The following is a 285126-nucleotide window of genomic DNA, read 5'->3' on the forward strand; positions in this document are numbered from 1 at the left end:
TTCCTGTGGGCATACTTGTGAGTAAGGCATGAAGCCACTGAGGGTGGAAAGCTGTTAAATGGTACTGCAAATTAAAAAAAAAAAAAATAAGATGCCAGTGAGGATGTGGGGAATCCCAGACTCTCACTCACAGCAGGTTGTATAAACAAATTCAGCTATTTTGAGCAAAGACTCTCAGCACGAAGATAGCTGAAGAGGGTAAGCATCTGTCTTGCACCAAGTCCACTCTGTACAGAGACACAAGGAAATGTTTACGACAAGGTCCTTACTAGGAGAAAAGTATGAAAAACAAGCTATGTGTCAAACACAAGGGGAATTTATAACCTGCACTTAGTTGATGGAATGCTAAGTAGTTGGATGTAATAAAATAAAAGTATTATTTTGAGTTCCAAAGGCAATAAATAAATAAATAAAATTAAAAAGCCAAGAGTTAAAGAAATAAATTATTTTGAAATATGAACATGCACTATGATTTTTTTAGGTTTATATGAGCTATTTGAAAATTAGACTGGAAGCACATTACATACACTTATGTAAGAGCCTCTGAAAAAGATGGAAACACATATGAAGGTTAAAAGATAATTTAAAACAATAGAGAGTTATTGCAGTAGCTGAAGATGTGAGTGCCAATTAAATGAATGTGATTCAACTCTGTGAGCGTTGCTTTCATAAAAAATTGAAACAGAAAATGAATATTAATAGATGATGTAAGTGAAATCACAATGTATGTGGTGCTGATGCAACTGAAAGACAAACGTCTTGTTAGTGAGACGGGCATCGCTAAGCCCGATGCCTGCTTTGTTTACAATTCCCAGCTACCCTGGGGTCCTCTCCAACCTCATGAGCAGCTTCGGAAATGAGGATCAGGACAACCAGTGTTCTTCTCACTGAAATGCCCGGATGTGACAGAGAGGCAGGAAGATTTTGGGTCTGAGGACACTGAGGATCATCACTGAGTTGATCCTGCCCAAATGAAAACCACTCAGGTCCCCCAAGGGAGTTCAGCCATCAGCTCACTGGACTAGTTTGGGCTGCAACGCTGACCTGCCGGGACCCGGAGTCATCATGATCCAGGTCACCTCCAGTCACTGGGTCAGTTCATCTCCTCCTTCTGACCTGTGAGTGCCCAGAGCAGGGTGGACAAGGAAGAGACACAGCAAGGTCTTAAGTGAATACAGTGACTCTACCCTATGACGTTTTTGGGAGATACAAAGGTACTCAGTGGAGCTCAGTTTCCAAAGCAGAGCTCCAGGAAGCTGGAAATCTGTACCATGCTCTGGGCTCCTCTCCTCCGCCTCCGCCCTCACTATTCAGGTGAGAAAGAACCTTGTGTGGGGGGATCCACACCCGCCTCTGCTCCCTACCCCTCACTCTCTGGCTCAGTGGGCTGTAAACCCGCTCTCATGGCCCTCTCTGTCCTCCTGCAGTGTCTGTGGCCCAGGCAGGCAGACTCAGCAGCTCTCTGTATCCAAGGGCTTGCGACAGACAACCACACTCAGCTGCACTGGGGACAGCAACGGTGTTGGCAAAGATGGAGCAGTCTGGCTGCAGCAGCACCAGGGCCATGCCCCCAAACACCTGATCACAGGAAAAACAGCCAACTCTCAGGGATCTCAGAGAGATTCCCTGGTTCCGGGTTAGGAACATGGCATCTCTGACCATCTCTGGCTTCCAGATTGAGGACAGGCCTGCCTGTGACTGCTCAGCCTGGGAAAGCAGCCTCAGTGCTCACACAGTGCCTCAGGGGAAGGGAGATGAAAACTCATGAGCTCCCCTAGCCTCACTTAGCATGTGGGGACCTCATAGAGCCCTGTTTAAACTAAACCAAAAATGACAAGGGCTGGTTTCAATGTGACAAAGTGTGCACTATTCAAAACTATCAAAAATCGTATCATGAGTTAAAATAACTAAATCTGCAGTATTAATGAATATTTATAGGCAACATTGTTGTGGATATATTTGTGGCTAGATACTTATATGAACATAAACACGCATTAGTCATTATTAAAAACGAATGCAAGGTTTAACTAAGGAAATAGTTATTTTCCCAGATTTTCCTTCTCTATTTTATTTGGAGACGCTGGACTCCATGCTCAGAGGGTCCAGCTCTCTGCCTTTGAGTGTGTGTTCAGCAGGGTCACCACAACCTTATCCCACCTTCTTGTGGCCTGGGCCCAGGCCTGTCCTCTCACTGGAATCCCCTTTCCCTCTGTCACAGAGATCCCTTTATTCCTTCTACAGAGCCAGACTTGTTCCTCACACTTAGTTGAGGCTTCCTGGGCCCCACGTCCCTGTTTGCCCCCAACACCCACACAAGACAATGATCCCATGTGTGTGCTCTTGTGGCCTTTCCTTATCCTCTGACATATCACAGGCAGTATCTGGAAAGAACAAATGAAGTGGGAGCGTTAGGTTGTAGTTGACAATGATTTTTGATATTGTGGGGGAAAAAAAATCTAGTTTAAAGATAGCTTTCCATCGAGATAAAAATGCATGTGTGAGAGCACCACATTTCTAATGGTGGACCAAACCCCCCACATCTTTGTCCCCCACATGGCTCCAGGGATATTCTCTTGTAATATACAACCCAGGAGAGAGCACTGTGTCCTACGCGACTGCAATGCAGAGGCAGGTTTCTGTCCGCTCCTCCAATGGAGTGAGTGCCAACCCCAACCTCACCTTCACCCATCATTTAGATGATCCCCATACAACCTCAACATAGAAACACATTGATCAAAGAGCCCAACTTTTTCTCTTTGCGGAGACCCCTGTTTGTTTACTTGGCATGTGACATTTTAGACTTTTACCAACAATTAAAATATACTTTATTAGAAAACTTACTCTTCCTAAGAAACTCTGATTCTTATGGTGAAGTTAATACCTAATGCATCTTATAAACATAATAAATGGGAAATTGTTCTGTAAGGAGAAGATTAATCAATGAAATAAAATGACAAGTATTTGGGAGAAGTCTAATAGTAAAAGATTATAGGATATCATTGTGAATGCCAGGATTATAGGATATAAAGGAAATGTGGCCGGGCATGGTGGTTCAACCCTGTAATCCCAGCACTTTGGGAGGCCGAGGTGGGTGAATCACCTGAGGTCAAGAGCTCGAGACCAGCCTGGCCAACGTGGTGAAACCCCATCTCTAACAAATATAAAAAAAAAATAGCCAGGCATGGTGGCACATGCCTGTAATCCCAGCTAAGCAGGAGGCTAAGGCAGGAGAATCACTTGAACCCAGGAGGCAGAGGTTGCAGTGAGCCAAGATCACACCACTGCACTTCAGCCTGGGTGACGGAGTGAGGCTCAGCCAAAAATAATAATAATGATAGTAATAATAATAATAATAAAATAAAGGAAATATGAATACTTGGAGTTGATTAAATTGTGGTCCCTCACCTTCAACACTCGAAAAGCTCAGAGTGGGTAGAAAAGCTTGTTGAGTTATCTTCTGATGTCATTGACAAGATAAATCAGGGGCAATAGAAGGAATCTGTGGAAGGAGGTGTTAAGAGCCTAGAGGGGAAAGTGTGAAGTAGCCAGCAGAGAGGAGCCTGCTGGCTGATGACTGGTGTTAGTAGTAGCAGATGGTGTAGACGCCATCTCCCAGGGGAAAAACCCTGGGAAACAGGAAAGCTAAAGGCAGGTTCACCATTCTCATCCTTGACAGAACCGCTGAGGTGAGCACACCGGAGTGTGGGGTTCCCTCCTGGCTCTGCAGATTACATTGTTATTTGGCACCAAGCTGATGTTAGTATGTTCTGTATAAATATATGTTGCACAAATAATTGCATAAAATCTTCAATAATTTAATGAGGATTTTCTCACTTAAAAAGGTTTTTATGTCTCTTCTGTAGCCCCCATAGGTAGCCGGGGATCCCTCACTGCATTTCAGTCTGACAACTCATCACACGGACAGAGTCCACCGTGTGTGACTGTGTGTCTGTGATAACAGGTGGCAAAGCTTCACTGTCCTAGGCCCACCTGCTTCATTGCCTGGTGCCTGCCTTTCTAAAATAGGCAAATAAACTGTTACCAATGTGTCATAATTAGGTTCTATTTAAAATCTCTTACCAAAGTTAAGAGCAGCCCACACACACTGGTCCACAAAATGAGAAACCTCCAATTTATATGGACTCTTTTCTCTACCCTACCCAGAGATCCAGCTGGTCACTAGCCATGTGGATTCTCTCTCCAAAATGCTTTAAAATTCAGCACTCCTGTTGACTTTCCATTCTCACGTCTTATGTTAAATATTCATGTCATTTATTTAGTTCTGATCAGTTCTCTGGCTCCATGGACAGCTCCTCCAACTCTGCCTCCCTGAGCATCTCTGGGCTGCAGATTGGAGATAAGGCTGACTTCTCCTGTCAGTCTCATGATGAAAGCTGCAGTCTCACAGTGCTGCAGGCCCATGGGGCAGTGAGAGGAAAATTCCCCAGAGCATTGTCACCCTGAGTCTGCCTTCAGCCTCTCCCCACCAGCCTAGGTTTTTCTTTCCTGTCCCGTTTGAATGTTTGAATTCAAATTTTCTGTTTATGTGTCTCTCTATTTTCTTTCCAAAACACACAACTTTTTCTTTCTTGTCTTCATGGATGATATTTCTGATCACTGTGAAATTGCTTTATGAAGAATATTTAGTTTAAAACATGACTTCTGAACATTATCATTTTAGCATTGTGTGCTGGGTCATTCATTGTGTGATGGGGGCTGCTCTCTTCATGGTTGGACATTTATAAGCATTATTAGGACCCACACATCAGATGCCTATAGCACCCTAATTCCCAAATTCTAACAAACAAACAAACAAACAAACAAACAAAACAGACATTGCCAAATATCCTAGGGAGATAGCACCACAGAATCACCCTTGTCTGAGAACCACTGTATTGAAAGGAAATGGCCTCACATATTGGGCAGCCTTTTGTGTTGAATCTTCCTTATTCCATTCCACTGAACATAAGGCCACATGCATTATATCTCAATACTTCCAAATTTCCTGTTAAACAAATGTGTTGCATACAACTCCAAAGGTTATACTGATAGATGAATAATACTCTAAACACCATGAGTTCAGAAAACCTGCCACCCAATAGACAGCATCTCTTGTTGACCAGCGTGTGGAGTAAAACATTTGACCAAACTGCTTGCACAATTGCTAATTCAAAGTTTTACACAAAACACCTAAAACATAACACATTCTTCTCTACTTATCCTCTTAGGGGTTACTTTTCAAGCATGGCATACAAAATTATGACAAGGATTTTGCGTGTGTGGAGTTTACATTTTAGAATGGGTAGAAGACAGTAGACAAGAGCAGCCTCAGAACTGAGCAGTCAGTGATGTCCTTTTTTCAGCCATAGCATGGGATGCAAATTTTACCAGCTGCCATTTGTATTCTTGCACTTGCTCCACCCAGTACAGTCCCCATGAACTGCATGTTGATATGTATATTTCAAAGTTAATTAATTAAAACTAAATAAACTTTAAAAATATATTCCTCAGCCACACCAGCTTCATTTCACCTGCCTCCTGGACTCATGCTCTCCAGCCATGGCTCTCATGGTGGAGAGTTCACACACAGGCATCTCCACCATGGCAGAAAGTTCTACTGCAGAGCACGGCCTTTGACAATCTATTTAAGATTTCCTTAGGCCAGTTTCTTCATTACCTGTAAAATGGGGATATAGTAACACTCAGGTTCTCCTCACAGCCTGGAACACTCTTCTCTCTGGGAGTATTACCTTGGCCCCTTCTTCCTACAGAACTGAGGAGTGATACTGAAACTAGTATTGGCCAATAAGATGAACAGAAATGAGAGGTGTAATTTCTGAGCAGTAGACGTAAGATTGGCCTGTGCTTTGTCAAGTTCTCCCATCTCTGACATAACACCCACAGTGTTCTCATAGAATCCTTTCAGCCAGCCTGCATCCTGGGATGAAGTTGAAGTGAACTGAAGCCATAAGCATTTCAGTCAGAGATGGGAATGGCAGAAGAGTGAGAAATACACATTTGTTGTTGTGAGCCGCCAAGATTTCTGTCAATTTCTCACTGCAGCCAAGCCTAGCCAGTACTGAGAGCTCTGGAAATTTTAAGTGAATGTGGGGAGCTGCAATAACAAAAATAATATCTATCTATAAACATATATAATATACAGTAATTATATTATATACTAATTATATTATATAAATACATGATAAATATATAATATATAGTACGTATATAAGTATATCATATACAATATGTAATAATTATATGATATATATTACATATATAACATATTAATATAAATATACATCCATAATTTGATTGACACAATACTGTGAACATTTAGTAGACTATGGAGATTGCATGAGGTTTCATTTTATTCACTGGCAAATATTTAATTAAGCTGTCACCATAATAAACATTAAAGAAAAACAGAATTGACAAAATAATTCTACTGAGGTGTAGACATACAAGTTAGACAACTGATTAGAAGCACAGGTTAACTCCTGTGCCATTTGTGGCATTTTTACAAGTTATTTACTTTAAGTGATGATTTCAGGAATAATTGGTTTTTGTTCTTGCCTTTTATTTATTCAAGCAGAAGAAAGACATAAGAATGATAACCCACATACATACAGAGTAGTAGAATGGCAAGAGTTAATTATTCTCAAACACAAACTCTTGAAGATAAATGTACAATATTTGAATTAAGCATTTCACTGTCCAAAAAAAGATATGCCGTTTTTTTCCCAAGTACTCCAGGGCAGGAAAGTACATTTATCAATCCCCCTGGTGTCCACTTTCTTAACACATTGTTCATATTGGTATGTATTTTTCTCATTACTTTTCTTACTCATTCTATATATTGTGTTTCCTAAATATATTTCAAATTCATTCGCAGTCTTGTGATTTCCCAGGCAGTTTCTTCCCTTGAGCCCTCATTATGTCCCATGTCCTGCCGGGGTTCCCCCACCCCACCCCTCTCCTCATCTGTAATGTTCCCTCACAGTTCCTGCCCTCCTGGGAACTGCTGTGCTCTTTCCTGCTGGGAGCCTTGTTACCTGCTTCTTGTACTAAAATGCCTCTCCTATGTGTCTTGGTGAGCTCCTCTTCCACTCTTTAAAGGCTGCAGAGCCCTAGAAAAGAGCATCGTCTCAAAAACTTTCCCAAGAAGCTGCAAGTAATGAGAGTGTCTAAGGCCACTCTTTCTGCTTTACGGCAATTTTATATTTAACGTGGTATTGAGTCTTGCTGAATTTTCAGTCCGAAGTCATAATGTGCTCAAATATACAAATTCCAGAGACACAGAGCAGAATGCCAGGAGCTGAGGGGAAGAGGACACGGGGGGTTGCTGGTCAACAAGTGTAAAGTTTTAGTTATGCAAGAATATGTTATAAAGATGTGCTGTGCAACACTTATCTAAATATTAATTATTAATGAAATAAAAAATTCAAAATTATTAACATACATTTCCCCCTAAGTTTACTGGACAGACGCTTTTATATTTGTCTCTGCTAAATAGACTAATGTGTAAGGATTTGGCACAAAATTTGTAAACTACAAACCCAGCCAAAACCAAAAAATTATTTGTATAGTCTTTCAATAAATAAAATTAATTTAATATTGCCAGTTTAATAAAATAGCTGTGTCTTCTAAGTTATAGACAAATTTCCTATAATTTTCACTTTAAGGATCTTACTTAGGTAAACATCTGCATATACCAACTACTACTATTACTAAGAAAAAATGATTTAAAGAAATACAACTATTTTTCTTGTGTCTCAGTTTTCATAAATATCTAAATAAACTTTTAAGTAAGTAAATTAGATCAATATAAATGAAGTAAATACTCCTATCTAAACTTTTTGTATAATTTTGATTCTTAAAAAATAAATAGTAGGTACTCATTAAAAGTATAGGTTATTTAAAATTAAAAGTATATATTTTGAATACAGTTATAGAAATATTAAAATAGCTCTCATCTATAAAATGTGAATTTATAAGAGACAATGCAAAGTTTCTTACATCCTAGGTTTTGAGTAAAAATTATTGTTAAAAAGAATTAAAAATTCTAATTAATGTATAATTCAATACATAAAATAAAACAAAAAAATACTAAATATATGTTTTTAAGTTAAAAAAGCAAAGTCATAAAATATATGCTTTATAAAAATAATTTTGCTAAGTTAAGATGTAATACAATGGTTACTTATAAAGCATTATAAAATAAATTAGAGAGATATCAAATATTATAAATATAGATATATTTTTGTAAAAAACATTAGAACATAATTTTATATTGAACCATCTTAAATAATTTTTGTCCTAAAATAAGATGATTTACTATTTTAAAAAGACAAATCAAAATGTCCCAACATATCTTAGTCTATGTAAATTATAGTAAAATTCATTTGGGAAATAGTTAATAAAATTAGGTATAATTAATGCTATAATTTTAAAAATTATAACAATCTTCCTAAGTATTAAACTTTAATATTGAAAATACACTAATACAAAGCTGAATATGTTGATTTTCTATGTCCACAGTTTTCTTAATATTAATTTACTCTAAATAAAATGTTTAAACATTGATTTTTAATGTTAACATCTATTTCACTTTAAAACTTCTCAAAATTACACTTCAAAAGTTCAAATTTTGTTAATGTTTTTACGCATGATTTACAGATTTTTATTGTCATACCTCTTAAAAATATGTAATTTTTTACTTCACTGAGACAATAATTCTTTTCTTTAACCTTTTCTTTTTATTATTATATTTTAAGTTCTAGGGTACACGTGCACAACGTGCAGGTTTGTTACATAGGTATACATGTGCCATGTTGGTTTGGTGTACCCATCAATTCATCATTTATATTAGGTATTTCTCCTAATGCTATCCCTCCCCCAGCTCCCCACCCACCGACAGGCCCTGATGTGTGATGTTCCCTGCCCTGTGTACATGTGTTCTCATTGTTCAACTCCCACCTATGAGTGAGAACATGCAGTGTTTGGTTTTCTGTCCTTGTGATAGTTTGCTTAGAATGATGGTTTCCAGCTTCACCCATGTCCCTGCAAAGGACATGAATTCATCCTTTTTTATGTCTGCATAGTATTCCATGGTGCATATGTGCCACATTTTCTTAATTCAGTCTATCATTGATAGACTTTTGGGTTGGTTCCAAGTCTTTGCTATTGTGGATAGTGCCTCAATAAACATACATATGCATGTGTCTTTATAGTAGCATGATTTATAATCCTTTGGGTATACACCCAGTAATGAGATCACTGGGTCAAATGGTATTTCTAGTTCTAGATCCTTGAGGAGTCGCCACACTGTCTTCCACAATGGTTGAACTAATTTACCCTCCCACTAACAGTGTAAAAGCGTTCCTATTTCTCCACATCCTCTCCAGTATCTGTTGCTTCCTGACTTTTTAATGATCACCATTCTAACTGGCATGAGACGGTGCCTCATTGTGGTTTTGATTTGTATTTCTCGGATGACCAGTGATGATGAGCATTTTTTCATGTCTGCATAAATGTCTTATTTTGAGAAGTGTTTGTTCATATCCTTTGACCACTTTTTGATGGGGTTGTTCGTTTTCTTCTTGTACATTTGTTTCAGTTCTTTGTAGACTCTGGATATTAGCCCTTTGTCAGATGGGTAGATTGCAAAGATGCCATTCCTTTCTGTTTGTTAGTTTTCCTTCTGACAGTCAGACCCCTCAGCTGCAGGTCTGTTGGAGTTTGCTGGAGGTCCACTCCAGATGCTATTTGCCTGGGTATCACTAGAGGAGGCTGCAGAACAGCAAATATTGCTGCCTGATCCTTCCTCTGGAAGCTTCATCCCAGAGGGGCACTCGTCTGTTTGAGGGGTCTGTTGGCCCCTACTGTGAGATGTTTCCCAGTCAGGCTACATGGGGGTCAGGGACCCACTTGAGGAGGCAATCTGTCCATTCTCGGAGCTCGAACACTGTGCTGAGAGAACCACTGCTCTTTTCATAGCTGTCAGACAGGGACGTTTAAGTCTGCAGAAGCTGTCTGCTGCCTTTTGTTCTACTATGCCCTGCCCCAAGAGGTGGAATCTATAGAGGCAATAGGCCTTGCTGAGCTGTGGTGGGCTGTGCCCAGTTCATGCCTTCTCAGCCTCTTTGTTTACACTGTGAGCCACTCAAGCCTCAGCAATGGCAGATGCCCCTCCCCCCATCAAGCTGCAGTGTCACATGTCGATCTCAGACTGCTGCGCTGGCAGTGAGCAAGGCTCTAAGGGTGTGGGACCTGCTGAGCCAGGCAACAGGAGGGTATCTCCTGGTCTGCCAGTTGCTAAGACTGTGAGAAAAGCACAGTATTTGGTCAGTAGTGTACCATTTCTCCAGGTACAGTCTGTCAGGCTTCCCTTGGCTAGGAAGGGGAAATCCCCCGACTCCTTGCATTACCCGGTGAGGCGATGCCCCTCCCTGCTAGCTCTTTGGGCTGCACCCACTGTCCAATAAGTCCCAATGAGATGAACCAGGTACCTCAGTTGGAAATGCAGAAATCACCCGTCTTCTGCATCGATCTTGCTGGGAGCTGCAGACCAGAGCTTTTCCTATTTGGCCATCCTGGAAGAGACCTTCCCTATGTATTCCAAGCCTTCTGAATTCTCCCATCAATGCAGCCTCCTCATATTGGATGGACTTCATATTTTTGCTTTTCTAGAAATTCAGAAATCCTCAGTGGAAAGGCTGTTTATTAATATGAGTTATCTCCAGACAGGGCAAAGATGTGGTCCATAGATGCTGTGGATTGGCCATGACCAGGTTCTCAGGTGACTCCACTCATGTGATTTTCAAAGAAAGACTGCTGTTTGGCCAGTGAGCAGCAAGGGCACTGTGGGTCAGACTCAGTGTCCGCATGGTGGAAACCCAAAACTTGCAACCCTCCAAACTCCCCAGGGCTGGGAAGGTGGAGTCTGCACTCACTGACACAGATTTAGCAGCTGGATATGGTCCCAGCACCCCCGCCTTCTTCCATGTCCTGCCTGCCAGCCTCCCCCTCCAACAGCTCCCAGGTACCAACAGCTACCAGATACTGATAAATCCATGGGGAGAGTGGGGGCAGGCAGTGGGAGCAACATATTTGCATCCATAACCCCTCCTGTGTGAGGTCACTGAAGGGGATAAGAGAGGCCTGGAGAAGCCACTCCAGCTCTGGACATCAGGAGGGTTGCTTCTACCATGGCCTGGGCACCTGTTCTCCTGCTGATATTCTATCATTTCTCAGGTAGGGACCGGTCTCGTGTCCTGGGGAAGCCCCCTAGCCTGAGTTCTTGCCCTGTGTTTCACTCTCACCCTTTGTCCTGATTCCTCACCCACGATCGTCTTTGCTTGCAGGTTCCCTCTCTCAGCCTTTGCTTACTCAGCTGCCCTCCCTCTATGCACATCTGAGAAATGTTATAAGACTTCCCTGTACCCCGAGCAGTGGCTGCATTGTTGGTGGCTGTCACATATTCTTGTACCAGCAGAAGTCACAGAGCCTTCCCCAGTATCTCCTGAGATACTACTCAGACTCAAGTAAACGGCAGGAATCTGGGGTCCCCAGTCACTTTTGTGAAAGATCCCTTGGGCAATGTGCAGGGATTCTGCACATTTCTGAGCTCCAGCCTGAGAACAAGTCCGACTATTACTATTTTACATATCACAGCAACAGTGGCACTTTCACAGTGCTCCAGACTTATGAGGAAATGAGATTAGAACCTCCCCTGCATTCTCTCTGCCTTGTGCAGGCAACAATACACTGTCTGGTACCAAGTGTGGCTCATCAGTAGCAACTTTGTTGTTTGTGTTTTTCGTTCTTCAGCACAGGGTGGAGCCTTTCTACTGACCTCCATTAATAGTGAGAGTCAAACAAGACAGTCTGTGGTTGACTCCAAAGTCCAACTCAGGGTTTCCTCATGTTCGCTAGCTTGGACTACTCTTCGCTCCTCCCCAGAGATCTCAGCTTCTCTTGAATTCTCCATGTGCCACAAGCACTGATTTCAGTCTTGGCCTTGCACTTTCCCTGAGCAGCTTCTGACTCTCCTCTCATTACATCTCCATTTATGACCTGTCACCCACTCAATGTATTAAAAGACAGAGCATTTTGCAAGGTACTTATGCTGGACTGTAACCCCAAATCCTCCCAGCTTCCCTAGCTCATCCCAGATCTGCTTCTCATGAGGCTGATGAGAGGTACAAGGGCTGTGACCCTTGCTGAGTCCATTCTTGAAAATGCCCCCCAATAAAGCCTGATTAGTGCCAACGCCACAGGACATTGTTCTGTTTCCTTTGTAGATGGTGCCAGTGAGGAAAGTTCTTCCTCATGAATATGCGTATTTTGGAGCATGAAACAGCTTAGCCAATCTGGGGAGGGCAGGCAACCCCTTGTGATGGTGGCCAGCTTGCTTGATTGGGATTGTCACCGACCATGTGACAATGGGATTATGTTGCGTATCACAGATGCCCTGGACCCTCAAGTGTGCTGGGGAACTCTGGTTAAAGAATAGAATTGATCCCTTTTTTCATATTCACTATGCTGGATGCCCTGTTGAGTCCCCTGCAGGATGCTAAACCTCTGACTGCGGCAGCCTTCCCCTTTGATCTGAAGCTGTTATCTTTTTTGTTGTTGTTGTTGAGACGGAGTCTCGCTCTGTCTCCCGGGCTGGAGTGCAGTGGCCGGATCTCAGCTCACTGCAAGCTCCGCCTCCCGGGTTTACGCCATTCTCCTGCCTCAGCCTCCCGTGTAGCTGGGACTACAGGCGCCCGCCACCTCGCCCGGCTAATTTTTTGTATTTTTAGTAGAGACGGGGTTTCACCGTGTTAGCCAGGATGGTCTTGATCTCCTGACCTCGTGATCCGCCCATCTCGGCCTCCCAAAGTGCTAGGACTACAGGCTTGAGCCACCGCGCCCGGCCTATTATTGGGCATAAAATACTTTAATATGAACCTCTGCATCTGATATGAGCTGAGTCCTGCATACCTAGATAATAAGGGAAGAAACAATAATGTACAAATTTTCTTAAACAAACTTACAGTTCAGAAATGACTGTCAAATTACATCTTACTTTGCATGGTGGTGAACATGTTTTTTCTAAAAAATTATACTATCAAAGGAAATGGATACATTTTATCTTCTGGCCCTCGTCCTACCTTCCCAGATCCCCTCTTCCCCCTTCCAGGTCCTTCTGCTTCACAGGCGTCTGATGAGTACAGGGTGTTTTTTCCTTTCCACGATGTTCACACTAACTTGTTGAGTCACAGCGCCATTTCTATTTCTGATTATGAGGTGCATGTTTTCTTAATTTGTTATTTTTGACACTTGGATAAATTCCATAAAATAATGGCAAAATTATGATTTTTATCCTTGAAATCTGCAGTTCCACTGGAGGTATTCCTTACTACTGATGTTTTCTTCGTGCAAGGAAGAGGCAGCCTCTCAGCTTGGCAGTACTGCTGTGTGTGTTAGAACCCCCATCCCTGGTCCCCCACTGCAGCTACTGAAGGTAGTTCCCAGAACTGAGTCAGTGAGAGACCCTGTACCTGGAGGCAGCTAGAGAGCCCTCCCCAGACACAGCGCTGTGGATTCCCATGGGGCTCTCTGTTGGAGGAAGGAGGGCCTGCTGCTCACCTACAAAGCAATAGCAATCCTTTCACTGGGGAGGGAATAAAATGCTCAAAAGAATGGGGTTAGATTTGCCATAAACCAGATCGTGTGGCAGGAGGCAGAACACACTCGTTTCATTCTTCAGTCCTCAGGCTTTCCAGAAAAAAATGTGGGGTTGAGGTCCCTAGGGGTGAAGCACTTGATCTGGGGTCCGTGATTGCTTCTTAGGCACCATCCTTGGGAACAAAGCTGACCTCCTCATTACATGGACTCAGCCAGATACTGTATCTTATTATCACTGTACACTGGTTACGAGTAGTGACATATTCACAGCGATTTAAACCCAGGGGTAAGTGCAACTTTAAACACCTCTTTATGTGTGAAGAGGGCCTCAACTCTTAGAATCAGGAGAGAAAGTGAGAGGATGGCAATGGTCAACACCCTGAGGAGGAGTGATTCTCCTTGCCCCATTCTCCTGTCTGGGGATTCATTGCCAGGTGCTTCATCTAGTCTCTCTCAGGGTGTGTCCATGTCTCTAGTGTGACTCTTCCAAGTTTGTGCTTTCTCTCCTCTGTCTGCCTAGAGTAATAAAAGGAGGGAGCTCTGCTCCAAAATACATGAACCCACAGTGACACTCAGAGACTGCCCATTGGCAGGAAGACTCTTCTTATTCAAGAGCACTAACAGACATGTCCTTATTCATTAATTCAATGATGGAGATCCAATAGCCTTTCTTTTATCATTGAAATGAGAATTTTACCTGGAAGTTTGCCAGAAATGAAATTCTTCCTCCTGGACCTACTGACAAAGAAACTTGAGTTGGTGTCCAGTAACATGTTTTTACAATTTCTCCAGAAGATTTTTAGGAACATCAATGTTGGGAAGCAACTACAGTTTTATTATTATGAAAGCATTACTGAAGATTTGTGTTTAAAATACAGTTCATATAGCAGTTTATGACTCAATTATTCGACATCTCCATTCAAAAATCCAAGAACACTGATATTTATATCAGTGCTAAAAAGTGTAACTTGACTTCAAACAATAGCCAGTAGTCGGTAAGAATACAGGCATAAGTTTGCTGAGAATACGATTTGTGGTTTATGCGAATATTTCTGTTCCCAGAACAATCTCATGTAGACTGGCTTCTGGAATCTCTCCTGCGTCCTACTGAGCTGACTCTCCTGGAGCCTGGCCATAACGGTGCGGGACTGGAAGCTACACACTACAAGCACATGCTCTATGGCAGCCAGCACTAACCTGGGCAGATGACACAGAAACAATGTGTGATATTTCTGTTTGATTTATTTTCTTTCTTTCTCTATAGAAAGTGTTATTATAAAACTGTTATGTTGAAGGAACACAAAATTTGAAGGAAAGGAATCAAACATATATGTTAAATATTTATGTGTGTTTATACTGTTGATCTATAATATTTCTTGTATTTACTGTTCAACATTTCTATTTTATAAGCTTTTGTAAAAAAAATAACATATTTTATACAAAAACTCTGACGTGTGTTAGTTGAAAGTACATGTGAAAGCCACCTAAATGCAATAACAGAATTTGAGGAGACTAAAATGTGTTGATTTGAGAGACAGTAAGAGTAATTTAGTACAAGTCCCCATCTGGCTCTGAAATCTAATCCTTTGCTGGTGTCCCTACACCTGAAAATCTGCAGGCTTTGCACCCACTGCAGACAGATGACATTGGGTTAAATTCAAGGATCTCCACTGAGGGTCACAATAGGCGGGTGTGGCACAATGCATTCTGGGAGGTATAGAACTGAGGGACAGGATGTGCCCAGTGGACACCGATCTATAATCAGCCCCAGCCACTGCACAGACTGGGTGTATGGTGTCCTCAGTGACTTCTGCTCCCATATAAATGAACAGTAGGAGATCCTAGGGTATTAGTGAATTACATATTCACTTCCAATGTCACACTCAAGATGAAGTCTCTACCATATTTGAAATTGAACTTGGACACCTTCAACTATTTTTGTTTCAAAAAATATTGCATTTACAAAAATACCCTAAACTATTTCTGAAGGTAATTGGAGTTTATTTTGCTTCCACAATAATACTAAACATAAATGATTAGCATATTATAAAGTGGTGGGTCTAGGCCTGGACAGCAGAAGGCACTTGGAGCCTATTCCTGAGGGGTCTAGGGGTGTTCGGAGCTGAGACCAGCCACTTCCCCTGTCTGGTGCTCTCTGTTCAGGGCTCACAGCTATGATCTCCTCACCCCTGAACCGCTCACAGCAGCACTCATACTTATTCTCGTGACGCCGTCAGGCAGAAGAGTCTCATCCAGGGCTTAGGGTGGATCAGAAAGCTTGGGGTTCTCATTTGCATGAGGAGCTCCTCCCCACCTCAGAGTATAAAGAGAGAAAAGGAGAGAGTTGGGAAAAGCTGTACTTCAACTGTGGGGCAAAAAGGCAAGACTCAGGACAATCTCAAGAACGGCCTGGTCCCTTCTCCTGCTCCCTGCTTCATTCACTGCACAGATGACTGGACATGGGGCCACGGAAGGGGCCCTGGGAAGCCCGTGGAGAGCTGCTTTCTCCTCTTATTGACAGACCCAGAATCACCATGTCTGTGTCTTTCCCACTTTTATGGCCTTGGGCCGCATCTGCGCTGACTCAGTCACCCTCAGTCCCTGGGGCTCTGGGCCAGTGGGCCACCATCTCCCGCACTGGAAGCAGCTCCACTTTGGTTGTTGGTATGATGTCCACTGGTTCCAGCAGCTCCAAGGAATGACCCCCAAACTCCTCATCTATGAAAACAATTGGGGAGCCCCGTGGGTCCCTGACAATTCTCTGGCTTCAAGTCTGGCAACTCCATCTTCCTGACCATCACTGTGCTACACCCTGAGGATGAGGTTGATTATTACCACCAGTTCTACAGAAACAGCCTGAGTGCTTTCACAGTGCCCCAGGTTGAAGAAAGTGAGACCAAAACACGCGGCGGTGTGCCCAGCCACGCAGCTCTCCCATGCACCCCTACTCTGCAGCTAAGTCAATGTGTTCTTTCACTAGTATGTCCTGAAACTGGGGCCTGAGAACTTCTTCAGGGTAATTTTTCCAGGGAATATGTCCTCACCCTCTCAATATCTGCCCCAAATTCACTCTGTGCACAATACCATGCGCTCTTTCTCAGAGGTAGCAGCTAGTCCGGAACGCCAGAGGCCAGATTCCCCGTGGTGGAGAACATATGGGTGAATCAGTCAGCCGGGGCTTCCACAGCAACACACCACAGACTGGAGTTTTCCCCAACAGATATTTATTTTCTCACTGTTCTGGAGTGTGAAGGACCAGATGAAGGTGCCACCCCGTTTGGTTTTCTCTTTGCCCTCTTTCCTTTGCTTCCAGATGGTTCCTTTCTCACTGTGTCCTCACATGGCCACCCCCAGGTCTGATGTGGTTTTTGTACAAATTTCTGACGAAGTCGTTAGTCCTTTTGGATTAGAGACTCATTCTTATGAGCTCATTGATTCCTAACTATCTTAGTGTCCAGATCTCCCAATACAGACACATTGGTAATTTAGTTATAACACAAAAAATCGGGGGTCCGGGCACGGTGGCTCATGCCTGTAATCCACTGGGGGGCCAGGCTCAGTGGCTCACGCCTGTAATTCCAGCACTTTGGGACGCTTAGGTGGGCAGATCACGAGGTCAGTAGATCACAACCATCCTGGCTAACATGGTGAAAACCCGTCTCTCCTAAAAATACAAAAAATTAGCTGGGCATGGTGGTACATGCCTGTAGTCCCAGCTACTTGGGAGGCTGAGGCAGGAGAATTGCTGGAACCCGGGAGACAGAGGTTGCAGTGAGGTAACATCACCCGACTGCACTCCAGCCTGGGTGACAGAGCAAGACTCCATGTTAAAAAAAAAGGGGGCCGGGCGCGGTGGCTCAAGCCTGTAATCCCAGCACTTTGGGAGGCCGAGGCGGGTGGATCACGAGGTCAGGAGATCGAGACTATCCTGGCTAACACGGTGAAACCCCGTCTCTACTAAAAATACAAAAAACTAGCCGGGCGTGGTGGCGGGCGCCTGTAGTCTCAGCTACTCGGGAGGCTGAGGCGGGAGAATGGCATGAACCCGGGAGGCGGAGCTTGCAGTGAGCCGAGATCACGCCACTGCACTCCAGCCTGGGAGACACAGCGAGACTCCGTCTCAAAAAAAAAAAAAAAAAAAAAAGGGGGGGCTGGACACAATATAATTTGTAACAAAGGATCAGGGGTCCAGGAACCCAGAGTCCATCTGTGTTTGACACAGGTGAAGTGATGCTGCAGAGGCCACCTGGTCACTCCATTCCTCTGAGTTCCTACTATGTGCCAGATTCTGGATGTGCTCTTGGTGCTCAGGGTACCATGTGGATAAGACAGGAAGGTCCCTGTCCTCCAGCAACTGATACTATTTAGGGGAAAACAGAGCACATCAGTAAACATTTCCACAGGAATATGATACGTTTTAGGAAAATGAAGAGAGGTGAGTTTTGGAGAGGTGGGGCGAGCAGACTTAGAGGAGTTGATGACAAAGATGCAGAGACCGATTAAGGTTGTAAAATTCACCCACTGCACATGAAGTGAACTAAGAGGAGGTGAGAGTCCAGGCAGGGCCAGATGAGGCTCTGGTTTAGACACAAACATTAGACTGTGGAGTCCTGGACATGGGTAAAACACACAGGTGGTGAAAGGTCACGTCCGCATGGTTCAGAAGTGGGAGGTGCTAAGGGATGGACTGTCAGGAGACAGAGACCACAGCTGGGCTCTCAGGACCTGTGACGGGTGTAGGTGAGCTGCAGCTAAGTGAGAAAACATTAAGGACCCTGTGTAGTTGATACAAGATTATTGACATCTTAAGTTTTCAATAAATACAATCAGCTCTGACAATACAGACAAATTGGCAATTCAGTTATAACATAAAAATTTGGGATGAACACAATATAATTTGTAACAAAGGATCAGGGATCTCCTTGGCTTCTTTTTTTTTTTTTTTTTTTTTTTTTTTTTTTTTTTTTTTGAGACGGAGTCTCGCTGTGTCTCCCAGGCTGGAGTGCAGTGGTGTGATCTTGGCTCACTGCAAGCTCCGCCTCCCGGGTTCACGCCATTCTCCCGCCTCAGCCTCCCAAGTAGCTGAGACTACAGGCGCCCGCCACCACGCCCGGCTAGTTTTTTGTATTTTTAGTAGAGACGGGGTTTCACCGTGTTAGCCAGGATGGTCTCGATCTCCTGACCTCGTGATCCACCCGCCTCGGCCTCCCAAAGTGCTGGGATTACAGGCTTGAGCCACCGCGCCCGGCCTCTCCTTGGCTTCTTAATGGATCACCTGCCAAGGGACAAGGGCGGGGGGGAATTTTTACAATGATGGGTGCATTGCTCTTTACACAAGACAGAATTACCTTGTCCAATGTTTCATTCAAATCAAATGATACATTAGGGAGGAGACCAACTGCATGAAAAAGCTTTGGGAATGAACATTTAACAGCACAGGATCTAAAATGCAGAAGAAAAGGGCCTTTGATGCAAACTTACTGAGTGGAGATGAGCTGGCTGATATCGTGCAGGTTAATAAAACCAGAAACTTCATCTGCCCCTCCGACAGAAATCTACACACTAACACAATTTCACTTTATGAAGCTTCCAGAGGATGATGTGCAGATTGTAGATGAGCTTCCTCTTACACTTTCCACCTAGTCATTTCTGTGGGAGGACTTATTTTCCCTCTTTCAGTTTTCTCCTGTGCTGCTCATGTCACATGCTCTAATTCAGGGCTCCAGCCCACCTTTCCTGCCAACACCAACGCTCTCTGTAGATGAAAACCCGCCAGTCAGCAGCCTCCTTGGTCTGACAGAGGTCATCTTCCTGGGTTTCTAGGACTCTGGTCCTGCCAAGATCCTCCTTTCTCAATCCTAACGCCGTGGTCCCTGGCAGCCTCTTCACCCGGACCTCATCGCTCATCTCTGTGTTCCTCCAGCTATACCCACGTCAGGAACTGCTCTTCATCTGCACTATAAATAAAGAATTATCCTCTCCACTCTTAAATTTTTGCTCTGATTATCTCCTCGTCTCTGAGCTCAGGCACCCCACCCCTCTCAGATCCCTGAGTGTGGCAGGGTCCCCTCTCCAGTCTCTGTACCGCCTCCAATGGTGAAGGGGACGCAGGGAGGTCCCTGCACGTATCACATCCTCATCTTTCCCCTCAGGGTCAGCTCCCTGAGGTAGGGACAACACTGTTCCCTTCAGGCTCACAAACCCACTGTCAAAAAGCACCCAGCACATGGTAGGCACTCAATAAACCTTTACCAAATGCAGACCTGCCTCTCAGCACACTGGACACATTGCAGTGAGCGCAGGATGGGGCTAAACTGGGAGTGTCAGCTGTGAACCTGCTCTTTTCTCTGTCCTCAGCCTGAGAGCTGAGGGGGCACCCATCAGGGAGAGCACCCAGGGGCAGGGAGGGGACCCAGGCAGCCTCATCCTCTGTGTGAGACACTGCTGAGACTATGGGATCCCTGTCCATTCAGGTGGGAAGAAAAGGGAAACAGAATTCAGTAGGAACTTCTATGCATCCACACAGAGGAGGCAATGACAAGAAAACACAGGATGTAAGCATAGTGGTAATAATGCCTTTCTGCCTAATATTAAATAAAACTTGATATTACCTGTATTCTGTAAACAATAACTATTTACAAAACTGACTGTAAATGATGCTTTTTAAAAAACACAGCTTTCGAAGAAAAGAAACCTCAAACAATGACACCCCTGAATTGCAAACCTAAGGTGGGGCACACATTTATTTTCAGTTCCATGTATAGCCTGGATTTATTTACAAGACCATATTGTGTGTCACTATTCCATTTTACATGGTATATTTAAAATCTTACAGTACTGCAACTGCCTAGTAATCTACTCATCGATATAAATATCATTGTGACAATCCTGCTGTCCTTCTCCACCCCTGCATAACCCCCAGCAAAAATTCATTATGAATTCACAGAATGTAATATCAGAACTGTTGCAGCCACATACACAGTTTGTTTCATTTTATGTTTTGATAGAGAAAATAATCTTTTTGTTTAAGCTTGGTTTTTAAAAATATATTGCATACCAAATGTCATTACAAATCAGAGATTAATAATGTCTCTTATGTTTATACTACTCCCACAGCACTCATTACTGAATGTAAAGCATGTTTATATTTTCTTTCTTCTTCTTTCTTTCTTTTTTTTCTTTTTTTTTTTTCTTTTGAGACAGGGACCCACTCTATCGCCCAGGCTGGAGTGCAATGGCACAATCTGCTCATTGTAACCTCTACCTCCCAAGTTTAATTGATTCTCCTGCCTCAGCATCCTGAGTAACTGGCATTACAGGCACCTGCCACCTTGCCCAGCTAATTTTTGTATTTTTAGTAGAGATGAGGTTTCACCATGTTGGCCAGGCTGGTCTCGAACTCCTGACCTCAAGTGATCTGCCTGCCTCAGCCTCCCAAAGTGCTGGGATTACAGGCTTGAGCCACCTGCCTGGCTCCATATATATATTTTCTAAACATCCTACTTGGAGTGGCTGATCCTACCAGCTACCATGTTTCTGCCTCACCTGGGATCAAACACTGATGGACACAATTGGTAATTTTAACTCTACAGTCTTCAAATATTGAGCAAATTTGCCATTTTTGCTATTCAATAAAAATGCTGGAGAGTTATGTGCCATGCCACTGACTCTGTTCAGTGCTTGGAGGACAGATTCCTAGGAGTGAGTAGTTGACCACGGCATCTGAATAGCTATTGCCCCAAGTCTGTGGAAATTAGAGAACAAAATTTTACCGGAATAGCCCTCTAGAAATGCCCCCCAGAGATTCTCCCCATACCCTCACCACCCTTAGAGAAGAGAGCTCCTGTTCTCCTCAGCGCTGCAGGGTCCACAGAGGAAGAAGAGCTCTGGCCAGCAGGGAGGAGCCACCAGACGGCACCAGAAGAAAGGACCTGGTGTCTCCCATGGCCAGAGAAGTGAGTCCATGGGAACCAATTGCTGCTCTGGACTTGACTGGATCTAAGAGGACTTGGTACAGAGTCACCACCTCAGTCCTCACCTAGGAACACCCAAAGAGCCCTGGACAGATTCACCCTTAAGAAGACCAGTAAAGCATGAACTGCCCTGAGATAATGAGAAGGTCACAAAAAGGGCCTGCCTGGCCTGGTGCTGAGCCTGGGGGCAGTGATCAGAGCAGGGGGAATGCACAGCTGGCTCTGGGCACCTCTGGTCATCATGTCACAGGAGAGTGTGTCTGGATCTGGGCACCTGGGGACATGAAGGGCTCGTTACCGAGTGATCTAGGGGTGATCAGAGCTGTGATCAGCCAGCTGCCTGCATGGTGCCCTCTGCTCAGCGATCACAGCAGTGAGCTCCTCATGCCCAGGAACACACAGTTCCACCCCTGCCCGTCTCCCTGATATCCACAAGAGGGGCCTGATCCAAGGCCGGCGTGGCATCAGAAGGCTAGGGACTCTAATTTGCATGGATGGACCCTCATTGTCAGAGAATGAAGAGGGGAAGGGAGAGATTTGGGGAAGCTCTGCCTCAGTTGTGAGCATAGAAGGAAGGCAGGACTCAGGACAATCTCCAGCATGGCCTGGTTTCCTCTGCTCCTCACCCTCCTTGCACACTGCACAGGCGACAAGATACAAGGCCATGACTAAAGCCCTAGGAAGCCCATGGGGCCTGCTCTCTCCTTTCGTCTCTCGACCCAGAATCACCATGCCTGTGTCCCACTTCCAGGATCCTGAGCTCAGTCTGTGCTGACTCAGCCACCCTCAGTGTCTTGGGCCACAGGGCCGAGGCTCACTATCTCCTGCATTGGAAGCAGCTCCTACATTGGCACTGGCTATAATGTAAACTGTTGGCAGTGGCTCCCAAGAACTGATCCCAAACTCCTCAGGCGTAGTGATAAGAACTGGGCCTCCTGGGCATCTGACCAATTCTCTGGCTCCAAGTCCGGCAACTCGGCCTCCCTGGCCACCACTGGCCTCTGGACTGAGGACGAGACTGAGTATCACTGCCAGTTCCACGGCAGCAGCGTGAGTGCTTGTACAGTGCTCCAGGCTTGCAGGGAAGTGAGAGAAAAACCCCCTTCCTCCTTTCCCAGATGAGTGAGTGCCTAGCAGCTACTGCACAGGCCTGGCCTGTGGCTTTTGCTGCTGTTGCTTCCCCAGTGGGCCCAGGGGCATCAAGGGCCCCACCTGGGAATAGATGCTTCTCCTCCCCTCCATCCTCAGAGTCACCCACAGCAGCCCCTTTCTAGGAAAAGGGCCTCCAGAAAACAGAATGTCCTGTACCCTGCAACTTGGGACACAGGGTCTCTGCTCTAAAGTCCAGGGACTGGAGTGACAAATCCAGCAGTGAAATCTCAGGTCTACGTCTGATGGGGAACCCGCATCTCCATCATCCTTTTGCTATTTCCAGGAGTTTTCAAAGCAATGTCTTCCTCTCACTGGTCCTCAGTGTGTATTCCTGTTCTTTTTATTTCAGCCTATTTTTTTTTCTTTGTTCTTTTCTTTCTTTCTTTTTTTTTTTTTCTCACTCTGTCGCCCAGGCTGGAGTGCAGTGGCATGATCTCAGCTCACTACAAGCTCCACCTCCCACGTTCACACCATTCTCCTGCCTCAGCCTCCCGAGTAGCTGGTACTATAGGTGCCTGCCACCATGCCCGGCTAACTTTTTGTATTTTATTAGAGATGGGGTTTCACTATGTTGGCCAGGATGGTCTCGATCTCCTGACCTCGTGATCTGCCTGCCTCTGCCTCCCAAAGTGCTGAGATTACAGGCGTGAGCCACCGTGACCAGCCTGTTTCAGCCTATTTTTTACGTGTCTTTTTATTGAGGAATAATTAACATAAAATAAACTCCCGATATTTAAAGTGGCCAATTTTGTGTGTTTTAAGATATTTATACACCCTTGGATAATCACCACAATGAATTAGTGATTCCATCACAAGATATCAGTGACTGGTTCCGGGGAACCCTCTCTAATATCTCTTGAAATTCTACTTGGACTCAAGTAAGAAACAGGGCTCTGGGGCTCCCAGCCACATCTTGGGATCTAAAGATGCGTCGGCCTTTGCAAGGATTTTGCACATCGCTGTGCTGCAGCCTGAGAATGGGTCTGTTTCAGGGTCTGCACAGGGCAGTGGATTTGACAGCAGCTCTGAGGCTTACCCAGTGCTCCAGGCGCATGGGAAAGTGAGACACAAATCTTCCCTCTGCTCTCTGGGCCTGGGGCAGTCATCCCGGCTGGTGGCTCTGACAAATCTAGCTCAGAATGTAACTTCTGTTGCGAACACCTGATTTTCCTTGGACAAATAGTTCTGACAATATCTTATTTCAGTTCAACTAGTATAATCCATTGCTCATACTTCTCATTCCATTCTTGCTTTCGCAATCAATGGACCCTGTCCTGTGCCCACTGTTCTCTGCATCTCTCCCTGTTGGTCCAGCCTCCTGCAAAGGTTCAGCTCCCAGAAGAGACTCCTACATCCACTGCCCTGGAAGAAGCAACACTATGAGTAGAATGGCAAGATTTTGTCACATCAGCACTGGGGATATCTCACCATTACTCTGGGCCTGTTGAAGCAATCACATACTCTCTGAACCTCAGTTTTCAGTTTTGGCTCCATGTAACCCTACCTCAGCAGCTCTTGCTTTCAACATGGGGATGAGCTGAAGAAGAGGTTTGTAAATGACAAGTGTCAGTCACTCTTCACCATGCAGGGGTGGCTGTGTCCTTCTGTGTCAGGCTTTGTGCCAGCAGGGTTGTGCCCCGCAAGCCCTTCCAAGGTCCTCCATGCAGTCCGTGTTCCCTCAGCTGGCCACATTGTCTGGAAGTTAAGGTCACCTCCTCATGCACTGGAACAAGCAGCAGAGTCAAGTGGACAGTGTGGCCTGACACCACCAGCTCCTACGGGAGCCCCAGATGGTAATGCCTGCTGGTCTCCAGCCTGCAGGGTTCTGGTTTCGGGCTCTTGCTCTAGGTTTGGTCACTTGGGCTCCTGAAATACTCTGGGATCCTGTGTGAGGACAAGGGTGATGATAACTGTTCAGGATGTGGAAAGAGCCTCGTGTGTTAACCCAGGACACCTGCCCCATGGGGACACGAGGCACAGGCCTTCCATCTGATCCCACAGCCTGGCCTATAGACTCGCTTTCATTTTGTGTGACTGTCACCTGACTCAGGACATTCCTGCAGTCATTCTTTCCTCCAGGACTGAGGGACTGAGGCCATTCCCTGGGTCTGTGGCCTCCTATCCAGTCGACCTATACACTGGGTTTTTAGGATAAAACATCCCCAGCCTGGGCATTGCCACACAGGCAGGCAGCTCAGAAAGAAAATACTCTTGGTGATTCCAGATGTCTGGGCACATAGACTTGGTGTGTGTTTGTGTCCATGACTAAGGTCATATTTGGGGTTAGGAGTGAGAGTGGTCACCATATGGTCCAGGAAGAATGTGCTGAGGTTTCTGTTGTCAAAGATAAAACTTGTCCACCTTCCTGCCCTTCCCTGTACCTGAGGCAGCCTCCTGAAGCCTGCTGGTTTCTGAGACTCTCCATAAATGGAGAGGAAACATCCCGTAGAATGGATGACTGGGACAAAAAGACAAGACAGGACGAGGGTACAGATGTCAGCAAGGGCTAAACAGCAAGTATGCACTTGCTTATGCCAAAGAATACTGAAATAGCTTTGAGGGTAATTCAGTGTCCTTGAGGATTAAAAACAAATTGGAGATGGAGGGCTTCAAACCCCCATTAGGTCCTTGTGCAAACAGATGCTGAATTCCGAACCACATTAAGAGGCTAAAAAGATGAGGCAAAATCTCTGAACGACAGGTGGAGGGGATTTCTGCAGTTTCTTGGTGCTTAAGAGACAGGGACCGGCCAGGCACTCACCTGAAAAATCCTGCAGGGTCACAGCACAGGGAAGGGAATGTGTTGGATACATAAGATGATTTTGATGTTGAAAACACCAGCTCCACCACCGATAATGGTTTTCACCATTCATACTTAGGTGCATACACAACCTCTAGCAACCATAATTACCACAAAGGACAGGCGTTGTGTAAACTTTTATGAGGTTCTATGTTATAAAATAATTACACAAAATGTATAAATAATGTGGGCACTAATAAGGTGAGGTTATATGTTGCAATATCTAGGATTCCTATTAAACTTATAGAATGTAAAACGAAATAGGCACTAATGTAAAATGATACAGTAGAAACACTTACTTGATTCATGAAAAATAAAAAGTGAGAAAAAAGAAATAAAGCAACAAAGCCCAACTAAAATAAAGAGAAAGGTGAACTCAGACACAATATTCAGCAATTATATTCATTGTAAATGTTTTGATGATCCAGATAAAAATACATTTCCTTAAAATAAAGTTACTTGTGTGTTAAACTTTAAAGGATGCTAAAAATGCACTATGCAAACATTTACCTGTAGAAAGCTCTTGTGGTTATCTTGTTATCAGACCAAATAATTTTAATGAAAATTATGTACATCAGGAAATGTGGGACATTTTATGTGTATAAAATGAAATATTCAACAAGAACACATAACAATTATAAAATATACATCAGCCCATTCGTGGTGGCTCACACCTGTAATCCCAGCACTTTGGGAGGCCAGGGGCGGGTGGATTACTTGAGCTCAGGAGTTCTAGACCAGCCTGGGCAGCATGGCAAAACTTCAACTCTAAAAAGCACAGAAAAAACAATTAGCCAGGCATGGTGGCATATGTGCCTGTAGTCCCAGATACTTGGGAGCCTGAGGTAGGAGGATCCCTTGAGCCTGAGAGGTGGAGGTTGCAGTGAGCCAAGACAATGCCACTGCACTCCTGCCAGGGTGACAGAGTGAGATAATGTCTCAAACAACAACAACAACAACAACAACAACAACAACAACAACAATGCCCACCCACAAAAAAACCCAAAAAACACGTCCCTAATAATATAATTTATATAAAACATAAATTAGCAGGACTAAGGAAAAGAATCAATTCACAATTATAGTTATAAATAATGGCATACACATTGTTATTAACTGAGTGAATCGGCAGAAAAAAAATTGCACATAACGATATGTGAACAACCTGTTTAACCAAATTGACCACTGACACCAGGACCCCAAACCTGAAGAGTAGTTGGCTAATAAATATGTATTACTGAAAAGATTGAATAAGTGCAAGAAGAAATAAAGGAGGCATTCATTATTTCTACCTGATTTTATGCTTCTCCTCTCTGTCCTGTGAGCAGGGGGCACTCCCGTGTCTATTCCTAGTCCCATTCTTATCCCCTCCTCTCTCTCCCCAAGACTGAGCTGCATTCTGTAGGGTGGTTCCCATTCCCCTGGAGCAAATGACTGAGGCGAGGAGCCCTGCCTTCCAGTGCTGCTGTTTCCATCGTGCTCTGGTTTGAATGTCTCCTTTCCAAAAGGATTTATACTTAATTGCCCGTGTGATAGTATTAAGAGGTGGGCCTTCAAAGGGTGACATAGTCTTGAATATGGAGACCTCATGGTTGGGATTAGGGCCCTTACACAAAGGCTGGAGGTAGCAGTGTGCTGTGTCTCTCTTCTTTCCACCATCTGCCATGTAAGGACACAGAAAGAAGACACCTATCAGATGACAATGCCTTGATCCTGAACTTGTCAGCCTCAAAAATTGTGAGAAACCTGGGCGTGGTGACTCATGCCTGTAATCCCAGCATTTTGGGAGGCAGAGACAGATGGATCACAAGGTCAGGAGATCGAGACCATCCTGGCTAGCACGGTGAAACCCCATCTCTACTAAAAATACAAAAAATTAGCCGGGCGTGGTGGTGGGTGCCTGTAGTCCCAGCTACTCGGGAGGCTGAGTCAGGAGAATTGCTAGAACCCAGGAGGTGGAGGTTGCAGTGAGCCGAGAACACGCCACTGCACTCCAGCCTGGTGACAGAGCGAGACTCTGTCAACAAAACAAAACAAAACAGTGAGAAAATGAATATCTGTTCTCTATTAACTACCCAGTCTGTGGATTTTGTTGTAGTAGCACAAAGTGGACTAAAACATGTCTGTGTCCTTCAGACCTTGATTTTACAAAAAGAATATAAAACAAATTTGCTTCTCTTCATATTGCGCTCTCTCTCCCTCGCTCTCTCTCATCCTGCAATAACAGCAAATGAAGACAAAAACCACCCAATCAACGTAACTGCAACCATCAGCCTCATCCCCACTCCTCTCTCACTTTGTGTCAAGGGCCACAGTCACCTGTGGGTTCTTCCTCCTGAGCCTCCTCCAGCTCCCAGGGACCAGCCCTCAGCCCTCCTGACACATCCTCACCCGCTCTGCTGCCTTCAGGCTCTTTGTTGAACGTGGCACCGAAGATGCCTTTCTAAAGCATCTGTTTCATCCATCCTGTCTCCTGTTTACAACCCCAGATAATGAACCAATCCATTCCCTGTGGAAGGAGCTGCTCAGGCCTCTGCTCCCAGAGCCTTCTGCATTCTCCCCTCACTGCAGCCTCCTCACATTGGATGGTCCTCGTATTCCTTACATGCCCTTCTTCTAGTAACTAGGAAGTCCTTATAGAAAAACTCTTTATTAATATCAGTAACTCAGGACAGAGTGAGTGTGTGACCCATGGATGCTGTGGACCTACAGGGACCAGGCTCTCAGGTGACTCCACTCACGATTGCCACTGAGAGACTGCAGTCTAACCAGTGAGCAGCAGGGGGCACTGTGGGCCTGTCTCAGGGTCTGCACAGAGGGAACCCACAGCTGTGCCACCCACCAGACTCCTCAGGGCAACGTCTTCTGCCCACAGAACTGTGGAAGGTCCCAGCAGCTGCTTCCTCCCTGGTCCTTCCCATGGGGCCAACTCTGAGGCTTACACGTTAGTCCTTTCCGTACCAAGAAGCGAGCTCAGACTGCAGTTGCTTCTCGGGGTGGGGCCGAGGTCACCAGGAAGACAAACAAATGTGTGGGAACAGCCCCTCCTCTGTCAGGCCAGTGAAGAAGATAAAAGCAGCCTCAGGTGACAGAGCTGAGACTGGCGTGTCAACTGTGTCCACCATGGTCTGGACATCTCTTCTCCTTGTGCTTCTCTCCCACTGCGCAGGTGAGTCAGTTTTCCGGGACCTAGGGCAGCCCCCAGCCTGTGTCAGCATCTCTGGCTTTGAGTCCCAGGGAGCTTAACACTTAACAGCTCCATCATCCAAGTGTGTCTGTGTTTGCAGGTTCTCTCTCCCAGTCTGTGCTGACTCAGCCACCCTCCCTCTCTGCATCCCTGGAAGCATTAGCCAGACTCACCTGCACCCTGAGCAGTGGCATCAGTGTTGGTGGAAAAATTGTATACTGGTACCAGCAGAAGCCAGGGAGCAATCCCCGGTATCTCCTGAGCTACTACTCAGAGTCAAGTAAGCACCAGGGCTCTGGAGTCCCCAGCCGCTTCTCTGGATCCAAAGATGCCTCAACTAACTCAGGGATTCTGCACGTCTCTGGGCTGCAGCCTGAGGATGAGGCTGACTATTATTGTAAGATATGGCATGACAGCATTAATGCTTACACAGTGCTCCAGACCCACAGGGAAGTGAGAAAAAAACCCTCTCTCCACTCTCCCAGCCTGGCACCTTCACCCTGCTGGTGGCTCTGATGAAGCCGAGGTCACAAGGTGACTTTTGCTGTTACATCTTCAACCAACACCTAATTTTCTTCAAACCAGTAGCTCTCAAAATGTTCTAACTTTTTATTCAGTTCAACTTTTAGATTGCTATTATATACTTTATCATCATGTTTTCAGAGACAAAAATTATTTGATTAGAGATTAAAAAATTGGCTGGGAGCGGTGGCTCATGCCTGTAATTCCAGCACTTTGGGAGACCAAGGAGGGCAGATCCCTTGAGGTCAGGAGTTTGAGACCAGCCTGGGCCACAGGACGCAGAAACCATAGGACTGTGCAGAACAGAGAGTGAAGCCTCAACATAAGCTAAAAGCCATGGTTAATGATAAATTATCAACATTTATCTATTAATACTGGATTACACAATTTTATCAAGTGTACAAATGGATGCATTATGTGAAAACAGGGAGTCTCTGGAAGGGTGGGATGGGGGAAATGTATGGGAGCTCTGTACCTACTGCTCAGTTTTTTCTTTACACCTAAAACTGCTATGAAAACAAAGTATAATTTAAAAAGAGCTGAAGAGAAAAATAATTATTAGATTCTAAAAGTATGTATATGATAGTTTTTAAACCAAAAGTAGGGGTTTATGTTTAAATAAACTGTAAAAATTACAGAAAAATATCAGACTAATAAATATTAATAAACACATAGGGAAGAAATTTGTGGACAACTTATCAGAGCAGTAACAGAATAGGAAATCACAGTTACTCAGTGAAAAGGTATCACCGAGGATTCATAGGAAACATTTCCAAATGGGCAACAACCGCCATCACAACAAACTAACCCAAATGAAAGAAATCGACAACCCACACAGGGGAGATACAAATGCGTAATATGTATATGTGTTGATTTCTATGTGAAAACAAAGAAATGAAAATAAAAGCTATGGAGAGAAGCGGTGGAGTGAGCTGAGCTGGGATGGGAGGGGTGGGGGCATCCCAGGCAGAGGGAACAGCAGGTGCAAAGCCCTGGAGGCTAGAGTAGGCTGGGATTTGTGAGGGCAGCACGTACATGAGAACTTGACCAAAAATGCAAACTCCACCCCCAAAATAGCCTCCCGCTGGCCACTATTCAGGCCTACATATATGGGCAAAGTGGGCAGCTGTCAGAAAAGGTGACCCCAAAAGTGCACCACGTTGGGAATTCTGAGGTGTTTGGGAAAGTTGTGCATGAAGGGTGAGGTGGACTGTAGTGGGGAATGTCCTCTTCCCACCTGGACTCCTCTGTCCTTTTCATGGCACATTGTCAGCTTCTAAAGAGCCAGTAGTTTGGGTGCACATTTAGATTCAAGTGCCTTTTACCTCAAGCCTTAACCTCTTCCCAAAGAGTCAAATGAGCCGTTCTGTTTAAGTAACTTAACATTTGTTGTGAAATCTTTCTTATCACTTCAAGAACCCTTCTTCTTCCAAACCAAGTAATCCCAAGGCATCTATGAAGTCCCTCCTGGAGAAGATAGAAGGGTGTCTTCTGTTTCTGTGTGGTCCAATATTCCAGGACCCCTAACCAGGGTGATCCAAGGTGCTCAGCACCCACATTCCTCAGGCGGGTCACAGGCCCTGGAGGGATTGTGGCTGTGGGCCCAGCAGATGGCGCTGTGGGCTGTTCTGAGTAGGAGGGTTTTGGTGTAGCCAAGCTTTAGAGGCCTAAGATGTTGTACGAGTGAGTTTTCATCTGGCAGAATTATAAATATTTTCCTAACTAAAAAAAAAAAAAACCAAAGCTTTAACAACTGTGCCTTAATGACTCTGTCTTTGCATGCTGTCATCGGTCACTGAACAGGAGCTGAGAGGGAAGAGATAAAGAACAGGAGACCCATGTGGGGGAGGGTTCCTGTGGGTGTGGGAGTGAGGGTGGGTGGGAATTTGGTCAAACAGGGCTAATCCACAAGAGTGGAGTCTCCTGTGAGACTTTCAGAATGAGCAGGAGTGAGGTAGGTGGAGGGGGAGGGTCGGAACATCTCATCAGAAGTGAGAATCTACAGGGGAGACGTTGGTCATTCCAGTCAATGAGAAAAGTGACTTTGACCTGAACCTAAGGTCACTGGATCAGGGAAGGGGCCAGGAGGAGCTTCTTGAAGGGAGACTGTGAGCTTGAGAGGCAGGCTGAGGCAGATCAGCATGATGACCCCCTGAGAAAGGCACACAGAGTCACTGAAGGACTGTGAGGTGGCAGGGACAAGCTCACATGGGCCTTTGGTCAGTGACTCTCCAGCTGCAATGAGAATGAAATGGAGAAGATCCGGGACAGGGAAAGAGGCTGGAGGTGCTGGTGCCATCCTGGCGAGATGGTGGTGCATGGGTCTAGGTTAGTTAGAGTGGAGATGAAGAGCAGAAAGCAGCTTTGTGATATCTTTATGTCACAGGATACATTAGACATGAAGAGGGCTTGGACTTTGTGCATGAATGATATAGATGCTTCTAGGCTGACTCTCATGTTTCTGACTGAGAATTCGGATAGTGACTATAGTCCAAAGAAACAGAAAACTTTGAAATCATATTTTATTTTGTTTTTAACTCACAAATTAGGAAGGTAGATATTTGTATGTTTTTGCTTTATTTGCTCAATGATTTTTTTAATAGTTAAAAAAATTACTTAGAAACTACTAGGTGTCTATATTCTCTAGGGTTTTGTCTCCTATCCTGATGATATCTTTTTTCTTTCTCTGGGTTCAGGAGTCACTTCCCAGGTTGTGGTGACACAGGAACTTTCACTGTCCACACCTCCTAGAGGGACAGTGACATTCACCTATGGCTCCAAAATTGGGGCTGTCATCTGGGCATCTCATGACAGCTGGGTCCAATAGAACATCTGTGACTGTCTTCGGGGTCAATGGTGGACACAAGCAATCAGGTCCTGGGACCCCTGGGTTCCCTGCATAAAGAAAAAGTCACCCTGATTATAATGGGGACAGAACAAAATGAGGCCCAGTTTTACATGCTTGGTGGCATCTGCAACGTCAGTACACGGACAAATACAAGTGGGAAGCTAGACTTTAACACCTTGGATCAAGCCTCAGTCCTGTGCTTCCAACACACATTTTTTGTTTCTGAAGGCTGGTTTCCAGCTACTGTAGACTCAGGTCATTTGTTCTTCAGGCCCCCAGTGGATCACCACAAGCACTTTTTCTATCAACCATGGCAGTCATTTTGGATTAAAGGTGCACTTCCTCCTACTTAAGTTATAGGTAACACTGTGGCATATTTGGTGAACTTCAATTAAAAAGACTAAGGTAGAGGAGACAGAGATATGAAGCTTCAGAAACATTTAAGCAGATGGAAAGCAGGCTACAGGATAATTCATTTCCAATATTTTAATCTGAAATTAAAATATTTGAATTTGAAATTAAATACATACAAAGGGAAATTATCTCATTTCTCCTGATACTGACAAAGTAAAAAAAAAAGGAAAAAACCCAATAAAACAAAAGCAAGTACTATTTCAGATCTATTGACAAAACTCTAGGAAGTCTTATAATATAATATCCAGAATACCTAGGATACAGTAAAAAATTAACTTTCCATGTGAAGAACCAGAAGAACACAACTTAAATAAGAAAAGACAATTGACGGACACCAGTACTGAAACAATATAGGAGCTGACGTTATGTAACTGAGATTATTTAAGCAGCAATTACACAGTCCCTTCAGTGAGCAATTTTAGACATTATTTTTTGAAGTTTTATTTTAGGCTCAGGGTACATGTCCAGGTATGTTACCTATGTGACCCATAGGTTAACTTGGGTCACAAGGAACATTCTTGAAACTAGTGGAAGAGAAGCAAATCCCAGAAAAGAAAAAGAAGTCATAAAAACAAACCAAATTAAAATTAGAGAACTGAAAAATGCAATAAATGGAATTATAAACAATAGTTTGAATGTTTGCATTAAAATTTTCTGTGTATGAGTTTCTCGATTTTCTTTTCAAAATACACAACTTTTTCTTTCTCGTCTTCATGGATGGATGATATTCTGATCCCCGTGCAATTCCCTCATGAAGAATATATGGTTTAAAACAGGGTTTCTGAACATTGGCACTTCACCATTGCAGAGTGAATCATTTCTTGTGTGATTGGGGCCATTCTGTTCATGGTCGGACATTTATAATCATTATTAGGACCCACACATCAGATGCCTATAGCACACTAATTCCCAAATCTTGACAAAATAATCTCCAGATATTGTCAAATATCCTGGGGAGATATCACCACAGAATTACCCCATCTGAGAATCATTGGATTAAAAGGACATGGTCTCAGGTGTTAGGTAGCCTTTTGCTTTGAGTCCTCCTTATTCCATTCCGCTGAAACATAAGGCTACCTGCATTATCTCTCTATACTTCCAATTCCCCATGTGTTAAATGTGCTGCATACGACCCCCAAAGTTTATATTGATAGAAAAACAACGTTCTAAGCACCATTAGGACAGAGAACCTGTTACCCAAATATACAGCAACTTCTCCTGACCAAAGTGTGGAGTGCAACTTTTGGCCAGAGTTCTTGCACAATTGTTCCAATTTTTACATGAAACACCTAAAACATAACAGGTTCTCTTTTTACTTAGGGGATACTTTTCAAGCATGGTATACAAAGGTGAACAAAAGTATGACGAGGTCTTCTACTCTTGGAGTTTACGCTTCAGAATAGACAGAGGAAGGCAGACAAGAGAGCCTCAGAACTGAGTGAACAATGATGCCCTATCTTTAGCCATAGCACTGGATGCAAATTTTACCTTGTCTCCATTTTTATATTCTTGGATCTGCACCATCCAGTACCATCCCCACAAACTGCATGTTGATATGTATATCTCAAAGTTAATTAATTATACTAAATTGGCCGGGCGCGGTGGCTCAAGCCTGTAATCCCAGCACTTTGGGAGGCCGAGACGGGCGGATCACGAGGTCAGGAGATCGAGACCATCCTGGCTAACACCGTGAAACCCCGTCTCTACTAAAAATACAAAAAACTAGCCGGGCGAGGTGGCGGGCGCCTGTAGTCCCAGCTACTCCGGAGGCTGAGGCAGGAGAATGGCGTGAACCCGGGAGGTGGAGCTTGCAGTGAGCTAAGATCCGGCCACTGCACTCCAGCCCGGGCTACAGAGCAAGACTCCGTCTCAAAAAAAAAAAAAAAAAAAAAGAAGTTGTAAAGTATCCCTAGTCTCATATGGTTATAGTTGCGTATGTTAGCAGTGATTTTTGTGTTCAATGCCCTACTTCTACAAAACACACACAAACACGCACACACACAGCCAAGCCTTGCATTGTCTGTGGGTATAGCTTCCCTACCTTTTTAAATTTTTATTTTTTGTATCCTTAGTAGAGACAGGGTTTCACCATGTTAGCCAGGATGGTCGCGATCTCCTGTCCTCGTGATCCACCTGCTTCGGCCTCCCAAAATGCTGGGATTACAGACAGGAGCCACTGTGCCCAGCCGTTTTTTGTTTGTTTGTTTGTTTGTTTGTTTTGAGGTGAAGTTGCGCTCTTGTCCCCCAGGCTGGAGTGCAATGGTGCCATCTCGGCTCACTGCAACCTCTGCCTCCCAGGTTCAGGCGATTCTCCTGTCTCAGCCTCCCAAGTAGCTGGGATTACAGTTGGCTGCTACCACATCTGGCTAATTTTCGTACTTTTAGTAGAGACGGGGTTTCACCGTGTTGGCCAGGCTGGTCTCAAACTCTTGATCTCAGGTGATCCGCCTGCCTCAACCTCCGAAAGTACTGGGATTACAGGCCTGAGTCAACTTGCCCAGCCACTTTTTTTTTTTTTTAATGTTACGATGCTTTTTTACCTTTTGCAGCATGTGTGCATAGAAACAGGTTTCTTAAAATATATACCACTCTATGTTTTCTTATAGGACCTTTACAGTTTCAAGATTGAGTTTAGGTCTTTAATTCATTTTGTGTTGATTTATTGTATTATGAAATGTAAGGGTCCTATTTCAGTGTTTTGCCTTTGGATAAAATCATTGATTGAACCAGACTCTCCGTTTCCCAGTGTGTCTGTTTGGATTTTGAAAAATGTGTTCCCTACATATCATGTTGGGTCGAGTATCTGGCTACCTCTTTCTGTCACTTAGGTCCTCGTTCTGTGTTTGTGACAGTCCTGGATTGTTTGGATAACTGCAGATTGTTTTTTCACTTATTATTTTCTTTCCTTCTAACCTTGGATTTTCCTTTTTTCTTTCTTTCTTTTTTTTTTATTGAGACAGAGTCTCGCTCTCTTGCCCAGGCTGGAGTGCAGTGGTGCCATCTCGGCTCGCTGCAACCTGCACCTCCCGGGTTCAAGCGAGTCTGTTGCCTCAGCCTCCCAAGTAGCTGGGGCTACAGGCACCCGCCACCACACCGGGCTAGTTTTTGTATTTTTAGTAGAGATGAGGTTTCACCATATTGGCCAGTGGCTTGTGAACTCCTGACCTTGTGATCTGCCCATCTTCGCCTCCCAAAGTGCTGGGATTAGAGGCATGAGCCACAGTGCCCTAACCTTGGATTTTTCTTTTAATGCTTTCTACTCTCATTATTATAGTTTAAAGCATACATAACCAAGTTAGTTACATCTGTTGATTGTATGACGCTGAGTCTTGGGGTGCCAGCAACCCCGTAACACAGGCAGTGAGCAGAGGGTCCACAGGGTGGGTCTTCAGCACACGCTCCCCCTCCCTAGTTTTATTTTTATTGGTCTGTGGTCATTCCCTGTGTCTGTTGTTCTCTTCTTTATATATGAGTCCATTCAAAGTTTAGCTCCCGCTTACAAGTGAGAACGTGTGGCGTTTGGTTTTCTATTTGGGCCTTAGTTCACTTATGACAGTGGCCTGCAGTTTCCATCTTCTGGGCTCAGGTGATCCTCCCACCTAAGACTACAGGTGCCCGCCACCACATCCAGCCAATTTTTGTATTATTGTAGAGATGGGGTTTCATCATTTTGCTCAGGCTGGTCTCGAATTCTGGACTCAAGCTGTCCATCTGCCTTGGCCTCCCAAAGTGCTAGAATTACAGGTGTGAGCCACTGTGCCAGCCTCTTATCCACTGTTGATGGCTAGGTTGATTCCATGTCTTTGACATTGTGAATAACACTGCCATGAACATACGAGTGCCTGTGTCTTTTGGATAGAAGGGTTGATTTTCCTTTGGATAGATGCACAGGAGTGGGCTTACTGGGAGAGATGGTAGTTCTGTTTTCAGCTCTTTGAGAAATCCCTGACATGCTTTCAACAGTGTCTATACTAGTTTGCATCCCCCCTGAAAGCGTATCAGCATTTCCTTTCCTCGGCTGCCTCACCAGCCTGTGTTCTTTGCCTGTGTGGTCCTCACCGTCGTGACCTGCGTGGGATGGCATCTCGTCATGCTTTTGATTGGCAGCTCTCCGGTAATGAGTGAGTTCAAGCATGTTTTCCTATTTGTTGGTTGCTTGGTGACTTTTGAGAAGTGTGTGTTCACGTCCCTGGCCCATTATTAATGGGATATTCTTTTTCTGTTTATTCCCCTGGTTGACTTGTTGAAGGGCCTTGTAGATTCTGCATATCAGACGTTGGTCAGATGCACAGTTTGGGACCGTGTTCTTCCATTCTGTACGCTGTCTGTTTACTCTGTTGTAGTCTCTCTTGCTGTGCAGCAGCTCTTTCAGGTATTAGGTCTGACCTGTCAATTTTTGTTTTTGTTGCCATTGCTTTTCAGGACTTAGCCATCTAAATGCTTTGCCAAAGCCTATGTGGAGAAGAATATTTCACACGTTTTCTTGTAAGATTTTAATAGATTGAGGTTTTACGTTTAAATCTTTCATTCATCTTGAGTTCCTCTTTGTGTGTGGTGGGAGGTAGGGGCCTAGTGTTATTCTGCACATGGCTAGCCACTTATTTCAGCACCATTGATTGAATAGGGTGTCCTTTTCCCTTTGCTTACTTTTGTAGATTCTATGATAGATCAGATAGTTTTCAGTGTGTGGTTTTACTTCTTGGTCCTCTCTTGTGTTCCACTGCTCTGTGTGGAAGCGGGTCCCTGACTTTTCCATGAAACTTAAAATCAGGAAGTGTGATGTGTCCGACGTAGTCTGGATGTCTCAGGATTGTTGAGGATGAAACTAGGGTGCTTCATGGTCCCACATGAATATTAGCAGCGCCTATTTCTATTTCTTTCAACAAATGTGTTGCATAGCAAAGGATCAATACAACGAGAGGGTAAAGTGTGGCATTATGGCCCATGCGTACCTTGTGGAATGATGAAATCAAGGTTCTTAGTGATTCTGTTACCTTTTCCCATTGTTTATTCCTTTATGCTGAGAACCTTCAGTATTCTCCTGTCAAGCTGCCTTGAAAGTGATGCGCTGATACTGTTAAGCCTGGTCACCCTGCAGTGGAGTAGAACAACAGAACTTTCTTCCTCTCATTTGTGTGTAACTTCGTACCCATTTACAATCCCTGCCCATTACCCCTGTTTTCCCCCAATCTCTGGAAACCAATATTGTGCTCGCCAGGTCTTTGAGATAGAGTTTCTCAGATTCTGCATGTGTGAGATGACTCCGGTTTACTTCTCTCCCCCTCACTCATTTAATTTACCATCATGTCCTCCAGGTGCAACCGTGTGGTTCCCCATGATATGATTTCATTGTGGTTTTCTGTCTGAAGAGTATCCCGGTGTGTACATGTGGAGCAGCTTCTTTCTTCCTTCGTCTGTGGATAAGCAGGTAGGTTGATGCTTACACTGGCTCTTGGGAAGAGTACTGGAATCCACATGGGTGGGTAGGTCTATCTTTGGTGTCCTGATTTCAATGGCTTTGAGTGTGTTCCTAGTAGTAGAATTGCTGGTTGAAATGGTACTTGGAGTCTTTTAAGGCTTGGAGGAATCTCCAAGTGGTTTCTGTAGCGTGTGCACTAGTTTACCTTCTCACGAACTGTGCAGAAGAGTGTCTCTCTCTGTCTCTCTGTCTCTCTCTGGAAACACACCAGCATTTGCCTTTCTTTCAATAGTTTTGTCTTTTTTTGTAACACTCATTCCAATTAGAATAAGATGGTATCTAAGTGTGATTTTGATTTACATTTTGCTGTGGTTAGAGATGTTTGCCAAGTTATCGTGAACTTGTTTCTATTTGATGTATAAGACTGGGCAAAGAACCTGAAGACCTGAGAAGGATGCACAGGTAAAGGATTCTGAATCAACATTACTGATCCTCACGAGAAGTCAATCAAAACCATACTCAGATATCATCTCACTCCGGTGAGAATGAATGTTACCAAAATGGGACGGCAGTTTCATTGCCGTAGAGTATGTGTGTATAACCAGCGGGTGCAAGGGACAATTTGATCTGTGTAAAGGTAGCATCATAATGAAGTTGCAGTGTCTGGCACCTCTGTGAGCTCAAGTTATGATTTCTCTGTGGAGAGAATATTCACAACTGACCTCTGAAGCTGTTTTGAAAATTGTGGTTTTCTGTTCTTGCCTTTTGTTCATAATGGCCTACGGCTCTGTCCAGGTTTCTGGTAAGGGCATGGATTTGTTTTTTATGACTGTGTAGTGTTCCGTGGTGTGTATGTACCACATTTCCTTTCTCTGATCCACTGCTGATGGGCACCAAAGCTGATTCCATGTCTTTACCATTGTGAGTAGTACTGCCGTAAACATACGAGTGCATGTGTGTTTTGGATGGAAGGATTTTCCTTCGGGTAGATCCTCAGGAGTGGGTTTGCAGCGTTGGGTGGTAGTTCTCTTTTAGGTTCTTTGAGAAATGTCCACACTGCTCTCCCAGGTGTCTGAACTAGTTTGCATTTCCCCCAACAGTGGACCTGCATTTCTTTGCTCATGTGCCCCACCAGCCTCTGTTGTTGTGGACTGTGTGTCATAATTGCCATTCTGACCAGTGTGAGATGGTATCTCAGTATGTTTCTGATTTGCATTTCTCTGATGATCAGTGAGATCGAACATGTTTTCATGCTCATTGGTTACTGGTACACCTTCTTTTAAGTGTGTGTTCATGTCCCTTGCCCATTTATAAGTTGGGTTTTTTTCTGATTTTATTTGTTTAAGGTCTTTACGGTAAACCCTGGATATTAGACGTTTTGCAGATGCATAGTTGGGGAATATGTTCCCTCATTCTATAGGCTGTGTGCTGACTCTGGTTGTTTCTTGTTCTGTGCAGCAGCTCTTTTGTGTATTAGCTCCCACTTATCAGTAATTGTTTTTGTTGCCACTGCTTTTGGGGACTTGACATATAAATGCTTTGCCAAAGCCTCTGTCCAGAAGGGTATTTGCTAGATTCTCATGCAGGATTTTTTCATTTCAGGTCTTGTATTTTTATGTATTTGTGTATTCATTTAGAGACTGAGTCTCGCTCTGTTGTACAGGCTGGAATGCAATGGAGTGATCTTGGCTCACTACACCCTCCAGCTTCCAGATTCAAGTGATTCTCTTGCCTCAGTCTCCTAAGTAGCTGGGAGTACAGGCATACACCACCACGCCCAGCTAACTTTTGTTTTTTTATTAGAGGCAGGGTTTCATCATGTCGGCCAGGCTGGTCTTGAACTCCCGACTTCAAGTCATCTACCCGCTTTGGCTCCCAAAGTGCATGAATTCCAGGCATGAGCCACCGCGCCCGGCCCATGATTTCACATTTCAAACTTTGATTCATTTTGAGTTATTTTCTGTACATGGTGAGACACAGGGGCCCAGTGTTATTTCTTCTACATCTAGATAGCCACTTATCCCAGCACCACTTACTGATAGGGAGTCCTTTCTCCATCACTTATTTGTGTTGATTTTTTTCAAGTGTCAGATGGTTTCAGATGTGCAGGTTTATATCTGGGTCTTCGAATGTGTTCCACTGTTCTGTGGAACCGGGTCCCCAGCTTTTCAGTGAAAATGCCAAGCCATTACATTGTCTATGGGTGTTTCCTTGTTTTAAAGTTTTTAAAATACCTTTAGCAGCCTACATGCATGGATTTCTTTTCTAAAATACATGCGCACCCTATGTTTTCTTGTAGGAGTTTTGTGGTTTCAGAATTGAATTTTAGGTCTTTAATGCATTTTGCATTGAATTTTTTTTTTTTTTTTTTGAGACGGAGTCTCGCACTACAGGCGCCCGCCACCTCGCCTGGCTAGTTTTTTGTACTTTTTAGTAGAGACGGGGTTTCACCGTGTTAGCCAGGATGGTCTTGATCTCCTGACCTCGTGATCCGCCCGTCTCGGCCTCCCAAAGTGCTGGGATTACAGGCTTGAGCCACCGCGCCTGGCCTTTTGCATTGATTTTTGTGTTGCGTGACACAAGGGTCCTATTTCAGTGTTTTGTATGTGAATATTCAGTTTGCTCAAAATCATCTATTGAACAGGCTCTCTTTTGCCCATTGCATCTTTTTGGTGTTCTTTTGAAAAACGTGTTTGATATATGTAAATTGGGGTTGAGTATTTGGTTTACTCATTCTGTCTACTTTCTTAGTTTATGCCAAATAAAAGATCGTTTGGATAATTATAGAAATTTGTGTTTTTCATTCATGCTTTTAACTTCTAAGTTTGTATTTCTAACATAATATCCACCTTTATTATAGACTAAAAGGTACAAAGGCAGATTAGTTACTGCCTTTGGTATATTGCATGACACTGAGACTTGGACTCCAAGCAACCTTATCATGCAGGCAGTGGGTGTGCCCACCAGATAGGTCTTTAGCCCATACCTCGTCCCTTCTTCCTTTTTCATCTGATAGTCACCAGTGTCTGTTGTTTTCACTTTTACGGTAGGGTGTATTCAATGTTAGCTCCACCTTAGAAGTGAGAACATGTGGCATTTGGTGTTCTGTTTTTTCCTTATTTCTCTTTAGATAATGGCCTCCAGCTCCTTTCATGTTGCTGCCAAGGACGTGATTTCCTTGTTTTTTTTGTTTGTTTGTTTTTGTTTGTTTGTTTGTTTGTTTTGGCTGCCTAGTGTTTTGTGGTATATATGTACCACATTTTCCTTTTCTCATCCACTGTTGATGGATACCTAGGTGATTTCATGTGTTTTCCATTCTAAATGGTGCCGCCATGACCATTTGTGTGCATGTGTGCTTTGGACAGAAGGATTTATTTTCCTCTGTATATACCCCAGTGGTGTGATTGCTGGGTCAGATGGTAGTTCTGGTTTAAGTTCTTTGAGCCATCTCCGAAGTGCTTTGCATGGTGTCTGAACTACTTTGAATTTTCACCAAAAGTGGACCAGTGTCCCCTTTCTCTGCTGCCTCACCAGTGTCCCTTTTTTTTTTTAAAACTCTGTAATCGCCATTCTGACCAGCGAGAGATATATCTCATTGTGCTTTTGATTTATATTTCTCTGACAATTAGGTTCAGCATATTTTCACATTTGTTGGTTGCTCAAACATCATCTTTCAAGAAGTGTGTGTTTATATCCATTGGCTATTTATTAATTGAGTATTTGGGGAGTTTTGCTAATTGATTTGTGTAAGGTCTTTAAGGTAGATTCTGGACATTAGAATCTTGGTCAGGTGCATAGTTTGGGAACATTTTCTCTCATCCTGTATGTCATCTGTCTACTCTGTGGGTAATTTCTTGTGTTGTGTGGTGGCTCTTTAGTGTATTAGGTCGCACATGTCTATTATTGCTGCTGTTGCAGTGTCACGTGGGGTCATAGGCATATAAATGCTTTGTCAAAGCTGATGTCGAGAAGGGTATTTCCTAGGGTCTCTTGTAGGATTTTTGTACTTTGAGGTCTTCCATTTACATCTTTCATTCATCTGAGTGAACTTTGGTACATGGTGAGAAGTAGATGCCTAGTGTTACTTACTCTTCTGCATATGGCTCGCCATTTATCCCAAGACTATTGAAAAGGGAGTTCTTTCCCCATTACTCATCATTGTGTATTTCATCCAGCATCAGGTGGTATGAGGTGTGTGAGTTTACTTCAGGTTCTCTGTTCTCTTCCACTCATCTATGTGGAATCAGGTCCCTAGACTTTGAGTGAAATTTCACATCAGGGAGTGTCATGCATCCAATGTAGTTTGGATTTCTCAGAATTGCTTTGGAAGTACAGGTCATTTCCTGGTCTCACATGAACTTCAACATTGTTTATTTCTATGTCCTTAAAACCAATTTGCTCTCTAGTAAAGGTATACAATTAAAGAGTAGAGTGGGACATTTTGATCCATGCATATGTACCTTGTGTAATGATGAAAGCAAGGCATTGACTGTCTCTGTTACCTTGTGTAGTTATTATTTATTAGTTCTCTGTGGTTGTAATATTCAGAATCCTTCTTTTCAGCCTTTTCTGGAAAATATGGTAGGATACTGTTAAGTCTAGACACCCTGCTGTGGAGTAGAACAGCTGAATTTATTCCTGTCCTCTAAGTGTAACATTGTATCCATTTCCCAGTTCCTGCCCTGGCTCCCCCACCCCCAGGCTCTCTTCACCACTGTGGAATGTTCTACTTCTAGGAGATAAAGTCATTTAGAGAGAAAGTGGATCTCATTCTCAGATGCATGAAATCATGACGTGTTTGTCTCTCTCTTCCTGGCTCATTTTGTTGAAGGTCATGTCCTCCAGGTTTCTGTACATTGCTGCAGATGACATGGTTTCATGAAGTTCTATGGCCGAGGAGGATTCAATTGTGTACTGCAGTTTCTTTATCCCTTTATCTGTGCTTGAACAGGTAGGTTGATTGGATACCTTCGCTATTGTGCATAGTGCTTCAATCGCCATAAGAAGGCCGATATCTCTTCAACATAACAGATTTCATGCGCTTTCTGTGTGTAACCAGTGGTGGGATTCCTGGGTGAACGGGTAGTTGTAAAATGTTTAAGGCACCTTCAACTGTTTTGCTTCGTGTGTATAGTAATGTACATTCCCACCAATAGTGTATAAAATCTCTTTTTCTGCACTTCTACATTGGCCACTGCCTGTGAATGTATGGGTTTTTTCTTGTTTTGGGTAAGTTTCATCCTAATTAGAGTGAGAGGTATCTGAGTGTGGTTTGCACTTAGACATGTGTGTGAGGATTAGTGAAGTTGAGCAGCTTCTCTTTGACCTGTCAGTCAATTTTGTGATTACTTTTCAGATGTGCCTGTTCAGTTTCTTTGCCCAGTTTTAGCTTGGGTATTAGGTTTTGTTCATTTTCCCAGTTAGAGTAGTGTTAGTTTCTCATACATGTTAGATTGCAACCCCTTTCACAGATATGATTCTGCTGAACTTTCCTTGAATCTGTAGGATGCCTTCTTTTTTTATTATTATTATACTTTATGTTCTAGGGTACATGTGCACAACATGCAGGTTTGTTACATATGTATACATGTGCCATGTTGATGTGCTGCACTCATTAACTCATCATTTCCATTAGGTATATCTCCTATTCTATCCCTCCCCCAACCCCTGAACCCACCACAGGCCCCAGTGTACGATGTTCTCCTCCTGTGTCCAAGTGTTCTCAGTGTTCAATTCCCACCTATGAGTGAGAACATGTGGTGTTTGGTTTTCTGTTCTTGCAATAGTTTGCTGAGAATGACGGTTTCCAGCTTCATCCATGTCCCTACAAAGGACATGAACTCATCAGGATGCCTTCTTTAATGGTTCATTGTTTTTCTTTCCCATGCGGAAGCTCTAAAGTGATGTATAGTCCCATGTGTTTGTATTCATATTTGTTAGCAGTGATTTTTGTGTCCCATCCAAAAAGAACAAAAAATAAGAAAGAAAAAGTAATGCCAAATCAATTGCATGGCCTAAGGGTTTGTTGCCATAGATAATTTTTGCTTTTGTTTTCTTTCTTTTTTGCAAACTGCATGCATAGATATAAGTTTTGCTGAAATAAACTCCCGCTTTTTTTTTTTTATAGGAGCTTTGTGGCTCCAAGACTAGATTTAAGTGTTTATTTTGTGTTGATTTTGGGGTATTATATTTCAGACCCTGAAATGTTGATTTCTTTGACTTGTTTTTGTCTGATGTACCACAATGGGGCTTGTGTTCAAATTAAGCTGTGGGACATCTTTTAGATACTGGGTTCAAACAATTCTCTCCTTCCTTGATGTTCCCTTAGGAGAGAGGTGTCAGAAAGTCTGGGAAGATCCATAGTTGGAAAAGTTTATCTGTATTTCCTGGAGACTCATGGCCAGCTCCCTTCTGCACAGGATTTCTGGAGAAGGCCAGCCCTACCACTTGCATAACTACCTCCCATCTCCAGCCCTTCAGTAAATATTTAAGTGATTCATTAAATATTTACAACTTAAAAAAGTAGAGTAACCCTGTGGAACTTGACTTTAACTAGAATTTAAGTTTGTGAGTAGCTGGTCAGTAGAACAAATGTGGTAGATTGGGTGACATACTATGGTTTTTAGGGTTTGTTTGTTTGTTTGTTTGTTTTATTTTTTGTTTTCCTTATACAGAGTTAGCAATAATTAATTTGAATAAAGAAGGAAAACATTAAACAGTTGGCAGGTGTAACATGAACGCTATTCCATGGCTTGTTCAGCCATAGCCTCAATCTGACATGCTAGACTATGAATCCTAAAGACTGGTATACGGTTACTGCACTGGAGTTACCGTTCTCATTCAACAACTGTAGAACATTCTGAATAGTGTTTTAAAATTTTATTTTAATGAAAGTTAAGAAAAAAAACCGTTACTTACACACTAAATAAAATAAACATAAAATGGTCTCCCGCCTGACTTGCAAAAGTCCCATGGCCTGATCCTGGCCAGCAGGAGCAGCTGGTGTTGAGGAGTGGGGTCAAGATGCAGCTGAGCTGCCAGCCACCTAGATGTGGTTTCCTGGTGTATCCGGTCTGGGTGAAGGATGATGCAGAGCTGGTGTTCTGGCCAGCATCCCAATAGGGCGCCAGCCACTGCAGGATGTTTCCAGCCTACTGGGATTCGGGCTCCAGCTGACAGGACAGCTTGTAGCTGCAGGACAGAGAGGCAGCTGTGAGGCCACCATAAGCCACACATCAGGTCCCCTCTCAGTGCCTGCCCAGCTGGAATCCTGGGTCCCCAGCGGTCCCCATGCAACAGGGCTTGATGCTGGCAGTGGAGTCATGGCCATAGGCGGTCTGCAGCTGTCCACAGAAGAGCTTCCTCTAGGCCAGGTTGGGTGGCTCACACCTGTGCTGTCAGTACTTTGGGAGGCTGAGGTGAGTGGATTGCTTGAGGCCAGGAGGTTGAGACCAGCCTGGACATCATCGTGAAACTCCACATGTACCACCACAACAAGAGAACAACCGGACACGGTGATGGATAGCATTAATCCCAGCTTCTTGGGAGGCTGAAGAAGGGCTTGAGCCCAGGAGGCAGATGTTGCAGTGAGCAGAGATGGTGACACTGCAGTGCAGCCTGGGCGACAGAGCCAGACCACGTTTAAAAAAAAAAAATGGAGGGCTTTCTCCCACCCTCTGCCCATGTGCCAGGTCCTCACCTCTCCTTGTCACTGAGCTGCTCCATTCTTGAGAAACAGGTGACAAATTTCTCCAGAGGCTGAAGCCTGTAATTCATGGCAGCCACTTGGAGCAGCTGCATTTCCTGCAGAACTCGGACCTCCTAGAGACAGAGGAGAGGATGCTGACAGGGCCTGGTTGGAGGATGCTGAGGGCCCTTTGGCAGGCAGGGAGAAGGGGCTGGTCCCTGGGGCCATTCTGTGAAGGGGCCCCATGCAGCCCCCAGCCTGTTCTCAGAGTTGGATGTAAACAGCCCCTCCTGCAGGAACTGGTCTTTCATTCCAGTGCCTTTCCCACTCTCTCCACTGGGATAGGTCTCCTCCTCCTGTATGTGTCAAACCCTCCCAGTAAAACTAAGATGTAGAGGATGGAGCCAGGGAATGTCCTGCCCAGGGTGGACTGTGACGTCCACATCCCCACCCTCAACCAATGTGAGTGCCCCAGCTGCTCACCTTCCTCCTCTTGTTGCTGTTGCCCTGGAAGGCAGACAGAGCCCATGAGAAAGGTCCCTGGCCCACAACAGCCCCACCCCATCCCTTCCCATGCTGCACTACTGCCAGGGCCACCAGAGTCAGGGGATGTGCACACGACAGGACTTGGACATGCCTCAGGCTCCGTGCTCTAGAGCAGGGGGCAAGGGGGCTGAGGCTCAGGGACCTTCTGCTCCAATCCTCTCTGATGACAGACAGAGAAATTGAGATCTCTCATAGAAAGAAAGCACTCAGTGACCCTGGAATTGCCTGCCCTTGGAAAGGCTCAATTTCACCCTCCTATTATGGGACTACCCCAGGGAGAGGCTGAGTCCAGCTCAGCCCACAGCTCAGCAGCGTTGCAGTCAGGCAGCTCTGCAGCTTCACCACTCAGGGATAGGGACTGGTGGCTGCCATGGAGCCTCCTTCACTCAGCCGTATGAGATGGGCCTGACACCCCCCCACACAGGAGCAGCTGTGAGGCTCTCAGGAGAGGAGGTTTTCCAAGGGCTGAGATCTAAGGGCTCCGTCCAGGCCCCTCTCCTCCCAAGCCTCAGGATCCTGGTTCCCAACCAGCCTGCCCCAGGCTCACTCACATCCAGATCATCTGGGATGGCCGAATCCAACCTGTGTAACTCAGTCAGAAAATCCCCCAGGAAGGGGACCACGCCCTGTGCCATGGAGGGGTGGGGAGGTGGGAGGGGTAGTGGTGATGAGTATTGACCCTGAGGTGCCTGCCCAAGGCCCTGTCCCATGAAATCCCATCAGCCCATCTCCCAGAACCCCCGTCCCCAGGTCTCCCAGTTGTAGCAGCCAAAGACCCTCAGCTGCCTTTCCCAATTCCCTGCCTCCTCTATTCCAGCTGACCTCCAAGTCTGGCAATCAGTCCTAGTTACCTCTATGGTGAGATTTTAACAAGTCACAAGGGCCTGTGGTCCCAGCCTTACCCTTCCCCACATCCACTCTGAGTTCTGCTTTCCCAGACCCTTGCTCTGGTCTCTCCAATGGAAGTTTCCCAGGCCCAGTGGCCATAGGAGGGCAGGGCTGGGGAGGAAGCCCCCGCTGTGTTGATATGGAGGCCTCCAGCTGGTGGGGAAAAGAGCCCTGTCCTCTGATCCCCTGCGGTCCCTCCATGCCACAGTCTCACTCACCTCCTTCTGCCTCCGTAGCCTCATCTGGGCTCTCTGGGGGTTCCTCTCCTGGGTGGCCACCTTAAAGCTCCCCGCCTGCCAGGTGTCAGGGACAGGGACAGTGAGGCTGTCTTCCCTTCCCCCAGTTACACCCCAGCCACCCCACACTTGGATCCCCAGGGACTGGCGTGAGTCACCTGGCACAGTGCTTATACCACTTGCCAGCTCGACACTCCGTGTGTGTGTCACCCAATCATGCAGCCAGGCCTCCCTGAGACTGTTTCCTCTTCTGTAAAGAGCCATGAAAACCACAGCTACCTCACAGGACCTCCTGAGTACTGTTACCTGTAGCTGTTGTCATTGTTCTCCCCCTCATCCCTCTGAGGAAGAACCATTCACGAGCATCCTCCAATTGCTTTCTTTTCTTGAATCTCATTTCCACCATGTGAGGCCTGTACTACAGGCTCAGCATCCGTTTATTTTCCAGATGAAGAAACAGAGACACAGAGTGGGCAGTGACTCCCCAGGGCCCCAAAAGAGAGGGCACCTCCTTCCCCTACTGGAGGCTCTGTCTCGGCTGCCTTCAGCCCACATCTCAGCACCACCACCCATCAGGGTCTTGTTCTCTGGAGTCTCTGAGTGTCTAGGTCTCCAGCCTTGCAGAGTCGTGATGGGAAAGGGGCAGGGCATTTTAGGAGACCTGGTTGAGTGGCACCTGCATATCTGAGCCCCCACTGTAGTCTCTGCCACACAAACTGGGTTTGCGCCATGCCAAATCCATGGTTTGGCCTCGCCAGTGATCCCCCAGGGGAGTTCCGTGCACAGAACTCTCTCTTCCTCCACTCAGGATGTGGCCTCCTGAGGTGACATCTCTGATGGACATGGCAGGGTTTTCCAGAATCCTGGGTGGGGTGGCATGTTGCCTTCTCATTTGCATGGAGGTTTCTGAGATCTGGTCAGGGCAGATCCCCTAGGAATGCATGGATCCCCCAGATACTTGTCATGAGCATGTGTCACTGCTAACTGGTGAGAATCCTGTGACATGACCGTTTTCAAATGTCTGCCAAGGGTAGAGTGGGGAGTCCCAGCAAGCACATACATCTGTCCTGAGTTTGCCCATTGGTACCCATAGCTGTGCAGTCTACTGGACTCCCTGGCACATGAGCTTCCTCTGTTGTTGTTCCCTCTTTCCCCCAGTGTGGGCAGATGCCCCCTGCCCATGGAAGTGCGCTGCAGACAGAAGCAGCAGCAGAGGCCTGGCTTCCTGAGGATTTGCTCCCAGTTTGAGGAAGGAAGAAAGTCCCATCTACAATGACCATCCCCCAGCCTGGAGGAAGCTCCATGCCAGCAGCATGGACCAGCATGGGAGCCAGAGCCCTGCTAATGCTGCAGCTCATCACCCCCGCTCAGAAGCCCAGCAGCCCAGCAGCCATTGGCGCATCCCATTTCCAGGGCCTCCTGCCCCCGTGCCCCCACATGCCCATGGACCCCCACACCTCTCTTCCTGGTTGCCCAAAGTAGGCATGGAGGGAATTTTTCAAGTCCACTTTCTGTAGGTAAGTCAAAACATTACAAAACAACTCCCGCACACCGGGTCCAATGCCCTTCCAAACTCACTCTTTTCTCTGACCGTTAAACACTTGTCCCGCATCTCCCAGACTCCACTGTACCTTGATCAGCAGGTCCCTCTTCACTGCAGTGTCTTTTTTGCCGAGTTCTTTTAAATATTTTGTGCTTTTGCTATGGACAGAGGAAAGAAAAAAGGGTAAATTTGGGAATCAGGGGGCAGATTTGTGAGTTCCAATCCCTTTTGTTTGAAAACCCAGTGAATCCCAGATTCATGTGTGAGCATTTCCAGTGGGGTCCTCTGATGGCAAGGGCTCCAGAGGACCAGGGTGGGACCTGTCATGCTCCTCTCCTGGCCCATCTCTACTTCACATGAGCCCCGTCGTGTTCACAGTTAGCTTCCAGCTGGACACAGTTCCACTGCTGGGTGCGAACACCTGAAAGCCTCCAGTTGGCTCTAGCCTGTTGCTGATGGTTAAAAAACCCTTAGTCCTCAGTTGGAAATCCTTGCCTAGGAGTCCACTGCAGCTTAGTGACCACACCCACCAGCCCATCCCTGCCTCCAATGTCCCTGGTTTCCAAGAACCTTTCGGAGTCATTGAGGGCACACGGGGAGAACTATGGGTCCCCAGGTCAACTCTGGTGCTCCCGTGGAGGGAGCTCCTCACCTGGTCACTGCTGCCCACGTCTTGTGTAGCCGATGTATTGGGTTGCTGCGCAGAGCAGAGACGATGGCGTGCACCGAGGAGAAGTTGTTGAGGCGTAGGCACTCCTGGAGAGGGAAGAGTGAGCTGTGAGGTCCAGAGTTGGAGTCAGACCCACTTCAGCCTCAGCCCCCTCTGCTGAGATCTCCCTTCCTGAATGAAGCAGAGGTCCAGGGAGCCTCAGGAGGGCACACATGGGGTTGACTAAATGTCACTCATCTAGGAGGATTTGAGTTCAACCCAAGGAAGATCCCAGGTCAGAAGTGAGCAGCCACCACTGGGCCATGGGGGTCAAGGTCAGGGAAGCTCAGGGAAGAAGGGCCTAGGGGATTGCAGGGCTCAGGCTAGAGATACAGATGCTAATCCTGAAAGCCAGTGGAGGAGAAGAGGCTGTTCCCCATTTTTAGAGAGGGAATCCCAAGGCCTAACCATGGCTTACCCTGGCCACCTTGATCCAGTGCTCCACCACCCTGGCCCTGTCCCGAGCCCTCATGCTGTGGTCCCCGAGGCAGGAGGTGGTGACACAGTTGGTGAGCCTGTTGAAGTGTGCAATGGTGGCACAAACTGTGGGTGCCACGTGCTCACTCCCCTTCTGATGTCGTTGGCCCCAGATGGAGCCCAAGCATTCGTAGAGCTCCACGTTCTTGAACAGCTCCTTTGGGGAAGGAGAAGAGTGTCATGGACACAGCACAGCCCAGCTCAGAGTCACCCACAGTCCCAGGCAGGAAGTGAGTTCACAGTCATCCACAGTCTCTGGCAGGAACAGAGCTGGAGCTCAGAAAGCTTTAAAATGGGCTCCAGACTTGTGGGAGTCCCTAGGTTTGGTTTTCTGCCCACCGAGGGCCCTGAATGCATCATGGCCCAGAACCCAACAAGGGTGGGAAGTGAGAATGATGTTTTCTCCCAGGCCATCCTCACTCCAAGAACTAGAAGGTGGCTCAGGCCTCCCCATCCTGAGGCCTCGTCTTCCTCCCATCCCAATCAGCCCTCTACTCCTTCTCTCCATACCAGTGCACTTTCCTTGTGGCAGCTGCAACACTGGGCTCTGTTTGGGTGTCTGCCATAGAATCTAGTATGCATCAGGTACCTAATAAGTGCTGAGGGTGGTGAGGCTCCTGAGCAGCTGGGTGAGTGACCCATGGCCCTGCCTGCCCCTCAGTGATCACCTGCCCTGTCCTGCTTTCTGTCCATCCCCCGTCATTCAGTCTGCACAGTCACTCTGTGCAGCTGGTACGGGTGATTTCCCATCTCTGCTGTCCACATGCAGACAGGGAAGGCTTGTGGGTGAGGAAACTCATCCAGATCCCATGGTTGGTAAGAAGTGGGGCTGAAAATGGACCCAGGGCATTGGCCGCTCCTCGGGGAGACGCTGGTCTGAGACAGCTGGTGCCAGACGCACAGCCTGCAAAGCCCAGCTGCTCACCGCATCTATGAGGGTCAGCTGCTCTGCCAGCAGCCTGGGAGGGAAGGTCGTGATGTCCGGCAGCTCCTCAGTGTGTTCGCTCTTGACAGTCCCGGGACAGGGACAGGTGGACTCTGGGGCTGACCGTGGCTCCAGCACTGTTCCTGGAGGGGGCCCTTCCCCTGGTGCTGGTGCTGGTGCTGGTGGTGAATGTAGATATCCTTGTGCATCCAGGGCTACAGGTGACTCTGGCTCCAGAGCAGGCCGCAGGTCCGCCAGCAGTGGTGGTGCTGGCTCCAGGGCCAGTATTGTTGATGGGTGTTGCCCAGGAGGAGGAGCAGGATCTGGAAAAAGAGAAAAGGTCACCACACCAGTCACTTTTCACTGGAATTTCCAAGTACAGAAATGACTGGATGGAATTTAAGGGAATTGTAGCCCCAAAACACCACCCCCAGAAAGTCTTCCAGACTGCAAGCCTCCTCACCTTCTGGCTTGGCCTCCTTGGGCTCCGGAAGCACCAACTGGCCTAAAACAATTTCCTGATGGTCTTCCAAGCCCAGTCCAGGCCAGGTGAAGGTCCTGAAGGCCAGCTTTATCCAGAAAGATGACCGTTGCAGGGCCTGGCAGCAAACTGAAGTGTTTTCAGGGGGCCAGGTGAACAAAATGGAGGTGGTGGTGCTGGTGATGGAGTGGACAGCTGAGTCAGAGGCCTGGCCTTCTCCCACACAACCCTCCAGGGCACCCTTGTGTGGTTCTGGGTCCCTGGCCTCTTGCTGCCTGTGTAGAGGACAGCCCCACCATACCACAAGCCATCAGTGCTGTCCTGAAAGGGGCAGACCTGGCCATGTAGCAGGGCTGTGCGGACCCTTCTGCGCCCCAGCGTCCCACTAACATTCTCTTCCCAATGGCCCTGGACCACAGCACTGTGCACCTGGACACTCAAGACTGCAGCTCCAGGCAGATTTACGAGCAGCTTGCTCATCAAAGGTCCAGCTCTGGTTCCCCTGGTCCTGGGGTTAGGAGGGTAGGGGCAGGTGTTGGGTGGAGGAGGACAGGGAGAGCTGGGAAGCCACAGTGCTGGGGATGGGTCTCTCAGTGGCCAGCTGTGACCCCAGCCTCTTCTCCTTTGCAGGCGACCTACTGATCTCAGTATTTCCCTCTTGAAGGGGAAGTCCCCAGATGTCAGCCTTGTCATGGGAATTCTAAGACATATGAACCCCAGGGCTCCTTTAGTCTCTCCCCAGCCAGAGTCCACGTATTTCCCCCCATGTTTTGTGGGTGAAGAGGCCCTTCAGAACCCTAAATCCCCCAGTTTATACTTGTTTGCCTCCGTCATTCCAGTCAGAATCTGGGAGGATGCCACCATACGTAGAGGAGGCCATGAGGGTTTCCCCTCTAACATTCTGTAGATATGATTTGTTTATTCTGTCTACTGTGAGCACCTGACTCTGAGTAGAATTGACGCCCAGGGATTGTCATCTGCTTTGTTTATGAAATTATGCCAATCCACAAGAAGAACGATGCACAAATGAGGTGTTTTGTATGTATGTGTGGAATTAGTGAACCCCAACCATTGGAGAACCCAGTGGGCCTGTGGCTCCTTTTTCAGCACCAAAGAACCCCTCTTCTGTGTCAAGGAGAAAGTCCAGCCAGAAAGAATCTCAGACATCCTTTACCAATGCCATCACGGACTTGCTTTCTATGTGCTTTCCCAAACAGCAAGAGATATGGGCCATTGCAGCAGAATGCTGAGAGCTGCCTCAGTGAGGGGGAAGAGAAAAGTAATAAACATGAATCACAGCACCCACAGCAGATTGTCCAGTTTTAGGCTCTAGGGACCCCTTTGTTTGCTGTGTCTTAGATCATTCAGTCCCTACAAGAGCCCTGTGAGCTTCATCTTCTCATTACTCCCTGTTCCACAGGAGCCAACTGAGGCTCCAAGAGGTGCATCTTCAAGACACAGCCAGTAGGGGACAGAGGCACCTCCGTGCCTTGGAGGGGATGGACACTCACCTTCTAACCAGTAGTTCCAAAAAGTGTGGCACGGTGATAAAGTCCCAGGAGGGACCCAGGCAGGTGGCATAGGAGGAGATGGGTTTAGTTAGAAAGGCTGGAACCAGGGACTCCAACAGCTTCTCCCCTGTGCGGGACTGGAAAGTTGGCATCCTGCAGATCTCATTTTCATACTAGGGGGACAAGGAGGGACATGGGAGTCAGTGGTAACACCATGAACCACCAGAGGATCGGGATCTGGAACTCACACCAAGAAGCATCAACCCTTCAGGGACTTGTGCATGTGGAGAACCTGGGTGCCCATGGTGAAAAGGGTTCTAGGCTTTCAAGGTAAAATTGCATGTGAGGATGGAGAAGGAGAAAATGATTCATGCCTTCAAGGCATCGGCACGGTGAATGTCAGCTGTGGGGCAACAGCACCCTCTGTATCAACAGCCTGCATGAAGAGCATCATCCCTGCAACCCTCAAAAATCACCCTCATGGTGGAGAAGAGGAGACGCGGGCTTTTGGATGTCAGATGCTTGCTCAGCAGCACCCGGGTCAGAAGAGAGCACCTTCCACAGGGAGGACTGGATGAAATTCCCTCTAGGCCATCTGAGGCTCCGCTTCTGATATGGAAGGGTCTGGGGAGGTCTCATCCCCTCCTTATTTTAGTGACAGCACACTGGACAAGATGCTCTAGAAGAACCCTTTGACTTAAAGGGATATGATTGTTTTTGTTCTTTAACATGAATGTGAGTCTGGAGAAACAGCTACGTCCATCCCAGCCCTGGCCAAAGGGAAAATGCGGGAAGACTCCAGGGTGGGAGGAAGCGAATCCCAAGGCCCAGGATCTGCCAGGCGACTCGTGGAAGAGAAAACGCAGGCAGTTATTGAAAGCGGGAAAGGTTACAGAAATGTATGGTTTAAAGTGGAAATGAAACAAGGTGATTTTCTCTGCCACACAGACAGCCGATTGGCACAAAGTTAAGAGCATGTTAGTATTCAGGGGAGGCTGTGTTCAGAGAAGCAGCTACGTTCAGAGGCTGCTGGTGACCCTGTGAGCAGCTGGAGCCCTTTTGGAAAGTCAGCTGGCTAGGGCTGTTGAAACTTTCTATCTGCACCTCCTTTCACCCAGATTTCCCTTTCCCGGGTGTGTGTCTTCCGCAGGGGATTTGTGTATTTTATGGGTTGAATTGTGTCCCCTCCCCCAAATGTAACTGTTTCTATTCTCAACCCCAGAGACTCAGAATGTGACAGTGTTTGGACACAGAGTTCTCCAAGAGGTAATTCAGGAGAAGTGAGTTCATTAGGGTGGCCCCTAATTTAATAGGCCTGGGGTTCTTACAAGGAGAGGTGGTCAGCGCACAGAGAAGTTCAAGAGAAGACCCTGTGCTGACCGAGATAGAAGTCAGCCATCTCCACGGCAAGGACAGAGGCCCAGGCAAACCACCCCAGACTGACAGCTTGACATTGGGCTTCCAGTCTCCAGAATTGTGAGGAACCAGATTTCTGTGGTTAAGCCCTTCAGTCAGCGTGCATGTTATGGCAGCCCTGGCAAACTGCTCCAGCCTATTAGGACACACATAGGATTATGCTCCCTGCAGAAAGGCTGCCTAGAAAGGAAATTTTATCATGACAGGCTCCACTGGCAGTGAGAAGCTGACCCGCTGTGGAACATGGCCTTCCTTAAGGAATATTACAGTGACATGCGAGGGTGCAGCTCCTGCCTGGTGGGTCTGCAGGGATGAGTTCTGTGAGATGACACTTTAAAGACAGATGCATAGAGTAGCTTCACCTTCTTTTGTTGTAATCACCACCCCCCACAACTTGTTTGTGTAAAAGTGTTGAATTTTAAGTCCTGGAGGAGGTCTGGCAGGGAAGGGGAGCTGCCTGTTGTCAGAGATACACTTAGGGTGGGGAGTTACAATGATAACAGGATGAGTATGTTGCTACAATGTTACCATTGTTCCCCATTCTGGTAGCAACATGCTGAGATACTCCTGGCATAGCAGAAAGTGAAAACAGAAGGATTTTCTCTGATCTTCCTCTGACAGGTGAAAGGGACTTTGCCTGTAACCAAGTTGCCACTGGGGACTAACGGTAGCCAGATTCCTTTGGGAGAGGACAGTGGCTCACTCAAGTGGGAAGCCCTAGGACAGAGCGTAGGGAGTCCCCATATTCGTGTTTGAGTCCTGGGTCCACCCTGGTATTTTTGAGTGCCTGTCTGTGGAGACCCTTCTGTGCCCAATCTCACCCCAGACCAGCACTGGCCGTGGTTGGTAGCAGGCGGCCCCTGCCCTTCTTTGAAGAAGGTGGAGAAATGGAATCCATCCAACAGCTCCTGCTTGATCTGCTGTGTGGAGCTCTGCAAAGAAATTGCCCGAGAGCCAGGCGAAGAGGTGTCAGTGGCCTGCCTGGCTGACCCCATAGTGGGATACCCCATTAGAACTCCTCCCTGGCGCCCCCTTCCCCAACAGGATTTGGCACGTAGGAGCATCCACATAGACCTCCAGCCAGAGGAGCTTGAGGTCTCCGGCGGATGACAGCTTGAGGTCTTGGGATTCAGATCTGAGCAGACAAACTATGTCCTCGACACTCACCTTCCCATCCTGAAGGCATGGCCTGGACTGTGAACCTGACATACTGACCAGGCTCCAAACCCCCAACAACCTACCTGCTCCTGTCCAGGGAGGGCCCCTCTTCTTCTGTTTCCCCCAAACACATGGGGAGGGGCTCAGCACTGCCCTGATGGACACAGCTGAGGCCTGGCCTGGACGGGCCTGCCCTGGGCCCTGTGTTACCTGTGGGTGCCTTCTGGCAAAGGGCCAGAGGCGTCGAGGGTGAGGGTTGAACCAATGTCTATATTCTCGAGAAACAGTCTCATTTCGTCCTCTTCTGCGACGAGGAGGTCGGCAGCATGTTGGGACACAGCAGGAGAACATGTTGTTCTCTCCAGTGTCGACTACCAACTGAGCTGGAAATGGGGCTGTGTGTATAATATGGGTGCCTAGTTACCAGAATTCTAAGTTCTATTGGGGTCTGTCAGCAAGGAAGTGAGGTCACATCTTGTAGGTTCCATCCTGTAAGCGACTCCTTTCCATCAGACCTACTCAAAGGCCCCACTGGGCTTCTGGCCGCTCACCCTCCCCCATCAACTCCTTACCTTTCACCATTATGCCAAAGTGTGCCCCTTCAGCACCTTGGGAAGACCTGGATATAACCAGGGTCCCAGGATTGAGGAGACAGTGCTGGGTCAAACAACCTTTATCTTAGCAGTTGTGAGACCCTAGAGAACTCCTTTGGTGTTTTGGGGCCTCCCCAGCCTGCACAATGGGGGTTATGCTTGCATCTCAAATGATCCTCCCTCCTCAGCCCCCCAAGTGACTGGAACCACAGGCATGTGTCACCACACCTGGCTAATATTTAAACTTTTTGTAGAGACTGGGTCTCACTGTGTTGCCTAGGCTGGTCTTGAACTCCTGGGCTCAAGTGAGCCTCCTGTCTTGACCTCCCAAAGTATGGGATTACAGACTTGAGCTGCCATGCCCAGCCTGGTTTAATTTCATTATACATACATGCATACATACATACACACATACATACATACATTTATTTACTTATTTAAGATAGGGTCTCGCTCTGTCACCCAGGCTGGAGTACAGTGATGCAAACACAGCTCACTGAAGCTTTGACCTCCGGGGCTCAAGCAGTCCTCCCACCTCAGCCTCCCAAGTAGCTGGGACCCCCGGTGTGTGCCACCATGCTTGGCTAATTTTTGTAGTTTTTGTTGAGATGGGGCTTACTATATTTCCCAGGCTGGTCTTGACCCCCTAGGCTCAAGCAGTCCTCCCACTTTGGCCTCCCAAAGTGCTGAGATGACAGGCATGAGCCATCATGCCTGGTCCCAAGGCATATTTTTACTTCTACTGTAGTTCAGCCTTAAGACTGTACCAGCAGATAGAGATGGAAAAGTAAGATGAATCGAATATCAAATTACATTTATAAATAAAGTAGTTACTAATCAATGACTTTCTTTTCTTTTTTTCTCTCTTTCTTTCTCTCCCTTCTTTCCTTCCTTCCTTCCTTCCTGTCTGTCTGTCTTTCTTTCTTTCTTTCTTTCTTTCTTTCTTTCTTTCTTTCTTTCTTTCTTTCTTTCTTTCCTTCCTTCCTTTCCTTCCTTCCTCCCTTCCCTTCCCTTCCCTTCCCTTCCTTTTCTTTTCTTTTCTTTTCTTTTCTTTTCTTTTCTTTTCTTTTCTTCTCTTCTCTTCTCTTCTCTTCTCTTCTCTTTTCTTTTCTTTTCTTTTCTTTTCTTTTCTTCTTCTTTCAACAGAGTCTCACTGTTGCCCATGCTGGAGTGCAGTGGCACGATCTCTGCTCACTGCAAGCTCCACCTCCCAGGTTCATACCATTCTCCTGCCTCAGCCTCCTGAGTAGCTGGGACTACAGGCGCCTGCTACCATGCCCAGCTCATTTTTTGTATTTTTCGTAGAAATGGGGTTTCACCGTGTTAGCCAGGATGGTCTGGATCTCCTGACAACGTGATCTGCATGGCCTCAACCTTCCCAAAGTGCTGGGATTACAGGCGTGAGCCACAACACCTGGCCATGTTGTTTTTTTTTCTAAACCTCCTTTTTTATTCTGGGTTAGATCATTCCCTGGCTGTCTTTACCCTAGCATCAGTGAGTCCTGCAGTCACTACAGCCCGCTGTGGGGTCAGATATTTTCGTCACCATCAAGTGGATCTTTATTTTTTATCTAACATTTGCAATTCTGCCAGTTCTGATTCTTAAATTCTCTTTGCCTTGAATTCCAGGATCCATCTCTGATGTTCAGTGAAGACTACCAGAACAGTCTGCTAGAGCAGTACCATCTGGGTCTGGATCAAAAGTGCAGAAAATACGTGGTTGGAGAGCTCATCTGGAATTTTGCCGATTTCATGACTAACCAGTGTAAGTGGCAGTTTGGCTCATGGGATAATGTACCCGTCCTTATTTTTTCAGGTTGCCTTGCCCTTTCTGGATATTTTGGTTGTAAGAATATTGGAAACAAAGTGAGGAAGCTGGTTTAATCCACGTAGGTTGCGCTGAGGATTTCCTAGGTAAAGGAAGTTGTGCTTACAAAGTAGGAAAGCAGTCAGGCCCCCGCTTCCCAAATACAGTCAAAAAGCGAACAGGAGAGTCTCCTACAGTGAGGTGGACATGGCTTGCTTGCCTTTTTCTTGTCTATTTCATAGCCAAGGAGGAAGGAAAAACTGGACCTCATTATGGATTTACTTTTGGGATACACTGATTATTCCTGAGGAAGGTACAAAGCCTGAGAAGCTTAAGGTATTTCAGTGTGTTTTATATTACTCACTTGCAAAAAGCAGGCTCATCAAACACAGGTGAGTATCAACGCATCTTGAATATGGCAGCATTTAAAAGTCTTCAGACCGGGCATGGTGACTCATGCCTGTAATCCCAGTGCTTTGGGAGGCCAAGGTGGGAGGATCCCTTGAGGCCAGGAGTTTGAGACCAGTCTGTTAAGCAGAGCAAGACCCCATCTCTACAAAAAATAGGCACATTAGCTGGGTGTGGTGGTGTGTTCCTGTAGTTCCAGCTGCTTGGGAGGCTGAGGCAGGCGGATTGCCTGAGCACAGGAGTTGGGGGTTGCAGTGAGCTGTGATTGCACCACTGCACCTGAACCTGGGTGACACAGTGATACCTGTCTTTAAAAAAAAAAAACATTGTGTCTTCAAAGACCAGAAGATCTGTGCTGTCACGTTGGGTGACTGATGGGCTGCCAAGTTTGCAATGAATGTTTCCCATTTCTTCTTAGTTTATGGACTTGCCATCCTTGGTAGTTTGGTGGGTTGGAGAAGGATATGGTGATGGCGGGAGTTACAATACATTACTTATAGGGGAAGACAGGCTTTTGAAAGGTTAACGCTTAAAAGTGAGAATGGAAAAGGGATGAGTGAATGAACAAGATGAGGTGAGAGGGAAGAGGTAAAGGGAAAAGGAGAACAAGAAGCTCTTCTCTGCATGGCACCTGGGATGAATGGTTTCTGGGGACATCCCTGATGGCAATTTTGTGGAGAAGCGCGAAGATTTCTGTGGTAAGAAATGAGCTGTAGGCCCAGCGCAGTGACTGACAGCTGTAATCCCAGCACTTTGGGAGGCCAAGAGGGCGGATCACCTGAGATCAGGAGTTTAAGACCAGCCTGGCCAACATGGAGAAACCTTGCCTCTACTAAAAATATAAAAATTAGCCGGGCGTGGTGGCAAGTGCCTGTAATCCCAGGTACTCAGGAGGCTAAGGCATGAGAATCGCTTGAACCCGGGAGGTGGAGGTTGCAGTGAGGGAAGATTACGCCGTTGCACTCCAGCCTGGGCAACAAGAGTGAAACTCCATTTCATGGAAAAAGCAAAAACAAAAACAAAAACCAGTGGGACTGGGCGCAGTGACTCGTGCCTGTAATCCCAGCACTATGGGAGGTGGAGGTGGACAGATCACGAGGTCAATAGTTTGAGACCAGCCTAGCCAACATGGTGAAACCCTGTCTCTACTAAAAGTACAAAAATTGACTGGGCATGGTGGCGGACGCTGGTAATCGCAGACACTTGGGAGGCTTGAACCCAGGAGATGGAGGTTGCAGTGAGCCAAGATTGCACCACTGCACTCCAGCCTGGGCAACAGAGTGAGACTCCATGTCAAAAAAATAAATAAATAAATAAAATAAAATGAAGTGAAGAAGGAGGAGGAGGAAGAGGAAGAAAAAGAAGAAGAAATAGTTAGGTGTGGTGGCTCAGGCCTGTAAGCCCAGCAATTTGGGAGGCAGAGGAGGAGCAGGAGGAGGAAAGGAGGAAAAGGAAACAGCCAGGTCAGTCGTGGTGGCTGGTGCCTGTCAGGAGGAGTAGGAGGAGGAGGAGGAGGAGGAGGAGAAGGAGGGGGAGGAGGAGGAAAAAGAAATGGAGGAAGAAAAAGAAAAGGAGGAGGAAAAAGAAATGGAGGAGGAGGAGGAAAAAGAAATGAAGGAGGGGGAAGACAAGGATAAAGAAACAGAGGAGGAGGAGGAGTTGGAGGAGGAGGAGGAGTTGGAGGAGGAGGAGTTGCAGGAGGAGGAGTTGGAGGAGGAGGTGGAGGAGATAGAGGAGGTGGAGGAGGAGGAGGGTGGGATTACAGGTGTGAGCCACTGCGCCTGGCTGGAAATCACATCTCATCATGAGATCTGGAGGGCACATACCCAAACCACATTAGCCTTCAAGGGAAATTCCAGGCACCTAGCTATTCTTGAGAAGTAAATTAGCAACTTGGTAAGAAGATAGTAATTGGCTGGGTGCAGTGGCTCACACCTGTAATCCCAGCACTTTGGGAGGTCAAGACAGATAGATCAACTGAGGTCAGGAGTTCCAGATCAGTCTGGCTAACATGGTGAAACCACATGTCTACTGAAAATACAAAAATTAGCTGGATGTGATAACGGATGCCTGTTATCCCAGCTACTGAGGAGGCTGAGGCAGGAGGATTGCTTGAACACTGGAGTTGGACGGTGCAGTGGGCTTAGATTGGACTACTGCTCTCCAGCCTGGGAGACAGAGCGAGACTCCGCCTCAAAAAAAAAAAAAAAAAAAAAAAAAAAAGAAAAAGGTAATAATAGCTTAGAACAATAGCCACCCAAGTCACAAGATATTTGATCCCCTATAGAAAGTAAAGATAACATCTTGACAAATGTCCCTAAGTTGTTTTCGGAAGCGCAGATCTCCACCGGATGATAAATGGTGACAGCTTTCCCTTCGACCTCAGATAAGGGTGAACCGAGGACTGAACTCTCACTGGCGTTCTTTGTTCCAAATTTCTTCCTGAGGGGCCTGGAGGGAATCACACTCACAGGCAAAAAGTTAACACCCCTTCTGCTGACCTCAAGGTTTTAGATAAAGCTTTGCTTTCTTACCAATCATAAACTGAAGAAATAGTCGAATTGGCCAGGCGTGGTGGCTCAGGCCTGTAATCCCAGGACTTTGGGAGGCCGAGGCCCGTGGATCACCTGAGGTCAGGAATTCGAGGCCAGCCTGGTTGACATAGTGAAACCCTATCTTTGTTAAAAATACCAAAATTAGCTGGGTATGGTGGTGAGCACCTGTAATCCCAGGTACTCAGGAGGCTGAGGCAGGAGAATCACTTGAACCAGGGAGGTGGAGGTTACAGTGAACCGAGATCGGGCCATTGCACTCCAGCCCAGGTGACAGGGCGAGACTCAAAAAGAAAAAAAAGAAAAAAGAAAAATGAAGGCATCTTTTCTGGCACCCTTTAGTCTTATTTTTTTCTTTTCTTTTTTTTTTTGTTTGAGATGGGGTCTCGCTCTGTCACCTAGGCTGGAGTGCAGTGGCACAATCTTGGCTCACTGCAACCTCTGCTTCCCGGGCTTCATCAATGCTCCTGCCTCAGCCTCTCCTGTACCTGGGATGATAGGTGTGTGCCACACCACCGGGATAATTTTTTTTTTTTTTTTTTGTATTTCTTGTAGAGACAGTGGTCTCATTATGTTGTCCAGGCTGGTCACAAACTCCTGGGCTCAAGTCATCCTCCTGTCTCCCCCTCCCAAAGTACTGGGATTACAGGTGTGAGCCACTAAGCCCATCCTGAATTACTGATTTTTACATACTGTATAAATTTTGCATCCTACTTGTTCTTACTTTTGTTAAATGTGGCCTAAAGCTGCCTCATAAACAGTGAACTATATCCTAATTTAAGCATGTAAGCATTTCACTAAAGGAATATACAAGTAAAATTTTAAAGAAAGAAAATAAGAAAAAGTACATAAACATTTGGGAAAAAGCCTTTAGGCCTTGTCAGTTTCTAGAATGTGTTTATTTTCACGATGCTGGGGACTCCATTTCCAGTAATAAGGTCCATTCTCAGAAGGTGGATTTGGCGAGCATAAGAATAGGGGAGGGGGAGTAATCGTACAAACAATTGTGTCCAGTCCAGGTTCCTAGGACCAGAGGGACCCCTCTGTATGGCAGAGGCACCCGACAGCCGTACCTGATGTGTACCCTCAGAATCACTTTATGGTCAAAGAAGAAAGTGTGTTCGGAGCCCCAAGCTAAGGAATCAGGAGTGGCAAGATCCTGGAAGGATGCCAACCTGTGAAACTCTGAGTCAAGAGGTCAAGCTGGGCACTTGGTTTCTTGGGTTGACCGCTTGGCCCTCTTCCAAGTTGTACTTTCCTTCTTTACTTCCTGTTCTAAAGTTTTTAATAACCATTTTTTTAATACTATCTCACTCTATAGCCCAGGCTGGAGTGCAGTGGCTCAATCTCAGCTCACTGCAACCTCCACCTCCCAGGTTGAAGAGATTCTCCTGCCTCAGCCTCCCAAGTAGCTGGGATTACAGGCACTCACCATCACGCCCAGCTAATTTTTGTATTTTTAGTAGAGACATGGTTTCACCATGTTGGCCAGGCTGGTCTTGAACTCCTGATCTCAGGTGATCCACCCGACTCAGCCTCCGAAAGTACTGGGATTACAGGCATGAGCCACCACACCCATTCCTGGCCTGTTTTTAATAAAATTTTACTCCTGCTCTGCAACTTGCCTCTATCTGGTTTCTACCTTATGACCCTCAGTCAAATTCTTTCTTCTGAGGAGGCAAGAATTGAGGTTGTTTCAGTTGTGTATGGATTCACCACCGGGAACTCGGATACCTTCCACCGGTAACAGGTCGAGGATGCTAGGTGAAAATGTTATGGAAGCCACATGCTTTTTACAAATGTAGTGGTTCTCATGTCCAGCCACAGCCACTGCACCTGTGTGAAAGTCCCCTTAATAAACCTATGTCTTTTTCACTGTCTCCAGATCTCTTTGTGTACCCTTCCACACGGTGCCTTGCCTACTGCAGTAAAGTGGGGTCCCGCAGGGCACCCTCTCCCTGCAATTTTTTTTTTTTTTTTTTTTGAGATAGATTCTTGCTCTGTTACCCAGGTTGGACTGCAGTGGTGTGACCTCGGCTCACTGCAAGCTTCACCTCCTGGCTTCAAGTGATTCTTCAGCCTCAGCCTCCTGAGTAGCTGGGATTACAGGTGCCTGCTATCATGCCTGGCTCCTTTTTCTTTCTTTTTTTTTTTTTAGTATTTTCAGTAGAGAGGGGGTTTCGCCGTTTTGGCCAGGCTGGTCTCGAACTTCTGGCCTCAAGTGATCCGCCCACCTCAGCGTCCCCAAGTGCTGGGATTACAGGCGTGAGCCACTGCACTTGGCCTCTCTCCCTGTATCTTCATGTATCTTCAAAGCCAAGAAGGAGCTTCTGTCCCCTTGGTTAGGGTCAGGGTCCCAGAGGTCCAGGGTCAAGGCTACTACCGCCTCCCAAGGAGGTGCATCCCTGCAAGAGGCTGCATCCAGCAGTCATGGAAGAGGCTCCCCTGGGGCCTGCTCCAATTCCTGCTGGGGAAAGCAAGTGGAGGTGCCCCTTGAACAAACGGTGGTGCCACCAATCTCAGGGGTTCTGTCCTGGCCTGTGGCCCTGGATCGTCCAGCCTCTGCTGGGATGGGGAGCAGACGACGCTCTTCTTGGCTGGAGCTGAGGGTGGGGGTCCCGCTTCCCCAAAGGCCTATTCCTGTATTCAAGCACAGGTCCTACTGGGTAGCACCTGGCGCCGCCCCGCCCCTCCAGGCCTGGCACTCGCCCTCAACAAACATGGCGCCCACGGCCTCACGCGCCTCACGCTGCAGGCGCGGCACGCGACAGGCCCGCAGGGCTTCCCCCTCGCTGCTCTCATTCCCCTCAGACTGGCTGACAAGACAGGGAGCGGGAAGTATGACCTGGCTGGTGGCGGTGTCCTGGTCGGTTCTGGGGCCGCTGTTGTGTGGCTGCGCGCAGGCGCTGCTGGGCCGGATGCTATACACCCGGGAGAGCGCGCCGCGGGAGCCCAAGGAGCTCCAGGGCCTCTGAAGCTTCCAAGCGGACTTCTCCGACAACGGACGCCCGGGCTTCCAGGAGCAGAGGTACCCGCGACCGTTGGGAGAGGCGCCCGGAAGCCCGGCGTTGGGAATGGCGTAAGCCTGGGCGCCCTGCACCCTCCTTCACCTGAGTACCCGGGAGTTGGGGCCCCGGAGGAGGTTAAAGGTCAACGGGCTTGGGGGCGCGGGGTTGGAGGAAGGGGGAACCGGGGGGACTAGGGGGACCCAGGAGGGCCAGGGCGGAGGAGGCAGGAGGAGGAGGAAGCGCTCCTGTGCAGCCGCCTCCGGAGGCGAAGGCTGAGCCTGGGCAGTGTCCTTTCTAATATTTATTTTTAATTTTTGAAATGTTTTTGAGACTGGGTTTGGTCCTGCCGCCCAGGTTCGAGCGGAGTGGCGCAATCCTAACTTCTGAGCTCAAGGGATTCTCCCGCCCCAGCCTTGCAAGTTTGCTGGGACCGCCATGCCTAATTAAAACACACACACACACACACACACAACAACAAAGAAAAGAAACTTGGTCGGGCTTAGTGGCTCACGCCTGTAATCCCAGCACCTTGGGAGGCCGAGGCGGGCGGATCACCTGAGGCCAGGAGTTCAAGACCACCCCGGCCAACGTGGTGAAACCCCGTCTCTACTAAAAATACAAAAATTAGCCGGGCGTGGCGATGAGCACCTGTAATCCCAGCTACTTGGGAGGCAGAGGCAGGAGAATTGCTTGAACCAGGAAGGCGGAGGTTGCAGTGAGCCGAGATCAGGCCACTGCACTCCAGCCTGTGCGACAGACTGAGATTCTGTCTGGAAACAAAAACCAACTTTTTGGTTTTGTTTTGTTTTTTAAGATACAGGGTCTCAGTACGTTCTCCAGGCTGATCTCGAACTCCTGACCTCCAGCCATCCTCCCACGTTGACTTCCCAAAGCGCTCATTACAGGCATGAGCCACCAGACACTCGTCAGGCCTGAGGGGCAGGCCCTGCACAGAGCTGGTCCCGGGGATTGGGAGGAGGGGACAGTTTAGACATTCTGAGGTCAGCTCTGCTGAGGGGGGAAGGTAGCTTGTTTTCAGGGTTCAGATAGAGGACAGACAGTGACATCAGGCCAAGGACGCCACCCCTGTTGCCCTACTGACTTGGATGTGGTCAGCAGAGAAGTGGGATCCGGTGAGGTCTGGGCCGCGTTTGCCTGTTCTACATCCTCTTTTTCTTTTTCTTTTTTTTTTGAGAGAGAGTCTCGCTGTGTCACCCAGGCTGCAGTGCGATGGCACGATGTTGGCTCACTGCAGCCTCCGCCTCCTGGGTTCAAGTGATTCTCCTGCCTCAGCCTCCCGAGTAGCTGGGACTACAGGCGCCCGCCACCACTCCCAGTTAATTTTTGTATTTTTAGTAGAGATGGGGTTTCACCATATTGGCCAGGCTGGTCTCGAACTCCTGACCTTGTGATCCGCCTGCCTCTGCCTTCCAAAGTGCTGGGATTACAGGTGTGAACCACCGTGCCCAGCCTACATCCTCTGTTTCTGACTTTGTGGTATTCAGTACTAGAGAAAGAGAGGAGAGGGCTGGCTGCCAGCGTGTTCCTCACTCAGTGTCCTAAGCAAAGCTCCCCCATCCCCCTAACCAGCCTTCCTCCCTGTGACAGGCAGTGGGTCATTTGCATCTTAGTCACAGGTCTGAACCTTCTTGCCTCGGGCTGGGATGTGCCCCTGGGTTCACCCCTGTCTCAGGAGATACTGGGTCCTCCCATCTGCTCCAACAAGGATCTCCTGGCCCCACTGGCCAGGTGTACAACCTGCCCTGGCAGTTGACCTGTCATCAGCAAGTTATCTGTCTTTTCCGCCAGGAGTCCCCGCCATGTGTCAGGGCTTGTGCTAGGCCTGGGGGCACAGCTGTACAGCACACTGGTCCCGGATCCCTTTGGGGGCCTAGGAGCTGAGCCCAGCCCTTCTCTTTGCAGTCTGGCCCCACCTTGGACATACCGGTTCTCTCCATCTTCAATGACATCAGCCAGGACTGGGCATTTTGTCAGCTGGGTGTGGTATGAACGGGAGGTGACCCTGCTGAAGCGATGGATCCAGGACCTGTACACAAGAGTGGTGCTGAGGATTGGCAGTGCCCACTTCTATGCCATTGTGGTCAGTGTGGCCAGGAGCAGGCAGGACGGGTGAGTGGGCACAGCTGCTGAACAGCACGGGACCCTCAGATTCCACCCACAGCCTGTCTCCTGGGGTGGGACGGTGGGGGGCCTTACCCTGCCCTGGGGGCTGTGCCGTGTGTAGGGGGATAGGTGGCCTGATCTACCCCACTGGGATGTCGTTCTTCCCGTCTGGCTGGCAAGCCCCTGAGCCCCATGCTGCGGGTTATGTGAGGGTGTGCCCGATAGCAGAGCCCCTCCTCATGCCCCGACCTGCCACCCTCTCCCCATATCTCCTATGTCTGCAGTGGGTGAATGGTGTCCACACGCTAGACCATGAAAGGGGCTACCTCCCCTTCGAGGCCGACATCAGCAGCCTGTTCCCGGTGGGGCACCTGCCCTCCTGCCTCTGCATCACTGTCACCATCAACAGCACGCTCACCCCCCCACCCTGCCACCAGGGACCATCCATACGTGACCGACACGTCCAAGTGGGTACCATCCTGCCTCCACTACACGCACCCACCTTCCCGCCCCACCCTGTGGTCTTCCTGCTAGGGACAGGGTGGCCTTCCCAGAGAGGAGGCCCTGATCTGGGGAGGCATGTGACCTGAGGGCAAAAGACCCATGGCAAGGGCCCAGCGAACCACAGTCCTCTCGCCCTAGGTATCCCAAGGGTTACTTTGTCCAGAACACAGACTTTGACTTCTTCAACTATGCAGGACTGCAGCAGTCTGTGCTTCTGTACATGACACCAGTTACCTGCATTGATGACATCAACATCACCACCGGCGTGGAGTGACACAGTGGTGACGACTTCTGGTAGGATCCTCCCTCAGCGGGGCCCCGAGTGGCTCTGTTTGTTCCCTGTTTGGAAAGCTCTCCCAGGAAAAAGGTTCTCCCAGCATCTCTAAACCTTCACTGGTTCCCGTCCACCTACGAAGCTAAAATCCAGGCTGTCTGAGCGGGCGCGGGCTCTCGAGATCACTCATGTGGTTGATCTTGCTTGGAGAAGAGGGGTCTGGCCTAACGTCACATAGCTCAGTGTGGCAGTCCTGTCCCTTCCCCACGGTGCTGCTCTCACTCTAGCTCCCGTTGCTACATATCGTGCTCAAGGAACAGGCAGCTTTGGAGTGCCGGGTGCGGTGGCTCACGCCTGTCATGCCAGCTCTTTGTAAGGAGGACTTGGTAGGAGGATCACTTCAGGCCAAGAGTTCAAGACCAGCCTGGGCAACATAGCGAGACCATCACCCCCCAAAATTAAAAAATTTGCCAGGCATGGTGATGTGTGCCGGTAGTCCCAGCTACTGAGGCAGGAGAATCAGTTGAGCGTGGGAGGTCAAGGGTGCAGTGAGCTGTGACCGCGTCACTGCACTCTGGTCTGGGCAACAGAGGGAGACCCTGTCTTTTTTATTTGTATTTGTTTTTGAGCTGGAGTCTCACTCTGTAGGAGCCCAGACTGGAGGACACTGGTGCACTCTTGGGTTCACTGCCACCTCCGCCTCCCAAGTTCAAGTGATTCTCCTGCCTCAGCCTCCCGAGTAGCAGGGATTACAGGCACCTTCCACTGTGTCCACCTAATTTTTGTGGTTTTTTTTTTAGTAGAGACGGGGTTTCACCATGTAGGCCTGGTTGGTCTTGAACTCTTGACCTCAGATGACTCACCTGCCTCGGCCTCGCAAAGTGCAAGGATTACAGGTGTGAGCTACCATGGCTGACTGGGATACCCTGTTTTTAGGGGAAAAAAATTTATTTATTTATTTATTTGTTTTTAATATATCTTTTTCCTTTTGTGAGATGAGGCTTTAGACTGTCGCCCAGGCTGGATGGCAGTGGTGCGATGATTGACAGCTCTTTTGGGACCGCAGTTGTAAGTTTCAAAGAATTTAGGCTGGGTGTGGTGGCTAATGCCTGTCATCCCAGTACTTTGGGAGGCCATGGTGGGCAGATTGCTTGAGCTCAAAGGTTTGAGACCAGCCTGGGCAACATAGTGAGACCCTGTTTCAAAAAGAATAAATAATTTAAATAAATAAAGAATTTAAATAAGAATCACACAGCAAAGGTGATGCAGCATAGAGCAATTTATTGTAACGGGAAAAGTATTTTGCAAGTGAAGTGCAGAATAGCCTGGGCACAGTTTCTCACACCTGTAATCCCAGCACTTTGGGAGGCTGAGGTGGGTGGATGACCTGAGGCCAGGAGTTCTAGACCAGCCTGGCCAACGTGGTGAAGCCCCATCTCAAACTCTGTCTCCAAAAAAAAAAAAAAAAAAAAAGGACAATGAGTGGCAGCACACACCTGTAATCCCAGCTACTTGGAAGACTGAGGCAGAAGAATCGTTTGAACCCGGGAGGGGGAGGTTACAGTGAGCCAAGATCGCCCCACTGCACTGCTGGGCATGGTGGCAGGTGCCTGTAACTGCAGCAACTGGGGAGGCTGAGGAAGGAGAATAGCTTGAACTCAGTGGTCACAGGTTGCAGTGAGCCGAGATGGAGTCACTGCACTCCAGCAATCCTGAGGAGACTTAAGAACTAAACATAGTATGATCTCCTGCATGAGATCTTGGGACAGGAAAAGGACATTAGGGTAAATAGTAAAAGAATCTGAATCAAGATGAACCTTAGTTAATAATAATGTATCAGTATTGGTTTATTGGGACCGGGGATGGTGGCTCACATCCTAGCACTTTGGGAGGCTAAGATGAGAAGATCTTGAGGTCCGGAGTGTGAGACTAGCCTGGGCAACATAGCGAGACTACATCTCTCCAGATTTTTTTTTTCTTTTAGTTAGTCAGGCATGGTGGTATGCACTTACAGTCCCAGCTGCTAGGGAGGCTGAGGAGAGAGAATTGCTTGAGCCCAGGAGTTTGACGCTGCAGTGAGGTGTGACTGTGCCACTGTGCTCCAGCCTGGTCCAATTTTTCATTAAAAAAAAATTTTTTTTTTGAGATGGGGTTTTGCCCTTGTTGCCCAGGCTGGAGTGCAATGGCGAGATCTCGGCTCACTGCAACCTCCGCCTCCTGGTTTCAAGTGATTCTTCTGCGTCAGCCTCCCGAGTAGCTGAGATTACAAGCATGCCCCACCACGTCCGGCTAATTTTGTATTTTTAGGAGAGACACGGTTTCTCCATGTTGGTCAGGCTGGTCTTGAACTCCCAACCTCAGGTGATCCGCCTGCCTCAGCTTCCCAAAGTGTTGTGATTATAGGCGTGAGCCACCGTTGGAGTTGGAGTCTTGCTCTGTCACCCCGGCTGGAGTGCAGTAGTGTGATCTCTGTTCATTGCAACCTCCGCCTCCTGGGCACAACTAGTATTTTACAATCTGTTAGGAATTCAAATGTTTTTCAAACGATCTATCTACATATTTAAATACATTTGAAATACAAACTTTTAAAATCATATTATGAAACATTAAGTAATATTCTACATTATTAGGCCAGGGACGGTGGTTTATGCCTGTAATCCCAGCACTTTGGAAAGTCAAGGCGGGCAGATTGCTTGAGCTCAGGAATTTGACACCCCCCTGGGCAACACAGCAAGACCCTGTCTCCACAAAAATAGAAAAATGAGCTGGGCATGGTGGTGTGTGGCTGTAGTCCCACCTGTTTGGGAGGCTGAGGTGGGAGGATCACTTGAGCCCAGGAATTTGAGGCAGCAGGGAAGCATGATTAAGCCATTGCACTCCAGCCTGGGAGACAGAGTAAGACCCCGTCCCACCCCCCAAAAAAGTTAACATCATTGTATAATTGTGCTCCAAATTATTAGCAAAATGAAAGAAAATTAAGTATTATTTAAAAATAGGCCTTCACAGAGAGGAGGCCCTGGATCTGGGGAGGCAAGTGAGCTGAGGCCAAAAGACCCATGGCAAGGGCCCAGTGAACCACAGTCCTCCCACCCTAGGTATCCCACGGGTTACTTTGTCCAGAACACAGACTTTGACTTCTTCAACTACGCGGGACTGCAGCGGTCTGTGCTTCTGTACATGACACCAACTACCTATATCGATGACATCACCATCACCACTGGCGTGGAGTGACACAGTGGTGACGGCTTCTGGTAGGATCCTCCCTCAGCGGGGCTCAGGGTGGCTCTGTTTGTTCCCTATTTGGAAAGCTCTCCCAGGAAAAAGGTTCTCCCAGCATCTCTAAACCTTCACTGGTTCCCATCCACCTACGAAGCTAAAATCCAGGCTGTCTGAGCGGGCACGGGCTCTCGAGATCACTCATGTGGTTGATCTCGCTTGGAGAAGAGGGGTCTGGCCTAACGTCACATAGCTCAGGGTGGCAGTCCTGTCCCTTCCCCATGGTGCTGCTCTCACTCTAGCTCCCGTTGCTACATATCGTGCTCAAGGAACAGGCAGCTTTGGAGTGCCGGGTGCGGTGGCTCACGCCTGTCATGCCAGCTCTTTGTAAGGAGGACTTGGTAGGAGGATCACTTCAGGCCAAGAGTTCAAGACCAGCCTGGGCAACATAGCGAGACCATCACCCCCCAAAATTAAAAAATTTGCCAGGCATGGTGATGTGTGCCGGTAGTCCCAGCTACTGAGGCAGGAGAATCAGATGAGCGTGGGAGGTCAAGGGTGCAGTGAGCTGTGACCGCGTCACTGCACTCTGGTCTGGGCAACAGAGGGAGACCTTGTCTTTTTTATTTGTATTTGTTTTTGAGCTGGAGTCTCACTCTGTAGGAGCCCAGACTGGAGGACACTGGTGCACTCTTGGGTTCACTGCAACCTCTGCCTCCCAAGTTCAAGTGATTCTCCTGCCTCAGCCTCCCGAGTAGCTGGGATTACAGGTACCTTCCACCTCATCCAGCTAATTTTTGTATTTTTTTTAAGTAGAGACAGGGTTTCACCATGTAGGCCTGGTTGGTCTTGAACTCCTGACCTCCGATTACTCAGCTGCCTCGGCCTCCCAAAGTGCAAGGATTACAGGTGTGAGCCACCGTGCATGACTGGGATACCCTGTCTTTAAGAAAAAAAAAAAATTTAATTTTTTTTTTTTAAACATATCTTTTTCGTTTTGTGAGATGAAGCCTTAGACTGTCGCCCAGGCTGGATGGTAGTGGTGCAATGATTGACAGCTGTTTTGGTGCTGCAGTTGTAAGTTTCAAAGAATTTAGGCTGAGTGTGGTGGCTAATGCCTGTCATCCCAGCACTTTGGGAGGCCATGGTGAGCGGATCGCTTGAGCTCAAAAGTTCGAGACCAGCCTGGGCGACATAGTGAGATCCTGTTTCAAAAAGAATAAATAATTTAAATAAATAATTTAAATAAGAATCACACAGCAAAGGTGATGCAGCATAGAGCAATTTATTGTAAAGGGAAAAATATTTTGCAAGTGAAGTGCAGAATAGCCCGGGCACAGTGGCTTATACCTGTAATCCCAGCACTTTCTGAGGCCGAGGCGGGTGGATCACTTGAGCTCAGGAGTTCAAACCAGCCTGGACAACATTAGGTGGGTGTGGTGGCATGTGCTTGTAATCCTAGTACTAGGGAGGTTGAGATGGGAGAATTGCTTGAACCCAGGAGGTGGAGGTTGCAGTGAGCTGAGATTGCAACATTCAAGTATGTAATCCCAGGTGCTTGGGAAGCTGAGACAGCTTGGGTGACAGAGTGAGATCCCATCTCAAAAAACACAGTGAAGTAAAAAATACGCGCTTCACCCTGAGAGAGAATTCAGGGCAGGCTGCTGGTAAGGATGAGAGAGCGCTGATTATCAGTGGGGAAACTCCCTTTTTGGGAGTCTTCCATGATGAATTCCTAAGGGGCTGGGAGAGGTGTTACTCTAATTACATTCTGGGTCGTCTTCTGGCTGCACATGGGTTGTAGCTGTACATGCTTGTTCACACATCACACGTCTCAGTGCCGTGGTTGGCACTTCCGAAGGACACGGTCACTTCCTTGACTACCTACTCTGCCTCAAGATCATAGCCTGTTGCAGCTCCAAACTCCTGGCTCAAGCAATCCTCCCTCTTCAGCCTCCCAAGTACCTGGGGTTGCTGGGACTACAGGCAAGCACCACCATGCCCAGCTAATTATTGTTATTTTTAGGGAAGATGTGGTTTCCCTGTGTTACCCAGGCTGGTCTTGAACTGCTGGGCTCAAGCCATCCTCCCACTTCAGCCTCCCTGTGTTGGTGTGTTGGGATTACAGGTGTGACCACTGTGCCTGGCCAAAAGCATGTTTTTTTTGTTTTGTTTTGTTTTTTGAGACAGTCTTGTGCTGTGACCCAGGATGGAGTGGTGCAGTGGCACGATCTTGGCTCACTGCAACCTCTGCCTCTCAGGTTCGAACAGTTCTCCTGCCTCAGCCTCCCAAGTAGCTGGGATTACAGACGTGTTCCACCATGCCCGTCTAATTTTTGTATTTTTAGTAGAGATGGGGTTTCGCCATGTTGACCAGGCTGGTCTTGAACTCCTGACCTCCCAGAGTGCTGGGATTACAGGCATGAGCTACGGTACTTGGCCCCAAAAAATGTTTTTTTTTAAATTCAGAAAAACACGCTGGGAGCAGTGGCTTATGCCTGCAATCCCAGCACCTTGGGAGGCTGAGGCAGGTGGATCACCTGAGATCAGGAGTTCGAGACCAGCCTGGCCAACATGGCGAAACCCCATCTCTACCAAAAATACAAAAATTCAGCAGGTGTGGTTGTGCATGTTTATAATCCCAGGTACTCAGGAGGCTGAGGCAGGAAAATCAACTGAACTCCAGAGATGGAGGTTGCAGTGAGCCGAGATCACGGCACTACAGTCCATCCTGGGTGACAGAGTGAGACTGTGTCTCAGAAAAAGAAAAAAGAAAAAAAAAGCAACAGAAGCAAATGGCTGCCTGCGAGTGGCCGCTGTGGGGCATTCCCATTTGTGTGACCCAGGCTGTGTCCCTCCCTAAGCCCTGGTCTCTCTTGCCTCCTGTAGGGCTGGTGAATTACCAGATCTCCATCAAGTGCAGTAACCAGTTCAAGTTGGAAGTGCATCTTTTGGATGCAGAAAACAAAGCTGTGGCCAATGGGCCAGGACCCAGGGCCAGCTGAAGGTGCCACTTGCCAGCCTCCTGTGAACGGACTGGATGCATGAACACCCCGCCTACCTGTACTCGTGGGAGGTAATGGTGGTTCGGGATTGCTTAAGGGAGGTCTTTTGCCCCCTCTGGCAGCCCTGGCTTCAGCAGGAGCCCGGGACAGGTGAACGGGCAGGCGCAGTCCTCTGAGCTCTCTGATGTTTCCCACCTTTGGCGGGAGGCCCAGATGTTTTTTTCCTTTTTTGAGATGGTGTCTGTCACCCAGGTTATAGTGCACTGGCCTGATCACAGCTCACTGCACCCTTGAGCTCCCAGGCAGCAGCAATCCTCCTACCTTGGCCTCCTGAGTAGCTGGGACTGTAGGCACATGCTACCATGCCTGGCTAATTAAAACAATTTTATTATAGTCCAGGCAAATAATCCCAGCCCTTTGGGAGGCTGAGGTGGACAGATCACTTGAGGCCAGGAGTTTGAGACCAGCCTGGCCAACATGGTGAAGCACCATCTCTACTGAAATATGAAAATTTGCTGGGCATCTGTAATCCCAGCTACTCGGGAGGCTGAGGCAGGAGAATTGCTTGAACCTGGGAGGCAGAGGCTGTGGTGAGTTGAGATCACGCCAGTGCGCTTCATCCTGGGCGACAGAGTGAGACTGTCTCAAAACAAAATGTTTTTTGTAGAGTTGGGGTCTCACTCTGTTGCCCAGGCTGGTCTTGAACTGGACTCAAGTGAGCCTCCTGCCTTAGCCTCCCAAAGCATGGGGATTCCAGGCATGAGCCACCTCGTCTGGTCAAGGAGAAGGCCCGATTTTGAAGGGCAGGTCCCAGGGTCAGCCAGGAAAGGGCAGAGCCTCTGATTGCTGCTTCTCTGCTTGCAGGCCCAGAGGCGGCTGCTGGGGTGCACTGGGGGTCTTCCTGCTGCAGGGCAGGCCAGGCCAGATGGGGCTCAGGCTGTCGGGGTGGTCGCACCTGGCGCTTTGGTGTCATAGGTGTGGCTGACTGCACACACGTCACTGGGTCCTTTTTCTGACTTCCACACACTCCCTGTAGGGGATCCACGCTGTGGCTGTCACCGAGAGCCAGTTCCTCATAAATGGGAAACTTTTCTATTTCCACGGAGTCAGCAAGCATGAGGATGTAGACATGCACTGGGGCTCCTGGGTCCTCGTGGGGGCTGCCTCTGGTCACCTTCCACTTTCGCCTTCCTTGTGTCCCGCAGTTCAGGGCAATGAGGCAAATGAGCTTCCCTGTGGCAGCTCAGGGTGATGAGGCAAATGGCTCCAAACCACCCCACAGTGGAGCCGGTGGTTGGACTGGAGAGGGGGCTCATAGGGTGGCTCTCCAGGGTCCTGGTTGTTGGAGGAAGTGCAGCTTCGACAGGGACGGGTCACTGGGCTCTGCTGTCCCCTGGATCCGAGGGAAGGACTTCGACTGTCTGCTGCTGGTGAAGGACTTCAACCTGCTTCGCTGGCTTGGTGCCAACGCCTTCTGCACCAGCCACTATCCCTGCACAGAGGAGATGCTGCAGATGCGTGACCGGTATGGGATTGTGGTCATTGATGAATGTCCTGCTGTGGGCGTGGTGCTGCTATGAGTCCCCACCACACAGCTGCTCCACCTGGCCAGCCTGCAGGCCACATCGTGACCCTCTGTCCCTTCCCTCCTGGACCCCTGGCAGCTCTTCAGCAACGTGTCTATGCATCACTACATGTGGGTGATGGAAGAACTGGTGCACAGAGACCAGAATCAGCCCGCCGTGATGATGTGGTCTGGCCAAGGAGCCTGCGCCCTACCTGGAATCTGCCGACTACTACATCAAGTGAGCGCCCCCTGCCTGCCCTGGGCTGGATTGGGAAGGAGACCCTGGCAGGTGGCAAATGGGTGGGCATGTGCTATGCGAGATCAGTGTCCCGTCCCAGCCCAATGGGAGGGCCATCCATACCCAGACAGTTCAGGGAACCAGATATCTACCTACCCAAATTGTGGTTTTCTTTTTCTGTTTTTGAGAGAGAGTTTTGCTGTGTCGCCCAGGCTGGAGGACAGTGGTGAGATTTTGGCTCACTACAACCTCGGCCTCCTGGGTTCAAGTAATTCTTCTGCCTCAGCCTTCTGAGTAGCTGGGATTACAGGCATGCATGAGTGCATGCACTTGGCTTGTTTTGTTTTTGAAACAGGGTCTCACTCCGGTTGCCCAGGCTGGAGTACAGTGGCATGATCTTGGTTCACTGCAGCCTCGACTTCCCAGGCTCAGGTGACCTTTCTGCCTCAGCCTCCCAAATAGCTGAGATTATAGATGTGTGCCACCATGCCCAGCTAACTTTTGCTTTTTTTTTTTTTTTGACAAAGGCTTGCTCTGTTGCCCAGGCTGGAGTGCAGTGGTATGATCTCAGCTCATTGCAACCTTAACCTTGCAGGTTCAAGCGATTCTCCTGCCTTAGCCTCCCAAGTAGCTGGGACTACAGGCACGTGCCACCACACCTGGCTAATTTTTGTATTTCTAGTAGAGGTGAAGTTTCACCATGTTGGCCAGGATGGTCTCCATCTCTTGACCTTGTGATCCGCCTGCCTTGATCTTCCAAAGTTCTGGGATTACAGGTGTGAGCTACTGTGCCCAGCCAACTTGCATTTTTTAGTAGAGACAGGGTTTCACCATGTTGGCCAGGCTGGTCTTAGTGTACTGACCTCAGGTGCCTGCCTTGGCCTCCCAGAGTGTTGGGAATATAGGGTGACCAACTGTGCGCGGTTAATTTTTGTATTTTTAGTAGAGATGGGGTTTCACCATGTTGGCCAAGCTGGCCTCGAACTCCTGGCCTTCAGTGATGTGCCTGCCTCAGGCTCCCAAAGTGCTGGGATTACAGGTGCGAGCCACCATGCCCACCCCCCTTTTCTTCCTTACAATCATGCAGTTCTAACTCATCGTTCAGAGGTGGAGTTTTCATTTGTGGTAGAGGCAACAAAGGTTGTAGAAATGCTCCTTGAGGCAGATGCCACACCCCAATTTCATGCAGTGCTTTGGGCTGAGCCAAGTCTGCAGCAGGCGGAAGGCTCTTGAGATGTCATCCCAGCCTGGGCAAAGGACAATTCAGGGCACAGGGGGCACAGGAGTGTGCTCAGCAGGACTGGGTGGACATGCCCTTTGTTGGGAAGGTGAAGAGTACAGCCTTCCAGGAGCGGGTGCCTGAGGCTTCCGGATAGGCTTCTTTGGGAGGTGGTCAGAGGAGATGCCTGTTTTCCAGGGCAGGAATTGGAGGGAGCACCCAGGCTGGAGAGGTTCAGTCAGGCTGTCACAAGGCTTTGAAGCTTGCCATCTGAGAGCCTGGCTGTTGGAGAGCATGGGTTTGGAGCTTGAGGCTAGGGGGTTCTGTTCTGTCCAGTGCCAGCCACAGCCTTTGGATGGGCAGAGCAATGATTGGGGGAGGGTGTAAAAGAAAAATGAAGTGAGGAAAGAGAAGAGGAAAACAGGCTTCAACAAGAGTCTAGGCCGAGTGCGGTGGCTCACGCCTATAATCCCAGCACTTTGGGAGGCCGAGGTAGGTGGATCATCTGAGCTCAGGAGTTTGAGACCAGCCTGGTCAACAGATAGTGAAACCCTGTCTTTACTAAAAATAGAAAAATTATCCAGGTGTGGTGGGGGACGCCTGTAATCCCAGCCACTTGGGAGGCTGAGGCAGGAGAGTCTTGAACCTGGGAGATGGAAGTTGCAGTGAGTCAAGATTGTGCCATTGTACTCCAGCCTGGGCAACAAGAGTGAAACGCCATCTCAAAAACAACAAAAAACAGGCCAGGTGTGGTGGCTCACATTTGTAATCCCAGTCCTTTGCAAGGCCAAGGCAGAAGGATTGCTTGAACCCAGGAGTTTCAGACCACCCTGGGCAATATAGCAAGACCCCATTTTTACAAAAAATTAAAAATTAGCTGGACATGGTGGCATGTCCCTGTAGTCCCAGCTACTCAGGAAGCTTAGGCAGGAGGATTGCCTGAGCCCAGGAGATCGAGGCAGCAGTGAGCTATGGTCGTGCCACTGCACTCCAGCCTGGGCAATAGAATGAGACCCTGTCTCTAAAAACAAAAACAACAGTAAGAAAATGGGACCATCACTCACAGCACCTCTGCCTCTGTCCTCCCTACTTGAATGAGGAGCAGGGCGTCTCAGTTGCTCAGAGCAGCCCTTGAATGAGCCCCAGCTATTTCTGGGGTCCTCAGACGAAACCTCCCATGGCCAGGTCATACCCAACACGGGCCTCCTCCCCTGTTCTGGCCACCACTTGGAGATGCTGAATGACAGAGGCTCGGGCTTCGGGTGTTCCTGGCAAAGCCTCACCCCCGAGGCCCCACAGCTCAGACCCGGTCCTTGATTCACACGGCCCCACTTCTGGCCTCTTTTTCCCTTACGACCAATTTTTCCTGAAGATCGCTGGATCCCTCATTCAGGTGGAGTGCTGCAGGGTGACACTTTTTCTAGGGCTGACCCAGGGCTGCAGAGTCCCAGTGTCACAGGCAGGCCTTGCCTGAGCCTCTACCTGAGCCCCTGCTCCTCCTCTCCCACAGGGAGGTGGGAGGTTGCAGTGAGGTGAGTTCAGGCCACTGCCCTCCAGCCTGGGCAACAGAGCGAGACTTTGTATCAAAAAAAAAAAAAAAAGGGGGGGGGCACGGAGGCAGTGTAGACAGCTCAGGGCATGGACTAAGGTGCCTCATTGCCACCTTCTTGCCTGGCACTCAGATGTCATTCCACCAGGCCCACGAGGCCTCCGGGGAAAGCCATGTTAATGGCTAAGACCAAGGGGGTTGCCCTCAACCAGCAGTCACTGCAGGAGCTGCAGAGCATCGGGCGGCCCACCCCCTTCTCCATGCTGCCTCCTGGGAGGTGAGCCTGGGTGCCTGGAGCCCGGGGTGGCCTGGCTCCCCAGCCCAACTCTTCCTCTCTTCAGCCTCCTGTTCTCAGGTGACGTGAGCTGTGTGTGGGACTATAGGCACAGCGTGGAGCAGTATGGTGCCCTGGATGGCACTGCATGCTCCAGCGTCTACTGGCAGATCTGCCAGGTGTGGGTGCTACTGCAGGCATAGCAGGCCTAGGTCCTCCCGCACCTGCCCCCAATTAAAATGGGCGTGGGAGGAGGTTGCTGCGTGTTTCCTGCCCCAGCCTGGCTCCCTCATTGCTGGGCTTTCTGGGGCTGGCTTATGGGGATGGTCAGGGACTGGAGAGGCAGAGCGGGGTCTCCTGTAATCCCAGCACTTTGGAAGGACAAAGTGGGAGGATGCTTGAGGCCAGGAGTTTGAGACCAGCCTGGGCAACACAGGGAGACCCCGTCTCTACAGATAGTAAAATAGCCCAGCATGGTGGCCCATGCATATAGTCTCAGCTGCTTGTAAGGCTGAGGTGAGAGGATCACTTGTGCCTAGGAACAGAGGCTGCAGTGAGCTATGATCACACCACTGCATTCCAGCCTGGACAAGAGTGAGACCCAGTCTCTAAGAAACTAAAAATAAAAAATTAAAAAAAAAAACTGGAAGTGGAGAAAACTGGGTAAGGGCAGTGAGAGTCATAGATGGGAAGGGAAGAGGGGGCTCCCACCGCAGCCTCTGCCCTGTCCAGGCCCCATCCCCTTAAACAGGGTATCACAGTGACCTCCTAGGCCAGGAGCGGTGACTCATGCCTATAATCCTAGCACTTTTGGAGGCTTGGGCAACATAGCAAGACCCGAGCTACCACATTAAAAAGAAAGAAAGAAAAAAAAAAGCTAGCCATACTGGGTGGGTGATTCACACCGGTAATCCCAGCACTTTGGGAGGCTCAGGTAGGGGGATGACCTGAGGTCAGGAGTTCTAGACCAACCTGGCCAACATGGTGAAACCCCATCTCAAACTCTGTCTCGAAAAGAAAAAAAAAAAAAAGCAATGAGTGGCGGCACACACCTGTAATCCCAGCTACTTGGGAGGCTGAGTCAGGGGAATCATTTGAACCCAGGAGGCGGAGGTTGCAGTGAGCCAAGATCGCCTCACTGCACTCCAGCCTGGGTGGCAGAGGGAGACTCCCTCTTAAAAAAAAAAAAATTAGCTGGGCATGGTGGCAGGTTCCTGTAATCCCAGCAATTTGGGAGGCTGAGGCAAGAGAATAGCTTGAACTCAGTGGTCAGAGGTTGCAGTGAACCGAGATGGAGTCACTCACTGCACTCCAGCAATCCTGAAGAGACTTAAGAACTAAACATAGTATGGTCTCCTGGATGAGATCTTGGGACAGGAAAAGGTCATTAGGGTAAATAGTAAAGAAATCTGAATCAGGACGAACCTTAGTTAATAATAATGTATCAGTATTGGTGTATTGGGACCGGGGATGGTGGCTCACATCCTAGCACTTTGGGAGGCTAAGGTGGGAAGATCTTGAGGTCAGGAGTATGAGACTAGCCTGGGCAACATAGCGAGACTGCATCTCTCTAAATTTTTTTTTTTCTTTTAGTTAGTCAGCATGGTGGTATGCACTTATAGTCCCAGCTGCTAGGGAGGCTGAGGAGGGAGAATTGCTTGAGCCCAGGAGTTTGAGGCTGCAGTGAGCTGTGACTATGCCACTGTGCTCCACCCTGGTCAGTAGGGCAAGACCCCTTATCTCCAAAAAGTTTTTCATGAAAAAAAAATTTTCTTTTTTGAGATGGGGTTTTGCTCTTGTTGCCCAGGCTGGAGTGCAATGGCGCGATCTCGGCTCACTGCAACCTCCGCCTCCTGGTTTCAAGTGATTCTTCTGCATCAGCCTCCTGAGTAGCTGGGATTATAGGCATTGTGCCACCACGTCCAGCTAATTTTGTATTGTTAGTAGAGACAGGGTTTCTCCATGTTGGTCAGGCTGGTCTTGAACTCCCGACCATTAGGTGATCCACCTGCCTCGGCCTCCCAAAGTGCTGGGATTATAGGCGTGAGCCACTGTGCCTGGTCAGAAGCCAACCTTTTACTTATGTATGCAGATGTGTGTCACTATATGTTTATCTATATCTGAATCTGTGTATCTCTCCTACTGGTTCTGCTTCTCTGGTTTGAATCCTAACACAACTATTTTTTTTGAGCTGGTGTCTTGCTCTGTCACCCAGGCTGGAGTGCAGCAGTTTGATCTCTGTTCATTGCAACCTCCGCCTCCTGGGCACAACTAGTATTTTATAATCTGTTAGGAATTCAAATGTTTTTCAAAAGATCAAACTACATATGTAAATACATTTCAAATACAAACTTTAAAAATCATACTATGAAGCATTAAGTAAGATTCTGCATTATTAGGCCAGGGACAGTGGTTTACGCCTATAATCCCAGCACTTTGGGAAGCCAAGGCGGGCAGGTTTCTTGAGCTCAGGAGTTTGAGACCCCCCTGGGCAATATAGAAAGACCCTATCTCCACAAATATAGAAAAATGAGCTGGGCATGGTGGTGTGTGCCTGTAGTCCCAGCTGTTTGGGAGGCTGAGGTGGGAGGATCACTTGAGCCCAGGAATTTGAGGCAGCAGGGAAGCATGATTAAGCCATTGCAGTCCAGCCTGGGTGACAGAGTAAGACCCTGTCCCACCCCCCAAAAAAAGTTAACATCATTGTATAATTGTATTCTAAATTACTAGCAAAATGAAAGAAAATTTAAGTGTTATTTAAAAATAGGCAAGGTGCAGTGGCTCGTGCCTACAATCGCAGCACTCTGGGAGGGCAAAGCAGGTGGATCACTTGAGGTCAGGATTTCGATACCAGCCTGGCCAACATGGTGAAACCCCATTTCTACTAAAATTGCAAAAGTTTGCCCGGTGTGGTGGCACGTGCCTGTAATCCCAGCTACTCAGAAGGCTGAGGCAGGAGAATTGCTTGAACCCAGGAGGCGAACGTTGCAGTGAGCTGAGATGGCGCCACTGCCCTCCAGCCAGGGTGAAGGAGCAAGACTCCATCTCAAAAATAAATTAATAAATAAATAGCTAAACAGTTGGTTCAAATGGACATAAAGATGGAAATAACAGACACTGGGAACTCCACAGGTGGGGAGGGAAGGAAGGGAAAGGGTTGAAAAACTGCTCATTGTGTACTATGGTCAGTGTTTGGGTGATGGGTTCAATGGAAGCCCAAACCTTAGCATTTTGCAGTGTACTCATGGAACACACCTGCACATGTGCCCCATGAACCTAAAGTTTAATACAATAAAAATAATAAACTTAGTGCAATAGACAATTGTAGACATTTAATCATAAAACACAAGATAAAATAGCACTGTTTTTTTTTTTTTTTTTCTGAGGCAGTCTCATTCTGTCACCCAGGCTGGAGTGCAGTGGTGAGATCTCAGTTCACTGCAACCTCCATCTCCTGAACTCAAGCAATTCTCGTGCCTCAGCCTCCTCGGTAACTGGGATTACAGGCGCACATGGTCCGCCTCCTGGGTTCAAGCGATTCTCTTGCCTCAACCTCCTGAGTAGCTGGGATTAGAGGCACCCACCACCATGCCCGGCCAATTTTTGTATGTTTAGTGGAGACAAGGTTTCATGATGTTGGCCAGGCTGGTCTTGACCTCCTGACCTCAGGTGATCCACCAGCCTCGGCCTTCCATAGTGCTGGGATTACAAGCATTAGTCACCATGCCTGGCCAAATATTTTTCTTTAATTCCTTCATCTTTAAATAATCCCATTTCATTTTGATGACTTTGAGATTATATGACAGAATTCTTGGGGGAAAAGTTAGGACTGTAATCTTTTTATTGACAGCAAGCAGTGTGTTTTGCTCCAAAAAAATCATTCTGCTTTCTTTTGATCTTTCGGTTTCATTATGTATAAATGGGTTTTTTTTTTGTTTTTTTTTTTTTGTTTTTTTTTTTTTTTTGAGACAGGGTCTCACTCTGTTGCCCAGGCTGGAGTGCAGTGGCGTGATCGTGGCTCACTGTAACCTCTGCCTCTTGGGTTGAAGTGATCCTCCTGGCTCAGCCTCCTGAGTAGCTGGGATTACAGGTGCACACCAACACGCCCATTGAATGTATTTTTAGTAGAGATGGGTTTCAGCATGTTTGCTGGGCTGGTCTCAAACTCCTAACCTCAAGTGATCAGCCTGTCTTGGCCTCCCAAAGTGCTGGAATTACAGGTGTGGGCCATTGCGCCTGACCTAGATGTAGATTTTAATCGATTCCCCAAATCAGTTTCAATTCTGTCATGCTCATTATCTGCTTCTTCAAAAAGTCTTTGAACCAGAGTTAAGAATATTATTAGTACATCAGTAGCTGGTTCGAGGTGGCTCAGGTATGTAATCCCAGCACTTTGCCGGGCCAAGATGGATGGATCACCTGTCAGGAGTTCGAAACCAGCCTGGCCAACATGGCGAAAACCCGTCTCTACTAAAAATACAAAAATTAGCCGGGCATGGTGGCAGGTGCCTGTCATCTCAGCCACTTGGAAGCTGAGGCATGAAAGTCGCTTGAACCCGGGAGACGGGTTGCAGTGAGCTGAGACTGTGCCACTGCACTCCTGCCTGGGCGACAGAGGGAGACTCCCCTCCATCTCAAAAAAAAAAAGTTATTATCGCATCAGATGCTCTGCTTTGTCAGTGTTATCTTCTGACTCTTGAAGATAGTAAAGTATAGAAGTGTGAAATATGGAAAAATTATTATTATTATTATTATTTGAGGCAGAGTCTCTTGCTCTGTTACCCATACTGGAATGCAGTGGTGAGATCTTGGCTCACTGCAGCCTCCGCCTGCTGAGTTCAAGTGATTCTCCCTCCCGAGTAACTGGGATTACAGGCTTGTGCCACCACAGCTGGGTAATTTTTGCGTTTTTCATAGAGACGGGGTTTTGCCATGTTGGCCAGGCTGGTCTTGAACTTCAAACGTCAAATGATTCACCTGCCTTTGTCTCCCAAAGTGCTGGGATTACAGGTATGAGCCACTGCACTCAGACTGGAAAAATTATTTTTAAATTAATTAAGTATATCCTTGTTCAATTTGGAATTTTAGTGAATCAAAAAACTCCATGAATAGTCTCAATACAAAATAATTCAGATTTCAGATTCAGGCCAAAACAATAGTATTACACCAACAAAAATACCAGTATTTCCATATTTAAAGCGAGCACAGCAGGCTGTGTGCGGTGGCTCATGCCTGTAATCCCAAGACTTTGGGAGGCAGTGGTGGACGGGTCACTTGAGGCCAGGGGTTTGACACTAGCCTAGCCACTATGGTGAAACCCTGTGTCTACTAAAAATACAAAAGTTAGATGGGCACTTTGGCAAGTGCTTGTAATCCCAGCTACTCAGAAAGCTGAAATTTGAAAATCACTTGAATCCAAGAGCGGAGGATGCAGTGAGGTGCGAGCTGCGATGGCACCACTGCACTCCAGCCTGAGAGACAGAGTGAGACTCTGTCTCAAAAAAAAAAAAAAAAAAAAGCACAGTGCATAAGGATATTGGAAAACCAGAATGCTGGAGACCAAGGTAGAAGGAGTAGGGTGGAACATAAACAGAATACATTCTCAATGAATGCTTCTTGAATAACTCCATGATATTTTAGAGAATTACCGCATCTGCCCTAAAACAGACCTAAAGCTAATGAGTTCGTTCCCTTGCTCTATCTATGAACTAATTGATGTTTTTTTCCTGAGAGCTACTGTGTGGCCACATGGGCATTCCTGAGTGAAGACTAGCTATGGGCAGCATTCTACTAGGGTTTTGTTCTTTCCTTTTGTTTTGTTTTGTTTGTTTGTTTTGAGACGGAGTCTCGCTCTGTCACTCAGGCTGGAGTGCAGTGGCTCAATCTCAGCTCACTGCAAGCTCCGCCTCCCAGGTTCATGCCATCCTCCTGCCTCAGCCTCCCGAGTACCTGGGACTACAGACACCTACCACCATACCTGGCTAATTTTTTGTATTTTCAGTAGAGACGGGATTTCGCCATGTTAGCCAGGATGGTCTCACTCTTCTGACCTCGTGATCCGCCCACCTCAGCTTCCCAAAGTGCTGGGATTACAGGCGTGAGCCACCGTGCCCAACCGGGTTTTGTTCTTTCTTAATTTTTTTTTTTCAGAGACAGGTCTAACTATGTTGCCCATACTGGAATGCAGTGGTGTAAACATAGTGTACTATAGCCTTGAACTCCTGGGCTCAAATAATCATCCTGCCTCAGCCTCCTGGATAGCTGGGGCTGTATCATCATGCCTAGCTAATTTATTTATTTATTTTTTAACTTTTTCTGCAGAAACAAGCTCCTGCCATGTTGTCTGGACTGGTCTCCAATTCCTGACCTCAAGTGATCCTGCCACCTCAGCCTCCCAGTGTTGGCATTATAGGCCTAAGCCACTGTGCCAGGCCTTTTATCACATCTTAAAGTCAGTAAGAAGTGGATCATCTCATCTGGCCGGGCACGGTGGCTCATGCCTGTAATCCCAACACTTTGGGAGGCAGAGGTGGGCAGATCACAAGGTCAGGAGATCGAGACCATCCTGGCTAATGCAGTGAAACCCCGTCTCTACTAAACAAGAAATTAGCCAGGGTGGCCTTGGGCACCTGTTGTCCCAGCTATTGAGAGGTTGAGGCAGGAGAATGGCATGAGCCCAGAAGGCAGAGCTTGCAGTGAGCCAAGACCACGCCACTGCACTCCAGCCTGGGCAACAGAGCGAGGAGACTCTGTCTCAAAACAAAAACAAACGAAAAAAAAACAACAAAAAAAGAAGTGGATTATTTCATAGACCAGAGCTTTCAGAACAAGCCAGTATTTTGGCTATTCTTGGACCTTTGCTTTTTTTTTTTTTAATAGACAGAGTTTCACTCGTGTTGCCCAGGCTGGAGTACAATGGTGCAATCTCAACTCTCTGTAACCTCTGCCTCCTGGGTTCACGTGATTCTCCTGTCTCAGCCTCCCAAGTAGCTGGGATTACAGGCATGTGCCACTACGCTTGGCTAATTTTTTTCTGTTTTTATAGTAGAGACGGGGTTTTGCCATGTAGGCCAGGCTGGTCTCAAACTCTTGACCTCAGGTGATTCACCCGCCTCTGCTTCCCAAAGTTCTGGGATTATAGGCATGAGCCACCACACCCAGCCTGCATTTTCATATAAATTTAGAATTAGCCAGGCATGTTGGCAGACATCTGTAGTCCTAGCACTTGGAGAGACTGACGTGGGAGGATCACTTGAGCCCTGGAGTTTGAGGCTGCAGTGGGCCATAATTGCACCACTATACTCCAGCTTAGACAACAGAGCAAGACGCTTTGTAAAAAAAAACATTAGAATCAGCTTGTCAATATTTATTAAGAAATATGTTGAGATTCATCCTAATGGTGACTGTTTATTAAAGAAAAAAAAAAAAGGCCAGACTCAGTGGCTCACATCTGTAATCCCAGCACTTTGGGAAGCTGAGGTGGGCGGATCCCAAAGTCAAGAGCTCGAGACCATTCTAGCTAAAACCGTAAAACCCCGTCTGTACCAAAAATACAAAACAAACAAAATAAAAGCTGGGGGGTGGGGGTGGCGGGCGCCTGTAGTCCCAGCTGCTTGGGAGGATGAGGCAGGAGAATGGCGTGAATGCGGGAAGTGGAGCCTGCAGTGAGCTGAGACTGCACCACTGCACTCCAGCCTGGGTGACAGAGCAAGACTCTGTATCAAAAAAATAAATAAAAAATAAAAAGAAAGAAATATGTTTAGATTTTGATAAGAATTACACGTAATCTACAAATCATTTTGAGGAGAACTGATCTTTATAATATTGAGCGTTCCAATCCATGAACATGGTATATTTCTCCAGACTCACACAAATATTAATGAATGCAAAAGAAAACGTCAGGATGGTAGGGTTGTTGATGCAGAGAACACCCATGGGAATGTCGTTCTGGCACTACTTGCCTTCTAAGGGCTGCCTCTGCTCCTTACTTCCTTCTTCTAGGTTGCCTGATTATCATGTGAACTTGTCCTATGCCCAGTGCTGATTGATTCAAGGGAATGCACCTGCCCAGGCCAGTCCAATAAATGTCCTTACACAGATTTTTCGAAAGGAGACTGAAGGAGAGTTGAACCAGGCTCTCTGATTGCAAACTATAAAACTTAGGAGCTCCCTGTAACCATGCTTCAGATTATGTGAATTAGAGGATTGGGGGAATTGCTGAGAAATAAGGACAAATCTCAAAGAAATGGAGACATGATAAGAGAAGAGAGTGGTGTTTGAGTCTCTGGCTCCACATAGTTCTTAAGGCCAATGAGGTCTGAGAGATAGTCAGAACTATCTTGTTTATGAATTCCATGAGACAGTCCATAAATCTGTCTTTAGGCTTAAGCTAGTTTGAGTGGGGTTTCTGTCACTTGCAACAAGAGTCCTGACTACTGAAATTGAGTGGAGTTAAAAGGTATAGCCTCAATAGGTGAGCTAGCTCTGGCTTTAAAAGGCTTCCAGTTTGAATTACACTCCATTCCCTCTGATGCCCCTAGAAAGAACCCTCTCTAACACAGGCCAGCAATTGGCAGACATGCTTTTTTTTTTTCTTTGCAGGAATTTTACTGCCTTGATCTAGGACAGATTATCAGAGGTGGGCACCCTTATCCTCTCTTTCATGCAGGATTTATCACATGTAAGTATTTGTCTTATGTTTGGATGCTACATTTTGGTTAGAATTTAATGATCATGTCTCTCATCAAGATTACCCACATGATCACTCTAAGGCTGTTGTAAGCCTAACTGACAAGTATTCCATATGTCAAGATGTTAAGTGCAATGCAAAATAAGATACAAGCATCAAATGAGACTGAGAGAGAAATGCTAGAAACCTTCATCTTTACTGCCTTTCTTGATGATAACCTTGCATCCTGTGAGGGAAACAGTGTTACAGTGATAGAAAGGTAAGGTTCTGAAATTTGAAGAGATTGGAGGCCAGGTGTGGTGTTTCATGCCTATAATCTCAGCATTTGGGGAGGCCAAGGTGGGTGGATTGCTTGTACCCAGGAGTTCCAGTTGTGCTGGGCAACACTGTGGGACCTTGTCTCTAAAAATAAAGATAAAAAATAACTGGGTGTAGTGGCTCACATCTGTAATCCCAGCTACTCAGGAGGCTGAGATGGGAGCATCGCTTGAGGAGGTCAAGGCTGCAGTGAGCTGTGATCATGCCACTGCACTCCAGCCTGGGTGACAGAGTGAGACCCTGTCTCAAAAAAAAAAAAAAAAAAAGATTGGAGGGAAGAATTTTTGAAGATACTGTGGTGCAGGGAAAGGGCGTGCCCTGTATATGCAGATTGTCCTCAGCTTTCCAGACTTAACTCTGGAACACGCTACCTTTCATACATTTTATATACTGTATACTGACAGACCCAACACACTTTTCAAAGGCCACATTTGAACGTTTTTAAAATTTTTTTATTTTTTTAAGACAGAGTCCTGCTCTGTCGCCTGGGATGTAGTACAGTGCTACAATCTTGGCTCACTGAAACCTCCACCTCCTGGGTTCAAGCGATTCTCCTGCCTCAGCCTCCCAAGTAGCTGGGACTACAGGTGCGTGCCACCACGTCCAGCTATTTTTTTGTATTTTTAGTAGAGGCGGGGTTTCACTGTGTTAGCCAGGATGGTCTCGATCTCCTGGCCTGGTGATCCCTCCACCTCGGCCTCCCACAGTGTTGGGATTACAGGCGTGAGCCTCTGCGCCTGGCTGTACTACTTTGAATAGGTCTTAATAGGTTTTAATTGTTAATTATTTTTAAATTGATTTCAAAAATCTTCTACAACATGGATGAAACTTGAAGACATTATACTTAGTGAAATAGGCCAGACACAGACAATGTCATTTGAGTCCACTTTTATGAGGTACCTAGAATTGGCAAATTCACATAGACAAAAAGGAGATTTGAGGTTATCAGGGCAAGGGGGAAGGAAGAATGGGGGACTGTAGTTAATGGGTTTAGAGTTTCTGTTTGGGAAGATGAAAGAGTTCTGGAGATGAATGGTGGTGAAGGTTGCCCAACAGTGTGAATGTACTTAGTGCCATGGGGCTGTACATTTAAAAATAGTTAAGTGGAAATATTAATGCTGCGTATGTTTGACTGCAATTATAAAAATGGAGCCAGGTATGGTGGCTCACACCTGTAATCTCATCACTTTGGGAAGCTGAGGAGGGTGAATCACCTGAGGTTGGTGGTTCAAAACCAGCCTGGCCAATGTGGAGAAACCCTGTCTCTACTAAAAATACAAAAAATTAGCCGGGCGTGGTGGTGCATGCCTGTAATCCCAGCTACTCGGGAGGCTGAGTCAGGAGAATTGCTTGAATCCAGGAGGTGGAGGTTACAGTGAGCCAAGGTTGTGCCATTGCACTCTGGCCTGGGCAACAAGCGTGAAACTCTGTCTCAAAAAAAAAAGGAATGGGGCTCTATGTAGCAGGAGAGAGAGGGAGAGACAAAAAATATGCTTCTTTTTTTTTTTTTTTTTTGAGATGGAGTCTTGCAAAAGAAAAAGAAAAGGAAATGGGGCTGTACGTGGCAGGAGAAAGAGTGAGAGATCAATTTTTTTTTTTTTTTTTTTTTTTTTTTTTTTTTTTTAGATTGAGTCTTGCTCTTTTGCTAGGCTGGAGTGCAGTGGCGCGAGCTTGGCTCACTGCAACCTCCACCTCCTGGGTTTAAGCCATACTTCTGCCTCAGCCTCCCGAGTACTGGGACTACTGCTGTGTGCTACCATGCCCAGCTAATTTTTGTATTTTTAGTAGAGATGGGGTTTCACCATGTTGGCCAGGATGGTCTCGATCTCTTGACCTCATGATCTGCCCACCTCAGCCTCCCAAAGTGCTGGGATTACAGGCATGAGCCACGGCTCCTGGCCAATATTACACTTCTTTTTTTTGAGACGGAATTCCTCTCTTGTTGTCCAGGCTGAAGTACAATGGCACGATCTCAGCTTACTGCAGCCTCCGCCTCCCGTGTTCAAGCAATTCTGCCTCAGCCTCCTGAGTAGCTGGGACTATAGGTGCACACCCACACCAGGCTAAATGTTTTTTTTTTTTTGAAACAGAGTTTCACTCTTTTTTTTTTTTTTTTTTTTTTTTTTTGAGACAGAGTCTTGCTCTGTCACCCAGGCTGGAGTGCAGTGGCCGGATCTCAGCTCACTGCAGCCTCCGCCTCCCGGGTTCACGCCATTCTCCTGCCTCAGCCTCCCGAGTAGCTGGGACTACAGGCGCCCGCCACCTCGCCCGGCTAGTTTTTTGTATTTTTTAGTAGAGACGGGGTTTCACCGTGTTAGCCAGGATGGTCTCGATCTCCTGACCTTGTGATCCGCCCGCCTCGGCCTCCCAAAGTGCTGGGATTACAGGCTTGAGCCACCGCGCCCGGCCCAGAGTTTCACTCTTGTTGCCCAGATTGGAGTGCAATGGCACAATCTTGGCTCACCACAACCTCTGCCACCTGGGTTCAAGCAGTTCTCCTGCCTCAGCCTCCCAAGTACCTGGGATTACAGGCATGCGCCACCATGCCTGACTAAGTTTCTCCATGTTGGTCAGGCTGGTCTCAAACTCCCGACCTCAGGTGATCCACTCTCCTTGGCCTCCCAAAGTGTTTGGATTGCAGGCGTGAGCCACCGAGCGCAGCCCAATATTGCAATTTTTAAATACACTTCTCTATTCATTAATTGTCTTAAATGTTATATTCTCATAATTTTAAAAGAGGAAAGATTTTTTGGGGCCGGGGCGTGGTGGCTCATGCCTGTAATTCCAGGACTTTGGGAGGCCCAGGTGGGTGGATCACTTGAGGTCAGGAGATTGAGACCAGGCTGGCCAACATGGTGAAACCCTGTCTCTAAAAAATAGACAAGTTAGCTGGGTATGGTGGAGCATGCCTCCAGTCCCAGCTACTTGAGAGCCTGAGGCATGAGAATTGCTGGAACCCAGGAACTCAGAAGGCGGAGGTTGTAGTGAGCCGAGATCGTACCACTGCACTCCAGACTGGGCAACAGATGAGACTCAGTCAGGAGAAAAAAAAAAAAAAAAAAAAGGTTGGAGATGGTGGCTCATGCCTGTAATGTCAGCACTTTGGGAGGCTGAGGCAGGGAGATCACGAGGTCAGGAGTTCAAGACTAGCCTGACCAACATGGTGAAACCCCATCTCTACTAAAAATACAAAAACTGGCTGGGCTCGGTGGCTCAAGCCTGTAATCCCAGCACTTTAGGAGGCCGAGGCAAGTGGATTACGAGGTCAGGAGATCGAGACCATCTTGGCTAACATGGTGAAATCCCATCTCTACTAAAAATACAAAAAATTAGCCGGGCGTGGTGGCAGGTGCCTGTAGTTCCAGCTACTCGGGAGGCTGAGGGAGGAGAATGGCGTGAACCCGGGAGGTGGAGGTTGCAGTGAGCTGAGATTGCACCACTGCATTCCAGCCTGGGTGACAGAGCAAGACTCTGTCTCAAAAAAAAAAAAAAAAAGAAAAAGAAAAATTAGCCAGCCTTGGTGGCACGTGCCTGTAGTCCCAGCAACTTGGAGGCTGAAGCAGGAGAATCGCTTGAACCCGGGAGGCGGAGGTTACAGTGAGCCAAGATGCCACCACTGCACTCCAGCCTGGGTGACTGAGGGAGACTCCATCTCAAAAAACAAAGTTTTTCTTGAAAATAAAAAATAAAGGCCAGGCAGGGTGACTTAGGCCTGTAATCCCAGCACTTTGGGATGCCAAGGTGGATGGATCACAAGGTCAGGAGTTTGAAACCATAATGGCCAACATGGTGAAACCCTGTCTCTACTAAAAATACAAAAATTAGCTGGGTGTGGTGGTGTGTGCCTGTAGTCCCAGCTAGTTAGAGGCTGAGGCAGGACTGTCAGTTGAACCTGGGAGGCGGAGGTTGCAGTGAGCCGAGGTCGCATCACTGTGCTCCAACGTGGCGACAGAGCAAGACTCTGTCTCAAAAAAAAAAAAAAAAAAATCGCTGGGCATGGTGGCTCATGCCTATAATCACAGCACTTTGGGAGGCCCAGGAGCTCGAGACCAGCCTGGGCAACATGGTGAGACCCCCATTTCTACAAAAAAAAAAATTAAGAGAAAAATAGCTGGGTGTGGTAGCACATGCCTGTGGTCCCAGCTACTCAGGAGGCTGAGGTGTGAGGATCACTTGAGCCCAGGAGATCAAGGCTGCAGTGAGTTGTGATAGCGCCACTTCACTCCAGTTTGGGTATCAGAGTGAGACCCTGTCTCAACAAATAAATAAGCAAACAAACAAAGAAAAATCTTATGTTCACATCACAAAACCAATCACCAATTACTAGACCAGCTTCTAAGGTAGAAACACTCCAGTCTGAACCCCTGGCAGGGAGCTTGCACCCAGTAAGCCCCAGCTCAACACCACATCCTTGTACCAAAGAGAGTTTGAGATTAAAATCCAGAAAAGCAAAGTTCACTCTTCTTGTGGTTTTGGAGTCTCAGAAGGTGTTTTTTTTTTGTTTCTTAATTATATTGAGCCTTCTTTCAGCTTTAAAGGGAATGTCACCGGGTACGGTGGCTTATGCCTGTAATCCCAGCACTTTGGGAGGCCTAGGTGGGCGGATCACCGGAGGTCAGGAGTTCGAGACCAGCCTGGCCAACATGGTGAAACCCCATCTCTACTGAAAATACAAAATTAGCTGGCTGTGGTGGTACATGCCTGTAATCCCAGCTACTCTGGAGGCTGAGACAGAATTGCCTAGAACCTGGGAGGCAAGAGTTGTAATGAGCCAAGATCACGCCAGCCTGGGTGACAGAGCGAGATTCTGTCTCAAAGGAGAGAAAAAAAAAAAAAGGAATGTCTAGATGCAGTAGCTAAGTACACGTAGAAGCCATTTCAGTGTGGGAGGCGAGGTGACTGATTCCAGGGACTCCAGGTTTCTGGCTGAGGGGCTGAGACCGCCCATGGTCATTGTGATGAGATGAAGATGGAAAGTGAGCTGGGCTGGGGGAAGGTGGTCATCTCCTCTGGATGTGATTAGTTTGAGAGTCCTGTTGGGTAGTAGGGCATGGTCAGTAGGCAGTGGAGGAGCTGAGAGGGTTTGGAGCTGGGATAGACTCCAGCCTCACCATGTGGGTAGTAGTGGGGGTCACAGAGTGTGAAGATGGCCAAGAAAGAGGACTGGGTGGGGGTCTGAGGGAGTCAGCAGCTGGGCATGGGACATGGAGAAACAGATGCCAGGGGAAGAGGAAAGGAGAGTCAGACCCCAAAGGGAAAAAGAGTCACTGGAAAGAGGGGCCAGCCCCGTGTCACATCCAGCAGAGACACCAGGTACAGCAGAAGGACTTTGGACATGACCATGAAGAGTGCCTTGTTGGCCATGACCTGGGAGAGATGGGGGTGAGAGCATGGGGGACCACACCAGGTCCCCAGCACACAAAACAGTGCCTGGTAGACAGGATGGATTTATGGATGGGCAGATAGGTAGATGGATGGGTGAATGGAGAGATGATAGATGAATGCAAAGACAGATGAATAGGTGGACAGATGCATAGATGGATGGATGGACAGATGGAATGAATGATCAGAAAAGGCTTCATGAAGAAAGTGAGACTGAGCTGCATCTCCATGGATATATATGAAAGCAGAGGAATCTCCTCTTTGAGTCGGGAATGACCCAGCTTCCTGGTCCAGGGAGGAAGTCAGCCTGACAGCCTGGCTTGACTGGGGACACTTGTGGCGCATTTCAGAGGCCCTTAAAATGGAGCCAAGTGAGGTTGGGCAGGTCTGAGCCAGCTCAGGACTCCTCAGGCATACCGCACAGCTGCCTGTGGGGATGTGTCACTCAGGGAGTTGCTGGGACTCACTGGGCCAGGTTGCCATCAGCACCAACAGCTTCAGAGATGGGGACAGAGGCTGGGGTGACTCCAAGGCTGTGGGCGGCACCTGCTGCAGAGAAGGGACAGGCACAGAGACACTACTGGGATATTGGGCACCCCCTGCCCTGTGCCTAGGTCACAACCTCCACACTGCAGCCCTGTGCCCCTCACACCCAGCAGGTTCCTGCTCCAGCACGACTCCTGGACTGGCCCCAGGTGCTGGCCCGGGAGGTTTCAATCCAAGCATAATTCACCGAGGCATGTGTTTGGCAGCGGGACCCAGCCTACCGTTTTAGGTACGTGGCGCTCACAACTTTCCTCAGCCTGTCCGACCCTCTCCTGTCTCTGGAAAACTCTGTTTTCTTTCTCTGGGGCTTCTTCCTCTCTGCCCTCCAAGCCTTAAGCATGGAACCCTTCCTTTCTCCATGGAGTCTGGGGGAAGCGGGCTAGTCTCAGGGTATCCTGCAGGAAGGGCCCCCACAGTGGGAGCAGCCGCCTTCAGGTTCCAACAGCAGGACACAGCCTGGTCCCGGTGCCTGTGCTGGGATTGGGCAGGGTCAGGGCTCCTCCCCTCTCCCAGGGCAGATGTCTGAGTGAAGGATAGAGGCCAGTTCTGATGAGGGGCTCTGCAGTGGCCTAGAGACATTCCCCTGACCCCCGGGTCTAAGGTGAGGGCTGGATGCTCATGCAGCCTGGGAGGGCCACACGGGGGCCTGGGGACACAGGGGTCACCCCAAGGGGAGACGAATGGAAGGCACAGAGAGGACTCTGGGTCTAGGCTGCAGCTCTGTGGCTTGTACTGGGTCATGAGGACATGGGGACACCAAGGAAGAGATGAGACTGGGTGAGGTCCAAGAGCCCAGCTCTCCCAGGACAGTCACAAGAAATGAGAGGGTCTCTTGTGGCAGAGATGTGTCTGTCCCTGGAGTCCCGTCACCTCTGGGGCCCAGTGTCTCTCTGTTCACTGGTCGACCTCCCGCCTTCTTTTGAGGAAGGGCACCTGAGACTCAGGAGGTGACTAGCAGGGAGTACACGGGGGTGCAGAGAACTCCAGGGCCTCCAGGTGAAGTCCAGGGGCATCAGAGTCTGGGGGTGGGCATGGGGGCTGCGGTGACCCAAAGTCTGGGGGAACAGCCCCAAGAACCCAGCCAATGTGAAGGGTCCTGTGGTCGGGCTGGTGGGACGGGGTCGACGGCAGAGCCCCAGGGTTTGTCTGGGTGGAGCCCGTGCTTCACCAGGAGAGGTGAGTGGGCCAGGTGTCCCAGGGGACAGGAAGCTCCAGGCCATGCCAGGCTTAGGCCTCCCCACACCCTGCCAGGACAGTTTTGTGTGCTGTGGGAGAGACCCCTAGATTCCAAACTCAGACTCCAGAAACCAAGAAGGAGGGAGCACAGCCTGCTCTGGGTACACACAGGGAAACCAAGGCTGCAGAGGAAATGACTGGGCCAGGACACCTGGCAAAGGTGACTTGAGAAGGCCCCTAGGAAGGTGCAGGGTTGTCTGCTCTCCAGAGGGCTCTAGTGGAAAGGAGGGAATTAAGATGGGGGGAGAGACCCTGGGTGGACCAGATGACCACACCACGAACCCTCCCAGAGACTTTAGACAGAGAGAGGTGCTCCACAGCACCCCACGCTACCTCTGCCATCTCTCACCCCCTCCTCTGTCCACACAGGTCAGCCCAAGGCCACCCCGTCAGTCACTCTGTTTCTGCCATCTTCTGAGGAGCTGCAAGCCAACAAGGCCACACTAGTGTGTCTCATGAGTGACTTCTATCCGGGAATCTTGACGGTGACCTGGAAGGCAGATGGTACCCCCATCACCCAGGGTGTGGAGATGACTGCGCCCTCCAAACAGCAACAAGTACATGGCCAGCAGCTACCTGAGCCTGACGCCCGAGCAGTGGAGGTCCCGCAACATCTTCAGCTGCCAGGTCACGCATGAAGGGAGCACCGTGGAGAAGACAGTGGCCCCTGCAGAATGTTCATAGGTTCCCAACCCTCACCCCATCCACAGGGACCTGGAGCTGCAGGATCCCAGGGGAGGGGTCTCTCTGCATCCCAAGCCATCCAGCCCTTCTCCCTGTACCCAGAAAACTCTCAATAAACATCCTTTGTCAACCAGAAATCCTGCTCCCTTCATTTCTTAATGTTTCATATAATTTGATGCTTCTCCTGGGTTCTCAGTGTGGTGTTGGGGGAATCCTGGCACCAGTGGGAAAGCAGCCAGGAGGAGAGGATCACAGCCTCCCAGGCGTGTCCCCTGGGGAAATAGGCCAGGATAGGAGGAGTCGGCTCACTGAACACCAGTCCATCCATTCTCTCCCACCTCCCCTTCCTCCTTGCAGCTCACCCTCCAACTGGCTGCCTGCTTTTTGGAGGGAGCTATTTCTGGCTGAGCCTCCAGATACACCCTCTGTCCCTGTCCTGATCTGGACCTTCCCCCGACCCACGGCCTCTCTTTCCTCAGCCTGGAAATCCTACTCTGGGCCTGGAGTCCCTCTGCTTCTGGCTCTGGCCCCTGGAATGCCCTCCTTCCTCTCTGCCCAACTCCACACCCCCAAGGGCTGGACTGTCTAGGACACTCCCACACCATCAAATTCATGAGCTCTTAAATTTGGGGCCCACCTTGATTTTTCACCTGACAGCAGGTTCAGAGGTGTGAGAAAAATAGGAGGAAGTCAGGAAGGAAACACACATGAAAGGCCTGCAAGAGGCTCAGGACACTTGTAAAAGATAGGCTCTGAGCTCCCCAGGAACAAGTGCAAGAACGGCAATAGGTGCTCCATAATTTTTTTTTTTTTTTTAATTTTATTTTTAGATGGAGTCTCGCTCTGTCACCCAGGCTGGAGTGCAATGGCACGATCTGAGCTCACCGTTACCTCTGCCTCCCAGGTTCAACCAATTCTCCTGCCTCAGCCTCCTGAGTAGCTGGGATTACAGGTACATGCTACAACACCCAGCTAATTTTTGTAGTTTTATTAGAGACAGGGTTTCACCAGTTGTTCAGGCTGGTGTGCTCCATCATTTCTAAGAGATTAAACAAGTCTGCTCGAGGGAAGTTGGTGTTTTCAATGCTGAGGCCAGGCATCTCATCATAATTAAAAATGGGAATGTGTTTTACCCAAGGCCTCACTGTTGATGGGATTTGGGTTCCGACATGTGCACAGGTGACTGCCTGGCAGTCCTAGGACATGGAGATTTTCTCAGATGCTTGGCACAGAAAGTCACTGACCATCTTTGGAGGAAGCATCATTTTTGGGAAACACTTCATTGAATCCTGAGCCTCAGGTGGAAAACCAGGTCCTGTGATGGGAATTTCTCTGTGAGGCTCCCTGGGTCTGGGGCTCCAGCTGCTCTCTGAGAAGAAGGTGTGGGGGGAGAGAGCATGGCCCAGCCACACCCAGTCCCTCCTGCATGGTTCCTGCTGAGCAGGGTGTTCGAGGGTTGGGGGCACCACTAGTGGTCAGGCCTGTGTTTCTGTTGGTGGGGCCAAGGAAGGACACTCAGGGCATCCTAGGGAGTCTCTCCGATGGCTCCTGTTTGACTTTCCTGTGGCTGCTGTCACAAATGACCCCTAATTTAGAGGCTTAAAGCATCACATATTGATTCTCTCCCTGGTGTGGAGTCAGACGTCCAAAATGAATCCTAGAGTCTAAAATCAGGGTGCCAGCCAGACCAGGCTCCTTCTGAGGGCTCTGGGGAGAATCCATTTCCAGGATTTTTCCAGCTTCTAGAGGACACCCTGGGCTCCTGGCCCCTTCCTCCAACTTCAAAGCCAGAGCTCAGCATCTTCAAATCTGTCTCCCACTCTTATCTCTCTCTCCCCACTGTCTTCTCTCACCCTCCCTCTTTCTCTCCCTTTCTTTCCCTCCACCCCCACACCTGCTCTCACTCTGACCCTCCTGCCTCCTTCTTTCCCTTATAAAGATCACACCTTGGACCCACCCAGATAACCCAGGATCATCTTCCACCTCAGGCTCCTTCACATCCTCACATCTGTAAAGTTCCTGTGGCCACACAACACAGCACATGGACAGGTCCCGGGACTGGGACACAGCCATCCCTGGGCCCTAATTCAGCCACCCACAGCTCCTTTCCCTCCTTCTTCTCTCCTCCGGGTATAAGAAGGGAATGCAAAGAGGTTGGTCAACGAATACACACTTACAGTTAGATGCAAGGAGTGTGTTCTAATGTTGGATAGCAGAGTAGGGTGGCTATGGCTAGCAATAATGTATTGTATATTTCAAAATAGCTTTAAGAGAGAACTTCAGATATACTCAACACATAGAAATGGTAAATACTCAAGGCCATACTCCAAATTCACTGTCTTAATGATGACATGTTGGATGCAGGGAACCAAACAGCACATGCGCCTCATAAAAATGTTCAATATTATGTATCAGTGTAATATTTTCTGTGAATAAGAAAGCAAAAAAAGAAGTTAAGCATAAACTAGCCATTTGACCTAGCAATGCCAGCCCTAGGAATTTATCTAGAAGAAATGAAAGCATGTGTTAAAAAAGACGTATACATAAATGTTCTCAGCAACCTCATTCACTCTAGGCAACAACTGGAAACAACCCAAGTGTCCATCAGCTAGAGAATGGATAGACCCATGTGGTCTGCATACAGTGGAGTGCTGCTCAGTTATACAAAGAAAAGAAACTATGGATACAAGCCACAGGAGGGATGAACTTCAAAACATTACAGTAAGTAAAAGAAGTAAAACTCCATGAGGGAAGTTGGTGGGTATAGACATAATTTTGAACTGGCAGAATTTTTCTGTGTTCATCGGGGTATTATGTATTGAGTCCCTATTGACCAGGTACTGTGCTAGGTACGGCCATTAGAGAAATGAGAAGCAGACACCAGCTCCATTGTGATGAGACTCACCCGATCAGCCGTTTCTGATGAACACTCAGGTACCCTGACTCTCACTGCTCCCATTTGTAGGCTTTACTTAATGCCACTTAAACCTCCCTATTCCCCAAGTCTTCTTTCTTTTCTATTTTGTTTTTTAGACAGAGTCTTGCTCTGTCACCCATGCTGGAGTGCAGTGGCACCATCTTAGCTCACTGCAACATCCGTCTCCTGGGTTCAAGCAATTCTCCTGCCTGAGCCTCCCGAATAGCTGGGATTGTAGGTGCCCACTGCAACACCCGGCTAATTTTTATATTTTTAGTAGAGACGGGGTTTTGCCATGTTGGCAAGGCTGGTCTCGAACTCCTCCTGACCTCAGGTGATCCGCCTGCATAGGCCTCCCAAAGTGTTGGGATTACAGGTGTGAGCCACCACACCTGGCCCCCAAGTCTCCTTTCTTTCCAGCTCCCCTCATTAGACACAGCTTTTTAAAGCAATCCCTGCCATACCCATGGCTTCAATTGTTTTTTATATGCTCTGATGACAATAAAATTTAAATGTCATTTTTATATAGCAGCTTTATTTTACATGACACCTCATTCACTACGATTGTAAATTCAAAGTTGCTCTAAGAAAGTAATAACTAGGCCGGGCGCGGTGGCTCAAACCTGTAATCCCAGCACTTTGGGAGGCCAAGACGGGCGGATCATGAGGTCAGGAGATCGAGACCATCCTGGCTAACACGGTGAAATCCTGTCTCTACTAAAAAAAAAAGTACAAAAAACTATCCGGGCGAGGTGGCGGATGCCTATAGTCCCAGCTACTCGGGAGGCTGAGGCAGGAGAATGGCGTAAACCCAGGAGGCAGAGCTTGCTGTGAGCTGAGATCGTGCCACTGCACCCCAGCCTGGGTGACAGAGCAAAGACTCTGTCTCAAAAAAAAAAAAAAAAAAGGAAAGTAATAACTAAAAAATTGTCATATTTTAGTATGTAAATTTTAGGAAATTTCTGTAATGGTTTGAGTTTGTATGTGTTTTTTTAAAAAACATGACTTGTGATGTCACAGAATGGAGTTATCCTACAGAGGTTTCTATCTAACTTCTACCAGAGAGCTCCATTTCAATGCAATACTTAAGAGTCCAAAACTATCTCTTCTTTTTTTTTTTTTTTTTTTTTTTGAGACAGAGTCTTGCTCTGTCACGCAGGCTAGAATGCAGTGGCACAATCTCGGCTCACTGCAAACTCCACGACCTGGGTCCAAGTGAGTCTCCTGCCTTAGTCTCCTGAGTAGCTGGGACTACAGGCACCCCTCATCGCACCTGGTTAATTTTTGTAATTTTAGTAGAGATGCGGTTTTGCCATGTTGGCCAGGCTCGTCTCAAACCCCTGACCTCATAATCCGCCCAGCTTGGCCTCCCAAAGTCCTGGGATTACAGGTGGGAGTCATTGCGCCCAGCTGAAAACTATCTTATTCCCGCTACCTATTCCTCTTCCTACATTCTCTGTGTAGGAGAAAGTCACTGCTATTTACCCAGTCCTTCAAACTAGAGCCTCAGCAGCCTGTTTTTCCTTTTACTTGCGCTGTTCTTCCACATCTAATCATCTAGCGCTTCTGTTCTCTCTCCCAAATGATCACAAGACTTTTCCATCCACTGCAGTCATTTCCACTGCCTTTAGCCTTACCTGTTCTTCCAGATGAACATAATGTCTCTCTCTCTCTCTCTCTTTTTTTTTTTTTGAGACAGAATCTCTCTCTTTGGGCCAGGCTGGAGTTCAATGGCATGATCTTGGCTCACTGCAACCTCTAACTCCCGGGTTCAAACAATTCTCCTGCCTCAGGCTCTTGAGTAGATGGGACTACAAGTGCCCGCTACCACGCCAGGCTAATTTTTATATTTTTAGTAGAGATGGAGTTAGTGATCCACCCCCCTCAGGCTCCCAAAGTGCTAGGATTACAGGCATGAGCCACCGCGCCCGGTTGTACTAGGGTTTTCTATTGAGTTTCTTGCCAAGGGTGACTTCCAGTAATAACTCCCCCGCACTTTCCTCAGGACTGGAAAGCTCAGGCAGCCCAGGGTGAATAAAAGCCTGAGTAGTGCCATCACCACAGAGGGGCAGGGTGGCCACAAGGTAGGCAGCAGCAGGGATGGGCATTGTGAGGCATTGTGTGGGGCTGTGGGGCTGGACATTTTGAGTCACTAGCCTGACCTGGCTGTTTCCTGGTAAGCAGGTGACATAGGAAGCTTTGTGGTTATAGGCATCAGCCAGGGCCAGCAACCCTCAGTCGGTAGCTGGTAGTGGAAGGAGGAGGAGCTCCGACTGTGCTGTCTCACGGCAGTTTTTGTGCCTCTCAGCGCTTGTCGTGTTCGTTTATTTTTCAAAGAAGACAGCAGGTCCCCGACCTCATAGACCAGCCAGTTTGGGAGGTGGCAGCGGAGTAAGGGCTGAGGCCCCAGATCTGCCTGGGGTCAGGCTGCTTCTACAAGTGCTGTGCCAGCCTCAGTAGTGTGGCTGCTCGGGCAGCACCGTTTCAGTTTCATCGAAGGCTCAGGCAGGAGTGGAGAGAAGTGTGGGTGCCCCATGGAGTGTATACTGACCTGTTGTATCAACTCCAGCTGTAGCTGGTGCAGGGGGAAGGTGGCACCCTGTTATGAATCTGTTATTTACGAGGCTGTGGCTGCTGCAACATCAGAATCCACTAGTGTAGAGCCTGGCAAGCTGGATGTGGGAGCCACGGAGGGCCATGAACTGCAGCACATCGGCAACCAAAAGATGCCCACAGGTAAAAAAGCCATGGATGCCGTTTACTCTCTGGCACACCCGTGGCCACCCTCACCCCCTTCCCATAACCTCATCCCCAGAGACATCCTCAGCTTCCAGCTCCCTCCTGCCCATAGCCAGCTTTCCCAGATCTGGGGCATGGGGGCAAAGGCTGACTCTGCCTCTTGTCTTTGTCACTGAGGCTTTTTTGATCTAGAAAAGGGAGAGCCCTTTTCTCAATGAAAATTCAAATACCCCAATTTTGGAATCCCCATCCCATTCTCTAGCCGACCTATCTGGCCAGTTTGGTACCTAAATAGAGGAACCAGGTAAGGGTCAGATTGTTTCTTTTCTACCATCCCTTAAGGTAGCTTATTTTTTTAAAATGTTTATTTATTTATTTATTTATTTATTTATTTATTTATTTATTTAGATGGAGTGTTGCTCTGTTGCCCTGGCTAGAGTGCAGTGGTGTGATCTCAGATCACTGCAACCTGTGTTTCCTGGGTTCAAGTGATTCTTTAACCTCAGCCTCCTGAATAGGGACTACAGGTGTCCACCACTACACCTGGTTATGTTTTTGTATTTTTAGTAGAGACGGGGTTTCACCATGTTAGCCAGAACGGCCACAATTTCCTCACCTCGTGATCCACCTGCCTCAGCCTCCCAAAGTGCTGGGATTATAGGCATGAGCCACCGTGCCCAGCCCACATCTTCCAGTTCTTTACACTGTGTGTGCGTCCACTGAGTCAGTGGCTGCTGATGCTTGCCCCAGCCCCCGACAGTGGGACAGTCCATCACGGGGATCAGTACCTGGTGAGTGCTGAGCCTCACTCACCTAGCTGTGCAGGAGGTCTCCAGTGAGGGTGATGGGCACCAGGCTAATGATAATGTCCTGAGTTCTGATGTGGCACTGGCCCTTGTCTGTCTGCTATGGATTGGAGCATCTCTTTTTATTCATTTCTTTATTTTTCTGAGACAGAGTCTCACTCTGTCACCCAGGCTGGAGTGTGCAGTGGCTCAATCTTAGCTCACTGCAACCTCCACCTCTCAGGTTCAAGCGATTCTGCAGCCTCAGCCTCCTAAGTAGCTGGGATTACAGGTATGGGCCACCATGGCTGGCTAATCTTTGTATTTTTAGTAGAGACAGGCTTTCACCATGTTGGCCAGACTGGTCTCAAACTCCTGACCTCAAGTGATCTGCTGCCTCGGCCTCCCAAAGTGCTGGGTTTACAGGTTTGAGCCACCACACCCAGCCATGGATTGGAGCATTTCTAAGGCTTGAGGTAGTCATATTAAATACAATACAGTATCTTCCTGATCTTCCCTGCTTTGACCAAGTTCTGAGGAATGAGCCCAGCACTGACAGATGTTGACCTGCACTGTTCTACATGATCCCTTACACTTCTCAGAATCTGTGAGCTGACCAGAAGCCTGTGGGCTTTCTATGTGTATTTCACAGTAATGTCCATGCCAACATCTCTTGTTCCATGTACCTTTTGCTACCCAGGGTTATGTGACCACTGGGGCCCCAGTTGATGATGGGCAAAGTTTGGCAGCTTATAGGCCACACAGTTCCAAGGGCACACATAGGTGCTGGAACTCCCTGGTGTGGGGTCCTGTCACCAAGCCTGAGTGATGACACAGTTGAGTCATACAGACCATCAACACTGGGACCCATTTCTGGGTTCACTTTTGCCTCTTCCATTCAGGAGGTCAAAATCTGGGTTCACTCCTTTCTGCACTCTCTCCATCTAAGGAGTAGGGATATTAAACTGACCTTCAGGTACAGCTGTGGTGAGGGAAGAAAGAGGTCATTTATGTAAAGAGTATGGTGGTGCTGAAGTTTCTCTTCCTTTCTATTAGTAGAATGACATGACTTGGGAGGCTGAGGTGAGAGGACCACATAGGCCAAGAATTCAAGAAAAGTAACACTTGTACTGTGCTGGGCATGTGCGGCCACATTTTGGGGAGAAAACACACATTTACAGACACACTCACACTCACTACACATTGATTCACCCCTAGCTACCTTCCAACCCACCTGCTTACAAACCCACACCATCTAAATGATATGGCTGTCTCCAGGGACTCTAGTGGATGATTACTGCTCTTCACTGAGCCACCTGTTTCTCACACTGCACTCCAGGTCCTCACTCCTATCAGGAACCTGAATCCAGGCAGTCTCTCCAGACAAAAACAGGCAAGAGAGCACCCCATGACCCATCACTTAGAATTGTCATCAGCAAGGGAGTGGTCTTAGAATATGTACAGTGTTAGAGAGGCGAATGACACACACTGGGGCCTGTCAGTGTGCAGGGGAAGGGAGAGCATCTGGATAAACAGCTAATGCATGCAGGGCTTCATACCTAGGTGATGGGTTGACAGGTGCAACAAAGCACCATGGCACACTTTTACCCATGTAATAAACCTGTACGTCCTGCACATGTATCGCAGAACTTAAAAAAAAAATTAGGAGGTGGATGGATTGTCTGAGGTTAGGAGTTCGAAACCAGCCTGGCCATCCTGGTGAAACCCTGTCTCTACTGAAAATGCAAAAATGAGCTGGGTGTGGTGGCAGGTGCCTGTAATCCCAGCTACTCAGGAGGCTGAGGCAGCAGAATCACTTGAACCCAGGAGGCAGAGGTTACAGTGAGCCGAGATCGAACCATTGCACTCCAGCCTGAGTGACTGAGCTAGACTCCATCTCAAAAAAAAGAAAAAAAGGGAAGAGCCGAGAAGAAATATCACAGGGTTAGTACTCATACCTCTGAGACCCCTTCTGAGTAGGAGTGAGCAGGACCTGGCCTTCCTGCCTGCTGAGAGTATGGTGTGGACATCATCTTAAATGCCTCAAATATGGAGTTTCATTGCTTTCTCTTGTCATCTCCATCTCTTTGTGCAATGATAACAGTGATACCAGCAGAAATTGCTGAGGGATCAGAGCAGGAATCAGGTCCCCACTTGTCTGACACAGAGCAGACAGGACACAAGTCAGCAGGGATGGACTTCAGGGTCAGGACAGACACAAACAGGTCCCAGGCCTGATCTTCCTGGGGCTGGGACAGATGAGTTTTTCTTTTTCACCTCTTCTGGAAGTCACTTGAGGATGGTCCTTGAGGAGACACTGTTGGCCAAGGGTTGTCTGGCCCAGAAATGTGTGTGTGTGGTCTTTTCTTTTTCTTTTCTTTTTTTTTTTTGAGATGGAGTCTCACTCTGGAGTGAGTGGTGTGATCTCACTGGCTGGAGTGCAGTGGTGCGATCTCAGCTCACTGCAACGTCCACCTCCCAAGTTCAAGTAATTCTCCTGCCTCAGTCTGCTGAGTAGCTGGAATTACAGGCATGGGCCAGCATGCCCAGCTAATATTTGTATTTGTAGTAGAGATGAGGTTTCTGCATGTTGGCCAGGCTGGTCTCGAACTCCTGACATCAGGTGATCCACTCGCCTCGGCCTCCCAAAGTGCTGGGACTACAGGTGTGAGCCACTGTGCCTGGCTGAAATGTGTTTCAACGGGACAGACCCCCTAACACTGGGCCTGTAGCTGCAGCACTCCCGAGTAGCAGGGGAGGTGGGGAGGGACATGAGTTCCAGTGCACCAGGAGCTCAGCAAAGGGATGGGGACTGATTCCAGAGTCCAGCTCATCCTTGCAACTCTTCTGTGGAATCCAGAACACATCAGTTTCCATTTATTTTATAGAAGGTTTGGAATCTTCAGTGTCAAACTCTATCTGTGTTGTGTCTTCCCACAGGTTGGATAGAGGAACCCTGGCTATGGGCGTTTCCTGCCAGGGCAGTGACTGTGTCTTCCTCATTAGTCCTTATCCCAGAGGTCAGTCCTGGGGAGAACATGTTAGGCCCCATGGGCATTGCAGTGAACACATCCCTGGGATGAATTCTAGGTCAGCCCTGGGCTGGGATCTAGTGCAGGTGTGGAAATGTTCCCTTCTCAGCCTGTCCAGCTTGTTGAGCCCTACACCAATCCTGGAGTCTGCCCCAGCTTCTGAGTCAGGGTCCCTGGAGATGAGGTTGAGCTCTTAGGACAGTGAGGTGCCTCTGGCCCTCGGCTCCTGCTGCTCTGATCCTGTCTAGACAGGGTGTGCAGGGCCACGCTCTTCCCTTGTGTGCATCTGTGCCCCCTGCTGGCATCCCTCTGGATCTGGATGTTGTCCTCATTGTTATATCCCCAGACCCACACAGTGACTGGACCTTTTGCAGATGTCCACTAAGTAACCATAAATGTATGGCAGGAGCAGAGCTGCGAACTATTTTGCAAGAAAACACCAGGCGAGGGGGGACATGTCTTCCTCATGTCTGGGTCTCCTGTGCCCTCTAGTGTGGTTCTCAGTCATATATGTGCCTCTTCATATTTAAATACATTTAAATATTTACAATTAAAAGTTCAGGGCTGGGCGTGGCGTCTCATACCTGTAATTCCAGCACTTTGGGAGGCCGGGGCGGGTGGATCAGCTGAGGTCAGGAGTTCGAGACCAACCTGGCCAACATGGTGAAACCCCATCTCTACTAAAAATGCAAAAATTAGCCCATGTGTGGTGGTGCATGCCTGTGATCCCGGCTACTCAGGAGACTGAGACAGAAGAATCGCCTGAATCCGGGAGGCGGAGGTTGCAGTGAGCCGAGATCATGCCATTGTACTCCAGCCTGGGCAGCAATAGTGAAACTCTGTCTCGAAAAAAAAAAAAAAATTCAGAACTTCACAGCAGCCACCATGCAATCCCCCAGCAGCCTTCTGTTCATGCAGCAGAGAGATTTCCATCCCCACAGAATGTTCTTTCACATCTGCTGTAAGCCTAGCTAAGGGGCTGATTATTGAACTCCTCTAACTCAAAGCATGCACCTTAAAGTGGGAACCTCAGGGCTGTGAGATTGGAGGTGAGACCTATAATGGGCCAGTGGAAGGAAGAAGTTGAAAGGTGGTTCCTTCAGTTCCTCTTTCTCACTTGAAGGCTGGCCAGTGTGAGCAATGCCTTTTTAGAGACCTCTGACTCCCCAGAGCCCAGGGAGAGTCTGACAACACCAAGGGAAGGGCAGAGTGATCTTGCGTAACCCAGTGTGGCCTCACCTGGAGTAGGAGGGTGGACAAGTTGCTCTCTGGAATAACTTCTTGTGGAGTTTTTGTCTCTAAAGATTGGCCAATGGACACCGTCCATGAGGGCAGCTGCGATGAGGCAGACCTGCAGGTAGAGCATGATACTCTAGGAGGATCTCTGGGAGCAGCTGGGTGACTCCTGTTGCTTTGGAAATCAGGAAAAGGGCAATGAAGTCAGAACCAAAGGAAATACGTGTAGAAGTATGACTTGTTCCTTTTGTATTTTAATAAGATAGAGATGAGGCCGTTTGTGTCCATGGGCTTTGTGTGCTGTGTTTGTAACCATTTTTTTTCTTGCTCTGGTGTTTAATGGTTATCAGAAGATCAGTTTTTCCTGTCTATGTCACAGCAAACATCAAAGCCTTGGTCTTTGACTTGGGAATGCAGAGTCTTATTAGGTCCAGGCACTGACTAAGATGCGAGGTATCTGGTGAGACTCCCTCATGCTCACTACTTGAACATAGTTGTTTCTCTGAGATGGTCTCAGAATCTTCAGTCCCACGCTCCATATGCCGCATCCAGCAAAGCTCCCTGAGGGACTCACAGTCTCCAACCACCAGGGCACTGACATTAACTCTGTGTCCTTTTAGGCCCCCCTGAGGACTGCCTGAGTTTAAAATCTCTACCACCAAGTGAGGAAGACAATGATGATGCCCACGTAAGAACCCCTTTCTTTGCATTCTAAGGAAATGCAACTTTCCTGATGTGAGAAACAAACTCACCCATCCACACCCAAAGAATGGGCTCAGAGGCCTGCAGAACAGAGAAAGTGAGAATTTTAATGATGGTCTTGCAAGATATATATATATATATATATATATATATATATATATATATATATATATTTATGGTTGTCTTACTGCATTTATACTTCTTTGTTAAAGTGAGGACAACTAAGCGGGGTGGAAGGGGGACCCAACAAGCCAGCATTGCCCATCCAACCAGGAGCCTAGTATTTCTTCTGTCCTTTGCTGAGCTAAACAACTTCAAGGCACTTTGTCGTAAAAATGGACCACTGTGTACACTATTTCCTTCACCTGATTTCTTTCCTTCTCAATTAATTTTGGTATAAGGATACGATGGGACACATTATGTACAACATACACAATAGTCCTTCTTGGGGTGGAGTTCAGTGGGAACGTCTTCCCATCTAATACATGACATGGTAGGATGTTTTTAAATGACAGCATCCATCATCAACTGTAATGCAGAGGCATTTTCCTCCACACCAGTTTTCCTCTTTGAATTAGGCATTGTGAGTTTACCAATCTAAATCAACTTCAAAGAAATTCTGTGGGAAAAGCTCTTGTCTTTTCCATGCATGTCTTCTATGCTAGAGTGTTTTGTCTTTGACGTGGACTCAACCACTGTTTCAAAAGTAGTTTTCTGAAGTCAGACTAACAGATCTGTGTAAGGGGGCAACAGAATTGATCTGATCCTCATAGCATCTTCTTTTGTCTCATTGCAGATTTTACCATCACCTGTCCTGGGTACGTACCTTGAACTAACTCATTTTCTGAGAAACAAATTTGCTGGCTTGAATATATAGAAACCTTAATCTGGGTTCCTGTTAAAAAATGTTGGGGGTCTGGTGAGAGCAAATGATTTTGCAAGTGTATAGCTATGAGCAGAGGGGCTGTAGAAATGTGTGTGAACCCAGAGGACCAACCAGGAGATTTTGTGTGAGCCAGTGAGTCTTCACCGGGAGGAGGAGAAGTGAGTGCACCTCTCACTGACTTATCCTGATGTTGGTGGTTCTAAAGAGTGGATTCTGGAGAATCTCAGCAGGGAAGAGGATGCCTTTCCAGGTAGGCAACAAGACTTCAGATGGGGTCTAATAAAACAGCATTTCCAGGAACCTTCATGTTATACCTGCTGCTTGGGAGGCTTAGTGAGGGTGTAGAAAGAGAAAAAGGAAAAGTAAATATAAGCCGCATTTGTTATTTTCAGACTTTAATGTCATCATGGTGAGGAGTACTATGTTCATGGGCTTTTGAGTATCCTGTATTTTCAATCACCTCTTCTTGGTTTATTATTTAAAGATGATTTTTCGGAGAATACCTGCTCTTTTCTGCCTGTGCCACTGCAAAATGTCACAGCCTTTGGTTTGGGACACAGTTCTGTCACAGGCAGTTACTTGATCCTGAATATAACTCTTCTGTGGTGTGCCCAGATGCATAGGAGAGATTGATCCATACCTTATGAACTTAGGTTTCATGGCAGGACATTCATTTGTCTGTCCTTGCTGTTTACCTCTGGTATCAAGACATCTCCCTGGGCATGGAGGACAGAATGAAAATTCACTGTGGGCTCACTGCAAAAGCTCCAGTGTCTTAGAAATGGAGGGAGAAACACAGCCTTGAGTACACTGTCAGCATTCCATTTCTTCATGTGAATGAGAATATGCAGCTTTACCATCATTTGTGGAAGTCGTTTTCCTTTCCCCATTGTGTATTCTTGGCACCTTTGTTGAAGATCAGCTGACTCTGTATGTATGCATTTAATTCGGTGCTCTCAATTCTATATCTGTCATACTTATGGGTGCCCCCCTCAGTGGAAGCATGCTGTCTGAATTTTTCTGTTTTTTTTTTAATTTTTATTTTTAGATTTCAATCTTATGAATGTGCATCTTCCAACACTATTCTTTTTCAATGTTGCCATGGCTATTTGAGGCACATAAAAGTTCATTAAAATGTTAGGATTATCTTTTCCATTTCTGCACAGATGGCTGTTGCCAATTTGGTAGCAGTTGGTGTTAGTCTGTAGATCATGTGTGTAGTATTGTGTGTTAGTCAGGTTTAGTCTTCTATGTATGAATATGGGAAGCCTTTCAACTTACTTGTACGTTCTTTACTTTCTAGAATCTTTATGTTGACAACTGATTAGTTAGATTTAATGTGACTGATATGAATTTGTGATTTCTTTTTTTGTTTTTTGTTTTTGAGACAGAGTCTCACTCTGTCACCATACAGGTGTGCAATGATATGATCTCTGCTCACTGCCACCTCCACCTCCCAGGTTCAAGTGATTCTCCTGCCTTATCCTCCTGAGTAGCTGGGTCTACAGATGCATGCCACCACATCCAGCTAATTTTTGTATTTTTAGTAGAGATGTGATTTTACCTTGTTGGCCGGGATGGTCTCGATCTCTTGACCTCATGATCCACCCACCTTGGCCTCCCAAAGTGCTAAGATTATAAGCATGAGCCACCGTGCCTGGCCAAATTTGTATCTTTTGCCAATATTTTGTCTGTCTGAATGATTATGCGTCAAATAAAAAATATTATGTATGCTAGTTAACCAAAAATCACCGCCATACTCAGGGACATTTTTTCATGAATTTGCTCATTTTCTATTGGTATACATTTCCTCATTTCAGTAGCTCAGGTATATTTGAACCTGGAAACTTATCCTCATGGCAGAAAGTTTTCAGAGTCACGTCTCTCAGCTTCACTGGTGTAGGTTGCGCAGGCTGTGTGAGCTTGGCCTGTTTGAATGAAGCCCGATCTTTAGGGAATCTCCTGCAGGAGAGCAACACACAGCTGCTGAAGCCCTTGATCACAGGAACCCAAATAATTGTGTGCACACACCATGGTTCCAGAAGAAGACTTACAAAGAGGAAATCATGACTATTTTTAATTTTAGCATTTTAATACTTAATTTTTTAAATGACCTCTATGAAAAAGAAATTGTGATCTGTCTGGTGCCTGTAATCCCAGGCACCAGACAGGATTACTACTCATGCCTGTAATCCCAGCAATTTGGGAGGCTGAGGTGGGCAGATTATGAGGTCAGGAGATGGAGACCATCCTGGCTAACATGGTGAAATCCCGTTTCTACTGAAAATACAAAAAAAATTAGCCAGGTGTGGTGGCGGGTGCCTGTAGTCCCAGCTACTCCAGAGTCTGAAGTAGGAGAATGGTGTGAACCCGGGAGGTGGAGCTTGCAGTGAGCCAATATCGTGTCACAGTACTCCAGCCTGGATGACAGAGTGACACTCCATTTCAGAAACAAACAAACTAACAAATGAACAAACAAACAAACAAAAATGTGTGATCAGTAGAACAGAGTAATTTGGGTAAAATTGAATCCTTTTCACCAATAAATTAAGTAATTAATCCTTTAAAACAGATGCTAGATGTAGTACCAGCATAATTGGGTCCTAATGTACTTACACAGTCTTGAATACATTAAGAAAATGCTGTTTGTTTCATAGAGTTTCAAAACATTTGAGACGGAGGAAGGCACTCTTCCATTGACCCTTAGTGTGTGCTTTATTTCCATTTTAGGTTGACTGTTTTGTGTTGCTGCATGATGCCTTTAGTACAAGGCCAAGGCCTCCATGTCTCATGTCTTTCCTGATCCCCTCCTTTGCCATCCCTCTTCCACTCAGGGGAATAACCCAGCATCAACTCAGTCCATGCTTGTTAATCAACCACCTCCATATACCACATCCAGAAAAGCTCCCTGAGTGACTCACAGTCACCAACCACCGGTGCACTGATCTTTCTTGTGTCCTTCCAGCTTCTTCTATGGACAACCTGAGTTTAGTATGCCTACCACCAAGTGAAGATGATGACTGGGGTGATGATGATGATGGTGATGATGATGTCCAGGTAAGAACACCTTTCTTTGTCTTCTAAGGAAATGTTGGTTTTCTGATGTGAGAAACAAACTCACCAGTCCAAACCCAAAGAATGGACTCAGGGAGCTGAAAAACAGCAAGAGTGAGATTTTCTTTCTTTTTTTTTTTTCTTTTTGAGACAGAGTCTCGCTCAGTTGGCCAGGCTGGAGTGCAGTGGTGCAATCTCAGCTCCATCTCCTGGGCTCAATGAATTCTCCTGCCACAGCCTCCCGAGTAGCTGGGATTACACGCATGTGTCCCCATGCCCAGCTAATTTTTGTATTCTTAGTGGAGATGGTGTTTCAGCATGTTGGCCAGACTGGTCTCGAACTCCGGACCTCAGGTAATCTGCCCACCTCAGCTTCCCAAAGTGTTGGGATTACAGGTATGAGCCACCCCAACTGGCGGAAAGTGAGACTTTTAATGATAGTGTTGCAAGATCCGGTGTCTGATGGGCAGACACACCCAGCACACTTTCCACAAGCAATTTATCCCCTAGTGTGCAGGTCCCTCCCCTGGTTCCTCATAGGCTGAGAACTGTGGGGTCACAATCTTCCCAGGTGTTGCCTATTGATTTTTGGGGAGATACTTTAGGTATTTTTCTAGGGTTGTCTTACTGCATTTTGTTGCAGCCCACAATGCATTGCTATCCTAGTCAGCTCGGGGGCACTTCAAGTATTTGACTTATGACCTAAGTAGCTGGGCAGGCTGAGAAGAACAGACAAAACGAGCTATTTTGCAGGCTAGCAAACTTTCATCTTAGACTAATCTTCTTTGGTTGAAGTGAATTTTGATATAAAAATATGACAAGGCACATTATGTACAACACACACTATTCTCTTTGTGAGGATGGAGTTCAGTGGGAGTTTCTTTTCATCTAATACATGACACACTAGGATGGTTTTGAAGGACAGCATCCATCATCAGCTGTAATGCAGGGGCATTTTCCTCCACACCAGTTTTTCTCCTTGGATTAGGCATTGTGCATTTACCAACCTAAATCAATGTCAAGGATAAATTTTGTGGGAAAAGCTCTTGTCTTTTCCATGCATGTCCTCTATTCTAGAATGTTTGGCCTTTGACTTTGACTTTGACTCTGACTCACCACTGTTTCACAGGTAGTTTTCTGCAGTCATCAAGAGACTAACAGATCTGTGTAAGGGGTGCAGCAGAATTGATCTGATCCTCATGGCATCTTCTTTTGTCTCGTAGCAGATTTTACCATCACCTGTCCTGGGTACGTACCTTGAACTAACTCACTTTCTGAGACACAAACTTTCTGGCTTTAATATATAGAAACCTTAATCTGGGTTCCTGTTAAAAAATATTGGGGATCTGGTGAGAGCAAATGATTTTGCAAGTGTATAGCTATGAGCAGAGGGGCTGTAGAAATGTGTGTGAACCCAGAGGACCAACCAGGAGATTTTGTGTGACCCCGTGTGTCTTCACCTGGAGGAGGAGAAGTGAGTGCACCTCTCGCTGACTTATCCTGATGTTGGTGGTTCTAAAGAGTGGATTCTGGAGAATCTCAGCAGGGAAGAGGATGCCTTTCTAGGTAGGTAAGAAGATTTCAAGTGCGGTCTAGTAACACAGCATTTCCAGGAGCCTTCATGTTATACCTGCTGCTTGGGAGGCTGAGGGAGGGTGTAGAAAGAGAAAAAGAAAAAGTAAATGTAAGTGAAGTTTGTTCTTTTGAGTTTATGAGATTTTGAGTATCCTGTGTTTTCGATCACCTCTTCTTATTTATTATTTAAAGATGATCTTTCTAGAACACCTGCTCTTTCCTGCCTCTGCCACTGCAAAATCTCAAAGCCTTTAGTTTAGGACAGAGTTCTATCGCAGGCAGTTACTTAATGCTGGAGACAGAATTCTTCTGTGGTGTGCCCAGATGCATAGGAGAGATTGATCCTCACCTTATGAACTGTTAGGTTTCCTGACAGCACACTCATTTGTCTGTTTTTCCCTGCTTACCTCTGGTATCAAGAGCTCTTCCTCGGCATGGAGGACAGAATGAAAATTCAATCTGGGCTCAGTGCAAAAGCTCCAGTGTCTTGGAAATGGAGGGAGAAGCACAACCTTGAGCACACTGTCAGCATTCTATTTCTTCATTTGAATGAGAATATGCAGTTTTACCATCATTTGTTCAAGAGGGTTTCCTTTCCCCATTGTGTATTTTTGACACGTTTGTTGAAGATCAGTTTACTGTATGTGTGTTCATTCAATTCTGGGCTCTCTATATCTGTGAAACTTATAAGTGCCCCTACGCTAGAAACATACTCTCTGTATTTCTGTATTTTGTGTGTGTGTGTGTGTGTGTGTGTGTGTATTTCAATCTCATGAACCTGCATCCTCTAACACAATTTTTTTAATGTCATCATGGTTACATAAGGCACATAAAATTCATTAAAATTGTAGGATTATCTTTTCCATTTCTGCACAGATGGGTGTTACCAGTTTGATAGTAATTGTTGTGAGTCTGTAGATCATTGTGTAGTATTGTGTGTTAGTCGGGTTTAGTCTTCTTATCCATAAATACAGGATGCCTTTCCACTTATTTGTACCTTCCTTATTTCCTAGGATCTTCATGTTGTCAGCTGATAAGTTAGATTTAACATGACTGATAAAAATTTTTGATTTCCTATACCAATATTTTGTATGTCTGAATGAATAGGCATCTCATCTCTCTCTCTCTCTATATCTATATCTATATCTATATCTATATATCTATATATCTATATCTATATCTATATCTATATATCTATATATATATATATCTATATATATATATATAGATAGATAGAGAGAGAGAGAGAGAGAGAGAGAGAGAGAGAGAGATGGAGGTTCACTCTTGTTGCCCAGGCTGGAGTGCAATGGCATGATCTTGGCTCACTGTAACGTCTGCCTCCCAGGTTCAAGCAATTCTCCTGCCTGAGACTCCTGAGTAGCTGGGATTACAGGCGCTCACCACCATGCCTGGCTAACTTTTTGTATTTTTAGTGGAAACGGGGTTTCACCATGTTGGCCAGGCTGGTCATGACCTCCTGACCTCAGGTCATCCACCTGCCTCAGCCTCCCAAAGTGCTGGGATTACAGATGTGAGCCAGAGTACTCGGCCAAAAAAATAATTTTTATGTAAGCTTGTTAACCAAAAATCACCCCCATACTCTTGTACATTTTTTCATGAATTTGTTCATTTCTGTTGGTATACATTTCCTCATTTCAGTAGATAATGTGTATTTGAACTTTTAAACTTATCTTCATGGCAGAAAGTGGTCAAAGTCACGTCTCTCAGCTTCACTGGTGTAGGTAGAGCAGGCTGTGTGAGCTTGGCCTCTTTGAATGAAGCTTGATTTTTAGGGAATCTCCCCAGGGAGAGTCACACAGGAGCTGCTGAAGCCCCTGATCACAGGGCCCCAAAAGGGTGTGTAGAAGTCGTTCCAGAAGAAGACTTACAAATGGGAAATCATGACTATTTTTAATTGTAGCGTTTTAATACTGAATTTTTAAATGATCTCTATGAAAAAGAATGTGTGATTAATAGGATAGAGTAATTTGGGTAAAATTGAGTCCACTTCACCCTTAAAATAGGCTTTTAATCAAGTAATAAATCTTTTAAAACAGATGCTAAATGTAGTATCAGCATAGATTCTAGTGTACTGACGCGGTCTTGAATACACTAAGAAACGGCTGTTTGTTTAGAAGAGTTTCAAAACACTTGAGAGGCAGGAAGGCACTCTTCCATTGACCCTCAGTGTGCATTTTAGTTCCATTTTGGGTTGACTGTTTTGTGTTGCTGCCCGATGCCTCTAGTACGAAGCCAAGGTCTCCATGTTTCATGTCTTTCCAGCTCGCCTCCTCTGCCATCCATCTTCCACTCAGGGGAATAGCCCAGTATCAACTCAGTCCATTCTTGTATATCAACCACCTCCATACACCACATCCAGCAAAGCTCCCTGAGTGACTCACAGTCACCAACCACCGGTGCACTGATCTTTCCTCTGTGTCCTTCCAGCTCGTCCTGAGGACGGCCTGTTTTTGAGATGCTCACCGCAATGCAAAGACGAAGATGATGATGATGATGATGATAGTGATGTTGATTGTGATGATGATGATGATGTCCAGGTAAGATCCCCCTTTTTTGTCTTCTACATCAATGTTGCTTTCCTGATTCTTTACTTCTCAATTAATTTTGATTTGAAAACCTGGCAATGTACGTTATGTACACTGTACACTATTGTCTTTGTGGGGCTGGAATTCAGTGAGCGTGTCTTCCCAACTGATACGTGGTACACTATGCTGCTTCTAAATGACAGCATCCATTATCAACTGCAATACTGAGGCATTTTCCACAATACCAGTTTTCCTCCTTGGATTAAGCATTGTGCATTTGCATATAAAATTAAATTTAAAGGTAAATTCTGTGAATAGAGGTCTTGTTTTTCTATAGCTATCCTCTGTGCTAGTCTTTGGGGATTTTGACCTATGGCTCAATCACTGTACTGTCTTCTGGTTTTTTATCGTTATCAAGAGAATAACACATCTGTGTGAAGTGCACAGCAGAATCTGATTCTCATAATGTTTTCTTTTATATAATTGCAGATAAGAGCTTGGAAAGGAAACGGTATGTACCATGAAATAACTCGCTTCCCGAGGGAAAAACTTGCTGGCTTCAGTGTGTAGAAACCTGATTCTGGGTTCCTGCTGGGAAAGAGGCTTGGGATTCTCGAGAAAGTGATTTTGCCGGTATAGAACTCTGGCCCAAGAAGCTGTAGGAAAGTTTGTCAATCCAGAAAAAAGATGAGGGGATCATGTATGAAGCAGTGTGGGGTGGGAGAAAAGCCCATCAATCAGCTTCAGCTAACGTAGGAGGAGTGGGTGAGTCACTCTAATGACTTACCCTGGTGTTTTTCTTTCTAAAGACTTGACGCTGGAGAGCATAAGTGATGAGGAGACTCATCCAGGTAGGGAACTATGTGCCAGGAAAAACCAATGGGAAAAGGTTCCTAGGAGCCTCCAGGTTATCCCTGCTGCTTGTGAGGAGGGAGTGAAGGAGGGGGTATGAAATCAGAAGGAAAATGGAAATATGTGTGAAGTCTGGCTTGTTGTTTTCAGTTTCTTGGCATCATGGTAAGAACTGTCTGTATGGGCTATGAGGGTGCTGCGTTCATGAGAGATTCTCTTTGCAGTCCACCTGCTCTTTTCTGCCTATGGAACATCAGAGCCTTCGGTTTAGATTAGTCAACACTCCTTGGGATTGGTCCCAAGGGGTGTAGGCTTAAGCACTGGGTGTCATCTGTGTTGAAGGGAATCTGGGGGACACAGCTCTCTCACAGGCATTTCCTGGAACCTAGAGACACAGTTCTTCTGCTGTGTGCCAAGGGGAAATCGAGAATCACCCTCTGAACTTTCAGGACTTGTTAGTGCACATTCATGTTTCTGTCCTCACTGTGTGTTCCCGGTTTAAAGGGATCTCCTGGGGTGGATGGCGGGGTGAATATTCACTCTAGGCTCACTGGTAAAACTCCAGTCTCCTTTGAATGGAGGAGGAAAGTTTGACATTGAGCACATTTCCAGCCTCCACTTTCAACCCAGTCACAGATTCTGAGCTGAGGCTTCTTTCTCCCCAGTTCTCTAATTTTGGGGAAGCCAAGAGTTCCCACAAAAGATAGTATCACACTATTTCCTGTCTTCAAAAATTTGGCTTTGGTTTTGTTCTGTAAGTTGACATTCATCACTCAAGTTCTAGACTTTTTGTTTGTTTTTTTCTTTCTTTTTTCTTTTTTTTTGAGTATTTGGTTTTCTGTTCTTGCCTTGGTTTGCTAAACATAATAAGCCCCAGGTCTATCCATGCTGCTTAGGACATGATTGTGTGTTCTTCTTATGGCTGTGTAGTATTGTGTGATGTGTATGCACCACATTAAAAAAAAAAAAAACAAACCTCAAATCCACTGTTGCTGGTCACCTAGGATGCTTCCACATCTTTGTTCTTGTGAATGGTATGGCCATGAATGCGGGAGAGCATGTTTCTTTTTGATAGAAGGATTTATTGTCTTTTGGATAGATACCAAGTGTCGTGGCATTGCTGGGTCTGATGGTAGTTCTGTTTTAGGTTTTTTGAGAATCTCTAAACTGGTTTCCACAGTGTGAACTAGTTTTCACATTGACCAAGAGCGTAGCAGCGTTCTCTTTCCTTTGCTGCCTCGCCAGCATGTTGTTTTGACTTTGGAAAATTACCCATTGTGACCAACTTGAGATGATGTCTCATTGTGTTTGGGAGCTGCATTGCAGTGAGGTTGTGCATTTTTTCATGTTGGTTGATCACTTGAACGTCTTTTTTTTTTTTTTTTTTGAGACAGTATCTCACTTTGTTGCCCAGACTGGAGTGCAGTGGTGCAATCTTGGCTCACTGCAACCTCTGCCTCCTGGGTTCAAGTGATTCTCCTGCCTCAGCCTCCTGAGTAGCTGGGATTACAGACAACTGTCACCACGCCCACCTAATTTTTGTATGTAGATAAGGGGTTTCACCATGTTGGCCAGGCTGGTCTCGAACTCCTGACCTCAGGGGATCCACCCACCTCAGCCTCCCAAAGTCCTGGGTTTACAGGTGTGAGCCACCGTGCCTGACTAGCAGTGATTGTTTTTGTAAGGTAAAGTCAATAACAAAAGCTAGAGGTTTTGACTTCTGTTGTTGGAAGTAGTTTTTTTTCTATTTTTCTCTTTTGTCTGTTGTTTGCTTTTATATCCTGTGAGCTTAGATTCAGGTTTTCCTCAACTTAAGCTCACTGTGTGTTTTCCTGTAGCACTTTTATGCTTTTAGGTCTTGTGTTTAGGGTTTAATGTATTTTGAGTTTATGTTTGTGTATTGTATAATGTCAACGTCTTATTTCATTCTTTTGTATGTGGCTATCCAGTCATTTCAGACTGCTTAATTGAACAGACTGCTGACTCCTCATCTCATCCTTTTTCCCCTTGGGGACACAGTCCCACTCATGCTCTCACCCAGACTGGAGTGCAGTGGTGAGATCTCAGCTCTCTGCAACCTCCGCCTCCTTGCTTCAAGTGATTCTCCTGCCTCATCTTCCCAAGTGGCTGGGATTGCTGCTGTGCACCAGCACACCTGAATAATATCTTTCATATTTTTACTAGAGATAGGATTTCACCATTTTGGCCAAGCTGGTCTGAACTCCTGACCTCAAGAGATCCGCCCAACTCGGTCTCTGAAACTGCTGGAAGTACAGGTGTGAGCCACAGCACCCAGCCTCATTGCATCTTCTAGGCATTCTTTGAAAAATAATGTGTTGACTGCATACAGGTGTGTGTTTATATTCTCTTATGTCCCTAGGTTCATGGATTCATTTTTATGCCACTACTGTAGTCTTTGGATGAGTGGAGGTGTTACATGTAATTTGAAATTGGGGAGTGTGTGGCCTCCAATTGAGTTTGTATTCCCTAGAATTGCTTTGCATATTCAGGTTCCTTGGGTCTTCGGTGGTTCCATGTGAACATTTAGCCGTGTATTGTTAACATTTCATAAAACGTTTGTTTTATACTTCATGTCCAGAATTAGGGGTGCATTGGGACATTCTGATACTTGTTTGTATACCTTGAGTATGGATAAAATCAGGGAGTTTCCCATGCTTGTGACCACGTGTAAGTTTCATATCTTCGATGTGTGAACATTCAGTATCCTCCTTGGTAGCTATTTTGAAAATGGCATAACCATATTGTTAAATATCATTGCCCTGCTTTGGAGTGGAATCCCAGAATGTATTCCTCTCCTGTAACTCTCTGTGTATCTATTGCCAATCCTTAAGGTCCTCTCCTCCACCTAGTCTGTGGTGACCACTACTGTATTTTCACCTTCAGTGAGTTAAATTTTTCAGCTCCCACATGAGTGGGAACATGCGGGCTTGGTCTTTGTCTGCCTTTCTGATTTGATTGAACAGACTATCTCTAGGTGCAGCCATGTTGCTGGAAATGATAGCATTCCATGAATTTTGATGGTATAAAAGTATTCCATTGTGTCTGTGTACCAGAGATTCTTCATCTCTTCATCTGTGGATGGACAGGTCGGCTGATTTCTTTTCTTGGCTTTTGAGCATAGGGCTGAATGCCACCTGGGATGACAGATAATCTCTTCCATGTCCTGATCATGTCCTCTGTGTATATACCTAGGAGTAGAACTGCTGGAGAAAATGGTAGTTGTAGTTTTAGGATTTCAAGGAACATCCAAGTGGTTTCTTTAGTGTGCATACTAGTTTACCATTTCCCACCACATGTGGAGACAAGTGCCTCCTCCGGAAATCCACACCTTGACTGGATTGTGTTTTCATATGTTTCAACTTTTTTCTTGTAGCATCTGTTGCATGTAGAGTGAGATGGAATCTTGAGTGTGTTTTTTATTTTTGTGTGTGTATGATAAGTGGTACTTGCTATGTTATTGTGAATTTGTTTTTAATTTGTTGTGTAGGACTGGGCAGAGGACCTGAAGACATGAGGTTGATGCACAGGTCAAAGAGAAGATTCTCACCATCGCTGATGCACACAAAAGTGTAAGTGAAAATCACACTCAGATTTCATCTCACTTCAGTTAGAATGAATACTAGCAACATTTGATGGCAGTTTTGTTTCTATAGTGTGTGTGTGTGTGTGTTTGGGTATATACATTCACCCACACACACACAACCCAAGGGTGCAAGGGACATTTTGACATATGTAGGTGTAGTATCATGATCAAATCATCATATCTGGCATCTCTGTGACCTTCCATCATTATTATTTCTCTGTGGAGAGAATATTCAGAACCGTATTTTCCAGCTGATTTTGAAAAAATTTTCTAGATTCTGTTGACCCTAGTCACCTAGTCACCCTGCTGTGCAATAGAACACCAGAACAGATTCATTGTGTCTCAGTGTCACTCTGTACCTGTTACCAATATCTAAATGTGGTTTTGATTTACATTTTGCTGTGGTTAGAGATGTTTGCCAAGTTATCATGAACTTGTTTCTATTTGATGTGTAAGACTGGCCAAAGAACCTGAAGACCTGAGAAGGATGCACAGGTAAAAGATTCTGAATCAACATTACTGATCCTCACAAGAAGTCAATCAAAACCACACTCAGATATCATCTCACTCCGGTGAGAATGAACGTTACCAAAATGGGACAGCAGTTTCATTGCCGTAGAGTATGTGCGTATAACCAGCGGGTGCAAGGGACAATTTGATCTGTGTAAACGTAGCATCATAATGAAGTTGCAGTGTCTGACACCTCTGTGAGCTCCAGAGTTATGATTTCTCTGTGGAGAGAACATTCACAACTGACCTTTGTAGCTGTTTTGAAAATTTTGGTTTTCTGTTCTTGCCTTCTCTTCATAATGGCCTATGGCTCTGTCCAGGTTTCTGGTAAGAGCATGTATTTGTGTTTTATGACTGTGTAGTGTTCCATGGTGTGTATGTACCATATTTCCTTTCTCTGATCCACTGCTGATGGGCACCAAGGCTGATTCATGTCTTTACCATTGTGAGTAGTACTGCCGTGAACATAGGAGTGCATGTGAGTTTTGGATGGAAGGATTTTCCTCTTTATAGATCCTTAGGAGTGGGGTTGCAGCGTTGGGTGGTAGTTCTCTTTTAGGTTCTTTGAGAAATGTCCACACTGCTCCCCAGGGGATCTGAACTAGTTTGCATTTCCCCCAACAGTGGACCTGCATTTCTTTGCTCATCTGCCCCACCAGCCTCTGTTGTTGTGGACTGTGTGTCATAATTGCCATTCTGACCAGTGTAGATGGTATCTCAGTATGTTTCTGATTTGCATTTCTCTGATGATCAGTGAGATCGAACATGTTTTCATGCTTGTTAGTTACTGGTACACCTCCTTTTAAGTGTTCATGTTCCTTGCCCTTTTATAAGTTTTTTTTTTTTTTTCTGATTTTATTTGTTTAAGGTCTTTACGGTAAATCGTAGATATTAGATGTTTTTCAGATGCGTAGTTGTGGAATGTTTTCCCTCATTCTATAGGCTGTGTGCTGACTCTGTGGTTGTTTCTTGTTCTGTGCAGCAGCTCTTTTGTGTTTTAGGTCCCACTTATCAGTAATTGTTTTTGTTGCCGTTGCTTTTGGGGATTTGACATATAAATGCTTTGCCAAAGCCTCTGTCAAGAAGGGTATTTGCTAGATTCTCATGCAGGATTTTTTTTCATAGTTTCAGGTATTGGATTTTTATGTATTTATGTATTTATTTACAGACCAAGTCTCACTTTCTCATACGGGCTGGAATGCAATGGAGTGATCTCGGCTCACTGCACCTTCCAGCTTCTGGGTTCAAGTGATTCTTCTGCCTCATTCTCCTGAGTAGATGGGAGTACAGGCACGTGCCACCATGCCCAGCTAACTTTTGGTTTTTTCTTAGACATCAGCTTCACCATGTCGGCCAGGGTGGTCTCAAACTCCAGGACCTCAAGTCATCCGCCTGCTTCGACCTCCCAGAGTGCTTGGATTCCCGGAATGAGCCACTGTGTCCAGCCCAGCGTTTCACATTTCAATCTTTGATTCATTTTGAGTTGCTTTCTGTACATGGTGAGACATAGGGGCCCAGTGTTATTTCTTCTACATCTAGCTAGGCCACTTATCTCAGCACCACTTGCTGATAGGGAGTCCTTTCTCCATTGCTTATTTTTGTTGATTTTTTTTGCAAATATCGATGGTTTCAGGTGTGCAGGTTTATATCTGGGTCTTCTAATGTGTTCCACTGTTCTGTGGAACCGGGTCCCCAGCTTTTCAGTGAAAATGCCAAGCCATTACCTTGTCTATGGGTGTTTTCTTGGAGTGTTTCCTTTGTTTTAATGTTTTTTAAATACCTTTAGCAGCCTACATGTATGGATTTCTTTTCTAAAATAATGCACACCCTATGTTTTCTTGTAGGAGTTTTGTGGTTTCAGAAGGTCTTTAATGTATTTTGCATTGATTTTTGTGTTGCGTGACATAAGGGTCCTATTTCAGTGTTTTGTATGTGAATATTCAGTTTGCTCAAAATCATCTATTGAACAGGCTCTTTTTTTCTGATTGCATCTTTTTGGTGTTCTTTTGAAAAACTTGTTCACTATATGTAAATTGGGGTTGAATATTTGGTTTCCTCATTCTGTCCACTTTCTTAGTTTATGCCAATAAAAGATTGTTTGGATAATTATAAAAGTTTGTGTTTTTCATTCATGCTTTTAGCTTCTAAGTTTGTATTTTTTAACATAATTTCTATGTGTATTATAGACTAAAGGGTACAAATGCAGATTAGTTACTGCCTTTAGTATATTCCATGACACTGAGACTTGGGGTCTAAGCAACCTTATCATGCAGGCAGTGGGTGTGCCCACCAGATAGGTCTTCAGCACATACCTCATGCCTTCTTCCTTTTTCATCGGGTAGTCACCAGTGTCTGTTGTTTTCACTTTTACGGTAGGGTGTATTCAATGTTAGCTCCACCTTATAAGTGAGAACATGTGGTATTTGGTGTTCTGTTTTTTCCTTATTTCTCTTTAGATAATGGCCTCTAGCTCCTTTCATGTTGCTGCCAAGGACATGATTTCCTTCTCTCTCTCTTTTTTTTAATGGCTGCCTAGTTTTTTGTGGTATATATGTACCACATTTTCCTCTTCTGATCCACTGTTGACGGGTACCTAGGCTGATTTCATGTGTTTGCCATTGTAAATACTGCTGCCATGACCATTTGTGTGCATGTGTGTTTTGGAGAGAAGGATTTATTTTCCTCTGTGTATACCCCAGTGGTGGGATTGCTGGGTCAGATGGTAGTTCTGGTTCAAGTTCTTTGAGCCATCTCCGAAGTGCTTTCCATGGTGTCTGAACTACTTTGCATTTTCACCAAAAGTGGACCAGTGTCCTCTTTCTCTGCTGCCTCGCCAGTGTCCTTTTTTTTTTTTAACTGCGTTATCTCCATTCTGACCAGCGTGAGATATATCTCATTGTGCTTTTGATTTATATTTCTCTGATAATTAGGTTGAGCATATTTTCAAATTCTTGGTTGCTCATCATCATGTTTTGCGAAGTGTGTGTTTATATCCATTGCCTATTAATTATTAGGGTGATTTTGCTAATTGATTTGTGTAAGGTCTTTAAGGTAGATTCTGGATATTAGAACTTGGTCTGGTGCATAGTTTGGGAACATTTTCTCTCATCTTGTATGTCGTCTGTCTACTCTGTGGGTAATTTCTTGTGTTGTGTGGTGGCTGTTTAGTGTATTAGGTCCCACATGTCGATTATTGCTGTTGTTGCAGTGTCACGTGGGGTCTTAGGCATATAAATGCTTTGTCAAAGCTGATGTCAAGAAGGGTATTTCCTAGGGTCTCTTGTAGGATTTTTGTACTTTGAGGTCCTCCATTTACATCTTTCATTCATCTGAGTGAACTTTGATACATGGTGAGAAGTCGATGCCTAGTGTTACTTACTCTTCTGCATATGGCTCGCCATTTATCCCAAGACTATTGAAAAGGGAGTTCTTTCCCCATTACTCATCATTGTGTATTTCATCCAGCATCAGGTGGTATGAAGTGTGTGGGTTTACAGGTTCTCTGTTCTCTTCCACTCATCCATGTGGAATCAGGTCCCTAGAGTTTGAGTGCAATTTCACATCAGGGAGTGTGATGCATCCAATGTAGTTTGGATTTCTCAGAATTTCTTTGGAAATGCAGGGCATTTCCTGGTCTCACATGAACTTCAGCATTGTTTATTTCTATGTCCTTAAAACCAATTTGCTCTCTAGTAAAGTTATACAATTAAAGAGTAGGGTGGGACATTTTAATCCATGCATATGTACCTTGTGTAATGATGAAAGCAAGGCATTGACTGAGTATCTCTGTTACCTTGTGTAGTTATTATTTATTAGTTCTCTGTGGTTGCAATATTCAGAATCCTTCTTTTCAGTCTTTTTTAGAAAATATGGTAGGATACAGTTAACTCTAGACATCCTGTTGTGAAGTAGAACAGCTGAATTTTTTCCTGTCATCTGAGTGTAACATTGCATCCATTTCCCAGTTCCTGTGCTGCCTCCCCAACCCCCAGGCTCTCTTCACTACTGTGGAATGTTCTACTAGGAGATAAAGTCGTTTAGAGACAAACTTGATCTCATTCTCATAGGCATGGAATCATGCTGTGTTTATTTCTCTCTTCCTGGCTCATTTCATGGAAGATAATGTCCTCCAGGTTTCTGTATGTTGTTGCAGATGACATGGTTTCATGAATTTCTATGGCCAAGGAGGATTCCATTGTGTACCGCAGTTTCTTTATCAATTTATCTATGCATGAACAGGTAGGTTGATTGGATACCTTCGCTATTGTGCATAGTGCTTCAATTGCCATAAGAAGGCCGATATCTGTTCAACATGACAGATTTCATGCGCTTTCTGTGTATAACCAGTGGTGGTATTCCTAGGTGAATGGGTAGTTGTAAAATGTTTAAGACACCTTCAACTGTTTTCCTTCGTGTGTATAGTAATGTACATTCCCACCAATAGTGTATAAAATCTCTTTTTCTGCATTTCTACATTGGCCACTGCCTGTGAATGTATGGGTTTTTTCTTGTTTTTGGTAAGTTTCATCCTAATTAGAGTGAGAGGTATCTGAGTGTGGTTTGCACTTAGACATTTGTGTGATGATTAGTGAAGTTGAGCAGCTTCTCTTTGACCTGTCAGTCAATTTTGTGATTACTTTTCAGATGTGTCTGTTCAGGTTCTTTGCCCAGTTTTAGCTTGGGTATTAGACTTTGTTCATTTTCCCAGTTAGAGTAGTGTTAGTTTCTCATACATGTTAGATTGCAACCCCTTTCACAGATATGATTCTGCTGAACTTTCTTTCAATCTGTAGGATGCCTTCTTTTTTTTATTATTATTATACTTTATGTTCTAGGGTACATGTGCACAACATGCAGGTTTGTTACATATGTATACATGTGCCATGTTGATGTGCTGCACCCATTAACTCATCATTTCTATTAGGTATATCTCCTATTCTATCCCTCCCCCAACCCCTGAACCCACCACAGGCACCAGTGTGCGATGTTCCCCTTCCTGTGTCCAAGTGTTCTCACTGTTCAGTTCCCACCTATGAGTGAGAACATGTGGTGTTTGGTTTTCTGTTCTTGCAATAGTTTGCTGAGAATGACGGTTTCCAGCTTCATCCATGTCCCTACAAAGGACATGAACTCATCAGGATGCCTTCTTTAATGGTTCATTGTTTTTCTTTCCCATGCAGAAGCTCTAAAATGATGTATAGTCCCATGTGTCTGTATTCATATTTGTTAGCAGTGATTTTTGTGTCCCATCCAAAAAGAACAAAAAATAAGAAAGAAAAAGTAATGCCAAATCAATTGCATGGCCTATGGGTTTGTTGCCATAGATAATTTTTGCTTTTGTTTTCTTTCTTTTTTGCAAACTGCATGCATAGATATAAGTTTTGCTGAAATAAACTCCCACTTTTCTTATAGGAGCTTTGTGGCTCCAGGACTGGATTGAAGTGTTTATTTTGTGTTGATTTGGGGGTATCATATTTCAGACCCTGAAATGTTGATTTCTTTGACTTGTTTTTGTCTGATGTACCACAATGGGGCTTGTGTTCAAATTAAGCTGTGGGACATCCTTTAGATAATGGGTTCAAACAATTCTCTCCTTCCTTGATGTTCCCTTAGGGGAGAGGTGTCAGAAAGTCTGGGAAGATCCATAGCGGGAAAAGTTTATCTGTATTTCCTGGAGACTCATGGCCAGCTCCCTTGTGCACAGGACTTCTGGAGAAGGCCAGCCCTACCACCTGCTTAAATACCTCCCATCTCCAGCCCTTCAGTAAATATTTAAGTGATTCATTAAATATTTACAACTTGAAAAAGTAGAGTAACCCTGTGGAACTTGACTTTAACTAGAATTTAAGTTTGCGAGTAGGTGGTCAGTAGAACAAGTGTGGTAGGTTGGGTGACATACTATGGTTTTTAGGGTTTGTTTGTTTGTTTGTTTTATTTTTTGTTTTCCTTATACAGAGTTAGCAATAATTAATTTGAATAAAGAAGGAAAACATTAAACGGTTGGCAGGTGGAACGCGAACGCTATTCCATGGCTTGTTCAGCCATAGCCTCAATGTGACATGCTAGACTATGAATCCTAAAGACTGGTATACGGTTACTGCGCTGGAGTTACTGTTCTCATTCCAACAACTATAGAACATTCTGAATAGTGTTTTAAAATTTTATTTTAATGAAAGTTAAGAAAAAAATGTTACTTACACACTAAATAAAATAAACATAAAATGGTCTCCCGCCTGACTTGCAAAAGTCCCATGGCCTGATCCTGGCCAGCAGGAGCAGCTGGAGTTGAGGAGTGGGGTCAAGATGCAGCTGAGCTGCCAGCCACCTAGATGTGGTTTCGTGGTGTCTCCGGTCTGGGTGAAGGATGATGCAGAGCTGGTGTTCTGGCCAGCATCCCAATAGGGCCCCAGCCACTGCAGGATGTTTCCAGCCTACTGGGATTCGGGCTCCAGCTGACAGGACAGTTTGTAACTGCAGGATAGAGAGGCAGCTGTGAGGCCACCATGAGCCACACATCAGGTCCCCTCTCAGTGCCTGCCCAGCTGGAATCCTGGGTCCCCAGCAGTCCCCATGCAACAGGGCTTGATGCTGGCGGTGGAGTCATGGCCATAGGCTCTCTGCAGCTGTCCACAGAGAGCCTCCTCTCGGCCAGGTTAGGTGGCTCACACGTGTGCTGTCAGTACTTTGGGAGGCTGAGGTGGGTGGATTGCTTGAGGCCAGGAGGTTGAGACCAGCCTGGACATCATCGTGAAACTCCACATGTACCACTACAACAAGAGAACAACCGGACATGGTGGTGCATAGCAGTAATCTCAGCTTCTTGGGAGGCTGAGGAAGGGCTTGAGCCCAGGAGGCAGATGTTGCAGTGAGCAGAGATGGTGACACTGCAGTGCAGCCTGGACGACAGAGCCAGACCACGTTTAAAAAAAAAAATGGAGAGCCTTCTCCCACCCTCTGCCCATGTGCCAGGCCCTCACCTCTCCTTGTCACTGAGCTGCTCCATTCTTGAGAAACAGGTGACAAATTTCTCCAGAGGCTGAAGCCTGTAATTCATGGCAGCCACTTGGAGCAGCTGCATTTCCTGCAGAACTCGGACCTCCTAGAGACAGAGGACAGGATGCTGACAGGGCCTGGGTGGAGGATGCTGAGGGCCCTTTGGCAGGCAGGGAGAAGGGGCTGGTCCCTGGGGCCATTCTGTGAAGGGGCCCCATGCAGCCCCCAGCCTGTTCTCAGAGTTGGATGTAAACAGCCCCTCCTGCAGGAACTGGTCTTTGATTCCAGTGCCTTTCCCACTCTCTCCACTGGGATAGGTCTCCTCCTCCTGTGTGTGTCAAACCCTCCCAGTAAAACTAAGATGTAGAGGATGGAGCCAGGGAATGTCCTGCCCAGGGTGGACTGTGACGTCCACATCCCCACCCTCAACCAATGTGAGTGCCCCAGCTGCTCACCTTCCTCCTCTTGTTGCTGTTGCCCTGGAAGGCAGACAGAGCCCATCAGAAAGGTCCCTGGCCCACAACCAGCCCCACCCCATCCCTTCCCATGCTGCACTACTGCCAGGGCCACCAGGGTCAGGGGATGTGCACACGACAGGACTTGGACATGCCTCAGGCTCCGTGCTCTAGAGCAGGGGGCAAGGGGGCTGAGGCTCAGGGACCTTCTGCTCCAATCCTCTCTGATGACAGACAGAGAAATTGAGATCTCTCATAGAAAGAAAGCACTCAGTGACCCTGGAATTGCCTGCCCTTGGAAAGGCTCAATTTCACCCTCCTATTATGGGACTACCCTAGGGAGAGGCTGAGTCCAGCTCAGCCCACAGCTCAGCAGCGTTGCAGTCAGGCAGCTCTGCAGCTTCACCACTCAGGGATAGGGACTGGTGACTGCCATGGAGCCTCCTTCACTCAGCCGTATGAGATGGGCCTGACACCCCCCCACACAGGAGCAGCTGTGAGGCTCTCAGGAGAGGAGGTTTTCCAAGGGCTGAGATCTAAAGGCTTGGTCCAGGCCCCTCTCCTCCCAAGCCTCAGGATCCTGGTTCCCAAGCAGCCTGCCCCAGGCTCACTCACATCCAGATCATCCGGGATGGCCGAATCCAACCTGTGTAACTCAGTCAGAAAATCCCCCAGGAAGGGGACCACGCCCTGTGCCATGGAGGGGTGGGGAGGTGGGAGGGGTAGTGGTGATGAGTATTGACCCTGAGGTGCCTGCCCAAGGCCCTGTCCCATGAAATCCCATCAGCCCCTGTCTCCCAGAACCCCCGTCCCCAGGTCTCCCAGTTGTAGCAGCCAAAGACCCTCAGCTGCCTTTCCCAATTCTCTGCCTCCTCTATTCCAGCTGACCTCCAAGTCTGGCAATCAGTCCTAGTTACCTCTATGGTGGGATTTTAACAAGTCACAAGGGCCTGTGGTCCCAGCCTTACCCTTCCCCACATCCACTCTGAGTTCTGCTTTCCCAGACCCTTGCTCTGGTCTCTCCAATGGAGGTTTCCCAGGCCCAGTGGCCATAGGAGGGCAGGGCTGGGGAGGAAGCCCCGGCTGTGTTGATATGGAGGCCTCCAGCTGGTGGGGAAAAGAGCCCTGTCCTCTGATCCCCTGAGGTCCCTCCATGCCACAGTCTCACTCACCTCCTTCTGCCTCCGTAGCCTCATCTGGGCTCTCTGGGGGTTCCTCTCCTGGGTGGCCACCTTAAAGCTCCCCGCCTGCCAGGTGTCAGGGACAGGGACAGTGAGGCTGTGTTCCCTTCCCCCAGTTACACCCCAGCCACCCCACACTTGGATCCCCAGGGACTGGCGTGAGTCACCTGGCACAGTGCTTATACCACTTGCCAGCTCGACACTCCGTGTGTGTGTCACCCAATCATGCAGCCAGGCCTCCCTGAGACTGTTTCCTTTCTGTAAAGAGCCATGAAAACCACAGCTATCTCACAGGACCTCCTGAGTACTGTTACCTGTAGCTGTTGTCATTGTTCTCCCCCTCATCCCTCTGAGGAAGAACCATTCACAAGCACCCTCCAATTGCTTTCTTTTCTTGAATCTCATTTCCACCCTGTGAGGCCCGTACTACAGGCTCAGCATCCCTTTATTTTCCAGATGAGGAAACAGAGACCCAGAGTGGGCAGTGACTCCCCAGGGCCCCAAAAGAGAGGGCACCTCCTCCCCCTACTGGAGGCTCTGTCTTGGCTGCCCTCAGCCCACATCTCAGCACCGCCACCCATCAGGGTCTTGTTCTCTGGAGTCTCTGAGTGTCTAGGTCTCCAGCCTTGCAGAGTCGTGATGGGAAAGGGGCAGGGCATTTTAGGAGACCTGGTTGAGTGGCACCTGCATATCTGAGCCCCACTGTAGTCTCTGCCACACAAACTGGGTTTGCGCCATGCCAAATCCATGGTTTGGCCTCGCCAATGATCCCCCAGTGGAGTTCCGTGCACAGAACTCTCTCTTCCTCCACTCAGGATGTGGCCTCCTGAGGCGACATCTCTGATGGACATGGCAGGGTTTTCCAGAATCCTGGGTGGGGTGACATGTCGCCTTCTCATTTGCATGGAGGTTTCTGAGATCTGGTCAGGGCAGATCCCCTAGGAATGCATGGATCCCCCAGATACTTGTCATGAGCATGGTCACTGCTAACTGGTGAGAATCCTGTGACATGACCTTTTTCAAATGTCTGCCAAGGGCAGAGCGGGGAGTCCCAGCAAGCACATACATCTGTCCTGAGTTTGCCCATTGGTACCCATAGCTGGGCAGTCTACTGGACTCCCTGGCACATGAGCTTCCTCTGTTGTTGTTCCCTCTTTCCCCCAGTGTGGACTGCAGTCCGTGCCCATGGAGGTGCGCTGCAGACAGAAGCAGCAGCAGAGGCCTGGCTTCCTGAGGATTTGCTCCCAGTTTGAGGAAGGAAGAAATTCCCACCTGCAATGACCATCCCCCAGCCTGGAGGAAGCTACATGCCAGCAGCATGGACCAGCAAGGGAGCCAGAGTCCTGCTAATGCTGCAGCTCATCACCCCCACTCAGAAGCCCAGCAGCCATTAGCGCATCCCATTTCCAGGGCCTCCTGCCCCCGTGCCCCCACGCGCCCATGGACCCCCACACCTCTCTTCCTGGTTGCCCAAAGTAGGCATGGAGGGAATTTTTCAAGTCCACTTTCTGTAGGTAAATCAAAACATTACAAAATAACCACTGCACACCGGGTCCAATGCCCTTCCAAACTCACTCTTTTCTCTGACCCTTAAACACTTGTCCCGCATCTCCCAGACTCCACTGTACCTTGATCAACAGGTCCCTCTTCACTGCAGTGTCTTTTTTGCCAAGTTCTTTTAAATATCTTGTGCTTTTGCTATTGACAGAGGGAAGAAAAAAGGGTAAATTTGGGAATCAGGGGGCAGATTTGTGAGTTCCAATCCCTTTTGTTTGAAAACCCAGTGAATCCCAGATTCCTGTGTGAGCATTTCCAGTGGGGCCCTCTGATGACAAGGGCTCCAGAGGACCAGGGCAGGACCTGTCATGCTCCTCCCCTGGCCCATCTCTACTTCACATGAGCCCCGTCGTGTTCACAGTTAGCTTCCAGCTGGACACAGTTCCGCTGCTGGGTGCAAACACCTGAAAGCCTCCAGTTGGCTCTAGCCTGTTGCTGATGGTTAAAAAACCCTTAGTCCTGAGTTAGAAATCCTTGCCTAGGAGTCCACTGCAGCTTAGTGACCACACCCACCAGCCCATCCCTGCCTCCAATGTCCCTGGTTTCCAAGAACCTTTTGGAGTCATTGAGGGCACATGGGGAGAACTATGGGTCCCCAGGTCAACACTGGTGCTCCCCTGGAGGGAGCTCCTCACCTGGACACTCCTGCCCACGTCTTGTGTAGCCGATGTATTGGGTTGCTGCGCAGAGCAGAGACGATGGCGTGCACCGAGGAGAAGTTGTTGAGGCTTAGGCACTCCTGGAGAGGGAAGAGTGAGCTGTGAGGTCCAGAGTTGAAGTCAGACCCACTTCAGCCTCAGCCCCCTCTGCTGAGATCTCCCTTCCTGAATGAAGCAGAGGCCCAGGGAGCCTCAGGAGGGCACACCTGGGGTTGACTAAATGTCACTCATCTAGGAGGATTTCAGTTCAACCCAAGGAAGATCCCAGGTCAGAAGTGAGCAGCCACCACTGGGCCATGGGGGTCAAGGTCAGGGAAGCTCAGGGAAGAAGGGCCTAGGGGATTGCAGGGCTCAGGCTAGAGATACAGATGCTAATCCTGAAAGCCAATGGAGGAGAAGAGGCTGTTCCCCATTTTTAGAGAGGGAATCCCAAGGCCCAACCATGGCTTACCCTGGCCACCTTGATCCAGTGCTCCACCACCCTGGCCCTGTCCCGAGCCCTCATGCTGTGGTCCCCGAGGCAGGAGGTGGTGACACAGTTGGTGAGCCTGTTGAAGTGTGCAATGGTAGCACAAACTGTGGGTGCCACGTGCTCACTCCCCTTCTGATGTCGTTGGCCCCAGATGGAGCCCAAGCATTCGTAGAGCTCCACCTTCTTGAAGAGATCCTTTGGGGAAGTAGAAGAGTGTCATGGACACAGCACAGCCCAGCTCAGAGTCATCCACAGTCCCAGGCAGGAACTGAGCTCACAGTCATCCACAGTCTCTGGCAGGAACAGAGCTGGAGCTCAGAAAGCTTTAAAATGGGCTCCAGACTTGTGGGAGTCCCTGGGTTTGGTTTTCTGTCCACCGAGGGCCCTGAATGCATCATGGCCCAGAACCCAACAAGGGTGGGAAGAGAGAGTGACGTTTTCTCCCAGGCCATCCTCACTCCAAGAAGTAGAAGGTGGCTCAGGCCTCCCCATCCTGAGGCCTCGTCTTCCTCCCATCCCAATCAGCCCTCTACTCCTTCTCTCCCTACTGGTGCAGTTTCCTTGCAGCAGCTGCAACACTGGGCTCTGTTTGGGTGTCTGCCATAGAATCTAGTATGCATCAGGTACCCAATAAGTGCTGAGGGTAGTGAGGCTCCTAAACAGCTGGGTGAGTGACCCATGGCCCTGCCTGCCCCTCGGTGATCACCTGCCCTGTCCTGCTTTCTGTCCATCCCCTGTCATTCCGTCTGCACAGTCACTCTGTGCAGCTGGCACGGGTCATTTCCCATCTCTGCTGTCCACATGCAGACAGGGAAGGCTTGTGAGTGAGGAAATTCATCCAGATCCCATGGTTGGTAAGAAGTGGGGCTGAAACTGGACCCAGGGCATTGGCCGCTCCTCAGGGAGAGGCTGGTCTGAGACAGGTGGTTCCAGACGCACAGCCTGCCAACCCCAGCTGCTCACCGCATCTATGAGGGTCAGCTGCTCTGCCAGCAGCCTGGGAGGGAAGGTCGTGATGTCCAGCAGCTCCTCAGTGTGTTGGCTCTTGACAGTCCCGGGACAGGGACAGGTGGACTCTGGGGCTGACGGTGGCTCCAGCAGTGTTCCTGGAGGGGGCCCTTCCCCTGGTGCTGGTGCTGGTGCTGGTGGTGAATGTAGATATCCTTGTGCATCCAGGGCTACAGGTGACTCTGGCTCCAGGGCAGGCCGCAGGTCCGCCAGCAGTGGTGGTGCTGGCTCCAGGGCCAGCATTGTTAATGCGTGTTGCCCAGGAGGTGGAGCAGGATCTGGAAAAGGAGAAAAGGTCACCATTCCAGTCACTCTTCACTGGGATTTCCAAGTACAGAAATGACTGGATGGAATATAAGGGAATTGTAGCCCCAAAACACCACCCCCGGAAAGTCTTCTCACCATCTGGCTTGGCCTCCTTGGGCTCCGGAAGCACCAACTGGCCTAGGACAATTTCCTGATGGTCCTCCAAGCCCAGTCCAGGCCAGGCGAAGGTCCTGAAGGCCAGCTTTATCCAGAAAGATGACCGTTGCAGGGCCTGGCAGCAAACTGAAGTGTTTTCAGGGGGCCAGGTGAACAAAATGGAGGTGGTGGTGCTGGTGATGGAGTGGACAGCTGAGTCAGAGGCCTGGCCTTCTCCCACACAACCCTCCAGGGCACCCTTGTGTGGTTCTGGGTCCCTGGCCTCCTGCTGCCTGTGTGGAGGACAGCCCCACCCTACCCCAAGCCATCAGTGCTGTCCTGAAAGGGGCAGACCTGGCCATGTAGCAGGGCTGTACAGACCCTTCTGCACCCCAGTGTCCCACTGACATTCTCTTCCCAATGGCCCTAGAGCACAGCACTGTGCACCTGGGCACTCAAGACTGCAGCTCCAGGCTGATTTGTGAGCAGGTTTCGTTCCCCTGGTCCTGGGGTTAGGAGAGTAGGGGCAGATGTTGGGTGGAGGAGGACAGGGAGAGCTGGGAAGGCACGATGCTGGGGATGGGTCTCTCAGTGGCCAGTTGTGACCCCAGCCTCACATCTCCTTTGCAAGGGACCTAAGTCTCCATTTACAGAACTCACTATTTGCCTCTTGCAGGGGAAGTCCCCAGATGTCAGCCTTGTTGTGGGAATTACAAGACATATGAACCCCAAGGCTCCTTTAGTCTCTCCTCAGCCAGAGTCCACATATTTCCTCCCATGTTTTGTGGGTGAAGAAGCCCTTCAGAACCCTAAGTCCCCCCAGTTTATACTTGTTGGGCTCCGTCATTCTAGTCAGGATCTGGGAGGATGCCACCATATGTGGAGGAGGCCATGAGGGTTTCCCCTCTAACATTCTGTAGATATGATTTGTTTATTCTGTCTACTGTGAGCACCTGACTCTGAGTAGAATTGAGGCCCAGGGATTGTCATCTGCCTTGTTTATGAAATTATGCCAAGTCACAAGAAGAACGATGCACAAATGAGGTGTTTTGTATGTATGTATTGAATGAGTGAACCCCAACCATTGGAGAAACTCAGTGAGCCTCTCCCGATATCTGAGTGGGCCTGTGGCTCCTTTTTCAGCACCAAGGGACCCCTCTTCTGTGTCAAGGAGAAAGTCCAGCCAGAAAGAATCTCAGACATCCTTTAGCAATGCCATTGCAGACTTGCTTTCTATGTGCCTTTCCAAACAGCAAGAGATATGGGCCATTGCGGCAGAATGCTGAGAGCTGCTTCAGTCAGTGGGAAAAGTAATAAACATGAATCACAGCAGCCACAGCAGATTGTCCAGAGTTTTAGGCTCTAGGGACCCCTTTGTTTGCCGTGTCTTAGATCATTCAGTCCCTAAAAGAACCCTGTGAGGTTCATCTTCTCATTACTCCCTGTTCCACAGGAGCCAACTGAGGCTCCAAGAGGTGCATCTTCAAGACACAGCCAGTAGGGGACAGAGGCACCTCCGTGCCTTGGAGTGGATGGACACTCACCTTCTAACCAGTAGTTCCAAAAAGTGTGGCACGGTGATAAAGTCCCAGGAGGGACCCAGGCAGGTGGCATAGGAGGAGATGGGTTTAGTTAGAAAGGCTGGAACCAGGGACTCCAACAGCTTCTCCCCTGTGCGGGGCTGGAAAGTTGGCATCCTGCAGATCTCATTTTCATACTAGGGGAACAAGGAGGGACATGAAAGTCAGTGTAACACCATGAACCACCAGAGGATCGGGATCTGGAACTCACACCAAGAAGCACCAACCCTTCAGGGACTTGTGCATGTGGAGAACCTGGGTGCCCATGGTGAAAAGGGTTCTAGGCTTTCAAGGTAAAATTGCATGTGAGGATGGAGAAGGAGAAAATGATTCATGCCTTCAAGGCATCGGCACAATGAATGTCAGCTGTGGGGCAATAGCACCCTCTGTATCAACAGCCTGCATGAAGAGCATCATCCCTGCAATCCTCAAAAATCACCCTCATGGTGGAGAAGAGGAGACGCGGGCTTTTGGATGTCAGATGCTTGCTCAGCAGCACCCGGGTCAGAGGAGAGCACCTTCCACAGGGAGGACTGGATGAAATTCCCTCTAGGCCACCTGAGACTCCGCTTCTGATATGGAAGGGAAGGGTCTGGGGAGGTCTCATCCCCTCCTTATTTTAGTGACAGCACACTGGACAAGATGCTTTAGAAGAACCCTTTGACTTAAAGGGATATGATTGTTTTTGTTCTTTAACATGAATGTGAGTCTGGAGAAACAGCTACGTCCATCCCAGCCCTGGCCAAGGGGAAAATGCCGGAAGACTGCAGGGTGGGAGGAAGCGCATCCCAAGGCCCAGGATCTGCCAGGCGACTCGTGGAAGAGAAAACGCAGGCAGGTATTGAAAGCGGGAAAAGTTACAGAAATGTATGGTTTAAAGTGGAAATGAAACAAGGTGATTTTCTCTGCCACACAGACAGCAGATTGACAAAAAGTTAAGAACATGTTAGTATTCAGGGGAGGTTGTGTTCGCTGGTGACCCTGTGAGCAGCTGGAGCCCTTTTGGAAAGTTAACTAGCTAGAGCTGTTGAAAGTTGCTATCTGCACATCCTTTCACCCAGATTTCCCTTTCCCGGGTGTGTGTCTTCCGCAGGGGATTTGTGTATTTTATGGGTTGAATTGTGTCCCCTCCCCCAAATGTAACTGTTTCTATTCTCAACCCCAGAGACTCAGAATGTGACTGTGTCTGGACACAGAGTTCTCCAAGAGGTTATTCAGGAGAAGTGAGTTCGTTAGGGTGGCCCCTAAGTTAATATGCCTGGGGTTCTTACAAGGAGAGGTGGTCAGCGCACAGAGAAGTTCAAGAGAAGACCCTGTGCTGACCGAGATAGAAGTCAGCCATCTCCACGGCAAGGAGAGAGGCCCAGAGAAACCACCCCAGACTGACAGCTTGACATTGGGCTTCCAGTCTCCAGAACTGTGAGGAACCAGATTTCTGTGGTTAAGCCCTTCAGTCAGCGTGCATGTTATGGCAGCCCTGGGAAAGTGCTCCAGCCTATTAGGACACACATAGGATTATGCTCCCTGTAGAAAGGCTGACTAGAGAGGAAATTTTATCACAACAGGCTCCACCGGCACGGAGATGCTGACCCGCTGTGGAACATGGCCTTCCTTAAGGAATATTACAGTGACATGCGAGGGTGCAGCACCTGCCTGGTGGGTCTGCAGGGATGAGTTCTGTGAGATGACACTTTAAACACAGATGCATAGAGTAGCTTCACCTTCTTTTGTTGTAATCACCACCCCCCCAACTTGTTTGTGTAGAAGTGTTGGATTTTAAATCCTGGAAGAGGTTGGCAGGGCAGGGGAGCTTCCTGTTGCCAGACATACAATTAGGGTGGGGAGTTAAAATGGTAACAGTATGAGTATGTTGCTACAGTGTTACCATTGTACCCAATTCTTGTAGCAACATGCTGAGATACTCCTGGCATAGCAGAAAGTGAACACAGAAGGATTTTCTCTGATCTTCCTCTGATAGGTGAAAGGGACTTTGCCTGTAACCAAGTTGCCACTGGGGACGAACGGTAGCCAGATTCCTTAGGGAGAGGACAGTGGCTCACTCAAGTGTGAAAGCCCTAGGACAGAGCCTAGGGAGTCCCCATATTCGTGTTTGAGTCCTGGGTCCACCCTGGTTTTCTAGAGTCCCTGTCTGTGGAGACCCCTCTGTGTCCAGTCTCACCCCAGACCAGCACTGGCCGTGGTTGGTAGCAGGCGGCCCCTGCCCTTCTTTGAAGAAGATGGAGAAATGGAATCCATCCAACAGCTCCTGCTTGATCTGCTGTGTGGAGCTCTGCAAAGAGAGAGAGCCAGGCGAAGAGGTGTCAGTGGCCTGCCTGGCTGACCCCATAGTGGGATACCCCATTAGAACTCCTCCCTGGCACCCCCTTCCCCAACAGGATTTGGCACACAGGAGGATCTGCATAGACCTCCAGCCAGAGGAGGTTGAGGTCTCCGGCGGATGACAGCTTGAGGTCTTGGGATTCAGATCTGAGCAGACAAACTATGTCCTCGACACTCACCTTCCCATCCTGAAGGCGTGGCCTGGGCTGTGAACCTGACATACTGACCAGGCTCCCAACCCCTGACAACCTACCTGCTCCTGTCCAGGGAGGGCCCCTCTTCTCCTGTTTCCCCAAACACATGGGGAGGGGCTCAGCGCTGCCCTGATGGACACAGCTGAGGCCTGGCCTGGACGGGCCTGCCCTGGGCCCTGTGTTACCTGTGGGTGCCTGCTGGCAAAGGGCCAGAGGCGTCGAGGGTGAGGGTTGAACCAATGTCTGTATTCTCGAGAAACAGTCTCATTTTGTCCTCTTCTGCGACGAGGAGGTCGGCAGCATGTGGGGACACAGCAGGAGAACATGGTGTTCTCTCCAGTGTCGACTACCAACTGAGCTGGAAATGGGGCTGTGTGTATAATATGGGTGCCTAGTTACCAGAATTCTAAGTTCTGTTGGGGTCTGTCAGTAAGGAAGTGAGGTCACATCTTGTAGGTTCCATCCTGTAAGCTCCTCCTTTCCATAAGACCTACTCAAAGGCCCCACTGGGCTTCTGGCCGCTCACCCTCCCCCATCAACTCCTTACCTTTCACCATTATGCCAAAGTGTGCCCCTTCAGCAGCTTGGGAAGACCTGGATGTAACCAGGGTCCCAGGTTTGAGGAGACAGTTCTGGGTCAAACAACCTTTATCTTAGCAGTTGTGAGACCCTAGAGAACTCCTTTGGTATTTTGGGGCCTCCCCAGCATGCACAATGGGGGTTACGCTAGCATCTCCCTCCTAGGGAACTCATGAGGTGTGTTTGAGATAGATCTTATAAAACTCATGATGTGGTGTTTCCTGTAGATATTGCACACACTTACAGATGGAGGAAATTCAAAAAGGATTGAGAAGTAGCATGGAAGAGAACTCCAGTGGGCCTGGGGTTCACAGTGTGATCTCAGGAGAAGACACTTTTGCTCTGGACCTCCTCTTTCATGCTGCACCAGTAGAGGTTGAGATTAAATGAATTTCAGACATCCTCCTCCTCTGACATTGCACCTTCCAGTGCCTTCCCATTTTATTTAGACCCAGACCCTGTGCCTCATCTCAGCCTAGGGTGGGCAGCATCCACAAAGACAGCACTGAGGGCTTAGTGACTCCCTTCTGAATGATGGAGTATGACACAGGTGATGGAATCGCACTTCTGGGCTAGTTCAGGATGTTACAACAAAGAACCATAGCCTGGGGTGCTGATCAAAAACAGAATTATGTTTCTCCCAGTTCTGGAGGCTGGAAGTTGGATATCAGGGTACCAGCCTGGTCAGGCCTTAGCGAAGTCTCCCATCCCATTCACTGAGCTTTTACAGTGCTGTCCTTTCCTTGGAGGACGGCTCAACTTTAGGAGCATGGGTAGACTTCTATTCAAAGTCCAGCTCCCACTTGTAGCTTGGTGATGGTGAGGAAGTCATAGAACATCCCTGTGCCTGTTTTCTCCTCTGAGAAATGGCATTAGTGAGAATTGCTTCCCTTTTTAATCACAGAAAATAAAGCATGCAAAGAAGTTAACTCGTCGCCATTGGGCAGAGAGTGAGAGCCCAGCAAACCAGAGAGATCAGCTTGCCCACAGCAATGGTGAGGACTGCGGAGAGTGGGTGAGGCTGGGGCAGGAAGCAGGCCAGCCTGCCAGAGCCCAGGAACAAGTGAGGGGCAAGAGTGAGCTCCTCACCCTGCATTCTCAGGGGACACAGGCATGCAGGAGCTGTGGGGAGCACAATCATGAGGGCTGCCCTCATTCCTCTGGTTTCCTCCATATCTGACGTGGTCCCAGGGCCCGTCTCCCTGTGTTTCCTCTCTACCCTGCTTTCTTCCTGGCTGCCCTCTCAGGACTCATTTTTGGTCCTGGTCAGGAGGAGTCTTGAGATAACTATAGGCCTATTAATAACTCCTGTGAGGTTCAACCCGCCGTTTGTTGAGACCTCTGAGCTTAGTCAGAGCCCTCCTCCTGCTGGGACCTGAGAGAGGGCTGGAGGGAGCTGACAGTGCAATGGCAGTTTTTCCTGGGGCTGCCGCTCCAGGACCCACTGGCAGGTATCTGCTGAATTCGAGCTTTCTTTTGGGTCTCTGGAGTTCTGAGGTGTGACTTTCCCTCTGAAGACAGGCAGAGCCCCTGGTGGGTGCCTTAGCCTCAGAAATGGGTCCCCCTGAGCTGGGAGCTGTTCTCCACCCTCAGTGTGCTAGGACACCTCACACCTGGTCCCGTGCATTCTGGCTTCTGAAGCCCACAGAGAGGGTCTGTAGAAATTGCTAGATACGAAAGGGCTACAAATAAGTCATAGGAAGTGTATTTACATAACTCAGTGGTTTTCAGCCATTACATTTACTTCAGCAAAAGAGATATTTAAAAATGTGAATACCCTGTGTCACCCTGCGGAGATTTGGGTTTATTTGATGTGGCGGAAGACAGGCATCTTTGGTTTTTTGTTTGTTTTTTTGTTTGTTTGATTGTAACAGGATCTTGTGCTGTGGCCCAGGTTGTAGCACAGTGGCATGATATGGGCACTGCAACCTTGACCTCCCAGGCTCAAGGAATCCTCCCTTCTCAATCTCCCAAATGGGTGCGACTATGGACCTGCACCACCATGCCATGCTAATTTTTGTGTTTTGTAGAGACAGGGTCTCACTATTCCACCCAGGCTATTCTTAAAGTCCTAACCTCAATCTGTACTCCTGCCTCTGCCTCCCACAATGCTGAGTTTACAGACGTGAGCAACTGTGCCTGGTCCTGTATCTTTTAAGAGCTTCCCTAGTGCTTTGAATAGGCACCCAAGCAAAGAAGTCTTTTCTTGCAGAGGCTTGTGGAACCCTGTTGAGGCTGCATCTTCTTCACAGCCGTCAGATTGTTCCCTGAAGTGTCTGCTTAGCAGTGCACAGGCTGTTTACATCGAGGGCTTTGGGGAGCTGTTGGGTTTGGGGGTTGGCTGGGGCATGAGTGTTGGCTGTGGGATCTGTCACAACCTGGTCCTATGGGACACCCAGTCTAGGATCCTTCTTCCCAGACCACCATCCTGCCTCTCACTGCTCCTATGACAGGAGGCCAAATATCATGCTCCCCTGGACAGAGGCATCCAGGTGCAGGACTGAAGTGGGGTGACTCGCATCAGGAGGGGTGCAGCTGCTTGCTGGAAGGGTGTTGGGAAGTGTTGGTCCGCCAGCTGTCACGTCCTCCTGTTCTGCTGAATCCCAGCGATCCTCACTTGGTGTCTGGGTTTCAGAAGGGTGTGGCCCTGGGTTCTTGGCTGGCTGAACTGGTGCTTTTGCAGCCTCTGGGGCTCTTGTATGTGAGGCCTGACCTGAGTTTCTTCAGGAAACTTTTGCCCCTGAGGCTGCCTCCTGCTTAAGAGCAGAACCTTTGTGTGGAGATCTGGCTGGCCTCCCTGGCACCCAGCCTGTCCTGTCCTGTTATGTCTGGGTTTGAGGCTGTGTGGAGGGGTCTCTTCACATAGGGGAGGCAAGGCCAGTTGTGTGGGTCAGAGTGAAGCATGGCGATCCCAGCTGGCTGTGCCCAGCCTTTGACTGGAGGAGTCTGAGAATGACCAGGCCTGGGGAGCTGCCCTTCCTGGGAAACAGCATGTCCCCTCCCCTACTGTAGAGTTTCTGGATGTGACCCAGAGTGTGCTGGGCCTCTGTAGCATGTGCTGGGTGTAGCCGTGTGATTCAGGGTGGGAGGTGCATGGGATCATCTGCTCTGAGCCAGGTAAGGCCTGAACAGGACTGGGGCAGCCCTCAAAGAAGCCAAGTCTGATGGGAGAATAGGCATGGGTAGAGAGGGGACACAGTCACCAGGGCTGTGTGTCACCTGTTCTTGCTGCTTGGTCTGCCCTGGGAGTGAGAACAGAGGTGAAGGCTGCTGTGGACCCTCTTTGGCTTCCTGCAAGCAGGTGTTCATGGGGGGAGCAAGGCGGGTGGGGGAAAAAACTGGTCTCTGAGGTGTTGAGTGGTTTTTTTTTATGTCATTGTCCTTTTTCTCTCTGCTGTCCCCAACAGCTCTGCTGTACCAGCCCATTGACCAAGTAAGTCACTCGGAGCATCCTGGTCCTACGCACCAGTGTTAAGGCCCCTGAAGGGCCAGAGAGGGCTTAGGAGTTTCTCAGAAGACTGAGCCCGGTGTGGGAGGGCACCAGAGTCATTGAGAACAGACCATTTGAAAAGTCAGGCAGAGGGATCCTGGGCCCTGAGTATGCCTCCCTGGCCTGTGGTAACCATGCCAACAGGGCCAGGGCCTCAATAGAGCTTAGCTACTGAGCTTGGCATTTGGCCAATTGCTTTCTTGGTGGAGGCAGGTAGGTCCTGCTTCCCCAACCCCTGTCTTTTTGTCTCCAGGATCCTTGGAGCAGCTGCAGGGTGGGTAGAGGGGTGTCTCTCCCGGCTGTTTGGTGAGATGAGCCTCCACCTGGCTGCCTCTGCCAGGAGAAAAGAGTAAAGACTGCAGCAGGGAGAAAAGCCAGCTGGGGCCCTTTTAGAGTCAACCCTGCTGCTCTGATTCTAATGTTCAGTTCAGATTTTGCAGGCATGAGTGTGGGTCCCTGAGGGCCTGCCCTTTGAATTCTTTCGGTGAGGACTGAGCATTACCCAGGGGCTTCTCACCGATCCCTGGAAACATATCCCTCAATTCACCAGCTCATCCCTTTCCAGGACATGCTGAAGCACACACCTGTGGACCACCCAGACTGCCTGCTGCTACAGGATGCCCTCCGCATCTCCCAGGACTTCTGTCTGGCATCAGTGAGGACATTGATCCCGCTGGACTGTAGTCACAATGGACTCCCAAGGGGCAGGTGAGCTCAGGTCCCAGCAAGGCCTCACACTCAGGTTGAGGAGCCCAGGGTGGACCAGATCCTCCGATGATACAGGCATGACTCTGTGCCCCTTGTCTCTGCAACCCTGATACCCCATTCCCAGCCGAGGAGACGTCTTCAGTCCTTGGTCACCCTGATTTGATTCCCTGTGGCATTCTGGGCCCTAGGCTGAGAGCTTTAAGCCCAGTGTCTCAATAATCCTCCTAAGAATCCAGTGAGCCAGGAGAGGACACAGGCCTGGAGAATCTCTCCAGGTCTGCCACAGAGTCTTTGAGCTGTGTCAGAGCTGGATTCCTTACCTGGTTCTGGCTGTCTGGAGGTGCCAGACATTGTCCCCTGCACCAGGGAAGTCGGACTGTGAATACCTCATTCTTGAATGCAGACATCTGCCTCTGGCCAGTGTGATGCCATCAGGGTGACCTGGGTGGCTAAGGGAGCAGGACATCTCAGCCACTTTAGATCAGCCTTCATGAGCAAGAGCCAGGAAGGGAGCCCCACAGAGGGAAAGGCTGGTACTAGAGGTGGCCGAGGCCATCCAGGTTGCTGGAACATTCCACATGGGCTCCTGGATGTCGAACAGCAGTTTCCCTAGGGACCCTTCTTGGTGCAAGGGTGTGGGTTAGCCCAGTGAGGGGAAGCAACACTCAGCATTAGAGGCACAATTCACCCCTGTGGGTCGGCAGCCTGGCCCAGATCAAAGGCTGCATGACTGATAGAGGTTGTTAAGTGGCCCTTAGGAGTGAAGACTGCCTGGGTTCATGCTCATTTGTTACATTTGCGAGCGTGGGCCAGGTCTGGAGAGTGTCTGATGGTGCATAAGGAGCTGTTTCTGTGCAGTTGTTGGTTCTGGTTTGCAAAACCATGGAATGTCAGTAGTTTGTTTTGGTCTGGGGATATCTGAAAAATCTCTGGAAGACTTCGAGTAGCATCGGTTGTAGGTCATCTTAACTGTACATTTTCAATACACACACCTACATATTGCAGTATACGTAGGTCCCACAGTGTGTCATGGAGACAGGAAAGACTGGGACAGATGGTCACTGGCCCATGGGAGTCCCCCTGACTCTGAGGGTGGCTGAGGGGAAACTCTGGAAATCCTCATGGAGTAGAAACCATCCAGAGCCCAGGTGAGCGGCATCTGTAGACCCCAGGACACTTCAGCATCCCAGCAAAAGGCAGCCTGGGGTCTCCCATTCCCTGGGTGTATTTTTTTTTTATGTATCTATCATATATGAATTTGGGTTTGGTATTTGGCTCCCTCATTGTGTCTGTTCTGTATTTTTGTGTTAATGCGAATACCATATTGTTTGGATCACTATAGCTCTTCTATGTCATTTTTAATCAGGGAGCATAATACATCCATGTACTTTGTATTTCCCAGTGCTGAGATTGCTGGATGACATAGTAGTTGTATTTTTTCATTTGAGGAGGAACTGCCGACTATTGCTCATAGTGTGTACACCAATTTACATTCCCACCAGTAGTGTCAAAGAGTTTCCCTCTCTGCAAATCTACACTGTTGATTGCCTTTTCAAAATTCTGTTTTTGTTTTTGGCAACATACATCTTATGTGGATGGGGACACTCTCTTAGTGTGGCTTTGCTTTAAATTTTTTTGATGATTAGTGATGTGGACAAGCTTTTCCTTTACCTGTTAGTTCATTTCCTGCCTTCTTTTCAGCAATTTCTGTAGGTTCTTTGCCCAAGTTTTGTTGGATTATTTGGTTTTTGTATTTTCATACTCTGTATTAGTTTCTGGCATATGTCAGATGAATACCTTCAGCAATATAATTCCTTATACTCACTGCCTCGCAGCATCCTCTGCTCATTCTCTCTTCTGCTCAGTGACCACTGCCTGTGACCCATTCTTCTCCCTCCGCAGGGCAGGGCCCCGACCTCCTGCCTCCCATGTTTCCTTATACTCATGGAGGCCTGGCCCAGGGCGGGGCCAGCCACATGGCACAATGTCCAGACAGGCCAGGTGGCATGGAAAATGGCATCTGGGGTCTCTGAGTTGATTATTGAATGCAGACTCACCCCGCTCACAACCAGTCAGCACCACTGCCACCCAAGCAAACCACCCGGGAGCCTGGAAGTTGCTCTGCCCACCTGTTGCCATGGGCACAGACACATACCACAGGGAGGACTGACAACAGACCCAGGCCGTCTGCCCCTGGTGCCCAAGGATGACATTCAGGGACCTGAGGATCACCCCAGCCCACCCACCACAACCTGTGTCCATGTAGGGTCCCACAGGGCCTGAGGACAGGCTAACCCCTCCCAAAGAACCCCCACCCCACAAGTGCCCAAGTACTCCATCCAGGGACCTGGGGATAGACCTGCCCTTCCTGCCAATTCTGGCACATGCTTGCACCAGCAGGGGGCCTAACAACAGGCCAGACCACCTGCTGCCGGCATCCAAGCCTGCCATCTTGGAGCCTGGGATCACCCTGCTCTACCCATGAGCACCATCGGGGGCCCCAGGGCAGGTTCATCCCACCTGGCATATGTATGCATGAACTAGAAATGTGTTTGCCTGCCGGGCGCAGTGGCTCATGCCTGTAATCCCAGCACTTTGGGAGGCCAAGGCGGGTGGATCACCTAAGGTCACGAGTTCGAGACCAGTCTGGCCAACATGGTGAAACCCCATCTCTAAAAATTAGCTGGGCTTGGTGGCACCTGCCTGTAGTCCCAGCTACTCTGGAGGCTGAGGCAGGAGAATCGCTTGAACTCAGGAGGCGGAGGTTGCAGTGAGCCGAGATTGTGCCACTGCTCTCCAGCCTGGGAGATAGAGTGAGACTCCATCTCCAAAAAAAAAAAAAAAAAAGCGAAAGAAAAACAAATGTGTTTGGGGCTGTGATACTTTCAACAACTCAGAGACATGGGGAAGCAGTTGATACGACACAAAAAAGTCCATGGCAGATCCACCTGACAGATGTGATGGCAGTTCTGCTATAAAATCAGTCTTGGTTTGACATTAAGGTTTGTCACAGCTCTTGAAAATTTGGCAGTGAGGTTGAAGGTCTCTCAGAAATTTCATGTACCCTTGTATTGTGTATGCACGAATAAAGTTAGAAAATTTTTTTTTTATCTTTCTCTAGAAACAAATATGAACTTGGGTTAACTTTCTGAGTTGGTTCCCTTAGAAACCTGGAAAAGGCGGAATGTCATCTGTGTTGGGTTACCAGACTACATATAAAAATGGCCCATAGTTGGTCATCATTATCTGAATTGGGAGAGCTATGAATGAATTGTAAACAATGGGGGCGTCTAGAGTTAGAGAAGAGTAATTGCAATTTTTGAAGTCTGCCATCAGTTGGTTTTGCTATTGTTAGAAATGTTTTGAAGTCTATGGTCAACTTTTTGGTGGCTTACTTTGGAGAAAAAATCAAGAGGTAAACCATACTTTGGGTTTCCCTGAGTGCAGTGGTGTTTGTAACTAGGCATGTCCATTGCTGGGACTCTTGAAAACTTTGACCATGGGACTGTTAAAAGAAATCTCAGTTCCTTTTTGGGACACAGGCTTCTAAGCCGGGTAGCCCTGTGCCCACCCATGTGACCTTGTTCCTTTGCACCTGAGGTGTCACTTGGGGAGCAGAATCCAGAGAGTAGCCCCTGGACTGAAGTGTGGACAGCTGTGAGGACTCCTGCTAAAGACACAGGCATGATACCAGTCTGCTGGCACATGGTGTTTCGTGTTTTGTATCCTTCTACATGATACCAATGGCACTATTGGCTTCATAGGGACGATTTTAGTCATGTCAATGTTAGATGTATAATTGAGCTAAGGCCAACCGAAGGCATGGTGGGCGTGTCAACATCACTAATCATCAGAGAAACACAAATCAAAATCACAATGAGATATCATCTCACCCCAGTTAAAATAGGACTTTGTCAAAAAGACAGGCAATATTGAATGCTGGTGAGGATGTGGAGAGAGGGGAACCCTCAAACACTGTTGGTGGGCATGTAAACCCCTGACCTCAAATGATCTGCTGGACTCCTCAGCCTCCCACAGTGCTGCTGAGATTACAGACGTGAGCCACCATGCCTGGCCACAAGTGGTATTGTTTTAGTTTATATGCGATGGTTCATTTCAAGTACATTGAATACAGTTCCCTTCTGCCTGTTTGTGTTGTATCACAAAACCCATAATGAAACTCTAAGACCAGAGCATTTGTGAGCCACTCCTTGATTTTGAATGGGGCATGGATGGACTCAACCTCTTTTAATTGCTCCAATGAATCCCATGAGATTTTTAAAAAACTTTCACTTTAGATTCAAGGGGTACATGTGCAGGTTTGTTACATGGGTATATTGTGCAATGCTAAGGTTTGGGGTATGAATGATCCCCAGAACCCAGATAGGACCCAATATGTAGGTTTTCAGCATTTGTCCCTCTCCCTCTCTCCCCTCTGTGGTTGTCCCCAGTGTCTATTGTTCCATCTTGATGTCCATGTGTACCCAGTGCTTAGCTTCCACTTGTAAGTGAGAACATGTGGTATTTGGTTTTCTGTTTCTGCTTAATGTGCTTTAGATATGACCTCCAGCTGTATCCATGATACTGCAATGGACATAATTTCATTCATTTTTATGGCTGAGTAGTATCCCATAGTGTGCATGTACCACATTTTCTTTATCCAATCCACTGTTAATGAGCATCTAGGTTGATTCCATGTCTTTGCTCTTGTGAATAGTGCTGTGATGAACATACAGGTGCAAGTGACTTTTTTTTTTTTTTAGAATGATGTATCTGCCTTTGCAGATATACCCAGTCATGGGATTGCTGTGTTGAATGGTAGTTCTTTTCTAAGTTCTTTGAAAAATCTTCAAACTGCTTCCCACCATGGCTGAACGAATTTACAATCACACCAACAGTGTATAAGTGGTGGTGCATGCCTCTAATCTCAGCTACTCAGGAACGCTGAGGCAGAAGAATCACTTGAACCCCAGAGGCAGAGGTTGTGGAGAGCCGAGATCAACCCATTACACTCTAGTCTGGGCAATAAGAGTGAAACTCCATCTCAAAAAAAAAAAAAAAAAAAAAAAAAAAGAATTCACAAAGCTCAATAATAAAACATGGGGAAAAAAATTGAACAGACTTAAGAAGATACAGATGGCAAACACACACATGAAAAGATGTTCAACATCATTAGTCATTAGGGAAATGCCAAATTAAAGCCACAGAGATACTGCTACACACCCAGAAGAATGGCTAATGTTTAAAAAACTGACGATGCTACATGCTGTTGAAGATGTAAAGCAACAGGAACTCCCAAACACTGCTGATGGGGATGTAAAACTGCAGCACCACTTTGGAAAACAGTTTGATGGTTTCTTACAACATTAAAAATACATCTACCTTATGATCCCCGCATTCCACTCCTAGGTATTTACCCAAGAGAAAAGGAAATATATGTCCATGTAAAAACTTATGCATTAATTTTCATAGCAGTTTATTTGTAATAGCCAAAAACTGGAAACAACTCAAACGTCCATCAGCAGATGAATGGATAAATTGTGACACACCGTCCAGTGGAATACTCGGCAATAAAAAGGAACTACTGGTACACATGAGTAAGTCTCAAAATCATTATGCTAAGTGAAAAGTCAATAGAAAAGAGTACATCTGGCCAGGTGCAGTGGCTCACGCCTGTAATCCCAACACTTTGGGAGGCCGAGGCGGGCGGATCATAAGGTCAGGAATTCAAGATGAACCTGGCCAACATGGTGAAACCCCGTCTGTACTAAAAATACAAAAATTAGCTGGGCATGGTGGCATGCGCCTGTAGTCCCAGGTACCTAGGAGGCTGAAGCATGAGAAGAGCTTGAATCTGAGAGGTGGAGGTTGCAGTGAGCTGAGACTCCACTCCAGTGTGGGTGACAGAGTGAGACCCCACCTCACACACACACACACACAAAGTATATTTTATATGATTTTATATATTTCAAAACCTATAAAATACAAACTATGGAAACAGAAAGCAGATCAATTGTTGCTTTTGGATGGTGGTGGGCAGCGAGAAGCAGGAGGGAGGGATTACCAAGAGGCATGAGGAAACTTTGGGGTGACAGGTACATTTACTACCTTGATTGTGATAGTGGCTTCATGGATGTGTATATGTGGCCAAATGTATCATATTGCACACTTAAATCCAGTAAATGCTTGGAATGTCCACTTCATTGTGTTTCAATTATACCTCAATGAAGGGTTATTGTAAAAACTAAAATATTATTTTTATTTTTTTTTTTTTTTGAGACGGAGTCTCGCTCTGTCGCCCAGGCTGGAGTGCAGCGGCGCGATCTCGGCTCGCTGCAAGCTCCGCCTCCTGGGTTTACGCCATTCTCCTGCCTCAGCCTCCTGAGTAGCTGGGACTACAGGCGCCCGCCACCGCGCCCAGCTAATTTTTTGTATTTTTAGTAGAGACGGGGTTTCACCGTGGTCTCGATCTCCTGACCTTGTGATCCGCCCGCCTCGGCCTCCCAAAGTGCTGGGATTACAGGCGTGAGCCACCGCGCCCGGCCTAAAATATTATTTTTAAAAAACAGCCTGGGCACGGGGGCTCACACCTGTAATACCAGCACTTTGGGAAGCCGAGGTGGGTGGATCACAAAAAAGATAAAGTAAATAAAGGCTACAAATAAACAGTCAGATGAAGAGATAATATAAGGTGAGGACTGGAAGACTCCCAGGTACAGAAGTTTCTGTCCTGCTGGAGTTGGACATGTGGATAGTTGGGTTTTTTTGTTGTTGCCCAGGCTGGAGTTCAGTGGCTCTATCTGAGCTCACTGCAGCCTCTGCCTCCCATGCTCAAGTGATCATCCCCCTCAGCCTCCCAAGTTGCTGGGACCACAGGCATGTGCCACCACGCCCAGGTAATTTTTTTTTATTTTTGTAGAGATGGGGTCTGTCTATCTTGCCCAGGCCAGTAGTGAACTCCTGGGCTCAAGTCATCCACCTGCCTTGCCCTCCTGAAGTGCTGGGATTATAGGTATGGGCCACTGTGCCTGGCCGTGGATGAGTTCTTATTCACCTTCCTGTCAGCCTCCACATGAAGCTCCCCAAACCCTGCCCCCTTTGGCCTTTTAAATAACATAATTTAAAAATTAAAGACAGGGTCTCACTATGTTGCCTACGCTGGTCTTAAACTCCTGGTCTCAAGTGATCCACCCACCTTGTCCTCCTGTAGACTGGGATTACAAGATTAGAGATGCCAGCGGTTAGGTGGCTAGGTGGAGTCAGTGTAAAGTCCTAGAAGATGCATTTTAGTAAAAACAGCCACCTGACAGCTGGCATCCATCCATTCAGTGAAGATTGTTGGGCACTGTGGATACTGTGGAGGAGGCAGCAGTAGCAGCCAGCCTGCAGAGTGAAATGCAGTGCCGGAGGGCCTCAGGATGAGGTGGCACTGTGATTGGTGTCTGAGGAGTGACTCCATGATAATGGAGTCAGTGCAAAGTCCCAAAGACCCGGAAGGAGCAATAGGAAGGACAGTTCATACCCAGCTGCCCCACTCCAAAAAAAAAAAAAAAAAGAGGAAAGGACGGGCGCCAGCAAGGTAGGACAAGGGGGGCTGCTGGAGTGTTTTCTTTTTCAGTGGGGGAGGGGTGTGCTCAGATGATTGCATGCCAGTTGCCAGGGTTACAGTAGGGAGACAGCAGTGGGGCTGAGACCTGTGATTGGGAGTCTTCAGGTAAGAGTGGTGGCCCATGGGGACTGGCAGTCAGGTGAGACTGGGAGTGAGGTGTAGAGGTGGGAGCAGCTGGACAGGACCAGTGAGGATGCAGGGGCGGCTGCCCCGGGCTAGACTCTGGCTGCTCTGGCCGTTGGAGGTCTGGGGAGGCAGCTGCTTAACTCAGGCTTGGGCACGTCCACCCGGCACATCTGAAACAGCCAGCAGGGGTGCAGACTTGTCAGTGAGAGCATTCCTGAGCCCAGCATCCAAGAAGCAAGGGAGGTTGAGAAGGTGCTGCTATGAGGCAGGCGGAGGTAACGGGAGCCCCCAAAAGTCCAGGTGAGAGCATGGTGTGCTTGGAAAGTGCTGGGCAGTTTTGGCATCAGTGAAGTCATGGGGGGCTGTGTGTGAACAGGTGGGCTTGGGCGTCACCAGGGAGCCTTGAGACAGGAGCAGGTTAGTTCTCCTGGAGACCAGGCTGTGGGATAGTGTCGGGACTGGGGCATGGACAGTCTTCCTCCACCCCCAACCCCTCCTTGGAGCTTTGAGACACTGCAGATAATTAGCAGGTGATGTGATAAATACTACCTGTGGAGGGTGCCTTGGGCAGGGAGGACAGGGCGCATAGGAGGGTCACCCTTTGGGCCCCTGCTCTGAGCTGCTCATCAGGAAAGGAGAGAAACTACTACAGGCCCGGTGTTGGAGCCTGGTGAGACCCTGTGAGGCCTCGAAAGTAGCAGGTGCCTCCTACAGTCTGCGCGTGGCCATCTCAGGGAATCCACCCAGCAACTGTTCTAGTTATCCCTGTTCTTCAGGTAGGAAACTGAGGCCAGGAAAGGAAAGATTACCAAGATTACCCACACTTTCAGTGGCTGGGGTTGAGTTTGAACCCAGGGACTCTAGGACCCATGCCTCTGCCATCCTGCCTCTGAGTTTGGGAGTTGGATTTGGTCCATCAAGTGCCAGGCCACCCCTGCTGCTGAGTGCTCCCAGGCATGCACAAGCTGACAATTCTGAAGGGCCCAAGCACTCGGCCATGCTCCAGCCTGTGTCCTCACATCAAAGGTGGGTGCTAGAATAACAAATGCTGCAAATGGCACTGGGGGTGTTGGCCAGGCTCTGGGGGCACAGGAGCTCTGCCCATGCCCACAGTTGGCCTGTCCTGACCTCCCTCCATCACAACTGAGTGGCACCAGCCCTTTCATTGAGCTGAAGTCTTCCTTCTATCCCTTCAGTGTGGTCTTTGTGGCTCAGAGAGGCTGTGACCAGGTACAGGATCTGGGGTGGCCCCTGCTTCTCTGCTCTGTGGCCTTAGACAGTGGGCAGGATCTGAGGTCAGGCCCACCTGCAGCAGGTGTTACAAAGAGGCAAATTGGGGCTTAATGTTGGGAAGAACTTGCCAACCAACTACAGTCCCACTGTCTTTGAAAGTAGTGAGCTCCCCATTGGGGAAGGTATGTAAGCCCACCTTTCTGGGATGCTGGAAGATCAGAGACCAAACACTTGAGATTCTGTGATCCTAATATTGAGTCAAATGCTATGATGCTTGGATTTGAAGTCAGTTTCATTTAGCCAGTTTACCAAGTGTCTCCTTGGTGCAGGACACCAGGAGACACAAAATGACCTGGATAATAATGGGTTTCTGGCTCCCAGGGGTCCCTGAGATGTTGTTCTAGCAGTTCTGGAGTATGGGCCAGGCACTGCTGGCATCTGGACCCATCCGCATTGCTCGCTTATTGTCAGCCTCATGACTGCAGTTCGCGATGTCACCACCCATGCACCCCACCCCCCACCCCGCCCCACCACGGCCCTCACCATGGCCCGCTCAGGGCATGAGGCTTTCTGGGTGATTCCTGATACTCAGTGTGGTCAGCTTCCTGGACCTGCCAGCGGGGTGGGGCTGCAATGAGACGCCAGTTGCAGGAAGTGGTTTGCACAGCCTTCCTGGTGTCGTGGGTCACTGTCTTGTCGAGTGGCTTTCATCAGGTCCCTTCCCCTCTCAGGCTGCAGGTTCCTATGCCAGGAGCTCCCTTCTTGCCCCACCAGTGCCTTGTTTTCCCAGGTACAGAGCTGGGGCAGATCCCAGCCCGTTGAAACAGACAGAGCTTTGGAGGCCACAGTGGGCCCATTTCTCAGAAGGGCCATGTGGCTGGATGCTGAGCCGGGCACTGGACTGGCCCCTTGAGCCTCCTGTCTGGCAAAGGCCCCTGAGGCAGTATGGACTGCTGGTGCCAGCACACAGGGGTGACAAGGAGGTGAAAGTCACTAGGATGGTGGGGCGGCACCCCCCCAAGCTGTGTTGGTAGCTACCCCTGGCTGGAGGCCAGCTTGGCCCTGGAACGCTCCTCAAGAAACAAGGACACAAGAGAGCCAGCTCAGCCAGCCTCCACCTAGCGCCCCAATCAGCACTCCCTTCTTCCCATGACCCCTACCCTCTGCCTGCCTCCTGGAACTGGCCAAGGAGCTAACTGATACCCACCAGGGTCTTAATGAGTGAGCCAGGGTTAAGGGGTTACTGGACCCGGTCACACATTGACCAGTTTCCCAGGGCTCTCAAAGTCCAGACTGGCCTAGCCTTGAAGGTCTTAGTTCAGCAACCTCCTTTTCCAGCCTTGACACCTCAGGGCTCAGGAAGGGCCTAGGGTGGTCAAGAGGTCTGCTGAAGCCCTCACTTCCTGGAAAGGCTCCAATTCCTGGCCTTCAGGGTCAGGTGGTTCCTTCTGCCTGGCAGGTCCTCCCCAGATCCAATCCCAGCTCAGGCTGGATTCCCTATTCTGGTGTCTGCCCCTCCCCTAGGGCTCTTCCCCCTGGGGTGACTGTACTATCTCATGCCCAGCCAGGTCAGGGCTCCTTGAGAGAAGAATCTGGAGGGGCCAGGATTTGATGGGAGAATGAATGATGGAATGAAAGAAGGAATTTAAGCGTGCGCCTTGCTCAGACAATTCTGGCAAGCTGCGGACCATGTGTGGGCCTCGATCTGAGGGCACCCACCCCATCTCATTGAATGGGGCAGAGCAGGTGACGGTGTGATGGATGGACGGGCCTCATCCCCCTGCTCCCACTGCCTGGGGTCCTCCATCAGCCTGCCTGCTCAGAACCCTGAAATTGGGCGTTGAGGAAGGACCCTCCTGGATCATGTGACTCCCTTCAGCCCAGGTGACCAGGGTCCTTGGAGTGACAGTTCCTAGAACCCTGCCTGTAGCCCTGCAAGTTGGGGAAAGGGCCTGTTAGGAGAGGCATCCCTGCCCTGGGGTTGTAGAGGTGATCTAGGCTCCTCAGACCTTGTGGGGCCTCAGATGCTTACATCTCCAGCCCCTCCTGGTGTGGGCATCTGGCTGCACCCCAGTTCTGTGGCCCCATCTTCCAGGGAACCTTTGGTCTAATCTACCTTCTGCTGAAACCCAGCCTCATTGAGCCCCACCAAGGCCTTCGGAGCTCAGGTCTCTCATTCAGGGTTTGAGACCCCACCGGACTCAGACCTGCAGCCGTCCCAGATCACACAGCCCCAGGGATGGGACCAGGAGCCTGCCCTTATCCCACCTGCAGCAGTTCTTGTGCCTTTAAAGCCTCCCCCACACTGCACTGCCCACCCCCAGGCTGCCAGGGGAAGCGGGGAAGAGAGGAGCTGGGTCACAGTGGGGAATCTTAGCTTGGTTTTCGTGTGCTGCTGGATGACCAGATCCGGAGTCAGTCCAGTGAGCCAGCGAGTGAGGGCAGCTGGCTGTGCCCCAGTGCTGTGTGACCCAGAGGAGCCACTCACCCTCTCTGAGCTGCTGGACATCATAGGTGTGGAAGCTCAGGCCAGGGGACTCCTGGGAGTGTCTGGAGGCCTGAGTTCCATTCTCAGCTCTGCCATATGCTTGCTGCGCTCTACAGGGACTCCTCTTCCTTTTGGAGCCTCAGTTTATGCACCTGTGCGGTGGGAATGAGTTGCACTTCAGGGTGAAGGGGGTGAGACTCATGTGGGTGCATCCTGCAGAGGGATCCTACAGGTGGGGAGAGCCCTGGGTTCTTTATCCAACTGCATCTGAGCTGTGGGGGTGGGGGGTGTCTCTGTTTCTTGGCTGATAAGTGGGTTTGAGAGAGGTATGCTGGTGGGTGGAGGGCTGGGGCAGAGTCACCTGACTTATTCAAAGAAGCCCTTGAGAGAGCCGTGGCTTCTTAGAATTAAGAGGGAAGAGTGGGCCGGGTGCAGTGGTTATGCGTGTAATCCCAGCACTTTGGGAGGCCAAGGCGGGCGGATCATGAGGTCAAGAGATCAAGACCGTCCTGGCCAACATGGTGAAACCTCTTCTCTACTAAAAACACAAAAATTAGCTGGGCATGGTGGTACACGCCTGTAGTCCCAGCTACTCGGGAGGCTGAGGCAGCAGAATCGCCTGAACCGGGAGGTAAAAGTTGCAGTGAGCCGAGATCATGCCACTACAGTCCAGCCTGGGTGACAGAGAGACTCCATCTCAAAAAAAAAAAAAAAAGGAGTGCAGCATGAAGAAACAGGCCTGGGAGGATCTGGCAGCCCTGAGTGGGGGTGGGGGGTCAGCTCTGGAGTAGAGCCAGAGCTGTGATGGGGTTGGAGGACCCAGTGTCCTTCGGCCATGATTGTCCCACTCCTGGGCTGTGGCTGTGGATTGCGGTGGGACAGGGCCAGTTGTGCAAGGGGTCATTGCCCAACTCCAGGGGGCACCTGCCACCTCTCAGCTATATATATACGGATATATATGTAGTTCTTTCGACAGGTTTCCAGCAGGTAGTGGTTATTAAATCTTACTGAAGGGGTGTTTCTTCTCACTCTCAACTCTGCACTGCAAGGGTAGACAGTGTGGGAGATGGATTCCAACTCCAGGTCTGGGTGGTAAGCATCCAGTCCAGGGGTGTAGACAGGCCTGGGGAAGCCTCAGACATCTGTGCGTTCTCATACCCAGGGATAGTGACTCCATGCTGGGGGCTGGCAGCATAAGGGGTGGGTGGGTCCTGGGCTTACCTGCAGGTCGGAGACCTCCTGGGGCCAGCTGACCTCGGTAAATCCCTTTTGTCTAAGCTTCAGTGTCCTGCCTGTGAATAGGGTTGCGGCTGTGCTCCAGTTTCACCCTTGTGGCTCTGGGGTTGTGGTGACAAAGCCATCAAGCTGGGTTGGAGACTGGCTGCCGTGTCTACCTCTTCCTCATACTCCTCTCTCTGCTGCATCCTGGGAAGCTGCTCAGCTCAGCCTAGATTAGGCTCAGTTGTGTCTGTGTGTTCAAGTGATTGCACGTGTGTTGGAAGTGTGTGGTACTGACACCAGAGTCAGTGTCTCTGGGTGAGTGAGGCTTGCACATTTCTGGGGACAGGAAACTCACTACCTTATGTGCCCAGGACAAGAGCTGTGGGGTCTGGAGAAGACTTCTAGGCCAACCCCTGCAGTCTTTCCTTGGGTGACATGGCTTCCCCAGACCCATTTCCCCCTAGGTGTCCTCTCTGCATTCAGAGGGTAGAAGACTGCCTGGGACAGAATGTGACACACTTAGCATGTGAGGAAAAGCCTCCTTCATTCTATAGGCCCTACCTCTGTTGACATGACCTTTGATAAAGTGCCTCCCTTCCTGTCTCCCCACTTTGGAACCCGCAGCTGCTGCCAGGCTTCTTCCGTGCCCCATCGCAGGCAGCTCTCTGTCTCCCTACTTTCCCCAGCCCAGGGTTTTCCTTTTGGGTCAGCTGCGGGGGTCTGGCCCATCCTTTGCCCACTCAGACATTCTTCCTGCCCACCTGCTGCTGTGAATCCTGCATGTCTCATACGCTCTCAGGCAGAGAGGAAACTGCTGAGCCGGCCAGGGCAGGGGACGGAGCCCTGTGACTCTCCACTTTAGACCTCTCCCAGCTGATTGCCATGGAGTGCAGCCACTTAGCAGAGCCAAATCCCCTGAGGTTCCTGTCTGCTGTCTAGCCTTCAGGGACAGGTCATGGGGCCTTGGTTCCTGCCCTGTCATCTTCCCAGTCACCCCGATCTTCATGGGGAGGAACAGCCAGGGAAAGGGTTTGGTCATGGTACCTCCACCCTAGGGCTATTGAGGATCTCTCAGTTGTGTGTCTGGTGGGTTCTGTCCAGAGCCCATTTGAGAGCAGTGGGTGACAGGACAGGCCTATGTGACCCAGGCAGGCAGCAATATTGGGTCAACCTTCATGTCCCCTTCTGTCAGCTGGGGCAGCCTGGAAGGATGATCGTGGGGTAGGTGTTTTGTTTTGTCTTGTTTTGAGATGGAGTCTCGCTCTGTTGCACAGGCTGGAGTGCAGTGGCACAATCTTGGCTCCTTGCAACCTCTGCCTCCTGGGTTCAAGCGATTCTCCTGCCTCAGCCTCCCCAGTAGCTGGGATTACAGGCACCTGCCATCATGCCCAGATAACTTTTGTATTTTTGTAGAGATGGGATTTCACCATGTTGGTCAGGCTGGTCTCGAACTCCTGACCTCAGGTGATCCACCTGCCTTGGCCTCCCAAAGTGCTGGGATTACAGGTGTGAGCCACCATGCCTGGCTGCAGCTCTATTTTGACAATTTTTTTTTTCACAGCCTCTTCCCACTTCCGGAGGTTGCCAGCCTTCCTTGGCTTGTGGCTGCCTCACTCCAGTCTCTGTCTCCATGGTCATTCTGGTTTCTCCTCTGCTCTGTGTCCTCTCCTCTGTGTGTCTGTCTTATAAGGACACTGTGATCACATTTAGGGCACATCTAGATTAATCCAGGATCATCTCCTCCTCTCAAAATCTTTAACGTACTTTAGGCTGGGTGCGGTGGCTCATGCCTGTAATCCCAGCATTTTTGGAGACTAAGGCGGGTGGATTCCTTGAGGTCAGAAGTTGGAGACCAGCCCGGCCAACATGGTGAAACCCCATCTCTACTAAAAATACAATAATTAGCTGGGCGTGGTGGCACATGCCTGTAGACCTAGCTACTCTGGAGACTGAGGCAGGAGAATCACTTGAACCTGGGAGGTGGAGATTGCAGTGAGCCAAGATCGTGCCACACACTCCAGCCTGGGTGATAGAGCAAGACTTGCTCTCCAAAAAAAAAAAAAAAAAAAAAAAAGGCCGGGCATGGTGGCTCATCCCTGTGATCCCAGCACTTTGGGAGGCCAAGGCAGGCAGATCACTTGAGGCCAGGAGTTTGAGGCCAGCCTGAACAACATGGCAAAACCTTGTCCCTACTAAACATACAAAAAAATTAGTTGCATGTGGTGGTGAACACCTGTAGTTTCAGGAGACTGAGGCACAAGAATCACTGGAACCTGGGAGGCAGAGGTTTCAGTGAGCTGAGACCGGGCCATTGCCTGGGCAACAGAGTGAGACTGTCTCAAAGAAAAAAAAAAAAAAAAAAAAAACTTTAATATACTTTTCCACTTAAGGTATTAGTCACTCTTGTGCTGTATAAGGTAATATCCACAGGTTTTGGGAATTAGGATGTGGGTGGATCTTTCTGCAGAGGGGGGGCAACATTCAACCCTTTACATAGGGTGACCCCAACCTGTGCCCCAACCCCTCTCTAGGGTTCAACTTCTCAGCAGAGTCTGTGGCCAGGCCTGAGGGGAGGGTGAACATGTACCACTACCTTCTGGAGATGCTCAAGTTTGCCTGGGGCAGAGGTGGAGGCTGGGGGACCCTCACAGCCACCCGAAGCTCCAGGTGAGGTTGCTGAGGTTGCTGGGATGGGGGGCTGTCCTCCTCCCTGGCTCAGGACTTAGCATGAAAGGAGGGTCAGGCCCGGCAGGGGGAGGTTGGAGGGAGATGTATGTGGTTCTAGGCCAGGGCAGGACTGAAAGGGATCCCGGGGTGACAGGTACAGGGGTCAGATGCAGGAGTGGCACCATATCTCAAAGGACCTGGAGAGTGGGTGGAGTCTAGACCTAGCCTGGGCTTGAGGGAGGCCTGGCCACAAGGTAGAAGACAGACTGGAGGTGGCTCCCATGGGGGCTGAGCTTGTCCTGCCCTTGGTTCTATGGATCCCGCTTGGCCCCTCACTGACCATGCCACCTGCCCACCCACCCCAGAATGCCTCCTGGGACCTGCTGGGGGAGCCCTGGCCCAGCTCATCCGCCAACAGATCGATGGCTGGGGGGACCACCAGCTCAGTCACTACAGCTTGGCTGGGGCCTGGGGCCACAGGACAGGCGTGTCCCCTGTGTCTGTGCTGAAGGAGGATGGCGGCGCCGTGGCTGCCACCAGTACCATCAACACACTGTGCGTGGGGCTTGGGGGAAGATGGATGGCTTCACTTCTCCTCTCCTAGACCTGCACTCCCCCAGCCCCATGTCCCCTCACTTGTCTCCATGGGGCAGCACCTTGCTTTTGGCCTTTGTCTCCTCCTCTAGTTCAAAAGAGGCCCCCACCCCTGACATCTCTGGCTGAAAGGCTGCTGCTGGGGTGGCCCCAAGCGAAGACTTATCTGGGAATGGGCGGCCTCACTCAGAAGGGTGTCCTGATATGGGGGCACAGGTGGGTCTTTGGGGACCCCTCCTGGTTGGTGCCAGGGAGAGAATAGTGGCTCCAGCATGCTTTGGGGCAGCTGTAAAATGAGGGGGTCCTGAAAGGTGGGCAGGGCAGGCGGTGTCTGGTGGGAACCCCGGGTCCTAGTCCAGGCTCTGCCTCCACGGCTGCAGCTTTGGAGCAATGGCGTATTCACTATGGACAGGCATCATCCTCAACAATGAGGTCCTGGACTTATGCGAGCAATGCCCCCGGGGTTCCGGCACCACCCCCTCACCTGGTGAGAACAAGGCTTCCCACCCGGGGTCCACAAGGCCCCCAACTATGGAAGAGGAGGGAGGGGGCTGGGCTGGGGCTGCATGCTGACCCCTGGATGGGTTACTGCACTCACCAAGCCACTGTTTGCTCAGCAGTGAATGGAGACAGGGTGGGTAGAGCTCCCGGAGGGTTCTGGCCCCCAGTTCCAGGCAAGTGTTCCCCGTCCTTCATGGTGCCCTCCGTCTTGATCAACAAAGCCCAGGGGTCAAAGCTAGTGATTGGTGGGGCTGGCGGGGAGCTCATCATCTCTGCTGTGGCTCAGGTTAGTCTGGAGAGCTCCTGGTTCCAGTGTCTCCTCTCTGGGCAGCATACTGTCTGACGCTCCCTGGAGTGGGGATGTGAGGGCTGATGTAGGGTAGCGGGTACCCCCTTTCTCCCTGCATCCCTCATCTCTCCCCCAGGCCATCATGAACAAGCTATGGCTTGGCTTTGACCTGAGAGCAACCCCCATCCTGCATGTGAACAGCAAGGGCTATGTGGAGTACCAGTCCAGCTTCAGTCAGGTGAGGCTGAGGTCTGAGCTGGATGCCTAGGGCAGACCCCACTCCCCAAGTCCATGCTGCTCAAAGCCACCTGAGAGGAACTCAGTCATTGAGATTCCTAGGCTAGGTACACTTCAGCTTTGGGGGCCATAGGAGTTGGGGACCTTGATGGGTGAGGCCATCAGTGGCCTCCAGGCCAGTTCCGTGGCCTCCAAGACAGAGAGCAGGGTGTTGTCTATGCTGCTCCCAGGCTGAGGATCTCAGCACCTTGGTCTCTGTTCTGTGGTTGATGCCATTTTTCAGAAGTGAGTTTTCCTGGCTGGGGCCTCTCAGACTCTCCCTCATGGTGACTTTTTCCTTGTGTGATTTGCAACTTTATTTGTAAAAGAGGTTGTTTTACCTGTGGCAGTCTGTAAAGTGATTTTCTTCTGGGGCACTAGGGCATTGGTGATAATTTTTAGTATATATAATTTTTTTTTTTTTTTTGAGACAGCATCTCACTCTGTTGCCCAGGCTGGAGTGCAGTGTTGTGATCACAGCTCACTACAGCCTTGACATCCTGGGCTCAAGTGATCCTTCCTCCTCAGGCTCCCAGGAGCTAGGACTATAGGTGTGTGCACCACACCTGGATAGTTTTAATTTTTTGTTTTTCATAAAGACAGGGTCTCTCAACATGTTGCCTAGGCTGGTCTTGAACTCCTGAGCTCAAGCAATCTTACCACCTTGGCCTCCCAAAATACTGGAATTGTAGACATGAGCCACCATGCTTGGCCTACAAACATTTTTTTGATTCCCCACAGAAGCCCATGGTGCATCTCCAGGGGGTGAATTCTCCTGGCTGACTCCCCCTCCATCCATAGACAGAGACTCAGCTTCCTTAGAGCATCTTTGGGTTGATGGATGCCCTTTGTTAAGAACTATTTAAAAGAGTGATAGCGGCCGGGTGCGGTGGCTCATGCCTGTAATCCCAGCACGTTGGGAGGCAGAGGTGGGTGGATCACAAGGTCAGGAGTTTGAGACCAGCCTGGCCAATATGGTGAAACCTCGTCTCTACTAAAAATACAAAAGAAAATTAGCCAGGCATGGTGGCGTGTGCCTGTAGTCCCAGATACTCAGGAGGTTGAGGCAAGAAAATCACTGGAACCCGGGAAGCAGAGGGGGCAATAAGCTGAGATTGCATCACTGACTCCAGCCTGGGCAACAGAACGAGACTCCATCTCAAAAAAAAAAAAAAAAAAAAAAAAAAAAAAAAAAAAAAAAAAAAATTCACACAACTTATAAATTGAGAAAGGAATCTTTCTTTCTCTCTCCTTCCTTCCTTCCTTCCTTCCTTCCTTCCTTCCTTCCTTCCTTCCTTCCTTCCTTCCTTCCTTCTTTTCTCTTTTTTCAGACAGGGTTTGCTGTGTCATTCAGCTGGAGTGCAGTGGTGCAAGCATGACTCACTGCACCCTCAACCTCCTGGCCTCAAGCCATCCTCCTGCCTCAGCCTCCCAAGTAGCTGGACCATAGGTGTGAAACATCACACCTGGCCAATTTTTAAAATTTCTTGTACAGACAGGGTCTTGCTATGTTGCCCAGGCTGGTCTTGAACTCCTGGTCTCAAGCCATCCTCCCTCCTTGGCCTCCCAAAGTGCTGGGATTACAGGTGTGAGCCACTAACCCCGACAAGATTTATTCATTTTTTTCCTCCAACTTGTATTTTAAGTTCAGGGGTCCATGTGCAGGATGTGCAGGTTTGTTAAATAGATAAATACGTGCCTTGGTGGTTTGCTGCACAGATCAACCCATCACCTAGGTATGAAGTCCATTAACTATTCTTCCTGAAGCTCTCCCCCATCCCCCAACTTACTTTCCTTCCTTCCTCTCCTCCTTTCCTTCCTTCTTTCCTTCTTTTCTTCCTTTCTTTCCTTCCTTCCTTCTTTCTCTTTCTCTCTCTCTTTCTTTCTCTCTTTCTCTTTCTTTCTCTTTTTCTTTTTCTTTCTTTCTTTTTTCTTTCTTTCTTTTTTCTTTCTTTCTTTCTCTCTCTCTCTCATTTCCTTCCTTCCTTCCTTCCTTCCTTCCTTCCTTCCTTCCTTCCTTCCTTCCTTCCTTCCCTCCCTCCCTCCCTCCTTCCCTCCCTCCCTCCCTCCCTCCCTCCTTCCTTCCCTCCCTCCCTCCCGCTTTTTCTTCTTAGCGTGGAGCCAGTGAGAAACAGATGACAAGAGGGGATTACATACATAAGTTATTTTGGGGGAGGCAAAGGATACTAGTGAAAGACACATGGGGAAGGAACTGGCATAGGAAGGGCACTTCATAGCTCCGACCCCTGTGCAAGCAGAGGGTGGGGGAAGGGGGGTATGAAGAGCCCCAGACCACAGGCAGGTCAGAAACAGCCTCAGCAGACTAAGCAGATCTTTACATGGGGGGTGCCCATTAGAGGATCCCTGCTTCCTGCGGGAAGACCTGGCTGTGGCCACCCCTTGGCTCCTCACTGCCTGGATTCAGCCCATGGGAAGGAGGGCATCAGTCACCTCTGCTCCTCCTGCATGTTCTTCTGGAGGGACGTCTGACTGGGACACTCCCATGGCCACCATCACCAGCATTGCTGCTGTATCCTCAATTGGGACAGGGGCTGTGCCCTTCTCCCCACTGCCTGCTCTTCCACCTGGCCCCCATGTGAGGTCAGAGCCGAGGTGTCTTGGAGCTTTGGCCACCCATAGGCCCTGCAGCCACTGAGATACCCCTTCAGCCCGAGCTGCATGCTGGGGAGGGAAAGATCTTTGAATAACCCTTACTCTCAATTAGAGTCAATTCTTCTAGGGGACATTAGAAAGTTTTCAATCCTGGAGTATGCTCTGGGGTCATCTCCCTTCCCATTCTCTGCCCAGCTCCTCCTGCTCCAGTGGCCTGGGCCTTGTCCCCAAACCTCTGTTACATCCCCAGTGTCTGAAATGTCAGGCTTTCCTTAAATAAGTGTTTAAAGAATGAATGAATGACTTATTCCAAGTCCTCTGTCTGGTGGGTGACACCTGCATTACACTTTTAGAAGACAAAAGCAAGCCTGTGGCCCTGATTGTCTCTAAATTATGCTAACATGTTCCCACACTGTTGTATCATGACCACAATGTGACAAAAGTACAACCAGACCCACTGCAGCCCCTCAGATATGCTCTCCACCTGCCTCAACCCTGTGAGCAGTAGCTTCACAGCCTCTCTCAAAGTCACCCTCCACCTACCACACACTCTGGACCATCTCCTCCTCTGCCACAGCCTGCGGTTCAGTTGTCCCTGTCCCTGTCTCCCACCTCTGAGACACGTACCACTCCACTCCCTCCCTAATTCCTCTGCTGTCATCTTCCTCCAGATGGCCAGGAACGTCCCTTGCAAGGTCTCCTGTCCCAAGTTCTAGAACTTGTCCTGGAACTTCCCCAGAGCTGAGTCTCTCATAGGAGAACTGATAATAGGCACAGCATCTCCCTAGCAGATGGAGGAGAATCACCTGAGGGTCCCGCACATCCTCCCTGCGGGAGGCCTGGGACACACACCCACCTCTACACTTGCAGCTGCCGCTCCAGTGCCCACAGTCCCAATGCCTTGCCCTGGAAGGGGCTGAGCATCCCCGTGGCCTGTTTTCCCTTGTGTGAAGATCTGTTTCACTCTCGATGAACTCCTGGTCACACTAAGCATCCCCAGCAAGCGCCTCCTCCTCTGAGCTGTCCCTGTGGAGAGAGCCCCTCTGCACTCAGCTCAGGCATTGTGTGCCCAGTTTGCAGCAGATCAAGCTTTCTCCTGGGCCATGATTCCACATGGGCCTCCCTACTGGGCCACCATCCCTAGAGAGAGGCCCCATTTCAGGGGCGGCTGCCTCGGGACCACAGCTCCATTATTCCCCTTAGGGGTTCCTCTCACGTGTTTGAATCCTGGAGTCAGGGAGACAAGGGAAGGGGAGATTCCGGACCATTAGAAAGGAGAAGTTCACCCAGAGGCCGGCAGGGGGTGCAGTGAGACTTTCTCTAGCGGCTTCTGCGGGACAGGTGCTCACAGCTGGGGAAGCTTGAACTGACAGACGCCCCGGACTAACTCACTGCTTCCTCTGAGAACTCTGCAGCTTTGTCCCCTCTGGAGCTGACAGAGTCCCCTGAACAAGGGCCTGTGTGGTCCCAGCAGTTGCTTTCTCCTAGGCCGCACCCATGGGGCAAACTCTTGCCTCACGCCAGCCTCCCTGTCCAAAGGCCTGAACCCTGTGAGTGCACCTGGGGCAGAGGCAATGGGGGGACTCATTTGCATGGGCAGCCCCTCCTCTGTGGGCACGGCGGGGCTGGCACACGAGAGGCCTGGGGCAGCCCAGCCCCGGTCTGTGGCCTCAGAGGCAACTGTGTCCAGCATGGCCCTGACTCCTCTCCTCCTCTTGCTCCTCTCTCACTGCATGAGTGGAGACTGGGCTCTGAGCCCAGGCCCCAGCCTGATCCGCACCCCATGGCTCAGATCCCCCAGCAGCTGCAGCCTGGCCCTGCTCCCCACTGTGCTGTGTCTGTGTCTGCAGGCTCCCTCTCCCAGCCGGTGCTGACTCAGCCTCTCTCCCTCTCTGCATCTCTGGGAGCAAGGGCCACACTCCCCTGCACCCTGGGCAGTGGCCTCAAAGTTGAATACTATTTGATATGGTGGTACCAACACGAGCCAGGGAGCACTCCCAGGCATCTCCTGAATTTCAAATAAGACTCAGATAAGCACCAGGGCTCTGGGGTTCCCACCTGCTCCTCAGGATCCAACAGTGCTCTTTCCAGTGCAGGAATTCCACACATCAGGGGGCTGCAGTCTGAGGACAAGGTTGACTATTACCGTACTACATGACATGACAGCTGTAAGACTCACAGAGTGTTCTAGACCCAAGGGGAAATCACACAAAAACCTCTCTTCCTCACCGGGCGCGGTGCCTCAGGCCTGTAATCCCAGCACTTTGGGAGGCTGAGGCGGGTTGATCACGAGGTCAGGAGATCGAGACCATCCTGGCTCACAGTGAAACCCCGTCTCTACTAAAAATACAAAAAAATGAACCGGGCGTGGTGGTGGGTACCTGTAGTCCCAGCTACTCGGGAGGCTGAGGCAGGAGAATGGCGTGAACCCGGGAGGCGGAGCTTGCAGTGAGTCGAGACTGCGCCACAGCACTCCAGCCTGGGCGACAGAGCGAGACTCCATCTCAGAACAACAACAACAATAACAAAAGCAAACAAACAAAATCTCCCTTCCTCTATCTGGACTTTGCTCAGTTACCCTGCTGGTGGCTCTGGCAAGTGGAGCTCAGGGGTGACTTTTATTGTTAGCCCCTGATTTTCATCAGAAGAATAGATCTGACCATGTTTATCTTTTTTCTTAAGTTTAACCTTTAGGTTGATGCATTGTTCTTACGTCCTTACTTCATTCACCTTGCTCAGGTGGAAATTTCTTGCCCAGAGATTAAAACAAACACAAGAAACCAATCAAACAAAAACAAAAACAAAACCACCAACATCACCACAGCAAAAACATTCCATGGGATTCGTTGGCGGAATTCAAGTTGATCCCATCCATATCCCACTCAGAGTCCAGGAGTGACTCACAAATCCTCTGTCCCGAGAGCTTCAATACGGTTTTAATCATCCTACACCAACATGCATTCTATAGACTTGCAATGAACCATCTAATATAACAGAAAAGCAATATCATTTATAATAACACCAATATAAAATGCTAATCATAAAATGAGAAAAAATCAATGTCTTATAACCTGAAAATAACAAAACATTACAAGAGAAATAAAATAAATATTAAATAAATGAATAACGTTTTCCCAGTTTATTTCTCTGTATTCCCATTTGTGTTTTCAAACAATCAATGTGCTTAAGATAACAGTTCATTCCATTTTTTAAAATAGGTTGACTACAAGGTCTTCCTATAAAATATGTTTACGGTGAATGATAAGGTAGACATTTCGACAAAGAAATTGAATTTTTTAAAGGCATCAATGACATATCACCCTGGGTTAATCCTCATCAATTTTCATATGCCCTGTTTCTGAGAAATGGGTGAGTGACATGTTGGTTTTAAAATCCAGAAGGTCATTTTTTTCAGACATGTAAAAGGAGGAGCCAAGGGATGACAACTTCAGTTAGGGAAGAGGGGGGAGCAGGCGCAGGATGTGCTGCTCTGTGGCTGATGGACAGAGTGTGGGTGCAGCAGGTCTGAAGCTGACTGCTGCTGGGCCCAGACTGCTGTCACCTACAGCGTGCACCTGGGTGATATGGTTCTGATTGTCCCCCACCCCCCGTGAAGGACCCTGAGACCTCTTACCTACTGCTCAGAATTCAGGACATAGAGGGCCCTTTCTAAGAAAGGGTGCAGTGTAATTTCAGGATCACTAACTCCATTTCCAAAGGCTTAAAAGTGGAACTCACATCCATGATTTCTCATGCAGTGACTATGATAACCATTCTTACAATGTTGTAGATCACCTCCATTCCTTGCCTTGGCCTGTCACATACAGAGTGGGCATATGTTTCTGCACACATGGGGTGTGTTGGGCCGATCTTGTGAGGTTATGCAGAGTCAATAGTCTTGATGTTGGGGAATCTCTTATTCCTTGACCTGTGCTTCCTGTCACTGACTCTCAGGGTCTTTCTGGGGACCTAGGGCCCACGATTCATGATCTGCCTATACTTATCACAGTTTTATAGAACAGAATCCAGAAAAGAGCCAGAAAAATAAGATGGGAATGCGGAGTTGTATGAAGGATCCTGTCCTTTGCTCCCTGAGCAGAATTGTAAAAAGATTTGAGGCAGCTTTGCCTTCTTTTTGGGTCCTAAAAAGCAGGGCTATGGGTGACCTCATCCTGCCTTGGGTCCCCCCTTCCTCACTCTCCTGACACACGACCCAGGCACAGGCTCCTGAGGCCCCTGTGGGTCTCTCTCCCAGCTCTGCCCACCACACAGTAGACCCTGCTCTGTGCTTGTAGGGTCTACTGTGTCTCTCCTGGCTGGTCCAGCCTCCTGCTGGGGCTCAGCCCTCAGAACTGAGGGCAATGTCTACTGCCCTGGAAGACACAGCACGGGATGGAATGGTGTGACTTGGACTCCTCAGCATCCAGGATATCACCGGAATCATTGAAACAACCACATATTTTAGAATCTTGGTTGTCTTTTTGCCTTCATGTCAGTCTCCGTCAACAGCTCTCCATTCCACCTTAAGGATGAAGGTGAACATTCTTGCTCAGGGCAAGGGTTAGACCCAGTCCTGCTCCAGCACTGCAGACCGATCAAGAATGAGATTCTGCATCCAGGGACATACAGGCGATGACACTCGTCAGATAGTGCCAAATACAGAGAGGTCATAAAAATGATGGCGTACATCCAAATATCTTCATAAAACAAACTGTATTTTCCAAAACAGCCTGTGCTTCTATTAATCAGTTATCAAACACTTATCAGGTCAGTCCTCTCTTTTCCCTGCCCTCCAGGAACTGTGATGTAAGCATAAGGCCACTGAAAAGGTGACCTCACATAGAAATATAGTTCTAATAGTGTATCTTAATATCTTTTCCAGATAATTTTGAATATTTCTCTTAATACTGCACCAAACTTTTACTAATGGAAGGTTCTTAAATATTGGTTGCCATGTGGTCAGAAATAATATCAATAAACTTTTTGGATTCTATTGAATTATAATCAATTGAATTGAATTTTCCTGCAATTTGAATACATCTTTTATTCATACATGATTTTGTAATATTATGCATTGGTCATTTGAAAAATACTGTTACATTGAGTTATGCAGTTCTTCCAAATAATGCCGTAGTAACTTCTAAGACAGGATTAAAAACTCACATTCCTTAATAGGAGTATTGCTTTTACCCAGGAAAACATGTAAATATCTGCAAGGTATCAACCTCATAGGTGAGGAAACACATTTTCTAAATTTGGCTTGTGAGCTGAAATTTTGACATGCCTATAAACATTGTGGATTGTTTTCCATGAAGTGACAGGTTCACTTTGTAAACTTTTAAGAAAATTGATTTCAAATGTAAATTTAAATAACAGTGTTTTGTCTGTCAGCCATTTTCTACATTATCATTAAGATTTATTTCTTGTGGCATAAAATTCTCATACTCTATGTATAGTTCAATTTTCTTATAATATTCCCAGTGTTGGGCAATCATAACAATGATCTAATTTTAGAATATTTGCATCACCCTAAAAGAAGCCCAATACACATTAGCATCAGTCCCCATTCCTTTCACCTGCAGATTTTGACAAACACTCATCTACTTTTTTTCTTAATGCATCTGCCTGTTATTGACATTTCACATAAATAAAGTCATCTGACATACATTATTTTGTGATTGGCTTTTTAAAGTTTGCATACTGTTCTCAAGATTTTTCACATTGTATAAAATATCAGTACTAAATTCTTCTGAAATTTTTGAGCAATATTCCATTATATGGATATGCTACATTTTGATTATTCATTTATAAACCCAATTAGATATTTAATATGTTTCCACTTTGTTGCTATTAGGCACTCATGATATACATTTTGATACACTCACACACACACACACACACACACATTTCCCTGAGTTATGTACCTAGGAAACCTCAGTCACGTTATAACTCTATGTTTAACATGTTAAGTACAAACTTTTTTCTAAAGTGGCTTTCTTTTTTAAAATTCCCACCTGCAATGTTTCAAGTATATTTCTACATATCCTTACTAACAGTTGTTATGATCTGCCTTTTTAAATACATGTATCCCAGTGAACCTTTTTGGATTTTTGTTTTTGTTTATTTGTTTGAAACAGGGTCTGGCTCTGTCACCCAGGCTGGAGTGCAGTGACGTGATCTCAGCTCAATGCCACACCCCCTTCCCGGGCTCAAGCCATCCTCCCACCTCAGCCTCCTGAGTAACTAGGACTACGAGTGCATGCCACCAAGCCTGGGTAATTTTTGTGTGTATTTTTTGTAGAGACAAATTTCACCCATGTTGCCCAGGATGGTCTCAGATTCCCGGGCTCAAGCAATTCTCCCACTTCAGGCTCCCAAAGTGCTGGGATTACAGGCATGAGTCACCGCACCCAGCCTCCAGTGAACTTTTAAAGATTTAATGACTGTTCTTTCTTTAAATGTGTGGTAGAATTAGACATAGACACTCTCTGGGCCTCAGCTTTTCTTTGAGGTTACTATTATTATTGTTACTAATTCAGTCTCCTAACTTGTCGATTCTGATTCTCCATTTGTTCTTGAGTTAGTTTTGGTAGTTTGTGTCTTATGAGGCATTTGTCCCTTTCATCAAAGTTACTTAATTTTTAACATGAGTTTGCTTCTGCTATTCTTTCACTATTTTATTTCTTTATAAAAGGTAGGTAGTAATGTCTTCTCCTTTTACTGATTTTAATATTGGAGTGATTTTTTTCTTCAACTCTCATTTTATGTATTAGACCAATTAAAGGTTTGTCGATTTTGTTAAACTTTAAAACACCTTTAGTTTTGATATTTTTCTGTTTTTAGAGTTCTCTTTAATTAATGTCTACTCTAATCTTCACTTCCTTCCTTCTGCTTGCATTCATTATATTTCGTTTGCCTTTCTGTTTTTCTAGATTTTTAAAGTAGAAATTGAGGTTACTTATTTGAGACCTGTCTTTTTATTAATAGGGGCATATATAACTATAACTGTATCTCTAAACAGTGCTTTTGCTGGGCATGGTGGCTCATGTCTGTAATCTCAATCCTGATGTTTTGGGAGGCCCTCGTAGGAGGGTTGCTTGAGGCCAGGAGTTCAAGACCAGCCGAGGCAGCACAAGGAGATCCCCATCTCTACACAAACAAAAACAAAAAAACCCACAATGCTTTAGTTGCAGCACATAAGTTTAGCATTTAAATTTTTTTAATATATCAAGGCAATTCTTTCACCTATGGTTATTTCCATGGCCTGTGTGATATTTCAGAATATTCTGTTGTGTTAGTCCATTTTATGCTGGAAAAGACAAAAGTCTCATCTAGGAACTGCAGAGACAAACACACCCCTGCAGACACATTGGGTTTACGCCCACTGAGTTCTGCATTAAACTTCTGACCTACAGATCTGTAAGAAAATATGTTTCTGTTGTTTTAGGGCACCCTATTAGTTACAGAAGCAATAGGAAATGGATACAACTAGTTTTGGCAAACAGGACCTGTATCGTGGTGTGTTGGGTTTTGAAGACCATCCACAGGCTCCATGACAAACCTTGGGACTCACAGAACTCATAAAAGCTGTTCTCCTAGTTGTGGTTTTTGTTGCTTTATTGTAATGTGATCACACACGTTAAACATCAGCAGAAAGAAAGGCCCATGACGAAGAGTCTGAGAGACATCGGGGCAAGCTTCCAGGCACCCTCTCCAGAGTCCGTGTGGACAAACACAATTCCCAGCATGTGTGTGTGACAACACGAGTGTAGTGTTTCAACCAAGGAAGTTACATGAGGCCTTGATGCGCAGGGCTGTCAATGGGGGTCAGGCATGTAGACATGCAGGGATGCAGTGTGAACACTTGGACCCAGCAGGCACCAAGCCAGCTGCTCCTCTGACCAGCTCCAGGGATGGCTCTTTACCCACATCCATCCCACCGCCCCCAGCCCTGCTCACTTTGCTCCTTGTGAGGTACATGAGAGGGTGGAAAAGCTGTGGCTTTTGCGGAGCCATTCTTGTAATCTTCCCTCAATCAAGGCCATTTTGTGTCATGATCACGTGACTTTGTGGTGTTTGCATTTGCAGGTGATACCCAGTGAGGAAAATGGCTTCTCTTGAATGTGAGCTTTTGGTAGCGTGGACCACCTGAGCCATTCTGGGGGCAGGAGGCACCCCCTTTATGTTGGTGGAAGCTTTATTGGTTGAAATCGTCACTGCCAAACTGGTGAGGGGAATATGTTGAGTATCTCAGAAGTCCAGACCCTTTGAAGTACTTGAGAACATGAATGAAACAACAGAGCTGATCTCTTAGATGCTCGTCTCTATCATGAAAGTTCTTCTGGAAAAATTCAAAAAGAAAGTGGAAAAATACACCCTTTTCAGTCTGCTTTTTTATGGATGGAGCATCCTGGCCCTTTAGGTCCAAAGCCAGTCATCAGGCAACCCCTGCCAAGGACACATTTATGGAAATATTGAGCTTGTTTGCCATCACAGAAGGGACTTTTCTGAGGACTAAATCCAAATTGGGACATGAAGCACCCCACAAAGACAGTCACCACTTTGCCACACTTGTCTATGTGGCCTCTTGATGTCAGTGTCCTGACTGGGAGGGCAAAACTTCCCTGCATTTCAGTCATTTTTCATGGACTGAGGAATGCAGGTGGGTTTGACACAGGAGCGATTCCTAAGAAAAGAATGGCCCAACTTTATTCCTCAGCCTGAGGATATCAGTAGGAATAGGACAGACTTTGCAGCCTCTATATATCTTGTTCCAGAGACAAGACACCAGAAAACAGACCATACTTTTACCCATGGCTGAAATAGTCTTCCAAAATGGCATCCCAGAAAATCTACTTCTGGATAGTACAACACGCTATTTGTTTAGGATGATAATATAGGTGACATCATTCAAACGGAAACTTGGAAATGATCCTTAACATTGCAAAATCATGTCTTTTGTGACATTGGACATCTCCTTGGATAGGAAAAAATGGCTGGGGCAAGGAAACCCACAGGGAAGAATTTTTGGGAACTGTGCTCACCTGTGCAGGTGCTTCCTCCCTTTGGGGTCTCTGTATCAAACTTAGTTCCAGCACCCCGACACTGTTTGGATCAGGTGGGTGGTGGATTACATTAATCAGGGCAATCAAGTAAGGAACTGGATTTCACCACAAGAGTTTTTTTTTTTTTTTCTTTTTTTCAAAACTGTGAAATTTAGGGCTTGGATAGACTTAGAAGATTTACAATTTAAGGGGAAAAAAGGACTCTGAAAAGCAGACTGACTGTAGCTGGTAATAATAGAGTAAGAGGTAGTAGAAGTCTTCTCACCATAAACCATAAGAGGAAGGACACAGTAATAAAATACAACTCTTTAGAACACCAGAAATTAGGCCGCTCATGACTGTGATCCCGGAGATAGAGTGAGAATGAGGCCAGCCCTGTGATCACCCTGGTGTTCTGCCTGAAGCAATTCCCAGACTACACCTCAAGTGGTAAGAAGAACAGGCTGGTCTCGCGGCACTGATTTCAAATCTTACAACTGAAATGACTGGTGTATCAGCAGCAGAGTAGGAGAGAAGAGGCAGCCAGGCAGAGAAAAGGCCCCACATATATGCACAGGGTCCCCTGGCCTTCGGATGCATCTTAAGAAATGTAAAAATAATTAAACTTCATAAAGTAAACAAAAAACTGCTATCAAAGAATTAACTTCCATTGGTGGATAGTAACCCAATAAATGACTAGAGCTCAGATGAAACAGAGACTTCCGGGTTTTCACCCACTAGAGTGGAAAAAGCCTATTGAACCCAGCAGCTGAACGGGCAGGAAGGCTAAAGTAGACATAGCATGTAGGCTCCCTTAGAACAACTGTTAGGAATAATGAAAAGCAGTCCTCTAAAGGATCAAGCTGAAAGGCACACACAGTACAGGACAAATCATAGCAGCATTAAAAGAAAGACCATAAATCAGCCAGGCGCAGCAGCTCATGCTTGTAATCCCAGCACTTTGGGAGGCTGAGGCGGGCGGATCACGAGGTCAGGAGATCGAGACCATCCTGGCTCACACAGTGAAACCCCGTCTCTACTAAAAAACACAAAAAATTAGCCGGACGTGGTGGTAGGTTCCTGTAGTCCCAGCTACTCGGGAGGCTGAGGCAGAAGAATGGCATGAACCCAGGAGGCGGAACTTGCAGCGAGGCCACTGCACTCCAGCCTGGGTGACAGTGCGAGGCTCCGTCTCAAAAAAAAAAAAAAAAGAAAGACCATAAATCAGAAGAAATATGCAACATAATATTAAAATAATCCAGACTGCATAAAAGTAATTAGATGTTTAAAGAAGCATAAAAATATATTTTTATCTCTGGGGAAATTTATTTGATTTGTATTATTTTGTATAATGTACATATTAATATACATTATATAATATATAAATGATTTATACACATCTTATTTGTATGTATGTTATATACTTACAATTATATCATCAATAAATATTTATAAATAAATATCAAAATATTTGTTATACATCTGGGGTACTGCAAATTAAAATACCAAGACAACAATAGGCTCCTATTAGAAAGCTTAAAATTCAATATACTGACAACAGCAGATGCTTTACAGGATGTGAAGTAACAGGAATCCATGCATTGCTGTGAGAAGTGAAAAATGCTATGGCCACTTTTGAAAACAGGTTAGCAGTTTCTGACAAAGTTAAACAAATTCTTAACATGCAATTCAGAAACAACATTCCTAGATATTTACCTGCATGAGATGCTTGCATCACACAAGAACCTGCACAGAAATGTTTATAGCTGCTTGGAACACAATTGCCAAAACATGAAAAGAGTGAATGTGTCCTTAAATAGGTGAATGGGATACACAAGCCCTGATAATGCATACAATGAAATGTCATTCTGCAAGAAAAAGGTGTTATAAGGCCACAAGAAGACATGGAGGAAGACTATATGCATATTGCTAAGTGAAAGAAACCAATCTGAAAAGGCTGGAATTGTGAGGGGAGCAGCAGGGAGGGGCATGAGTCCTGAGCACTAGCCCCAGCCCAGGGTCCACGTGTCTCCTGAATCCACCAGATGGCGCTGTGACCTAAGCACCTGCTCACCTGCTCAAGCTCCCCAGCTCCGCAGATGTGAGCCCCTTTCCCCCTGCATCTGGCAGGTGTTTCTGTGCCCTCTCTGGGTCCCCTCCTTCCTACAGTCTTTCTTTTCCTCAGCTGAAGATCGTACTGAGGTCGAAGGTGGGGCTTGCACCACCTCTAAAATGGGGAAGATTTGCATGGGGATTTCCCACCCTGAGCATTATAGTGAAAGATAAGAAGGGCTGGTGGCTCATTCCTGGCTGTGGCTCAGGAAGCAGAGCCTGGAGCATCTCCACCATGGCCTGGGCTCCACTCCTCCTCACCCTCCTCGCTCACTGCACAGGTGGCTGCCCGCAGGGAATTCAGGGAGGGCTCCTGGATATCACCTGGGATGATGACCTCTGCCTTCTCCCTGGGAACCAGCCTGACCTGTCCTCACTGATCTCTGTTTTGCTTCCTCTTGCAGGGTCTTGGGCTGAGGTTGTGTTCACTCAGCCCCATTCTGTGTCGGGGTCTCCGGGGCAGACGGTCACCATCTCCTGCACCCGCAGCAGTGGCAGCATTGGCAGCAGCTATGTGTACTGGTACCAGCAGCGGCCGGGCAGCGCCCCCACCACTGTGATTTACAAAGATAACCAAAGACCCTCTGGGGTCCCTGATCGGTTCTCTGGCTCCATCGACAGCTCCTCCAACTCTGCCTCCCTCACCATCTCTGGACTGAAGTCTGAGGACGAGGCTGACTATTACTGTCAGTCTTATGACAGCAGCAGTTATCACACAGTGCTCCAGCCTCATGGGGAAGTGAGACAAAATCTCCCCTGAATGTCCCTATCTTGATCTGCCCTCAGCCTGTCCCCACCAGCGAGGGCTGCATTTTCCTGTCTCCTGCTTGAACTTTGGAGTTAAAATTTTCTGTTCATAGTTCCTGTATTTTCTTTCCAAAACACAAATATTTTCTCCCAAGTCTTGAAGGGTGATCCTCTAATCCCTTTGTGATCACTTCATGGAACACACGTAGTTCAAAACTGTGTTTCTAAACATTGGCGCTATTGACACTGTGGGCTGGATCATCCCTTGTGATGAGGGAAGCTCTCTGCATTACAGTTCATTTAGAAACATCTTTTGTGTCCACAAGTCAGACGCCAGTAGCAACCTGCTCCCTGTCATGACAAACAATAATGAATCACTATTTCCCTATATGCCCAGGGAGGGTCACACTAGTTTGAGAACAGGAGAACGTGCAAAAGCTGCATCTATTAAGAAGGCTTTGGCAGGGAATCCCATTCATGCCAGTCAGCTGGACATGAGGCTGCAGGCATCAGCTCTCTGCTTCTGCTTTCCCATCTGGTAGGAAAACAGGTGCCTAGAACTCAAATTACGGTCTCCGTGGATGGATCATGTTCTGCGCAAAATGGGGTCAGAAAACCCATTACCTATTCAAATGGAATCTTCTCTCACCCACTGTGGAGTATAACTTTTGGCAAACCAGATGTGCCATACATACTTTAAATTTTTAGAGAAAGTTCATGAAAATATATAGACCTATCTTTATTTATTCTTCTAGAGAGTACTTCTCAAGCACAGGATACAAAGATGAATAATAATCTAACACAGGTTCTTGTATCCTCAGAGTTTAGATTTTAGAATATATGAGACGACAAACAAGAGCAGTCACAGAGCTGAGTGGACAATGATGTCCTTCCTTTTCCCATAGGGCTGGATCAAATTTGGTCCCACCTCTACTTTTTTACCCTCGAACCTACAGTGTCCAGTACACCCCCACTAAATACATGTGGATGTCTAAATTTAAATTACCTGAATGAGATTAAAAATTATATTTCTCAGTCCCACCGGCTGTGTTTTAATTGCATCATTAACTCACGTGCCCCGTGGTTCCCATGCCAGAGTGCAGACACCGGACATTCCCATCATGGCAGAGGATCTTACTGGACGGTGCTGGCTTGGACAATTTACTTAGCATAACTTTACCTCTGTTTCCTCACCTTCAAAATGGGAATCAAGTAAGACTCTAACTTATAAATAATGGGCAACACCCCTCTTTGTTGGAAATGCATGTCATGCCTTCTCACCCTGCTGTCCTCAGGCTTGGCCATGTGACTAGCTTTGGCCAATGAGATAAAGAGACAGGACATGGCTCATTTCTGAGCAGGAGGCGGGAGACAGGCTGGTGCTTTTCCAAGTTCTCCTGTCTCTCCGACATGACGTCATCAGGGTTCTCAGGAGAATTTGGTTTGCCGGCCCACATCCTGGAGTGAAGATGGAGTAAACCAGAGCCACAGCCAGTCACTGCCTGGGACAGCAAGGGGTGCCATGCAGCAGCTCCTTCAGAGGTCTGATGGGTGTGCTCTCAGCGGGAACCAGCCATCGGGCTCCCAGTGTGGGTCCTACTGCCCGATGTTCCCTCGAGCCCCTGGGAGTGCCAGGCCAGGCGCTTCCCATCTTTCATTTTTCAAATAAACACCCTAAAATGACAGACTTAGGGCACAGGCTTGGGCTGAGACAGTCAGGGGAAGAATAGATTTACACGAAGGCCACTTCCCTCCCCTAGGGTATGGGCAGCAACAAAAGCAACTAGAGGTGTTCTGTCTACGCGAAGAATCTCAGAAGGTAGAGCCCAGTAGTGCCCTGCCATGGCTTGGACCCCTCTCCTCCTCTCCCTTCTCACTCCCTACAGAGGTGCCTGACCCCTCAGATTCTAGGAACATGGCCCAAGGAGGACGCAGGAGCTCTGCCCTTCCCCAGGTGCCCAGGCTATGCTCTTGGCTGGAACTCCAGAATCACCCTCCCTGTGTCCTTCTCTTCTTTACTCCGGGTCCTGGGCACTACCTGGGCTGACCCAGGAAGCCTTGGTGTTAGGGTCTCTGAGTCAGATGGTCACCATCGCCTGCACTGGGAACAGCAACAACACTGGATACAATGGTGCTGACTGGTTGCAAGTTTCTTGGTGCTGCCTCCAAACTCCTCATGTACGGTAGCACCGATCAGCCTTCAGGATTCTGGCTCTGTTCTCAAGCTCTCATTCAGGCAACAGAGCCTCCTTGACCATCTGTGGGCTCAGCCTGAGGATGAGACTGATTATTACTGTTCAACTTTGGGCAAAAGCATGAACACTCACACAGTGCCCCAGACACACGGAAAACTGAGACACAAACCCGCCCTCTGCTTCCCTGAGTTGTCAATCACTCACTGTAATAGCCTGTGAACAACAGCAGCTGAAGGATCCATTTCTCTGTCACCTTTTCCCTAAGAATTGAGGGGTCTGATGCTGTTATGTCAGCCATCACTTAATGTAAACTGCAACAAGGCCCACTCTCGCCCTGTCCTCACAGGTCCACTAGAACGCCAGGAGCTGTGGCACTCCCCTGAGTCTCTGGTGAGGAAATTGTCCCGCAAGCACACACCCAACTTTGCAAGCCATAGTCTAGGCACATTGCAGACCACAGTGGGATGAAGAACTTCACGTCTCCAAAAAGTAGGCCTGGCCCTTGCCCATGGCTCCTGAGATGCCTTCTCTAAGCCCCCAAGGACTCTCCTACCTGTTAGGAGTTTCTGTGTTTGCTTGGAGACCTAGGACTGGTCAGATGGTGACAGCATAATGTGATACCGGCTGGGGGCTTTGGCCCAACCCCAAGGGCCTTCTGAATAAAGAGCCAAAAATAAAAATAAAGATTACAATAAAGGAGATTTGTCAAATTATTTATACTTATTTAATCTTGGTGATAAGTGTGTGAATATTCAATATAATATTCTATTTATATACATGTTAAATTTTTGTTTTTCTAAATGCCTCAAATAATGAGAGTTTCTAAATTCATTCCTCTTATGGTACTTTTATATTTACTGTTACTGATTTCTAGTGAGTTTTTAAATTGGCAAATTACATAGTTTATTGGTTAGAAATCATTCAGGATAAATAAAAGTTCTTAAGATTAAGCACCAATAAGTCAATACTAGATTATAGTCAGCATATTAGTTATCTATTACTGTGTAACGAGCAGCTTAAAACAACCCAAATTCATCACTTCACAGTTCCTGCAGGTCAGGAGTCTGGGTGTGGTTTAGTTGAGTCTCTTGCTCCAGCCTCACAAGGCTGTGGTCAGGATGCCAACTGGAGCTGCAGGCTCAGCTAAAGCTTGACTGAGAAATGTCTGCATCCAAGCCCCTTGGTTACTGGCAGAACTCAGTTCCTTGGGGCCTGCTAGAGCCAGGGCCTTGGTTTACGGTGATTGCTGGTGGGAGGTCACTCTCAGTTCCTATTACATGGCCCTCCCCAGCGTGTTCACGTGCTTCCTCCAAGCCAGTAAGGGGAAGTTTCCTTGCAAGAAGCTGCTACAATCTTTTGTGATATAATTACATATATTCCATCATTGTCATCATATTCTATTTATTAGAAGTAAGTCGTAGGTCCTGCTCACACTCAAGGGGATGAGATTCCTGGTGAACCTTTACTTTGAAATTATAAATCTCTCAAAAACACAGATCCCATTTATGTGAACTATATTAGCTGAACTCAGTGCTTGCAATCAAATGTTGTAATAAATATGTATGGACTCACAGTGAAAACATGAATGGCAAAGACCAGACTCATGCGCTCCACAGGGGCAATCAGGGAGCAGTAGCTGAGGGCCCAGAAAGTGTGTTCACAGATGGAGAAATCCCATAGAAACTGCAAATCTGGATGGATGTGGGCAGAGGGAGGTGGGCCCTGTGGTCACTAATGTGGACTCAGCAGCTGTGTCTTCTCTGTGTGTGGTCTGTGTGGCTCTACCATCTGCCTCCTCCCAGGTCCTTCCCTTCAGATAAACAGGAGCCTTGCTGATCCTGCATCCAGTTGTGCCCAGCCTCAGACTCTGAATACATGGAGGAGAGAGAGACGTTGCAAGGAAACACATTTGCATAAGCATCCCCTTCTTTGGGGGACAAACGGGCCAGGAATAAGAGAGGCCTGAGGCAACCCAGGTCCACGTGGGTAGGGCCATAGAAGCCTATGTCCACCATGGCCTGGGCTCCTCTTCTCCTTGTGCTCCTCTCTCACTGCAGAGACACTTAGAACCCATGAGTGTCTGTGTTTCCAGGTTCTGTCTCCCAGACTGTTCCCTCTTCCCACGCAGCCTCCCTCCCTCTCTGCACCTCTGAGAGCACCAGCCAGACTCCTGCACCCTGCACAGAAGCCTCAATACTGGTATCTATGCAATACACTCTCATCAGCAGAAGCCAGCGAGCCCTTCCAGCTATCTCCTGACCTACTACTCAGACTCAAATATGTACCAGGGCTTCAGGCTCCCCAGCCACTTCTCTGGATCCAAAATTGCCTCGGATAATGCAGAGCTTTTGCTCATCTCTGGGCTGCAGCCTGGGGATGAGGCTATTACTGTGCGATCTGGTACCATCCTGACTCTCAGAATTGCACAGGAAGATGGGGAAACGTAACACAAATACAATCTCTGCAGGTGCTAGCTTATGATGGTTATTTTATGAATGTTAACAACATGTATTTCTACTATTACAAAAAGTAAATATCCATGTGAAAAACTGTCATCCAATATTTCATCAAATAAACACAAAGTATTTTTAAAACTTCTAATTGAATGCAACCATACAATTGCAAGAGTCTGAGAAGAATTTTACCCTAATGTATATAGGATGCTGAGGTTCAATCACACCCAGCAGGCAGCCTGCACTGAAGGGTCTCGTTCAATCTGTCCCTGAGCTGACTGATTTGGGTCAAGCCAAGCTTAGTTTGAAAAGTCTAAAAAAAAAAAAAAAAAATCGAAGTAAAACTTAAGTACTGAAAGAATCCTGTTCTGGGTCCACATGACTTCCTTGTATCTGAGGAAGGGGAGGTGAAGGATGCTGGTGGAAAGTTACAGGAACCAGAAAGGGTGAGCCAAGGAGCACAGCTGCAGTCAGGGAAGAGGCACAGACCCGTGCAAGACACACGGCTCTGGGGCTGATGGGCAGAGTGTGGGTGCAGCCGGCCCGGGGCTGAGCGTTGCTGAGCTAAAACTGTGCTGTCACCTACAACATGGACTTGGGGTGACATGGATCTGATAGGCTCTTACCCAAGCATTGTCTCTGTCATCTCACCTGGGTGATGTGTTTCTTATTGTCATCTCAGAGGTAACAGCTCAGTTGTCATCTTATTTCTATCAAGGCTGTCAACTGATTGGGTAAAGGACATGACTCACATTGTAAATGATGAACTTGGCCAGGTGCGGTAGCTCACACCCGTAATCCCAGCAATTTGGGAGGCTGAGGTGGGTGGATCACTTGAGCTCAGGAATTGGAGACCAGCTTGGGCAACATGGCAAAACCCAGTCTCTACAAAAAATAAAATAAAATAATTAGCCACTTGTGGGGCTGTACACCTGTGGTCCCAGCTACTCAGGAGGTGGAGGTGGGTGGATTGTTTGAGCCTAGGAGGTTGAGGCTGCAGTGAGCCATGATTGCACTCCCACACTCCAGCCTGAGTAACAGAGCAAGACCCTGTCTCAAAACAAAAACAAAAAAACAAAAACAAAACAAAACAACAACAACAAAAAAAGCAAAAAACTGATAAAGGCTAATCAAGGTCTAAGGCTTTAAATGTGAACTGTATCTTAAAAAATACCCTCACGGACACATCTAGAATTCTGTTTGAGTGTATGACTGGGTTCTGTGGCCTACCTAATTTGACACACAAAATGAACTGTCATATGGAAAGATTTGAGGCAGCTCTGCCTTCTCTTTGGGTCCTCAGGAGGAGGGTCATGGGTGTCCCCATCCTGCCTGGGTGCCCTCTTCCTCACTGTCCTCGCACATGACCCAAGCACAGGCCCCCGCATGCCTCTCTCCCAGCTCTGCCATGCCAGGGTGGACCTTCCCCTGTGTTCACAGGTCTTTGCATTTCTCTGTGCTGGTCCAGTCTCCTGCAGGGGCTCAGCCCCCAGGACAGAAACCACCATCTCCTGCCCTTGGAGACACAGCACTGGACACAACGGTGTGATTTTGTCACATCAGCGCCGGGGGTGTCTCAGTAGAAACCCAGATCTGTTAAAACCACCACACGCCTCAGACCCAGGCTCTCTCTTTTGTTCCACATCACCCTTCCTCAGCAGCTGCTGGCTCCCACCTGGGGAGAAGCCGAACATCACCGTCCAGCACAGCACACAGGCCATCCTCCTCCTTTAGTGCCCAGGCCTGGGGAATGAAGTTCCACCTCCTTGAGCACCCACAGCCACTCTCCTCCCCAAGCAGTGCTGACTGTAGAGACTTTGCGTTTTTCCCCAGAGTTTCCTCATTTGACCAAGTGAGTTGGAAGCTGGGCTCCGTACATCTTCCCCCACACACAGAGTGCAGGGGCAGCCAGGGCTTTGTCCTCAGTTGTATTTAGAATTTGGGATTCCTACAATCAGTGACTCTCTCCTTTTTGCACTTTCTCCCTCATTTTCCAGCCTCTCTTCCAGCCACAAACTTTTACCTCAAGTGAGTTAAGCTCCAGACAAAATGAGCAGGGCCCCAACCCTCTCCTATCTCTGTTATCAATACTTTTTAGGTTCCTGTTTCCAGGCTGGGCTGCCTCATCCATTTTCAGTGCTGGGCTCAGGTCTAAATACATCATCTCTAGCAGGAAACGCAGAGACAGAGAAAAACGAAATGGCCCCAAACAGAAGGCACCAGGCAGAAGCCGTAGATGTGTGGGACCTGTGAGTGACTGCCTCACAGGCTCAAAGACGCAGTCTCTGGCTCCCAGGCTAGTAATAAATGCTTCCTGCGGATCCTTTGCATCCTCTCCCAGGAGGAGGCTGACCATGATGACTAGACACGGGACAGTCTTGACACAGTCCTTGGACCCTGGAGGAGGGGACACTCAGCCTCCCCCATTCTCCCTGTGTGTCCCTCATTCTCTGGTCATGTCTGTGTCCAGCATCACCTCAGGAGACCCTGCTCTTGTCTCATATCTGCTGCCAACACCTAAGGATCTGAGGCCCTGTCAGGAGTCTGTGGCTTGAAGCATGGCTGAGGCACTCCTGACAGCACATCCTCAGCCTGGTCACCTCTCCACGGGCAGCGACTTTATGCTTAGGGCACAGAGCCCTTCAGGATAAGCAATGAAATGGTCAGAGGGAGGATGACACCAGCTGTGCCTGGGTCAGCAGTTAAGAACCTACAAAATTCGGCTGGGTGTGGTGGCTCACTCCTGTAATCCCAGCACTTTGGGAGATTGAGGTGAGCGGATCACCTGAGGTCAGGAGTTCGAGACTGGCGTGGCCAACATGGCAAAACCCCATCTCTACTAAAAATGCAAAAATAAAGACAAAAATTAGATGGGCGTGGTGGCACGCACCTGCAGTCCCACCTACTCAGGAGGCTGAGGCGCAAGAATCACCTGAACCTGGGTGGTGCAGGTTGCAGTGAGCTGAGATCCCACCTGGGCAACAGAGCCAGACTCCGCCTCAATTAAAAAAAAGAAAGAAAGAAAAAGGACCTATAGAATCCAACCACAGGAAGCCATGGAATCTCCTCCCAGGCTTGCATCTGTCAAGAACCCAAAGCTATACCTGCTTTTCCCTGTCTGCCCCCAGCCCCAGGCTGGCATCCCTCTTCTTGCCCTTTGAGGCCATGAGCCATCACCTTCTAACCTGGTCTGCTGGGCGTGACCCTCAGCTGTAGCTAAACATGCTCCCTGCTGGTCTCCTGCCCTCTGGACCCCAGGTTCCCTGGTGAGGGCTAATCTTCCTGGAGGAACAGGAAACCAGGGGGAGATGCTGTTCTGAGCAGAAATACACTCAGGATGGAGGGAGGTGAAGAGAGCTGGATGTCTGTGGATCCTTGAGCTCCTGTGTGAGACTGCCAGGGTGTGGTTTGTTACCCAGATCAGGGGACACCTAAACAGTTGATGAGGGCAGAAGACAACAACCCTCATTTCTTAATCACTCAGTTACAGCGCCAGCCTAAGCCCCGTGTGCTCCTTGGGAGATTCTGAGTACGAGAAAAGGGAATGAAGATCGCTGGCTGTGCTGGGACTGAAATCAGATGATCAATGATCAAACCACATGGAACTCCCCAGAGCCTCCCTGCCATGGGTCTGTTCTCAGCCTGGCCCCACCATGGAGGGTCGCCCTTTCCTGACAGGTTGAGCAGGACTTGTCTGCTCAAGACTTTCTGAGTTTTCTTTCCTTTTTTCTTTTTCTTTCTTTTTTTTTTTTTTTTTGAAACGGAGTCTCGCTCTGTCGCCCAGGCTGGAGTGCAGTGGCCTGATCTCGGCTCACTGCAAGCTCCGCCTCCTGGGTTCATGCCATTCTCCTGCCTCAGCCTCCCGAGTAGCTGGGACTACAGGCGCCCGCCACCACACCCGGCTATTTTTTTTTTTTTTGTATTTTTAGTAGAGACGGGGTTTCACTGTGTTAGCCAGGATGGTCTCGATCTCCTGACCTTGTGATCCTTCCACCTCGGCCTCCCAAAGTGCTGGGATTACAAGCGTGAGCCATTGCGCCCAGCCACACCTGGACCCTGAGTTTTCTTTTCAAAATACCAATTTCTTCTTCCACATCTGATGGCTGATCTTCCAATATATTCACAATCTTTGGGGTGATATAGTCTAAAGCAGGGTTTCTGACCCCCACACTGTTGGTATTCTGTGGTTGGAGCTATTCTGCTCATGGTAGGAGGGGTTTATGTAGGGGGTAGCAGCATCTCTTGCCTCTACCCAGTAGTTTCCTGTAACACCTTCCTCTCAGTTCTGACAACAAAACTGTCTCCAGATGCTGTTAAATGCTCCCTGCCTGGAGGGAAAAATCAGCCCACACGGACTGTCCATCACGGACACAGGGAAAGGAGGATGGATGAAGGAGAGGTAGGTTCCCCATCAGGGGTGAGTCTCAGACATCACAACTGGGTCTGCCACATCAGCCCAGTGGAGACCACTCAGTTAAAGAGCTTCCCTGAGCATCAGTAGTCTCTGGCCTGAGGACTAACCTGATGACCACCGCCAGTCCTAGGATAGCAGGCTGATGCTCCCACAGGGCTCCAGGCCCACAGGGAAGTGAGACAAGCTCCCTTTTCCTCCTGTTCCTGGGGATGAGCTAAGTCCTGGCCCGTGGCTTCTGCTGCTGCTGCTGTTCCCATGGGCCCAGGGGCATTTATGGCCCCTCCTGGGGATGGAGGTTCCTCCTCTCCTTCTGTCCTCAGAGTCACACAGCTTCATAGTAAAAGGACTTCCAGGAAACAGAACATCTTGCTTCCTGCAGCTTAGCATATAGGGTCTCTCTGCACTGAAGTTCATGGTCTGAGGCAGCAGGTGCAGCTCTGACATCTGAGACCCACCTCTGATGGGGAACCTGTGTCTCCATCCTCCTCCTTTCCCTATGTCTATGATTTTCCAGAACAGTGTCTTTCTCTTTCTCTCATTGATCCTCAGTGAATTCCTGTATTTTCTTCATCCCAGACTATTCTTTTTAAGTAAAATTCTCTTCACGGAGACATACAATAAGCCGCCCATACCTTTAGTGTCAAGTTGGACACATATTGACATTTTCGACTATTCTCAAAAACTTCCCACCACTGAGCCATCCAATCTGTGCCAAACTCCAGCAGGGCCTCAGAACCTTTCCATCCACCCTCCCTTCCTCTAGCGTCCTCCTAAACAGCCAGAAACACGCCCTGCTTCACTGCCGTGTGGTTTCCTTTCTTACAGTTTATAGATGGACCCACGCATCCTCCTCCCATGTTCTCAGCTGATCTGACTCCACCTGCTTCTTCTGAGAGTCACTCTGTTGGTGAATTTCATTCCACACCATAAAGGGCTTATTAATAGCTTTCTAGGTGGTTCCTAGCTCCTTTTGAGACAATTTTTTTCTTCCATGATCATTTCTCCATTAAAAAAAAAAAACCCTAGATTATATTCATTTCATCTCATTTAAGCTGTATGTATTTTTTCTTGAGCTCCTAAAAGTGCAGAGTCGGCTTGGTGCTGGGTCTTCTGTCTGGAGGGGTCTCAGCCTTGTGGCCTCTCGTGGCTCAGCATGAACCAGTGCTGACACTCCCAGCGAGGGTCTATGTAGAAACACAGAGGTCCATCCCTGCCTGTGCATCCACATTATGTCTTCCTTACTACAACTGCAGCCTTTCCGCTGTCTGATCGATTTTTTAATTGATTGCTTTATTGTATATGTTGAAGGTATACACAATGATTTTATGGGATACACATAGTTAAGAGTTTACTAGAGTGACACAAATGAACATGATCCTCATCTCACATAGTTACCCAGTTTTGGTATTTTTGTGGCAAGAGCAGCTAACATCTCATTTTGTCTGAATCCCATATGCAGTACAATTTTAGTGCCTAGAGTCATTATACGTCCTTGGAGGAAGCACTGATGCTCACCAAAGAACGGGATTCATTAGATCTCTGGACCTGCTCAGCTTGCGTATCAGCTACATGGTGTCTTCTGACCTACACTGCCCGTTTCCTACCCTTCCCCCGTTCACTGTTCTGTTCTCCAGCTCTGTATGTTTGAGTTGACTGACAGTATTTTTCGGTTCTTGAGCTTGTGGCCTTCTTTAATCCTGACAACAGCTCTCTTGCTACTTCCCAGGGAGTGGATCCTGAACTGAGAGGGGGTGCACGTGTCCTGAGATAGGTCCCCAATTCATCAAATGAAAACAACGTAGGACAGTTATCATTGATTGAATTCAGTAAAACTGATGCAGAACGAATATGTGTGCCCTCCATATAATGTTGTTTATTTGAAATTCATTTAAGTAGGCATCCTATAGTTTATCTGGCAACGTCACACAAGTGTCACAGCCTGGAGGAGGCAGAGCTGGGCCTGGGCTCCCCGCCTGACACTAGGTCTAGGTTGTCACCCTCTTTATCAGGGTTTATCTGACACAGCTACGCCAAGCAAGCACGTCAGCCAGCACTAAATGCACGAGATATGATTCCCATTCAATGGCACCTACTCATTTCCCCAATTCATCATTTTATTGCCCTTCAAGTCTGCAGACTCAGGTTCTCCCCAGGGGCTGCCACAGCTTGAGCTCCGGACCAGGGACCCCGTGTGCTGTCCCAACCAGATGCAAGGGGCTCCTCATTCCTCTAACGGGGTGTTCCTCCAGGGGTGCATTAGGAGCTCAGGACACTCAGCCCAGCTCTCCCTCTGTCCAGTGAGAAACCAGACTCCAGGGTCCATGGTGTACTGGAGGCCGGTGGGCTGGGAGCAGGGGGAGACCCAGCCTGAGTGCCCAGGCCTTCCAGGACAGGGCTTGACAGCCTGGAAGGGGGACCACACTCTGAGTAGGGGACAGGAAAGTAGGACGCAGTTCTGGGAACAGCTTTCAGTTCTGGTGGCCACCCTGTTACCGCACTGGCCTCCCAACACTGTTGCTCATCAGAGAATCTCCTCCAGGGCGGGGGAGTTCCCCGGACTTCCCTAAAGATGACAGAGTGAGTTGGACAGGTGTATCACAGGCAGGAGCCCCGTGCACAGCTGTAAGGATAGAGGCATCTCAACAAAGGCCTCAGTTTGCTCTTTTCTGGAGGAGGAAATAGACAAAGGCAGGAGAGAAGCTGAGGGACTCGGTGGGTGTGGGCCCTGGAGCAGCGCTGGGTTCTGTGTCCTGTCCCTGAGGGTTCTGTGGGTGATCATACCTGGGAAGCCAGCCCCTGTTACAACCCTGTGTCATCTGCTCGCTGGGCTCAGCTGCTGTGTCCTCATAGTGCACCTGGGCACCCCTAGCCTGGCCTTCTCCACCCACCTGGGTAATGTGTTCAGGGGACTGTCAGTACTCAGGGCCTGTGGAGGAGCTGGGAGACAAGGGGAGGAGCTGATGGGCACGACAGGATGTCTCCACACCATTTTCTTTACTCTAAAACCTACTAAAGGGAACTCAAGGGCCACCCATAGAAGTCCAGCTGGTCCCTGACATTTTGGAGGCACAATAGATTGACACCTGATCAATCTTAAGACTAGGAGGCTACTGGCAAGTGATGGTCACAGTGACAAATGAACCAGCTACATTGGGAGCTCACTCTATCCAACTCTGGAGCAAATGGTTGGACTCCCTGTAACTGTCACCCATGCGAACCACGCAAACCTGGGCCTGGCCCCTCATCCTATTGCTTCTGATTCTGTTCCTCTCCCTCTGCCCTCTTTTGACTTCTTGATCAAGTCTGAGTCCAGTGTGGCAGGGGGACAGTTCCATCCAAATCAACATCTATTTAGAGTAACAGCTACTAGAGTTTGAAACCAAGTCCTCAGTCGCACCCAAGTTATGGACATCTGGGGCCTCTCCCCATGGCCTCTCCTCCTCCTTGACCTCACTCATACAGGTGACAACTGCTGGGAGTCAGGTGGGGTGATCTTTGGCTTATGAGACACACAGGTGTCCCTTTTCCTCCTTTACCAGGCATCCTGTAAGCTGTGACCTCAGACTTTGCATCGTATGTCACCCTGTCCTGGGTCTGAGGTTCAGTGGCCCCTCTGTGCTGACTCAGAGGTCTTCAGTGCCTGGTCATCTGGTCAGAGGGTCACCCATGCGTCTCCCCAGAGCACCAGCAATGTGGCTGCTGTGATGGGAACTGACACCAGCAGCTCCCAGGAGCATCCTTGAGCTGTGGGGATGAATGGTCCTCAACCCTCAGGCTCTAGACCAGTCCTCAAGTTCCAGCCTGGCAGCTCAACTCCTGCTCCAAGTCCTGGGAGAAGAGACAGACCCCCATTCCCCAGCCCAGCCCAACCCCAGGTGTCACTGTCCTGCCTGTGTCTGTGAGTCCACTGTCACTTCTGTCCCCAGCCCCTGAGTGGGGGAAGGTCTCTGTTATCTGAGGATGTGCGAAAGTGCCTCAGAGGTTTTCAGCTGGGTCAACCTAACACAGCAACATCCTCCTGCTCTTGGCCAAAACCCAGCTTGGGAAAAATGGTAAGGAGAGAAGAAAGTGTGCTTAAATTCTGAGAGGTCCAGAGGTGAAAATGATTTTGAGCCCTGGGGCTTGGGATCCAGGCTCAGACCAGCTCCTGAGAACAACCTGGCCAGGCCCAGTTGCCTCTGTACATCTTCCCAGGTACATGCCTTCTGTTTTTACTTCTGCCTGCCAGGGACTTCTAGTTTCAGCACAAAAATGTTGAAACATAAATACAATAAAATCTTAAAAGAAGCCAGATAAAATTCTAAACTAATTATATTTTATGTAATAACTCGATGTAATTCAATACTGGTTTGTGATTTTCAAAATATCAGAAAATTAAAATGTGTGTGTGTAGCTGGAGGCACTCTGCTACATTTCTGGGTCATAAGGAAGTCACAGGCTCTGGAAGCCTCACCTGGTGCAGAAGCAGGCAGGGATCAGCAAGCCTGAGGTCTCAGAGAAGGGCAGGTCCCTAGTCTTCAACCCTAGGTCAGGGAGCACTCCCTGTGGGCCTGAACAGGGAGAAGCTCCTGGAACATGATGGGTTCAGGATGTGCGCTGAGGGACAGGGAAAGTTCTGGAACTTGTGCAAAGAAGATTTACAAGTGCTTTTCTATGGTTTTATTTTGGGACCAGGAAAAGATGGCTCATATCAAATTCCTAAGCTACGTCCTGAGGCTTTGTTCTTAAATTGCCACAAAGGATCATATTACAAATAACTTCAACAATTATTATTGTAGGCATTTTTGTGACAAATGTCTTTTCCATATTAAACCATTGGACACTGAGGGTCAGGGAGTTGGAATCACTCACTCAGCCCCAGTCCTCCAGGCTAAATGAGTCTTGTATTTCCTATGCTTGAGCTGAGCTTCTCAGTACAGGACAGGGGCTGCCCCCAGGGCGTGCACTCACCAGCTCCACCTGGATGACCACCGAGTCCAGGGAGCGACCCCTCTCCTTTCATCACCTGGAATCTCATTCTCATCTTTACACAGGTCTTCCCCAGTGTCTCACTGACAGTAACCCTGTGTGTTACAGACAATAGTTCAGGACCTTTTGATCCCAGGGTCCTTCCAGGACAATCTCATCCTGATGCAGTAGTGAGGAAGGACTGGGGAGGCCACGCTCAGAGTGCTCAGGAAACCTCACACACAGGACCCTGGAGGAGGCCCTGGGGTGCCCAAGACAAAGCCAAAATGGACAGAGAATTCCTCTAAAGGGAGAATAGTGAGATGTGGTCTTGTTACACTTGGGACACACGGGCACTACTGCCCTCAAAAAAAAGCTCAAATTCAACACGGAGCCCCCATTTCACTTCTGTCTCAAGGTCTTAGGACAGTAGACCTAGGGCTGAGGCTCTTCCAAGAAAACAGGACTGGTCTAGACTCATAAGGGGAAGGACTCCCAGGGATGGAGGGGACATGGGTGTCCTTGTGGGCCACACTTTGCCGATGTCCTCAAAGAGGCTCAGCCAGCCCTTACCTCAGCACCCTTACTAATCTTAGTGCCAGTCCTTGGGGACAATTCCGAGGGGCAGAAGCCCCTGTTGCATACCCAGATGTGCCTGCTCACTGATCTGTCCTATGGTGAGGTTCTGACCACAGGAGCATGCCACGCAGATGTACTTGAGCCAACTGCTGGCCCCTGCCTGATTTGCCTCTGCACAGAACTTCTCACTGCATATGTCTTCTGAGACTGCTGGGAAGAAAGAAAAGCAGGAGTCAGAGGCGCCCTGTCTGCTAGAGTCTGCACACTGCGTCTGTCCACCCAGAAACCTGGCTGTTTGGGCTCCAGTGGAAAGGCTAGTTGGCATCCAGATCTCAGCCCATCCTCTGGGCATCAGCAGGTCTCCTGGCCCACCCTACTCACCCATGCCCAGGAGCTTCCAGGAGCCCAACGAAAAGGCAGGGAATTGGCCTTTTCTTTTCTCATCAAGTAGATCATTGTCCTGGCCCAGCGATCAAATGAGCCTTCAGGGTTGCAACCCCCATGTCCCACAGCAAAGCTCTCTCACATATGAGAAGGCAGGGGCCACTGCGTCTGGCAGTAGAGCCCTCTGCTATGGAGCTGGAGCACTGGGTCAGAGAAAAGCATGTCTGAAGGTAAAGGTTTTGCTGGGGGTGTGTGTGCGCATGTGTGGATGTGCGTTTGCGTGTGCATGCTCATGGCAACCGCACATCACCCTGAGAGTAAGAAAAACATTTCTTTTTTTAAAAACTGAAGAGTTTGACACCCAGCAGTGTGCCAAAGGGCACACAGGACACCTCTGACTCCTGTTTTTCTTTCTTCCCAGTAGTTACACTCACGCTGACTTGGCTTTACGTTGTTGTAGCTGTTGTCTCTGAATGGGCAGAGTGGCAGCTTCTAGGGCTTGTTTTTCATATATGCCATCACCCCACTTCTCTGAGAGGATCATTTATGAGAATATACTGTCCACTGTGGAGAAAGGGCGTCCCCTAGACCAGCCTGACCATGAGTTTTGGCTGCAGGTGGAGGCCAGCCCCCAGCCTCCCTCGCTCTACCCAGTGCCTACTCTGGGTTCTGAATCCAAACCAGCAGTGTCTTGGGTGAGTTTTCTGGGCAGCTCAACCTGGCTCAGACTGAGCAGAAGGGAGGGCAGGGGCAGGGGCTGTCACACCACACTCAGGTCTTGAAAGTAGAAAGGCTGTCTTGGCGGACAGATGTGTCCATTTGGGCAGGTGTGTCCTGGTGGGCAGGCATCTCTTGGTGGGCAGGTGTGTCCTGCTGACAGGTATGTCCTTGGACAGGTGTGTCCTTGGGCATGTGTGCACTGGTGGGCAGGTGTGTGGGGGGTTGGTGTGTCCTGATGAACAGGTGTGTCCTGAGTAGACAGGTGAGTCCATGGACAAGTGTATCCTTGGGCAAGTGTATCTTGGTGGGCATGTGTGTCCTGGCAAGCAAATTTGTCAGGGTGGGTAGGTGTGTTTTTGGGTAGTTGTGTCTGGGTGAGCAGGTGTTATCTTGGGTAGATGTGTCCTTGGGCAGGTGTGTCCTGGTGGATAGGTGTGTTCTGGTGGATAGGTGTGTTTGGGGGAGCAGGTGTGTACTGGTGAGCAGGTGTGTCCTGGTGGATAGGTGTGTCCTGGTGGATAGGTGTGTCCTGGTGGATGGCTGTGTCCTGGTGGATAGGTGTGTCCTAGTGGATAGGTGTGTTCTGGTGGATAGGTGTGTTCTGGTGGATAGGTGTGTCCTGGTGGATAGGTGTGTTCTGGTGGATAGGTGTGTTCTGGTGAGCAGGTGTGTCCTGGTGGATAGGTGTGTCCTGGTGGATAGGTGTGTTCTGGTGGATAGGTGTGTCCTGGTGAGCAGGTGTGTCCTGGTGGATGGCTGTGTCCTGGTGGATAGGTGTGTTCTGGTGGATAGGTGTGTTCTGGTGAGCAGGTGTGTCCTGGTGGATAGGTGTGTCCTGGTGGATAGGTGTGTTCTGGTGGATAGGTGTGTTCTGGTGGATAGGTGTGTTCTGGTGAGCAGGTGTGTCCTGGTGGATGGCTGTGTCCTGGTGGATAGGTGTGTTCTGGTGGATAGGTGTGTCCTGGTGAGCAGGTGTGTCCTGGTGGATGGCTGTGTCCTGGTGGATAGGTGTGTCCTGGTGGATAGGTGTGTCCTGGTGAGCAGGTGTGTCCTAGTGGATAGGTGTGTTCTGGTGGATAGGTGTGTTCTGGTGGATAGGTGTGTCCTGGTGAGCAGGTGTGTCCTGGTGGATAGGTGTGTTCTGGTGGATAGGTGTGTCCTGGTGGATAGGTGTGTTCTGGTGGATGGCTGTGTCCTGGTGGATAGGTGTGTCCTGGTGGATAGGTGTGTCCTGGTGGATAGGTGTGCCCTGGTGAGCAGGTGTGTCCTGGTGGATAGGTGTGTCCTGGTGGATGGGTGTGTCCTGGTGGATGGGTGTGTTCTGGTGGATGGGTGTGTCCTGGTGGATAGGTGTGTCCTGGTGGATAGGTGTGTCCTGGTGGATGGGTGTGTCCTGGTGGATGGGTGTGTTCTGGTGGATGGGTGTGTCCTGGTGGATAGGTGTGTCCTGGTGGATGGCTGTGTCCTGGTGGATAGGTGTGTCCTGGTGGATAGGTGTGTTCTGGTGAGCAGGTGTGTCCTGGTGGATAGGTGTGTCCTGGTGGATAGGTGTGTCCTGGTGGATGGGTGTGTCCTGGTGGATATGTGTGTCCTGGTAGATAGGTGTGTTCAGGGGAGCAGGTGTGTCCTGGTGGATGGGTGTGTTCGGGGGAGCAGGTGTGTTCTGGTGGGCAGGTGTGTTCGGGGGAGCAGGTGTGTCCTTGAGGAGCTGTAGTCAGGTGGGCAGGTGTGTCCTTGGGCAGGTGTGTCGGGGTAGGCAAAGGTGATGGAGCAGGGAGTCAGAAGGACTCAGTGATGTCAGGACAGGGATGATGACCTGTCCAAACGAAAATAGCGGAGGTTGACTCTGGGTACTATGGGCTTCTTATTCTCTGGAGTTTTGACTGCTCTATTGTGAACACTAAGACCTGGCAGAGGGGAAGGAGCCTTCCACCTGAGGTTGGGAACTGCCCACTTCTGGCTAGAGAGTCAGATGCTTTGTAAACAGTTCAGGTGTTCCCTGGACATCCACAGATGTTTCCTAAAAGACCAAGTGCCCAGCTGGCCTTAGAGTCAGGGATTTCAGGAGGTGGCTGCTGAGTGCAGGGATGCACAGAAGCTGCTGTGGAGTTCACTGTGCGTCTGTGCCCCATCACCCCCAAAACCACGCCCCTCCTGAAGCCCATGGGGAGCTGCCGTGGCAGCCCCAACCTACAAGTGACAAGTCTGAGCAGATACGGCCCAGCTCTGCCAGACACCTCAAAGGACTAATCTGGAAACAGTCTGTGAACCCAGGAGCCTCAATTCTGAGATTCCTTTGCTGTTTGGGGACTTTGTTATTCATGCCAAGAGGAAGATGAAATGGGCCTAATTGTGAAAGAGAGGAGATAGACCAGAGAGAGCCAGGTATAGCCTGGGCAAGACAGGGATGGAGAAAGGCATGGATGGGGATACAGGGAGAGATGGCTGAAAGAGCCTGCCAGGGCACAGGAGTGTTCTCCTGCCCAGCCTCTGTCCTCAGTTGCCAACATCCGGAACCTCAGGAGGCCGAGGCCAAGGGCGTCCACCCCCTCGTGCACAAGCCTCCATGATCCCAGTGCCTGACCCTCAATACTCAGTGCGTACTTTCCTGGGTTCTTAGCCATCTCAGGGCTAATGCAAGAGTTCTTTTGGTGCAGGGTGTGAGGAGAAGGTAAATGATACTGTGAGCTATCACAGTCGTTGCATGGGCTTCTCCTGGCATGTGGCTGACAAGGGTGTTAACTTCACCTTGACTTCCAGGGCTTGGGACCTGTCTCCCCTGGAATAACAATCTGCATTACTGGCTGGCTCTCCAACCACTATTTTAAGTGCTTCAAAGCTCTTCGCCATCCAGGTATGCAGGTATGTGGGTGTGAGTGTGTGCATGTGCGTGCGTGTGCACCTGCACGTGTACGTATGTATATGTGTGTTCATGTATGTTTGCTTGTCCTAGGGGAAAGGGGGTGAGCCGCACGGGAGGCAAAATCCAACAGGAAGAGGAAATTGAAACAGAGGCCGGTTCCCTCTCAAAACTCCTAATGTGGATTCTGTGTCATGTCAGGACTGCTGGAAGAGAACCAAGGCCCCTTCCATCCAGCCCCACATCTGAAACCTCAGTGTCTCTGATCCAGCCAGGCACAGCAGCAGGCCTTGGAACCCACACTGTGCACTCAGACAGCCAACCTCCAGAGTATGCACCATCGTGCTCTGTGGAGCACACACTACCGTGCTCCCAAACAACCAGTGTATTGTTGAACGCATCACATCCTTGGGAATTGCTTTTGGGTGGACCGATCCTCCATTCCCTTAAGGCCCCCCTCACCTTGCAGAATAAGCCTCTCTTTTGCACACGACGGCCCTGAAAGTATTTGCATGTAGCCTGAGTCCTAGCCCTCTACGTGCCGGGGTAAACACCTGTAGCTCTCTCAAGTGTGTCTGAAGAAGGACATGGCTGGTTTTTCATCCTCATAGGACAGCGTTCTGGAGCCCTGGTGTGTCCCTGTCCCTCTAGGGGTGCAGAGGCCTGGAGACCAGAGACAGCAAATCCCCCAGGGGTCCTGGTCCCGAGTACCCGCCCATGCTTCTCTGCTCTGCAGGTGGGTCCCCTCTCCAGCTTGACAGCCTCTCCTCCCTTGTCACTCCTGTTTCCCAGGCCATTTCTCCTCATCCCTGGAAGAGGCTGGTCCCCAAACCCTGACAAATTGGATGGTCATAGGGTGGGAGTTACACCTGGTAGCTCCTAAAAGGAGAAGTTTCACTTCTTCCTGGTGGGTTCCTTGGGGTGACTGAGGTGGTGTTGGTTAACTCCTTCCTTCAACGGAGGGGAGCCTGTGAGGGGAGCCCAGGAAAGCCAAGAGAAGCCCTGGTCTCAGGGTCCAATCAGCAAGGGTGCACTGGGAGGAAGCACGGTGGGAGGGGTGTGCTGGGAAGAGTGAGCTGGGAGGGTACACCGGGAAGGGGCTGGGAAGGGTGTGCTGGGAGGGGACTGTGTGGGGTGCACTGGGAGAGTTGAACTGAGGGGGTGTGTGCTGGGAGGGGTGTACTGGAAGGACTGCGTTAGGAGGGGGACGATGGGAGGGGGCTGGGTGGGGTGTGTTGGGAAGGGTGAGTTGGGAGGGGGCTGGGAGGGGTGTGCTTGAAGGGGTGAGTTGGGAGGCAGTGTGCTGGGAGGGGTTCATTAGGAGGCATCTGGGAGGTGGTGCACTGGGGAGGGGTGCACTGAAAGCTGGAAGGTGGTGCACTGGGAAGGGTGCGTTGGGAGGAGTGTGCTGGGAGGCGGCTGGGAGAGGGCAGGGCCTGTGTCTATTATCACAGTTAGGCTGCTAGCAGAGAGCTTGGACAGAGCCTCAGAAGCTGCTGCTTTTCTGTCTCAGACCAGAGAAATGCTCCTGTAGTGGCCCTGGGCCCATTCATTGTTTTGGTCTGGCAGGTGGCTGCAGGCCTGGCTGCTTGTGCCTGTGCTGTCTCTGATTCCAGAAAAGACAGATGGCTGCACAGACCGCTGCTTCCTCCTGCCACCTTTCCTCTCCTCTCTCGCCTTCCTCCCCAGGGTCTCTGTGCACTCAGGGACACGCTGGGTGCGATCAAGGACCCTCATTCATCGCCACGGATCTATAAGCTGGGTATTGTGTTGCCTCATTTTGCAGAAGAGGACATGGAAGCCCCTAGATACACAGCTGCCCCAGGAGCAGGGCCAGCTACCAGCCCAGGCCTCTGGACTCCAGAGCTGTGCCATCAGCTGCTGCCATGCCTGCTCTCTGGAGCTGACTCAAGGACTGGAGGGAGTGTGCCAGCGCGCTATTCTGAGAGCCACAGGATTTCCCATGGTCTGGACTCCACAGAGCAGGCCTGAGCAGTCTCAGGTCCCGGTCCCTGCTTCCTTGGGAGTGAGACTTGCCAGCACCCATGATGGCAGTGGCGGGTTGTCCAAAGCGGCAGTTGCCACGGCTCCGGCTGCAGTGGGGCGCGGGCGCAGGCTGTGGGTCCGCCGGTGCGGGGTCCCAGTCACCCACCGGCGAGGAAACTGCACGGTCCGCTGCGGAGGGGACCCGGGACGGAGATGCGCCCAGGACGGTGTCGCGCTTGTGCTCGGAGCGCAGGGGCCGGGCCCCGAACACGAAAGCGGACCTGTGGCCTAGCTTCAGTGGCCCCGGGTGGGGAGCCGGAGTCGTCCGCTTCCCAGACCCGGCCACCTACGCGGCCGCTGCGCCTTCCCTGCCGTGGGAGCCAGGTTCCTGTGCCCAGGTGGGAGACTTCAGCGCGGGGCCACCTGAGGCTGCGTCCCCAGGATCCAGTCCGCATTGGAGTGACCGCCGAGCCTGGTGCTCCCCGCAGCAGCCAGGTCCGGGGCCGCAATCCACTCCCGGTGGCGCTCCCTGGCAGAGTCGCCAGCCAAGCCCGGCTGCAGCCGGGAACTTGTGGCGATGTCGCCCCCGCTCCGGACTCCCGCCCGGGCCCAGCAAGGGCTTGGAGCCCTGCCCCAGGCTGCAAGGCGGCAGAGAGGGCAGCGGGGGCAGCTGTGGGAGCAATGGCGGCAGTGGGTTCTCTGTTCCCCACGTCCCCAAGGCAGCCGATTGTACCACCTCTGCCCTCGCACCGCCGGGCAAGATCCTCTCCCAGGCCCTGAGCCTCCGCGGCAGCCTCAGCCTCGCTCCCTGCCGTGCCCCTGGAGCTCTCGAGCACCTGGCCAAGGCGCAGTCGGCATTCGCGGGACCGGCCCTGGGAGCGGCAAGTTCGTGTTGAAGTGGCCAGGGCCGTCGTGCCACTTGCACCTCGCTCGCCGCCACTGCGGGGAGATACAGAGAAGGTGCACGGCCGGCCGGCAGAGGCTGTGCACTCTGTGCAGAGCCGGGGACGGGGGGAGCTCCGCCCCTGCCAGTTGGCAGGGCTGGAGTTGCCCAGGCACTGCTGCAGCCACCCCGGTCTCAGTTGTGAGCCCAGACCTCCTGGTGCTCTCTGGGGGAGAGGGCCACCCCCCATCACAGCAGACTCAGGGATGTCTGCTGCCACTGCCTGGCGTCTCCCTGCTCCTGGGCTGGCTTACATCTCAGAGAGGACCAAGCCCAGGCCCTGTTGCAGCCCTAGGCTCAGGGCAATGTTGACACGCTGGCCTCCTCCTATCTCGGTCCCTCCAGTATTTTAGCCCTGACACCTCCAAGGTCATCTGGGAGCCTCTTGGGGCAGGGCCTGAGGCCTGGTGTGGTCTCCGTGGCACAGGAGAGGCCAAGACGGATGAGAAGCGGGAAGACAAATGCATGGATGAATGCAGAGCACCTGACCCAGGCTGCATTGTTCACTTCTATTCACACGAAACCAGTGAATGCAGGAGACAGCCAGAGAGAGGAGATGGTCCAGCCACGGTGTCTCTTCGTGGAGGTCACTGTGTCCTCGGGGCTGCATCTCTCTCCAGATTTGGAATTCCACTCCCTGCCTGATTGCTGCTTGAAAGCCTGGTTCTGAGACTGTTTGGTGCTGAGCCTCAGGAATTCTAGAACCTCCAAAGCATACTGCCCTCCTGCCCACTCTTTCCCCCTCAGCCCCCTGCCAGCTCTCTCAGCCCATAAATCATCCTCATCAGAAATGCGGAGTTGTGAAGCAAAGTGATAGAAAAATTCTCAAGTTTGATAAATGTTTTGCACATCATTTGAGGTTTTCTGAACTTCTAATTTGTGAGTGCTCTGCTGGGCTTGTCCTCTACCTTTAGTGGGCATGGCTGGCCACCAGCCCCGTCCAGGGTGTGTTTGCAGACAGGAACACCGAGTCATCTGTGTCAGTTCGCCTGATGGATTCTGCGCACGCAGAAAGGATCAGAGCCCTGGGAGGCTTCCTCCTTGGTTCTGTGTCCTGCTGCTGCCACGCAACTCCCAAGAAGCTCACGGTGTGGTGCCCACCTCTTACAGCCAGGAGTTAGTGTGAGCCACGGGGAGAGTCACCCTAACCCCCTTTGTTTAAGGAGCCATGAGGTGATTCAGAACAAGGAGCCCCAGCTGTGAAGCCCTGTCCATGGGCACATGTGTGCGTGTGCGCGCGCGCGCACACACACACACACACACACACACACACGTTGTAATTTATAGCATCTATGAATAGCCAAAACAGAAAGTCCATTCTCGTGATGGAAGGAGGTGGGGGAGAGGCATTCTGGAAACACCTTGGCCTGGTGCAGACATAAAGCCTGGGTGAGCTCATAAATCCCTCATCCTGATGGTCATGATGCAGCTGGGTGGTGATGTGACCCAGTGCTAACTAGAAATGTGGCAGATGGGATAGGGCCACTGCCAGGCATGCAGCAGGCTTGGAGCCCACCTGCTTAGGCTGAGGAGGAGGTGGGAGAAGGAAAAGAAAGGAAGGCGGTTGAGAGGGTTGGAGTAAAGGGGGAGGGAGGGAGAGAGAGAGGGGGGGGGGAGAGAGAGAGAGAGGGGGGAGAGGGAGAGAGAGAGAGAGAGGAGAGAGAGGAGAGAGGAGAGAGAGGGGGGGAGAGAGAGAGAGAGAGAGAGAGAGAGAGGCTGTTGCCAGGAAAAACAGGCAACTCTTGGAAACCATTTCTCCAAGATGGAAGCCAGCCTCTCTCTTAAGCTCATGGAGAGAGACAGAGAGCAAGGGTGGGCTTTTTGGGGCTTGTCCGTGGAAGAAGCTGGAGGGTGACGCTCTTAGCCCCTGGCTGGCCATGGTTATTTTGGACGGTCCTCAGGCAGTGGTGCGTGTGCCAAGGGAGAGATGAGGGCTAGAGTCCCAGGATCTCATGAGCCCCAAAAGCACGACCCAGATTCCGGGTGCTGCAAGAGGAAGCTTGCAACCTGATAGGACTCTGATGGCAGAGGAAAGACCAGGACACCTGAAGTTGATGCCTGGGGGCTCTGCTCCTATGTCAGGGCTGGGCAGATCTGAGGACCGTGGTGTGTTAGAAAACAAGTCACAAAATTCTGCACTTTATAGCATCTTGGGGCCATAGACACCTTCAAAGATCTGATGAAAGCCATGGACCAGAAATTACTGAAATACCCAAACGTGTGAATGCCCAGGGGTTCACAGACCCTCTACCTCCAAAAGACTCAGACATCCGGATGCTGTACAAACATCTCAAGGTTCACAGATTATTTCCGTCTCAAATACTCAGACACCCAAATGCCATGGTGCTAACGGAGTGCACAGACTGTGTCTCCCAAATACCCAGACCCCAGATGCTGTGGAGCTTCAAGGGAGTGCATAGCCCTTAGCACTGAGGCCAGAGACGAGGCTACAGAGTTCTGCCCTCTCTGCTGTTGGGTTTCCTCTTAGTTCTCTCCCTCCTTCTTCTTCTTCATTCCCTCCTCTCCTTCCTGCCTATTCCTATTTCCTTTCTTCTTTGAGCTGCAGCTCCACATGGGCAGGGAGCGGCCCTCTGAGCAACATCTATGAACATTGAAGAAAACTTTGGTTGAGATGGCAAAGCAGAGACAAGTTTTGGTTCTGATCATGCACAACCCCTGAGGCCCCTCAAGGTTCCCTGGGGTGGCACTTACACACCCTGACCTCACATCAGCAATAGACAGGGGCCACACAAGCCCGGGCCTTGAGGCTGTGCTGTGCTGCCTGCTACAGGAGCCAGTCCCTGCCCCTCCCTGCAGCCTGCACACAGCGTGCCCCAGGTGTGCCCCCAAACTCTGCCCCGTCACCCCTCTCCCTGCAGCCTGGGGGTGTTGAGGGCTGCGCCTCCTCCCTGGCACATGGCTGACCCCTCATGGCATGTCTGTGGTTTGGCTTGTCACCCGTGGGCTGCAGCTCTGACCATCAGAAATAAATGGGTACATTGGTGACTTAACCTCACGCTCTGCATCTACAGGGAAACGAGAGAATGAAATACAGGCTCATGCAAACACAAAAACCCCTTGAGGTGATTGACAGTGAGTGGGAAGAACAGGGTCTGTAGAAACCTTAGCACCAGCAGCCCATGGGGTGGACCAAGTGGGCAGTGCTCTGTCTTGGGAAGAGTACAGGCAGGTCTTGGTGGCCATCTCTCCCTCCAGGTGCTTCAGAGACCGGACTCTGAGTCACACATGGCCTTCCAGCCCTGGACTTGTATAATTCTCATATTGACAATGTAGGGGTTGTCTGGAGTCCTGCCACAGTTTCCTCTTTGGAACCAGAAAGCCTCTTTTCTGCTTTCCAGCTGCTTGGAACCCCATGACTGTACGCAGACATGGTGAGCTCTGAGGAACTCAGAGCCCTTGGCAGCTGTTGAAGACATCCTGAAGAACCCCTGCGCCCAGCCTGGCCTAAACCCTGAAGGTGCTCAGCTGTGTGTCTGTGGCAGCCACTTCAGGCCATTGGTGGGGGCGCCTGCTGCTTCCTCGCCTGGCCGCAGCTGCTCATTCACTCCAGAATCTCCCTACCACAGGAAGAGCAGAAGCGGGATCCTTTCCTGGGTCTTCTGGATAAGCAAGAAGTACAGGCACCTCTGGCTTTTTGGGAAACCTTCAGTGGGTGCCTCGGGACCGCTGAAGAGACAGACGAGCCTTCACGGTGAGTAGGAGAGGGGCACCGAGCAAACAGGCTCCATGGTGCAGCTCTCCCTTAAATAATGCCCCTGCCTCCCGCTGCAGGGCTCAACCTCTCTGGTCTAGAAGGTCTCAGATGTGCACAAGTCCTCCAGGAGAAAGCCCAGAGTCACACAGAAGGACTTTGACTGAGCCTCGGGGTTCCTCCTCAGAGACCCAGGCCAGCTACTAGGTGGCTGCTGAGTGAGGCCTGTGTGTGGGGAGTGCCTGGGCCTTTCTCTGGGGCACGTGGGTCCAGGGAGCCTTCGTCTCTGCCACACATGCTGGGAGCAGCTTGTGGTGTAACATGTTTTACCCAACAAGTTGTTTATAAACTGGATTTCAGTAATGGGGATCCCAGTTCACAGCTGTGTCATTTTTAAAGGTACCCTGCATTATGGTCAAGTGGAATGCTTTTCACAAAGGGGGTGTCCTGTGTGCCATTACCTGGTTCTGCTGGTTTTGGCTTGGGGACCCCAGAGCAGGCAGAGAAGGGTCTTGTGTTGATGAGGATGTGCAGGTCTCACTGGGGCAAGTCAAGGCAGCAGCACCATTGAGAAAGTGGCCCTAGTCCCTGGCAGTAAGTGGTTGGGGGTCCAGGATCCAGCCCTGGCACTCCTGGTCTGTGGAGGAGGTGTGGGGCCAGATGTGATCATGAGAGCACAGCCTGAAGAGAACATTGCCCTTTGTGGCTCTTAGGAGGAGACCCAGGGCATAGATCAGTGACAAGAAGATGACCTGGGAAGATGTGGGCCCTGGAGCCCCAGAGGGCCTCTGCCTGTCCCGAGGATCACATGACAACCATCGTCAGGGTCCTCTATCCTCTGGCACTCACTCTTTCGCTGTTGTCCCTCCCAGAGTCTCTGGGTGTCCATGTTACACCCTTCTCTGGGGTCTTTTTTCCAGCACCAGCTCCAGGAGCAGGTTCACACTGTGTGCCCAGAGTGGGGCTTGCGTGGCTGAGTGGAGAAGAACAGATTTATAAGAAGAGCTCTCTGCCCAGGGTGTGGGGGGGGAGTGATGAAATGTGGGCATTTGGGCTCCACTAGGGGCCTCGGGGAGCAAGCCTGGAGAGGTTTCCCACAGCCTGGACTCCTCCTTTCAGTCTGCTCCCCTCCCTCTCCTCACTAGGGCTCAGGCAAGGTGAGGGCTCAGGGCTGCTTGAAGAGCCTGCATAGACTCAGGGTCTCCAGCTCATTCATTGTTCCCAAACTCTGTAAGGGCTGTCTTTGAAATTGCCCTGGGCACATGGAAATAGATGCTCCTACAATTAAGAGATTAGGGGCAATTCGCCCCTTGAAAGGTGTTAGTTGCCTCTCAGTGCCTGAGTGAGGAGGGAGAATTAGGAATCAGGAGCCCACCCGGGGCTCCCTTCTCCTCACTCTCAAAATTGTACGTGGTGTCTACATTGCCCTGGAGTTTATGCCTGAGATTGGTGAATAGTTTTAATTAGTTTATTGTTTTCTCTTTGCAATCTATGTGAGTGAGGGACTGACAGGAAGATGGAGGCCCAGAGGGAGAGGCTGGGCTCTAGGGCAGGTCCTGGCAGTCTGGGCTCAGGCTTTGGTCAGCCAGGGAGAAGAAAGAGGGGGCAGTTCCTGGTGCCTTGGAAGGAGGCGCTGCCCTGTCCCTGTAAGTTGCCTGCTCTGCTGCCCCCAGGGGAGGCTCTTCAAGGAGACCAAGCTCCAGGAATGCCCTGTAAACCACACAGTGAGCTGGGCAGGTGAGTCCAGCGGGAGGAGGGCTGTGTGGAGACCTGTGGCTCAGGTGCTTAGTGGCGTGGATACTGCCCAGCCCCATCCTTTTTGGGGAGGACAAAGTTGGCACTAGAGGAGACAGGATGCATAGGTGCATCTGGGCCTCAGGCAGCAGGGGCACCATGGCCTGTGCCGTGGATCCCAGCTGGGAGCCACCTGCAACCCTGAGCTGGATCCCTCTGTCCCTGCTCACTGTGACCAGCAGCTTTGCCTCATAGGTTCTTGGAAAGCCATAGAACAGCCCCACCCAAGTCCAACCCCTCCCAGGGTCAGCTTTTCAGGTAGGGGTTAGAGTCAGGGCTTGGGTAGCCCAGGGTGGGAGGCTGGTTTGCATGAAGCATTCCCCCTCACCCGTGGCTGATAGAGGGAGTAGGAGGGCCTTGGGCAGCCCAGGCCCAGCTGAGGGTCCTCAGGATGCAGAGCTGTGTGAGGGTCCCCACCATGGCCTGGGCTCCTACCCCTCTCTGCCTTCTCATTCACTGCACAGGAATCAGGGCTGTGGATGAAAGGAATGAGGGCTCTAAGTGTTCCCTTTTCCACTGACCCACCTCTTTTCATCTTGTGTCTGTCCAGTCTGTCCAGATATCAGGGTTCTGGGCCCTGTCTGTCCTGAGTTAGCTGTGTACAGTGTTCAAGTCTATGGGGCAGATGAGTACCAGCTCCTGTACTGGAAGCAGCAGCAAGGCTGGGTGTGGGTCTGTGTCCTGGTACCAGCAATTCCTGGCAGTTCTCCCAAACTCCTCATCTATGACACAGTCATCAGTCTGCACAGGTCCCAGTCTGGTTCTTGGGCGCCCGGTTGAGGATCACGGCCTCCCTGAGCATCTCTGGGCTCCAGGCGGAGGACAAGGCTGATTCTTATGCTCCGATTGGGACACAAGCATCCATGCTCATGCAGTCCTGCCACCCAGTGGAAAAGTGGGAGAAAAACCTGCTGCCTGCCCAGGGAAAAGGCATCCCTGTCCAGCCCCGCCCCTTGGCCAAGTCCGCTGATTAACACTGCGTGGTCACATTTTAGAGTTTCAGATCCACACAAGTGAACATAGTCTAGAAAATGCATCCCTCTTCTCTCAATTCTACCCACACATTCTACTCTTAGCAGCAGTACACTGTCATATGGCCTCATATTGAGAAAAATGCATCCATACCAGGGTCAGGCTGGCCTGGGAGCCAGTCTGTGATGGGTCAAGACAGGACTAGGGACAAAGAGTCCACTGTGTCTGACCCAGGACAGTCGGCTACCAGAGGCCTGTCCATCCATAGCATTCACTGAGAATCTACTGTGTGCCAGGCTCAGGGTGAGGGGCTTAGGACACAGGGAGGACAAGAGCGAAAGGGTTCCTGACCTCATGGAGCTGACAGCAGGTAGTAGAAGAGAAAAGACAATCAAGTAAAAATATCGATGCAGTAAGATGCCTTCACAGTGAGGAGAGGAGGGCTTGGGTGGGGAAGGGTAGAGAAGTCATTAGAGGGTTGGACAAGAAGGACACAGGATCTGAGTAAAGTCTGTGAAGAAAAGTCCAGATGCCTCTGAGAAGGTGGACAAGGAGGTGGGAAGCACGAAGGCAGTAGGACCAGCTGAGGTCACTGGGAGAGAATGGTCAGATTTAGCGTGTGTTTCTGGGGAAGAGGCACTGAAGCCTGGGGGAGGGGAGAGGCTCAAGGCTGGCCTTAGACCTGAATGGGTCTTGTGTTTGGTAGTGTGATCGTTTTCCCAATGTTGATTCTACCCATTCATGAGGATGGGATGTGTTTTTATTTGTTTGTGTAATCTATGATTTCTTTCAGCAGTGTTTCGTAGTTTTCTTTGTAGAGGTCTTTCACTTCCTTGGTTAAGTATATTCCTAAGTATTTTTCTTTTTGCTGCTATTTGTAAAAGAGGTTGAGTTCTTGATTTGATTCTCAGCTTGGTTGCTGTTGTACCGCAGAGCTTCTGATTTGTGTAGCTTCATTTCATATTCTGAAACATCGCTGAATTCATTTACCAGTTCTAGGAGCTTTTTGGATGAGTCTTTAAGGTTTCCTAAGTTATGTTCATATTATCAGCAAACAATGACAGTTTTACTTCCTCTTTACCAATTTGGATGCCCTTAATTTCTTTCTCTTGTCTGATTGCTCTGGCTAAGACTTCTTGTACTATGTTGAACAGAAGTGGTGAAAGTGGGCACTCTTGTCTTCTTCCACTTCTCAGGGGAAATGCTTTCAACTGTTTTCTATTCAGTATAATATTGGCTGTGGGTTTGTAATAGAGGACTTTTTTTTTACCATAAGGTATGTCTCTTCTATGCCAGTTTTGCAGAGGGTTTTAATCATGAAGTAATGCTGGATTTTGTCAAGTGCTTTTTCTGCATCTATTGAGATAATCATGTGATTTTTTTTCCTGTTTATGTGGTATATCACATTTATTGACTTGTATATGTTAAACCATCCCTGCATCCCTGGTAAGAAACCCACTTCATCCATGGTGGACTATGATTTGATAGCTGTTGGATTTGGTTAGGTAGTATTTTGTTTAGGATTTTTGCATTTATATTCATCAGGGGTATTGATCTGTAGTTTTCCTGTTTTGTTAGGTCCTATCCTCATTTTGGTTTTAGGGTGACACTGGCTTCATAGAATAATTTAGGAAGGATTCCCTCTTTCTCCCTCCTGTGGATTACTGTAATAGTCATGGTTCTCCAGAGGGACAGAACTAATGGAATATATATATGAGTTTATTAAGTATTAACTCACACGATCATGAGTCCCACAATAGGCTGTCTGCAGGCTGAGGAACAAGGAGAGCCAGTCCAAGTTCCAAAACCAAAGAACCTGGAGTCCGATGTTCAAGAGCAGGAAGCATCCAGCACAGGAGAAAGATGTAGGCTGGGAGACTAAGCCAGTCTCTCTTTTCACATTTTTCTGTCTGCTTGTATTCTAGCCATGCTGGCAGCTCATTAGATGGCACGCACCCAGATTAAGGGTCCGCCTTTCCCAGCCCATTGACTCAAATGTTAATCTCTTTTGGCAACAGCCTCACAGACACACCCAGGATCAATACTTTGCATCCTTCAATCCAGTCAAGTTGACACTCTATATTAACCATCATAATTAGTGTCATAGACTTGGTACCAATTCTTTCAATGTCTGATAGAATTCAAATGTGAATCTCTCTGGTCCTGGACTTTTTTTGGTAGGCTTTTTAAATTATCCTTTCAATCTTGCTGCTTTTTATTGGTCTGCTCAGAGTTTCTATATCCTCCTGGTTTGATCTAGGAGGGTTGTATATATATAGAAATCTGTCCATCTCTTCTAGGTTTTATAGTTTGTTTACATAGAGGTGTTCATAGTAACCTAATATAATCTTTTATATTTCTGTGGTATCAGTGGTAAAATCTGTTTCATTTCTATTTGAGCTTTTGTGGATCTTCTCTCTTCTTTTCTTGGTTAATCTCATTAATGGTCTATTAATTTTATTTATCTCTTCAAAGAATCTATTTTTGTTTTATTTATTTTTTGTATTGTTTTTCTTTCAATTTTATTTTGTTCTGCTCTGATATTGTTATTTCTTTTTTTCTGCTGGGTTTGGGTTTGCATTGTTCTTGATTCTCCAGTTCCATGAGGTGTGACCTTAAATTGTCTATTTGTGCTCTTTCAGACACGTTCATGTATGTATTTCATGCGAAACTTTTCTGTAAGCACTTCCTTTGCTGTATCCTGGAGGTTTTGATAGGTTGTATCAAGATTTAGTACAACTACAACCTTACTATTGACCAACATTTTTTAATTCTTGAGAGTGTGACCTCATTGAATCCTGACAACAGCTTAATGATTGCTTTTCATGCAGTAGGCCCTGGTTAGAGAGGGAGTGCTTGTGGCCTGGAGGTAGGATTATGCAATTTATCAAATAAAAACACTGGAGGTCAAATTTGAATTCAGTAAAACAATGACAAAGAATTAGTATGTGTGTCTCCCACACGATATTTTTCATTTGAAATACAAACTTACCTGGGTGCCCTGTAGTTTATCTGCCAACTCCTCACACGGTTCAAATCCTGGAAGAGACAGAGCTGGGGCTGGCCTTCTCTTCCTCATGCCAGGTCTATGAGCTGAACCTCAAAGACAGAGTTTCTCTAACACAGCTACCCTCACGTGAGCACCAGTTAGTAGTAAATACACAGTATATGATTCCCAATCAATAATGCCTACTCACTTCCCTAATTCTTCTTTCTGTTATTCTTCAAGTGTGCAGACTCTGGACCTCCCCAGGGGTTGCTACAGCCAGAGTTCTGGATGAGGGACCTCGTAAGTTTTTCAAAACCAGACGCAAGGGTGCTCCTTGGTCCCCACACAGCAGGGCTTAAGCCAGGGGTAAATAAATAACATGTAAGAGACAGAAGGGCTCAGCCTGCCTCTCCTTCTGTCCAGTGAGAGACCAAACTCCAGGATCCTTTTGATGCTGAAGGTGGATGGGCTGAGAGCAAGGGGAGACCCACCTTGAGAGCCCAGAGCTTCCAGGACAGGACTTGGCAGTCTGAAAAGGGGCCACAATCTTGAGTGGGGAAGAAGCAGGCATCTCTGGGCACAGGCCTGCATTTATGGTGGCTTCCCCTTCACCAAACTGGGCTCCCTGCTCTGATGTCTGTCAGAGAATCCCCTTCAGTGAGACCAAGATCCAAGGACTTTACTAAAAATAGCAGCATGGACCGGACAGATATGTCATGGCACAGGAATTCTGTTCAGAGTAATAAGTACAAATGCAGCTTAACAAGGGCCCTCACAGTCATATCTTTCATGCAGAAGAAAATAGACAAAGGTAGAGAGAAACTGTAGGGGTCAGTTGGTCTGCTACTGGGGCAGCACTGTGTGCTGTAGGCTTGTCCTTGAGGAGTCTACAGATAAGAACAACTGGGAAACCATCCTGCTGTCACCCTGTATCATCTGCTCACTGCTCACTGGGCTCAACTGCTGTGTCCTCACAGGGAACCAGATTCAGCCAACCTGGCCTTCTCCACCCCACCTGGGAAATGTATTCCAGTGACTGTTTGGACTGAGGTTCTATGAAGGGCCTGGCAGACAAGAAGAGGGGGCTGATTTGAGTGAAGAAAGCATTGCACACCCTTTCCTTTCATCTAAAACCCATTAATGGAAACTCTGGAACATCCATAGAAGTCTAGCTGGTCTCCTAAATTTGAGAGTTATGAAGGTTTCATTCCTGATCAATCTACAGGGAGAGGAGCCATAGGCAGCAGGTGGTCAGAGTGAGGGAGAAACTGGCTTCCTTGAGAGACTTATCAACACAGCCACCAACTCTGGGACAAATGGGGTCACTTGCTGTAACAGTCACCCCAAGCTACTCACAGGAGCCCGAGCCTAGTCCCCTTGAGCCTAGTCCCCTCACCTTATTGCTTCTGATTCTGGTCCATGCTTCTGTTTTCCCTGGACTCCTTGCCCATGTCTGAGTCCAGGGTGGCAGGGGTAGCTCCATCCCAGTCAACATCTACAGAGAAGTCTACATCTACAGCTACTATGGCTTGCAGCAGAGTCCACAGGTAAACCCATGAGGGCCTCTTCTGCTCCCCAATCCCCTCACACAGGTGACCACTACTGTGGGTCTGGTGGAGTAGCCCCCTGGCCCCTGGAGAACACAAGATATTTATTCATCTCTAACAACAGGCATATAGTTTAGGGGGTATGAGTGGGTGTGGAGCAGAGTTGCTCTTCCAGATGCAAAGCAGTAAGACTAAGGCTACAGAAAATCATTTCACAAAACTCCACACCCTTTCATGGTAAAAACACTCAACAAACTATGAACAGAAGGAAACTACGTCAACATAGTAAAGGCCATCTATGAAAATCCCACAACTAACATCATATGCAATCTGAAAGACCAAAGGTATGTTTTTGCTATATCTATCAGCAGCAAAACAACAATGCACATTTTCACCACTTCTATTCAAAACAGTATTGGATGACCTAGCTGGAGCAATTAGGCAAGAGAAATAAACAGAATAAAAATTAGAAATAAAAAGTGAAATTATCTCTGTTTTCATTTGACTTAATGTCTATGTAGAATACCCTTAAAAGTCTCACACACACACACACACACACACACACACACACACACACACTTTGTCAGAATGATTAAATGTACTCAGTAATGTTTTAGAATTAAAAAAATCACCATGTTAAAACATATCAAGGCTGGGCATGGTGACTCATGCCTGTAGTCCCAGAATTTTGAGAGGCTGAGATGGGAGGATAGATTGAGGTCAAGAGTTCAAGAACAGCTTGGGCAACAAAGCAAAACCCTGTTTCTACAAAGAGAGAGAGAGAGAAAGAGAGAAAGAAAGAGAGAGAAAGTAAGGAAAGGAGAAAGAGACAGGGAGACAAAGGAAAGAGAAAGAAAGGAAAGAAAGAAAGAAAGGACAGAAAAAGAAAAGAAAGAAAAAGAGAAAGAAAGAAAGAAAAAGAAAGAAAGAGAAAGAAAGAAAGAAAATAAATCTCTTACATTTCAATACTTATGCAAACAGGAAACAACCCAAAACAAAATTAGGACCCACACCCATTAGGATGGCTTTACCAAAATAATAGAAAATAACAAGTTCTAGCAAGGATGTATAGAAATTGTAACTGTTATGTATTGCTGGAGGGACCATAAAATTATGCATCCACTGTGGCGGCCTGGATGACAGTTCCTCACAAAACTAAACACAGAGCTACCATTTTATCAGAATATTCACTTCTGGGCATGTGCCTCAAAGAATTGAAAGCAGGATCTCAAAGAGAAAATTGCACACCCTTGTTCATAGCAGCATCATTCACAATAGCTAAAAGGTGGAGGCAGCCCAAGTGTCATCTATTGGATAAACAAGATATAGTATACACACACAGGGGAATATTATTCAGCCTTAAACAGAAAGTTCTGACCCATGCGATGGCATAGATAAACCCTAAAGACATGATGCCAGCAGAAATAAGCTGGTTTCAAAAGGACAAAAGTTGTTTGCTTGCCCTTATATGGGGTATCTAGTGTAGTGAAATCCATAGAGACAAGAAGTGGAATGATGTTTTCCAGGTATGAAGTTTTGGTTTGGGAAGATGAAAAATTCCTGGAGATGAATGATGGGATTGTGGTTGTACAACAATATTACTTTACTTAATGACACTGAAGCATATGCTTGAAGGTGGTTAAAATAATGTATTTTGTGTTTGAATAATTTACCACAGTCAAAAAGAAAAAGATTAATATTTGAAGCAGTTTCTCTACTTCCAAGAGCAATAAAAATATAGAGGACTAGGAGAGTGTCCACGACACCCTTCCTTCTGTGCCAGCCCCACAGCACCCTAACAGACAAATAGAGTTGAAGGTGCCTCATTGCAGGTGACACAAAATAACATGAGAAAGTCTAGGAGTGGCCATGGTGGTAGTGGTGGGTGCCTGACCCAGTCCAGGAGCAGCTGCTAGTGCAACAAGGACCAAAGAAGGGGAGATGAAGCTGGCAGTAGTGGTAGCAGCCTCTCAAGCTGGAGAGGGGCATTGCTCTCCTATGAAAATGGTTCATACTTGATATATCTGGCAAAGATAAGTCATCCTGTCTACCTTTCATGACCAACTACAGTTTTCATTGCAATGTACATCATGATAGTGGCATATTTCATCCAGAAGCAAGCAAACATGAAGGAAATGTCCTTTAGTGCTTTGGTCAACCTGGCATGGCAGTCCCCAACACAAGACGAATATTACACCATTTCTTGATAAATACTGGGAGTGCATGATGACCATTCAGACACCCGGGAAATGACTAGGCTGAATAACATTGTTAAAACAATGAGTAAAGAAAGAGATTTATTCTTGGTAAAGAAACACCTGGATCCAAGGAATAAAGACCTGAAAGAAGATCGCCCAAGATGTGGACTTTTGGATCAGGACCTTGGTAACACTGATCCTATTTATGGACAACCAAAAGCAAAGCAGTGCCTGGTCTGTGAGTAGGAATCTGAATGGGGGAACTGAACAGGAAGCAGCAGAAAAGAAGAAGAGACACTCAGTGCAAACAGCAGGATGAGATCTCAGAGAACACCAAGAAGGCCCAGAGGGACCCTTTGTTTTCTGCTCAGTGCCTTGCCCCTTACACCTTTTAAAACACCCACTTAACAAAGATGGCTACTGGTATATTCTGACTGAGCCTGATCCACACACCCTTGATCCTCAGAAGGTTGAAGACTGCTAAGCAGGAGAACTTATTCCTGAAGACCTCCACAGTGACTGCTTCTGTGAACAGGTTTTGTTAGCCTAACATGATTGAGCTCCCCAGGTAAAGATCTCCAATGGCCAGCTGGCTGACTGCAGTTGGGAAGAAGGGCTACTCTAGGATGCAGGCCTCTCATGGAGTATGGAAAGGGACATGGTACTTTGAAATTACCAAGGATGAGTTGTCACCAGACACCACTGCCAATGGGATTGGTTTCAGCCCTAAGGTAACCATCAATCTCCCTTAGGTTATGATAAATTTAGCTATTCTTGGCAGAGCAAAAAGGAACCAAGTTCCACCAGTCCACTGGCAAATAATACTCTTCTAGCTATGGACGAGGACAGGTCCTGGGATTTTATATTAACCTTCCTGAAAACACAGAGACAGCCAACTTATTGTCTGATACTTACAAAGACAAGACTTTTAAAAGTTCAAGAATTATTTGTATTTTGAGAAAAAAGACTTTTTGGCTGAAGCACAGAAGAGCCTAAAACAGATTCTGCACAGTAAAATAATATTTTATAAAAATGGTGTCAATTAAGATGTTGTTTGAAAAAATATTTTTGAGGGGGTTGGTTTCCAGCCATCTCCCGGGAAAACAGTTGCATGGTTTGCATTAACTTTGGACTGTGCTGTAAGTATCCTTCAAAGGATCTCTCTTACTTCCCTATTAGTGACATAGGCTGGGGTGCTGTGGTAGAGGACACTCTGGCTGAAGTCTTGTATCTCCGGGAGACAGAAGTGGATGGGAGGCACAGTCCTCCATGGCAACCCTGAATAGTTCCCTCCTTCTTCTCAAATGTGGATTTCTGGGGAGTAATACTAGATGGCTTTTGTTGTTGTTTTTGAACTGTCTCAAACGTTCTCTCAAAGATTCTGCAGAATATAGCCTATCCACTTAGCAAGTTAAAAGGCTGAATAAGACTGTGAGAGATGCCCTGCTCATCATCATTCTTCTTCCACTTCCACTTCCTGCTCTTATATTCTGTGCGATAAGCCAACAGCTACTGATCCCAACATCTTGTAATCCCTCTGGACTGCATACCTTGCCAGCTGGCACTTTTTATCTTACTGTATTTTCTAAGGAGTGAATAATCTTGTCCAAATAACTAACATATCTAAAGACATTTCCATCTGTGGGCACTGATTCCATGCTATCTATTTTCCAAGGAAGTGGTGAGCCCGTTTCTGAGAACACCTGAAATCAATGACTGTCCCTTCCAAACCAAAAAGTGATATCCTTTTGGTATGGGTTTGGTTTTGTTATTAATTTTAAAACATACCTTTGAAGACTTAGATCTCTGAAACTATTAGATTTCTAGAAGTGTAATTGTGAAAGAAGTTTGCTTGCATCATTAACAAAATGAAAAACTCTTCCTAAATAAAATTTGTTTTGAAGTTAAAAAAAAAGAATAATGTGAGATTGGAACCTGGGAGGACTGAAGATTCCCAAGAGCACTCTCAATTCTGAAGCTGATTGTAAGATAAGGGCTAACAACAGCCCTTCGCTTCTTATGATTCCCTGGAAGGACTCACATAACTCACTGAAAACTGTGACATTCATTAATATGATTTTTTCTACAGTGAAATAATACAGATTAAAATAATTCAAGGGAAGAGGCACATGGGCAGAGTTCAGGAGAATTCCAAGCACAAGCATCCAGTTGTCCTCTCCCAGTGGAGTAATAGACGATGCTGCATTCTGCTGGCAACAATGTGTGATTCTATGTAGGAAGCATCGCCAACCAGCAAAGCTCACCCAGGCATGGTGTCCAGAAAATTTTTGAGTGATGGGGTGGGTGAGAGTGGGGTTGTTATGTAGACCTTGATGATCATCCTCATGGTTCACTTGAGTTTCCACTGAATTGACAATGAAACTTCAACCTTTAACCTTTGGTCATTTTCTTTTTAAAAATTCTCTAAAGTAAATTATTTAAAAAATTCTCACTTAAACGAGCTGTTTATCCAATATGAGGCTCCACACAAATAGTTTCAAAGAGTCAGTAGGTCATTAAAACAATTATTTAGTCATTCAAACCATTCGGATAATAATGAACACCATGTAGCACTAAAATCGAATTACAGTCACGGGGGCAGGATTTCAGCTACAGCAAGAGAAAGTAGTACAAATGGGAATGAGCATAGACAAGTAGTGGGTGTGAATTAGCCTCGGAAATATTGTGGCGATGTCCAAAGATAAAAATTAATTTGCTAAACAAGTGAAAGACCACGCATTCTCAGTCCACGAAAGCCACCAGGGGGCGGTCGGGGTCTCTTGGATTATAAGAAGCTTAAGAGGTTCAAACTGAATGAACCCTGCACAGTTGCTCACTGACTCATGTAAATGTTAGAGCAGCTGCTTCCTCCCACAGGGCAAATCCACAGCACACAGCCACCCTGGGCTGGCCCCTTATAGGGCAGCTGCTCTCAGGGCTGTGGACCTAGGTGGTGGTAAAGGCAGTAAAGATTTGCATAAAGTAGCACACAACACACCCCCTCCCTGTCGAGAGCTCAATAGGAGATAAAGAGCCATCAGAATCCAGCCCCAGCTCTGGAGCCAGGGATCCCTTCCAATATCAGCACCATGGCCTGGACTCTGCTCCTCCTCCAGTTCCTCCTCACTTGCTGCCCAGGTTAAGAGAGATTTCAAATACCAGCCTTTGGAAGGATCCTTGTGTCTCCCTTTCTAATTTCTAACATGTGTCTGTTTTTTTGTTTCAGGGTCCAATTCTCAGGCTGTAGTGACTCAGGAGCCCTCACTGACTGTGTCCCCAGGAGGGACAGTCACTCTCACTTGTGGCTCCAGTGCTGGAGCAGTCACTGGGAGTCATTATCCCTACTGGTTCCAGCAGAAGCCTGGCCAAGCCCCTAGAACACTGATTTATGATACAAGCAACAAGCTCTCCTGGACCCCTGCCCGGTTCTCAGGCTCCCTCCTTGGGGGTAAAGCTGCCCTGACACTGTCAGGTGCGCAGCCTGAGGATGAAGCTGAGTATTACTGCTGGCTGCACTATAGTGGTGCTTAGCACAGTGACAGACTCATAAGAGGAACCAAGACATAAACCTCCCTAGGCCCTTGTGATGTGGAGATCACATGATCAGACACGCCAGCTCTCATGGCAGCTTCCATGTGGACCAGCCATAGAAAGGGGAAGGGAAGGATTTGAATTGATTCCTATTTCCGCTTAAGCCCTGAAGTGTAGGAAATGTAAGAATGATTTGGTAGTAACTGGATCTAGAAAAAAAATAAAGAAGAGTTAATTTACATTCCAAAAAGAACCTTAACAGCTGGATCAGATCTAAAGGCTGAGTCTAAATGGATTTCCTCCAGAAAAAAGCATCTTCAAAGTATGGGCTTTCTGAGCTAAGAGCAAAGGGAAGAAACTATTCGTTTTGTATATTACCAAAGTTTGTTTTATTGAGTTGCTTTCAAAGCAATACATGCCTATTATATAAAATAAAACTATTAAAAACCACCAAATTCACTTCCCAGCTATCTCATCTCAAACAATCAAAATCAGTACGTTTCTTCATTGGGATGCATTCTTTCATTTTTGTTCTCAATATTTCCGCAAAGGTGATCAAACCTTTGTGCTTTTTTTTTTTTTGGTTTTACACATGATTTGAGGGTACGCTAATTTGCAGTTTGTCCAGGCCCCTCCCAGGCATTTTTATTCACCCTTCTCTTTACCTCCTTTCATCCCTGCCTCCTTCCCAGGGCAGGCTTCCAGGCCTGTGGTGTCTGCTGCTCTGTCTCCATCACAAACAGAGTGGTAGGGAGGTTATCTGATATTGAAGTTCCCTCCCCATACTCAGTTGTCTGGTTCCCCTTAGGAATTCTTCTGGGTGATGAGAAGGTTCTGTTTTATTTCTGCCCTACAGTAAGACCCCAGCCATTTGTGAGGCCATGGAGATTGAGCTCATTCTGTTGAAGCAGGATTATATATAACACATGTATTGAAATAACATCATCAACTTTTGAACAAGTCAATCCATTCTTCAGAATTATAGAAATGCATGTCTCTCAGCTGTCAGCAATGGGCTTCAGATCCCTAGAGTGATGAACTTGTCAGGGCAGGGTCAGCCACATGAAGATGTTTCTTTACAATTAGTGACTCTATTCAAGGTTTTCCCCTGCTGAGATCCAACCTCCATGTGATTGTTTATTCTTGCTCTTGTTTTCTGTCTTGTCATTGCTGTAGCTACAGAGCCCAAAACACTGCCTGGCACTAAGGACAGACTCAATACATGTTTGTTAAATATGTGAGTTCTCCTATACTGGAATCCTCAAAAGACGTACAGATCTGAGATCAATATAATAATTTTTTTTAAAATTCTGGATATTTTGTGTTTGAAATTCCAAGTTCATTCAAAAGAAGATATTAAGTATGAAGTTTTGTCTTTGGATTTGGTTATCAGGAGAAGGATATGGATATGCAAATACATAGATATCACACATACCTCCCATGGCCCAGAGACTTGAGAGCTCAGCTGGTCTCTGCAGCTGCCAATCACAGCATCTGTTCACTCATTTATGGTCTGATTCCCATGGATCCACATATGCTGGATCCTATGGGTTCATGTGGAGAAAGTGGAGAGGGCGTGATGGGCTTTCCCAGTCCTGCTTAAAAAACCACAGGAAGTAAGTAGATGATGAAGCAAATTCTGGGGACAAAATCTCTCAAGAGCAAATAAACTGCAGAACATGGGTGAGTTGGGAAAATATCTAGCAATATTTATATAGCTAAGAAGTTTTACATTAGATATCCTTCAACACAAAGTTAATTACAGAGCTTTCTATCAGCCATACGATCAATGCAATTCAAACATTCAACTCATCAGTCCCAAGTCCCATAATAGACTTTGATGGGGAAATTCTTGAAGGAAGAATGATGGGTTTATGAGCTCTGTGTCCACAGAAGAGATATTTCTGCACTAGGAGGAGTGGGTAAAGCCATTAAATAATTATGATTGTAGGTGTCCATCTGTACTTTATTCTAATCCAATATGCAATGCTGTGAGTCCTGCATCTGCAAATTGTAGCATTCATTGTACTTCCTTCAGTCTCCTAATTATTACAATAAATTAATTTTAAACATAAAGGATTAAAAGACAAATCTATTAATGTGAGAGTCCTTGGAATCTGTTGCTTTAATGTACAAGAATTATGGAGCACTTCAAATGTATATATTTGTTAATTTATGTGCCAATGATATGATATTGCTTCGTTGATCTGTTGGAAAAATCATCCAGCGAGGGAGTAAGTGGATGGGTAAAATGGGTTGAAAAATTAAACAAGATGAACTACATTGATGATGGTCAAAGTTGGCTCATGGGCACAAACAATTCATTAGAAAATTCTCTGTATATTTGTATGACTCAAAAGTTTCCGTGCTAACCAGTATTGAAATTATCCTTGCTTGTGATGAGATGTTTATGTTCTCCTTTTAACAGGTGTACAACGTGGACAAAATGTAAGCTTACACTGTGACTTCAAGTAGGAGCCCATCTTCTCCAGCAGGCAGAGGAGAAGCTGGTGTGGCGAATGTGGAAAAGACAGCTCAGGTTTTCCCAGGAAAGAGAAGTGAGTGAGCCTGGAGCCCTAAAAGCAAGGGCAGGGGCTGTGAGTTGGGCTGTGGGGGTGTGCAGGGGCCACAGTGTGAAGGACAGGGGGCTGAGACCTCAGGGTTCAGGTTTTATAATAACAACGAGGAGTTACTTAAGGGTCTTTAGCCAGGGAGTGCCCTGCCTGCCCCATCTGAATGAGAGGGATGTCTCCAAATGCCTTGAGGAGAGAGTGCCTGAGAAAAGTGACTGATCCTGATTCTAGATTATTCACTAAACACCTTGTGAGTCTAGAAATCCTGGGGTCATTTGCACAGTTAGCACAAGAGTAGACGTGGCTACACTGAGAAGTGGTGGTCTCTGCCTTTGTCTCCTCAGACATTCAACTCATTTGCAAGAGAGCTTGTGGGTATAATACATACTGATATTTCTAATTAACCGAAAACACCTAGTAAAAAAATACAAGTGGTAATATCACAATACAATTTGTATAACAGCTAGAACAATTTCTTGACCAAAAAATATGACACCACTGTGCAGAAAATGATGTTTTACTTAGGGAGATAACGGCTAATTTCATAAAATAGTGAAATATGTCACACTGCTCACTGACAAAGGTAAGTCTAGCAAATCTATTAGTTTTCCTGTATCACAAAATTGAGTCAAATCTTTATACAATGTAGGAAACACTTGTAAATATGACTTTTGCTGAATTGCTGCCTTTAATGTGTTTTGGATCCTTTATTTTTCCTGGAAAATTTTCATTATTCACTGTCTTTTTGAACAGCCCCTAGCTGCCCTTCAACCTGGCTCCTTAGCTGACCCATTTTCCATGATGCCCACTCTGATGGCACATGCGGCAAATAGATTTTTCTAAAATGCCCTTTTGGGGTGCTGACACCTTTAAAAGTTATGTATGTACAGGTCTACACATCCCACAGACCAAGACTGCTTCTGGATGTGAGAAATCACAGTAATAATAAATAGGATGAGAGAAGCAGTGTCTAGGAATCAGACCATGCATATGTGAATACAGACAGTGACTGGAGAGCTTCAGAGACCAGCGGGGTTCTGAGGTCTCTGAGCTGTGGGAAAGTGCCTGTCCTGGGACCAGTGTTGGATGTTGTGGGGCTGCCCTGTTTTTGCTACATGGCTGCTCAGTAAAGACCATTCACTCAAAGAAATCCAGGCCTGGGAGCTGGGCCCTGTGCTCACTGACGGGCACTTGGCCGCTGTGTCCCCTCTGGCCTGGCAGAGCTCCCTGAGCAGGGACCTGTGTATGGTCTCAACAGGTGCTTCCTCCCAGGGCCTTGGAAAAAGAAAAGCAAACCTTCCTCCTGCCCAGTCTGCAGAGTGAGCTGAGCTGCATCCTCAGGGCTCAGGGAGGGGCTGGGCAGTCCCTGGGTGGAAACACATTTGCATGAGCAGCCCCTCCTCTGCAGAGGGTGGGAAGAAAAGGAGGCCTGGGGCAGCCCAGTCCCACTGTTGGGGTAAGAGGCTGTGTCCAACATGGCCTGGACTCCTCTCTTCCTCCTGCTCTTCTCTCACTGCACAGGTAGGAATAGGCTTCACAGACCAGGGCCAGCCACCCAGCCTGATTCTCACTCTTCTGGCAAAGATCCCTGAAAAACTTGACCCTGGTTTCTGCCTTAGCACCCAATAATGTCTGTGTTTGCAGGTTCCCTCTCCCAGCCTGTGCTGACTCAGCCGGCCTCCCTCTCAGCATCTCCTGGAGCATCAGCCAGTCTCACATGCACCTTCAGTGGTGGCACCAATGTTGGTGACTACACTATACACTGGTACCAGCAGAAGCCAGGGAGTCCTCCCCGGTATCTTCTGAAGTACAAATCAGACTCAGATAAGCACCAGGGCTCTGGAGTCCCCAGTCGCTTCTCTGGATCCAAAGATGCTTCAGCGAACACAGGGATTTTACGCATCTCTGGGCTCCAGTCTGAGGATGAGGCTGACTATTACTGTGCCATTGGGCGCAGCAGCGCTTCTCACAGTGACACACACAGATGGGGAAGTGGGACAAAATCTCACCCTGCTCTGGGTCTTGCTCAAGCAATTTTTAAATTTTAAAATAACCGGCCTAGGGACAAACTACATTTGGAAGTACTTTCCAGTTGCTAAAGGCTCTTCTCTCAATTTCCCATCCATCCTTCTGAAATCTCAGTAAAACAAAACAAAATCAAAGCAGCTGATGACCCTGAAGTGTTGGCTGCTTGTCCATGTGTGCTGACACCAGTGCCTGTGGAGCTGGGCTTTTGTTTTGAAAGAAGCAAAATGAGGCTTTCCTAGTTTGCATCATGGTCAGAGCCTGGGGACATGGTAGCAGGTGAACAGTCCCCTGCAGCATGGACTCTGTTCTTCCAGTGTACAAGCAGAGACCTCCCCTTCCATCCCCAATAGTTTATTCTCAGGGCTGTCTGAGGTTTGCTGTGTCCCAGGAACAAGGCCCTCAAATATGAAATGCTGCCTGAGGAGACAGGTCAAGGAGGAATTCCGGATAGAGAGCTGACCTGGCTCAGTCCTGGAAACCTGCATTTCAGTGGAAATGTCAGGAGATGGGGTTAGGTCTGAAGGTAACTGGGGGCCTGAGCCCAGTAAACCTCTATGTAGGACATGAGAGAGTCAAGGGGAGGCTCCGCCATGGCTGAGACGAGGCTGAGGCTGCTCCTTGGCCACGGGGGAAGTAGTTCGCGGGGATGTGACTTTCCTGCAGCTCATCCCACTCAGGACCACGGGAACTGCTGAGCGTGGGTTTCCTGATCGCTCAGGGCCTGACTGTGTTCTCTTCTCCTCTCTTACACCATTGGAGCTTCTCACTGAGTCAGGGTCTAGTGGTGAGTCTGTGGAATATCTGGGTACAGAAACTGCCCAATCTTTGCTTCAAGTGACTCCTCCCCGGGAAACTCTTGAGGAGCCCCCACCTCAAAGTCACCTTTTACTGCACGGGGAGCCGCAGAAACATTGGCATTTCCGTGGAAATGGCTACGGAGGTCTCCCAGAGACAGCCCCTAAGTTTATGACCTAGGACAGCAGTGATGGTCCCTCAGGGGTCCCAGCCTGATTCTCCTGCCCTGGGTTTATTCACACAGCCTCCTAGACCACCTCTGGGCTCCAGTCTGAGGACAGGCTGGTTATCAGTGTCACACAGCTGCACCCTGACTCTGTTACCAAGGGTTCCTGTCCCATGGAGAAGTGAGAGAAGATCCGCCCCACTCATCCTCTCTGCCCGTCCCTCCTTTATCCCTGCCTGTGACCAACACCAGTTCATGCCAAGGCTTCTGCTGTAGGTTATGTTACTGAAAGCAGAGCAAGAGTTCAGTGACAATAACTCCTTTATGGACAGAGAATCAGTTTGATTCAAGAAGCAAAATAAGCTGCCCACACATGGTGGGTGGGGATGAGGTGGAAATGACAAGAAACAATCCAGCCTGGCTGGGCACGGCGGCTCACGCCTGTAATCCCATCACCTTGGGAGGCTGAGGCGGGTGGATCATCCTAGGTCAGGAGTTTGAGAGCACCCTGGCCAACATGGTGAAACCTTGCCTCTCCTAAAAATACAAAAACTAGTTGGGCGTGTTGGCTGGTGCTTGTAATGCCAGCTACTCGAGAGACTGAGGCAGGAGAATCACTTCAACCCGGGAAGCGGAGGTTGTGATGAGCCGAGATCACGACACTGCACTCCAGCCTGGGCAACAGAGAGAGACTCCGTCTCACAATAAATAAATAAATAAATAATAAATAAAATAAAAGAAGAAAAGAAACAATCCAGGCTGTGTGACCCAGAAGTCCAGGAACCCTTGGCCTGGTCCCACAGGTGTCCCCTCCTTCTGGTGCAGGTATGCTGGCCATTTCCTGAGCTCTGAAACTGTGGGAGCGATGACAGCAAAGGAGAGTCCAGCCTGTGGGACCCACAGATGTGAGACAGGAAGTCGGATGCTTAAGAAAACGTGGGCTCAGCATTCTGAAAGGGCTGGATCTGGCTTGGCCTAGAGCTGGTGTAGAAGAGAAGCAAGAGAGATGCTCAGCCTCAGGTGGCCCAGGCCCAGCTGTCCTGTCAAAGCGCTGAGCTCTCTGCACCATGGATATCCTGCAGAGACATCCTCGGGGAGGCTGAGACCCAGAATGATGCAAAAATGCTAATGGAAGTGAGCAGGGGATGGTTTATGGGGGAGGAGGAGATGGGTGTGGGGTCAGATGTGATAAGGAGGGTGCAGCCTGAAGAGGAGACTGTCCATTGCGACTCACAGGAAGAGGAGGCCCGGGGCCTAGAACAGTGACAAAAGGAGGACCTGGAAGGACCTGGGCCCTCAAGACACACAGGTACTGGGGTTTTGTTCTGTCTCTGAGGGTCCCTGAGGAGGATCACATACAAAATCTATGGTCAGTGCCCTCTCCAGGGTTCACTGTCCCAGCTGTTGTCCCTCCCGGATCCTCTGGGTGTCCAGGTTCCTTAGCTGTGGACCTGTTCTTCTCTCTGCCCTCAGCCTAAGAGCTGGTGGGGCATCCACCAGGAAGTGCATCCATGGGCGGGGAGGGGGCCATGGGCAGCCTTGTCCTGTATGTGAGACACTGCTCAGCCTCGGTGACCCCCGTTCATTAAAGTGGGAGGAAAGGACAACAAAATTCTCTGTGACCACCTATGCATCACCAAAGAAACCGCAATGAGAAGGAAACAGGAAGCGAAGCCCAGATCTAATAGCTCATTTCTACTTGGAAATAAATAAAACTTAATATGCCTGATGTGTTATGTAAACACAACAAACACATTTTTTAAACTATAAACATTATGTAAAGGAACATGGCTCACACTAAAAGGAACATTTAAAGTAATGACACGCTTGAAATGTGATCCCAAAACACAGCATACATTTTATTTCAGTTCCATATATGGACTGGTTTTATTTAAATGTCAATATTAGATTTCACTATTGCACTGTTTAAATGGAGCATTTAAAATCTTACTGTATTGCAACTTAATATATTAACATAACCGTCCTGCTGTTTTTCTGTATCCCCTTAAAATTCCCTAAACAAATATTTATTACGATCCCAGAGTGCATGATGCCAGAACTCATGCAGTCACAGACATAATCTGTTTCATTTTTCATTTTCATAAATAGGGTTATCTTTTTCTTCAGTTTATTGTTTTTAATGTATCATATTCTAGATGTCATCACACATCAAAGATAAATCATTTCTATTATCTTTAAGACATGCCCAAAACACTCATTACTGAATTTGAACCATATTATTTTCTAAACATCCTAGTTGGAATGGTTAATCCTAAAAGCTACTACGTGTCAGGCTCACCTGAGTACAGACTCTGGTCAAAACAAGTTAGCGTTTTAATTCTTCCCATCTTCAAATACTGAGCATATTTGCTTTTTTTGCTCTTAAGCGAAACACTGCAAAGTCATTTGCCAGGATCTCCTGCAGACTGGCATTCAGTGATGGAGAACAGACTCCTGGGTGAGATCCCTGGTCAAAGAAACCAGATGACTATGACTGCAAGTCTGCTAAGGAAGAGAGGGAACAAAGATTTACCAGCATAACCCTCTGAGAATGTACCCCGGGCATCGTGGAGGGAAGAGCTCCCTATCTACCCAGCACTGCAGAATCCACAGAGGAAGGAGAGCTCTGGCCACCAGGGAGGAGCGACATGAGAGCAGAGAACCCGGTGTCTCCACAGTTGAGGAAATGAGTCCATGGGGCTGGTCAGGGCTCTTGATTTCATTCTGACATGAGAGGACTTTGTGGAGTCACCACCTGAGTCCTATACAGTGAACAGCCAGGGAGCCATGGACAGATTCACCCCTGAGGAACCCAGGAGAACGTGAAGTCTGGCCTGAGGTCATGTAAAAAAGACTCAGGGGGCTGCCTGGCCTGGCCCTGATGGAGAGGGCCGTGGACAGAACAACAGGGAGGGAGGGGTGTCTCTGAGAGGCTCTGGTCACCTTGTCATACAATGGTGGTGTACAATGTCGCACAATGGACACGAGGGGGCGCCAGCGCACCATTCCTGAGAAGACTGGGTGTGATGAAAGCAGGACCAGCGTCCACTGTCCTGTTTGGTGCCCTATGCTTAGGGCTCATAGATGTGAACTCTCTACCCCCTGGGACCACATGGCCCCACCCCTGCCACTCCCTGACATCCTCAGGCAGAGGAGCTTGACCTAGGGCCCAGGGTGGTATCAGAAAGCTGGAGGATCTGATTTGCATGGATGGACCCTCCTTCTCTCAGAGTATAAAAAGGGGAAAGCAGAGATTTGGGGAAGCTCTGCCTCAGCTGTGAGCACAGAAGGCAGGACTCGGGACAATCTTCATCATGACCTGGTCCCCTCTCCTCCTCACCCTTCTCATTCACTGCACAGGTGCCCAGACACAGGGTCGGGGGAGGGGTCCTGGAAGCCCATGAGGCCCTGCTTTCTCCTTCTCTCTCTAGACCAAGAATCACCATGTCTGTGTCTCTCCCGCTTCCAGGGTCCTGGGCCCAGTCTGTGCTGACACAGCCGCCCTCAGTGTCTGTGGACCCAGGACAGAGGGTCACCATCTCCTGCTCTGGAAGCAGCTTCAACTTTAGGAGGTATTATGTGTCCTGGTACCAGCAGCTCCCAGGAGCAGCCCCCAAACTCCTCATCTATGATGTTAATAAGCGACCCTCAGGGGTTTCTGACCGATTCTCTGGCTCCCAGTCTGGCACCTCAGCCACCCTGGGCATCAGTGGACTCCGGCCTGAGGATGAGGCCGATTATTACTGCTCAGCATGGGATAGCAGCCTGAGTGCTCACATGGTGCTCCAGGCCAAGGGGGAACTGAGACAAGAACCCCCTTCCTCGTCTGCCAGGAGGGTGAGGGCCTGCAGCTGCTGCTCACGCCTGACCTGTAGCTTCTGCTGCTGCGGCTTCCCCCATGGGCCTAGGGGCAGCCAGGGCCCTCCTAGGAGTGGAGGCTCCACCACTTTTGTCCTCAGAGTCAGGAACAGGGATCCCAGGAAACAGAATATCCTGCTCCTGCAGCTTGGATCACAGGGTTTCTGCACTGAAATCCTGGGGTGAGGTGGCAGGTCCAGCTGTGTCTTCATAGACCTTCCTGTGCCTCCCCATGCTGTGGGGAGGGGGTGAGGAGGTGTGGGCCTTTCGCTTCACTAGAGACCAGAGGGTGACGATGTGCTCCCTGAGACCTGGACTCCTTCCTTAACCCTCCTCCTATCACTATCACTCTCCTCACTGTAGCTATGGCCAGGTGCGGGCTTAAGGCTACTTGAGGACCTTGCTCAGCCCAGGCATTGTTTCCATCACCTTTCAGTGCCCCAATGAGGAGAAGAAAGAGTTAGAAATCAGAAGCCTACCCAAGGCTCCCCTCTCTCCTCTCTCCCAGCCTCCCCCTGGCTTCCTCCTTCCATAGAATTACAGAGGAGGCAGCCACAGAAAACAAGGGGAGGTCCAGTAATTATATTAGGCAGCAGAGCCAGGCGGTCCCACCAGATGGTTTGGGGAGGTAGAAGAGGTTCTGGGACCAGAAAATAGTGAGGACCGTCTTACTAAAGTGAGGAGGGGTGGCATAAACTGAGGTTCAGATGCTAGACCAGATCTCCTGAGCCATCAACTCATTTTTTCTTGTGTTGCAATTTGGAAAGGAATCGGCTAAAAAAAATGCCTTTGAAGAGATTATTTTCCTTAGATAAGAATTCTTAGAGGACTATTGTCCACTCAGGCATTGAGGGGAGGCTGAGTCTCACTCTCAGATCAAAGAAATTGGGGGCTTTCAAGGAAATTAGTTAGGACTGAAGTTCCCAGACTCTGACATCTAAGACTTATGTCCTCGTAGCAGAGCCCAGTACTGATACCAAAATGGATGAAGGCTTACAGATAAGTCTAGAATATTCTAGCTCCCACTGACTTGTGGAAAAGACAATCAAGTAAAAATATTGATGCAGTAAAACAGCATCGCACAGTGAGGAGAGGAGAGCTTGGGTGGGAGAGGGTAGAGAAGCCATTAGAGGGTTGGACAAAGAGGACACAGGATCTGAGGTAAGAGTGTGAAGACAATTCCAGATGCTTCATAGAAGATGGACAAGGAGGTTGGAAGTGTGAAGGCCATGGGACCCGCTGAGGTCACTGGGAGAGAGTGATGAGATTCAGTACTGGTTTCTGGGGAGGAGGGACTGAAGCCTGAGTCAGGTGAGAGGCTCAAGGCCGGCCTTAGTCTTTGACCGGGGCACAGTGATCACACAGTTTGGTGGGGGGTGGAGTCCTTCAAGTTCAATGGGGTTGCAGGAAGCCTTGAGTTCATCCTCACAATGAAAACTTAGACAAAAGCTCCCCAGCCTTGTTCAAACGTGTCACATGACTTTTTCCTCTCCACATGGCAAACGGGAGAGGAAAACATATCTCTGAGATATATGACATGTCAACTCTCCATAACCTCTCCTGTCCCTGGCTGAATTCCTATTTGGAAACAAAATGGCTCCCCAGTTTAGCATATGCCATCTTCACTGAAAAAGTTCCAGAATGAGAAACATCTGCCCTCCTTGAACAGCTGGTCTGGAATCTCGGCCTTAAGGACAACCAGAGGAAATTATTCATGCCGTCTCCCATGACAGCATCATGGTGAACAGAGAGCATATCTGATGGGTTTGGGCCACACACTGTCTGTCCCTAATATTGCAGCTGGGGACTCTTACATGCTGAACTCAGGGCTGGAAAATCTGGGATCCAGACACTACAGGAAAAGGCAAAAGCAGGAGCTCTGCCTAAGTAGCCCCACTGTGTGAATCACTGTACCCTCCACCCTCATCTTTAGTTCATAATGGGTATTGTCTTGTGAAAACTGAGAGCTGAGCTGGGACACAGACAAGAGAGTCTCTGTCTCAAAAAACTCCATCATGGGATCCCTGACCTTTGTGATATTCCTTTCACAGATCAATTCCATGCCAAAACACATCCATGCCCATCAAAGAGGCATTGATAGGAGAATGAGGCAGCCTCAGGAGAGACAGAAAGCAGATAAACATCCTCATGTTGGCCTCCAAAGCCCAGAGGAAAAAAAAGGGAGAACAGTAGTAGTTCAAGAAGCCACACTAGAGGCCACTAATCACCATCACCTCAGCACCTCTCCTCCGTCTGTCCCTCTTCAAGTGAGGACCAGACTCAGGGAACAGCACCTGCACCTCCCACTCTGTCCCCACACTGCACAGGGAGCCTCCTTCTGCTCTCATCTCAAGGTGGCTACTCCCCCAGGTTAGCCGTGTCACTGCTGAGAGTCTTCCGTCAGTCCTGGTTCCAGGGTCTGGGGTCAATGGCAAACTGGCTTTTACTCAGCTGTGACCCTGCCCCTTCAAAAGCCGGTTAAACTATAAAAGCCATAACTGAGCTCTCCTACTTTACCCAAACTTTAGATTCTTCTTCTCAGTGTCCTTCTAGAAAGTGCTGTCTATACCCAATAATATCATGTTATTTCCTCAGGTCTAGAGCCATTTCATTTCCAAAATTCTATACTCACACTTATGTTCTCATTTCCTGTCATGGCTCATTTTCCACTCAGCAGCTAATGATGCCAACCAGGTATCTACAGGCCATTGTCACAAAAAAGAGAGATGGCAGGGTTCTTAAATAAATAGAGGGTTAGCAAAGAAAAGTTTCACTACCTCTTAGGAATTCCTCCAAGATCTAAGAAAATTAATTTCAGAGCTTCAAGAATTTACTCCTCAGAAACAACAGCATGAATACATTCAGTAGTGAATGTTCTTGGTCTTCTCAATGAATAAACCTCTGATAGGTCTAGAGTATATGTGTCAAAAAGGTAATTGCATAACTTTCAGAAAGATGTATTATTAAATTACATCAACAATTTTAATCAGAATGCATATTTCTGAAAAAAGAAAAAGCAGTATGATGGTAAAAAAAAAAATGTAAAGAAAGCCTTTTAAAAACACAGTGCTTATAGTCCACCAGGATAGCACCTGTGGGGCAAATTTTCTTTGCTGAAGATGCACTGTGTTTTTGAATAATAGCAAGATAGCATTGAATATGATGTCTTCTTTCACAGCAATCTAAAAATTAACACGATCCCATTTGTATGAAATATCCAGAAATATACCTGTACATGTGGACATTCCCATCACACACCTCCCATCCAGGCTCTCCTAAGGTGGAATCTCCTCTTTTTCTGCCCAACCAGTGAACAAGCTCCTGGACTTGGGGAATAAAAGTGCATCTTCTTGGATTTCTGAGGACTTGCCTGCCAGGGTGCCTTTCTCAATCACAGTCGCTCCTTCCTGGGAGTCCACTTCTCCTAGATCCTGTTGTTTATCTAATGTTATTCATTTGTATCTACTTCGTGGACTTCTGTAAATCTTCACCTGAACCCCAGGAATCTTCAGGTCATGCCCATATTCCCTTCGTTCTCCTGTACTCCCTTCTTCCATCTTTCCCTAGGATGCCACCTAGTCGAGATCTCTTCTCAGACCCTGGAGCGCAGCAGGGACTTCTCTGGTCTCTGCCCCAGGGATTAAGAGGGTGGAAGGGGGGACTCCTGTGCCCCTCCTATGCCTGTGTTTTCATCAGGGCAGCTGCACAAGGTAGGGATTAGGCTGTCTAGATCAACATGGCATTTCCAACACTGCGCTCTATGCCCAGCAAAAGATACGTGCTCAGCAACTATTTGACAGAGACCTTCCTCTTATCACATGGGCCACATTATACTGGCCCCAGGATGGGGCTGACCTGGGAGAGGTAGCTGTGGACCTACTCCTCACTCTGCCCTCACCCTAAGAGCTGATGGGGCATCCCCCAGGAAGGGCATTCCTGGGCAGGGAGGGGGTCATGGGCAGCCTTGTCCTTTATGTGAGGCACGGCTCAGCCTGGTCACAAGATCCAGATGACTATGACTGCAATTCTGGGGAAGTAGAGAATGAAGATTGACCAGAATAACCCTCTGGGAATGTTCCCTGGGCATCCTAGAGGGAAGAGCTTCCCTTCTACTCAGTGCTGTAAGATCCACAGAGGGAGAGCTCTGGCCACCAGGGAGGAGCCACGTGGGAAAGTGAGTCCATGAAAGTCGGTCCCTGGTCTGGGTTTGATTCTGACCTATGAGGACATTGTGTAGTCACCACCTGAGTCCTCTATAATAAACAGTGAGAGCGCCACAGACAGATTCACTTCTAAGGAGGTCAGTAAAGTGGGAGAACTGCCCTGAGATCACAGGGAGAAGACACAAGCACCACCTGGCTTCCCTGAGAGGGGGCAGTGGACAGAACAGCGGGGAGGCAGCGGTGTCTCTAGAGGCTCTGGTCACAACGGTTTGTCTTGGTCTGGACACCAGGGGGCGCTTAGGGACCATTCCTGAGAAGACTGGGGTGATCAGAGCAGAACCAGCCACCTGCCCTGCCTGGTGTCCTCTGCTCAGGGCTCACAGCTGCATCCTCCCCAGCCCCTGGAACCACACCACCCCACCCCAGCCACCCCCTGACATCCTTAGGCACAGGGGCCTGACCCAGGGCCCAGGGTGGGATTAGAAAGCTGGGGGTCTGATTTGCATGGATGGACCCTCCCACTCTCAGAGTATGAAGAGGGGCAGGGAGAGATTTGGGGAAGCTCTGCTTCAGCTGTGGGCACAGGAGGCAGCACTCAGGACAGTCTCCAGCATGGCCTGGTCTCCTCTCCTCCTCACCCTTCTCATTCACTGCACAGGTGACTGGATACAGGTCCAGGGGAGGGGCCCTGGGAAGCCTATTGATGATTGGTTTCTCCTCTTGTCTCTAGAAGCAGAATCATGATGCCTGTGTCTCTCCCACTTCCAGGGTCCTGGGCCCAGTCTGTGCTGACACAGCCGCCCTCAGTGTCTGGGGCGCCCGGGCAGAGGGTCACCATCTCCTGCACTGGGAGCAGCTCCAACATTGGAGGTTATTATGTGCAGTGGTACCAGCAGCTTCCAGGAACGGCCCCCAAACTCCTCATCTATGAAAATAATAAGCGACCCTCAGGGGTTTCTGATCGATTCTCTGGCTCCCAGTCTGGTACCTCAGCCTCCCTGACCATCACTGGACTCCAGTCTGAGGATGAGGCTGATTATTACTGCCAGTCCTATGACAGCAGCCTGAGTGCTCACACAGTGCTCCAGGCCCGGGGGAATCTGAGACAAGAACCCCCTTCCTCCTCTACCAGGAGGGTGAGCACTCAGCTGATGCTGCTCAGGCGTGGCCTGTAGCTTCTGCTGCTGCAGCTTCCCCATGGTCCATGGGTATCCAGGGCCCTGCCTCAGAGTAGAGACTTCTCTTTTTTTCTGTTCTGAGAATCATGCACAGCAGCTCCTTGCTAGGAACAGGGCCTCCAGGGAACAGAACACCCAACTCTTTGTACCTTGGGGCACAGGGCCTCCAGACTGAAGTCCTGGGCTGAGGTGATAGGTCCAGCTGTGTCATTACAGACCTAACTCTGATGCAGAACCTGTGTCTCCATCATCCTCATTTCCTGATTTCTAGAAGTTCCCAGACTGTTGGCTTTCTGTCCCTGCTTCTCAGGGTGAATCCCTTGGCTTCTTTCCTCACCAGCCCATTCTTTTTAATAAAACCCTTTCCAAGGAGGAATAATGTACATATGATAAAACACGTATATTTATAATATGCCATTGCACCCATGTTGGCATGTTTCTGGATCCTTGAAAGCATCACCACCACCGAGCTATGCAACCTGTGACCAACCCCAGCAGCTCCTCATGACCCTTTGTCATTGCCCTTTCTACCCCAGTGCCCTCCCGGGAAGCCACAGATCCTCCTCTGTCATTAGTGTTCGGTTTTCATTTGTGGAATGCATCAGAGTTCTCAAACGTTATCTTGCCATTTGTTGAGGCTTCTTTCTCTCTGCACACTTGTTCTGAGATTCTCCCTGTTGTTGCTGAATTGCATCTCATCCCATAAAGGGTTCATTAGTACCTTTCAGGGTCCCCAGCCACTTTGCCTTTCATGCCCATTCCTGCCTTTGTATATACACACATATATAACCCAGGGTAGCCTATATTCCCTTTTCTCTGATTTTTAAAAATTCAATACATTTCCTGGGGCCCCTAACAGTATTGAGTCCTGTAGGTATTTAATGTTCTCTCTCTGGTGATTCTCAGCTCTGCTTGCATCTTATGCTATTACATACTCACTTCTCGCCATTATTCAACAATTTTGTTTTATTCTCTTGGTTTTAAATAGGTAATACACAAACAAGATGCCTCATGAGAACTATAGAAAGCATCTCTCCTTCCTACATCCTGTCTCCTGGCCTGTTGGTTTCTCTCAGCCTAAGTGACCAGGGGTGCTGATACTTATGTTCCCTCCCAGCCAGGGTCGGTGTGTAGAAACAAGGGTGTCTGTCTGTGTCTGTGTGGGCAACCACACTATGTTTTCTTTAGTACAACTACAGCCTTACTATTGACAAACAACTTTTTAATTGCTGAGACTGTAATCCTGACAACAGCTCTATTATTGCTTTTCAGGCAGTGGTCCTGATTGCAGAGGAAGTGTTTGTGGCCTGGAGATAGTGTTTTCTAATTTATCAAACATAAACACTGGAGGTCAGTTCAATTTGAATTCAGTAAAACAGTGATGAAGAATTGATATGTAGGCTGGGTGCTGTGGCTCACATCTTAATCCTGGCACTTTTGGAAGCCAAGGCTGATGGATTGCTTAAGGCCAGGAGATCGAGACAAGTCTGACCAACATGATAAAACCCCATATCACCTAAAAACACAAAAATTAGCTGGGCCTCATGGCATATACCTGTAACTCCAGTGACTCAGGAGGTTGAGGCATGAGAATCACTTGAACCCAAGAGGCAGAGGGTGCAGTGAGCCGAGACCAGTCCACTAATTCCAGGTGGAGTAACAGAGTGACACTCTGACTCAAAAGAAAAAAACAAACAATCAGTATATGTATCTCCCAGACAATATTATGTATTTAAGTATAAACATAACTGGGTGCCCTTTAATCGATCTGGTAACTCCACACAGTGTGCATAGCTGGGGCAGGCCTCCCCTTACTGACGCTGGGTCTAGGGGCTTAACTACAAATGCAGAGCTTCTCTAAGAAAGCTACACTCAGGTGGGCACACCAGTTAGCATGTAATACATGTAATATAACTCCCAGTGAATGATGCCTACTCACTTCTCTAATTATTCTTTTTATTATCCTTCAAGTCTGCAGATTCAGGGCCTCCCCAGGGGTTGCTTCAGCCTGAGCTCTGGAGAAGTGATCTCATGTCCTGTCACACCCAGATGCATGGGGCTACTCAGTCCCCACACACACGGGCTTCAGCCAGGGGTACATAAGTAACATGTGAGAGAGAGAAGAGCTCAGCCTGCCTCTGCCTATGTCTAGTGAGAGACCAACTTCGGTTTCATTTGATGCTGGAGGCTGGTGAGCTGAGAGCAGAGGAGAGACCAACCTTAGAGTGCAGGGCTTTTAGGAGACAAATTGGGAACCTGGAAATGGGCCACACTATTGAGTGAGGAAGAAGCAGGCAGCTGTGGGCACAGCCCTGCATTCCTGGTGGCTTCCCCTTCATCAAGCTGGGCTCCCTGCTCCGACGTCTGCCAGGGAATCTACTTCAGGAAGGTCGAGATCTCAGGACTTTACTACAAATAGCAGTAGATCAGGCAGGTATGTCGTGGTTCAAGAGTTCTATGCACAGCAATAAGTACAGATGCATATTCACAGGGGCCCTCGCAGTTGTCTCTTTTGGAGTGGAAGAAATGAAGAAAGGCAGGGAGAAACTGAAAGACTCAGTGGGTCTGGGCCTGGGGCAGCACCGGATGTTGTGGGCTTATCCCTGAGAGGTCTGCAGGTGACCATAGCTGGGAAGCCAGCCCATGCTGTGACCCTGTGTCATCTGCTCACTGCTCACTGAGCTCAGCAGCTGTGTCTTCACAGGAAGCTGGGTGCAGCCAGCTTGGCCTTCTTCACCCCGACTGGAAAATGCAGGCAGGTGACTGTCAGGATTGAGATCCTATGAAGGGTCGGGAGACAAGGGAAGGGGGCTGATTTGAATGAAGCAATCATTCCGCACTTTAAGAAAACTAAATCCCATTAATAGAAATTCTGGGGCCATCCAAACCTGATCAATCTAAAAGAGGGTTTATCAGTTGGAGGTGGTCAGAATGAGGAAGAAACGGGCTTCCTTGAAAAAGTCATCAACATAGCCACCAACTCTGGGACAAATGGCGTGACTCCTTATAACTGTCACCCCATATTACCCACAGGAACCTGAGTCTAGCCCGCACCCTATTGTTTCTGATTCTGGTCCCAAAAGGGTCCTGTTGTTCCTGAACCCTTTGCCTGTGTCTGAATCCAGGGTGGCAGGGGTAGCCCCATCTCAGTCAACATCTATAGAGAGGTAACAGCTACTATGGCTTCAAGCAGAGTTCTCAGTTTTACCCGTGAGGGCCTCTTTTGCTTCCCCACCCTCTCACACAGGTGACTACTGCTGTGGGTCTGGTGGAGTGGCCCCTGGCCTCTGAAGGACACAAAGTATTCCTTCCTCCCTAACACCAGGCATATAGTGGAGAAGGTACGGGTGGGTGTAGAGCAGATTGGCTTTTCCAGATGCAAAGCAGTAAGACCCTGGCTACAGAAAAATTATTTCACAAAACCCCACACCCTTTCACGACAAAAACACTCAGTGAATTATGAATAGAAGGAAATTACCTCAACATGGTAAAGCCTATCTATGAAGTTCCCACAGCTAGCATCATATGCAATCTGAAAGACTGAAGATATTTCCTGTAATTTCAGGAACAAAGCAAGGATGTGCACTTTCACCACTTCTATTCTTCTATTCCAGATAGTATTGGAAGACCTAGCCAGAGCAATCAGCCAAGAAAAAGAAATAAACAGAAAGGAAATTAGAAATGAAAAAGGAAAACAATCTCTGTTTTCAGATGACATAATCTCATATGGAGAAAATCCATAAAACTTCCACCAAAATAACAAACTCCTCTGAGCAGAGGGACCATGTTCTAACCCGATGCAGGGAAGCTAAGAACCTTGATAGAAGGTTACAGGAACTGCTAACTGGAAGAATCAGTATAGAGAGGAACATAAATAACCTGATGGAGCTGAAAAAGGCAGCACAAGAACTTTGTGAAGCATACACAAGTATCAATAGCTGAACCAAACCAGTGGAAGAAAGTATACTAGAGATTGAAGATCAACTTAGCGAAATAGGTGTGAAGACAAGATAAGAGAAAAAGGAATGAAAAGGAATGAACAAAGCCTCCAAGAAATAAGGGACTATGTGAAAAGACCAAACTTACAATTGATTGCTGTACCGTAAGTGAAGGGGAGAATGGAGCCAAGTTGGAAAACACACTTCAGGATATTACCCAGGAGAACTTCCCCAAAATAGCAAGACAGGCCAACATTTGAATTCAGGAAATACAAAGAGCATCATTAAGACACTCCTCGAGAAGAGCAAGCCCAAGACACATAATCGTCAGATTCGCCAAGGTTAAAATGAAGGAAACAATATTAAGTGCAGCCAGAGAGAAAGGTCAGGTTACCTACAAAAGGAAGCCCATCAGACTAACAGCGGGTCACTCTGCAGAAACCCTAGAAGCCAGAAGAAAGTGGAAGCTAATATTGAACATTCTTAAGGAAAAAAATTTCCAACCCAGAATTTTATATCCAGCCAAACTAAGCTTCATAAGTGAAGGAGAAATAAAATCCCTTACAGATCAGCAATTGCTGAGGGATTTTGTCACCACCAGGGCTGCCTTACAAGAGCTCCTCAAGGAAGCACTAATTATGGAAAGGAAAAACGGGTACCAGCCACTGCAAAAACACACCAAAATGGTCTCCTCTTCCCCTCAGTGATGCTATGAAGAAACTGCATCAAGTAATGTGCAAAATAACCAGTTAAAATCATGATGACATAATGAAATTCCCACATAGTAATATTAATTTTAAATGTAAATGGACTAAATGCCCCAATTAAAACACACATACTGGCAAATTGGATAAAGAGTCAAGACCCATTGTTGTGGTACATTCAGGAGATCCATCTCACGTGCAAAGACACACATAGGCCCAAATTAAGGGAATGGAGGAATATTTACCAAGCAAAGGGAAAGCAAAAAAAAAAAAAAAAAAAAAAAAAGCGGGGTTTATCCAGTCTCTGATAAAACAGACTTTAAACTAACGAAGATCAAAAAAGACAAAGAAGGGCATTATGTAATGGTAAATGGATCAATGCAACAAGAAGAACTAACTATGCTAAATATATATGCACCCAATACAGGAGCACCAAGATTCATAAATCTTGAATCTTTGTGTTCTTAGAGACCTGCAAAGAGACTTAGACTCCTAGGCAATAATAGGGAGAGTCTTTAATACCCCAATGTCAATATTAGACAGATCAATGAGACAAAAAATTAACTAGGATATTCCATCCTTAGAAAACCCCATCATCTCAGCCCAAAAACTCCTTAAACTGATAAGCAACTTTAGCAAAGTCTCAGGATACAAATCAATGTGAAAAATTCACAAGTATTCCTACACACCAGGAATAGACAAGCAAACAGCCACAACATGAGTGAACTCCCGTTGCCAATAGCTACAAAGAAAACAAAATACCTAGGAATACAACTTACAAGGGATGTGAAGGACCTCTTCAAGGAGAACTACAAACCATTGCTCGAGGAAATAAGAGAGGACATGAACTCAGCTGTGGACCCAGTGGACCTATAGATATATACGGAACTCTTCACCCCAAATCAACAGAATATACATTCTTCTCAGTGCCACATAGCACATATTCTAAAATCACCCACATAATTGGAAGTAAAACATCCTCTGCAAATACAAAGGAATGGAAATCAAAACAAACACTCTTTCAGACCACCGAGCAATCAAATTAGAACTCAGGATTAAGAAACTCACTCAAAACCACACAACTACAGGGAAATTGAACAACCTTCTCCTGAATAACTACTGGGTAAATAATGAAATTAAGACAGAAATAAAAAAGTTATTTGAAACCAGTGAGAAGAAGGAGAGAGCATACCAGAATCTCTGGGACACAGCCAAAACAGTGTATAGAGAGAAATTTATAGCACTAAATGCCCACATCGGAAAGCAGGAAAGATCTAAAATTGACATCACATCACAATTAAAAGAATTATAGAAGCAAGAGCAAACAAATTCAAAAGCTAACAGAAGACAAGAATTAAATAAGATCAGAGCAGAACTGAAGGAGATAGAGACATGAATACCCTTCAAAAAACCAACAAATCCAGGAGCTGTTTTTTTTGAAAAGATTGACAAAATAGATAGACCACTAGCTAGACTAATAAAGAAGAAAAAAAGAAGAATCAAATAACAAAATAAGAAAGATAAAGGGGATATCACTACTGATCTCCCAGAAATACAAACTAGCATAAGAAAATACTACAAACACCTCTATGCAAATAAACTAGAAAATCTAGAAAAATGGATAAAGTCCTGGACACATACACCCTTTCAAGTCTAAATCAGGAAGAAACTGAGTCCCTGAATAGACCAATAACAAGTTCTTGCATTGCGGCAGTTATTAATAGCCTACTAACCAAAAGAAGCCCAGGACCAGAGGGATTCACAGCTGAATTCTACCAGAGGTACAAAGAGGAGCTGATACCATTCCTTCTGAAACTATTCCAGACAATAGAAAAAGACTCCTCTCTAACTGATTTTATGAAGCCAGCATCATACTGATATCAAAATCTGACAGAGACACAACAACAATAAAAACAAAAACAAAAAGGAAAATTTCAGGCCAATATCCATGATGAACATTGATGCAAAAATCCTCAATAAAATACTGGCAAACTGCCGGGCGCGGTGGCTCAAGCCTGTAATCCCAGCACTTTGGGAGGCCGAGACGGGTGGATCACGAGGTCAGGAAATCGAGACCATCCTGGCTAACACGGTGAAACCCCGTCTCTACTAAGAAATACAAAAAAAACTAGCCGGGAGAGGTGGCGGGCACCTGTAGTCCCAACTACTCCGGAGGCTGAGGCCGGAGAATGGCGTGAACCTGGGAGGCGGAACTTGCAGTGAGCTGAGATGGGGCCACTGCACTCCAGCCTGGGCGACAGAGCCAGACTCCGTCTCAAAAAAAAAAAAAAAAAAAAAAAAAATACTGACAAACTGAATCCAGCAGCACATCAAAAATCTTACCCAATACAATCAAGTTGGTTTCATCGCTGTGATGCAAGTCTGGTTCGACATACACAAATCAATAAATGTAATCAGAACTAAAAACAAAAAAAATAAACAGAACTAAAAACAAAAACCACATGATTATCTCAATAGATGCAGAAAAGGCCTTTGATAAAATTCAACTTCTCTTCATGCTAAAAACTCTCAATAAATTAAGTGTTGATGGAACATATCTCAAAATAATAAGAGCAATTTATGACAAACCCATAGCCAATATCATACTGAATGAGCAAAAACTGGAAGCATTCCATTTGAAAACCACCACAAGAAAAGGATGCCCTCTCTGACCACTTCTATTCAACATAGGATTGGAAGTTCTGCCAGGGCAACCAGGCAAGAGAAAGAAAGAAAGCATATTCGAATAGCAAGAGAGGAAGTCAAATTGTCTCTGTTTGCAGATGACATGATTGTTTAGTTAGAAAACCCAACCATCTCAGCCCAGAAACTCCTTAAGCTGATAAGTAACTTCAACAAAGTCTCATGATACAAAACCAATGTACAAAAATCACAAGCATTCCTACACACCAGAAATAGACAAGCAGAAAGCCAAATCATGAGTGAACTCTCATTCACAATTGCTACAAAGAAAATAAAATGCCTAGGAGTACAACTTACAAGGGACTTGAAGGATCTCGTCAATGAGAACTACAAACTACTGCTGAAAGAAATAAGAGAGGACACAAATGAATGAAAAGACATTCCATTCTCATGGATAGGAAGAATCAATATGATGAAAATGGCCATATTGCCCAAAGTAATTTATAGATTCAATGCTATTCCCGTCAAGACACCACTGACTTTTTTTGCAGAGTAGAAAAATACCACTTTAAATTTCATATGGAACCAAAACAGAGCCCATATAACCACCACAATCTTAAGCAGAAAGAACAAAGCTGGAGGCATCACACTACCTGACTTCAAACTACACTACCAGGCTACAGTAGGCAAAACAGCATCATACTGGTACCAAAACATATATATATATACACACACACACATACACACATATATATGTACACATATCTATATATATACACATACACCAACGAAACAGAACAGAGACCTGAGAAATAACACCACACATCTACAACCATCTGATCTTTGACAAACCTTACAAAAACAAGCAATGGGGAAAGGATTCCCTATTTAATAAATGGTGCTGGGAAAACTGGTAGCCATAGGCAGAAAACAGAAACTGGACCACTTCCTTATACCTTATACAAAAATTAACTCAAGATGGATTGAAGACTTAAATGTAAAACACAAAACCATAAAAACCCTACAAGAAAACCTAGGCAATACCATTCAGGACGTAGGCATGGGCAAATACTTTATGACTAAAATACCAAAAGCGATTGAAACAAAAACTAAATTGACAAATGGGATCTAATCAAACTAAAGAGCTTCTGCAGAGTAAAAGAAACAATCATCAGAGTAAACAGGCAACCTACAGAATGGGGGAAAATTTTTGCAAGATACCCTTTTGACAGAGGTCTAATATTTAGAATCTACAAGGAACTTAAACAAATTTATGAGAAATAAACAATCTCATCAAAAAGTGGGCTAAGGATATGAACGAACACTTCTCAAAAGAAGACATTTATGCAGCCAACAAACATGAAAATAGCTCATCATCACTGGTCATTAGAGAAAGGCAAATCAGAATCACAATGAGATACCATCTCACACCAGTTAGAATGGCGATTATTAAACAGTCAGGAAACAACAGACGCTGGTGAGGCTGTGAAGAAATAGAAATGCTTTTACACTGTCGATGGGAGTGTAAATTAGTTCAACCATTATGGAAGAGAGTGTGGGGATTCCTCAAGGATCTAGAATCAGAAATACCATTTGAGACCAGTAATCTCGTTACTGAGTATACACCCAAAGGACTATAAATAATTCTACCATAAAGACACATGTACATGTATGTTTATTGTAGCACTATTTACAGTACCAATGACTTGAAACCAACCCAAATGGCCATCAATGACAGATTGGATATAGAAAATGTGGCCTATATACACTATGGAATAGTATGCAGCCATAAAAAAGAATGAGCTCATATTCTTTGCAGGGAAGTCATCATTCTCAGCAAAGTAACACTGGAACAGAAAACCGAACACTGCATGTTCTCACTCATAAGTGGGAGTTGAACAATAAGAATACATGGACACAGGGAGGGGAGCATCACACACTGGGTCCTGTTGGGGGGTGGGGGGCAAGGGGAGGGAGAGTATTAGGACAAATACCTAATGAATGCAGCACTTAAAACCTAGATGACAGGTTGATAGGCGCAGCAAACCTATCACATGTATACGTGTCACATGTATATCTCTGTAACAAACCTGCACTTTCTACAAACATGTATCCCAGAACTTAAAGTAAAATAATTAAATAAAAAAATAAAATAAAAAAGTCCCACCAAAAAAAACTGTTAGAACTATGAAATACATTTGGTAATATTTCAGAATACAAACTCAAGACATAAAACCATCTGATGGCCAGGTATGATGGTTCATATCTGTAATCCCAGCACTTTGAGAAGCTGCAGTGAAAGGATTGTTTAGGATCAGGAGTTCAAGATCAACATGGGAAATGAAATGAGACACTGTCTCTCCAACAAATAAAAATAAAAAGTTGGGGGGGGGGCGGTGGTTCTTGTATTTCTATATTTAATCAACCAAACTGGAAACAATCAGACAGGACACAACCCAAAATTAAATTAAGAAAACAATTCAATTTACAACAGTATCAGAAAGAATAAACTAGTTAAGAATCAGGAAGGGGAAAGACTCTTCTATACAGAAAACTATAAAACATTGCTCAAAGAGATTAAAGAATACACACATAAATGGAAAGAAAACCTTTGTTCAGGTATTGAAAAATTTGATATTGTTAAGAAATCAATACAAACCAAAAGAAATCTACAGATTCATTTCAATCTCTATCAAAATTCCAATTACATTTTTTTGCAAAAGTACAAAAAAGTAATTCTAAAATTTATATCGAATATCACAGGACCCCAAATAGCCAAAATAATCTTCTAAAAGAAGAACAGTGTTGGAGATTTCACACTTCCTGATTTTAAAACATACTACAAAGCTATACCAATTAAAGCAGAGTGGAATAGATAGACAGACACAGAGACAAATAGAAGAGAATTGAGCACTTGAAAAGAATCTCTTCGTCATATGGAAAAATGATTTTAAACAAGGGTACCAAGAACATTCAGTGGGGAAAGGACAGATTCCATAAAAAATGTTTTTGAGAAAACTGGATATCCACATGCAATCGGGAAATGGATAAAGACCCAAATGGAAGAGCGATCACTATAAAAATCTTAACAGAAAATATTAGGAAGAAGTTTCACAACATTGGGTTTGGAAATGATTTCTTGTATTTGATGCCAAAAGCACAAGAAAAAATAGAAGAATATAGATAAAGTGGATTTCATCAAATTGTAAAACTTTTGTGCATCAAAGGACACTATCAGCAGAGTGAAAATGCAAATCATGGAGTCAGAAAATATTTTGCAAATTTTGTATCTGATAAGGGGTCCAGGATATAGAAAGAATTCCTACAACTCATCAGGAATAACAAAAATAGAAACAATCTGATTAAAACATGGGCTCCTGACTTGAATGGATATTTTTCCAGAGAAGATCAACAAATGGCCAATAAGCACATGAAAAGATGCTTAGCATCACTAATCATTAGAGAAATGCAAATCAAACCACAATAATATACAACTTCACACCCACTAGGATGGCATTACCAAAATAATAGAAAATAACAAGTTCTAGTAAAGATGAGTAGAAATTGTCACTGCTAATGCAGTGCTGGGGAAACTATAAAATGATGCATCCACTGTGGAAGCCTTATGGCAGTTCCTCAAAAAATTAAACGTATAATTACTATTCTAACAGAATTTTCATTTCTGGGTATGTGCCTAAAAGAATTGAGAGCAGGATCTCAAGGAGAAATTTGTACACCCTTGTTCATAGCAGCACTGTTCACAATAGCTAAAAGGTGGAGGCAGCCCAAATGTCTATCTGATAGATAAATGGGATATAGTATACACACACAATAAAATAGTACTCAGCCTTAAAGAGAACGTTCCGGCCCATGCTATGGCACGGATAAACCTTAAAGACATCATGCCAGCAGAAATAAGCTGGCTTCAAAAGAACAAACATTGTTTGATTACCCTTATATGAGGTACCTAGTAAAATCTAGAGTGACAAGAAGTATAATGATTATTTCTCAGGTCCTCAGGGTGGAGAGCTGGTGGAGAATGGACAGTTATTTGTTTTTTGTTTAGTTATTTTTACTTTGTTTTTTTGGAGACTGAGTCTCTCTCTGTCACCCAGTCTGGAGTGTAGTGGCACAATCTTGGCTAACTGCAACCTCTGCCTCCTGAGTTCAAGCGATTCTCATGCCTCAACCTCCCAGGTAGCTGAGATTACAGGCATGCATCACCACGTTCAGCTAACTTTTTGTATTTTTTTTAGTAGAGATGGGTTTTGTCATTTTGTTCAGGCTGGTCTTAAACTCCTGGGCAAAGGCCCAAAAGGAGATGATGCGAGATTGGGACTTTTGGACCAGGACCTTGGTAACATTGGTCTTATTTATACAACAACAAAAAGCGACCTTGTCCCCATTCAGGGGCAATCTGAATAGGGAACTGAAACAGGAAGGAGCAGAAAAAAGGAAAAGAAGCTCAGTGCAAACAGCTGAATGGGGAGATCACAGGGACCACCAAGAAGACCCAGGGCTTTCTGCTCAGTGCCTTCAGCCTCATACACCTTGGAGCACCCATTGAACAAAGATAACTACCAGTATATTATAGCTGAACCTGATCCCCAGGCCCTTGGTCCTCAGAAACTTGAACTTGACTGTTGAGTAAAATTCCTTATTCCTGGAGACCTCTACAGAGGCTGCTTGTGTGAACAGGTTTTGTTAGCCTGATATGATTGGGCTCCCCAGTTAAAAGTCTCCAATGACTGGCTGGCTGACTGTGGTTGAACAGAAGGGCTACTTTACGGTATGGGATTCTCATGGGCTACCTTGATATCACCATGGATGAGATGCCAGCAGACACTGCTGCCAGACTGGGTTGGTCCCAGTCTTTAGGTAGCTGTCAAGCTCCCTTAGGTTATAATACACTTAACTATTCTTGGGAGAATTAAAGGGAATGAAGCTCCACCAGTCCGTTAGCAAACACTACTCTTCTAGCTATAGACAGGGAGACATCCTGGGATTTTACATGAATCTTCCTGAAGAAACAAAGACAGTCAAGTCTTTGCCTGATACTTACAAAGATAAGGCCTTGATAAAGTTCAAGAATTATTTGTATTTTGAGGAAAAAGACTCTGTGACTAAAGCAGAGAAGAGCCTAAAAGAGACTCCCCAGAGTGAGGTAAGATTTTATAAAAACGGTGTCAGTCAAGGTGTGGCTTACAAAGATATTTACAAGGGGCTTTACTTTCCAGCAATCTTATTATCAGAAAACAACTGCATAATTTCCATTAACACTGGACAGTCCTTCAAGTGTCCTCCAAAGGATCTCTCTTACTGCCCTATAGAGTGACATGGGCTGGGATGCTGTGGTAGAGCACACTCTGGCTGGTGTCTCGGTGCTAGAAATGGATTCAATCACTGGACAAGAAGGTCCATCAGGGGCAAACATAAGGACACTGAGGGTCATCTTATTCTTCCTGCCTTCTCTCCTTATTCGCTGTATCATAGGCCAGCCTATCCTAGCTCAACTGTCCACAGATCTCTCTCTCTCTCTCTCTCTCTCGTGTGTGTGTGTGTGTGTGTGTGTGCATGTGTGGATCAAACATTTTCATTCAAAAGTTCAAGCCCTTGTCGCATCATGTGACAGTGCTACCAAACATGAAGAAAATGTCCAAAGGACATAAAATAGAGAACACATGATCCAAAGTTATTTCTGATCCCAGAAAATAATGGCACACAATCAACATGAATAGTGTTAGATATCAAAATTATAGCACAATCTCATTTGCTTTTACCATAGATTCAAACTCTCTTTAGCATATTGGCAAGCAGAATCCATGTTCTACTGACACGATTCCCCTTGAACAGCATGAAAGAATTGGACTGAGAGCAGGACATTTCTCAGGTCTCTGGAGGATATGTAACATGACTGTTGGAGAGAATGCACATAGGAAGAGATAGGGAATTAAGTGTCAAGTGCCCCAACAGAAGGCTGTCAGTGTTTGCTTCTGACACATTGTTGGGGAGAAAGGTGGAATCACAGGACACACTGCCATGGGACCCACGAGACTTGATACTGCATCCCACAGTGGGCAGCCCGCATCAACGTGGCCATCCAGGGATAGAAAGACGGCCACAGAAAGCTTTCACCTGCTCAAGCAGCGTCTCCCCAAGAGCCAGCATGGGTGCTGTCTCTGCTCTGCTTCTTCCTGTACTGAGTTCTCCCTCATCCAGTTTCCCAATCTCCTTCTCCACTGGTTACCAGGGGCCAGGGGAGTGGGGAGGGGAAATAAACATTTTAAGGGTACAAACTTTTCACTTGGGATTATGAGAAGGTTATAGAGATTGATAACTGTATCACTTTTTTTTTTAAGAGATGGTGTCTTGCTCTGTCGCCCAGGCTGGAGTGCAGTGGTGCTGTGATAGCTCACCGCATCCTTGAACTCTTGGGTCTACGCAAGCCTCCTGCCTCAGACTCCTGAGTAGCTGGGACTACAGGTGCAAGCCTCCATGCCAGGCAATTCTATCACATTGTGAATGTACTTACGACCGCTGAATTTTACAATTAAAAGTGATTTAAAAGGCACATTTTATGTTGTGTATATTTTATGACAATTAAAATTGTACTTGTTCAAATGCCAAAATATATACAATGTTATACTCATAAAATTGTTCTTTTCACGCTTGTCTATTTATCCTATTCTGACTCATTCTCATCAGTTAAAAAAGTACTCTAATTACTGGTCGTTATGGACTAAAATTGTCCATAATTCACGTTGAAGCCTTAACCCCCAATGCAACTGTATTTGGAGACAGAGACTTACAGAGGGTAATTAAGATGAAATGAGATCATAAGGACCAGTAACCTCATAAGAGGAGGAGATTAGGAAATGGACACAGTGAGAAGGTGATCAGCTACAAGTGTGGACACATCTTCAGTTTGTTTGGAATAACAGTTGAAGGGCTCGCCTATCCTAGAATGAAAGTTGGAACAGGTGCCTTGGGCAGGCTCCAGGATTCACTGATCTAGTCATTGCATCCTACTGTGGGACCCCAGAGGGAAAGAAGCACTGTAGAGATTCCTGAGACATTAGAAATGGAGCCTGAGAAGCCTCCAGGACAGCCACTTGGCCTCCAGGTGAAGCAGGGGCCCAGGGAGACCTTGTCTGAGCCCTGAGTGTGATGCAGCACCTGGCCACTAGGGGGAGGCAAAGCCTGTGAATCCTAAGGGACCTGAGCTCTTGCTCTGAGCCCTGTGCTTGTTAATCATCAGCCCTGGGAGGGAAACGATTTGCATGGAATGTGATGCCCCTGCCCCCCAGTTCTTCACTGAGGAAATAAGAGGCTTTGGGGGCTCAGGCTCAGCTGAGAGACTGAAGAACCCAGCATTGCAGCATCTCCGCCATGGCCTGGGCTCCTCTGCTCCTCACCCTCCTCAGTCTCCTCACAGGTCAGGGTGGGCAGTGGGCTGGGCCCCCAGAAGGACTCCCACCTCCCAGCCCCCAGCTTCCCATCCCTGCTCTTCCTGCTCCAACAGCTCATCAGCCACCCACCAACAGGAGCCCTCACGGCTGTCTGTGTTTCCAGGGTCCCTCTCCCAGCCTGTGCTGACTCAGCCATCCTCTGCATCGGCCTCCCTGGGAGCCTCGGTCACACTCACCTGCACCCTGAGCAGCGGCTACAGTAATTATGCGGTGGACTGGCACCAGCAGAGACCAGGGAAGGGCCCCCAGTTTGTGATGCGAGTGGGCACAGGTGGGATTGTGGGATCCAAGGGGGATGGCATCCCTGATCGCTTCTCAGGCTCGGGCTCCGGCCTGAATCGGTACCTGACCATCAAGAACATTCAGGAAGAGGATGAGAGTGACTACCACTGTGGAGCAAACCACGGCACTGGGAGCAGCTTCGTGTAACCCACAGTGACACAGGCAGAGTGGAAGTGAGACAAAAACCTCCCAGCTGATCTGCTCTGTCCACACTTCCTTCCCGCTGGCCTGACTCACAGTTCAGAGGGCGGTCTCCTAACTCTGTATTTAGTTTTCACCTTCCTAGACATTTTGGAGTTCTAATTCACAGCATATGATTCCTGTGTGTAAATATTTTCTACAGAACTTTTGGAACATTGAAGTTTGCACATGAACATTTGGAGTTTTTTGCCACTCACCTGTCCCCGATGGGATTTAAATTTCCAGGTTGTAGAGCTCCTCACAGGTGCATTTACAGGGAAATCACTGTGACCAGCTCCCACTACCTTTGTCCATATTCCACATTTGTGAGCTACCTATACAATGATGGGAACTGACAATTTCCCTGGAGACACAAGGCCTTCACCCTGACTCACAGGGTCACGTAATCAACATGGACTACAGCCGTCTCCAATCACCTCCATGTGCACAGAGTTCTCATGGTGCATGTGCTTGGCTCTCCTAGAAGAGAGAATTGACACACACTGAAGATAGGAGAATGTGAGCCTGCTCTGTATCTGAGATTCTGGGAGAGCCCCCCATTGCCTTTACAGAATGAATCCCTTCACATGCAGGGAGAGAGCTCTGGTGGAATCACTCTGCAGTGCTTCCTGATGACAAACACCTGGATTGAGGTCAAATTTCACAGGTGAAGGGCATAACCCTCCACAAGACTACCTCCACTACAGACTCCAGTTCCCAGGCTTTAAGCCTGAGGACCCTCGTAGACAACCAAGATGGGCCTGTGACCAGCAGGAGCAATGGGTAACTGTCCCAGGCCCTGCCTGGGGGCTCCTCACAGCTGGGTGAGGCCACAGGCTGGCAGAGGCCGATCTGCTCCCCGTGCTCACTGATGAGACTCAGCACCCTGGTGTTCTCAGGGTCCAGCAAAGCCTCTTGGGCAGGGTCCTGTGCCTGCTCCCAACAGTTGCTCCCTCGAGGACCCTCCTGGGCCCACACTCAGAGCGGCTCCTTCCTCAACCTCCTCTGTCCTCATGTCCCCTCTCAGATTCCTGAATCAGTAATCAGGCAGGGTCTCATCTAGCCAGAAGGGAGGGAGTGGATTTGCCTAAACAGCTTCTTATTTTCCCTGGGGGCAGAAGGAAAAATAGACAAGCCTGGGGAAGCCCAGCCCCATTGTGAGGTCCAGGGGCTGTGCCCACCATGTCTTGTTGCTTGAACTCCTCTCATACCCAATCCTTGGTCTATGTTTATAGACTCAATGAAAATACCTTCCTTTCTACTGCCTCTTAATGCTAACAGAATCATTTTGTTCCCTGAGCACAAATAGCCTTCCGGGTCTCTGGGTGGGATGACAACTAGAGCAGAAGTCCAGCATGCACGGCCCTCTTCCTGGCCCATACGTGGCCCTGCTCTTAGTCCAGTCTTTGCTGGTCACTCCCTGAACTCTGAAACGTCAGGGAAGTTGAGTTTCTCTTTCTCTTGAGATTGTACTCTTGCGGAGCTCCTGAATTCCCAGGTATAGGGTGACCCCTCTGCATTAAGGACATGGCTGTCAGACTCATCCCTGGTTTACTTCCTCAGATTTAGGTCTCTGAGTTCTAAACAGTTTCCCTGTTTCTTTGGTTGATATTTTGGTTGATATTGCCCTTTGTTTCTTCAGGTTGATGTTATGTTGCGTAATTACATTGGTTGATTACATTGAGTAAATATATGCTTGTAGATAGAAACATTATAAACTCTTCCCCCATTAAGCTCTAAATAAACTTGTTTGGGTGCCAATGTACCAATGTTGGTAAAAAGGTCTTGACCCTTTTTTTTTTTTTTTTTTTTTTTTTTTTTTTTTTTGCAGGAGCAGAGGAGAATCTGAAAAAAAAAAAGAGAGTGAGAAGTTCACCTTATAATGCTGTTATTTTCAAATAAACCCTCCTACTTTAAAAATTTACACAACTAGACCTATACTGAAAATATTTTCGAATATATCAGATATTAAATATATCTGCATGTGTCACTGTGGAGATGGCTGCTTCCTCTACCACAGAGCACAATAATACTCAGCCTCATCTTCAGCCTAGGCCCCTGTGATGGTGAGGGCAGCCTTGTCTTCAAGCACAGAGTTTGACAATCAAGTGGGGACCCCATGCAGAGATGGGGACGTGAGACACACCCACCCTGGCTCAGCGTCCCCCTGTGCTCCTAACATCTCCATCTTCCTCACACAGAGGCTGTCCTGGCTAACGTGGGCCCATGATGCTCATTCTCCAGGACCCAAGAGAAAGTGGTCGAATATATTCTTCCAGCTGCAAAATTGTTTATTTTTAACCCACCATGTTATTATAACAATGTGTTCGTAAAGCACAATACTAAGATCTATCATCAGTTGCACAGTTATGAGTTATTTATAGGAGTGGCAAAATAAGAAGTTACACACACACACACACACACACACAGATTCAGGCAGGCCAGCATTTAATTACCAAGAGCAAAGTTTGATACTGTAGTGACACAACACAACGATGATGCTGTGTATAATGATAAACACAGCAATAGACCTATAAAGATTTGAAGAAACATAATCGAAACAGGGCAAAAATCTCCCGCTCACCAAATTTTAGAATTCTAAAACAAAATAAAAATTTTTAAAACCCCTCAAAACTGAGTTAATTTATAAAATATAATACAAAACATAAAGTTTACATAAATGAAACACTCTTCTTACTCAGGAAATGCAGCTTCTTTCTCCGCAACTTAATCTAGTGTACCAAAACCGAGCCCCCCTGTTTGCTGAAGGAAAACGTCAGCATCACAGCAGTAGAAAAGCACCGGCCTCTCTACCCACAGTGCATCTTCCCTCCAGAGACTCCGCAGGACTCTGCAGGGGGTCCTGAGGGCCCTGAAGTGGAGGCTCTGTGATGGGAGGGGGCACGGATGGCACAGGGCAGGAATGTGTGCAGCACAGGAATGTTGCAGATACAAGCTCCATTCTTCTCTAAAACAAGCCTGTCTTACGTGATTTATCTTTATTCTTCTCTACCAAAAAAAAAAAAAAAAAAAAGCCACAAAGATAGCTGCAAAGAAATATGTGAAATTGTGCAAGGCTAAGATAACAAAGAATATGGGAGGAAAAAGTAATTATGACATCTTCTATCAAAACATTTTAGTCCAAGCGTGGTGGCTCATGCCTGTAATCCCAGCATGTTGAGAGGCCAAGGCAAGAGAATCACCTGAGGTCAAGAGTTCAAGACAAGCCTGGGCACAGTAAGAAATCCCATTTTTATTTTTTTAAAAATGGAACACCAGAGACAGATAAACAGCACTCTTCATTCCTAATTAACTTGACAGGGTAAAAATTTGGAAATCATTTCCAAAAAGCTCAGATTTTGAGGTTAAAAGGAGAGGAAGAAAACCATACAGGAAACGAGGGCTTTGGTCAAGGCTCTTAACAATGAAGAGCAGGACCTCTGAGTCCCTGCCACAGCCACTATACTCTACTGTGTGCTCACACACCACATTAGATGAATGTAATTATGTGATACCCAGGTCCTCCTTCAAGAAAGGAGTATTCGACTCTGCTGTTGGGAGACCTCAGTGGACAGCCTCAAGCTGTCAGTAGCTTATGGGTTAGCCTGAGCTGCAGAGCAGCCTCAAACAAGGCACGCACCTGCCAGGTATAATGGATTAAATAGTGTGATTCCAAAATTCACACCCACCTGAAACCTCAGAACATAATCTTATTGGGAAGTGAAACCTTATTTGCAGATGAAATTAGTTAAGATGAGGTCATACAGGATTAGGAGGGACCCTAAATCCAAAGACTCTTGTCCTTATTAGTACAGAAGATGACACACAGACATACACAAAGCAAAGCTGGCCATGGGATGATAAAGCCAGAGGTTGAAATGATGAAGTTACAAGCCAAGGAATGCCAAGTGTTTCTGGGAGGCAGCAAAAATTACAAGAAGCAAGCATTCTTCTCCGGAGCCTTCAATGTGAGCATGGCCTTGTTGTTATCTTGATTTCCGATTTTGCACATCAGAGTTGTGAAACAATAAATTCCTATTGTATTAAACCATACAATTTGTGGTTACTTACTATAGCTACTATGGGAAAAAATACAGTAACAAATGACATAATGACCAATAAATAGTTAGGAATGTAGATGCCCCTCTGGACTTTATTCTAATTCCATATGCAATGCTGTGAGTCCTGCATCTGCAAATCTTAGCATTCATCGTACTTCCTCCCACTTCCCAATTTCTACAGTAAAGTAACTTTAGACATGAATGATTAAAAAACAAATCAAGTAGTGTGGGAGTCCTTGGAATGCGTTGCCTTAAGTCACAAGGATTATGGAACACTACAAATGTATATATTTGTTATTTTATGTACCATTTATCTTTTACTGCTTCATTGATCTGTTGTAAAAATCATCTAGGGAGAGAGAAAGTTGATCGGTAAAATGGGTTGAAAAATTAAACAAGATGAACCATTTTGATGATGGTCAAAGTTGGCTGACGGGTGCAAACAATTCATTAGAAAATTCTCTTTATATTTGCAAGACTCAAAAGTTTCCATGCTAACCAGTGTTTAAAATATCTTTGTTTGTGATTGTTCTGCTTTTAACAGGTGTATAATGTGGACAAAATGTAAGCTTACCCTTTGACTTCACATAGAAGGGCATCTTCTCCCGACAGGCACAGGAGAAGCTGGTGTGGAGAACGTGGAAAAGACAGCAGCTCAGGGTTTCCCAGGACAGAGAAGGGAGTGAGCCTGGAGCCCTAAAAGCAAGGGCAGGGGCTGTGAGTTGGGCTGTGGGGGTGTGTAAGGGCCGCAGTGCAAAGGGCATGTTTCAGAAGCGACAGGATTTGGATTTTATAACAAGAATGATGAGTTACTGAAGGGGTTTAAGCCAGGTGGTACCTTCCCTGCCTCATCTATCTGAAAGGGATCTCTCTCCAAATACCTTGAAGAGAGAGTGCTTGAGAAAAGTGAGGGATCCTTATTCTAGATTATTCATTAAGCACCTTGTGAGCCTAGAAATCCAGGGGCCACTTGCACAGTTGGCACAAGAGTAGACGTGGCTACATTGAGAAGTGATGGTCTCTGCCTTTGTCTCCTGAGACATTCAGTACTTGCCAGAGCACTTTGCAGGTAAAATAAATAGTGATATTTCAAATAACCTGAAAGCATCCAGTAAAAAAAATAAAGGTGGCAATATCAAGATATAAACAAATTGTATAACATCCAGGACAAATTGTTTACCAAAAAATAGGACACAACTGTGAAGAAAGTGACGTTTTACTTAGGGAGATAGTGGCTAACTTCATTAAATAGAGAAATATGGTCACACTGCTCACTGGTAAAGAAAAGTCTACAAAATCTGTGAATGTTCCTACATCACAAAACTGAGTCAAATCTCTATAAAACATACGAAACCACTAGATAGACAACTTTTTCTAAATTGCTGCCTTTAACATGTCACGGATCATTTATTTTTCCTGGAAAATTCTCATTATTCACTGTCCTTGTGAACAACCCCTAGCTGCCCTTCAACCTAGCTCCTCAGCTGACCCCTTATTCATGATGCCCACCCTGATGGCACATGTGGACAATTAGATGTTTCTAGAATGCCATGCCGGGGTGCTGACAGCTTTAAAAGTTATATATATATATGGCTGCGTATCCCACAGACCAAGACAACTTCTGGGAGTGAGAAATCACAGTGATAATGCACAGCATGAGAGAAGCAGTGTCTAGGAATCAGACCATGGATATGTGAATACAGACAGTGACCGGAGAGCTGCGGAGACCAGCTGGGTTCTGAAGTCTCTGAGCCATGGGAAAGTGTGTGTTCTGGGATCAGCATCAGATCTTTTGGAACTGCCCTGTGGTTCCTACACAGCTTCTCGGTAAGGACCATTCACTCAAAGAAATCCAGGCCTGGGGGCTGGGCCCTGTGTTTCACTGATGGAGACTCAGCAGCTGTGTCCCCTCTGGCCTGGCAGAGATCCCCGAGCAGGGACCTGTGTATGGTCTCAACAGGTGTTTCCTCCCAGGGCCTTGCAAAACGAAAAGCAAATCTTCCTCCCTCTCAGTCTGCAGAGTGAGCTGAGCTGCATCCCCAGGGCTCAGGGAGGGGCTGGGCAGTCCCTCGGTGGAAACACTTTTGCATGAGCAGCCCCTCCTCTGCAGAGGGTGGGAAGAAAAGGAGGCCTGGGGCAGCGCAGTCCCACTGCAGGGAAAGAGGCTGTGTCCACCATGGCCTGGACTCCTCTCTTCCTCCTGCTCTTCTCTCACTGCACAGGTAGGAAAAGGCCTCAGAGACCAGGGTCAGCCACCCAGCCTGATTCTGACTCTTCTGTCAAAGATCCCTAAAACATGTGATCCTGGTTTCTGCCTTAAAACCTATAAATGCCTGTGTTTCCAGGTTCCCTCTCACAGCCTGTGCTGATGCAGCCAACCTCCCTCTCAGCATCTCCTGGAGCATCAGCCAGACTCACCTGCACCTTGAGCAGTGGCATCAGTGTTGGTAGTTACAGGATATTCTGGTACCAGCAGAAGCCAGGGAGTCCTCCCCGGTATCTTCTGAACTACCACACAGACTCAGATAAGGGCCAGGGCTCTGGAGTCCCCAGCCGCTTCTCTGGATCCAAAGATGCTTCGGCCAATGCAGGGATTTTACTCATCTCTGGGCTCCAGTCTGAGGATGAGGCTGACTATTACTGTATGATTTGGCACAACAATGCTTCTCACAGTGACACACACACATGGGGAAGTGGGACAAAAACCTCACCCTGATCTGGGTCTTGTTCCATAACAGTTTTTAAATTTTAAAATAACCGGCCTAGGCACAAACTACATTTGGAAGTACTTTCTAGCTGCAAAAGGCTCTTCTCTTAATTTCCCATCCATCCTTCTGAAGTCTCAGTAAAACAAAGCAAAACCAAACCACCTGATGATCCTGAAGTGTTGGCTGCGTGTCCATGTGTGCTAACACCAGTGGCTGTGGAGCTGGACTATTTTTTTCTTGAAAGAAGCAAAATGAGCCTTTCCTAGCTCACAGCATGGTCAGAGCCTGGGGACATGGTAGCAGGTGAACAGTCCCCTGCAGCATGGACTCTGCTCTTCCAGTGTATAAGCAGAGACCTCCCCTTCCATCCCCAGTAGTCTGTTCTCAGGGATATCTGAGGTTTACTGTGTCCCAGGAACAGGAACTCAAATATGAAATGCTGCCTGAGGACGCAGGTCAGGGAGGAATTCCAGATACAGAGCTGACCTGGCTCAGTCCTGGGTACCTGCATTTCAGTGGAAATGTCAGGAGATGGGATTAGGTCTGAGGGTAACTGTGGACCTGAGGCCAGTGAACCTCTATGTAGGACATGAGAGAGTCAAGGGGAGGCTCCACCATGGCTGAGACAAGGCTGAGGCTGCTCCTTGGCCACAGGGGACGTAGGTCCCACGGATGTGACGTTCCTGCAGCTCATCCCACTCAGGACGAAAGCGACTGCTGAGGGTGGGTTTCCTGATCGCTCAGGGCCTGACTGTGTTCTCTTCTCCTCTCTTACACCATTGGAGCTTCTCCCTGAGTCAGGGTCTAGTGGTGAGTCTGTGGAATATCCCGGTACAGAAACTGCCCAATATGTCCTTCAAGTGACTCCTCCCAAGGAAACTCTTGAGCAGTCCCCCATCTCAATGTCACCTTTTACTGCACGGGGAACCGCAGAAACACTGGGCATTCCCTCCCAGAAAGAGCACCTACGTTTGTGACCTAGGACAGCAGTGATGGTGATTCAGGGGTCCCAGCCTGATCCTCCTGCTCTGGGTTTATTCACACAGCCTCCTGGACAACCCCTGGGCTCCAGCCTGAGGACAGGCTGTTTGTCACTGTCACACAGCTGCATCCTGACTCCATGTTACCAAGGGTTCCTGTTCCATGGGCAAATGAGAGAACATCTGCCCCACTCATCCTCTCTGCCCTTCCCTCCTTTATCCCTGCCTGTGACCAACACCAGATCGTGTCAAGGCTTCTGCTGTCACTTGTGTTACTGAAAGCAAAGCAAGGGTTCAGAAACAATAACACCTTTTTTTACTGGTCTCCCAATGTAAAGAGAATCATCTTGTTTCTAGAAGCAAAAGGAGCTGCCCACACATGGTGGGTGTGGATGAGGTAGGGATGACAAGAAAGAATCCAGCCTGTGTGACCCAGAAGTCCAGGAGCCTTCGGCCTGGTCCCAAAGGTGGCCCCTCCTTTTGGTGCAGGTATGCCGACCATTTCCTGAACTGAAACTGTGGGAGAGATGACAAGAAAGGAGAATGCAGCCTGTGTGACCCAGAAACCCGAATGTGAGAGAGGAAGTCTGATGCTTAAGAAAACGTGGGCTCAGCATTCTGAGAGGTGGCATGACCTAGAGCTGGTGTAGAAGAGAAGCAGAATGAGGAGATGGGTGTGGGGTCAGATGGGGTAAAGAGGGTGCAGCCTGAAGAGGAGACTGTCCATTGTGACTCATAGGAGGAGGAGGCCTGGAGCCTAGAGCAGTGACAAAAGGAGGACCAGCAAGGACCCTGAAGACACATAGGGACTGGAGTTTTGGCCTCTCTGTGAGGGTCCCTGTGGAGGATCACATAAAAAATCCATAGTCAGTGTCCTCTGCTCAGCGTTAACTGTCCCAGCAGTTGCTCCTTCTTCCCAGAGCCACTGGGTGTCCAGGTTCCTTAGCTGTGAACCTGTTCTTCTCTCTGTCCTCAGCCTAAGAGCTGATGGGGCATCCACCAGGAAGCGCATCCGTGGGCAGGGAGGGGGCCATGGACAGCCTTGTCCTGTATGTGAGACACCGCTCAGCCTCGGCGACCCCCATTCATTACAGTGGGAGGAAAGGAAAACAAAATTCCCTGTGACCATCTATGCATCACCAAAGAAAAAGCAAAGAGAAGGAAACAGGAAGCGAAGCCCAGATCTAGTAGCTCATTTCTACTTGGAAATAAATAAAACTTAATATGCCTGATGTGTTATGTAAGCACAATAAACATTTTAAAAACTATAAAAATTATGTAAAAATCTTGGCTATCACAAAAAGGAACATTTAAAATAATGACACCCTTGAAATGCAGTCCCAAAATACAGCATACGCTTTACTTCAGTTACATATATGGATTGGTTTTATTTAAATGTCTATAATAAATCTCACTATTTCGTTGTTTAAATGGAGCATTTAAAATCTCAGTGTGGCCGGGTGCGATGGCTGATGCCTGTAATCCTAGCACTTTGGGAGTCTGAGGTGAGCTGATTACAAGGTCAAGAGTTCAAGACCAGCCTGGCCAACATGGTGAAACCCCATCTCTACTAAGAAAATACAAAAATTAGCCTGGCACAGTGACATATGCCTGTAATTCCAGCTACTTGGGAGGTGGAGGCAGGAGAATTGCTTGAACCTGATAGGCACAGGTTGCATTCAGCTGAGATGGCACCTCTGCACTCTAACTTGGGCAACCGACCAGGACTCTGTCTCAAAAAAAAAAATTTTTAAAACTCTCGTTGTACAGGAACTGCCTGGTGATACATTCACCGTGTAAATATCAACTTCACCATCCAGCTATTTTCCTACATCCCCATAAAATTCCCCAAATAAATATTTGTTAAGAGTCCAGGGTGTATCATGCCGAACTCATGCAGTCATAGATATCATCTATTTCATTTTCCATTTTGATTAACAGAATTATCTTTTTTCTTAAGCTTATTGTTTTTAGTTTATTAGATTCTAGATGTCATTATGGATCAAAGATGAATAATTTCTATCACCTTCAAGCCACCCCCACCACACTCACTACTGAATTTGAACCATAACTTTTCCCTGGAAATCCTAGTTGGGGGCTCGATGCTAAGAGCTATCACATATCAGGTTCACCTGAGGACAGACTCTGGTCATCAAACCAAGTTAAAATTTTAATTCTTCCCATCTTCAAAGACTGAACATCTTTGCTGTTTTTGCTCATAAGTGAGACCCTCCAAAGACATTTGCCAAGGTCCCCCACAGACTGGCATTCAGTGCTTGGAGGACAGACTCCTAGGCAAGATCCCTGGTCACAGTATCCAAATGACTGTGACTGCAAATCTGGGGAAGCAGAGGGAGAACAAACATTTACCAGAAACTCCCTCTGAGAATCCCTCCCCAGGGCATCCTAGAGGGAAGAGCTCCCTTTCTCCTCAGCGCTGCAGGATCCACAGAGGAAGGAGAGCTCTGGCCACCAGGACGGAGCCACATGAGAGGAGAGGACCCGGTGTCCCACACAGGTGGGGAAGTGAGTCCACGGGGCTGGTCCCCACTCTGGGCTTGATCCTGAAATAAAAGGACTTTGTGTAGCCATCACCCGAGTCCTCTACAAAGTACAGCCAAAGAACTATGGATAGGTTCACTCCTGAGGAGTCCAGTAGAACGTGAAGACTGCCCTGAGGTCACAGGAAGGAGACACAGGTGCCACCTTACTGAGCCTGGACTTGAGAGAGGGGACAGTGGACAGAATGGGAGGAGGCAGCGGTGAATCTCAGTGACTCTGGTCACCTGATCATAGAATGGTTTGCCTTAGTCTGGACACAAGGGGGCGCTTGGGGCCCATTTCTGAGAAGACTGGGGTAATCAGAGCAGAACCAGGCGTCTGCCCTGCCTGATGTCCTCTGCTCAGGGCTGACAGCTGTGTCCTGTGTCCTCCCCACCCTCTGGGAGCACAAAGCTCCACCCCTGCCACCCCCTGACATCCTCAAGCCCAGGAGCCTGGCCCAGAGCTCAGGGCGGGGTCAAAAAGCTGGGGGTTCTGATTTGCATGGATGGACTCTCCCCTTCTCAGAGTATGAAGACAGGGAGAGATCTGGGGGAAGCTCAGCTTCAGCTGTGGGTACAGAAGGCAGGACTCAGGACAATCTCCAGCATGGCCTGGTTCCCTCTCGTCCTCACCCTCCTCACTCACTGTGCAGGTGACAGAATTCGGGGCCAGGAGAGGGGTGCTGGGAAGTCCATGGGGCCCTGCTTTCTCCTCTTTTCTCCTTGTGTCTCTTGTCAATCACCATGTCTGTGTCTCTCTCACTTCCAGGGTCCTGGGCCCAGTCTGTGCTGACTCAGCCTCCCTCAGCGTCTGGGGCTCCCGGGCAGAGTGTCACCATCTCTTGCTCTGGAAGCAGCTCCAACATTGGAAGTAATGATGTGTACTGGTACCAGCAGCTCCCAGGAATGGCCCCCAAACTCCTCATCTATTATAGTAATCAGCGACCCTCAGGGGTCCCTGACCGATTCTCTGGCTCCAAGTCTGGCACGTCAGCCTCCCTGGCCATCAGTGGGCTCCGGTCCGAGGATGAGGCTGATTATTACTGCGAAGCATGGGATAGCAGCCTGAGCGATCCCACAGTGCTCCAGGCCCAGGGGGAAGTGAGACAAGAACCTCCTTCCTCCTCTGCCAGGAGGGTGAGCCCCCGGCAGCTGCTGCTCAGGCCTGGCCTGTGGCTTCTGCTGCTGTAGCTTCCCCCATGGGTCCAGGGGCATCCAGGGTCCTGCCTGACAGTGGAGGCTCCTCCTCCCCTTTAGTTCTCAGAGTCAGGACCAGGGCATCCAGGAAACAGAACATCCTGCTCCCTGCAGCTTGAAACACAGGGTGTCTGCACTGAGGTCCTGGGCTGAGGTGGCAGGTCCGTCTGTGTCATCACAGACTCACCTCTGATGGCAATGTGTGTCTCCATCATCCTCCTTTTCCCATTTCCTGGAGTTTCCGGAGCGGTGTCTTCCTCCCCCCACTCCCTACTGTGAATCCCTGTGCTTCCTTTCTCCCTAGCACATTCTTTTTAAATAAAATTCTTTTCATGTAGGAACAATGCACATCTAATAAACCACCCAGATTTATAATAGGAAACTAGACAAATTTTGACATTTTTCTCATCCTTGAATACATCACCAGCAACAGGGAGCTATGCAACCTGTGACTAACCCCAGCAACCCCTCATGGCCCTTTGTCATCTCCCTCCCTTCCCCAGTGCTCCCCTGTGAAGCCACAGATCTGTCTCTGTCACTATTGTTTCGTTTCTGTTTTCTGGAATGTATCAGTGTTATCAAACATTATCTTTCCATTTGTACTGGCTTTTATTCACTCTGTAAACTTCTTTTGAGATTCTTCCTGTGCTTGCTGAATTGTACCCATCCCACAGAGGGCTCATGACTACCTTTGAGGGCTGTTACATTGATTATTCCTGATTTTGTTTATTTATATTAAAGTTTGAATTTATCATCCATCAAAATGAAACTCTTGGAGTGATGTTCATCTCAGGTGACAGGAGAGTCTGTGAGGGCTTGTTGGGATTCTGGCTTCTTCATCTCTTGCCTCTGGTTCTCTCTATAGTGGAAGAGGTTCTCATATACTATTTATTTATTTATTTATTTGGGTTTTTTAAGGATTTTAGTGTTTTTTCTCTTTAATTATTAATTATTTTTTATTTTAATAGGTTTTTAGGGAGCCGGTAGTGTTTGGTTACATAAATAAGTTCTTTAGTTGTGATTTCTGAGATTTTGGTGCACTCATCACCCAAGCAGTGTACAGTGGACCCGGGGAGTAGTCTTTTATCCCTCACCCACCTTCTACCATTTCCTCCCAGTCCCCAAAAGTCCATTGTATCATTGTTATGCCTTTGTGTTCTCATAGCTTATCTCCCACTTACGAGTGAGAACATACCATGTTTTATTTTCAATTCCTGAGTTACTGCACTTAGAATAGTTTCCAGTTCCATCCAGGTTGCTGTGAATGCCATTATTTTGTTCCTTTTCATGGCTGTGTAGTATTCCATGATATGCATATATATATATACCATTTCCTTTATCCACTTGTTGATTTATGGGCATTTGGGCTGGTTCCATGTCCTTGCAATTGCAAATTGTGCTGCTATAAACATGCATGTGCAAGTATCTTTTTTGTACAATGATTTCTTTTTCGCTGGGTACATGCCTAGTCGTGAGATTGCTGGAGCAAAGGGTACATCTATTTTTAGTACCTTAAGGAATTTCCACCCTGTTTTCCATAGTGGTTGTAGTAGTTTACATTCCCACCAACAGTGTAAAAGTGTTCTATTTTCACCACATCCATGCCAACATCTATTATTGGCCACTCTTGCGATATTCAGGTGGTTTTATATTGTGGTTTTAATTGGCATTTCCCTGATCATTAGTGATGCTGAGCATTTTTCTTTATGTCTGTTGGCCATTCATATATCTTCTTTTAAGAATTGTTTATTTATGTCCTTAGCCTACTTTGTGGTGAGATGGTTTAGTTTTTTCTTGATAATTTGTTTGAGTTCTTTGTAGATTCTAGACATTAGTCTTTTGTTCGATGTATAGATTGTAAAGATTTTCTTCCACATTGTGGGTTGTCTGTAAACTGTGCTGATTATTTCTTTTGCTGTGCAGAAGCTTTTTAGTTTAATTAAGTCCCATCTATTTATCTTTGTTTTTGTTGCATTTGCTTTTGGGTCCTTGGTCATGAAGTCTTTGCCTAAACCAATGTCTAGAAGGGTTTTTCCAATGTTACCTTCTAGAATTTTTTTGGTTTCAGGCCTTAGATTGAATTATTTGATTCATCTTGAGTTGATTTTTGTATAAGAGGAGAGATGAGGATCTCGTTTTCTTCTTCTACATGTGTCTTGCCAGTTATCCCAGCACCGTTTGTTGAACACGGTGTCCTAGAGTATAGTTTGAAGTTGGGTAATCTGATGCCTCTGGATTTGTTGTTTGTTGTTGTTGTTGTTTGTTTGGTTTTTTCTTAGTCTTGGTTTGGCTATGCAGGCTCTTATTTGGCTCCATATGAATTTTAGGATTGTTTTTTCTGGTTCTGTGATAAATGATGTTGGTATTTTGATGGGAATTGCATTGAATTTGTAGTTTGCTTTTGGTAGTATGATGATTTTCACAATATTGATTCTACTCATTCATGAGCATGGGATGTGTTTTTATTTGTTTGTGTCATCTATGATTTCTTTCAGCAGTGTTTTGTACTTTTCTTTGTAGAGGTCTTTCATCTCCTTGGTTAGTATTTTTATTTCTTTGCAGCTATTTGGAAAAGGGGTTGAGTTCTTGATTTGATTCTCAGCTTGGTCGCTGTTGTTGTATAGCAGAGCTGCTGATTTGTGTACCTTAATTTTGTATCCTGAAATATTGCTGAATTCATTCACCAGTTCTCAGAGCTTTTTGGATGAGTCTTTAAGGTTTTCTAGGTATACGATCATATTATAAGCAAACAGTGACAGTTTGACTTCCTCTTTGCCAATTTGGATGCCCTTAATTTCTTTCTCTTGTCTGATTGCTCTGGCTAAGACTTCCAGTACTATGTTGAACAGAAGTGGTGAAAGTGGACACTCTTGTCTTGTTCCAGTTCTGAGAAGAAATGCTTTTAACTTTTTTCTGCTCAGTGTAATGTTGGCTGTGGGTTTGTAATAGAGAAGTTTCATTAGCATAAGGTATGTCTCTTCTATGCCAATTTTGCAGAGGGTTTTAATCATGAAGTGACGCTGGATTTTGTCAAGTACTTTTTCTGCATCTACTGAAATAATCATGTGATTTTTGTTTTTAATTCTGGTTATGTGGTATATTACATTTATTGACTTTGTATGTTAACCCATCCCTGCATCCTTGGTAAGAAACCCACTTCATCATGGTGGACTGTGATTTGATAGCCATTGGATTCAGTTAGCAAGTATTTTGTTTAGGATTTTTGCATCTTTGTTCATCAGGGATATTGGTCTGTAGTTTTCTTGTTTCATTACGTCCTTACCTCATTTTGGTTTCAGGGTGACACTGGCTTCATAGAATAATTTAGGAAGGATTCCCTATTTCTCCATCCTGTGGACTAGTGTATTAGTCAGTATTCTCCATGGGGACAGAACCATTGGTATATATATATATGTGTGTGTGTGTATATCTATGAGTTTATTAAGTATTAGCTCACGTGATCACAAGTCACACAAGAGGCCGTCTGCAGGCTGAGGAACAGGAGAGCCAATCCACGTTCCAAAACTGAAGAAACTGGAGTCTGATGTTCAAGGGCAGGAAGCATCCAGCATAGGAGAATGATGTAGGCTGAGAGACTAAGCCAGTGTCTCTTTCACATTTTTCTGTCTGCTTATATTCTAGCCGTGCTGGCAGCTGATTAGCTTGTGCACACCCAGATTAATGGCGGGTGTGCCTTTCCCATCTCATTGATTCAAATGTTAATCTCTTTGGCAAAACCCCCATAGACACACCCAGGATCAATACTTTATATCCTTCGATCCAATAAAGTTGACACTGAATATTAACCATCACAATTACTGTCATAGACTTGGTATGAAATCTTCTTTCAATGTCTGATAGAATTCAAATGTGAATCTGTGTGGTCCTGTACTTTTTTTGGGGGTTGACTTTTTAAAATTATTATTTCGATCTCACTGCTTCTTTTTGGTTTGTTCAGAGTTTCTATATTTTCCAGGTTTAATCTAAGAAGGTTGTATATATTCAGATATTTGTCCATTTTCTCTAGGTTTTTCAGTTTATGTGCATATTATCTTTTGTATTGTTTTTTGTTTCAGTTTTATTTAGTTCTGGGTTAATCTTTGTTATTTCTTTTCTTTTTCTGAGTTTGGGTTTGCATTGTTCTTGATCCTTCAGTTCCATGAGGTGTGACTTTAGATGTCTGTTTGTGCACTTTCTGGATTTTCAATGTAAGTATTTAATGGTAAACTTTTCTCTTAGCACTTCCTTTGCTGTATCCTAGAGGTTTTTATAGGTTGTATAGAGATTTACTACAACTGCAACCTTACTACTGACTAATAGCTTTTTAATTCCTGAGAGTGTGACCTCATTGAATCCTGACAACAGCTTTATGATTGCTTTTCATGCAGTAGGCCCTTGTTAAAGAGGTTGTGCTTGTGGCCTGGAGGTAGGATTCTGCAATTTATCAAATAAAAAAACACTGGAAGTGGGTTAAATTTGAATTCAGTAAAGCAGTGACAAAGAATTAGTACGTGTTAGTATCTCCCACACAATATTTTTCATTTGAAATACAAACTTACCTGGGTGCCCTGTAGATTATCTACCAACTCCTCCCAGGGTTCAAGGTCTGTAAGAGGCAGCGTTGGGGCTGGCCTCCTCTTACTGACGCCAGTTCTATGAGATGACCCTCAAAGACAGAGCTTCTCTAACACAGCTACCCTCAAGAAAGCATGTCAGTTAGCACTAAATACACGATATGAGATTCCCAACCAATAATGCCTACTCACTTCCCTAATTCTTCTTTCTATTATTCTTCAAGTGTGCAGACTCAGGACTTCTGCTGGGGTTGCTGCAGCCAGAGTTCTGGAAGAGGGACCTCATAAGCCTTTCAAAACCAGATGCAAGGGGACTACTCGGTTCCCATACAGTGTGGCTTAAGCCAGGTGTAAATAAGTAAGAAATAGAAGAGCTCAGCCTACTTCTTCCTCTGTCCAGTGACACACTAAACTCCAGGGTCCTTTTGATGCCAAAGGTGGGTGGGCTGAGAGCAGGCAGAGATCCACCCTGAGAGCCCAGATCTTCCAGGACAGGACTTGGGAGTCTGAAAAGGGGCCACACTCTTGAGTGGGGAAGAAGGAGGCATCTCTGGCCACAGGCCTGCATTTCTGCTGGCTTCCCTTCACCACACTGGGCTCTCTGCTCTGATGTCTATCAGAGAATCTCCTTCAGTTAGACTAAGAGCCCAGGACTTTACTAAAAATAGCATCATGGACCAGAAAGATATGAAATGGTACAGGAATTCTGTGCAGAGCAAAGAGTACAAATGCAGCTTAACAAGGGCCCTCACAGTCATATCTTTGGTGCAGAAGAAAAAGACAAAGGCAGAGAGAAACTGAAGGGCTCAGTAGGTCTAGGACTGGGGTAGCACTGGGTGCTGTAGGCTTGTCCTTGAGGCATCTACAGGTAAGAACAACTGGGAAACCATCCTCCTGTGACCCTGTATCATCTGCTCACTGGACTCAGCAGCTGTGTCCTCACAGGGAACCAGATTCAGCCAACCTGGCCTTCTCCACCCCAGCTGGGAAATGTATTCCAGTGACTGTCTGGAGTGAGGTTCTATGAAGGGGCTGGCAGACAAGAAGAGGGGGCTGATTTGTATGAAGAAACCATTGCACACCCTTTCTTTTCAACTAAAACCCATTAATGGATACTCTGGGGCCACCCATAGAAGTCTAGTTGGTCTCCTAAATTTGGGCGTTATGAAGGAGTCATTCCTGATCAATCTACAGGAAGGGGGGCCATCAGCAGCAGAGGGTCAGAGTGAGGGAGAAACTGGCTTCTTTGAGAGACTCATCAACACTGCCACCAACTCTGGGACAAATGGGGCACTTGCTGTAACAGTCACCCCAAGCTACTCACAGGAGTCTGATCCTAGTCCCCTCACCTTACTGCTTCTGATTCTGATCCATGCCTCTGTTTTCCCTGGACCCTCCGCCCATGTCTGGGTCCAGGGTGGCAGGGGTAGCTCCATCTCAGTCAACATCTATAGAGGTGTAACAACTGTTACGGCTTCGAGCAGTGTCCACAGTTCTACTTATGAGGGCCTCTCCTCCTTCCCCATCCCCTTACACAGGTGACCACCGCTGTATTTCTGATGGTCTGACCCTTTTTCCCTGGAAAACACAACATATTTATTCCTCTCTAACACCAGGCATATAGTGGAGGGGGTACGGGTAGGTGCGAAGCAGAGTGGCTTTTCCAGGTGTAATGCAGTAAGACCCTGGCTACAGAAAATCATTTCACAAAACTCCACACCTTTTCATGGTAAAAACACTCAACAATCTATGAGTAGAAGGAAACTACCTCAACATAGTAAAGACCAACTATGAAAATCCTACAACTAACATCATATGCAATCTGAAAGATCGAAGATATATTTCTGTAATATCTATCAGCAACAAAGCAACAATGCACATTTTCACAGCTTCTATTAAAAACAGTATTGGAAGAAAAGGCAGAGTAATTAGGCAAGAGAAAGAAATAAACAGAATAAAAATTAGAAATAAAAAGTAAAATTATCTGTGCTTTCATTTGATTTAATGTCATATGTAGAATAACCTTAAATTCCCACAAAAGCAAACTTTGTCAGAATGATTGAATGTATTCGGTAATGTTTCAGAATACAAAAATCACCATGTAAAATTATCTCATGACTGGGCATGGTGACACATGTATATAATCTTAGCACTTGGAGAGGCTGAGGTAGGAGGTTTGCTTGGGGTCAGGAATTCAAGACTAGTCTAGGCAACAAAGCAAGACCCTCTCTCTACAAAGGAAAGAAAGAGAGAGAGAGAGAGGAAAGAAAGAACAAATGAAAGAAAGAAAGAAAGAAAGAGAAAGAAAGAGAGAGAGAGAAAGAATGAAAGAAAGAGAGAAAGAAAAAGAAAGAAAGAGAGAGAGAGAAAGAATGAAAGAAAGAAAGGGAAAGAAAAAGAAAGAAAGAAAGAAAGAAAAAAGAAAGAAAGAAAGAAAGAAAGAAAGAAAGAAAAAGAAAGAAAGAAAGAAAGATCTTATATTTCAATACTTAAGCAAACTGGAAACAACCCAACAAAATTAAGAAAACAAGTCAAATTACACCACCAATAGAAAGAGGAAAATACAGCTGGGCACAGTGGCTCATGCCTGTAATACCAGCACTTTGGGAAGCCGAGTTGGAGGGATCACCTGAGTTTAGAAGTTCAAGTCCAGCCTAGCCAATATGGTGAAAACCAGTCTTTACTAAAAAAAAATTAAATTAAAAATAAAAAGCTACGTGTGGTGGCACATGCTTGTAATCCCACCTACTCAGGAGTCTGAGGCACAAGAATCACTTGAGATTGGGAGGCAGAGGTTACCATGAGCCAAGATCCTGCCTCTGTACTCCAGCCTGGACAACAGAGTGAGACACTACCTCAAATAAACAAATAAATGAAAATAAAAGAGTAAAACACTTAAAAATAAAGTTAATCAAAGAGGTGAAAGACTTTACGTTGAAAAGCACGTAACATTGCTACAAGAAATTAAAGACTACATAAATAAATAGAAAGAAATCTCTTGTTCATGTATTGGAAAACTCAATATTGTTAAGCTAGCAATACAAACTAGAAGGATTCTGCACATTCTTTGCAATCTCTATGAAAATTCCAATATTTTTGGAAGAATAGAAAAAAATTAATTCAAAGATTTATATAGTATATGAAGAGAACCTAAATATTCAAAATCATCTTGTAAAGGAACAGTGTTGGAGGTCTCACACTTACTGATTTCAAAACATAACACAAAGCTACACTAATCAAAACAGAGTGGTACATATAGGCAGACACACCAACAAATATAAAAGAACTGAGTGACTATAAAGAAACTCTTAGTTACATGGTCAAATAATTTTAAGCAAGGTTGTCAAGACCATTCAGCAGAAAAAGGACAGTCTTTTTCACAAATGTGCTAGAAAAAAATGGATATCCACCTGGAATCTGGAAATGGATCAAAGACCCAATAGAAGAGTCAAAACTAACAAAATCTGAAAAGGAAACCTTAGGGAGAAGCCTCAGAATATAGGGTTTGTAAATAATTTCTTAAATATGACTTTAAAAGCACAGAAAAAATAGAAAAAGAAGAACATAGATAGATTGGATTTTATCAAATTTTAAAAGTTATGTGTATCAAAGGACACTATCAAAAGATCTAAAATTCAAACCATAGTAAAGATTATTGCAAATTTTGTATGTGATAAGGGATATGGGGTATAGAAAGAATTCCTGCAACTCAACAGTACTACAAAAATGGAAACGATCTGAACTAAACACAGCCAAGGTACTTGAGTAGGTATTGAGTAGATTCTAAAAAAGATCTACAAATGGCCAATAAGCACATGAAAAGATGTTCAGCACCACTAATCATTAAGCAAATGAAGATCAAAATGAAAGCAAGCAAGCAAGCAGGCAAGAAAGAAAGAAAGAAAGAAAGAAGAAAGCAAGCAAGCAAGCAAGCAAGAAAGCAAGCAAGCAAGCAAGCAAGCAAGCAAGCAAGCAAGCAAGAAAGAAAGAAAGAAAGAAAGAAAGAAAGAAAGAAAGAAAGAAAAGAAAGAAAGGAAGGAAGGAAGGAAGGAAGGAAGGAAGGAAGGAAGGAAAGAAAAGAAAAGAAAGAAAAAAAATCTCTTACATTTCAATACTTAAGCAAACAGATAACAACCCAAAACAAGGGACCCACATCCATTAGGATGGCTGCACCAAAATAATACAAAATAACAAGTTCTAGCAAAGATGTATAGAAATTATAATTGTTATGCATTGCTGGAGGGGCTATAAAATGATGCATTCACTGTGGTGGCCTTAATGACACTTCCTCAGAATACTAAACACAGAATTACCATTTTATCAGAATTTTCACTTTTGGAAATGTGCCTCAAAGGTTGAAAGCAGGGTCTCAAAGAGAAAATTGCACAACCTTGTTCATAGCAGCATCATTTACAATAGCTAAAAGGTGGAGGCAGCCCAAGTGTCATCTAATGGATAAACGGGATATAGTATACACACACAGGGGAATATTATTCAGGCTTAAAAAGAGAGTTCTGACCCATGCAATGGCATAGATAAACCCTAAAGACATAATTCCAGCAGAAATGAGCTGGTTTCAAAAGGACAAAAGTTGTTTGCTTGCCCTTATATGGGGTATCTAATGTAGTGAAATCCATAGAGACAAGAAGTAGAATGCTGTTTTCCAGGTGTGAAGTTTGGTTTGGGAAGATGAAATTCCTGGAGATGAATGGTGGTACTGTGCTTATACAACAATGTGAATTTACTTAATGACACTGAGGCATACACTTGAAAATGGTTAAAATCATGTATATTGTGTTTAAATAATTTACCACAGTCAGAAAGAAAAACATTTATAATCAGTGCAGTTTCTCTACTTCCAAGAACAATAAAAACATACAGGAATAGGAGAGTGTGCCTGAGAATCCAGGGCACCCTTCCTTTTGTGCCAGCCCCACAGCACCCTAACAGATCAATAGAGCTGGAGGTGCCTCATTACAGGTGACACAAAATAACATAATAAAGTCTGGGAGTGGCCATGATGGTAGTGGTGGGTGCCTGACCCAGTCCAGGAGCAGCCACTAGTGCAACAATGGCCAAAGAAGGGGAGATGAAGCTGGTGGCAGTGGTAGCAGCCTCTCCAGCTGGAGAGGGGCATCTGCTATCCTATGAAAATGGTTCATAGTTGATGTATCTGGCAAATATACATCAGCCTCTCTACCTTTCATACCAATCACAGTTTTCATTGCAATGTATGCTACAGTTTTCATTGCATTGCATGTCATCATAGTGGCGTATTTCATCCAGAAGCAAGCAAACATGAAGGAAATGTCCCTGAGTGCTTTGGTCAACCCAGAATGGCAGTCTGCAACACAGGATGAATATTATGCCATTTGTTGATAAATACTGGAAGTGCATGATGACCATTCAGACACCTGGAAAATGACTTGGCTGACTAACATTGTTAAAACAATGAGTAAAGAAGGAGATTTATTCTTGGTAAAGAAACACCTGGATCCAGGGTGTAAAGACCTGAAAGATGATTGCCCAAGATGTGGACTTTTGGGTCAGGACCTTGGTAACATGGATCCTGTTTATGGACAACCAAAAGCAAAGCAGTGCCCTGTCTATGAGTGGGAACTGGAATGGGGGAACTCAACAGGAAGCAGCAGAAAAGAGGAGGAGCTCGGTGCAAACAGCAGGATGAAATCTCAGGGAACACCAAGAAGTCTCAGAGTGACCCTTTGTTTTCTGCTCAGTGCCTTGCCCCTTACACCTTTTAAAATACCCATTTAACAAGGAGGGCTACTGGTATATTCTAACTGAGCCTGATCCACACACCCTTGGTCCTCAGAAGGTTGAAGACTTCCAGGCAGGAGAACTTATTCCTGGAAACCTCCACAGTGACTGCTTCTATGAACCAGCTTTATTAGCCTAAGATGATTGAGCTCCCCAGGTAAAGATCTCCAATGGCCAACTGGCTGTCTGTGGTTGGAAGGAAGGGGTACTCTATAAGGCCTCTCACGGGGCATAGAAAGGGACCTGGTACTTTGAAATCAACATAAATGAGTTGTCACTAGACACTGCTGCCAGACTGGATTGGTCTCAGCCCTGAGGTAAACATCCATCTCCCTTAGGTTATGATAAATTTAGCTATTTTTGGCAGAGCGAAAAGGAACCAAGTTCCACCGGTCCACAGACAAATATAACCTTCTAGCTATGGACAGGGAGATATCATGGGATTTATATTAATCTTCCTGAAGACACAAAGACAGCCTAGTTATTGTCTGATACTTACAAAGATAAGGGTTTGATAAAGTACAAGAATTATTTACATTTTGAGGAAAAAGACATTTTGGATACAGCATAGAAGAGCCTAAAGAGATTCTGCATAATAAAATAATATTTTATAAAAATTGTGTCAATTAAGATGTTGCTTAAAAAGTTATTTTTGAGGGTGATTGATTTCCAGCCGTCTCCCAGGAAAACAGCTGCATGGTTTGCATTAACTTTGGACTGTGCTGCAAGTGTCTTCCAAAGGATCTCACTTACTCCCCTATGAGTAACATGGGCTGGGATGCTGTGGTAGAGCACACTCCTGCTGACGTCTTGTATCTCCTGGAGACAGAAGTGGATGGGAGGCACAGTCCTCCATGGGAACCCTGAATAGGTCCTTCTTTCTTTTCAAATATGGGCTTTCTGGGGAATGATACTGAATGGCTTCTGTTGCTGTTCTTTTTGAACTGTCTCAGATGTTTTCTCAAAGATGCTACAGAACATAGTGTATCCATTTAGCAAGTTAAAAGGCTGAATGAGACTAGGAGAGATGCCCTGCTCATCATCATTCTCCTTCCACTTCCAGTGACTGCTCTTATTTTGTGTGTCATAAGCTAACAGCTACTGAATCCAAGACCTTGTAATCCCTCTGTAAAACTGGTGCTGTGCTGCATACTTTGCCACCTGGGACTTTTTAATCTTACTTCATTTTCTAAGGAGTGAATTGTCTTGTCCAAATAACTAACATATTTAAAGACATTTCCTTCTGTGGGCACTGATTCCCTGCTATACGTTGTCCAAGGAAGTGGTGAGCCTGTTTCTGAGAACACCTGAAATCAGTGGCTGTCCCTTCCAAACTAATCAAAAAATGATTGCCTTTTGATGTGGGTTTGGTTTTGTTATTAATTTTAAAACATACCTTTGAACACTGACATCTCTGAAACTACTAGACCTCTAGAAGTGTAATTGTGAAAGAAGCTTGCTTGCAGCTTTGACAAAATGAGAAACTCTTCCCAAATAAAACTTGTTTTGATGTTAAAAAAAGAATAATGTGAGATTGGAACCTGGGAGGTCTGAAGATTCCCAAGAGCACTCTCAATTCTGAAGCTGATTGTAAGATAAGGGCTCCCAACAGCCCTTTGCTTCTTATGATTCCCTGGAAGGACTCAAATAACTCACTGAAAACTGTGACATTCATTAATATAATGTTTCTACAGCAAAATAATACAGATTAAAATAACTCAAGGGAAGAGGCACATGGGCAGAGTTCAGGAGAATTCCAAGCACAAGCATCCAGTTGTCCTCTCCCAGTGGAGTAACAGGCAATGTTGCATTCTGCTGGCAACAATGTGTGATTCTATGTAGGAAGCATTGCCAACCAGCAAAGCTCACCCAGGCTTGGTGTCCAGAGGACTTTTGAGTGATGGAGTGGGTGAGAGTGGGGTTGTTATGTAGACCTTGATGATCATCCTCATGACTCACTTGAGTTTCCACTGAATTGACAATGAAACTCCAACCTTCCATCTTTGGTCATTTTCTTTTAAAAAATTCTCTAAAGTAAATTATTAAAAAAATTCTCACTTAAACCAGCTGTTCATTTAATATAATGCTCAACATGAATAGTTTCAAAAAGTCAGTTATATCATTAAAACAATTGTTTAGTCATTCAAACCATTCAGGTAACAACACCACGTAGCACTAAAATCGAACTAGTCACAGGGGCAGGATTTCAGCAACAGTAAGAGAAAGTAGTACAAATAGGAATGAGCAAAGAATAGACAAGTAATGAGTGTGAATTGACCTGGAAAATATTGTGGCGATGTCCAAAGATAAATCCATAGTTATTTGTTAAACAAGCGAAAGACCACGCATTCTCAGTCCAGGAAAGCCACCAGGGGGCGGTCGGGGTCTCTTGGATTGTAAAAGGCTCAAGAGAGTCAAACTGAATGAACCCTGCACAGTTGCTCACTGACTCATGTAAATGTTAAAGCAGCTGCTTCCTCCCACAGGGCAAATCCACAGCACACAGCCACCCTGGGCTGGCCCCTTATAGGGTAGCTACTCTCAGGGCTGTGGACCTAGGTGGTGGTAAAGGCAATAAAGATTTGCATACAGCAGCACACAACACACCCCCTCCAAGCAGAGAGCTCAATAGGAGATAAAGAGCCATCAGAATCCAGCCCCAGCTCTGGAGCCAGGGATCCCTTCCAATACTAGCACCATGGCCTGGACTCTGCTCCTCCTCCAGTTCCTCCTCACTTGCTGCCCAGGTTAAGAGAGATTTCAAATACCAGCCTTTGGAGGGATCCTTGTGTCTCCCCTTCTATTTTCTAACATGTGTCTGTTTTTTGTTTTAGGGTCCAATTCTCAGGCTGTAGTGACTCAGGAGCCCTCACTGACTGTGTCCCCAGGAGGGACAGTCACTCTCACCTGTGGCTCCAGCACTGGAGCAGTCACCAGTGGTAACTATCCAAACTGGTTCCAGCAGAAACCTGGACAAGCCCCCAGGGGACTGATTTACAATACAAACAGCAAACACTCCTGGACCCCTGCCCGGTTCTCAGGCTCCCTCGCTGGGGGCAAAGCTGCCCTGACACTGTCAGGTGCACAGCCCGAGGACGAGGCTGAGTATTACTGCTTGCTGTACTATAGTGGTGCTCAGCACAGTGACAGACTCATAAGAGGAACCAAGACATAAACCTCCCTAGGCCCTTGTGATGTGGAGATCACATGATCAGGCATACCAGCTCTCAAAGCAGCTCACATGTGGACCAGTCATAGGGGAAGGGAAGGGTATGAATTGATTCCTATTTCTGCCTAAGCCCTGAAGTGCAGGAAATGTGAGAATGATTTGGGAGTTACTGGATCCAGGAAAAAAAAAAAAAAAAAGAGTTAATTGTTTTCTATTCCAAAAGGAACACTAACAGCTAGATCAGATCTAAAGGTTGAGCCTAAATATATTTCCTCCAGAAAGAAGCTTCTTCAAAGTATGGGCTTTCTGAGCTAAGAGCAAAGACAAGAAACTATTCTTTTTGTATATTACCCAAGTTTGTTTTATTGAGTTACTTTCAAAGAAATACATGCCTATTATATAAAATAAGAATATCAAAAACCACCAAGTTCACTGCAAAGCTATCTCATCGCAAACAATCAACATAAGTACATTACTTCATTTGGAAGCATTCTTTCATTATTGTTCTCGATATTTCCACAGAGGTGATCAAACCTTGTGCTTTTTTTTTTTCCTGATTTTACACATCTTTTAAGGTTAATTCTTCAAAAGGATAAAATATTTGAATCATTTTTAATTTTTAAAAATTTTTTATTATACTTTAAGTTCCAGGGTACATGTGCACAATGTGCAGGTTTGTTAATTTTATTTTGATTTGAGTACCAATAAAAAAATACAGTTATATAGGAAATTCCAATTGTTAGATTCTCAGACAAAGATGTGATATTGTGTTATTATTAAAACATGCCTGGTTATTACTGTAGATTTAGTGCAGTTAGGGAAAATGCCTGCAATTTTCCATGCAAAGCCTAGAGTACATTATGCCTGACTTCACAACACACAACCTAGAGAAACAAGGGTTTCCAGTTCATGTTTGCTGGAGCATAATAGATTCGGTACCAGGAACAATTTATATGCAAAACTATTTCAATGTCTTCATGCATGTGTTGGAACAGTACATCTCAAACTCTATTGTGCATACAAATTATCCGGGGAGCTTACAAAATACAGTTTCTGAATGAATGAGTATGAATTGCTGATGCAGTCTCTGCATTTCCAAAATGTGCCTGCCACAGAAAATCCACATATATGTTTCAATAGTAACAAGTCCAGCCAGGAGCAGAGGCTCACGTGTGTAATCCTAGCACTTTGGGAGGCTGAGGCAGGAAGATTACTTGAGGCCAGGAGTTTGAGACCAGCCAAGGTCAACAGAGCAAGATCTTTTCTCTATGGTTGTATTTTTTTAACATGAAAAAGGAATTAGCTGGGTATTGTGCTATAGGCTTGTAGTCCTACATACTAAGGAGGCTGAGGCAGGAGAAGAGCTTTAGCCCAGGAGTTAAAAGCTGCAGTGAGCCATGATCATGACACTGTACTCCAGCCTGGGTGGCAGAGTGAAATCTTGTTGCTAGTAATAATAATAATAATAATAATAATAAGTTCATAAGAACAGTATAAAATAAAGAGAAACCTTGGCAGACAAGAGCTTAAGGAAAATCTCTGACATAGGGAATGAATGAGCTTGGATGATAGAAGCACCCACACTCCATGGAGGGAGATGACCAGGGAGGACAGTGGCAAAGCTGGGAGAGGCTCCCCTTTCTTTACAAACAAAAACAAAAGCAAACAAACAACAAAGCTGACCTCCCCTCCGGCTCCCGTCCAACATTCTTACTGGCTTCTCTTCCATTCTTTTCTATAGTGTGGCCCATCCTTATGCTCTCCCCTTCCGCATCTCTGATTCCTGAATTCCCTTCTTGGGTCTCTCTCCTTTTCCTACCACCACTTCTCCCCTCTGACTTCCTGAGCTAATTATCAAGGGTTTTATAACAGAAAACTCATTGCATTTTTCTAGATCTGTCCTTGACAGTTGACACTCATATTTTTATTCTCTTTCTGAACTTCTCTCATACTCTTAGTTTTGAAGAAGCCTGAAGTTTTGGCTGATTCTCTTCCTTCACCTCAGCCGGTTCCTCCTCCTTCTCCTTCCTGGGCTTCTCGGTACTTCCAGTGAATCCAGTGAACCACACAAATATGCTAATCAATTCTCCCCAACTCCCACCACTCCGTCTTATGTGCTGATCTAGCGAGGAATTAAATAGGAAGAGAGACCCTTGGGTTTCTGTGCAGCCTGGGAAGTGAGTTCACGGCTAGACTCAGCTGGGACACCAGACACCTGGTGCCTGTTAATGGTTAGTGGTCCCGGGGTCCTGCAGCAGCTGTGTCCTCCCAGGGTGCCTTGAGAGTCACTGACCACGCTCTCCTACCTCCCACTCACTCTCTTCGAGGAGGACAACCAGACTCAGCATCCTTTGTGAGGAGTACAGCCAGAGATCAGCATAGATTTGCATTCAGTCCTTTCCTCTAAAAGATGCCACAGAAGAAGGGCTGTTCTGCCTAATCTGTGTGGCTCAGGAAGCAGAGTCTAGAGAAATCTCTACCATGAAGTAGACCCCTCCTCCTCTCCTTCCTCATTCTGTGCACAGGTGGTTAGGGACAGAAGGCAGGGACTGGCACTGGGAGGATCAGAGCTCTGCCTTGCTCCCCTGGCTCATGGAACCACCTCCCACATCCTGTGTTTCTCCACTGACTCTCAGGGTCCTGGGCAGTCAGGGCTCACTTGGTAGCCTGCACAGTCTGCCTGTGATGAAACCAGTCACCTGCACTGGAAGCAGCAGCAAAAAGGTTCTTGGAATTGTGTCCTGGTACCAACAATGACAGGAAAGTGCCTCCAAACCTCAGGTTTATAGAAGCACATATCTGCCTGCAGGGATCCAGGATGGATGCTCAGGCTACCAGTTTGGCAAGGAGGCCTTCCCAAGCATCTCTGAGCTTCAGGTTGAGGACAACACTGATCTCAACTGTTGGCTTCAGACAGCCCCCTGGAGGCACTGTTTGTGCTGCAGTCTGGGGGAGTGAGACAGGAACATGTCAGGTCTCCTAGGAGTATAACCTAACTGCAGCACCACATACAACCAGGACAGCAGGGCTGTTTACCATTTGTGTGCCTGTTTGCTGGTGCTGCTGCTAACCAGGGTCCAGGGCTCAGATTAGGGACAGTGATCTAGAGAATGCTGCTTTGTTTTCTCAGGGCCAGACTTCAGAGAGAGCCCTTAGCCACAGCATTGTCAGACTGCCTCAGAAGAATCAGAAAGTCCTTGATTTCTGGAACAGGCTGCCCTGGGAACAGAGTCATGATAGGCCAGGGCAAGCAGGGACAGAATCCAGCTGAGTCTGTCTCAGGCACATGCACTAATAAAGATCTCTGTTTTTCCTTATTGTTTATTGACCACCTATTATATATGAAACAGTTGTAAATATAACTTTTGCTGAATTGCTGCCTTTAACATGTTTTGGATTCTTTATTTTTCCTGGAAAATTTTCATTATTCACTGTCTTTTTGAACAGCCCCTAGCTGCCCTTCCACCTGACTCCTTAGCTGACCCATTTTCCATGATGCCCACTCCGATGGCACATGTGGGTAAATAAATTTTCCTAAAATGCCCTTTTGGGGTCCTGACACCTTTAAAAGTTATATATGTACAAGTCTACACATCCCACAGACCAAGACTGCTTCTGGGAGTGAGAAATCACAGTAATAATGAGTAAGATGAGAGAAGCAATATCTAGGAATCAGACCATGCATATGTGAATACAGACAGTGACTAGAGAGCTGCAGAGACCAGCGGGGTTCTGAGGTCTCTGAGCCATGGGGAAGTGCGTGTCCTGGTACCAACATCGGATGTTGTGTGGCTGCCCTGTGGTTCCTACACGGCTGCTCAGTAAGGACCATTCAATCAAAGAAATCCAGGCCTGGGAGTGGGGCCCTGTGCTCACTGATGGGCACTTGGCCGCTGTGTTCCCTCTGGCCTGGCAGAGATCCCTGAGCAGGGACCTGTGTATGGTCTCAACAGGTGTTTCCTCCCAGGGCCTTGCAAAACGAAAAGCAAATCTTCCCCCTGCTCAGTCTGCAGAGTGAGCTGAGCTGCATCCCCAGGGCTCAGGGAGGGGCTGGGCAGTCCCTGGGTGGAAACACATTTGCATGAGCAGCCCCTCCTCTGCAGAGGGTGGGAAGAAAAGGAGGCCTGGGGCAGCCCAGCCCCACTGCGGGGAAAGAGGCTGTGTCCACCATGGCCTGGACTCCTCTCCTCCTCCTGCTCCTCTCTCACTGCACAGGTACGAAAAGACCTCAGAGATCAGGGTCAGCACCCAGCCTGATTGTGACTCTTCTGGCAAAGATCCCTGATCAACTTGACCCTGGTTTCTGCCTTAGCACCCAATAATGTCTGTGTTTGCAGGTTCCCTCTCCCAGCCTGTGCTGACTCAGCCGGCCTCCCTCTCAGCATCTCCTGGAGCATCAGCCAGTCTCACATGCACCTTCAGTGGTGGCATCAATGTTGCTGGCTACTACATACACTGGTACCAGCAGAAGCCAGGGAGTCCTCCCCGGTATCTTCTGAGGTACAAATCAGACTCAGACAAGCACCAGGGCTCTGGAGTCCCCAGCCGCTTCTCTGGATCCAAAGATGCTTCGGCCAACACAGGGATTTTACGCATCTCTGGGCTCCAGTCTGAGGATGAGGCTGACTATTACTGTGCCATTTGGCACAGCAGCGGTCCTCACAGTGACACACACAGATGGGGAAGTGGGACAAAATCTCACCCTGCTCTGGGTCTTGCTCTGTAACAATTTTTAAATTTTAAAATAACTGGCCTAGGCACAAACTACATTTGGATGTACTTTCTAGTTGTTAAAGGCTCTTCTGTCAATTTCCCATCCATTTTTCTGATGTCTCAGTAAAACAAAAACAGATCAAAAGGAAACCACCTGATGACCCTGAAGTGTTGGCTGCGTGTCCATGTGTGCTGACATCAGTACCTGTGGAGCTGGACTCTTTTCCTTGAAAGAAGCAAAATAAGGCTTTCCAAGAGCCTGGGGACATGGTAGCAGGTGAACAGTCCCCTGCAGCATGGACTCTGTTCTTCCAGTGTACAAGCAGAGACCTCCCCTTCCATCCCCAGTAGTCTGTTCTCAGGGCTGTCTGAGGCTCACTGTGTCCCAGGAACAAGGCACTCAAATATGAAATGCTGCCTGAGGATGCAGGTCAGGGAGGAATTCCAGATACAGAGCTGACCTGGCTCAGTCCTGGGCACCTGCATTTCAGTGGAAATGTCAGGAGATGGGGTTAGGTCTGAGGGTAACTGCAGACCTGAGGCCAGTAAATCTCTGTGTAGGACGTGAGAGAGTCAAGGGGAGGCTCCGCCATGGCTGAGACAAGCCAGGGCTGCTCCTTGGCCATGGGGGAGGTAGGTCCCAGGGATGTGACTTTCCTGCAGCTCATCCCACTCAGGACCATGGGGACTGCTGAGGGTGGGTTTCCTGATCGCTCAGGGCCTGACTGTGTTCTCTTCTCCTCTCTTACACCATTGGAGCTTCTCACTGAGTCAGGGTCTAGTGGTGAGTCTGTGGAATATCCTGGTACAGAAACTGCCCAATCTTTGCTTCAAGTGACTCCTCCCTGGGAAACTCTTGAGGAGGCCCCATCACAAGGTCTCCTTTTTCTGCATGGGGAGCAGCAGAAACATTGGCATTTCCATGGAAATGGCTACGGAGGCCTCCCAAAGACAGCCCCTAAGTTTATGACCTCGGACAGCAGTGATGGTGATTCAGGGGTCCCAGCCTGATTCTCCTGCCCTGGGTTTATTCACACAGCCTCCTAGACCACCTCTGGGCTCCAGTCTGAGGACAGGCTGGTTATCAGTGTCACACAGCTGCACCCTGACTCTGTGTTACCAACGGTTCCTGTTCCATGGGGAAACGAGAGAAGATCTGCCCCACTCATCCTCTCTGCCCGTCCCTCCTTTATCCATGCCTGTGACCAACACCAGTTCATGCCAAGGCTTCTGCTGTCGGTTATATTAGTGAAAGCGGAGCAAGAGTTCAGTGACAATAACTCCTTTTCTTACTGGTCTTCCCAGTGGACAGAGAATCAGTTTGTTTCAAGAAGCAAAATAAGCTGCCCACACATGGTGGGTGGGGATGCGGTGGAAATGACAAGAAAGAATGCAGCCTGGCTGGGCACGGCGGCTCACGCCTGTAATCCCATCACCTTGGGAGGCCAAGGCGGGTGGATCACCTGAGGTCAGGAGTTCGAGAGTACCCTGGCCAACATGGTGAAACCTCATTTCTACTAAAAATACAAAAATTAGTGGGGTGTGGTAGCTGGCCCCTATAATCCCAGCTACTCAAAAGACCGAGGCAGGAGAATCACTTGAACACGGAAGGCGGAGGTTGCAGTAAGTCAAGATCATGACACTGCATTCCAGCCTGGGCAACAGAGAGAGACTCCTTCTCAAATAGGTAGATAGATAGATAAAAATAAAAATAGAAAGAAAAGAAAAAGAAAGAATCCAGCCAGTGAGACCTAGAAATCTAGGACCCTTCAACCTGGTACCACAGGTGTCCCCTCCTTCTGGTGCAGGTATGCTGGCCATTTCCTGAGCTCTGAAACTCTGGGAGCAATGACATAAAAGGAGAATCCAGCCTGTGGGACCCACAGATGTGAGACAGGAAGTCTGATGCTTAAGAAAACATCGGCTCAGCATTCTGAAAGCTCTAGTTATGGCTTGGCCTAGAGCTGGTGTAGAAGAGAAGCAAGAGAGATGCTCAGCCTCTCGTGGGCCAGGCCTAGCTGTCCTGTCAAGGGGCTGAGCTCTTTGCAACATGGATATCCTGCAGTGACATCCTTGGGGAGGCTGTGATAACAGAATGATGCCAAAATGCTAATGGAAGTGAGCAGAGGATGGTTTATGGGGAAATGAGGAGATGGGTGTGGGGTCAGATGTGGTAAGGAGGGTGCAGCCTGAAGAGGAGACTGTCCATTGTAACTCATTGGAGGAGGAGGCCTGGAGCCTAGAGCAGTGACAAAAGGAGGACCTGGAATGACCTGGGCCATCAAGACACACAGGGACTGGGGGTCTCTGTCTCTGAGGGCTCCTGAGGAGGATCACATTTAAAAAAATCCATAGTCAGTGTCCTCTTTCCAGAGCTCACTGTCCCAGCAGTTGCCCCTTCCTTCCGGAACCTCTGGGTGTCCAGGTTCCTTAGCTGTGCACCTGTTCTTTTGTCTGTCTTCAGCCTAAGAGCTGGTGGGGCATCCATCAGGAAGCACATCCATGGGCAGGGAGGGGGCCATGGGCAGCCTTGTCCTGTATGTGAGACACTGCTCAGCCTCAGTGACCCCCTGTTCATTAAAGTGGGAGGAAAGGAAAACAAAATTCACTGTGACCATCTGTGCATCACCAAACAAAAAGCAATGAGAAGAAAACAGGAAGCGAAGCCCAGATCTAATAGCTCGTTTCTACTTGAAAATAAATAAAACTTAATATGCCTGACGTGCTATGTAAACACAATAAACACATTTTTAAAACCATAAAAATTATGTAAAGGAACATGGCTTACACAAAAAGGAACATTTAAAATAACAACACCTTGAAATGCGATCCCAAAACACAGCATACCTTTTATTTCAGTTCCATATATGGACTGGTTTTATTTAAATGTTTGTATTAGGTTTCACTATTGCATTGTTTAAATGGAGCATTTAAAATCTTACTGTATTGCAACTTACATTAACATAACCATCCTGGCTGTTTTTCTGTATTCCCTTAAAATTCCCTAAACAAATATTTATTAAGATCCCAGAGTGCATGATGCCAGAACTCATGCAGTCACAGACATCACCTGTTTCATTTTTCACTTTGATCAACAGAATTATGTTTTTTGTTAAGCTTGTTGTTTTTAGTTTATTAGATTCTAGATGTCATTACAGATCAAAGATGAACAACTTCTATCATCTTTAAGCCACCCCCACCACACTCACTACTGAATTTGAACCACAATTTTCCCCTAGAAATCCAGATTGGAGGCTCGATAGGAAGAACTGCTACGTATCAGGCTCACCTGAGGGCAGACGCTGGTTAAACCAAGTTGAAGTTTTAATTCCTCCCATCTTCAAAGACTGAGCATCTTTGCACTTTTTGCTCATAAGTGAAACACTACAGAGTCATTTGCCAGGATCCGCTGCAGATGGGCATTCAGTGCTTTGAGTACAGACTCCTAGGCAAGATCCCTGGTCACAGTATCCAAATGACTATGACTGCAAATCTGGGGAAGTAGAGAGAGAACAAGGATTTACCAGAAAACCCTCTGGGAATTCCTCCCCAGGGCATCCGAGAGGGAAGAGCTCCCTTTCTCCTCAGCGCTGCAGGATCCACAGAGGAAGCAGAGTTCTGGCCACCAGGAAGGAGCCACATGAGAGGAGAGGACCCGGTGTCCTACACAGCTTCTCTCATGGGTCCAGGGGCATCCAGGGCCCTGCCTGAGAGTGGATGCTCCTCCTCCCCTTCATTCCTCATGGGGCCGGTGCCTGCTCTGGGCTTGATCCTGACAAAGGAGTACTCTGTGTAGACACGACCTGAGTCCTCTACAACGTACAGCCAAAGATCCACGGACAGATTCACTCCTGAGGAGTCCAGTAGAGCGTGAAGACCACCATGAGGTCACAGCAAGGAGACACAAGCGCCACCTTACTGGGCCTGGACCTGAGAGAGGGGGCAGTGGACAGAACAGAGGGAAGGCAGTGGTGTAAATGAGAGGCTCTGGTCACCTTATCATAGAATACTTTACCTTGGTCTGGACACCAGGGGGCGCTTGAGGACCATTCCTGAGAAGATGGGTTGCTAAGAGTGGTACCAGCCACCAGTTTTACCTGTTGTCCTCTGCTCAGGGCTCACAACTGTGTTCTCCCCACCCTCTGGGACCACACAGCTCCACCCCTGCCACCCTCTGACATCCCATCCTCAAGCCAAGGAACCTGACCCAGGGCTCAGGGTGGGGTCACAAAGCTGGGGGTTCTGATTTGCATGGATGGACCTCCCCCTCTCAGAGTATGAAGAGAGGGAGAGATTTGGGGGAAGCTCAGCTTCAACTGTGGGTACAGAAGGCAGGACTCAGGACAATCTCCAGCATGGCATGGTTCCCTCTCGTCCTCACCCTCCTCACTCACTGTGCAGGTGACAGGATTCGGACCAGGAGCGGGGCCCTGAGAAGCCCACGGGGCCCTGCTGTCTCCTCTTTTCTCCTTTCATCTCCTGTCAATCCCCACGTCTGTGTCTCTCTCACTTCCAGGGTCCTGGGCCCAGTCTGTGCTGACTCAGCCACCCTCAGCGTCTGGGGCCCCCGGGCAGAGTGTCACCATCTCTTGCTCTGGAAGCAGCTCCAACATCAGAGGTAATGGTGTACACTGGTACCAGCAGCTCTCAGGAACGGCCCCCAAACTCCTCATCTACAATAATAATCAGCGACCCTCAGGGGTCCCTGACCGATTCTCTGGCTCCAAGTCTGGCACGTCAGCCTCCCTGGCCATCACTGGTCTCCGGTCTGAGGATGAGGCCGATTATTACTGCGAAGCATGGGATAACAGCCTGAGCGGTCCCACAGTACTCCAGGCCCAGGGGGAAGTGAGACAAGAACCCCCTTCTTCCTCTGCCAGGAGGGTGAGCCCCCGGCATCTGCTGCTCAGGTCTGGCCTGTGGCTTCTGCTGCTGTAGCTTCTCTCATGGGTCCAGGGGCATCCAGGGCCCTGCCTGAGAGTGGATGCTCCTCCTCCCCTTCATTCCTCAGAGTCATGAGCAGGGTGTCCAGGAAACAGAACATTGTGCTCCCTGCAACTTGGGACACAGGGTGTCTGCACTGAAGTCCTGGGCTGAGGTGGCAGGTCCAGCTGTGTCATCACAGACCCACCTCTGATGGGAAACCTGTGTCTCCATCATCCTCCTTTTCCCATTTCCATGAGTTTCCAGAGCGGTGTCTTCCTCCCCCTGCTCCCCAGTGTGAATCCCTATACTTCCTTTCTCTCCAGCCTATTCTAAGTAAACTTTTCCCATATAGGAATAATGCACATCTAATAAACCACTCATATTTATAATAGGAAATTAGACAAATTTTAACATTTTTCTGGTCCCTTGAAAACATCACTACTCCCAGGAGCTATACAACCTGTGACCAACCCCAGTGGCTCCTCATGACCCTTGACCTCTCCCTCCTTCCCTGCCCCAGTGCCCTCCTGGGCAGCCACAGGTCTGCCTCTGTCACTACTGTTTCACTACTGTTCCAAAAAATTCCTATTTTCTGGAATGTATCAGTGGTATCAAACATTATCTTCCCATTGGTTGAGGCTTCTTTCACTCTGCACACTTCTTTTGAGATAATACCTGTTGTCACTGAATTGTACCCATCCCATAGAGGGCTCATTACTATCTTTGAGGGTCCTTAGGCCATTTTTTTCTGATTTTATTCATGTATTTCTTTTAATGTTTGAACTTACTGTTCATCAAAATCAAACTCTATGGGTGATGATCACCTAAAGTGACAGGACAGTCTGTGAAGGCCTGTCGGGATTCTTGCTTCTTCACTTCTTCACTTGGTTCTCTCTATAGTAGAAGAGGTTCTCATCTTGTTTTTATTTATTTCTTTACTTCTTTATCTGTGTTTTTAAGGGTTTCAGTGATTTCCCTTTTTTAATTATTTTTAAAATTTGTTGTTTTATTTTAGTAGGTTTTTGGGGAACAAGTGTTGTTTGGTTCCATATGTAAGTTCTTTAGTGGTGATTCTTGAGATGTGGTGCACTCATCACCCAAGCAGTGTACACTCCATCCAATGAGTAGTCTTTTATCCCTCACCTCCCTCCTATCCTTTTCCCTAAGTCCCCAAAGTCCATTGTATCATTGTTATGCCTTTGGATTCTCATAGCTTATCTCCCACTTATGAGTGAGAACACACCATGTTTTGTTTTCCATTCCTGAGTTACTCCACTTAGAATAATAGTCTCCAGTTCCAGGGGTGCCCAAGATGGCCAAATAGGAACAGCTCCAGCCGCCAGCTCCCAGCATGAGCGACACAGAAGATGGGTGATTTCTGCATTTTCAACTGAGCTTTGAAGACAGCAGTGGTTCTCCCAGCACAGAGATTGAGATCTGAGAAAGGACAGACTGCCTGCTCAAGTGGGTCCCTGACCCCTGATAGCTCAACTGGAAGACATCCCCCACTAGGTGCAGTCTGACACCTCACACCTCACACAGCTGGGTACACCTCTGAGACAAAGCTTCCAGAGCAAGAATCAGACAGCAACACTCGCTGTTCAGCAATATTCTATCTTCTGCAGCCTCTGCTGTTGATATCCAGGCAAACGGGGTCTGGAGTGGACCTCAAGCAAACTACAGCAGACCTGCAGCTGAGGGTTCTGACTATTAGAAGGAAAACTAACAAACAGAAAGGACACCCACACCAAAACCCCATCAGTACATCACCATCATCAAAGACCAAAGGCATATAAAACCACAAAGATGGGGAAAAAGCAGTGCAGAAAAGCTGGAAATTCAAAAAATCAGAGTGCATCTCCCCCTCCAAAGGAATGCAGCTCATCACCAGCAATGGAATAAAGCTGGATGGAGAATGACTTTGACGAGTTGAGAGAAGAAGGCTTCAGTCGATTCAACTTCTCAGAGCTAAAGGAGGAACTACGTAACCAGAGCAGAGTAAATAAAAACCTTGAAAAAAGAATGGATGAATGGATAACTAGAATAATCAATGCAGAGAAGACCATACAAGAACTGATAGAGATGCAAACCATGACACAAGAACTACGTGATAAATGTACAAGGTTCAGTAACCAACTCGATCAACCAGAAGAAAGAGTATCAGTGATTGAAGATCAAATGGATGAAATGAAGCGAGAAGAGAAGTGTAGAGAAAAAAGAGTAAAAAGAAGTGAACAAAGGCTCCAAGAAATATGGGATTATGTGAAAAGACCAAATGTAAAGGACCTCTTCAAGGAGAACTACAAACCACTGCTCACTGAAATAAAAGAGGACACAAACAAATAGAAGAACATACCATGCTCATGGATAGGAAGAATCAATATTGTGAAAATGGCCATACTGCCCAAGGTAATTTATAGATTCAAAGCCATCCCCATTAAGCTGTCAATGACTTTCTTCACAGAATTGGAAAAAACTGCTTTAAAGTCCATATGGAACCAAAAAAGGACCCGCATTGCCAAGACAATCCTAAGCCAAAAGAAAAAAGTTGGAGGCATCACGCTACCTGACTTCAAATTATACTACAAGGCTACAGTAACCAAAACAGCATGGTACTGGTACCAAAACAGAGATATAGACCAATGGAACAGAACAGAGCCCTCAGAAATAATACCACACATCTACAGCCATCTGATCTTTGACAAACCTGACAGAAACAAGAAATGGGGAAAGGATTCCCTATTTAATAAATGATGCTGGGAAAATTGGCTAGCCATAAGTAGAAAGCTGAAACTGGATCCTTTCCTTACTCCTTATACGAAAATTAATTCAAGATGGATTAGAGACTTAAATGTTAGACCTAAAACCATCAAAACCCTAGAAGAAAACCAAGTAATACCATTCAGGACATCGGCATGGGCAAGGACTTCATGTCTGAAACACCAAAAGCAAAGGCAACAAAAGCCAAAATAAACAAATGGCAAGTGTATAATGACTTCTTTTTTACATATGTAAAACCTTTTTTACATATGTAAAAAAATTCTGCCCCATGCTATGCTGATTCAGAAACTTCCTGCTCCCAGTATCTCCTTAGGGCACTGACTTTATATTGGCTGCCAGCAGACTTGTCCTGGGGTTTCTCGTTTGTCTAGTCAGTTTCACTTCCTCTGCTCCAGCAGACCTTCTTCACTCATGTCCCTGTAAGTCACCGTTCAGAAGCCACTTGTGTTGGCTACTATGGGACTGAACGAAGGAGGGTGAGCACAGAAACGAAGACAAAGACAAAATGATCTGTTTTAAAGAAGAGGTCAGAGGGATCCTTGCTTCTAGTGAGCAAAGATCCTGAGCTTCTGCAGCCCTTCGTATTTATTAGGTAGAAAGAACAGGCAGGAGGAGGTAACAGTTGGTCAGCTGCTTGATATATCACAGGCTTATGTGATTGCTTTCTTTGTACAATAGGCTTTAGATGTACCCACAGATAATCACAAGAAACACTGTGCTTGGGGTGTGACTGCTCTTAGCATTCCTTCTGTTGGCAGAGACAGTTTGTCAGCTTGCCAACAACTTGCATTCTGGAGAACAGTTTGCCGCTTTCTCCAGTGGTATACTGAGTTGGTCACGACCCTCATTCTTTCGGCCTCCAACAAGTGCCTAATCATCCAGCCATATCATGGGCTACAGCCTATGAATTAGTATATAATCACACCTCTGCAGATTTCTCCCTCCATGCAAAGAGCACAACCAGGTGTACTCGAAGTTCTGCCAACTGGGAACATTTCCCTTCACCACTGTACTTCAGGGATGTCCTGGAAAGGGGCTGCAGTGCTGCGGCAGTCCACTTTCAGGTGGTGCCTGCATATCGTGCAGATACATTTGTGAACCAGGTCCTAGTCTTCTCTTTCTCTGTCAGCTGATCATAGTGAACTCCCTTTGAGACCTCCAGTGCAGGCTGGGGAATAGAAAGCAGGGTGGCAGGAGTGGAGGCCACAGACATTTGTGCCATTTCGCCATGTAACTTACTTGTGCCTTCAGGACCTGCTCGAGCCCGATCATGTATATACCACTTCCATTTAATGATGGAATGCTGCTGTGCATGATCCACTTTATGGCTAAATGGGTTAGAAAGCATCCAGTTCATGACAGGCAGTTCAGGTTGCATAGTGACTTTAAGATGCATAGTCAAATGTTCAGTTTCCACCAAAGCCCAGTAATAGGCCAAGAGCTGTCTCTCAAAAGGAGAGTAGTTATCTGCAGAAGATGGCAGGGCCTTGCTCCAAAATCCTAGAGGCCTCCACTGCGATTCACTTATGGCGGCCTGACCAAGGCTCCAAGTAGCTTTGCTATCTGCCGCTGACACCTCGAATACCATTGGATCTGTTGGGTCCAATGTCCTGGACCTGTTGCAGAGCCTTCTCCTGTTCTGAATCCCACTCAAAACTGGTAGCCTTTTGGGTCACTCGATAAATGGACTGGAGTAACACACCCAAATGACAAATGTGTTGCCTCCAAAATCCAAATAGGCATTGTGCCTTTCTTGGTTGTAGAAGCGGCTAAATGCTGTGACTTATCCTTCACCTTAGAAGGAATGTCTCAACAGGCCCCACACCACTCGACACCTAGAAATTTTACCGAGGTAGAAGGTCCTTGAATTTTAGTCAGATGTACCGCCCATCCTCTTGCATGCAAATGTCTCACCAACAAGTCCACTGTGTTTGCTACTTCTTGCTCACTGGATGCAACCAGCACAATGTCATCAATTTAATGGGCCAGTGTTATATCTTGCAAAAGAGACAAGCAATCAAAGTCTCTTTGAATAAGATTTTGACACACAGCTGGAGAGCTCATCTACCCCTGAGGTAGGACAGTAAAGGTATATTGCTGGCCTTGCCTGCTGAATGCAAATTGCTTCTGGTGGGCCATGTGGACCGGAATGGAGAAAAAGACATTTTCCAAGTCAATGGCTGCATATGAGCTGCCAGGAGATGCATTAAATTGCTGAAGCAAGGAAACCACATGTGGTACAGCAGCTGCAATTGGAGTCACCACTTGGTTAAGCTTCCAATAATCCACTATAATTCTCCAAGATCCATCTGTCTTCTGCACAGGTCAAATGGGAGAGTTGAAAGGGGATGCTGTGGGCATCACCACCCCTGCATTTTTCAAGTCCTTGATGGTATCACTAATCTCTGCAATCTCTCCAGGGATGCAATATTGTGGTTTTTTTCTCTCTTTCTTTCTTTTATGGAGTTTCACTCTTGTTGTCCAGGCTAAAGTACAATGGCAGAATCATGGCTCACTGCAAACTCCATCTCTGGTTTCAAGCAATTCTCCTGCCTCAGCCTCCCGAGTAGCTGGGATTACAGGTGTGCACCATCACACCCTGCTAATTTTTTGTATTTAGTATAGATGGGGTTTCACCATGTTGGTCAGGCTGGTCTCGAACTCCTGACCTCAGATGAGGTGATACACCCTAAGATCCAGCTTATGTGGATCTTTTCTCTTCTTTTCTTGTTAATCTCACTAATGGTTTATTAATTTTATTTCTCTTTTCTAAGAATTGGTTTTTGTTTCATTTATCTTTTGTATCATTTTTGTTTCAATTTTATTTAGTTCTGGTCTGATATTGTTATTTCCTTTCTTCTGCTGGGTTTGGGTTTGCATTGTTCTTGATTCTCCATTTCCATGAGGTGTAGCCTTAGATTGTCTATTTGTGCTCTTTCAGACTTTGTGATGTACATATTTAATGCCAAACATTCCTCATAGCACTGCTTTTGCTGTATCCCAGAGGTTTGGATAGGTTGTATCAAGATTTAGCACAACTGCAACCTTACTACTGGCCAACGGCTTTTGAATTCCTAAGAGTGTGACCTCATTTAATCCTGACAAGAGCTTTATGATTGCTTTTCATTCAGTAGGCCATGATTAGAGAGGGAGTGCTTGTGACCTGGATGCAGGGTTCTCCAGTTTATCAAATAATAACACCGAAGGTCAGTTAAGTTTGAATTCAGTAAAATAATGACAAAGAATTAGTATGTGTAACTCTCACACAATATTGTTCATTTGAGACACAAACTCACCTGTGTACCCTGTAGTTCATCTGCCAACTGCACACAGGGTTCAAAGGCTGGAAGAGGCAGAGTTAGAGCCGGTCTCCTCTTCCTGATGCCAGGTCTATGAGCTGAACCTCAAAGACAGGGCTTCTCTAACACAGCTACCCTCAAGTGAGCACCTCAGTTAGCACTAAATACACGGTATATGATGTCCAATCAATAATGCCTTCTCACTTTTCTAATTCTTCTTTCTATTATTCTTCAAATATGCAGACTCGGGACCTCCCCAAACATTGTGAGAGCCAGGATTCTGAATGAGGGTACTCATATGTCTTTCAAAACAAGATGCAAGGGTGCTCCTTGGGTTTCAGATGAAAGGAAATGGTGTGTAATGGTTTATTCATTCAAATCAACTTCCTCTTCTTATCTCCCAGTCCCTTCATAGAACCTCTGTCCAGACAGTCACCGGAATACATTTCCCAGGTGGGGTGGAGAAGGCCAGGTTGGCTGAATCTGGTTCCCCATGAGGACACAGCTGCTGAGCCCAGTAAGCAGTGAGCAGATGATACAGGGTCACAGCAGGATGCTTCACATGTCCTTATCCATAGACCTCACAAGGAAAAGCCTACAGCACCCTGAACAGGTATCTCTTTCATTTCAAATATGGACGTTCTGGGGAATAATACTGAATGGCTTTTGTTGTCGTTTTTGAACGGTCTCAAATGATTTCTCAAAGATCCTACAGAACATAGCCGATTCATCTGGCAAGTTAAAAGGCTGAATAAGACTGTGAGAGACTCCCTGCTCATCATCATTCTTCTTCCACTTCCAGTGACTGCTCTTATTTTCTGTGTCATAAGCTGATAGCTACTGATCCCAGGATCTTGTAATCCCTCTGTAAAACTGGTGGCGTGCTGCACACTTTGCCAGTTGGGACTTTTTATCTTACTGTACTTTCTAAGGAGTGAATAATCCTGTCCAAATAACTAACATATTCAAAGACACTTCCTTCTGTGGGTGCTGATTCCATGCTTTCTGTTTTCCAAGTAAGTGCTGAGCCCATTTCTGAGAATACCTGGAATCGATGGCTGTCCTTTCCAAAGCAATCTAAAAGTGATTTCTTTTGGCATGTACTTGGTTTTGTTATTGACTCGAAAATGTACCTTTCAACACTGAGATCTCTGAAACTACTAGATCTCTGCAAGTGTGAATGTGAAAGAAGCTTCCCTGCAGCTTTTACAAAATGAGAAACTCTTTCCAAAGAAGTTAAAAAAGAAAAAGGATAATGTGAGTTTGGAACCTAGGAGATCTGGGGCTTCACAAGAGCACTCTCAATTCTGAAGCTCATTTTCCAGTCAGGGCTCCCCAACAATCCTTCACTTCCTATGATTCCCTGGTAGGACTCACATAACTCACTGAAAACTGTGACATTCATTAATATAATTTTTCTACAGCAAAATAATACAGATTAAAATAATTCAAGGGAAGAGGCACATGGGCAGAGTTCAGGAGAATTCCAAGCACAAGCATCCAGTTGTCCTCTCCCAGTGGAGTAATAGGCATTCTGCTGGCAACAGTCATCACCAACCAGCAAAGCTCACCCAGGCTTGGTTTCCAGAGGATTTTGAGTGATGGGGTGGGTGAGAGTGGGATCGTTATGCAGACCCTGTTGATTATCCTCATGGCTCACTTGCGTTTCCACTCAATTGGAATTGACAATAAAATTTTAACCTTCAGGCTTTGTCATTAGAAAAAAAATTTCTCTAAAGTAAATTATTTTAAAAATTCTCACTTAAACGAGCTGTTTATCCAATATAAGGCTCAACACAAATAGTTACATAAAGCCAGTAGGTCATTAAAACAATTAATTTACTCATTCAAATAAAAATGAACACCATGTAACACCAAAATCCAATTATAGTCACAGGGGCAAGATTTCAGCAACAGCAAGAGAAAGTAGTACAAACAGGAATGAGCAACAATAGACAATTAATGGGTGTGAATTGGCCTGGAAAATATTGTGGCAATGTCCATAGGTAAATCAAGAGTTATTTGTTATACAAGGGAAAGACAATGCATACTCAGTCCAGAAAAGCCACCAGGGGGCGGTCTGGGTCTCTTGGATTATAAGAAGCTCAAGAGGGTCAAACTTAATGAACACTGCACAGCTGGTCACTGACTCATGTAAATGTTAAAGCAGTTGCTTCCTCCCACAGGGCAAATCCACAGCACACAGCCACTCTGGGCTGGCCCCTCACCGTGTAGCTGCTCTCAGGGCTGTGGACCTAGGTGGTGATAAAGACAGTAAAGATTTGCATACAGCAGCACACAACACACCCCCTCCCTGTGGAGAGCTCAATAGGAGATAAAGAGCCATCAGAATCCAGCCCCAGCTCTGGAGCCAGAGATCCGTTCCAATATCAGCACCATGGCCTGGACTCTGCTCCTCCTCCAGTTCCTCCTCACTTGCTGCCCAGGTTAAGAGAGATTTCAAATACCAGCCTTTGGAGGGATCCTTGTGTCTCCCCTTCTAATTCCTAACATATGTCTGTTTTTTGTTTCAGGGTCCAATTCTCAGGCTGTAGTGACTCAGGAGCCCTCACTGACTGTGTCCCCAGGAGGGACAGTCACTCTCACCTGTGCTTCCAGCACTGGAGCAGTCACCAGTGGTCACTCTCCACACTGGTTCCAGCAGAAACCTGGACAAGCCCCCAAGACTCTGATTTATAATACAAACTACAAACACTCCTGGACTCCTGCCCGGTTCTCAGGCTCCCTCCTTGGGGGTAAAGCTGCCCTGACGCTGTCAGGTGTGCAGCCTGAGGATGAGGCTGAGTATTACTGCTGGCTGCACTATAGTGGTGCTCAGCACAGTGACGGACTCATAAGAGAAACCAAGACATAAACCTCCCTAGGCCCTTGTGATGTGGAGATCACATGATCAGACACGCTGGCTCCCAAGACAGCCTACATGGGGAGCAGCCATAGAAAGGGGAAGGAAAGGGTCTGAATTGATTTCTATCTCTGCTTGTGCCTTGAAGTGGAGGAAATGTGAGAGCGATTTGCTGTAATTGAATTAGAACAAGAAAAAATTAATTGTTTTATATTAAAAACAAAAAAACAGAAACAGCAGGTTCAGATCGAAAGGCTGAGTCTAAATACATTTCCTCCAGAAAGAAGCTTCTTCAAACAATGGGCTTTCTGAGCTAAGAGCAAAGAGAATAAACTCTCTATGTATATATTATTCAAATTTATTTTACTGAGTTACTTTCAAAGTAATACATGACTATTATATAAAATCAAAAAGTATCCGGCCACTGCACTCCAGCCTGGGTGACAGAGCGAGACTCCGTCTCCAAAAAAAAAAAAAAAAAAAAAAAATCACCAAGTTCTCTGCTAAGCTACCTTATCGCAAGCAATCAGAATAAGGACTTTTCTTCATCTGGATGCATTTTTTTATTTCTGTTTTTATTATTTGCACAATGGTGATTAAACCTTGTGCTCATTCCTCTGGTTTGATGCACCTTGATGCCCTTGTCATTTAAAGTTAACGTAGGTAGTGTTCCATGTGTTTAAAAGGATAAAATATTGTAATAGTTGATCATTGTATTTTGAACTGAGTACCAGTGAAGTATTCTACCTTTTAAGTCATTCGATTTGTTTGCTAGTCAGACAATGACATTATATGATGTTATTATGAAAACACTCTGGGTCATTTCTGTGGATTTTGTGAGGTCAGAGAAAATGCCTGTGCTTTTCAATGCAATGTCTTGAGTACATGATTCCTGACTTCCCAATGCACAAAATAGAGAAGCAAAACTTTCCTGTTCATGTTAGTTGGAGCATAAGAGATTCAGGTATGAGGAACAATATATATCCCAAACTACA

The 285126-nt window shown here is 47.3% G+C and overlaps 5 protein-coding genes, 2 pseudogenes and 4 gene segments (V, D, J or C); 9 read left to right on the top strand and 2 right to left on the bottom strand.

The window, feature by feature from the left end:
- The first annotated feature begins 22250 nt into the window (after positions 1-22250).
- Positions 22251-95578, top strand: LOC105480646 (immunoglobulin lambda-1 light chain-like). Its single transcript, XM_071080092.1, is given in 6 exon segments — positions 22251-22296; positions 22402-22700; positions 43382-43386; positions 93034-93071; positions 94448-94628; positions 94630-95578. Coding segments are annotated over 6 exon segments (702 nt in total). The 3' UTR covers positions 94763-95578.
- Positions 44656-63905, bottom strand: LOC112422941 (ral-GDS-related protein-like). 6 transcript variants are annotated; one of them, XM_071080071.1, is made up of 13 exons: positions 63775-63905; positions 55233-55343; positions 52996-53168; positions 51467-51660; positions 51004-51326; positions 50020-50235; positions 49545-49648; positions 48981-49050; positions 47332-47406; positions 46777-46851; positions 46163-46186; positions 45692-45813; positions 44997-45183 (listed from the first exon to the last, which is right to left on the bottom strand). In XM_071080071.1, the coding sequence occupies exons 3-13, from the start codon at positions 53145-53147 to the stop codon at positions 45144-45146; spliced, it is 1395 nt and encodes a 464-aa protein (XP_070936172.1). In that variant the 5' UTR covers positions 53148-53168; positions 55233-55343; positions 63775-63905; the 3' UTR covers positions 44997-45143. The 6 variants fall into 6 exon arrangements, 5 of the variants coding, with proteins under 5 accessions (XP_070936173.1, XP_070936172.1, XP_070936170.1 ...); XM_071080069.1 differs by lacking the exon at positions 63775-63905 and adding an exon at positions 55780-56928; XM_071080072.1 differs by lacking the exons at positions 52996-53168; positions 55233-55343; positions 63775-63905 and adding exons at positions 45382-45472; positions 51786-52300 and having other exon boundaries at positions 44656-45183.
- On the top strand, positions 63821-93073 carry LOC105480773 (putative inactive beta-glucuronidase protein GUSBP11). 15 transcript variants are annotated; one of them, XR_011613920.1, is made up of 10 exons: positions 63821-63957; positions 65861-66067; positions 66346-66528; positions 66704-66859; positions 67640-67907; positions 69935-70825; positions 72945-73131; positions 74392-74585; positions 74725-74865; positions 85909-85926. XR_011613920.1 is itself a non-coding variant. In XM_071080095.1 (4 exons), exons 2-4 carry the CDS (start codon positions 65972-65974, stop codon positions 66787-66789), a joined length of 309 nt encoding a protein of 102 aa, XP_070936196.1. In that variant the 5' UTR covers positions 63821-63957; positions 65861-65971; the 3' UTR covers positions 66790-67613. The 15 variants fall into 15 exon arrangements, 3 of the variants coding, with proteins under 3 accessions (XP_070936196.1, XP_070936194.1, XP_070936195.1); XR_011613912.1 differs by lacking the exons at positions 66346-66528; positions 67640-67907; positions 69935-70825; positions 85909-85926 and adding exons at positions 86509-86587; positions 92953-93073 and having other exon boundaries at positions 63886-64008; XR_011613913.1 differs by lacking the exons at positions 66346-66528; positions 66704-66859; positions 67640-67907; positions 85909-85926 and adding exons at positions 86509-86587; positions 92953-93073 and having other exon boundaries at positions 63886-64008; positions 69935-70090.
- A 1607-nt stretch (positions 95579-97185) lies between the features above and the next one.
- On the top strand, positions 97186-129544 carry LOC105480647 (aspartate-rich protein 1-like). Of its 11 annotated transcripts, XM_071080090.1 has the most exons (14): positions 97186-97483; positions 97612-97696; positions 100255-100415; positions 104144-104223; positions 106092-106159; positions 106970-106991; positions 110025-110116; positions 111340-111361; positions 114137-114246; positions 114724-114745; positions 115044-115085; positions 118595-118676; positions 120533-120699; positions 124814-125361. In XM_071080090.1, the coding sequence occupies exons 4-14, from the start codon at positions 104166-104168 to the stop codon at positions 124846-124848; spliced, it is 720 nt and encodes a 239-aa protein (XP_070936191.1). In that variant the 5' UTR covers positions 97186-97483; positions 97612-97696; positions 100255-100415; positions 104144-104165; the 3' UTR covers positions 124849-125361. The 11 variants fall into 11 exon arrangements, 10 of the variants coding, with proteins under 10 accessions (XP_070936191.1, XP_070936185.1, XP_070936186.1 ...); XM_071080084.1 differs by lacking the exons at positions 97612-97696; positions 104144-104223 and having other exon boundaries at positions 100249-100415; positions 124814-125360; XM_071080085.1 differs by lacking the exons at positions 97612-97696; positions 104144-104223 and having other exon boundaries at positions 124814-125360.
- Positions 125483-136452, bottom strand: LOC139358668 (ral-GDS-related protein-like). Of its 3 annotated transcripts, XM_071080066.1 has the most exons (13): positions 136227-136447; positions 135687-135797; positions 133472-133644; positions 131928-132121; positions 131481-131803; positions 130497-130712; positions 130022-130125; positions 129458-129527; positions 127821-127895; positions 127264-127338; positions 126649-126672; positions 126178-126299; positions 125483-125671 (listed from the first exon to the last, which is right to left on the bottom strand). In XM_071080066.1, the coding sequence occupies exons 1-13, from the start codon at positions 136365-136367 to the stop codon at positions 125632-125634; spliced, it is 1668 nt and encodes a 555-aa protein (XP_070936167.1). In that variant the 5' UTR covers positions 136368-136447; the 3' UTR covers positions 125483-125631. The 3 variants fall into 3 exon arrangements, with proteins under 3 accessions (XP_070936167.1, XP_070936168.1, XP_070936169.1); XM_071080067.1 differs by lacking the exon at positions 127264-127338 and having other exon boundaries at positions 136227-136452; XM_071080068.1 differs by lacking the exons at positions 131481-131803; positions 131928-132121; positions 133472-133644; positions 135687-135797; positions 136227-136447 and having other exon boundaries at positions 130022-130144; positions 130497-130567.
- Positions 136453-140675: 4223 nt separating this feature from the next.
- Positions 140676-161454, top strand: LOC105464660 (glutathione hydrolase 5 proenzyme-like; annotated as a pseudogene).
- A 10310-nt stretch (positions 161455-171764) lies between these two features.
- On the top strand, positions 171765-172366 carry LOC105464679 (immunoglobulin lambda variable 6-57-like). The segment is given in 2 exon segments: positions 171765-171872; positions 171996-172366. Coding segments are annotated over 2 exon segments (402 nt in total).
- Positions 172367-206877: 34511 nt separating this feature from the next.
- Positions 206878-208313, top strand: LOC105464678 (set1/Ash2 histone methyltransferase complex subunit ASH2 pseudogene; annotated as a pseudogene).
- A 31636-nt stretch (positions 208314-239949) lies between these two features.
- On the top strand, positions 239950-240506 carry LOC105464674 (immunoglobulin lambda variable 9-49-like). The segment is given in 2 exon segments: positions 239950-240043; positions 240181-240506. Coding segments are annotated over 2 exon segments (372 nt in total).
- Positions 240507-246354: 5848 nt separating this feature from the next.
- Positions 246355-247321, top strand: LOC112423631 (immunoglobulin lambda variable 5-45-like). The segment is given in 4 exon segments: positions 246355-246427; positions 246524-246621; positions 246711-246822; positions 246946-247321. Coding segments are annotated over 4 exon segments (654 nt in total).
- A 4001-nt stretch (positions 247322-251322) lies between these two features.
- LOC105464670 (immunoglobulin lambda variable 1-47-like) lies at positions 251323-252738 on the top strand. The segment is given in 2 exon segments: positions 251323-251484; positions 251601-252738. Coding segments are annotated over 2 exon segments (573 nt in total).
- The last annotated feature ends 32388 nt before the right edge of the window (positions 252739-285126 follow it).

This window comes from Macaca nemestrina, chromosome 15, assembly GCF_043159975.1.
Source record: "Macaca nemestrina isolate mMacNem1 chromosome 15, mMacNem.hap1, whole genome shotgun sequence".
Lineage (NCBI taxonomy): Eukaryota > Metazoa > Chordata > Mammalia > Primates > Cercopithecidae > Macaca > Macaca nemestrina.

What these genes read in the sequence shown, in the direction of transcription:
- LOC112422941 (XM_071080072.1), bottom strand. Translation starts at nt 52,177, where the DNA reads ATGACAAGGCTGACATCTGGGGACTTCCCCTTCAAGAGGGAAATACTG. An exon ending in AGCTGACCCTCATAGATGCG is followed by an intron (nt 50,236 to 51,003) that starts GTGAGCAGCTGG and finishes CCTTCCCCAAAG; the next exon opens with GAGCTGTTCAAGAACGTGGA. An exon ending in CCAAAGTACTGACAGCACAG is followed by an intron (nt 45,184 to 45,381) that starts GTGTGAGCCACC and finishes TCTGTCCTGCAG; the next exon opens with CTACAAGCTGTCCTGTCAGC.
- LOC105480773 (XM_071080093.1), top strand. An exon ending in GCCAGGAGCAGGCAGGACGG is followed by an intron (nt 66,068 to 66,703) that starts GTGAGTGGGCAC and finishes CTCTCGCCCTAG; the next exon opens with GTATCCCAAGGGTTACTTTG.
- LOC105480647 (XM_071080082.1), top strand. Translation starts at nt 100,214, where the DNA reads ATGGAGTGTATACTGACCTGTTGTATCAACTCCAGCTGTAGCTGGTGC. An exon ending in TTTACCATCACCTGTCCTGG is followed by an intron (nt 106,992 to 110,024) that starts GTACGTACCTTG and finishes GTGTCCTTCCAG; the next exon opens with CTTCTTCTATGGACAACCTG. An exon ending in ATGGTGATGATGATGTCCAG is followed by an intron (nt 110,117 to 111,339) that starts GTAAGAACACCT and finishes GTCTCGTAGCAG; the next exon opens with ATTTTACCATCACCTGTCCT.
- LOC139358668 (XM_071080066.1), bottom strand. Translation starts at nt 136,367, where the DNA reads ATGTTCTCCTGCTGTGTCCCCACATGCTGCCGACCTCCTCGTCGCAGA. An exon ending in TTGCCAGCAGGCACCCACAG is followed by an intron (nt 135,798 to 136,226) that starts GTAACACAGGGC and finishes CTCTCTTTGCAG; the next exon opens with AGCTCCACACAGCAGATCAA. An exon ending in ACTGGATCAAGGTGGCCAGG is followed by an intron (nt 130,126 to 130,496) that starts GTAAGCCATGGT and finishes TTCCCTCTCCAG; the next exon opens with GAGTGCCTAAGCCTCAACAA.